The sequence below is a fragment of the Pleurodeles waltl genome, chromosome 3_1 (assembly GCF_031143425.1).
Source record: "Pleurodeles waltl isolate 20211129_DDA chromosome 3_1, aPleWal1.hap1.20221129, whole genome shotgun sequence".
NCBI lineage: Eukaryota > Metazoa > Chordata > Amphibia > Caudata > Salamandridae > Pleurodeles > Pleurodeles waltl.
The window spans coordinates 15,285,244-15,539,498 of NC_090440.1; the positions used below are offsets into that span (position 1 = coordinate 15,285,244).

The window sequence follows — 254,255 nt, forward strand, 5'->3', positions numbered from 1 at the left end:
GGATTTGAAGCTGCGAGGGAAAGGCCTCTGTAGTTCTAAAACAAATCAAGGGGGCCAAAGAAAGGGATCTGAAAGCGAGTTCTCTACCCTTCCCCGGGCTTGCCATTTAATATCTTCTGATCTTGCCATCCAACACTGCCCCAGGTCACTTAATTATCAGTGGTAGAGCACACCATCTACTTATCCTCGTCCAGTGCCGTCGCTGCCCGGCTCGACTGAAGGGAATCTCAGGCAGACTCGACTGAGCCACAGCAGAGAATCAACCATCGAGGAGTGGGATCGCACCATCAAAGACCTCAAACGCCTAAACAGCACACAACAACGTTGTCCTACACCACGAACACGGCCTAACAGACACGCAATATGGCCGGGAAGTCTAAATCTGCCAATAATCAAGAACAAAATGTGCCTGGACCGACATTGAGTGATCAACAGCTAATCCCAACCTTACAGTCACTGGAAAGCACACTTCAAGCCCACTCTACGCAATTCGAAAAAGTGCTTCAGGCGATCATGGACACTAAGGGGGTCATTACAACCCTGGCGGATGCTGTTAAAGCTGCGATAATACCGCAAACAGGCCGGCGAAAAAAAAAGGGAATTATGACCGTGGCGGAAATCACCAACATAGACAGCCACTTTAACACTCCGACCACCACGACGGTACAGACAACAGGCGCGGCGGTCACCGCCAACAGACAGGCAGAAGACAATGTACCGCCCACAGTATCACAACCCACCAATCCGCCACCTTTTCCGGGGCGGATTCACCGTGGATAAAAACACGGCGGAAACAGCTTTTGCAATGGGAAAACGCTCACCTTAACACACTCCACGAGGAAGGAGGGCACCATGGAGCCGGAACTACAAATACTCCCTGCCCTTGTCTTCCTGCTCCTCTACGAACACCAGCAACGGCGGCGCCGAAGACAACGGTGAGTGCTGCACCTACGACATAGGAGAGGGGGAAGGAAAAAGTCAGGGGGACACACACTCAACACCCCCACCCTCAACCCGACCCTTGCACACTACAACACACACACCAACGCATTTCCAAACATCACAGTAACAACCCCCAACCCCCTCGGAAGAATGCGAAGACAAAAGGAAATTAGTTCAACCATTGTAATGTATCAAAACACAGTAACCAAATATGTACAGATATATATACACATTCTAGAAATTATACATTACGATTAGTAGTGCAGGTATGCACATATCAATGTCCGTGGACCACTGGGCACACAAAGCATGGGCGAGGCCCACACTAGATACCTGTCCACAAACGGAGAGAACACTGCAGGGGCATCAGATAGAAATACAACAGGCACCTCAAGGGGAAGGGAAGGGGGGGGGCACCTCAGCCGGATTACAGCACCACGCCAGATCCACGACAGGGCTCCATGCCCATTGATGTATCCTGGGGAGTGCAAAGCCACAGTCTCTCAAGTCTCTACAGTGGGTGGGTTGCCCACTGTACCATCCTGGGGAGTGCAAAGCCACAGTCTCTCAAGTCTCTACAGTGCGTGGGTTGCCCACTGTTCAATCCTGGGGAGTGCAAAGCCACAGTCGCTCAAGTCTCTACAGTGGGTGGCTTGCCCACTGTTCCATCCTGGGGAGTGCAAAGCCACAGTCTCTCAAGTCTCTACAGTGGGTGGTTTGCCCACTCTTCAATCCTGGGGAGTGCAAAGCCACAGTCTCTCAAGTCTCTACAGTGGGTGGTTTGCCCACTGTTCCATCCTGGGGAGTGCAAAGCCACAGTCTCTCAAGTCGATAACATTCTCCAGTGGTTCTGGAAGGGGACTGGTGCCCAGAGTGCTTCATCCTGCAAAGGACAGAGGTAGTGGATGCATGTCTCTATTGGTTCTGTAGGGGGACTGGTGCCCAGAGTGCTTCATCCTTCCAAGGACAGAGGTAGTGGATGCATGTCTCCACTGGTTCTGGAGGGGGACTGGTGCCCAGAGTGCTTCATCCTGTGCAGGACAGAGGTAGTGGATGCATGTCTCCACTGGTTCTGGAGGGGGACTGGTGCCCTGAGTGCATCACGCTCCCCGTGACGGTCCCAGTTCCGTCACTGTCCCAGCTGTACATGGGCTAACGATGCTTGAGTTGGCGGTCTATGGCTACTGACCCCAGTGAGGAATCCCAGGACCAGGGCAGAGGAACGCTACAATGAAGCCCATGGGTGGACTAGGAGGGTGATCGAACGCTCCTTCGGCCTCCTGAAGGCCAGGTTCAGGTGCCTCCATATGACAGGTGGTTCCCTATTCTACTCACCAAGGAAGGTGTGCCAGATCATCATCGCCTGCTCGATGCTTCACAATCTTGCTTTGCGACGCCAGGTGCCTTTTCTGCAGGAGGATGGTCCAGATGACGGTGTTGTGGCAGCTGTGGAGCCTGTGGACAGTGATGAGGAGGAAGCTGAGGAAAAAGACATTGACAACAGGGAGTCAGTCATACAGCAATATTTCCAGTGACACACAGGTGAGAAATCTTTTTTACTATTACATTCACTTTCACACTTCTACCTCTATCCTGTCTGTCAATTTGAAGCAGTATTTGGTAACTGAGTTGTACATTTCTATTACGGTTTCACAGGTGTGGTTACCAACGTGTGTCATCTGCTTGCATCCTTCATGGACTTGTGATGTGTGACATAGGTATGTTGACATTCAAATTTCGAACGGATTTTGTCATAGTCATAGCTAATACACATTTTCAAAATTACAGACTGACTCCAGATTGTTTTGTGCTTCAAGGGTGTTTATTTAAGTGCTCAAAAATGGAGGGGGGTTGTAAAATGGTGATGGGTGATGGTGGAGGAATGTCCATGGCAGAGTCCAGTCTATTCGTCTCACAGGTGCTTTGCCCATATGGGCATAGGAAGTGGAGCTGGGGCAGTTCCAATCTGGACAGGGTAACAAAGTGGGACAGTGGGAGGACAATCAGGGTGGTCTCATTTCCTGGCGGGGGTCTTGCCATCTTGCTCTGTCCTGTTCCTGGATCTCAGGGACCGCTTGCGGGGTGGTTCTCCGTCTGCAGGGGGTGGGGTGCTTGTGTGGTGGTCCTGTGGCGGGGCGTCCTGTCCACTAGCGCCGGCGGAGGTGGTGGGCAGTTCATCGTCCAGGCTAGTGTCAGTGGCCCCTTGGAGTGCCACGGTGTCCCTCATGGTCTTTTGTATGTCCTTCAGCACCCCTACGATGGTGCCCAGGGCAGAGCTGATGGTTCTGAGCTCCTCCCTGAAGCCCAAATACTGTTCGTCCTGCAAGCACTGGGTCTCCTGAAACTTGGCCAGGACCGTTGCCATCGTCTCTTGGGAGTGGTGGTATGCTCCCATGATGGAGGAGAGGGCCTCGTGGAGAGTGGGTTCCCTAGGCCTGTCCGTCCCCTGTCGCACAGCAGCCCTCCCAGTTCCCCTGTGTTCCTGTGCCTCCGTCCCCTGGACCGTGTGCCCACTACCACTGCCCCCAGGTCCCTGTTGTTGTTGGGGTGGTGGGTTATCCTGGGTTCCCTGAAGTGGTGGACACACAGCTGATTGACGTGTCCTGGGTACAGAGGTATGGGCCCGCTGGGTGGGTGCTGTGCTGGTGTTACCAGAGGGTGGAAGGTCAGTGTTGGGCTGTGCCTGTGCAAGGGGAACCGACTGTCCGAGGCCCACGATGGTCTGGGCTGGTCATCTGGATCCAGTTGGCCAGAGCTGCTGTCGTCACTGTGGGCCTCTTCTGTGGGTGGAGTGGAGATGTCTGGACTCTCCTGTCTGGTGACGTTACGTAGTGGTCCTGCAGGGGTATAAGAGCATGATTATTGCATGTGTGTGTGTCATGGTGTGTAATGGGTGGGTGTGCGTGTACACCAGTGCAAGCATTCCTGTGTGGGGGCTTGTGTGATGATGGTTGGGGGTGTGTTATGGGTATGTGCAGTGAGAATGCTTTAGTGATGGGTGACCATGCTTAGTTGTGTCATGCAGGGCTTGGTGTTGGGATGGGTGGTTTGTGTTATTAGTACATTAGTGAGGAGTTGGAATGATAGGGGAGGGGGCGAGGGTGTGTGTGTGTGTGATGGCATGCAGGTAGGGTGGGGGATATGATAGTTAAGATTTGACTTACCAGTGTCCATTCCTCCACCGACTCCTCCGAGGCCCTCTGGATGCATGATGGCCAAGACCTGCTCCTCCCATGTTGTTAGTTGTGGGGGAGGAGGTGGGGGTCCGCCGCCAGTCGCTGAATCGCGATGTTGTGCCTGGAGACCACTGAACGCACCTTCCCCCGTAGGTCGTTCCACCTTTTCCTGATGTCCTCCTGATTTCTTGGATGCTGTCCCACTGCGTTGACCCTGTCCACGATTCTTCACCATAGCTCCATCTTCCTTGCAATTGAGGTGTGCTGCACCTGTGCTCCGAATATCTGTGGCTCTACGCGGACGATTTGCTCCACCATGACCCTGAGCTACTCCTCTGAGAACCTGGGGTGTCTTTGCCGTGCCATGGGGTGGTGTAGGTGATGTGTGGGGTGGAGTGTGTGGTGATATGTGGGGTGATATGTAGTGGTGTGTTGTGTGAGGTGCGTGGAAGTTCTGTGGGTGATGGTGTTGTGTGCCTGTAGATGCTGCTGTTCTTGCTGGTGCTCTCTCTCTGGCCTTTTTTCGAATTATTTGTCGTGGGGGTTTGTGGGTGATGTGGGTGGGTGTTTTATATTGTGTTGGGTGTGTGGGAGTGGTGTTTGTATGTGTATCAGGTGTGTGTAATTTGAATTGTCCAATGTGGCGGTGTTTTGGAGATGTGTGTGTATTTTGAGCGCGGCGGTGTGTACCGCCAATGGAATACCGTGGTTGAAAGACCGCCGCGTGGATTCGTGTGCCGTGATAGTGTGGGCGTATTTCTGTTGGCGTGACGGTGGAGGTTTTGTTTTCGCCAGTTTATCACTGACCTTTGGTGTAGGCGGACTTGTGTGGGTGTCTGAATTTTGGCAGATTCCGTGCTGTGGGTCATAATAGCTGTGGCGGAATTCCACGGCGGTGTGTTGGCGGTCTTCTGCACGGCGGTAAGCGGCTTTTACCACCAATGTTGTAATGAGGGCCTATATCTCACTTTGATATAGTATATACAGAGCCAGCTTCCTACAGCAACCAATGCAATGAAAAGCCCATCTTTTTTAACCTGTTATTTAAAAAAACATAATTCAGTATTCAGTGCGTTCAGATTTAATTACAGCAGCCGCGTGTTTAAGAGGAGGGCTTTGAGCACCGGCACGTTTTTATTTTCTTACGTGGCTATGTGGAAGAGACATGGGGACTTCCGACAAGAGACTGACTGCTTTTACCAATCGGCTCAGCACGCCTAAAAAGACACAATTGCAGCAGCCGTATGTTTAAGTGGAGGGCTTTGGGCACCAGCACGTTTACTTTTAAAGGTTGAGGAGTGCAGACAACACGGTCACTGCAGAGGAGATGCCTGCAGTGCCACCGTGGCCCTTTAATCACATGTACCTGATTTCTTTTGGGACCCTTGTTGTGCAGTGATTTCTCCTCGGGTGGCTGCACCTCCGTTCGTTATCCTGCTCTGCCGCGAAGAGAGTGACGTGTTTTCACGCTGTTTTTTCTTTAAACGCAGCGCTGACGTACTGTTTCACTCTCTCGCGTGATGCAGGCATGATGCAGGCAGTGACGGGCGCTCTTCGCAAAGAGGCCTGCGCGGTGGGGGAAGGAAGGGTGCACGCGCGCCCGTGCGCGCACCTTACAGGGAACATTGCTCATAACCCTCAACAGCAAGTTGGGAAACAAAAGAATCTGAATAAACTAGTTTTGTATCGGTTCGCAATATTTTCCTCATTTTAGAAGGAGGTAATTTGAAATAATATGACTCAGCATTTCTAGTGTCATGCCCGGTGAAATATGCAAACTTTTCTACATATATTTTGGAGCTCCCCACAGGTGGAGTCAGACAATGTTCCCATTGTGTGTAATTGAAAACTGATCTGGGTTCACTAGCTCAGTGCAGAAAGCAATGTCCCCAATGGCCGTAACAGAACATTTCCCCATAATTTGCTGCGTTCATATAAATATCTTCACTTTCAAATACAGTGTAGTAGTCCAGCTCAGCAAGCACTGAATCAACTGTTTTAACATCCCAGTCACTGGAAACAACCCCAGGTGTAATAACATCAGTCATTGATATTTTAAACATATATGGAATTTGAATGACCTCAGTAGGACCTTATATATCAGAGGGCACTTTATCCCAAACAGTCCCATCTGAAATCAGAACTGCTCAAATGTTCATGAGGGACAAGACTCTTTGAATTTGATGGGAAGGTAAGTAACGTGCTAAAACCTCATCCACTGGCCCAACTGCAGAGCATTCAGGAAGATAGGGACGGTTTATCAAGAGAAGGAAAACAATGACAAAACCAATCCAAAGCAGAGAGGCAAGTAATGTCAACAGAATCCGCAGGTAATACCATGGATAAACCAAATAGTTATTTTGAGCCATATCAACAGCTTACATGCCTTTGATACAGTTTCTGTTGCATAAGCTAATGAGTCTGAAGAAAAGTCATCCGTATGGAAGAAATGACCAGAAGCAGTCTGTGCAAACGCAGGAGCCGGAGCAGAGCTGGTGGATGGAACCACTTGTTGTGGAGTGTAGGAGGCTGGCCTGGCTTGTAGTGGGTACCAGAGGTACTTACACTCTGTACCAGGTCCAGTTATCCCTTATTAGTGTAGAAGAGGTGTTTCTAGCAGCTTAGGCTGATAGAAGGTAGCTATAGCAGAGCAGCTTAGGCTGAACTAGGAGACATGCAAAGCTCCTACTATACCACTGCTGTCATATGCACAATATCATAAGAAAACACAATACACAGATATACTAAAAATAAAGGTACTTTATTTTTATGACAATATGCCAAAAGTATCTCAGTGAGTACCCTCAGTATGAGGATAAGTTATATACACAAGATATATGTACACAATACCAAAAATATGCAGTAATAGCAAAAGGAAGTAATGCAAGCAATGTAGAATTACAGTAGATTGCAATAGGAGCACATAGGTATAGGGGCAACACAAACCATATACTCCAAAAGTGGAATGCGAACCACGAATGGACCCCAAACCTATGTGAGCTTGTAGAGGGTCGCTGGGACTGTAAGAAAACAGTGAGGGTTAGAAAAATAGCCCACCTCAAGACCCTGAAAAGTAGGTGTAAAGTGCACCTATATTCCCCAGAGAGCACAGAAGTTGTGATAGGGGAATTCTGCAAGGAAGTCCAACACCAGCAATGCAACCAAAGTGGATTTCCGGACGAGAGTACCTGTGGAACAAGGGGACCAAGTCCAAGAGTCGCCACAAAGTCGAGATTGGGCAGATGCCCAGGAAATGCCAGCTGAGGGTGCAAAGAAGCTGCCACTGGATGGGAGAAGCTGTGGATTCTGCAAGAACGAAGAGGACTAGGAACTTCCCCTTTGGAGGATGGCTGTCCCACGTCGTGAAGAAGCATGCAGAAAGACCGCAAACAAGCCTTGCTAGCTGCAAGGGTCGCAGTTAGGGTATTTGGATGCTGCTGTGGCCCAGGAGGGACCAGGATGTCGCCACTTGGATGAGGAGACAGAGGGGGCACCCAGCAAGTCAGGGAGCCCTCACAGAAGCAGGCAGCACCCGCAGAAGTGCCGGGTCAGGCACTACGAAGAAGAGTGAACCGGAGCTCACCCGAAGACACAAAAGGGAGTCCCACGACGCCGGAGGACAACTCAGGAGGTTGTGCACTGCAGGTTAGAGTGACGGGGACCCAGGCTTGGCTGTGCACGAAGGAAATCCTGGAAGAGTGCACAGGAGCCAGAGCAGCTGCAAATCACGCGGTACCCAGCAATGCAGTCTAGCGTGGGGAGGCAAGGACTTACCTCCACCAAACTTGGACTGAAGAGTCACTGGACTGTGGGAGTCACTTGGACAGAGTTGCTGAGTTCCAGGGACCACGCTCGTCATGCTGAGAGGGGACCCAGAGGACCGGTGATGCAGTCTTTTGTTGCCTGCGGTTGCAGGGGGAGGATTCTGTCGTCCCACAGGAGATTTCTTCAGAGCTCCTAGTGCAGAGAGGAGGCAGGCTACCCCCAGAGCATGCACCACCAGGAAACAGTCGAGAAGGCGGCAGGATCAGCGACACAAGGTTGCAGTAGTCGTCTTTGCTACTTTGTTGCGGTTTTGCAGGCGTCCTGAGCAGTCAGCGGTCGATCCTTTGGCAGAAGATGAAGAGAGAGATGCAGAGGAACTCTGATGAGCTCTTGCATTTGTTATCTAAAGAATTCCCCAAAGCAGAGACCCTATTTAGCCAGAAAAGGAGGTTTGGCTACCTAGGAAGGAGGATAGGCTAGCAACACAGGTAAGAGCCTATCAGAAGGAGTCTCTGACGTCACCTGCTGGCACTGGCCACTCAGAGCAGTCCAGTGTGCCAGCAGTACCTCTGTTTCCAAGATGGCAGAGGTCTGGAGCACACTGGAGGAGCTCTGGGCACCTCCCCTGGGAGGTGCAGGTCAGGGGAGTGGTCACTCCCCTTTCCTTTGTCCAGTTTCGCGCCAGAGCAGGGCTGGGGGATCCCTGAACCGGTGTAGGCTAGCTTATGCAGAGATGGGCACCATCTGTGCCCATCAAAGCATTTCCAGAGGCTGGGGGAGGCTACTCCTCCCCATCCCTGACACCTTTTTCCAAAGGGAGAGGGTGTAACACCCTCTCTCTGAGGGAGTCCTTTGTTCTGCCTTCCTGGGCCAAGCCTGGCTGGACCCCAGGAGGGCAGAAACCTGTCTGAGGGGTTGGCAGCAGCTGCAGAGAAACCCCTGGAAAGGCAGTTTGGCAGTACCCGGGTCTGTGCTAGAGACTCGGGGGATCATGGAATTGTCTCCCCAATGCCAGAATGGCATTGGGGTGACAATTCCATGATCTTAGACATGTTACATGGCCATGTTCGGAGTTACCATTGTGACGCTATACATAGGTAGTGACCTATGTATAGAGCACGCGTGTAATGGTGTCCCCGCAGTCACAAAGTCCCGGGAATTTGCCCTGAACGATGTGGGGGCACCTTGGCTAGTGCCAGGGTGCCCACACACTAAGTAACTTAGCACCCAACCTTTACCAGGTAAAGGTTAGACATATAGGTGACTAATAAGTTACTTAAGTGCAGTGGTAAATGGCTGTTAAATAACGTGGACGTTTTTTCACTCAGGCTGCAGTAGCAGGCCTGTGTAAGAATTGTCAGAGCTCCCTATGGGTGGCAAAAGAAATGCTGCAGCCCATAGGGATCTCCTGGAACCCCAATACCCTGGGTACCTCAGTACCATATACTAGGGAATTATAAGGGGGTTCCAGTATGCCAATGTGAATTGGTGAAATTGGTCACTAGCCTGTTAGTGACAATTTAGAAAGCAGAGAGAGCATAACCACTGAGGTTCTGATTAGCAGAGCCTCAGTGAGACAGTTAGTCATCACACAGGGAACACATACAGGGCACACTTATGAGCACTGGGGCCCTGGCTGGCAGGGTCCCAGTGACACATACACTAAAACAACATATATACAGTGAAATATGGGGGTAACATGCCAGGCAAGATGGTACTTTCCTACATGGAGGTTCATAGTATGCGATGCCATCTGTCTGTGTTGAATTGGAGTAGTATAGTTCCACATCGTGGATGTGTCATGTCAGTGAGGTGGTGGCTGGAATCAGAAGAAGCTCATTCTCTGCCCTCCCAATGCTGGAATCAGCAGAAGCTCATTCTCTGCCCTCCCCATGCTAGAATCAGCAGAAGCTCATTCTCTGCCTTCCCAATGCTGGAATCAGCAGAAGCTCATTCTCTGCCCTACCCATGCTGGAATCAGCAGAAGCTCATTCTCTGCCCTCCCAATGCTGGAATCAGCAGAAGCTCATTCTCTTCCCTCCCCATGCTGGAATCAGCAGAAGCTCATTCTCTGCCCTCCCCATGCTTGAATCAGCAGAAGCTCATTCTCTGCCCTCCCAATGCTGGAATCAGCAGAAGCTCATTCTCTGCCCTCCCCATGCTGGAATCAGAAGAAGCTCCTTCTCTGCCCTCCCAATGCTGGAATCAGAAGAAGCTCATTCTCTGCCCTCCCAATGCTGGAATCAGCTTCAGCTCATTCTCTGTCCTCCCCATGCTCGAGGAAGCAATTGGAGCATTGTTGTACACACTGGTGCTTGCAGAAATGTTGGCTGCTGCTTGTTGAGGTATGTTCTGTTGGGTAATGAGAGGGGACAGGTGCTACCCAAAGGACCTAGTGGTCTACTGAGCAGGATTGGCCACATGGTGCAATTTGACATCAATGGAGATGAATTTGTTCCCTTTGGAACCAGGCAGCGGTGGTTTGATGAAAATTCTGGTACCCTGTCTTCCCAGGACTGGGACCGGTGCTCTGTAGGATAGGCCGAACCCTTTCTCCACAGCAATCTTTTCATAAATCAGATCCCCAACTTTAGGAATCCAGCCTGTAGATGTTGTTAGCAAATCCCTTATTCCAAAGGTGGTAGTATAAGCGGATGAGTTGTCATCTCGAAATTGCTGTAGCTTCTGTAAAACAGCGACATGTTCATTCATGTCAAACGGTGTGTCTGCCGCCACCATGCCAGGACCATCAAGATCTGGGACATACATAGGTATCCCAAATAACACCTCATAAGGGGTACAACTTCCCAAGGACCTTCTGGGCAGATTATTTAATGCTCTATGGACCCCTTATAGGTGATGAAACCAACTACGGCCTAACTTAATACTCTAGCTGTTAAGGATTGCTTTAGGTCTCGATTCCTTCTCTCTGACTTCTTCTGTCTTTATTTTGTTTGTCCCAGCATTTGTTAGTACCCTCTCGCACTTGTTTGGTACCATCCTTAGGGATGGTACTCTGAATTTGTGGTTTATTTGGCCTGGCCCACTGACTATCCCTACCTAGACTAGTAAAGGTTTTGGAGATAATCTTTGGAAGCTTGCACTCCTGGTTCTGTTGAGGAATGTCCCGGGGCCGTTGGCGAATGCTGCTGCTTCCCCGTTAATATTGCTTAAGAGGATTGAGGAGACTGTGTCGAAATTATGCATCAGTTTCACCCCCAAGTTAATTTTTAATTTGCAAATTGGCAAGTGTCAGGGTACCATGTGCGGTAGTGTATGTTGCAGCGAAAACTGTACCCCAAGTGGCGTAGTCCTCTATTGAGGGAACCATTCCAAATGGCAAGCATATTGTGAGAATTCTATGTTTATCTTGGGGTCCCATATGGCGAAACACTGCTTCCAGCTGATCTGGTTTTTGTGCTATCCTGAATGGAATATTTTCCTGTTCCGTGGGTGCTTTGCCCATTTTTTAGTGTACTGTTTAGGGATGAATTCCCGTAACGGCCAATTAATGGAGAGCTGGAGCAGTTCTTGCTTGGGCAATGCTCAAAGTCCACATTATGAACTGTATTAGTATTTTATACATTGCTATTAGCTCATCATAATACATGCGTATGTCAGTTACTTGGGATGTGGTGCGTATGTGGCAAACGTGGGCCACGTTGGTCATTACTTAAGGGACCTAGGGCCAGATGTAGGAAGCCAAAAAATTGCGAGTTGGAAATTGCGAGTCGTTGCGACTCACAATTTCCGACTCGCAAAATGGTATCCAACAAGAAAAAGCGACTTCATTTTGCGACTCGCAAATTAAGTCGCACCGCAGATTGCGAGTCCGCTGTTAGCGAGGTCGCTTTTTGCGACCTCGCTAAAAACGGACTCGCAAATTGCAAATGGCTTTTTCATATGGTTTGCGACTCGCAAATTGCGTCTCCCTATTTGGTCACAGAATTTGCGAGTCGATAATGGCTCACGTCGCAATTTGCGATTCGGAAATGGGGTTTTTGCATCCCATTTCCGATTTTGCGGGGTCACAAATTGCGATTCGGGCCATTTGCGACTCGCAAATTTTTGCTACATCTGGCCCCTAATCTCATGGGTTGTATTACATATGGAAGGGAGCCATTGAACCAGTTTTGGTGGTCTTGATAAGAAAGTGGCATTTCTAAGTGTTGGTAAACTCGGTACCGCTGTGGCTCATTCACAATTCTGTAGGTGTGAAATGTATTTGAATTGTCATTAACTTCAGGAAAAGTGACCCAAGAATAAAATGTTTCTGTTTGGTATGCGTCATGAGCTTCCACGACAAATGTGACTTCCCCGCCCACGTCTGTTAAGCGATAGGCTAGAAGAAACTGCGTAAGTGCTTGTTTGCAGTTCTCCAGGATGTTTATGGCGTTTGGCATGTTAAGGAGGAAGTATCGGAGTTGGGAACACCAACAGGGAATAAATCCTTTTTAAGGTTCGAGCTTAAACAACCTACAGTCTAGATAGGTGCTCCCTACTCAGCTGAGGAGGACTGTCCCTAAGACCACGGACGTCTCCGGATAATGGTATTTTGGGGCACCTTAGTGTATGTGAGACAGAGATACTCAGGAGAGTCATAAATTAGTACCTATACCATGGTTGATGGCGACATGTCGTAAGGACTCTCTTATCTCTACGAGACTGCTGGATTAGGGCGGCAGGTGTAGGTGCTTGTCAGTGACTAAGTCGCTCCTACACCAATTGGCAGCTGTCAGCCCAGCCCTTCTGGCTCTTTAGCAGCAGCTCACCCAAACCCAAACAGTAAAGGTGATTTCCGGCAGCCTAGATCATGGGCGCTGAAAACCTCTCAGTGAAACTGCGGTGCAAGAAGTCTTACCCTTTTCTCTCATTAGCAATACATCTCTTACACACACAGAGGCAAGAAACAAGAGGCAGGAGAGTTTGCAATACATTTATTGAAAAGACTGCAATCTGCGATAAAATGCACGAGCCGCAATGATTAGGATAATGGCAAGTAACAAGATCAGGACTGTGAGAATAAGCGATTAAAATATGAACAACCCCAACATATTGCAATAAACATGAATATGCAAACGTTTCCCTAAAGAGTATTTTCTACCCTAAAGAGAGCACGGCGTGATAAACCTAGTCTGCCCATACTGTGTCCACGAGAAGCATCCCAACCCCCGTTACTTTAGGACAAGGTCGGCCTCAAGTCAGGCTCGGTGGAGACACAAAGGCTGAGATCTGCTGCAAAGTGACGTGCAGTATAGGTGGAGTATCCTGGGTGGACCCCCTCCCGTGGCCCTGGTCTCACAAGGAGTTTTTATAAGGCACATGTTACTGTTTGTGCAGGCATCCTGAGGTGGGTATGTACCTAAACGTTAGATGGTGCAGCAATATCATAAGAAATGCCTGATATATTCACATTCTGTTCTTGTCCAACGTAGAGCAAAGGACATGATGACCATCCAATCCGTACGTTACTAGTAATGACGCTTTCGCAGAATGGCAACTGATTATGAAATAAAACATTTCCTCTAAATTGCAAGCACTGCTAAAATGAATAACAAAGAATAATAAATACAAAGCATGTTATCGAGGTAAAAGGGCACAGGCCTGCAAGCCAATGCTAAGCTAAACTCCCATACCCAGGCAAACTAAAATGGACCCTCGACAAAGACTTGCAAGAATAAATGTGACTTTAGTGCGATATGGATTAATACACCCTATGTTGAGCTGTTCCATTTCTGGACAGAGAAGGAACAGTTTCACATAGTGACTCACTTTTTTACAATAAAGGCAAAAGTTATTTTTTCACTGTTGTTCATTCTCTTGAACAGTAAGGACTTTCTTCATGCCATCCACATGGATAGGTTCTTCACTTGAGCTTTTTTCATCTGTCCCGTCCTGACTTGGAGCCTATCAATTGTGACTCTCTTGTCTCCTCCTTCTTTGTTGCTTGAGAGTCAAATCCTTGGCAGCCATACTAGAGGTGGGTCATATTCACCACTAAACAGAGGGCAGCTTTCCTCTTCTTGGAAGTACTGATAAAAAGCAGCAGCTGATGACTCACCAGCCCACGCACTTCACCTGGAGACTCCTGCAACTGGCGAGTATCACGAGTCAGGCATTGATTTCTGTGCTTTTAACTAGTGAGTGCTAAATACGGAGTCTATACAGTCTACCTCCTCTCTGAATGTGGCCTTACTTTGGGTCACAAACTGCTGATAATCAGTCCTTAACTTGAGCCACTGGGAGCCTCCAGCAGTCGTTTTTGAGGACCTGCACTTAGTCAGACCTTTTCTGAGAGCAAAGGAGCGAAAAACACATAAAGGCGAAAGTAGGAGGAGAAAGACAGGGAACAGTCATAAAAGGAGAAACCAGGGACCTGCAAGAGTGAGATTAAGGGGAAGGTGTTGTCTGGCAGTGGATTAAAGAGACATGAGGTGGATTTAAGACTCAGCAGCCTTGGTATTCCGCGCGCTGACATTTAATAGGGCCTGCCGCAGGATTCTGAGCAAAGCTTTGGACACCGGCACACATCATTTTACAAATTAAGCACTGCTCATAATAAATGTTAATTTTCAAAGGGGTTGCTCAAGTCAGAGCTTCATTTGTGAGATACAATAAAATGAATGTTACTTTAGGAAAATCATCAGCGAAATACTGGAGCCTTAACAAAAAACTTAAACTACACTGAGCTAAGACTGAAAATATGAGGGCTTCCCTGAATATTTTTCTGGCAAGGCTAATGAAGCAATGTATGATTCTGCTGCTCTTGTTCGTGTTAAATTACTTTCCCCTTTCCAGCTTCTAGTTACCGAAGAGAAAACAGGAACAATAGTGGTTCTGCCAAAGGTTTGCAGAAAAGCCATACATCCCCACTTTATCATTACTGGAACCCGGGGACCCCCACTGAATCATTACTGTAGACTGGGAACCAGATCTAAATGTTGTCAATGATTTGAACCGCAAAACAATACACATAAAATACAAAACAACTATTCCATCAAACACATACACAAATGATAACACATTTATCATTTAATTTGCAAACAAATAAAATCATTTTTTCTTTTAATTTTAATAGGAAAGTTGGAGCTTCACTAAATTCAATTAAGCCACACACCGTCCATACTATGTTCTGTTTGATGCACCTGCTGCTGCTCCCACAAATCAATCTGAGGATACTAATTTATTTTTAGCCTCCAATTTCAAATTCCTTGGCATTTACAGTATGCTTTACAATGTTCAATTGTACATTTAGCCACTTTATTTATGTCAGCTTTATTAATCTGTTAACAATTTTTGTTAGTTAATTTTCTAAGTAGCCTTAGACCCCCTGAATAGGCTTTGTGGACCCCTAGGTGTCCCGAGACAACATGTTAAGAGCCACTGCTGTACATTATTTAATGTAAGTCAACAAATATGCTCTCTCCTGACTCGCAGTCACAAGATCTGCCTGAAACTTAAAAATAGCTGGATATTTTGAGACATTTCCTGAAGTGGCCTCCCAGGGGGGTCCATGTTGTTTCTAGAAGGCCTGGCAAACCGTTAAGCTTTGGCCTGAGATGTGGATCTGCTAAGAGTCACATGTGTCCCCAACTGTCTCTGGAGAGGTCACTAGTATAACTTTCTCACAACAGGAAGAAAGGTAAAATGAGGGAAGGGAGAGAAAAGACATGGGAGCCCTTGAGTGGGAGACTGATACTGGAAACACCTGGGATGGAATGACATATGCTGGAGGATTCAAGCTCCGGTCCTCAGGTGAGTTATGGAATGAACATGGCATCTGGGTGGAAGGTACGAAAACTTGATCAGCTGCCTACTAGGATATTAGAGCTAATTCCCAAGACACCCCAGAGGTTGGCAGTCACAGAGCCACAACAGATTTTTATGGAGTCAAACAGAAGCAAACAAACAATCCAGTGGAATAGGGGAACCAGGCAAGAAACACGAGGGACCTGGCAGAGAGAAGACAGTGAAGGTGAGGGAAACATCACAATATATGGGAACTATCAACTGTTGCCAGGCACTGAAAACTGGATGTAGTGTGCTTAAATGCAGTGCTTAATTTGAGCCTGGGGTTTCCGGTGCTCAGCACCAGCATTTCATTGTCAACACTGACTTTTATGACAGCATCCACATGGTGGCGCTGTTTGTCTTATTTTTTGAGAAAAGCAACATTAAAATCACTAACACCTGCCACCCAAAGCTATAAGAATAGCTGCGCCCCATGTATTAGTCGTTTAATGTATACTTAAAGTCTGAATTGTCACACTCGTGTGAGTATAATGGCTAGTAGTGATGGTTCTGTCTTTGGCAGCGCTAGTGGGAGCAATGAACGTTGCAAGCCACAGTGGCCTACGGGCAAGGGTCTGGCACCTCTTTTTTAACAAATGAAGCACTAGTTAAGTGTGCTCTACAACTAATGACCTCAAAGTGGACACGCTGCTCTTGGTAGTTCCCACCCTTGCACTAGTAAGCAGTCTAGTCTTTCCCAGTCTCCACCGACCAGTCTTCCAGATTCTCTATTCTTTCCCTGTCTCAGCTTTTGACTCATACATTCAAGCAGGGAGTGAGAGGTTGGAGACATAAATATTTACATGGGGCCTTTTGGACGGGCTTCCAGGCATGGAACTCATAGGGGAGGTGTTTCCGGGGCTGTTATTGGAAGGTTTGCTCTGTGTGCTCTTAGTGGGAGTGCTCTTAGAGAGTTTTTTTCATTGGGGCTATAATGGGACAATGTTATGAAGTAGTTACAGGAAGTTGTTACAGGGATTTGATTTTTATTTTAAAGGTCAACTACTTTCAATGGCAGAAAAAACAAACATGGTAACAGCAGAAAAGAATGGGATTTCAAGATGCTTCAGAAGAACTGTATAGATGGTAGGTGACACTAAAAGTCTGGGGAAAGGTAATCCACAAGCTCTGAGGCTTTAAAGAGACCCTTCAATGTCCTCTGTATTTGAAATTGATAGGAGGAAACATCAAGAGAGGTTGTTCATCTGAAAGCAATAGCTGGATGGATGGACAAAAATCTTTTTTTTCAGACAACACAGAGCCATCTCATGCAGAGAACTGAAAGTCAAGGACCATGTCTTGAATATAACCGTGCTGTTTAGTGGCAGCCAGTATAGACATTTCTGCAGTACTGGCACCAAGTACATTTCAGTCCAAAGATGAGTTGATCTGCTGTGCTCTAGATACACTGCAGTAAGTAGCTAGATGTAAACTAGTTTCTAATATGTTGGTTTTAATTGTTGACAACTTGCAACATGATAGGTGAAATAAACAACAGAGTTTGTTTAAAGTTGACAGATTCTTAAACGTATATATGTATATGGTATTTCTATACCACAAACCTAGCCAAAAGGCAGCAGAGCACTGTACATGGTCATAGGACAGCGTAAAGTCAATGAGAAAGAGGATTAGGAGGTGGATGGTTAATGCATTGTGATGTTGTGTTCTTCAAGGAGGTGAGTCTTCAGTTCTTCCTTAAACTGCAGCAGTGTCGGAGTGGTCCTGATGGATACCAGGATGTTCTTCCAGATCCTGGGTGCAGAGATGGAAAAGTCCTTTGTAGAAGTTCGACAGAGGCGGAGTCAGTTGGCAACAGATTTCTTTATTTGTTTAAGTATGGCAATTCAAGAAGCCCCATCCAGTCAGCAGGTAGAGTCCGATCCCCATGCCGCTCTCAAAATCAACTGCCACTTGTGTGAACTATTAACGCGTCCCTTTATTACTAATTATTACACATTGGGACTCGTTTTAGGCCAATGAATCTTTTGACCCTGATTGAAGACACCTTCGGACGAGATAACTAATCAACATGTCAATCAATACGTCAATAATGTCATCAATATTTATCACAACAATGCATTTTACCTTAGTAAATGACATTTAATTAAACTCAAGACACCACCATGACCTTTCAGTCATGAATAACCACACCAGTTTAATATGAATTTTATGATATTTGTTCCCTATTGGTTACAAATCTACTAATAAGTGTATTAGTCTCAAAACCAGAAAACACATTAGCATAGTCACAATATGACAACTCTGATAAGATTTCATCAAAGCAAGAATCACAAACATCAAAATATAGCAAGGCGTGAACATAGACTATCCTTAGCAGAATATCATTAGCACGTTATTCAACAAAGCATAGATTTAGTCATTTGCCTATTTGCGTCAGTTTAGTGAATCCCTTTACTAACCTCGAATTAGCATTGGCATGTTGGGCTTCATGCAAAACAATTTAGTAACACCAATTTGGATAACATCTAACTATGGTCTCTGTCAAAAGAAAAGCAGTTGGTACCTAGAAAGGAAAAGCAAACAGACAATCACAATTTCATTGTCATATAGTTACCCTCCAAGTTTGGGTCAGCACTCAGGTTCGGTCTTCATCTTCAGGACATCAGTTGATTCGCCATCAGTCAGGAACTCAGCTCTCAGGCAAAGGGGGGCACTTCCCTCATAAGGAGGTAAAGTGTAAATGGGCAATCAAAGGACAAGGATGGCTCTAGTCTAAAGTTTATCAAGTCACTAAGCAAAGTGACAAAATCTCTGGATCATAGCAATTCGCATCAGCATCTCCCCTAGTCTCTCTCCTATCCCTCCTGTTCTGATTTACTTCCTGGTGTCAAGGGTTTTTATCCCCTTTTAGTTGTACATTCCCCTAAAATTGTATTGGACAAGGGGTTGCACCCCACCATCTTTAACCAATGAACTTTACATTAGGTCATTGAATTTGTCACCCCATAATAGTTCTCAGGCATTTTATTGGTCCATATGATTGATGTCTTTGGAGGTAGAATGTCCGGTATGATTTCATCCTTTTGTAATTCTTTACGCATCTTCAGTCAGTAGCTCCATTGTCTGTACCGGTTTGGGCGACCTTATGCTTAACATTAATCTACACTGCTGCATTCAGTTAGAATATTTCTACAAGCAAGTCGAACTTCATGAGAACGGATCTACTATAGTTAAATTCAGCTTCTAGTTTAAAAAAAACAAGAGTTCATGTCCTTTAGCAAGTCAGCACACTGCACGTTTAGAAAAATACATTTAATATGAGAGTCAGGCAGCTAGGCCTCGACTCATGCTAACTAAGGCCTAAAATATTTATTAGCAAAACTTTAATGACACAACCATTAATAATTAGTGTAAAACCATCTTTAACTATAATAATTCATCAACATTAGTCATTTTTATTAGTCCCCGTATATGTTGACGGCCACTTCCCGTGGGCACATTTCAGGTGCACGTTTTAGCAAAACATATTAATACAGTTTCTATGCAGCATTATTGTACATTAATTCATAAACATTTCATGTTAATATAGATTATATATGCTACGCTCTCTCAGTCCCTCCTCTGATGACCTTTGTCATCACACAAACCTTTCCCTTGTCAACCTCTCACTTTCCTCATGACCCTCATTTCAACATCTTGCCCTTTGTGTAAACCTTCCCAAATTTAATTAAACATTTTCTCCCTTTCATTTTCTTAATTTCTTTTGCTTCGTTTTGTCAGATTTCTTTTAATTCTTTCATTAATTTTGCATGATCCCCATAATCCTAATAGGCAAATCAAAACAATCAATAGACCCCCTAATACTTTTGCAAGAACCCCGTTCCAAATATTACTAAACCAATTCCCTACTCTGGTAATTCCTTTCCCAACTTTCTCCCAAACTCCAGGTTCCTTCAAATCCTTCAAATCTGCACTATCTCTCGTTAGGTTAGTAAGCATACTTCTAATCTTTTTGCTATTGTCAGGAATGAACGCACAGCAATGGCGCTCGTTAAGCATCTTACAGACTCCGCCGCTCTTCGCTAAAAGAATGTCTAAAGCAAGCCGGTTTTGAAGAGTCATAGCTCTTTCCGCAGCAAGTTCAGTATCCATCAGGAGTATAGCCCCTGTGAAGGTAGTCAGCATGTTATCCACAATAGTAGACAACTTTCAAATCTTTATGGAGTTTAAGATAACTCCTATTGAAGGAATTATGGCTCCAAATATGTCACCAATGACAGCAGCCGCTGTCTCTCTCTTTTGTCTAGTATGTTGTAATTCAGACATTTTAGGAATTTGCTCTAAGTCATCAATCTGGTAAATCTTTGGGAAAACTATCCCCAAATAACATGTCCCATACCATCACTTAGGGAGACGGTAATAAGCATTAAGCCCACAAATATAGTAGATCCCAGGGATCGCTAGATCCTGTCCATTGAACATGAATGTCCATTTACTCTGAAACAAAAACACATGCCTGCATTCACTTGTTCCCACAAATAAAGTGTCATGATCAGATTTCGGCCTATATATACAAAGCCTACCTACATGTAATGCATCTATAGCTAATTTGCCTTGTGTCTTTATTGCGGTGTAAGCATAATCATTTACAATTGCGCTTTTTTCTAACCCTTTATCTAGCCTTTCTTTAAATGCTTTGGGTCTATCATCAGTGTGATCTAAGAAGCTCTTTTCTACAGGTGTTAGTAAGCAGGTTAGATTGTTGCGGTGTGCATAAGCTGTCCCAAATGTCAGTGTTGGCTCAAAGAAACCCCTAACTAATTTTATACTATGCTCTTTAGCTAACTTGTTCAGAAACTCAGTCACAGGCACAAAAGAAAACACTACATCTAAATTAGAATAAAAATATTGCACATGTTCTTGATTATAGAATCTTGTTAATAGCAAGCTACAGCTTATCCCGTATGTTAGAGGCAGGCTATGATAAGTAACCCCTTCTTGTACTGATGAAGGAATCTTTGTGCACACATAACAGTTCTTTGCATCCATTGTGTCAACATACTCATTCAGCAAGCGATAAAAGACATTAGTAGACAGCTCCCCTTTTGAATTAGTTCCCACATGTAAGTATTTTGCATCCTGCTCAAACTTTTCCCACGGTGTTAGTGTAGCAGTCTCTTGTTTTGAAGCATTGTTAGTTATTTTCTTATCTAGCCATGGCATTCCCACAATCACACCTATAATTATTATTGCACATACAACACCTAGAATGACACTCACCCAACCACACATCCTACCCTTTCTACTCTTAGTGTAACCCATGGTCTGTAAAGAATCAGGTAGCAGAATAATATGAAGCAAACAATCAATTTGAGGACGATATCAAAGCTCTTTTTATTTTTTTTCACTAGTGCGTAGCCTCTCTCTCTCTCTGCGAGTATTTACAGCGTTTCACTCACTCCAGGACCCCCTTTTGTCAAATCAGGTTATTCAATTTGTCATAATCGGTTTTCAGAGTCAATTCAGGTTAATAGTGTCACATCCGGTAATTTATCAGTCTCATTTCTCAGCTTTTCAGCTTTCAATTTCAATTTCAATTTAACACAGTCTCTTTCTAAAGTTGAATTCAGGTGCCGTAGTATTGACCTGGTACCTCTCGATCAAAGCAGAACGCCAAGAATTCTTGTTGCCATTCAGCTGATGTTGCGTATGCCCATTCAGGACCTGCGTACCTCCTGTTTGCGACTCTTTTTCTTTTCAGTCTGCATTCACTCTGCAACTCTCCTTCACTAAGATCCTCTTTTCTGGTTGTATCAACTTCTTCCTCTATTGTGTCACCAGGGACCACTCTCTCTACTGCAGCTTGTGGCTTCTGCCAGTTGTCTCCTTTGTGTGTTTTCTTGGCCTTTCAGGATGTTGAACAGCACTCTCCTCTTGTGCTATGATGTTTTTTCTTGACGGACCTGCAAGTGCCTCAGGGGGAGTCTGTGCACTTTGGCCTCTGCTTCTCCCCCCTCATCTTCAGGATCTGATATGGGCTCAACTTCAAACCTGTATCCGTCTACTTCTGGGAGAACCTCTCTTTGCCTCAGTTCTCCTGTTGCCTTCGCTGAGATAGGCTCACTGTCACCTCTCTCGAACTCGTTTACTGTTTGAGGGACTAAGTTGTCCTCAGTGGGCTCTCCTTCAGTCTCAGTTCCCCTTTGAATACTCTCTGGCCCTGAAGCTTCCTTCTGTGCAGTTGTTGTTCTGGACACTTTGAGTGCCTCATCAGTTGGGCACGTCACCTTATTTGTGTGACTGGCATGTATCCAGTTTGGAACGCCTGCACATTTCACAGCAGTGATTCTTGTCAGTATTACTTGAAATGGCCCCTTCCAACGCGGCTCCAAACACGACTTCCTCACGGGTTTCTTGACAACCACCCAGTCACCGGCTTTCAGGGTGTGACCTGGATCACTGATCGGTGGCAATGTGGTAGCCTCCACCTGGTGAGAAAAGGAGTGGACCACATCAGCAGACCCTTGCTGTAGTCCAACACCATATCATCCGTGATATTCACAAGAGCATTTGCAGGCACTGCGGGCAATCTCATAGCTCGACCCATCAGTATCTCATGGGGAGATAGTCCTGTTTTCTTGTCAGGGGTGTTTCTCATTGACATCAGCACTAAGGGCAATGCATCAGGCCACTTCAAATTGGTAGCTGCGCACATTTTTGCCATTCTCGACTTCAGGGTACCATTCATTTGCTCCACTAGTTCTGATGCTTCAGGACGGTAGCTACAATGTAGCTTCTGTTCAATGTCTAATGCAGCACACAAGAGCTTTATCACCTCATTGTCGAAGTGTCTGCCCCTGTCTGATTCTAAAGAGATCGGGAATCCAAAATGCGGTATTAACTCTCTGAGCAACAGCTTTGCTACTGTGAGACTGTCATTTCTACGTGTAGGGTATGCTTCAATCCAATGACTGAAAACACACACAATCACCAACACGTACCTCAAGCCTCCACACACAGGCAGCTCAATGAAATCCATTTGCATCTTGCTAAACGGACCTCCAGCTCTCCCTATGTGGCTCAAAGGCACCACAGTCCCTTTTTCTGCATTCATCCGTTGACAGATGATGCACCTGTGACAGATACCCTCTGCAGCTTGTCGGAATTTCGGGTTAAACCAATCACCAATCGATTTTAAACAACCTGATCATTGCGTCTCTGCCAAGATGTGATTGATCATGGTAAAACCTTGCAAACTGTGACAAAAGACTGTTTGGCAAAACCATTTTTCCTTCCTCTGAGACCCACAAGTCGTCAGACCTCTGTATACATTGCATTCTCTGCCAGGAACGTTTTTCCCCTCTGCTAGCACGACCCTGTAGTGATCCTAACTCATCTAATGTATCAACCACCCTAAATGCAAAGTTTAGACAGGTCTCATTTTCAGTTTCAGGTAACAATTCCCACTGATCCTTGAATGATATACAGTTCAATGCGCAAAACCTTGCGACTTGATCTGCATAGCCGTTTCCCATTGACACAAAGGGCCTGATTCTAACTTTGGAGGACGGTGTTAAACCGTCCCAAAAGTGGCGGATATACCACCTACCGTATTACGAGTTCCATAGGATATAATGGACTCGTAATACGGTAGGTGGTATATCCGCCACTTTTGGGACGGTTTAACACCGTCCTCCAAAGTTAGAATCAGGCCCAAAGTCTTGTGACTTAACATGAGCACTACATTTCACTACGGCAATTTCAAGAGGTAACTGAATCGCAAGCAACAAGTCCTTAATCTTTTCACCATTTTTCACTGGTGAACCAGAAGAGGTCATGAAACCCCTGTGTGACCACAATTGGCAAAAATCATGCACAATTCCGAATCCGTATCTGCTGTCAGTATAGATTGTGACTTTCAGGTTTTCAGCTGCTTGGCATGCCTTAGTAAGTGCAATTAATTCAGCCACTTGTGCACAGTACACTCTTTCGAGCCAGGAGGCTTCTATAATACCGGTGATTGTACACACGGCACACCCAGCTCTCAGTACTCCTAATGAGTCTCTCAAACATGAACCATCAACAAACATAGGCCCTCATTCCGATTCCGGCGGGCGGCGGAGGCCGCCCGCCAGAATTCCGCCCTCCATAATACCGCTCCGCGGTCAGAAGACCGCAGAGGGTATTATGAGTTTTTCCCTGGGCTGGCGGGCGGTCTCCAAAAGACCGCCCGCCAGCCCAGGGAAAAACTCCCTTCCCACGAGGATGCCGGCTCGTAATCGAGCCGGCGGAGTGGGAAGGTGCGACGGGTGCTGTTGCACCCGTCGCGTATTTCACTGTCTGCAAGGCAGACAGTGAAATACATTTTGGGGCCCTCTTACGGGGGCCCCTGCAGTGCCCATGCCGTTGGCATGGGCACTGCAGGGGCCCCCAGGGGCCCCGCGACTCCCCCTCCCGCCATCCGGTTCCCGGCGGGAGAACCGCCAGGAACTGGATGGCGGGAGGGGGAGTCGGAATCCCCAAGCCGGCGCAGCAAGCTGCGCCGGCTTGGAGGATTCCTTGGGGGCAGCGGGAAACCGGCGGGAGAACGCCGGTTTCCCTTCTCTGACCGCGGCTAAGCCGCCGCGGTCAGAATGCCCCGCGGGGCACCGCCGGCCTATCGGCGGTGCTCCCGCGTGCCGCGGCCCTGGCGGTTCTGTACCGCCAGGGTCGTAATAAGGGCCATAATGTAGTCATTTTCTTCTAAATTGGTATCTTTAATGTCAGGTCTTGGTTTGGTGCATAGTTCTGTTACCTCAAGACAATCATGTTCTACTTCCTCAGTATTATTAATCTCAGCATTTTCAACAGGAAGTAAAGTTGTCGGGTTCAATACAGTACATCTCTTGAGTGTAACGTTAGGCGACCCCAGAAGGATTGTTTCATATTTTGTCAGCCTAGCATTTGTCATGTGCTGAGTCTTGGTTCAGGTTAACAGAATTTCAACTGAATGTGGAACCATTACTGTTAAGGAATGTCCCATCACTATGCCTTCACACTGTGTAAGGCTCTGACCAACGGCTGCAACTGCGCGCAAACAACCCTGTAAGGCTGCTGCGACTGGGTCCAAAGTAGCTGAAAAATATGCTACTGGGCGGTTTGCACCTCCATGGACCTGTGTTAAGACAGACAGAGAACAAGCATCACGTTCATGACAAAACAGTAGGAAAGGCTTCGTGTAATCAGGCATACCCAAAGCTGGTGCCCTGCACATACATTCTCTCAACTCCATAAATGCCTCCATCTCTTTTTCGGACACGATTATGGTACCCGGGTCATCCTGAACTTCCTTGCCTGTTAGTTTCACTAATGGTTTAGAGATAATCGAGAAGTTGGGAATCCACTGGCGACAGTAGCCCACCATTCCCAAAAACATTCTGACATCTCTCTTGGTTGTCGTGGGATTCATCTGCAGTATGGCTGTCACCCTTTCTTTTGATATTCTCCTGGAGCCCTTCTCAATCAAGTGACCTAAGTATTTCACCTCTTTTTGACAATACTGCAGCTTCTTTGGGGACATTTTATGTCAGTTCTTTCCCAAATGGTTGAGTAAGGCAATTGTGTCATACCTACAGTTGTCTTTTGTTCTGGATGCAATCAGCAAGTCATCAATGTACTGTACCAGAGTCGAACTGAAAGGCAGTTCTTACGACTCTAAGTCCTTCTTCAATATCTGATTGAAGATGGATGGTGACTCAGAAAACCCTTGAGGAATTCTGCACCAACTGTACACTTTGTCCAGGAATTTGAAACTGAAAAGAAATTGGCTGTCCTCATGAAGAGGCACCGAAAAGAATGCTTAAGACAGTTCCACAACTGTGAACCATTCAGCATCACATGTAACCTGGAACATGATTACTGCTGGGTTTAGCACTATGGGGCAGCATTTTACCACAATCTCGTTTATTTTCCTCAAATCTTGCACAATTCGAACCTTCCCACAAGGCTTTTTCAAACCCATTATTGGCGAATTACATGGGCTGCTCAATACCTCCTTCAGAACCCCTTGCTTCACAAAGTCCGCGATTATCTGCACTACCTGAATGAGGATGATACTGCGGCACCTGGGGAAGCATTGCATTCGGCTTTACCTGTACTTTAACCTGTTCTACTCCCTTTATCAGTCCTACTTCTTTTCCTGTCAGGTCCCACACCTTTGCTGTCACTGTTCCATGCAACTCAGGTGGCAAGTCAATCACTGTAAGCATTGGGAATAAAGTTATCAAAGGGTATTCCTCATTTGCAGTCTCCGTTTCTAACCCTAGAAACTGACCATCGTCCCCTTCATCATCACTGTTTGTCTGCACCTCAATTCCCTCATTGGAACAGGTAATCGAACACCTCGTTTTGCACAGTAAGTCTCTTCCCAGTAGGGATACTGGACTAGAATCACAGACTACAAACGTATGTAATCCCTGGAAGTTTCCAATCTCAACTTGAACCGGGTCTGTAATCGAGTTTGTCAAATACTGGTTTGCTACACCTACCACCCTTATGGTACGCCCTGAAAGTGGCAATTTCGGAACCTCTACACTTCTGACTGTAGAGTGGGTAGCTCCTGTGTCAACCAGGAATGAAACCTTGTGACCCATCACCTTTCCCTCCACATAGTGTCCCCTCTGATCTACTTCTAGGGACGCTGCAAGCCTACACTCTTCACTGTCTGAACTGTCATCCGACCATTCATCATTCATCCCATCTTCACCCTGCAATGGGAACTGTTGCACTGTGTTATCTTGACCCATCATTTGGCCTGTGACCTGTTGAGGAAGCATCACCTGTTGCTGTCCCATTGGAGCTAATGGTAATTGCATTTGCTGTCTAGGTACCATGGGAACCTGCTGTTGTACCTGCTGCATTTGTGCTGGTTGAACATGCGGTATTTGCATTTGCTGCATATGCTGTAACCCCTGCATCTGAACCATATTATTCTGGAAGTTCTGATTTTGTCCTCTCATTTTTGGACCCCTCATATTTTGAAATGTACCGACATCACTGCTTTGTTGAACAACACCATCCTGCACCACATTTGGGCATTCCCGCTTCCAATGCCCCACGCCCCCACACGCGTGACATGGTGATACCTTTTTCATCCCCTGCACATCAGTCTGAACCACAGCAGTATTCAGGTCTGGACCACGGTTCACAAAACCTCTACCTCGCCCTCTTGGTTGCGCCTGAAACATGCCATTCCCTTGCAGTTGCTGCTGGACCATCTGCTGGATTCCATTTCCCAGCATACCTGCCTGTGCTGCCTTAATCTGCATCACCATCACTTTCTCCTTTAACTTTCTCTGCCTCAGCTCAATCTTGTCACTACAGTATTTTGCATACTGCAACACCTCATCAATTGGCTTTGCTTGCCAACAGATCAAATGATTCGTAATCATCTGGCTAATCTCTGGTCTCAGCCCTTCAACAAACTTGAACCCAAGATGATTCATGTCTTTCGGCTCTATGGTCTCAGTGCCACTGTAATGCTTGAACGCCTTCAACAATCTCTCATAGTAAGCATGAATCGACTCTTTAGCCTCCTGTGAGGTTCGATCGATTTTCTGGCAATCAGTCACTTTCAGCAACACTTTCTGCTTCAAAAACTCAATCACTTTGTGATAATACTTCATCACCTCTTCAGATGGTGCTCCAGTCACCTTATCCCTTGCCGGTTCCTGTGTCGGCCAATCCACACCTCTCTTGCACCCAAGCCATAAGTCAGGTGGAACGATAATTTCAAACAGGGTATTCAAGTCCTCCCAGAGACATTTTGCAAGTTTCACAAATCTGTCTGTCTGCTGATACCACTCTATCGGCTTCTCCCTCAACCTGGGATAATCATTTGTGAATGATAGAATGTCACCTCTAGACCACAGTACATGGACCAGAACCCCTCAGGCTGTTTCTCTCATTGGTAGCATCTTTACTGTACCCATGTCCGGTGCGGCTTTAGCCTGCTTTGGTTCTGGATCATCGCCCTTCTCTTTATCGCTTTTCTTTGCCCATCTGTCTTCCCATTTCTCCAAGGCACCCCAGATCTCCACACTTTGCAGTATTTCTTTAAGATGCGCTTTCATTCCGGCAGACCTCATGTGATCAAAATCTTTAGAATCAAAGTCTAATCTGTAGCTTCTTTTCAAATGTTTAGTATTTTCAATATCAATGTTGTATTTATCCGCCAGGTTTGGCAATCTCTGATGCACCTTACTCACTTCTTTAGTGATTTTGGGGCACAGATACCTCAATTCTGCTTCTGTGTATGACTCTAATCTGTTCACCCCCATTGTTACTTCCACTAGTTCTGCAGCTTCTACACCCAATCTCACAAAATTCAGGTATTCATCCCTTTCTGACTTCTCTGCGGTCTCTGTAGTAGTTTGTGAAGCGCTAGTCCTCTCCAACCACTCATTCAACTGTTGCACGGAAAAGCCTTGCAACGAAATGTTTCCTGACTGCATTAATGGTGACTGCGACGTATTTGTACTCAGTGTCTGCGGGGCTAGCACACTGAGCCCTGCTTGTCTCATGGCCTCTAAGGGAGCCCCAATCGGACTGAGGTCTAGTAAAGACCTGAGTCCTTCTGCTGCTTGTTCACTTGATGTCAGTGGTTGAGTAGTTCCTGTGAACCCTCCTCTTATCACCTCTCGGGTTCTCACCCCCTGATCACATGCATCAGGCTTTCCCTGCGCATACAACGGTACTGGCGGACCAGCAGTAATTGGTAATGATATGGCAGCTGGTGTCTGACCTGGTCCCAAACCCCCGCGAGCAGTAACTCCTAAAGCTTGACTCACTGTGGCTGGTGCAGGTACTGACTGAGGTCCTGCCACTGGATTGTAACCCAGAATCAGTTGTTGCTGCGGCTGGGGCAGCAACTGCGGAGTTGGCTCAATCTGCACTAGCTTTGATCTGGTGTATATCGGATCAGGCGGCACCATCAGACTCGCACTTGTCTCTAGTACTGGGACGTCTGGATAAATCCTCTGTATCTGTGGCGGAGGTTGCAGCTGTATCTGCGTGTCTGGTGCAGTGGGTACACTGACACCATTCTGTATCAAAAATGTATCGCTTGTCTGCACTGTACTTGTAATTCCCTTACTTTGTGTCGAATCTTCAGGACCCGCACTAGTGCTCGGAGCATTGTCATTTATAGCATAAGGTGGCGGGCGATCATGTAACAACTGATTAAGAAACTCCTCATCATCTGAATCATCTTCATCCACCCAAGACCTCTGAGTTTCGTTTGTCTTGCTAGAGCCCTAGTCTGTGTTACAGGTGGCTTTCCTTCCCTGCGTCTCACCTTCTTGGGTTATTGCCAGGAACAACTTAAGTCCGTCAACTATTCTCCTTCTCCACATCTTGCTCTCATTGTCCCATCTAGCCTCAGCTAAAGTTTTCTCGGCCCTTTTCATTCTTCTTTCAAATTTTTGCTGTCTTTGTCTGGCCATTAAATCCCAGACTGCTAATGCCTCATACTGAGCTGGTCTCGGAGGTGGCTTCTGTAAACTTAACATCCACCTCAAGTTCTCTAAAATTCTTGTAAGTAACGTTCCATGCCCTGGAAACGCTAAACATCCCTCCTTCTCTGTCAATTTTTGCCACTGCTTCATCCAAAGACATGGCGCGACTCCCTTTTCCTCCATAACAATATAAGCTGGAGTACCCTCAGGTGGTGTAGGCTCCCCTTCACTTGCCCTAATGTATGTATCTCCCTTCAGAGCACTCTTTAGCGCTTTGAAAAACTTCATTTTTGCGTCTTTTATTTTGCTTTGAATCCGATCAGAAAGTCACTTTAATTCCTAGAACACTCTTCACCCACCTTTCTCAACCTATTGCCTCTCACGGACGGCTGCCAATCCGTGCGCGACCCCTCTCGGAAACTGACCTGTCCCAGCGCGGCACCAATGACGTCACACTCACACACACTGCAGCTGACAAAGTCTTGCGGCTTGTCCTCCTTACACTGGATTCACACCAAACTAATGCAATATATTGCGAGCAGCTTTAACAACAAATCCCCAAATTTGCCGGTTTACTACAGGAAGGGTAACACATTTGCTTTAGAACTTTACAGAGATTTCACTTGAAGCCTTGGCCGCTACTCTCTCCTTCTCAGCTCCCGCACTCGCAAGCAGAATTAGACTCGCAAATCCTACTCTTGACTTGTCAATGGTTTGTTCTAGTGCACTATAGAACTTGCCAAATCTCCATTGAAGGTTTCCCTCACACAATTTGACTCAAACTCGACTTGTCAACCCCACCCGATTGACCTAATAAACCGCACAAATTACAACATAAACCCCAATTGTCTCCTACACTTGTCAATATTCTCCGGAGTCTTAGACCACGACGGGTCCGTACATCACCAACCAACCACGTGGATAATTTTTTGAGCACAAAGCGCCACACTCACTGAAGTACGCTGACTTCCCTACTCTCGTACTGCGGAGTACGCCCACTCCTACTAAAACAATATTACTTGGCCTAAACACACAAACTTCACAAACCACCTGCAATACGCATAAGCTGAGCATGCGCATATTCTACACCACACATGCTAAAACACCGAGAACATACCCAACTCACTTAGGCAGGCTCCGAGATTCCGGGAAAGTCATGGGGAATTTAGAAACCCATCATATCTCCACTTTGCATTATCTCAGAAAACAAAATTAAACAATGATTCTCCGTCCTAGGGCCCCAAAGGGCCAAACCGTCGCTCTGCTACCAGAACTGTTAACGCGTCCCTTTATGACTAATTATTACACATTGGGACTCGTTTTAGGCCAATGAATCTTTTGACCCTGATTGAAGACACCTTAGGATGAGATAACTAATTAACATGTCAATCAATACGTCAATAATGTCATCAATATTTATCACAACAATGTATTTTACCTTAGTAAATGACATTTAATTAAACTCACGACACCACCATGACCTTTCAGTCATGAATAACCACACCAGTTTAATATGAATTTTATGATATTTATTCCCTCTTGGTTACAATTCTATTAATAAGTTTATTAGTCTCAAAACCAGAAAACACATTAGCATAGTCACAATATGACAACTCTGATAAGATTTCATCAAAGCAAGAATCACAAACATCAGAATATAGCAAGGCGTGAACATAGACTATCCTTAGCAGAGTATCATTAGCACGTTATTCAACAAAGCATAGATTTAGTCATTTGCCTATTTGCGTCAGTTTAGTGAAATCCCTTTACTAACCTCGAATCAGCATTGGCATGTTGGGCTTCATGTAAAACAGTTTAGTAACACCAATTTGGAAAACATCTAACTATGGTCTCTATCAAAAGAAAAGCAGTTGGTACCTAGAAAGGAAAAGCAAACAGACAATCACAATTTAATTGTCATATAGTTACCCTCCAAGTTTGGGTCAGCACTCAGGTTCGGTCTTCGTCTTCAGGACATCAGTTGATTCACATCAGTCAGGAACTCAGCTCTCAGGCAAAGGGGGGCACTTCCCTCATAAGGATGTAAAGTGTAAATGGGCAATCAAAGGACAAGGATGGTTCTAATCTACAGTTTATCAAGTCACTAAGCAAAGTGACAAAATCTCTGGATCATAGCAATTCGCATCAGCATCTCCCCTAGTCTCTCTCCTATCCCTCCTGTTCTGATTTACTTCCTGGTGTCAAGGGTTTTTATCCCCTTTTAGTTGTACATTCCCCTAAAATTTGATTGGACAAGGGGTTGCACCCCACCATCTTTAACCAATTAACTTTACATTAGGTCATTGAATTTGTCACCCCATGTAGGAAAGTACCATCTTGCCTGGCATGTTACCCCTTTATTTCACTGTATATATGTTGTTTTAGTCTATGTGTCACTGGGACCCTGCCAGGCAGGGCCCCAGAGCCCATAGGTATGTGCCCTGTATGTGTTCCCTGTGTGATGCCTAACTGTCTCACTGAGGCTCTGCTAACCAGAACCTCAGTGCTTATGCTCTCTCTGCTTTCCAAATTTGTCACTAACAGCCCAGTGACTAAATTTACCAATTCACATTGGCACACTGGAACACCCTTATAATTCTCTAGTATATGGTACTTAGGTACCCAGGGTATTGGGGTTCCAGGAGATCCCCAAGGGCTGCAGCATTTCTTTTGCCACCCATAGGGAGCTCTGACAATTCTTACACAGACCTGCCAGTGCAGCCTGCATGAAATAACGTCCACGTTATTACAAAGCCATTTACCACTGAACTTAAGTAACATATAAGTCACCACCTATATGTCTAACCTTCACCTGATGAAGGTTGGGTGCAAAGTTACTTAGTGTGTGGGCACCCTGGCACTAGCCAAGGTGCCCCCACATTGTTCAGGGCAAATTACCCGGACTTTGTGAGTGTGGGGACACCCTTACACACGTGCACTATACATAGGTCACTACCTATGTATAGCGTCACAATGGTAACTCCGAACATGGCCATGTAACATGTCTAAGATCATGGCATTGTCACCCCAATATCATTCTGGTATTGGGGGGGCAATTCCATGATCCCCCGGGTCTCTAGCACAGTACCCGGGTACTGCCAAACTGCCTTTCCGGGGTCTCCACTGCAGCTGCTGTTGCTGCCAATCCCTCAGAGAGGTTTCTGCCATCCTGGGGTCCAGGCAGCCCCGGCCCAGGAAGGCAGAACAAAGGATTTCCTCTGAGAGAGGGTGTTACACCCTCTCCCTTTGGAAATAGGTGTGAAGGGCTGGGGAGGAGTAGCCTCCCCCAGCCTCTGGAAATGCTTTGATAGGCACAGATGGTGCCCATCTCTGCATAAGCCAGTTGTTAGAAATGGGGTTTTTGGTTGGCAGTCAGGTTGCCCTCTGTCCAAGCAAGAACCCTCACTCTAGTCAGGGTAAGTCACACACAATCCAAAATCAGCCTGTGCTCACCCTCTGGTAGCTTGACACGAGCAGTCAGGCTTAACTTAGAAGGCAATGTGTAAAGCATTTGTGCAATAAATCATACAATACCATAATATAACACCACAAAAATACACCACACAGTGTTTAGAAAAGTATATAATATTTATCTGGGTATTTGCAGGTCAAAACGATCAAAGTTGCAATAGGAATTTGTAAAGATATCACTGAAAAGTGATATAAAGTGTCTTAAGTCTTTAAAGAGCAAATAAAGTGTCTTTCAAGCACAAAGTACCTGGTTTCTGGTGGGAAATCTCCTCAGAGGGCCACAGGAGAAGAGATACGTGGAAAAATGGTGTGTGCGTCGATTTCTCCTCAGCACACACAGACTTGCGTCGTTATTTTCCACGCGGGGAAGTCGTGCGTCGTTTTCCGGCGCGCGGCCAGTCTCTTTTTGTGGATCGCGGGGATTACCAGATGTCCCGGGTCTGTGCGTGGATTCTCCGGCTTGTTTTCCGGCTGCGCGTCGTTCTGCGGGGCTGCGCGTCGAAGTTTCGATCTCACGGCAGGCGTCGTGCCGATTTCTCCTTGGAAGTCGGGCGGCGTTGTCCTTGCGAGGCCGTGCGTCGAAGTTTTGGTCTCACGGCAGGCATTGCGTCGATTTCTCCTTGGAAGTTGGGCGGCGTTGTCCTTGCGAGGCCGTGCGTCAAAGTTCGATCGTCCCGAAGGCGTCGCAACGATCAGCGTCGGTGTGCGGCGTTTTTCTTGCCGCGGAGCAAGCTGTGCGTCTAACAATTCGGCGCACGGAGCGTCCAAGTGAAAGCGAGAAGTCTTTTTGGTCCTGAGACTTCAGGGAACAGGAGGCAAGCTCTATCCAAACCCTTGGAGAGCACTTTTACAGCCAGACAAGAGTTCAGCAAGGCAGCAGGCCAACAGCAAGGCAGCAGTCCTTTGTAGAAAAGCAGACAGGTGAGTCCTTTGAGCAGCCAGGCAGTTCTTCTTGGCAGGATGTAGTTTCTGGTTCAGGTTTCTTCTCCAGCAAGTGTCTGATGAGGTAGGGCAGAGGCCCTGTTTTATACTAAGTTGTGCTTTTGAAGTGGGGGTGACTTCAAAGAGTGTCTAAGAAATGCACCAAGCCCCCTTTCAGTTCAATCCTGTCTGCCAGAGTCCCAGTAGGGGGTGTGGCAGTCCTTTGTGTGAGGGCAGGCCCTCCACCCTCCCAGCCCAGGAAGACCCATTCAAAATGCAGATGTATGCAAGTGAGGCTGAGTACCCTGTGTTTGGGGTGTGTCTGAGTGAATGCACAAGGAGCTGTCAACTAAACCTAGCCAGACGTGGATTGAAGGGCACAACAAGATTTTAGTGCAAAGAAATGCTCACTTTCTAAAAGTGGCATTTCTAGAATAGTAATATTAAATCCGACTTCACCAGTCAGCAGGATTTTATATTACCATTCTGGCCATACTAAATAGGACCTTCCTGCTCCTTTCAGATCAGCAGCTGCCACTTCAACAATGTATGAGGGCAGCCCCAATGTTAGCCTATGAAGGGAGCAGGCCTCACAGTAGTGTAAAAACTAATTTAGGAGTTTTACACTACCAGGACATATAACCACACAGGTACATGTCCTGCCTTTTACCCACACAGCACCCTGCTCTAGGGGTTACCTAGGGCACACATTAGGGGTGACTTATATGTAGAAAAATGGGAGTTCTAGGCTTGGCAAGTACTTTTAAATGCCAAGTCGAAGTGGCAGTGAAACTGCCCACACAGGCCTTGCAATGGCAGGTCTGAGACCAGGTTAAGGGGCTACTGAAGTGGGTGGCACAACCAGTGCTGCAGGCCCACTAGTAGCATTTAATCTACATGCCCTAAGCACATGTAGTGCACTCTACTAGGGACTTACAAGTAAATTAAATAATCAATCATGGATAAACCAATCAATAGTACAATTTACACAGAGAGCATATGCACTTTAGCACTGGTTAGCAGTGGTAAAGTGCCCAGAGGTCAAAAGCCAACAACAACAGGTCAGAAAAAATAGGGGGAAGGAGGCAAAACGTTTGGTGATGTCCCTGTCAAAAAGCCAGGTCCAACACCAGTCTACACCGGTTCAGGGATCCCCCAGCCCTGCTCTGGCGTGAAACTGGACAAAGGAAAGGGGAGTGACCACTCCCCTGACCAGTATCTCACAGGGGAGGTGCCCAGAGCTCCTCCAGTGTGTCCCAGACCTCTGCCATCTTGGAAACAGAGGTGTTGGGGGCACACTGAACTGCTCTGAGTGGCCAGTGCCAGCAGGTGACGTCAGAGGCTCCTTCTGATAGGCTCTTACCTCTCTTAGTAAGCCAATCCTCCTTCCTTGGTAGCCAAACCTCCTTTTCTGGCTATTTAGGGTCTCTGCTTTGGGGAATTCTTTAGATAATGAATGCAAGAGCTCACTAGAGTTCCTCTGCATCTCCCTCTTCACCTTCTACCAAAGGATCGACCTCTGCCTGCTCAGGACGCCTGCAAAACTGCAACAAAGTAGCAAGATGACTACTAGCAACCTTGTATCGCCTCATCCTGCCAGCTTTCTCGACTGTTTCCAGGTGGTGCATGCTCTGGGGGTAGCCTGCCTTCACCCTGCACCAGTAGCTCCAAAGAAATCTCCTGTGGGTCGACGGAATCTTCCCCCTGCTAACGCAGGCACCAAAAGACTGCATCACTGGTCCTCTGGGTCCCCTCTCATCCTGACGAGCATGGTCCCTGGAACTCAGCAACTCTGTCCAAGTGATTCCCACAGTCCAGTGACTCTTCAGTCCAAGTTTTGTGGAGGTAAGTCCTTGCCTCCCCACGCTAGACTGCATTGCTGGGTATCGCGTGATTTGCAGCTGCTCCGGCTCCTGTGTACTCTTCCAGGATTTCCTTTGTGCACAGCCAAGCCTGGGTCCCCAGCACTCCGTCCTGCAGTGCACAACCTTCTGAGTTGTCCTCTGGCGTCGTGGGACTCCCTTGTGTGACTTTGCGTGGACTCCGGTTCACTTTCCTTCCAAGTGCTTGTTCAGGTACTTTTGCAGGTGCTGCCTGCTTCTGTGAGGGCTCCCTGAGTTGCTGGGCGCCCTCTCTGTTGCCTCCTCCAAGTGGCGACATCCTGGTCCCTCCTGGGCCACAGCAGCACCCAAAAACCTCTACTGCGACCCTTGCAACTAGCAAGGCTTGTTTGCAGTCTTTCTGTGTGGGAACACCTCTGCAAGCTTTATCGCGACGTGGGACATCAGTCTTCCAAAGGAGAAGTCCCTAGTCCTCTTCTTTCTTGCAGAATTCCAAGCTTCTTCCAACCGGTGGCAGCTTCCTTGCACCCCCAGCTGGCATTTCCTGGGCTCCTGCCCACTCTCGACACTGTTGCGACTATTGGACTTGGTACCCTTGTCTTACAGGTACTCAGGTCCGGAAATCCACTGTTGTTGCTTTGCTGGTGTTTGTTCTTCCTGCAAAATACCCCTATCACGACTTTTGTGCTCTCTGGGGGTAGTAGGTGCACTTTACACCTACTTTTCAGGGTCTTGGGGTGGACTATTTTTCTAACCCTCACTGTTTTCTTACAGTCCCAGCGACCCTTTACAAGCTCACATTGGTTTGGGGTTCATTTGTGGTTCGCATTCCACTTTTGGAGTATATGGTTTGTGTTGCCCCTATACCTATGTGCTCCTATTGCAATCTATTGTAATTCTAAACTGTTTGCATTACTTTTCTTGCTATTACTTACCTAAGTTTGGTTTGTGTACATATATATTGTGTATATAACTTATCCTCATACTGAGGGTACTCACTGAGATACTTTTGGCATATTGTCATAAAAATAAAGTACCTTTATTTTTAGTAACTCTGTGTATTGTGTTTTCTTATGATATTGTGCATATGACACCAGTGGTATAGTAGGAGCTTTACATGTCTGCTAGTTCAGCCTAAGCTGCTTTGCCATAGCTACCTTCTATCAGTCTAAGCTGCTAGAAACACCTCTTCTACACTAATAAGGGCTAACTGGACCTGGCACAAGGTGTAAGTACCTCTGGTACCCACTACAAGCCAGGCCAGCCTCCTACACCCCATAACAGTTCTCAGGCATTTTATTGGTCCATATGATTCATGTCTTTGGAGGTAGAATGTCCGGTATAATTTCATCCTTTTGTAATTCTTTGCGCATCCTCGGTCAGTAGCTCCATCGTCTGTACCGGTTTGGGCGACCTTGTGCTTAACATTAATCTACACTGTTGCATTCAGTTAGAATATTTCTACAAGGAAGTCAAACTTCATGAGAACGATCTACTATGGTTACATTCAGCTTCTAGTTTGAAAAAAACAAGAGTTCATGTCCTTTAGCAAGTCAGCACACTGCACGTTTAGAAAAATACATTTAATATGAGAGTCAGGCAGCTAGGTCCCGACTCATGCCAACTAAGGCCTAAAAGATTTATTAGCAATACTTTAATAACATAACCATTAATAATTAGTGTAAAACCATCTTTAACTATAATAATTCATCAACATTAGTCATTTTTATTAGTCCCCGTATATGTTGACGACCACTCTCGTGGGCACATTTCAAGTGCACGTTTTAGCAAAACATATTAATACAGTTTATATGCAGCATTATTGTACGTTACTTCATAAACATTTCATGTTAATATAGATCATATATGCTACGCTCTCTCAATACCATGCACTACGTGATGATGTATTCTACATTCCATGAATACCTCATCACATAGTTACCAAGTTACCATGGACATAGAATACTCAGTGCCAGCACGTTACCACAACCTTCTGTTTTGTTTTATTATTTGCACTTCTTAGGCTGCATTCTGATGGTGTCCTGACTTTAGGAGTACTGAGAACAACCGGAGATGTTGAGCATGTCTTCAAGATCAGATTGAAGCGTTGTATGTATATGAAAGCCTATAAATTTGTACTTTGTCTATGTTTGTCTTTGGGGTGCTCAGGAGACTCCCTGGAGAACTCGCAGGATCACCTATGAGGGAGTAATAATCAACACCCCATTCTCTCAACCCAGGAGGAACCACAGGATCACCTTGGCTACAGGCAGCCAGGATCAAAGCCCTTTTGTCTCAACCCTGGAGCAACCCACAGGATCACCTTGGCTACAGGCAGCAAGAATCGAAGCCCTATTGTCTCAACCCTGGAGCAACCCACAGGATCACCTTGGCTACAGGCAGCCAGGATCAACGCTCTATTGTCTCAAGTCTGGAGAAACCCACATGATCACCTTGGCTACAGGCAGCCACTTGCAACTTGCAGTGTGAAAGGTACACAAGGCTCTAATATAATGATTAGGACTCCTGATTTTATAGTATTTATTTTTTTAAGATTTCTGTTTGTATTTATCCATATTTATTTTTTTGGGCATCTTATTGGTATTTATCCACATTTATTTTTTGGGCATCTTATTGGTATTTATCCATATTTATTTTGTGTTTTGAGAATAAATTGAGTTGCAAAATGGTACGTTTCCACATTTATTTAACCCTGATGTGCTCTCATATGAAGAACTCTGTGGCGTTCTAGCACATTAGGCCATCACAGATAAGAATACACTACACTCCTAGGTGCATATTAGGTTTTACTATAAACATATGTTAACATTTGCCTGTATTTAAGGAAATCTGATCCTGCTGTGTAACTCCCGATCTGTCTATGTGCTGAGGTTTTGCCTGTAATTCATGAAAGACGGTAACAAAAGCACAATTTTCTATATTTTTCTACTTTTAAAAAGGAGCATAGACAGGAAATGCATTGTTTTCTGTCTGCAAAAGCCTGTAAAAACTGAAAACTAGGAATATTAATACTAATTAAGATGCTGAACTAGCTTTCCTAAAAATACATGTTTGTGAGCTCCATGTGTGTGCTTTTCGGGAAGCATATTACACAGCAGTGGCTTTAAACCGTTAGGGCCATCTATGTAAGCGGTGGAGCCCGAGTCCCTGTATCCTTTTTATAAGCTGGATGCTATGTTCCTGAAGTGTTTGCCATGCAAGAGTATCTTTTGACAAGTGGGTAGTATGGAGGGGGTCGCCTCTAGGCGCCTGGGTGGGTTCAGGGTGTGGGTGAGTGTGCACGGCTGGGGAGTTGTGAAAGCAGAGTGACCCCCTCACAGTGCCGGTCAGCGGGCCGTGCATTCAGATGACATGCCCCTACAATCCTTGGCCTCTCTGCAGAGCGCACACAGGGATCCCCACACTCGGGTGGCCTGTGGTCATGGATATCCAGACAGTGCTGAAGGTAAACATATCTGACAGGTTTCCCGGGTCCATGCGTGATGTGTTGCCTCAGTCCAGACGTTTCCCTTTGAATTCTGGGACTTGTAGTCCTGTTTTTCCAAAGGAAGAGGACTACAACAACCAGAATTCAAAGACAATGCTGGAATGGACCAGGATTTGGCCCTGGGACGCGTGGGATGGGTGGGTAAAGGACGTGGCTGTACTAGTGAGGAAGTGTCACGCATCTTGCGGGAGACCGTCACTCTCGTGTCACGCATAGCACGTGAACTTGGCAGCCGTGCGGCCCGGGTCACGGACTGTCCCCGGCTCTCTTCCGCGCCCCATGAAAGATTTGGGGCGCATGAAGTACACCCCGGGCCCGCCCCCGGTCTCCCCGCGGGAACAGGCGGTTCGGTTTCCACCCGGGACGCTGGAGGGCGCGCACAGCCGGAAGTGACGCTGGGGACGGTGACGTCAGAGCGTGGCGGAAGGAGCCGGGGAGGGCGGGAGCGTCGGTCGCCCTGGAGACGGGCCTCGCTTCCGGTTTGGAGCCGGATGTTTGCGGGGAGAGTTTGACAGGAGCAGCGGGGGAGAGAGGTGAGGGGGGAGCCCGGGGGGAGCGGTCTGGGGGCGCTCGGTGCTGATGGGCAGGGAGGGAGGAGCAGTAGGGGGGGGGGAATGAATCTGGGGGAGCAGAGGGGTACGGGCGGGGCAGTATGAATCTGGGGGAGCAGAGCGGTACGGGGGGGCAGTATGAATCTGGGGGGGCAGCGTGGGAAGGAGGGGGGTGCACGGGGCTCGGTGCTGATGGGCAGAGAGTGTTAGGATTCATGGGGTACACAGGGGAAGGGGAAGAAGGGGCGCAGCAGGGGATGAAGTGAGGGGGGCAGAGGGGTACTCTGGGGGGGAGGGTGCAGGGGATGGGGTGGTATTACAGGGGTGCTGGGGGCAGAGGGGTACTGTGGGTGCTCACGGATAGCAAGGGTTAGGGGGTGGTCGAGAGAGATGGGGGAGCCCAGGGGTGGAGCTCAAGGGGTGAGGGTGCAGGGGATGGGGTGGTATTACAGGGGTGCTGGGGGCAGAGGGGTACTGTGGGTGCTCACGGATAGCAAGGGTTAGGGGGTGGTCGAGAGAGATGGGGGAGCCCAGGGGTGGAGAACAAGGGGTGAGGGTGCAGGGGATGGGGTGGTATTACAGGGGTGCTGGGGGGCAGAGGGGTACTGTGGGTGCTCACGGATAGCACAGGTTAGGGGGTGGTCGAGAGAGATGGGGGAGCCCAGGGGGTGGAGAACAATGGGTGAGGGTGCAGGGGATGGGGTGGTGGTATTACAGGGGTGCTGGGGGCAGAGGGGTACTGTGGGTGCTCACAGATAGCACGGTTTAGGGGTGGACGAGAGAGATGGGGGAGCCCAGGGGTGGAGCTCAAGGGGTGAGGGTGCAGGGGATGGGGTGGTATTACAGGGGTGCTGGGGGGCAGAGGGGTACTGTGGGTGCTCACGGATAGCACAGGTTAGGGGGTGGTCGAGAGAGATGGGGGAGCCCAGGGGGTGGAGAACAAGGGGTGAGGGTGCAGGGGATGGGGTGGTGGTATTACAGGGGTGCTGGGGGGCAGAGGGGTACTGTGGGTGCTCACGGATAGCACAGGTTAGGGGGTGGTCGAGAGAGATGGGGGAGCCCAGGGGGTGGAGAACAAGGGGTGAGGGTGCAGGGGATGGGATGGTGGTATTACAGGGGTGCTGGGGGGCAGAGGGGTACTGTGGGTGCTCACGGATAGCAAGGGTTAGGGGGTGGTCGAGAGACATGGGGGAGCTCAGGGGGTGGAGAACAATGGGTGAGGGTGCAGGGGATGGGGTGGTGGTATTACAGGGGTGCTGGGGGCAGAGGGGTACTGTGGGTGCTCACGGATAGCACAGGTTAGGGGTTAACGAGAGAGATGGGGGAGCCCAGGGGGTGGAGAACAAGGGGTGAGGGTGCAGGGGATGGGGGTGGTGGTATTACAGGGGTGCTGGGGGGCAGAGGGGTACTGTGGGTGCTCACAGATAGCACGGTTTAGGGGTGGACGAGAGAGATGGGGGAGCCCAGGGGTGGAGAACAAGGGGTGAGGGTGCAGGGGATGGGGTGGTATTACAGGGGTGCTGGGGGGCAGAGGGGTACTGTGGGTGCTCACGGATAGCACAGGTTAGGGGGTGGTCGAGAGAGATGGGGGAGCCCAGGGGGTGGAGAACAAGGGGTGAGGGTGCAGGGGATGGGATGGTGGTATTACAGGGGTGCTGGGGGGCAGAGGGGTACTGTGGGTGCTCACAGATAGCACGGTTTAGGGGTGGACGAGAGAGATGGGGGAGCCCAGGGGTGGAGAACAAGGGGTGAGGGTGCAGGGGATGGGGTGGTATTACAGGGGTGCTGGGGGGCAGAGGGGTACTGTGGGTGCTCACGGATAGCACAGGTTAGGGGGTGGTCGAGAGAGATGGGGGAGCCCAGGGGGTGGAGAACAAGGGGTGAGGGTGCAGGGGATGGGGTGGTATTACAGGGGTGCTGGGGGCAGAGGGGTACTGTGGGTGCTCACGGATAGCAAGGGTTAGGGGGTGGTCGAGAGACATGGGGGAGCTCAGGGGGTGGAGAACAATGGGTGAGGGTGCAGGGGATGGGGTGGTATTACAGGGGTGCTGGGGGCAGAGGGGTACTGTGGGTGCTCATGGATAGCACAGGTTAGGGGGTGGTCGAGAGAGATGGGGGAGCCCAGGGGGTGGAGAACAAGGGGTGAGGGTGCAGGGGATGGGGTGGTGGTATTACAGGGGTGCTGGGGGGCAGAGGGGTACTGTGGGTGCTCACGGATAGCAAGGGTTAGGGGGTGGTCGAGAGACATGGGGGAGCTCAGGGGGTGGAGAACAAGGGGTGAGGGTGCAGGGGATGGGGTGGTATTACAGGGGTGCTGGGGGCAGAGGGGTACTGTGAGTGCTCACGGATAGCACGGGTTAGGGGTGGACGAGAGAGATGGGGAGCCCAGGGGTGGAGAACAACGAGTGAGGATGCAGGGGATGGAGGGGGCCTGGGATGAAAGAGGGGTACCGTGAGAGGTGGGGGGTATAGACAAGGAGGGGAGAGTGTTAGTGGAGAAGGTGGGATGAGGAAGAAGGGGGCGGGGGGGGGCAGGGGAGGGCTTCACCTTTCTTCTCACCACACCTGTGCCCGTTGTTTCCCGCTCACGCTGCTTTCTTAATCCTCCCATATTCATTCCTCTGGTCCGTGCTCCAGGTATTACAGATGTTGGGGGGCGGAGGTCTGATTCAATCTGCCTTTAAAAGCAAACTTGAACCACTGTCGTCCATGGCTACGTATAAATCACGGATAGCCAGGGTGTGCCCGTTAACATGAACCCTGGGCGGTGGCAGCCCGGGTGTCTGTGCTGGAGGCCGCCTTCGTGTCAGTGCAGGTGCTGCTGGTAGAAGCGGTGGCTGGTGCCAGCAGTGATGGTTTCACAGGCGCTCCCTGTGCAGGCGATGGTGCTTGTACCTTTGTAGGTGAGTGGGGGGTCTGTGCTGGAGGCTTCACTGCCGTCAAGTAGCTGGAAGTCTTCTGCCTGAATAAGTGGGTAAATGCTTTCCCTATCAGGGAGCGCCAACGGATCCATAGGAAGCGTCACCCCTTTTTATCCGTAAGGTCCTACATAAAGCCTGAATTGGACTCTTCCTAGGGGCACGCCCACCAAATGTATACCAGTATTCACCCATCCTAGCAGTGCTCCGCCCCGGAGGCCATGTCCTCTAAACATGACCTTCCATCTCTCTGGTGCGAGAGAGCAATGGTCAGCAGTTTATGTATGTTTTGTTTGTAGAGAGACCACGTCGAAACCATGACACCTGATCATATTCTATTCCACTGTAGTTGTGCTTAACTGTAAGTGCGGGGGCGGGGGCTCTTAGCATCACACGTAGCCGTGAAGTCCACTATATGGTAGAAGCTTGGGTAAATAGCGTCTCCACTGGAGTCAGATGCCTTCTTTCTCTGCCCCGACACACCCCTGACCTCGCCCAGTACAGTGCTTGCAATAACCTAAACCCATCCTCTGGTCCCTAACTATATTTAGCTCTGCAGTCTTCTCTGGTTCTCAAGAACCCTTATCCCCAAGAGAAGATCCCTGGCATCTTTAGACATATGTGTCACCCCAGTCACCAAACCGAAATCAGTCAAACCTGGGGAAAGGACTAGGTTGTGACTTAAAAAGGGATATTTGTACATTGTTTCATCCAGAGGTCTCCAACCTTTTCTGAAATAAGAGCTCCTTAAGTTCAGCAAAAATCATCCTTAGCTGCTAACATTATTGTTGTTGTTATAGTGACTATGTCGGATAAGATTACATTAGTAGTCACAATATGCAAGAGACCTAGCAGTGATCGCCTCTGTGCGTCAGGGTTCCCAGCACCAATGGGGAAAAAAGAAAGCTTTGTCAATTTTGAATGCCTCTACATGGGTAATACATAACAACCATAGCTGCAATGCCCCTGCTACTTATTACTATTATAATTATATACGTCTTTTCTATGGCACCAGTTATCACTCAAATACAAGCTTTTAATATATTTTAGAAACTCAGTCAGTTTTCTGCAAACCTCAACTTATGAGCTAAACCTCGTACAGTTCCCAGAATGTACCCGTTGTAGATGAAAACTTAGACCCGAAGTGAGGTGGCATTGTGACAGTCATTTGGTTGCCTAGGCTTGCAGAAGTTTGTGAATCATGGCCAGCCCATGTCAAGTTTCCAGATCTATCCATGATGTTCTGCTCCATTCCATGTTTTTTCCCTTTGTATTCTTGGACTTGTGGTCCTGTTTATTCCATTATAAAACAGGCTTACAAATTCAAGAATTTAAAGGTAAAAACCTGGACTGCAACAGCACATCAGTCATGGACCTGGGAAACTTGACAGCTATGTAGGTTTTGACCTTGATTTGACGCTTTCATAAGTTTAATGTCTCTTCTGACACAAATATAATAGTAGAAGGAATTTGTTTCCTGTTACAATCCACTGTGGTGGGTTGTAAGTGCTGTGTAGCTTGCGGTTTATGCCAAGATGCTGCCCTGAAGCTCCTGGCGGGTGTTTCACTTTGTAGCTGTTTACACTTAACGTGTTCATAAAGTATTCGATGATTAAGCCAGCAACAGTCCCCTGTCATCACCATGTGTACAGAGCCTCATCTCTTGGTGGCATCTATACCTGGGCGAGCCTTGTCTCTTGGATGTCATCTGCACCTGTGTGAGCCTTGTCTCTTGGGTGGCATCTGTACCTGTGCAGAGCCTTGTCTCTTGGTGCAAGCCTCATCTCTTGGTGGGATCTGCACCAGAGCGGACCCTCGTCTCTTGGGTGTCATCTACACATGTGCAGAGCCTCTTATCTTGGGTGGTATCTGCACCAGAGCGGACCCTTGTCTGTAGGGTGGCATCTGCACCTGTGCGGAACCTCGTCTCTTGGATGTCATCTGTACCTGCGTGAGCCTAGTCTCTTGGGTGGCATCTGTACCTGTGCAGAGCCTTGTCTTTTGGATGGCATCTGCACCTGTGCAAGCCTCATCTCTTGGTGGTATCTGCACCAGAGCGGACCCTCGTCTCTTGGGTGAGTTCTACACATGTGCAGAGCCTCGTATCTTGGGTGGTATCTGCTCCAGAGCGGACCCTCGTCTCTTGGGTGAGATCTACACATGTGCAGATCCTCGTATCTTGGGTGGCATCTGCACCTGAGTGGAGCCTTGCTTGTAGGGTGGGGTCTGTACGTGTGCAGAGCTGTCTCTCTTGAGTGGTTATAGCGGTTGTCTCCAAGGTCCAACGCATTTCTTCTGTTGCATAATACCCATATTCATTTAAAGGGTGGATCACTAGTTGAGGTTTGGACCACCTGTTCCTCAGATTCAAGAATGTGTGAAAGGAAAGTGATTTCACCCAAAATGAAGAGTCAAGATGAATCTGGTTCTTGAACGATGATTTTATTAAGAACAATTTCTCCAGTTTGTTCTTCAATGATAGTTAAGATAAGCATAACTCATTTTCTTCATATGTTCTTTAGAGCAAAGGGTTTGGAAAAAACACAGCCAACACATGTTTCACCCCTTATTCTGCTAAAGGTCTGGAGCTATCTTAAGGCTGCAAAAATAAATGACATACAGTGCAATGAGTCCTTAGATCTTAGAGGGTGAATAAATGTGTCCATCACCCTGTGTGAAGATTTAAGAAAAAAGAGTGAATGGAAAAACACCCAGTGACGGAGAGTTTTCCAGGTATCGTAACATTGCAGAACAGCATTGGGATAGGAACTCCTCCCCCGGTCTATGATTTTAATTTTGTGGATGCGAGTTGTGCCCGGAGTACGGTGCGTGGCCGGAGGGCCACCTGGCACCTTAACGCGCGTCGGCACTTGAGTTACTACTGTACACGAAATTTACCAGCCGAGACAACAACATGGAGGACAGTGAATTAGTGTAAAGGAGTTTTAGGATTTGTCTCACAATAAAAAAAGCTTTCATTATTGGACCTAAACGCATGTTAACATTGGACTTCATTACAGCATGGATGTCATCTCCAGAATAATTTGTACACTGTGATTGTAACTTGGATCAATTGTACTGCTTGTGTAGGATGCAGTATTTGTTAGATATCGAACATGCCTAATGGGGAACTGGGGATATTTATAACAAATTGAAATACACTTTTTTTGTAATAACCATGAATTCCACATGAGACATTGAGGGACGCATGAATGTGAATTTATGGTCCCGGGTTGAGTTCACAAAACTATTGTTTTATGCAGCAACTGTAGTCTGTGAATGAGTGGAGTGCTTGAGATGTTGTGTTTTATGAAATAGGCGGGAGCGGGTATTGGCTATAGTTCATATGTATATGTGTGATAGAACAGATATTGATTTATGTGTACCAATTATTGAATACAATAAAATAGGACAACTGATTATAAATATACGTGTTTGATGTATATATTGCATGTAATGTTGATATAGAAGTTTATATAGTTTGGTGATACAAGGAGTTGTTATTCAGAATTCAGACTAGGAGGTGGGGGTTTGCTTTTTCTCAAAGGCATCTGCACCTGTGCTGAGCCCCGTCTCTTGGGTGGCATCCGCACCTGTGATGAGCTCCCTCTCTTGGGTGGCATTAGCACCTGTGATGAGCTCCGTCTCTTGGGTGGCATCCGCACCTGTGATGAGCTCCCTCTCTTGGGTGGCATTAGCACCTGTGATGAGCTCCCTCTCTTGGGTGGCATCAGCACCTGTGATGAGCTCCCTCTCTTGGGTGGCATCCGCACCTGTGATGAGCTCCCTCTCTTGGGTGGCATCAGCACCTGTGCTGAGCCCCATCTCTTGGGTGGCATCCGCACCTGTGCTGAGCTCCCTCTCTTGGCTGGCATCAGCACCTGTGCTGAGCTCCGTCTCTTGACTGGCATCAGCACCTGTGCTGAGCTCCGTCTCTTGGCTGGCATCAGCACCTGTGCTGAGCTCCGTCTCTTGGGTGGCGTCCGCACCTGTGCTGAGCTCCGTCTCTTGGGTGGCGTCCGCATCTGTGCTGAGCTCCATGTCTTGGGTGGCGTCTGCACCTGTGCCGAGTCCCGTCTCTTGGTTGGCATCTGCACCTGTGCCGAGTCCCGTCTCTTGGTTGGCATCTGCACCTGTGCTGAGCCCCGTCTCTTAGATGGCATCTGCACCTGAGTGGAGCCTCGTCCCTTGGGTGGCATCTGCACCTGAGTGGAGCCTCGTCCCTTGGGTGGCATCTGTACCTGAGTGGAGCCTCGTCCCTTGGGTGGCATCTGTACCTGAGTGGAGCCTCGTCCCTTGGGTGGCATCTGTACCTGAGTGGAGCCTCGTCTCTTGGGTGGCATCTGCACATGTGGAGCCTCGTCCCTTGGGTGGCATTTGCACCTGAGTGGAGCCTCGTCTCTTGCACCTGAATGGAGCCTCGTCTCTTGGGTGGCATCTGCACCTGTGTGGAGCCTTGTTTCTTGGGTGGCATCTTCACCTGTGTGGAGCCTTGTTTCTTGGGTGGCATCTGCACCTGAGTGGAGCCTCGTCTCTTGGGTGGCAACTGCACCTGAGTGGAGTATGGTCTCTTGGGTGGCAACTGCACCTGAGTGGAGCCTCGTCTCTTGGGTGGCATCTGCACCTTTGTGGATCATATCTTTAATTAATAACTAGGATTGATATTTGTTGATGGTCCAGCGCATTAAGTATGGCTATCTTTCCACTTGCACCCTGTGTTTGCCATCCCAAGACAGCCCCTGCTGTGTGTCTGTGGTGTTTGTACGGGCTGAGGGAGCAGTTTTGAAGGCTACAACGAGTTTCTGATTTTTTGTTTTTAAAGGTTTTTAGAGTTTCCAGTCTGGGAGCCACTGAGAGCAGCCTGAGGTGAGGACTATCTGTTTTTCGATATCCCCAGGGAAACTGAGCCCTGGTGGCTGCAGGCAGCTGCGAGCTAATTCTGGAGGGGATTTGCTGGAGGGCTGAGGTTAGCTTACACTCTGAGCGAGTGAAAACCTCCAATAAATCTCCAAAGTTTACTTCCCCTGGTTTCAAGGCGGGTTTTCCATCATTCTCCAGCCTTGGAATGCGACTGCTAATCTGCGTCTCCTTCCAGCACCTATAAACAGACTACATCTTAAACTCACGTCCTGCTACTGGCCGCATAGCTTCCATTGATGCAGCCGGTGCAGTGGCACCGGGGCCCTGAGAGACCACTGGAGCCTGCTTGTTGCTGTATTTCACAAATGAAACAATGGCCAGGGGTCCATTTCCTTCCACGCACTGGGCCCCAATGCACACTGGCTACACCACTGCAAACATCCTTGTAGTAGACTGGAGGAGAGTGGCCCTTGGGAGCCCAGGAATAATATTTGAAAACATTCTGCCAGGACTGTTCTTCACAAGACTGGTGGAGACAAACACTAGTAAGTGAATGAAGGGAGGCAGCAGAGAGGCCTGGGAGCGGAAGTGCACTGCACGTGCAGTTAGACCTGGAGCCTGCAAGACTTGGGGTGGGCGACGGCAGGACGTGATTGGTAGACCAGGCACACGTTATTCAAAGTACGTTTACAGCATAGATCAGGGTGTGTAGTCTGGGAAGTAACAGTGATACCTTTAGGGGGTGGGCAGAAGGATTCAATACCATATAGTGTAGGCAGTGGTGTGTGGTACTGTACGGAGTCTGCAGAACACCTTCATAGTGTAAGCAGTGGTGTCTGGTACTGTACAGACTCCTCAGACACCTTTATATTATGAGCAGTGGTGTGTGGTACTGTACAGACACCTTTATAGTGTAAGCAGTGGTGTGTGGTACTGTATAGACTCTGCAGGCACCTTCATAGTCTAAGCAATGGTGTGTGGTACTGTACGGAGTCTGCAGGCACCTTTATAGTGTAAGCAGTGTGGTACTGCACGGACCCCGCAGACACCTTCATAGCGTAAGCAGTGGTGCGTGATACTGTACGGACTCCGCAGGCACCTTCATAGTGTAAGCAGTGGTTTGTGGTACTGTACAGACTCCTCAGGCACCTTCATAGCGTAAGCAGTGGTGTGTGGTACTGTACGGAGTCTGCAGACACCTTCATAGCGTAAGCAGTGTGGTACTGCACGGACCCCACAGGCACCTTCATAGTGTAAGCAGTGGTGTGTGATACTGTACGGACTCAAATACACCTTCATAGTGTAAGCAGTGGTGTGTGATATTGTACGGACCCCACAGACACCATCATAGTGTAAGCAGTGGTGTGTGGTACTATACGGAGTCTGCAGACACCTTCATAGCGTAAGCAGTGATTTGTGGTACTGTACGGACCCCACAGACACCTTCATAGTGTAAGCAATGGTGTGTGGTACTGTACGGAGTCTGCAGGCACCTTCATAGTGTAAGCAGTGGTGTGTGGTACTGTACGGACCCCGCGGACACCTTCATAGTGTAAGTAGTGGTGTGTGGTACTATACGGAGTCTGCAGACACCTTCATAGCGTAAGCAGTGGTGTGTGTACTGTACAGACTCCTCAGGCACCTTTATAGTGTAAGCAGTGATTTGTGGTACTGTACGGACCCCACAGACACCTTCATAGTGTAAGCAGTGGTGCATGGTACTGTACGGACTCCGCAGACACCTTCATAGTGTAAGCAGTGGTGCGTGATACTGAACGGACCCCACAGACACCTTCATAGTGTAAGCAGTGGTGTGTGGTACTGTACAGACTCTGCAGGCACCTTCATAGTGTAAGCAGTGGTTTGTGGTACTGTACAGACTCCTCAGACACCTTTATACTGTAAACAGGGGTGTGTGGTGCTGTACGGGCTCCTCGGACACCTTTCTAGTGTAAGCAGTGGTGTGTGGTACTGCATGGATTCCACAGAGACCTTTATAGTATAAGCAGTGGTGTGTGGTACTGTACGGACCCCACAGGCACCTTCATAGTGTAAGCAGTGGTGTGTGTACACTGTACAGACTCCTCAGGCACCTTTATAGTGTAAGCAGTGGTGCATGGTACTGTACGGACTCCGTAGACACCTTTATAGTATAAGCAGTGGTGTGTGATACTGTATGGACCCCACAGACACCATCATAGTGTAAGCAGTGGTGTGTGGTACTGTATAGACTCTGCAGACACCTTCATAGTGTAAGCAGTGGTGTGTGGTACTGTACAGACTCCTCAGACACCTTTATATTATGAGCAGTGGTGTGTGGTACTGTACAGACACCTTTATAGTGTAAGCAGTGGTGTGTGGTACTGTACAGACTCTGCAGACACCTTCATAGTGTAAGCAGTGGTGCATGGTACTGTACGGACTCCGCAGACACCTTTATAGTATAAGCAGTGGTGCGTGATACTGTACGGACCCCACAGACACCTTCATAGCGTAAGCAGTGGTGTGTGGTACTGTACGGACCCCGCAGACACCTTCATAGCGTAAGCAGTGCTGTGTGGTACTATACGGAGTCTGCAGGCACCTTTATAATGTAAGCAGTGGTGCGTGATACTGTACGGACCCCAAGGACACCTTCATAGCGTAAGCAGTGGTGCGTGGTACTATACGGACTCCGCAGACACCTTCATAGCGTAAACAGTGGTGTGTGGTACTATACGGACCCCGCAGACACCTTCATAGCGTAAGCAGTGGTGTGTGGTACTGTACAGACCCCACAGACACCTTCATAGTGTAAGCAGTGGTGTGTGGTACTATACGGAGTCTGCAGACACCTTCATAGCGTAAGCAGTGGTGTGTGGTACTGTACGGACCCCGCAGACACCTTCATAGTGTAAGCAGTGGTGTGTGGTACTATACGGAGTCTGCAGACACCTTCATAGCGTAAGCAGTGGTGTGTGATACTCTACAGACTGCAAGTTACTGAAATCTTTGTAGTGTAAACAGAGTATGTAGCACTGCACAGTGTACAGGCTAATTATTTATTTGTAGTGTTAACAGAGATCTGTCACTGCACAGACTGCAGGTTAATGATATCTTTGTGGTGTAAGCAGACTGTGGTACTGTACTATACAGATTAATTCTATCTTTGCTGTGTAGACAGTGTGTGTGGCACTGCACATATTGCAGGTTATTGATACCTTGGTGGTATAAGCAGAGTGTGTGGCCGTGCACAGACTACAGGTTAAATCTATCCTTCTGGTATAAATAGAGGTGTGTGCCAGTGCACAGTCTAGAGGTTAAATATATCTTTGTAGTATAAACAGGTGTGTGTGGCAGTGCACAGACTACCGGTTAATGATATCTTTGTGGTGTAAGCAGAGTGTGTGGCAGTGCACAGACTACAGGTTAATGATATATTTGTGGTGTAAACAGAGTGTGTGGCCGTGCACAGACTACAGGTTAGTTATATCCGTCTGGTGTAAGCAGAGTGTGTGGCCGTGCACAGACTACAGGTTAGTTATATCCTTGTAGTGTAAACAGTGTGTGTGGCAGTGCACAGACTACAGGTTAGTTATATCCTTGTAGTGTAAACAGTGTGTGTGGCAGTGCACAGACTACTGGTTAGTTATATCCTTGTGGTGTAAACAGTGTGTGTGGCAGTGCACAGACTACAGGTTAGTTATATCCTTCTGGTGTAAGCAGTGTGTGTGGCAGTGCACAGACTACAGGTTAGTTATATCCTTGTGGTGTAAACAGTGTGTGTGGCAGTGCACAGACTACAGGTTAGTTATATCCTTCTGGTGTAAACTGTGTGTGGCAGTGCACAGACTACAGGTTAGTTATATCCTTGTAGTGTAAACAGTGTGTGTGGCAGTGCACAGATTACAGGTTAGTTATATCCTTGTGGTGTAAACAGTGTGTGTGGCAGTGCACAGACTACCGGTTAGTTATATCCTTGTGGTGTAAACAGTGTGTGTGGCAGTGCACAGACTACAGGTTAGTTATATCCTTCTGGTGTAAACAGTGTGTGTGGCAGTGCACAGATTACAGGTTAATGATATTTTTGTGGTGTAAACAGTGTGTGTGGCAGTGCACAGACTACAGGTTAGTTATATCCTTGTAGTATAAACAGTGTGTGTGGCAGTGCACAGACTACAGGTTAGTTATATCCTTGTAGTGTAAACAGTGTGTGTGGCAGTGCACAGACTACAGGTTAGTTATATCCTTGTGGTGTAAACAGTGTGTGTGGCAGTGCACAGACTACAGGTTAGTTATATCCTTGTAGTGTAAACAGTGTGTGTGGCCGTGCACAGACTACAGGTTAGTTATATCCTTCTGGTGTAAACAGTGTGTGTGGCAGTGCACAGAATACCGGTTAGTTATATCTTTGTAGTGTAAACAGTGTGTGTGGCCGTGCACAGACTACAGGTTAGTTATATCCTTGTGGTGTAAACAGTGTGTGTGGCAGTGCACAGACTACAGGTTAGTTATATCCTTGTGGTGTAAACAGTGTGTGTGGCAGTGCACAGAATACCGGTTAGTTATATCCTTCTGGTGTAAGCAGTGTGTGTGGCAGTGCACAGACTACAGGTTAGTTATATCCTTGTGGTGTAAACAGTGTGTGTGGCAGTGCACAGACTACCGGTTAGTTATATCCTTGTGGTGTAAACACTGTGTGTGGCAGTGCACAGACTACCGGTTAGTTATATCCTTGTAGTATAAACAGTGTGTGTGGCCGTGCACAGATTACAGGTTAGTTATATCCTTCTGGTGTAAACAGTGTGTGTGGCAGTGCACAGAATACCGGTTAGTTATATCCTTCTGGTGTAAGCAGTGTGTGTGGCAGTGCACAGAATACCGGTTAGTTATATCCTTCTGGTGTAAGCAGTGTGTGTGGCAGTGCACAGACTACAGGTTAGTTATATCCTTGTAGTATAAACAGTGTGTGTGGCAGTGCACAGACTACAGGTTAGTTATATCCTTCTGGTGTAAGCAGTGTGTGTGGCAGTGCACAGATTACAGGTTAATTATATTTTTGTGGTGTAAACAGTGTGTGTGGCCGTGCACAGACTGCAGGTTAGTTATATCCTTGTAGTATAAACAGTGTGTGTGGCAGTGCACAGACTACAGGTTAGTTATATCCTTGTGGTGTAAACTGAGTGTGTGACACTGCACAGACTACAGAATAATGATGGTGACTTTGTAGTGTAAACAGGGTGTTTGGCACTGCACAGAATGCAGGTTAATGTTCAGTAGAAGCCATAGGGTTCCTGGCCGAGGGTACTAATGCATCCTTTTCAGAAATATGTTTGACTTCATGGCCACAGGCTCGGATCCGCTGGGTGCACTCAGCATTTATTCTTCTAAAGATGATAAAATGAGCACAGTTGACTTAAATAACCATAAAGACCAAGATACTCCAAGCGGTGAACGTGTGCCTAACATATACCATCTATATCTGATGCCCATGTGAGCTATCACATCAGCACAAAAGCTTGGAGTTTGTGAACAGGAGATTTGATTGAGGAAAGATACTTGATGTTAAGATGTGACTTAGAAAGAAACTTTTTTACACCATGGTAAAAACATGAGTGTCAAACCAATTGTGGGTGTATGTGTTCCTTTGTGATTAAGGTGTTAGGTCATTGAATATATCGCTGTTTCACATTTATGGGTAATGGGTGTAAGATTTCACCCCAGTTTAGAATTATATTGAAAATACAGGTAGGAACTGGTAGAGGAGCGCTGCTGTGTGCTCCACAGTTTCTATTCATTTTTAGGTTTGTCGTTGTACACGCACTCTGTCACTCATCCTTGCATTTATAATCCATGACAATGTCATTAATGAGTGAAAAGGCATTACAGTTGTCAAGTGCTTCCTATATATGCGGCATAAACTCTTAATATACACGGAGCCATAATATAGTCTATTAAATCAAACATAGGGGAGGTTTTTGCATAGGGCACGCCCTGAACTCACGTATTTGAATGTGCTCTCACATGTGATAATGAATTAAAAGGGAAGCTTGGTGAAACCTTTGCCTTAGATCACACAAGTTGGTCAAGCGAGGAGGCCGACATTTTAAGAACCTTTAAGTGGTTTTCAACCAAGTGCTCCACTGTTTTCGTTTATCCTGAATATGTTGTTAAATAGGTTTGATGCTTGTTTTATTATTGTTTGGGGGTTAGCAGGTGAGTGGATGGATTCATGGGTGGGTATGTGGTTGGGTGAATGGTTGGAGACTGTGTAGATGGGTGAATGGATGGATGTTGGTGCTTAGTTGGTGCTGGGATTGAAATGTCCAGTGCAAGGTACACAGACATATTCCCTGCCCCGAAGGCCCGGCTACATGTAGATCTGATATTCCGACTTGTATGTTGGTTTATGCTAATCTAAGCACATGCACAAGGCCTGTACCTGACCCCGTGAGGTCCTGAATCTGACCTGTGACCTGGAGGGGCACACCAAGCATACCCCCTGCATTGGGCACGGATCTGCTGTCCCAGTGATGGACAGCATACCACGTGTTGGAATCGATTGCTTGACCAGACCTTCTTATCCCTGCCATTCAGAAGGTGGCCACCAGCACCTCTCCTGGAAAGCTCAGCTGCTCTGTGGATGCCAAGAAGCCTGTGCCGGCATCCTTTCTGCATGCTGAGCACATGCGTGTGGCCCACGTGCAGTATTAATGCTTCGTGTGCACGTGGGCCAGAAAAGTGAAGCCAGTGGGGCTGTTCTATGGATGCCCCTGAATCTACCAGCTCAGAAGGGCTTTGTTCCTTGCTGGCGGGGGCTGGGGGCTGAAGCTTCACCAGTTTCATCACAAACACAATGCACTATGTCCCTCAGGTGTGCTCTAACCGGTTACTGTACATCTCCTCGGGGCGGCTCAGCAGACACAGGAGGAAGCGCAGCGTGTGATCCTCGGCGGTTATCCGCAGCACCAGAGGCCTTTCACAAGAGACAGGAAGGTGCGGCCGGGGCAGGGAGAGCTGCACGGAGGGGACAGGGGGGACCTGGCGAGGGACAGGATAACATTCAGCCGAGCTGACCCTGGTGGGCAGAACACGAGGCTCCGACGTGCTCAAGGCCGGGCAGGGCGGCTGCACTCTTCCGCCAGTGGGGACACGTGTTAAATGGGCTGGTGGGAAGCGGATCTGGGGGTGTCATTAGGCTCTCGGGGCGCAGGGATTGTTCACCGGTGTCATCATGCAGTCAGTGTGGCGTGGAAGCAAGCATCTGCAAGGCCAGACCCAATCTTACACGTCCCTCCATCTCCAACCACACGCCCCTGGGCCATCACTGCACGTGTCCTGCAGCCTTCTTGTGAAGTGTGTAATCTCGTGAAGTGCTAAAGTAGAGACTTACACCCAGACACAAAAGTGAAGACCACGAGGGCCCGGGTCAGGCGACCTCGGCCCCCACCCGGTGTGTGGCCTTTAAACGTCTCTTCGGAGGCGCTAGCGTAAGGCGCTAGATGCACGCTGAGTGCATGACCGTATCCTGTTTTCCAGGTAGATTTTTTTTGTATTTTATATTTGTGACTGTTTTGGTGTGTATTCTTGACTATATTTTCCCCACGCGAGGAGTGTCGCAGTGCTGCTCAGGTATTGTTAGGTGAAAAGTGGTCCATGAAACGACCAGAATAGAAGTCTAGTTCAGCGAGGGTCGTGGGCAGAAAGTGGTGGGTTTTGGCAGGTTAGGAGTCTAGTTCAGCGAGGGTGGTGGGCAGAAACTGGTGGGTTTTGGCAGGTTAGGAGTCTAGTTCAGCGGGGGTGGTGGGCAGAAACTGGTGGGTTTTGTCAGGTTAGGAGTCTAGATCAGCAAGGGTGGTGGGCAGAAACTGGTGGGTTTTGGCAGGTTAGGAGTCTAGATCAGCAAGGGTGGTGGGCAGAAACTGATGGGTTTTGGCAGGTTAGGAGTCTAGTTCATCGAGGGTGGTGGGCAGAAACTGGTGGGTTTTGGCAGGGATGAACAGGTTCTGCTGTGTGAGAGGGAGGGCAGAGTAGGAGTCCTGTTATGTTTGTGGTGGTGGGCAGATAGGGGTGGTTTTTGGCAGGTATGAACAGGCTGCACTATGTGAGTGGGGGCAGGCTAAGAGTCCTGTTGAGTTGAGAAGTCAGTGATGGCTTTAGGCAGGTATGAACAGTCAGTGCTATGTGAGTGGGGGCAGGCTGGGAGTCCTGTTGAGTTGAGAAGTCAGTGATGGCTTTAGGCAGGTATGAACAGTCAGTGCTATGTTTGGGAGGGCAGGCTGGGAGTCCTGTTGAGTTGAGAAGTCAGTGATGGCTTTAGGCAGGTATGAACAGTCAGTGCTATGTTTGGGAGGGCAGGCTGGGAGGCCTGTTGAGTTGAGAAGTCAGTGATGGCTTTAGGCGGGTATGAACAGTCAGTGCTATGTGAGTGGGGGCAGGCTGGGAGTCCTGTTGAGTTGAGAAGACAGTGATGGCTTTAGGCAGGTATGAACAGTCAGTGCTATGTGAGTGGGGGCAGGCTGGGAGTCCTGTTGACTTGAGAAGTCAGTGATGGCTTTAGGCGGGTATGAACAGTCAGTGCTATGTGAGTGGGGGCAGGCTGGGAGTCCTGTTGAGTTGAGAAGACAGTGATGGCTTTAGGCGGGTATGAACAGTCAGTGCTATGTGAGTGGGGGCAGGCTGGGAGTCCTGTTGAGTTGAGAAGACAGTGATGGCTTTAGGCGGGTATGAACAGTCAGTGCTATGTGAGTGGGGGCAGGCTGGGAGTCCTGTTGAGTTGAGAAGTCAGTGATGGCTTTAGGCAGGTATGAACAGTCAGTGCTATGTGAGTGGGGGCAGGCTGGGAGTCCTGTTGACTTGCGGGTGATGGGAAGACATTGATGGTTTTTTGAACAGGCAGTGCTATGTTTGGGAGGGCAGGCTAGGCGGCCCTTGAGGTTATTTGGTTGTTTGTAGGCTGGTTTTAAGAAGTGGGTGTTGTGTTTTTGTAATACTAGAAGGGTGCCACCTTCCTGAGGTGGATGAGGTCCAGATGCGGGTGCTGCCATATTGAACATTGTGGCCTGGTATCGTCAATTTGTTGTCCCAGCGGGAGCGGGGGATTTTGTGGTCGCCCCCTCCATGTGATAGTGTGAGCAGTGGAGTTTTCATTGTGTGGGTGTGATATGGTCTCAGAATTCACATCTGGTGGGTATCTATGTGGACTCTTTGGAGAGGGTGGGTGGGAGCAGGTCTCTATTGTATGTCAGCAAATAAGGAAGGCCTAGGTTGGGTGCCTGGAGATGCATATGGAGAGGGACACAAAAAGTTGGGGGTCTCCTGCAGAATGTGACCAGGGGCCCACGAGGCTTCCATATCTCACAGATGTTGATGGGCTTCATACTGCATGGTGGCCCACCATACACCTCAGCGGGAGGGACTGGTGCTCTCCCTTTGCCCGAGAGCTTCCATTGACTGCTCTCTCCCCACTTGCAGTCCCTGCACAGAGTCCAGAGGCCTGTTTGACCTTGATGTTTCTACTCCCCAAACAGCAGCCCACACCCTTACTGATTTCTGTGACGCCACAGTCCTTCTAATGTCCTGTGTGCACTATTTGATACTTGGTGTTATGTACATTTCTGTTTGCAGTGTTAGACGGCGCGCAAGATAAATGAAGCTATATGAAGCCCCCAGTTGAGGAGACCGTGATAGATGTAGGCACTGAGAGGGAGGTAGAGACAGACGCCTGTGAGGGATGCACTTAGTGTGTGTTGAGGGATGGGTGATTTAGACAAAAGTGAACTGAGATTGATTATGAAGGTATGTAGAGAAGTAGAGATAGAGAGCTTAAAAGACAATCTGAGGGTAAAGAGGTGAGGTAATAAAATAGAAATAACACATACAGATTATGTTTCAGATTCATTCCTATTAACTGCCTGATAGTGTGAGTTTAAAGGCTGTGGAGGCCTGGCTTGCATATCAAGGGGCAGATTCATGTGTTTTGTGCAGCACAGCAGCCGAAGATTGCTTAAGATTTGTACTGGGTATGCTCCCGTCCGATAGAAAACCCCATTCCTAGAGGCACTCTTAACATTACACTCACTGTATATGTGTTGTACAGTGCAGCACAACTGCAGTTAGTGGAAGGTTAGCAGCAATTATTTCACCATAATAGTGCCTGCTTCATGAAGGTGTTTTTTTTGTGTTTTATTTTTACTTAAAGCTTGGTCTGGCTATTGTAATAAATCAGGCTTTACGACAGAAACTATGAATGCTTGTGCTAATCTATCCCAGTTATACCTGAGTAACACTCCTTTAATGCAAAGTAACATAAAACACTACATGCGCTGAGAAAAGGGCACCTTTATAGCACAAAATAACCTTTGTGCTGGAATTAAAAAGCCCTTGCAAGCGTTTGTGTATCACTTTCATGACTCTAATGCAAATCCTTGGTAAATGTGGCACAAAGGATATGATAAACATGCTCGGCTGTCAAATTGGAAAAAGAGGCTGGTTAGGTCTTGCGTAGGATAGTGCATGCACTGTCTGTTGGGAGACATAGCCTTATCTTACAGTGGGCTTGGAGCCCGCCTATTGCTTACCATTGGTCACTCTCATTTGCTTGTTTCTTATTCGTCAAATTCTATAGGATTTCATGCATCTACTTGTGTTGGGTCCCTATCATGAGCATCAAGGCCACTGCTCAGTTATCATCAGGCGCAACTTTTTTCTTTTTGTTTAAGCACTTTGAGAGTATTAGTGTGTTTTCCAGCTGGCCCCTTGGTGTACTTTTCTTCCTCCATGTTCCTCGTTCTCGCTCTTCTTCAGTTGCTGTCCCTGCTTCTCCGCCATGCCCTAGTCACTTTGCTCCTCTACTCCCCTAACTCGGTCCACCTGTCTGCTTGCTTCCTTTGCTTCCCCAGCACCCATCACCACAGCCCATCCCACCCCCCCCCACCACCGACCGGCCCACTGTTGTCCATGTGGTTCCCTATATCCTCCATCCATCCTTTGTTGGATTGCTGTTTTCCGAGTCCTGTCTGCCACTCTCTGTTGTCCACTTTCTGTACCGGCCCCTCCCACCCACCCTCAGTTGTCAGCTCTGACTGATGTGCAGGGAGCTGGAAGATCCGGTTTGGACGCCAGGTGCTGAAAATAAATATTTAGTTTAAGGACTGAGGCCACAGGACTTCTGGCAGAGGCTCCAGCGCCTGGTGCCTCCTTCAGCTGCTGCTGCTTCCTTTCAGTTCAGCTCCTGTTTGTAGTAGCTCAGAGTTTACTTAAAAAGAGTAGATGTCAATGGGGGCCCACACACAACTTCAGAATGTGCCCCCCTCCTCATGCAAAAATAATAGATGATAGACGGAATGCTGAACAATGTCAAACATTCACCCCCAGTCACAGATCTGGGACTAAATCCTCCCTGGACCAGAAACAAGCATCTTGGGACTGTTTTCGGGTTATCAACCCGCTCAGCCAGGCTAGCTTGAGTCCAATGGTATACCAAGAATGGGACCCATGTCCTGGCATACCCACTCAGGACGACAAATGCAAAACAAGCATTTACAATGCAACGGGTCTCACGTTTGCTCATGTTAGAGCTGATCGCGTTGTAAACTCCTAACCCGAATTTTCACCTATCGAGCAAAAGTGCATTTATGTACATAACCCGAAAAAGTGAAATTAACTATGTAAAGCACTCGACTTCTGCCAAGCGAGATCGCGCTCGTAAATTAGAGAAAAAGAAGTCCATGAGCCCGATGGAAAACAGCGAGCCTTGCATGTTTTCTGTACTTGGTCGCTGCGCTCGAGAAGGGCTAGCCACCGGAAAAGGCATGACGTATGCGTGCCTTCGACTAATGAAAGCAAGCTGATTTTATTAGGCAAGCCCACGAACCAATAAAAAACACTGACGTGAAGTTGACAGGGCGCCGAGCCCTTTTCTAAATACAAAAGCGTCTCGCTGCGATACGCATGCGCAAGCGCATGCAACGCAGGCTCGACCCTAAAGAACGGATGATGGATTGAGTGGTGAAAAATGTCAAACCTTCACCCTTTGTCACAGATTTGGGCCTAAATTCATTGTTTTTGCTCACCACGCCATCCCAGTTTGGACCGTGCCATATGCAAATCAGTCTTGAGCCTACTCCCCATGGGAACATTCCAGCCTGAACTGCCAGGCCAGGTCCTCCCTGGACCGGAAACAAGCATCTTGGGACCGGTTTCAGGGTATTACCCCTCATCTGGCAGACTAGCTTGAATCCGGTGGTTTAGCAAGCACAGGACCCACGTCTAGGCATACCTTTCTTAGGGGGACATCTGCAAAAAAACAAAAAAAACAGATGATGGACGGAATGAAGAACAGTGTCAAATATTCATCCCCAGTCACAGATCTGGCCCTAAATTAATTGTTATTTCTGTTTCCATTCCCTCCTCATGTTCCACTATGCTACCTCATGGTGTCTCATGCATCTCCTTTCTGACACAACATGCCTCATCCTTCTTCTCCACCTCATGACATATCCATCTCCTCCACCTCATGACATGCCTCAGCCACCTGAAGACATACTTAATCGATGTCCTCTACCTTATAACATGCCTTATCCATGTCCCCCTGCTTTCTTCCGCCTCATGGCATGCCTCATCCATCTCCTCAACCTCGTGACATTCCTCACCCATCAACTCCACCTCCACTGCCCGACCTGCCTCAAACCCTCATTCCACCTAATTGCTTCCTTCATCCATCCTCATGCCCCACTACCTCGTGACAGAGCTCTCTTTCTCTCTGACTAACGACCTGCCTCACTTCGCCCTCCAGAACAGCTCTTCCTTAAATCCTTCTCTTAATTATTTCTGCAAATTCATGACATGCTTTGAACCTCTTTTGCACCTCATGGCAGGCTTCAAAGGGGAGAAGGAAAGTTTTAGCTGTAGCTTGGTGACAGCTTTGGGTGCAGCTTGGGGGGGGGGAGTACATTTTTAGGTGCAGCTTGGAAGGGGATGAGGAAAGCTTTAGTGGCAGCTGCAGCTTTGAGGAAAACTTCCGGGGGAGCAGCTTAGAGGGGGACAAGAAAGGCTGTGAGTGCAACTTTGAGCTGGATGAGAAAAGCTTTGGGGGTAGCTGCTGCTTGGGGGGAGGTTGAGGAAAGCTTTGTGTACAGCTGCAGCTTGGAGTGGAAAAGGAAAGCCTTGGACGCATCCCCAGCTTGGGGAGGGGCAAGGAAAGTTCTGGGTGCAGATGCAGCTTGCAGGGAACAAGAAGGCTTTGGGTGCTGATGCAGCTTGAAAGGGACGAGGAAAGTTTGAGTGCAGCTGCAGTTTGATGGGTTTAGGAAAGCTTTGGGTGCAGCTGCAGTTTGGGGTTTAGGGAAGCTTTGGGTGCCGCTGCAGTTTGGAGTGGACGAGGAAAGCTTTGGGTGCAGCTGCCGCTTGGAGTGAACGAGGAAACCTTGGACGCAGCCTCAGCTTGAGGAGGGGTGAGGAAAGCTTTGGGTGCTGATGCAGCTTGAAAGGGGTGAGGAAAGGTTTGGGTGCAGCTGCAGTTTGATGGGGGTTAGGAAAGCTTTGGGTGCAGCTGCAGGTTGATGGGGGTTAGGAAAGCTTTGGGTGCAGCTGCATTTTGATGGGGTTTAGGAAAGCTTTGGGTGCAGCTGCAGTTTGGAGTGGATGAGGAAAGCTTTGGGTGCAGCTGCCGCTTGGAGTGAACGAGGAAAGCTTTGGGTGCAGCTGCCGCTTGGAGTGAACGAGGAAACCTTGAACGCAGCTTCAGCTTGAGGAGGGGTGAGGAAAACTTTGGGTGCTGATGCAGCTTGAAAGGGTTGAGGAAAGATTTGGGTGCAGCTGCAGTTTGATTGGGTTTAGGAAAGCTTTGGGTGCAGCTGCAGTTTGATGGGGTTTAGGAAAGCTTTGGGTGCAGCTGCAGTTTGGAGTGGACGAGGAAAGCTTTGGGTGCAGCTGCCGCTTGGAGTGAACAAGGAAACCTTGAACGCAGCCTCAGCTTGAGGAGGGGTGAGGAAAGCTTTGGGTGCTGATGCAGCTTGAAAGGGGTGAGGAAAGATTTGGGTGCAGCTGCAGTTTGATGGGGGTTAGGGAAGCTTTGGGTGCAGCTGCAGTTTGGAGTGGACGAGGAAAGCTTTGGGTGCAAGTGCACCTTGGAGGGGACGAGGAAAGCTTTGGCTGCAGCTGCAGTTTGGAGTGGACGAGGAAAGCTTTGGCTGCAGCTGCAGTTTGGAGTGGACGAGGAAAGCTTTGGGTGCAGGTGCACCTTGGAGTGGACGAGGAAAGCTTTGGGTGCAGGTGCACCTTGGAGTGGACGAGGAAAGCTTTGGGTGCAGGTGCACCTTGGAGTGGACGAGGAAAGCTTTGGGTGCAGGTGCACCTTGGAGGAGACGAGGAAAGCTTTGGGTGCAAGTGCACCTTGGAGGGGACGAGGAAAGCTTTGGCTGCAGCTGCAGTTTGGAGTGGACGAGGAAAGCTTTGGGTGCAGGTGCACCTTGGAGGGGACGAGGAAAGCTTTGGGTGCAGGTGCACCTTGGAGGGGACGAGGAAAGCTCTGGCTGCAGCTGCAGTTTGGAGGGGACGAGGAAAGCTTTGGGTTCAGCTGCAACGTCAGACCTTGAAAAATTATAAAAATGTTACTAGACCTGCAGGTCAAGTAACTTGAATAATCTTCTCAACCCAACTGAAATGTACTGACCCATAAACGGGTCTCAAATTGTGTATTCCTAGGCGATTAGTTTAAAGAGCCGCCTTTTTCTTCATTCTCACATACGGATGCACCTTCAGATATGTGAGCTCATCATTTTTGCTGCACAAAAACTCTTTTGTTTGATTAAATAGACAAAATGTTTGCTACATGTATAATAAGAATCTAGCCCATGCATAAGGGACAAATGATCCATGACTTGCCTCTTAATTTACTAATAGCATTCCCATCAAGGCAGGAATGTTTCTCAGTTTATGTTTAAACACTCACTTTTAATAAATATGTTACTAATGCATGATGTGGTATCATACTGTCATTTACAGAAAGTAAATTTCCAAGAAATGTCCAAAAACCTTCCCACTAACTTGCAGCTTTACTATAAAGCTATATAGAGTATTAACAATAATCTGTGAATATCGGGTTTCTGAAAACTTATTTATGTTTTGCACATCACTAAGTAAAGAGTTCTGATTTATTTTTGTCCTTTTTAAATAATTTATTTCATCACACATAAGTACAAAAAAGGGCTTTCACAACTACTGAAATATATTTTGAAATGTCTGTACAGTTGACCTACTGTGAAATTAAAGACTTTATGGTGTCAGGTTTTTCCTAATAAACAACATTTAAATAGCTCTTTTTACAGCAGGTCAGAGACGTTGACCTTACAAAATCCTGGAACTCTGCAGTAAGATGGGAAATTAATTGCAGGACAAACTGACATTTGATCTCTGTCTCTCAACACAGCACAGATGTGACAACATAAGATTTAAAGGGGTCTTTATTGCTCCTTTACTTTCTGACTGAACAGAACACCTGTTCATTGTCAACTGGCTGGTAGGGGGCCAAGAGGACCTAAAAATAGCCTGATCTGATAAAGAAATGACACCACCTGAATGGTAGGGGATGAGGAAAGCTTTGGGTACAGCTGTAGCTTGGGGTGAAGGAAGAAACCCTTGAACACATCCCCAGCTTGGGGAGGGGCAAGGAAAGTTTTAAGTGCAGATGCAGTTTGGAGAGGGAAAGTCAGCTGCAGCTTTTAAAGGGGGGGGGGGTGCGGGCGTGCGGGCGGGCAAGTAAATGGAAAGAAAGACCAGGCTATAGACCTGTGCAAGGCTTTCTTGGTTAAGCAAAGAGATTTGAGATGGATTGTTTTGTGATTTGGCATTTGAGATTTTGTCTGGACTGCGAGATGATTACATGTAGGGAGCACTTTTACTGGTTGCATAGCCAGATTCTGAAGCTGCTGCAGCTTCGAAATGGACAGATCTGTGAGGCCTTGATAGGAGTTACAGTAATCTAGTGGGCTAGAACACAGTATCCCACAACCTGTCCTGACCTCTTTCTAGGTATAAAGGTTCAATTTTTTCTCAGCATCTTTTCTTTAACTGGGGGAACCCAGTGGACCATCAGTCATTCTGAGTCAGAGGTAGAAAAGACAGCTTCTGAACATCTATCGAAGGTTCTTCGTCATCAGTAGGACAGGAGGAGGCCTGAGATGTAGGGGACAAAACTCTGCAGGACCGGTCTCGGGATCAGCTCCTATAATTAGCGCCACTGTCTTATCTCTGTTTACTTTTAGCAGATTGTTCAACACACAACAGTGGGCGTCTGCAAAGCATGCTTGAACTCTTCAGTTGAGTTGGAAGAATGCGGATCACATTTAAGAAGCATCTGCACAGTGTTCTATTCGATTATGTAGTGAACCGAGATGAGACCAGAAGGTGGCTCGGTGTACAAGTTAAACAGAATTTGGAAATCATCCTGGCCTTGAGGCCCCCTAAGGTAACAGTGTATCATGAGATCAGTAATCAGTAAGCACATCTAACTGGTAAAGAGGCAGACCATGGCTGGCCTTCTGTTTGTTAGGAAAGAGGGAGGCCATGCATGTCCATCTGTTAGGAAAGAGGGAGCCCATGCCTAGCCATCTGTGTGTTAGGAAAGAGGGAGACCATTCCTGTTCATCTGTCAGTAAGAGCCAGACCATGCCTGTCCATTCCTGTCCATCTCTTTGTTAAGAAAGAGGCGGACCATACCTGTCCATCTTTTTGTATAGAAAGAGGGAGCCCATGCCTGTCTTGTTTGTTAAGAAAGAGCAAAAAATGGGTGTCCATGCCTGTCCATCTGTAAATAAGAGGCAGGCCATGCCTGTCCATCTGTTTAAGAAAGGAGAAGACCATGGCTGTTCACCTCTTTATCAAGAAACAGGCAGACCATGGCTGTCCATCTGTTTGTTGAGAAAAACGCAAAGTAAGGCTGTCCATCTGTTTGTTGAGAAAAATGCAGAGTATGGCTGTCCATCTGTTTGTTAAGAAAGAGGCAGACCATGCCTGCCCATCTGTTTGTTAAGAAAGAGGCAGAACACGCCTGTCCCATCTGTTTGCTAAGAAGAGGCAGACCATGCCTGTCCATCTCTCTGTTAAGAAAGAAGCAGACAGTGCCTGCCCACGACTGTCCATCTGTGTTAAGAAAGAGGCATACCATACCTGTCCATCTCTTTGTTAAGAAAGAGACAGACCATGCCTGTCCATATCCCAGCAGACACAAGATGATATGGTAGGCAGTTAATGGATGCTGCTGAGAAGCCGAGGCTCGTATCTTTCTATACTGTTTCTCATCCTGCCATGCAGCTGTTCTATTATGGCCACTAAATCAGTCAGTACTATGTCTTATCTGAAAGCCTGGTTGTCCCTTCCGTAAGAGAGATAGGGTTCAGTAAAGTGTTGTGACACAGAGCTCCATAATGTGCCCTTGAGTGTTCACCCAGGGCCCCATAGGGTACACTTGAGTGTTGTCATGCTCTGTCCCTTATGATACATTTTAGGGTTGTGCAGCAGAGCCCCATAGGATTGACTCTGTTTCTTGCGGCTGCGCCCCCTCGGATAGGCTGGTGTTTTTCTAGTAGGTACAACCAGGCTGTAAAGGGCACATTCCAGTGGTGTGACGCAGGCACAATAGAGTACATTTGAGTGTTGTGACGTTGAAAAAATCCATAGGGTCCATTTGGTCCATACATTTGCAGTCCATAGGGATGTTGTGACACACATGCCTGTTGGGTACGGTCAGGTATTGCGAAGCAGAGCTCAAGAGGGTACAGTTGGGAGTCATGAGGTAAAGCCCTATTGGGTACATTCAAGGGATGTCGCGCAAAACCATAAAGGGTATTGGCCCATATGTATGAAATTCCGAAATTGCGATTCCCAAATACCAAATCCGTAGATTGCTACTTGGGAATCGCAAAACGGAATGTATGTAACCTTTTTTCGAACAGATTTGCGTTCGCTATTAGGAAATCACAAAAGTGCGATTTCCTAATAGAAAGTTCCTTGTGACATTGTGATCCAATGTACTATTGATAAAATGCAACAGAAACAATTGCTTGTGCCCCTGTTGTGCATATAGAGGCCCGTGTCCTTGAGCTACGGGTCCCATGTACTTTTGACATGCTAAGGATATGAGTTGCTTGTTACTCAGTTATCTATGTGGCGGGTCCTTGTGTCTTTCTGATCCTATAATACAATGGCTATGACTTGATTGTGTCTTGGGTATCCGTGTGGCAGGCCCTTGTGATGTCACAGTGCTGCGGTTGTGAGTTGCATGTGTCGCAGGTATCCGTGTGGCTGGCCCTTGTGATGTCACAGTGCTGCGGTTGTGAGTTGTACGTGTCTCAGTTATCTGTGTGGCAGACCCTTGTGATGTCACAGTGCTGAGGTTGTGAGTTGCACGCGTCTCAGTTATTCGTGTGGCAGACCCTTGTGGTGTCACAGTGCTGAGGTTGTGAGTTGCACGCGTCTCAGTTATTCGTGTGGCAGACCCTTGTGATGTCACAGTGCTGAGGTTGTGAGTTGCATGCGTCTCAGTTATCCGTGTGGCAGACCCTTGTGATGTCCGGTGCTGCGGTTGTGAGTTGCACGTGTCTGTTATCCGTGTGGCAGACCCTTGTGATGTCACAGTGCTGCGGTTGTGAGTTGCATGTGTCTCAGTTATTTGTGTGGCGGGCTGTTGTGATGTCACAGTGCTGCGGCTGTGAGTTGCATGCGTCTCAGTTATACATGTGGCAGACCCTTGTGATGTCACAGTGCTGTGGCTGTGAGTTGCATGCGTCTCAGTTATCCGTGTGGCAGACCCTTGTAATGTCCGGTGCTGCGGTTGTGAGTTGCACGTGTCTCAGTTATCCGTGTGGCAGACTCTTGTGATGTCACAGTGCTGTGGCTGTGAGTTGCATGCGTCTCAGTTATTCGTGTGGCAGACCCTTGTGATGTCACAGTGCTGTGGCTGTGAGTTGCATGCGTCTCAGTTACCCGTGTGGCAGACCCTTGTGATGTCACAGTGCTGCGGCTGTAAGTTGCTTGAGTCTCTAGGCTGCGCCTCGTCTCTTCCATGCTGACCCCACCCCCTCGTTCCGTCATTGGGTGGATGAGGTGAAGTTAAGGGCTCCTCCTTCTTTCCTGCAGTGTGTGCTCAGGTAGGAAAGGTGGAACATTTGTTGGAAGCAGCTTCCATCCGAGGAGCAGAGGAGGCTGAACTAGAATACTGAAGCAAGACCTCTGATCAGGATGTGCAGAGATGGGTCCATGCATAGTTCATGGGCCTGCCCTAACAAGCTTCAGAAGTGCTTCCCCTCGGATGGGGTGGGCATCCTCAGCTTCCCCATTCCCTCTGCCACTAATTGCTAACTCTCTGCTCTTTAATGGAGCCTCTGTGGGCTCTGCTCAGCCTTTACCTATGGGAGCAGGAGGGATACTTCTCAGCAGGTACTCCGCCCTGGCCAGATCCCCCCTTAGAATGTAACCTTGGGGGCTGCTCTCTGCGGGCTCTGCTCAGCCTTTACCTATGGGAGCAGGAGGGATACTTCTCAGCAGGTACTCCGCCCTGGCCAGATACCCCCTTAGAATGGAACCTTGGGGGCTGCTCTCTGCGGGCTCTGCTCAGCCTTTACCTATGGGAGCAGGAGGGATACTTCTCAGCAGGTACTCCGCCCTGGCCAGATACCCCCTTAGAATGGAACCTTGGGGGCTGCTCTCTGCGGGCTCTGCTCAGCCTTTACCTATGGGAGCAGGAGGGATACTTCTCAGCAGGTACTCCGCCCTGGCCAGATCCCCCCTTATAATGGAACTACAACAGATAGGGTGTTACTGCCGAACCGTGGGAGCCACTGGCGCTTGCACTGATCCCAACGAGGCCCTAAACACTTGAGGTGGAGCACAATACCTGCTGTGCTCATGAGCAGAAACATGTCTGTTACTACAACTTGCAGAGCAGCCTCCCCCACAAGACAGATAAAGTTAGTGACATCTGACATTCCATTCCGCCCCTTAGTGTTTAGACAGAGGGTGACCTTATTTGATGCATTTTGGGTGCCTTTATTTTTTTTAAAAGTTTGCACCTGGTTAACATCAGATCCAATTCAATGGTAATTGCATTTCCTAAATACCCTTTTTGCAACCATTTGCAATTAGGAAATGCTATGTACGTGCAGTACCGAATTGCAATTTGGAAAGCTCTATTTGCGATTTCCTATTTTGCAAATCATGAAATGCCCTTTCTACTGGGTAGAAATCATATTTTACGACGCTGCATATGCTTCATACATACCGAAAAGCAGTTTTGCATTTCTTAACGGCCCGAAATACTGATTCGGACCGTTAAGAAATGCAAAATTGGTTAGTACATAAGGGCCTTAGTCCAGTATTGTTACTCACACCCCTCGGGTATTCTTGGGTTGTGTGACACAGAACACCATAGGATACATCCCGGTGCTGTGACGCAGAGCCCTATAAGGTAACCTAGAGTATTGTGACGCAGGATCCTTTTAGACTCCAATGTACTATTGTGATTGTACGTGTGGTGGGGGTTGCACGGCTGTGGCGCACCCTAGGTGGCTGCGTGAGGGAATCTGTTACTCTGCACTCTGTGTATGTCTTTGCTGTACCTGAAGTACCTCTTTACACTTCCCGTTGTAGGCTTTGGTCTTGCCATCTGAAGGAAGCAGCATGGCCAGCGACCCTCTCACAGACCTGCAGGATGACCTGGGCTTGGACAATACCAACCAGTCCCTGGACCAGCTCAAACTGACGTCATTGGACGACGATAAGAACTGGCCTCTGGACGATACTCCTGAATATCCCAAGCCAGGTAGGTGATATGGACCTTCGGGGGGGCTCCAGCGACATGCTGTGAGAGTGCATGAGATACAATGATCCCTCTGAGTTTTAATTTGCAGGCACCGAGGTCCAGGTGGTTTGGATGTTGCTGCAGCTTGTAGTATTGTGAGGCCAGGGCCTGAAAAGTCAGTCTTTTGTAAGACTAGTGGAAGAAGGGGGTGCAGGCCCCCATCTCTTACCCTCATAGGGACTTTGGAAGTAGTGTACACCCTCTCATCTGCAGGCACTGGTACTGTCCTCTTCAGACCCTGCAGGGCGGAACAACTGCTTCTACTCTGCATTGGGCACCAGGCAGTCATAACAGCTGATCTCCTTCATCCTGTGGAGGTGGCTTCACCCTTCCCTGCTGCAGCAAATCCTTATGTGGTGACACAGCAGGCCAGGTACACACCACCTCGAAGACATGGAAGAGACTGCTGATCTCTGCAGATGGGGCTCTTGCAGTGTACGTCACGTCCCACCCTCTTGATGTTGAGGATGCACTGCTATGGTACAATGGTCTGGTACACTCCGCGTCGCTGGGGCTATGAAATGGACCACACTCTGCATCTGCTCTCGGGGACTCCATTTGCTGGTAGAAGCCAAAGTCCTAACCCTGGGTGGGCTGTGGTAGTGTGCTCCTCTCGACTGCTGGGATGGAGGTACAATATAGGTCCAGCCCCTGAGTGGCTTCGGACCGTTTCCCATGGTTTGCCCTGTCTATGCTGCAAGTAAACCTTTAGTACCCGCCGGGTAGCACTTGGTCACTTTAATCATTGAAGCTGAGGATTTATGTTCTATTTATCTTTTTATTCTCCCTTTCAAAACATTCCCAGGCGTGTTGCAAGTCAGTTAATAAACAATTAGCCGTTAAGAGTATTCTTTTTCATAGTCTCTGTGCTAGTTTTAGGTTAAGCGTCAGCCAAGACCTTACTTTTTCAATAAAAAGTATTTGTACTGTGCCTTCTGTGTGTGGTTTGACTGCTGGCATTGCTTCAGTTCATGCACTGTGTGCCTTCTTGCAAAAAACATCCTCAAGCAGAGTAAGCATTGGCAAAGTGAAAAGCTCAGCAGCCAACACCATATCTCTTGGCTTTCCCAGTGCTTGTTTCCCAACATTGGCATCTGCGCAGAGATGGACTGCAGGAACCCACGACACCCGCTTCTGCCATGGGAGGGCCTTCCTCCATCTCTCTCGCTTCCCTGTCAGTTTGGCAGATGTACCCTTCGTGTGACCGCTGCTCTGAAGTCAGCGTCTCCTCTTGCACCCCATCCCAAATGTTGTGCATTGCACAGTATTTCCCTGACCTAGCACCCCTCTTTTGTTATGCAGCACAGCCTGCTGTTCGTTTTGCCTCGTGCACTAGAGCATTGTCCTGCATGTTGTAAAGTGTGCTTTGGGTGCTCTGCCAACCCTTGTGCTGTGTGTGGCATTCCTTCCTGTGCTGTACTGCGTGCTCCAAGCCTTCTGAAGTCTCCCCAGCTGTGGTGTGTATGTCCCTCAGGGGCAGCTCCATCTTCTGTTGCATGTGTTGCCTTCTCATGAGCTGTGCAGCTTTTTCTTGTATGTGGCGAGGTGGCCCTTCTGTGCCATGCAGCTTGTGTAACCTTTCTTTGACGTGTGTTCAAAGTCCCCACTTCTGCAGCTTCCATCCCTGCGTTGTGCAGTGTTACCGCTAGTGCTGTGCAGCAGCTCCATATGTGCTGTACAGTGTCCCCTCCCTCACGTGAGCAGCATCCCTGACCTCTCCTGTGTTCTGTGTCCTTTCCTTCTTAGATCTTGAATATCATCCCCTGGCATAGTGTGCCGCCTCCTGTGCTGTACACTGTGCCCCAGTGAAGCATGCTTTCCTGTGATGTTCAGCCTCCTTCTCTGGTGGCTCCACACCTCTAGCATAGTGCAGTGCCCCACTCCTCTAGGCTCTCAGCAGTGTATTTACACATGTTGTTGGTGTTCTCTGCAGCTATCGGAGAAGCCAAAGACTCACCTGAGCCCAACACCCACCTGCGCTGGGACGATCCCTACTATGACATCGCTCGACACCAGATTGTGGAGGTGGCAGGTAAGACTGATTTCTTGCACTCCGCACGTAATGCCAGTGTTTCTTTTGGTAAAATGCCTGGCCTGAGGCTGCTCGTATGCTCTCATAGAATGTCTTTGTGTGCCCTCATCAGATCTCTTGTCTAGCTGTGAAGCCTGTGTGTGTGCTCTCATCAGATCTCTTGTGTAGCTGTGAAGCCTGTGTGTGTGCCCTCATCAGATCTCTTGTCTAGCTGTGAAGTCTGTGTGTGTGTCCTGACCTGTTTCACAAAGAACAGCTGCACGTGTCCTTGTCCTCTTATCGATCCACATTGAGCAAGGCCACTGTCCTGTATCTGTGAGATCTTCTCTGACGTGAGATCGTAGATCAGTTAGATTAGTCAGTGGCAGTATCCGGGGCGTCGGAGTCCAGAGACAAGAGCCCAGATGTCTTTAGGCCTGGAGGTTGAAGCCGAAAGAGGTGTAAAGTTCACTAGTAGTATTGCAGTATGTCATGTCCTCCAGCCAGTCGTTGGTTGTGGGTGTTTTACTGTTGCCCAGAGGAGGGCTGTGAGCCATTTAGCTAATAACTAAGCCATGGCAATGAATCGTCTGAGTCCAGAGATCAAGGGTTTGTCATATTCTAGGAATGCCATGAGTGGATCAGTAGTGTGCTCCAACATATATCATTCCAATAAGCGCGAATAACAGTACAGTTGGCACTGTCTGCCGCACATGGAGGGCCACAATGTGAGCATGAGGGGTCAAATCGCGCTAGGGCCTTGGGAGTGGTATATGCCCGATGGAGGTACTTGTAATGAAGTACGTTGTGCCCACTGTTAGTGGATACTAGTTAACTTTGTGTGCAGCAGTTCTACCTAGTTTTGTTTGGGATGGAGTAGCCCCGGTCACGCTCCCAAGCCGCCGGGATGTGAGCGCATGCGTTGGTTTTAGTGTGAAGCAGGAGGGGTAGAGACTGGGTACCAGCCTGATGCTATCAGCAGGCAATACCACTAAAGTTAAGGGGGGACATTCAGCCTGTTCCTCCGGGTAAGCAGGTTGTTTGTCGCGTAAGGTCTCAAATGCGGTGTGTTCGTCCACTTTACGATTTGTGAAAAGGCCACTTATAGCGTGTAGCTGGTGGGCTGAAAGTGCGCGCAGTGCCAGTGTTTCCTGGACATTGGTAGCCAAAGATGGTTTATAAGGGGACTATCCAGTGAGTATAGAAGGAGGATGCCTAGATACCTTCGGAGTTTGGACGATGCGCAGCACGTTGTGGAGAGAGTGTGTATCTCAGGGGGTTCACTTGGGACTCCGTGGGGCAGGATTGAAGATCCAGGGAGCTGACCCGCTTGCACCTGCCCTGGTTTTAGGAAGGGAAGTCAGTGGTAGGAGAAATGGCTCTGCACAGCCAGATAATGCAACTGGAAATCCAGTACACCAAAGCCACTTTTATCTTATGGGAGGGTTAGTGCCTCCTGTTTGATTTTGGGACAGTAGCAGCCCATATAGGATGGGTCCAAAGGCTGTGCAAGGTGGTGAAGAAAGAGTTGGTCAGTGCAATCGGGATGTTCAGAAACGTGTAGCGAAAGCATGGAAGCGCTACCATGTTAATAATGGCTATCCGCCTTGAAGTAGACCGTGGCAGCGAATCCATCTGTCAGTCTGAGTGGTGAGTTTGTCAACTGTGGGGCCATAGTTGTGGCGAATTACCTCTTCCCTCTGCTTACGAAGAATGATTCTGAGGTACATAGGGGGATCAATACACCAGCAAAGAGGTTATTCTAATGCACATGGAACAGAGGCCTCCGTGAGAGAAAAGAGCTCAGATTTACTCTGATTTATGGAGAGACCAGAAAGAGTACCATATCGTATTATTTCTCAGATGATGGGGAGCAGTGTCTGTGTGTTTGGGGGGGTCCCGTACAAATAGAAGGATGTCATTGATGTAGACGGAAGCCAGGAGGGGTCCCTGGCGGAACCAAAGTCCTCTGTGCAAATGGTGTTCTTGCAGATGCCGGATCAGGGGATCTAGGTCTATGATAAAGAGGAAGGGGGAAAAGAGGCATCCTTGACGGTGCCTCTTGAAACAGGGAATGCATCAGTTAGTTGATCATTTGCTATTAACCGCGCCATTGAGCGAGAGTAAAGGAGCATGATGAAGTCGTAAAAGCTTTGATGCATTCCCAGTTAAGTTAGAGTCACCTTCAGAAATGGCCACTCCAGAGAATCAAAGGCTTTTTCAGTGTCAAGGAGGGCAACCGCAGATGGGAATGTCTGGGAAATTTGTTTCAGGACTGCAAATATAGTATATAAATTCATGGCAGTAGAGCGATGTGGCTCAAAGCCCATCTGGAGGGGGGAAATTTGTCCAGGAGGAGAGCCAAGCGAGTCACAGTTACTTTGGCCAGGATTTTATTGTCGTAGTTGAGGAGTGACAAGGGTCTATACAAGGTGTGGAGATGGGCTGGCTTACCAGGCTTAAGTCGGAGGATGATGGCTACTTTGCATAATGTGGGTGGAGGAATAGCGTCATCCGGGGTCTCAGCATAAACCTCTGAGACGTGTGGAACTAAAACACGTATAAAGGCTTTATAGAAGTTGCTTGTAGGGCCGTCCAGGCCAGGGGCCTTGGAACCGCCCAAGGCTTCTGTCGCCTGTTTGATTTTCTCCTGTGTGATGGGGGACGCCAGGAATTGTCATTGCCCTTCTGTTAGCCATATGATCACTATTCCTGACAGGTAAGTGTATATTGCCTCACTAGTACCAGACAACCAGGTGGTATATAATTTTTGGTAGTACGGTAGGAATGTCTGAACTATACTGGCGCTGTGAGTGAGGATTGTGCCCTCCTCAGTAAGGAGTCTGGTAATATAGGTGCTCTGGTAGCTGGGGCATGGTAGCTGCAATGGGATGTGGCCTGGTCGCTCACCCTCACCGTAGCGACGGGCACGAGCACATTCGTGATATGGGACTGTCAGTGTTAGTCGAACAGGGGCATGAGCGGATAGAGTGCGGAGCAGATGGGCCACGTTTGCTTGCCAAAAGAGGGCACTCCGAGGTTTGAACCAATAATCTGTATGGGTCGAGGTGTCGCGTGGGGCCGAATAGAAAGTGTATCCCCTAACATAGGGGTAGTGGGTGTCAGACAGTTGTTAAATGTCAATAATGTCCTGAACCGCACGTAGAGAGCGGGGCTTGGTCGTGGCGGAAGGGCCGCTGGAGCCAGCGGGCAGATGGTAAGCTAAATTAAAATTGCCTCCCACCAGGATTAGATCTGTGGGTAGGTGTCCTGTCAGGGCCGAGAGAGTGGGGTAAAACGCAGGGGAGTTGGTACTAGTTACGTAGATATTTAGGAGAAGCACCACTCTACCGGCTATGGTGCCGGAGACCAGTAGATGCCTACCATCAGTATCAGCAATGTGGTCCTGATATAAAAACGGAAGAGACTTGTGGATTAGGATGCATAACCCTTGTGAGTAAGAGCTATATTATGAAACAAATGGGCTCATGCCCCAAGTGGATGCAAATCTGCAATCTTCCCGGGGAAGAGTGAGTTTCCTGAAGGAATGACAATTTCATATTGTATCTTAAGATAAGGAATTAGCTGCTTCCTCTATCTAGGGTTGTTTAACTTCGGATGTTCCAGGATGTACATGCCAAACAGCGCTCACGGTATGTCTACAGTGGTAGAGTGTGTGGGGCGTTATGGGGTACTGCTATGACAATGTCAACTGTGCAGTGTTGACATGCACTGTAGTAGCAATGCAACAGAAAATAAAAACAGAAACAATACAACAATAACTCTACCCCTCTCCCACACCAGTAATATCGAAAACTGGTGCATCCCCATCAAACAAAGACGGAACAAAACAATCATTCATCTAGGTGTACACTTCGAGGGTAGTGACAACGCTATGGGGGGTGGGTATCCGCTTTAAATTATCAGAAAAAACACATTAATGGAAGCGGATTGCAAAAATCTATGAACATATAGGTGGATAGATGGAGTTTCCTAGTAGGGTGAAGAGCTCAATTCAGGTGAGTTCCCAAGCAATGGTGGTCAAGATGTTGACATTGTTCACCTCAGCCTGGTGGGTCATGTAGACAAGCAGAGCGTGATTGGTCTGGAGTAGCGTGCCGCGAGGAGCCGCTGCTCTCAGGTTGTCATCTGCAGAATCAGACCAGCTCTACAAGACCTTTGAAGATGTGATGTCCAACGTTGGCTTCAACTCGAAGCTGCACTGGTACAGCATATTATATCTGAGGCCATGCTTTCGAAGAGTGTTTTTACCGTCAGTAAATTTGCGTCTGACTTCCTGTACAGCAAGGGTAAATTCAGGAAACAGGGACAATGTGGAACCTTGGTAGTGGAGTGGGCCAGTTCTCCCGGGCCAAGCAGAGTGCTGTGTCCCTAAAATCGAGGATGCGTGCTATTATTGGGCGTTGTGGGGCTCCAGCGGGAGGGCGTGAGCCCAATGACTTATGTGCCTGCTCCACCTCCAAAGTGTCAGTGAAGTCGGGCGACTGGCGTGTTCACGGAGTAGTTTCTCCACCAAAATGTCTGGGTGACTCAGTGATTTCGGCTACACCCATGATGCAAAGGTTATTTCGTCTGGATTCTGCCTTAAGGTCTTCTTTTTTCACAATTGCGACTTTAAGCAGGCGTTCCACTTTACTGGACATTTCGCTGTACCGGAGGCATCATCTTCTTTGTCAGAGCTTCTAGTGCTTGGCACCATCTAGACGAGTATTGTGGTGATGCAGGCGTTCTCCCATACGACCCAGACGGCTGCTGAGGGAGTCCCAGCGAGTGTCAGTGGCCTGAAACACAGCATGCAATGCCGCCATTATTGTGGGTGTGCCGTCAGAGGATATAGTGGCCGAGTCAGTATGAGAAGGGTCCTCCGTATAAGATAAGGAATGTTGATGGTGTAGGCTTCTCTGCAGTCAAATGCCAACTTCTTTTGTTTGGGATCGCCACGCCCCATTGTGCGTAGTTGTAAGGGTGTTGAAGGGTTGTAATATGGGCACTGGGTGATGTGCGAGACTCAAGTGGTGAGACATCTATACCTCAGATGGCTCGTGGAGGATGCTGCAGACCAAAGTAGGGGACATGCAGTGAAAACAAGAGACCAAGCTAATCAAAGTAACCAGCATAGTCCTAGATATTGCCTCCCTAGTGATGCTCAGGTGGGCCACGGAGAACCCATCAGCACCCTCTGCAGTAGTGAAGGAGAGAAGGCATCCCTGGCACCCGCGCTATCAATTTGCAAATGCGGGTCTAAGGGAGCAGTTATGTATGGCTCAGCGAGATCCGTCGAGGGTGCAGAATGGGTAGTGTGGGTGCCGGGCCGGAGCGGCAGGCTGATGCACCGGAGAGGTATCTCAGTGCATAACCACTAGATATTGTAGGCGCACAGCGTGCAGTCCTCATTAACCACGCTCTCAGGTGAGGCGGCGGCTGAGTTCAGAAGACCGGCCACATAGGTAGAGGGGATCAGAGGGAGTCCACGCTGGAGCACTCCTGGGCCCACAAGACCTAACAGTAGAGGCCGCTCTGGAGAGCACCGCAGTGATGAGAGCTGAGACAACAAGCTAGGGTTATAAATAGGTAGCCAGGTGTGGGCACTCACTGGGAGTTGTTTCTGCCAGCCAGGGCTGTGCGAGCCCCATCTTCCATGCAGGCCAGCCCAGGCGCATGGAAGGGCCTGAGAAAGCCTCGGGCCTCCGAGGAACTGCCAGATTGGACGAGGCCAGACCGCCGCGTGTGTCCTGCAGGGATCCGCTGATGATGCCGGGATGGCAGCCCGAAGCCGCCAGATCTCTGTGCCTGGCCATGGCCCTGCCCTCAGGCCACCGCGGGGCCTCCGAAGGCTTCGTCAGGCTGCCAGCAGAATACATCCGTCGAGGGGTCCCCCCAGGTCCTAAACTTTATCTCCCCGTTGAGTGTGGGGCGTCCAGTGTGCAGCAACGGTTGTGAAGTGGTGGAGAGATGACGGGCGGTAGCGGACCCCAGAGCTTCAATGCTGTGCGGCCTGCTTGGTTCCACCCCCCCCCCCGTACCTTGAGCTATTTAACTGATACATGATTTGTTGTCTGGCCTAGTTGACTAGTCAGCTGTTTCAAGGCTGCATATCCAATTGATCTTACATCAAGAGGGACAAAGATCAAGAAAAGAAAACCCACAAAACAACATAGGTACAATTATGAATGTACTGTGTAATGTTGTCATTGTGACTCTCTAGTAGCCATTGTGATTCTTGGTGTACTCACAACGCACTGCAGGTATATTTATTGTATCAAGAAGAGGTCTAGACTAGAGTGCGCCCAGTGGCTTTAAGCACTTTCATTTTAAAAATCTTGAAGACATGAAAATATATGCAGGAAATAGTGGGATTAGCATCCTCCTACGTGGGACTTACATGGGCAGTAAATTCAGCCTCTTGTGCGCTAATCTGTTCACGGGCCCTCTTGAAAGACACTGGGCGTAGGGTGGTGAGGGGTCTGGATTCCAGGACATAAGCTTCTGAGGGAGGTACACCAATATATATGAATCCGGCAAGCCAGCAAGCGCTACAACATCACTCAGTTCTCCTGAATCAAAAGAAGTATACATATTGCAGCTACCTGACGTGAGATAAAGACCATCTTTCTTCTCATTGACATTTACTTCAAACCTTATGTTCTTTTTCTTTTTTGTTGTTGTTGTTGTAAAATGAATCTGGTATGCTGTCTCGATACAGCTCAGCTGCCAAACACTTGTCATCTGATTAGATCCCGATAAACAAGAATACAGCTGATGGAATTATGTCTACAAATTACTGTTCAATCAAATTTAATGAATTCCAAATAATAAAGATATATTTTAAAAAAATCAGCCAGGCCTATGTCGTAAATCAGTGAACACAGGGCTTTCGTTTCCCCAGACACAGTGCAAGTGACTGGCCAAAGTGAGGGCAGAGGGTGAGACCTGTATCTGCCACGAGCACTCGCTGTCCTTGTGTTAAAGCACTTTAAAGCCCCACACATGTGATCAGAGTCAGACCGACTGCTCACTCCCTCTCATAAGATGCGACTCCGGAGTCAAAAGCATGGACCTCTTTCTGCATTTAATAGGAGCCTTTTACTATTTTTTTCACTCTCAGTTTCATTATTTATTGTAAATTTTACCATGTTTATTATAAAACAATGTGTGACTGGTGCAGTTGTCTGGAATTCCAGTAATTGTCGGCATGTTTGTAGTTTATTACGTCACAGTATGGCCAAAGCTTTGATGAGACAACAGATTTTGCATTATTGTTTCCATCATTAGGCAACAGGGGGCTATGGTTAGGGGCCACATACGTTTTATTAATATGTTGCTTGTTCCTATTATTGTTTTAACTTTACCATTCACAAAATATTCTATCATATTCACCAGTTAAAATTTCTGTCGATCCTATTTTTAACTTTATAAAGTATTTGATTGTCTCCATTTCTCCTTTTAACTTTTAAAATGGGCTGCGTAATTCATAAATCTGTAACCGCAACAAATATGCAAGTAAAAGTTTTCATATTCTAGCTAATGTAAAGAAGAAGAACCCAGCCTTTCATACTACTACTGTAATGCATCTAGAGATTCCCCGTGCTCCTCTTTCATCACTTCCTGTTTCGTTGATTGAACGCTGTTCATGAAATGGATGGCAGTCTAAGATAGAAAATGTAATAGGAACGGCCAACATAATGTGCAGTACACAGTACAAAACCTTGTGCAGCTGAGACAAGATTCCGTCTTCTGGAACGTGGAATAACTAGGGCATGAGGCCTGGAAGGCTCATCCGCCTCTTCGTTAACCCAGATTCTAGCCTAGTACTACCCCAGACCAGTGTTCAGCCCACATCTCAACCTAGCATGGATCATGGGGGCATTACCTTTTCTTCCTGTGCCTTTGGGGGGGTCTGAGATGCCTAGACACAGGCTGAGTGCTGGTACTGAAAGGTACATAAACAACCTAACACTTGTATACCCTGATTTCTATGTCTGTCCGTGTGTACTAAAAATGGGGCAGATTGCTAAGGTTATGTGTCAACCTCTGGCGATTAGGACTATATAAGTGGTGCGCAGTGTATTTATTTGTTGTTTCTTTAGGTGCACTAAATATTTCCTGCACATTTCATTCCTTGGAGATAGTTTCAAAACCCAACATTTTTCAAAAAGGCTTTCCCAAGGGCTCCTGTTATTTCATTGCGGACAAAGAATTCCTTCACAATCGATCCCATTAGACTGGGCCTTTGGCACGGATTTTCTACGCACATGACTGTGAGATCTCTCAAAGACACCAATGAAAACCTGACTTCTGAATGAAGAACCCTGGATGACCACACAAAAAAACTATTGGCAAAGCCAGTACGTCTCGCCTACATGAGAGCTATTTTGTTTTTCAATGTCTTTTAGCCATGTCGCACAACAGATTGGCTGCTTTGCTGAAAGTGAGGGGGAAAAAAGGAGCGATGACATGGCTAGCGCTAACAGTGACAGAGCTCTTTTTTCTGATGGGAGGGGGCAAGCAACAATATGAGAAGGGGTGGGAGATGTGAGTCACTCAACAACAACGCAGGAGGGATGAGGCAAGCCAAAACAAAACTTGAGGGACGTAGGGCGAAAATAGCAACAATATAGGAAATATAGGGGAGGGACGGGGAAGGCAAAATCACGACTGGAGGGAGCGGGAAGGACGGGACAAGCAACAATATGGGAAGGGGCAGGAGGGACAGGGTAAGTGACAATAACATGGGAAGCAGTAATGTGAGAAGTGAGCAGGTGGACATGGCGAGCAACAAGAATGCAAGGAGGGATGGAGCAAGAAAGCTACAACACGGGAGTGGTGTGGGAGGTACGGGGCCAGCAAGCAACACGTAAGAGGGGTGCGGGAGTTATTGGACAAGCAAACCACAACTTGGGGGGGGCATGGGGAAGGTGTGGTAAAGCAACAGTGCAGAGTGCAGTGGCATAAAATACAGCGGTTTACGGTGGAGCGTCGTAGTGCAGTGGCATAGATTAAAGTATTGCATAGTTGACTGCAGTGCTGCAAAGTGCAATGGTGTAGAGTTGTGCAGAGTAGAGTGGTAAAGGTTGGTGAAGAGTAGGGTGACATTGAGTGGTGCAGAGTAGAGTATAGTGCTGTGGAGTGCAGTGGCGGAGAGCGGAGTGATGCAGAGTAGAGTGGCAACGAGTGCATTGGCAAAGAATGTAGTGTAGAGTGGCGTAGAATGCAGTGTTGCAGAGTAGCGTGTCATAGAGTGCAGTAATGTAGAGTGGCGTAGAGTTCAGTGTTGCAGAGTAGCATGTCAGAGTGCAGTGTTGCAGAGTAGCGCATCAGAGTGCAGTAATGTAGAGTGGCGTAGAGTTCAGTGTTGCAGAGTAGCATGTCAGAGTGCAGTGTTGCAGAGTAGCGCATCAGAGTGCAGTAATGTAGAGTGGCGTAGAGTTCAGTGTTGCAGAGTAGCATGTCAGAGTGCAGTGTTGCAGAGTAGCGCATCAGAGTGCAGTAATGTAGAGTGGCGTAGAGTTCAGTGTTGCAGAGTAGCATGTCAGAGTGCAGTGTTGCAGAGTAGCGTGTCATAGAGTGCAGTAATGTAGAGTGGCGTAGAGTTCAGTGTTGCAGAGTAGCATGTCAGAGTGCAGTGTTGCAGAGTAGCGCATCAGAGTGCAGTAATGTAGAGTGGCGTAGAGTTCAGTGTTGCAGAGTAGCATGTCAGAGTGCAGTGTTGCAGAGTAGCGTGTCATAGAGTGCAGTAATGTAGAGTGGCGTAGAGTTCAGTGTTGCAGAGTAGCATGTCAGAGTGCAGTGTTGCAGAGTAGCGCATCAGAGTGCAGTAATGTAGAGTGGCGTAGAGTTCAGTGTTGCAGAGTAGCATGTCAGAGTGCAGTGTTGCAGAGTAGCGTGTCATAGAGTGCAGTAATGTAGAGTGGCGTAGAGTTCAGTGTTGCAGAGTAGCATGTCAGAGTGCAGTGTTGCAGAGTAGCGCATCAGAGTGCAGTAATGTAGAGTGGCGTAGAGTTCAGTGTTGCAGAGTAGCATGTCAGAGTGCAGTGTTGCAGAGTAGCGGATCAGAGTGCAGTAATGTAGAGTGGCGTAGAGTTCAGTGTTGCAGAGTAGCATGTCAGAGTGCAGTGTTGCAGAGTAGCGCATCAGAGTGCAGTAATGTAGAGTGGCGTAGAGTTCAGTGTTGCAGAGTAGCATGTCAGAGTGCAGTGTTGCAGAGTAGCGCATCAGAGTGCAGTAATGTAGAGTGGCGTAGAGTTCAGTGTTGCAGAGTAGCATGTCAGAGTGCAGTGTTGCAGAGTAGCGTGTCATAGAGTGCAGTAATGTAGAGTGGCGTAGAGTTCAGTGTTGCAGAGTAGCATGTCAGAGTGCAGTGTTGCAGAGTAGCGCATCAGAGTGCAGTAATGTAGAGTGGCGTAGAGTTCAGTGTTGCAGAGTAGCATGTCAGAGTGCAGTGTTGCAGAGTAGCGTGTCATAGAGTGCAGTAATGTAGAGTGGCGTAGAGTTCAGTGTTGCAGAGTAGCATGTCAGAGTGCAGTGTTGCAGAGTAGCGCATCAGAGTGCAGTAATGTAGAGTGGCGTAGAGTTCAGTGTTGCAGAGTAGCATGTCAGAGTGCAGTGTTGCAGAGTAGCGGATCAGAGTGCAGTAATGTAGAGTGGCGTAGAGTTCAGTGTTGCAGAGTAGCATGTCAGAGTGCAGTGTTGCAGAGTAGCGCATCAGAGTGCAGTAATGTAGAGTGGCGTAGAGTTCAGTGTTGCAGAGTAGCATGTCAGAGTGCAGTGTTGCAGAGTAGCGCATCAGAGTGCAGTAATGTAGAGTGGCGTAGAGTTCAGTGTTGCAGAGTAGCATGTCAGAGTGCAGTGTTGCAGAGTAGCGCATCAGAGTGCAGTAATGTAGAGTGGCGTAGAGTTCAGTGTTGCAGAGTAGCATGTCAGAGTGCAGTGTTGCAGAGTAGCGTGTCATAGAGTGCAGTAATGTAGAGTGGCGTAGAGTTCAGTGTTGCAGAGTAGCATGTCAGAGTGCAGTGTTGCAGAGTAGCGCATCAGAGTGCAGTAATGTAGAGTGGCGTAGAGTTCAGTGTTGCAGAGTAGCATGTCAGAGTGCAGTGTTGCAGAGTAGCGCATCAGAGTGCAGTAATGTAGAGTGGCGTAGAGTTCAGTGTTGCAGAGTAGCATGTCGGAGTGCAGTGTTGCAGAGTAGCGTGTCATAGAGTGCAGTAATGTAGAGTGGCGTAGAGTTCAGTGTTGCAGAGTAGCATGTCAGAGTGCAGTGTTGCAGAGTAGCGCATCAGAGTGCAGTAATGTAGAGTGGCGTAGAGTTCAGTGTTGCAGAGTAGCATGTCAGAGTGCAGTGTTGCAGAGTAGCGCATCAGAGTGCAGTAATGTAGAGTGGCGTAGAGTTCAGTGTTGCAGAGTAGCATGTCAGAGTGCAGTAATGTAGAGTGCAGTGTTGCAGAGTAGTGTGTCAGTGCAGTAATGTAGAGTGGCGTAAAGTGCAGTGTTGCAGAGTAGCGTGTCATAGAGTGCAGTAATGTAGAGTGGCGTAGAGTGCAGAGTAGCGTGTCATAGAGTGCAGTAATGTAGAGTGGCATAGAGTGCATTGGCATAGAACACAGTACAGTAGAGGCGAGTGCAGTGGCATAGGGTGGCGTAGAGTGCACTGGCATAGAGTAAAGTGATCTAGAGTAGAGGCTTAGAGTGAAGTAGCATAGAGTGCAGTGTAGGAATGGAGTAGTGCAGACTGGAGTAGAGTACAGTGGCGTAGAGTGCAGTGGCATGGTGTAAAGTGGAGAGGTGCAGAGTAGAGTGCAGTGGCGGGGAGTGGTGCAGAGTGGATTAGAATGGATGCATGGTGTGGTAGCACACTTCCATTACTGGCAACACATCTTCCATTGAAATCACAATTAGTACATACAGTTTCACTGATAAAAGTATACAGTGCACCAACGATAATATGTGGAAGTGTCATCACCTAGTTTATTGATTTGTTTTGATCGTTTTAAAATATTTGTTACCACCACACTTCAGAATTACCAAAAAAGTGCTTCATTTGGACTTTTTGTAATTCTGAAATAGCGGCACAGTTAATTTATAGATATTTAAATTTTGTTGTGTGCTAGAAAAACATAACACATCATACAGCCTTCCTCAAGCACTCTCTGGAGCAAGTGTAAGGAAATGCCTCCTTGGCATGGTTACCCCCTGACTTTTTGCCTTTGCTGATGCTATATTTTGAATTGAAAGTGTGCTGAAGCCTGCTAACCAGGCCCCAGCACCAGTGTTCCTTCCCTAACCTGTACTTTTGTTTTCACAATTGGCACACCCTGGCATTCAGGTAAGTCCCTTGTAACTGGTACCCCTGGTACCAAGGGCCCTGATACCAGGGACGGTCTCTAAGGGCTGCAGCATAGCTTATGCCACCCTGGGGACCCCTCACTCAGCACAGACACACTGCTTGCCAGCTTGTGTGTGCTGGTGAGGATGAAACGAGTAAGTCGACATGGCACTCCCCTCAGGGTGCCATGCCAACCTCACACTGCCTATGCAGTATAGATAAGTCACCCCTCTAGCAGGCCTTACAGCCCTAGGGCAGGGTGCACTATACCATAGGTGAGGGCACCAGTGCATGAGCACTGTGCCCCTACAGTGTCTAAGCCAAACCTTAGACATTGTAAGTGCAGGGTAGCCATAAGAGTATATGGTCTGGGAGTCTGTCAAACACGAACTCCACAGCACCATAATGGCTACACTGAAAACTGGGAAGTTTGGTATCAAACTTCTCAGCACAAAAAATGCACACTGATGCCAGTGTACATTTTATTGTAAAATACACCCCAGGGGGCACCTTAGAGGTGCCCCCTGAAACCTTAACCAACTACCTGTGTAGGCTGACTGGTTTAAGCAGCCTGCCACACTCGAGACATGTTGCTGGCCACATGGGAGAGTGCCTTTGTCACTCTGTGGCTAGTAACAAAGCCTGCACTGGGTGGAGATCACCTCCCCCTTGCAGGAGCTATAACACCTGGCGGTGAGCCTCAAAGGCTCACCCCCTTTGTTCCAGCACCACAGGGCATTCCAGCTAGTGCCACGGCCACGGCCCCACTTTTGGCGGCAAGGCCGGAGGAGATAATGAGAAAAACAAGGAGGAGTCACTGACCAGTCAGGACAGCCCCTAAGGCAACCTGAACTGAAGTGACTCTGACTTTTAGGAATCCTCCATCTTGCAGATGGAGGATCCTCCCAATAGGGATAGGAATGTGACCCCCTCCCCTTGGGAGGAGGCACAAAGAGGGTGTAGCCACCCTCAGGGCTAGTAGCCATTGGCAACCTAAGAAGAAGAGGACTGCTGAGCTGAAAAACCCTGCAGAGAAGACGGAGACACCAACTGCTTTGGCCCCAGCCCTACCGGCCTGTCTCCCCCCTTCGGAAGAAAACTGCTCCAGCGACGCTTTCCCCAGGACCAGCGACCTCTGAATCCTCAGAGGACTGCCCTGCTCTAAAAGGACCAAGAAACTCCAGAGAACAGCGGCCCTGTTCACCTAAGACTGCAACTTTGTTTCCAAAGAAGCAATTTAAAGACCCCTGCAATTCCCGCCAGAAGCGTGAGACTTGCAACTCTGCACCCGGCGACCCCGACTCGACTGGTGAAGAAACAACGCTTCAGGGAGGACTCCCCGTCGACTCCGAGACTGTGAGTAACCAAAGTTGTACCCCCTGAGCCCCCACAGCAACGACTGCAGAGGGAATCCCGAGGCTCCCCCTGACCGCGACTGCCTGACTCTCCAATCCCGACGCCTCGAAAAGACCCTGCACCCGCAGCCCCCAGAACCTGAAGGATCGAAACTCCAGTGCAGGAGTGACCCCCAGGAGGCCCTCTCCCTTGCCCAGGTGGTGGCTACCCCGAGGAGCCCCCCCCCTTGCCTGCCTGCATCGCTGAAGAGACCCCTTGGTCTCCCATTGAAACCTATTACAAACCCGACGCATGTTTGCACACTGCACCCGGCCGCCCCCGTGCTGCTGAGGGTGTACTTTCTGTGCTGACTTGTGTCCCCCCCAGTGCCCTACAAAACCCCCCTGGTCTGCCCTCCGAAGACGCGGGTACTTACCTGCTGGCAGACTGGAACCAGGGCACCCCCTTCTCCATTGAATCCTATGTGTTTTGGGCACCACTTTGAACTCTGCACCTGACCGGCCCTGAGCTGCTGGTGTGGTAACTTTGGGGTTGCTCTGAACCCCCAACGGTGGGCTACCTTGGACCCAAACTTAAACCCCGTAGGTGGTTTACTTACCTGCAAGAACTAACAATTACTTACCTCCCCTAGGAACTGTGAAAATTGCACTGTCTAGTTTTAAACTAGCCATATGTGTTTTATTTGAAAAGTATATATGCTATTGTGATTATTCAAAGTTCCTAAAGTACTTACCTGCAATACCTTTCATGCAAAGTATTACATGTAGAATTTGAACCTGTGGTTCTTAAAATAAACTAAGAAAATATATTTTTCTATACAAAAACCTATTGGCCTGGAATTGTCTCTGAGTGTGTGTTCCTCATTTATTGCCTGTGTGTATGTACAACAAATGCTTAACACTACTCCTTTGATAAGCCTACTGCTCGACCACACTACCACAAAATAGAGCATTAGTATTATCTCTTTTTGCCACTATCTTACCTCTAAGGGGAACCCTTGGACTCTGTGCATACTATTCCTTACTTTGAAATAGTGCATACAGAGCCAACTTCCTACAGCAAGCATAAATCCTCTCACTTTTTCGGAGAGAGGAAAGTAAACACCAAGCTCCATGGAAGAAAGAGACATTTGAGCTCTGTCTTTGAATGCACAGCAAGTTCTAAATGCCTGGTTACAGAAATCCAGCACTGGTGTACGAATACAGAAAATATGGTTTGGGCAAGGGACAAACTCGAGCTGTACAGCTTAAAACAAATAGAGCCAGCAAATAGAAAGCAAGCAAATGCGAGTTATAAAGCCAGTGGTAAACAGGTGGGATGCATTCCCAGGGAAGCTTTCGGAATGTCCCCAAGATCTTGTTCCCAAACCAGACAGCACAGCTAAAAAGTAGATCCGAAAGCGCAGACACTAAATAAGGAAGCAGTACCTGCACCATGCTCCAGAGAGATAAACACATAAAGAGGAACTGAAGTTTGCGCACGCAGACCAAAGCGAATCAATGTAATGAGAATGACAATGAAGTTAACCAATGGTAAGAAATGGTGGATTTCAAAGCCCCCTAAATATCTTCCAACTGCATCACATGTGCAGTCTGAGTGGAGACCTAAAAATGGAGAAACTCCTGGAGCTGTCATACCTGTAGTGAGCGTAAGGGCTATTATCCTCATCGATCAGACATGGAAGTGTGATATTATCTATCAATGGGAGTTTGTTCCCCACACAGTAGGAGAATGCTGCCTGACCAGGGAAACTGCTTGGGTCAGACATACTGGTCACACTGAGGAAAGCAGTGGAAGCCCACAGGAGCACAATAGGATCTGGAAGGGCCACCGATGGATGAACCCCATTTTGAAGGAGACACAAAAAGTGTAGGGGGGTGACTGTGGCAAAAAGAGACACTTTTCTACATGAACCCATAGGAAACACCATTGTGGAGCCCCTAGGAAGCACCAGTGTTGAACCCTTCGGAAACACCTGTGTGGAGGCCCTACGAAACACCCTTGTGGAGCCCCTACGAATCACCCGTGTGGAACCCCAAGATAATACCAGTGTGGGGTACCGGGAAACACCAGTGTGGAACCGCTAGGAAACACCTATGTGGATCCACTCAAACACCAGTGTTGGAAGTCCTGTGAAGCACCAGCGTGGAACCCCTTGGAAACACCAGTGTGGGACTTCTAGGGAACTCAAATTTGGAACCTGTATGAAACACCAGTGAGAGACCCCTCGGAAACACCAGTGTGGAGCTCAAGAAAACACCTGTGTAGAATCCCTTGAAAGCACCAGTGTGGAACACCTCGAAAGCACCAGTGTGGAACACCTCGAAAGCACCAATGTGGAACACCTCGAAAGCACCAGTGTGGAACACCTCGAAAGCACCAGTGTGGAACACCTCGAAAGCACCAGTGTGGAATCTCTAGGAAGCACCAGTGTGGAACGCCTAGGAAGCACCAGTGTGGAACCCCTAGGAAGCACCAGTGTGGAACCCCTAGGAAACACCAGTGTGGAACCCCTAGGAAACACCAGTGTGGAACACCTTGAAACCACCAGTGTGGAACCCCTAGGAAGCACCAGTGTGGAACCCCTAGGAAGCACCAGTGTGGAACCCCTAGGAAGCACCGGTGTGGAACCCCTAGGAAGCACCGGTGTGGAACCCCTAAGGAAGCACCAGTTTGGAACCCCTTAGGAAGCACCAGTGTGGAACCTCTTAGGAAACACCAGTGTGGAACCTCTTAGGAAACACCAGTGTGGAACCTCTTAGGAAACACCAGTGTGGAACCTCTTAGGAGACACCAGTGTGGAACACCTAGGAGACACCAGTGTGGAACACCTAGGAGACACCAGTGTGGAACACCTAGGAGACACCAGTGTGGAACACCTAGGAGACACCAGTGTGGAACACCTAGGAGACACCAGTGTGGAACACCTAGGAGACACCAGTGTGGAACACCTAGGAGACACCAGTGTGGAACACCTAGGAAACACCAGTGTGGAACTCTTAGGAAACACCACTGTGGAACCTCTAGGAAGCACGAGTGTGGAAACCCTCGGAAACACTAGGGTGGAAACCCTAGGAAGCACCCGTGTGGAACACCTCAGAAGCACCCGTGTGGAACCCATCTGAAGCACCGGTGTGGAGCTCTTGGAAACACCGGTGTGGAAACCCTAGGAACCAGTAGTGTGGAACCCCTAGGAAACACCAGTGTGGAACCCCTCGGAAGCAGAAATGTGGAACCGCTAGAAACACCAGTTTTGAGCCCCTAGAAACACCAGTTTTGAGCCCCTAGAAACACCAGTTTTGAGCCCCTAGAAATACCAGGTGTGAGCCCCTAGAAATACCAGGTGTGACCCCTAGAAATACCAGGTGTGACCCCTAGAAATACCAATTTTGAGCCCCTAGAAATACCTGTGGTGAACCCCTAGGATACGGTTTGTACACCATCCATGCACTGGAGCAGTTGGCTGGCCATGCTTATTGATTTTTTTTTTTTATCCTACTCAGGAATCATTTTGCATATTTTATGACTTTGGTCAGACCTACTTTAGATCAATAAAATATCACCACTTTTACCTCCGGCCTGGATATTTACAGGTTTCTTATTTCCAAATGGCTCCTGCAAAGTTATGAATAAGCATAGCCAGCTGTGAAGCATTGGATAAGTGGACCTTTCGGCAACTTGTTCATCAGGGGCAGTGGGGGGGGGGGGGAGGGGAGGGGGCGCTCCATGAGTGTGTAATGCTTCTTTTTCTTACTGCCTGTGAGTGCCAAACCAGTCAACCTCTAACGCAAAGTCAAGGAGATCCATAAAAGAAAGTCCTTGTGTTTCCCTGTGGACAGGACCGCCTCCTAATGGATGTTAGTGATTCTCCAATGAGCGACAATGTCCACGGTCAGTGTATGGATATGAGATTCATTGCACAGATGATCTTTGCACATGGGTGTAGGTAACATTGAGCCATATGTACAAAGTCATTTAGGATTTCTTAACAGTCCGAATTACTATTTCGTGCCGTTAAGAAATGCTAAATTGGCTTTTCAGATGTACAAAGCCCTTTAGGGAATCCCAAATTGCGATTTTTATTCAGTAGAAATCGCATTTTGCGATCCTCTAAATAGGAACTCACAAATGGGGAGTAACCTTTTGCGGTTCCTAATCAGATGTGCTAAGAATTTCCTAAATGCGAATTGGGCATTTAGGAAATGCAATTACCATTGACCCCAAGTCCATGGTAACCGTGTGCAATTTTAAAAAAGCCCCCAAAGATGCTTGTTTTTTTAAGGTCAGCAGAGCACACACATGCCCCTTGGTGCTCTACATGTGCATCACGAGGGTCTTTTGCCCATAGCCATCCTTGGTTTTGCATTTCCAAAATGGTGAGTTCCTAATAGAAAATCGCTATTTTGGAAATGCAAAACCGTCCCAGTGACCCAAATGGCATGGGATTTGTGAGTTTCTAATAGCGATTCCTACTCGGTAATCAGTATTTTGATACATATCATTTTGCATTTCCTAACTAGCAATTTCTATGAAGTCGCTATTTAGGAAATGCAAAATTGCATCTACGTACATCAGGCCCGTTGTTACCTGCTGTTGGCATGGGGAAACACATAGGCCAACAGTCATGTCAACAAGACATCTCCCCATGCTACAATCACTTACTGGGTGGGGATGTTCTGAATAGAGATTCCTTTACTTAAGGAATCAATTCTAGATCTTTGGTGTGTCTCGAGTTACCACAGCCGTCTTATAAAGTTTGGCCCTAGTAACTAATTGTAATCTGGTTGTTGGTGTGATGGATACAAATTCAAGCCTGGGATAAAGGTTCTCATGTAAACTTGTCTCCCCTAAAAAACTAAAGTCCAGTGCCCCTAAAAGCTGAAACTAAAGATGGTCTGGAATTGTGAGAAAATCACTATTTTCAATCAAGCAAACTGTGTCCGGATCCTACTGTGTGCAGACGCACCCCCTTCCTTTTCTGGCTTTAGTTCCTTAAAATGTAACTTAAGAGCCTTTAGAAACTTGGCAAACTTCCTTTTCACTGACATCATTGTTGTATTTGGGTGTAGTCCACTGAAGATTGCTAAGCGCAGCTTGTGGGAGGCACAGGGTGCGGTGTTGTGTCCACACTGCCTTATTGGGCATTTTTCAAAGTCTGACGCGGGACCCTGGAGTCCAGCAAACACGAACATTACCCCCACTAGATTGGGAAACCAGACTGCTTTTGTTTGCTGTTTTGTAGCTGTCTGTTCCCTGGTCCCATGACACCGTGAGAAATGCAGAGGATATCAGTCTGGACTTGGCGCCATGCAGTGCTGAGGGCAATGGTATTTTATCTCAAGTGCACTTTGCAGTGTTTTTGTGACTGAACATTTCTTTGGCTCATGGACCGACTGCCCCGCCTCAGGTTAATATTTAGTGCTTGGCAGTGGGATCCGTGCCAGGAAGTGGTATTTATTGCTGTGTAATCCAGTGGCAGCTGATGAATCCCCCAAGTTTGGAGAAACAAAGTCTTAGTGTGACATCTAGCAAGCAGACCCTGAAGACATGGGAGCGACCTGGTGGCATAGCTGGTTGGCACAATGCCCGAAGAGTGCCATGTGCCCTTGGTCTGACAGATGTGGTACAGTCAGCAGTAGCAAGGAGTTTGTGAAAGACCAGACATTAAGACTCAGGATGTGTAGTCTGCCTGGGAGCCCCGTTCTCTGCACAAAGGTGGGATTTTAGGGTGCACCAATGTAGGTTAGAAAATCCATATCCATGTGACTGTGTCCACGTGTCTTCATTTTAAAAATCTGGCAGACCCGGAATGTTTTCCTGGGCAGAAGACCCTACTCTGCTGACAAGCGTTCTATATGTTGTGCTGTGTCGCTCACAGAGAGATAGACTCTGTTGGAAATTTGGTGTCTACCCAAAGTGATTCTCCTTTTAATATGGGCCATGGTCAGTCCTTCACATTATTAATGTTCAGTGGCAGCTGATAACATAGTGGGTTCCAGGCCTTTTTTATTTGTATTCCAGTGGAGTAAATTGATATAGTGTGTGATAAGTAGCCCCACCCACGTCCCCTCCATGTCTGAAGTGTGTAGAAGAGTTCTAGGGTACACATGATAGTGTATGTGCCGCCCTCCTTCAGTGCTTCTTGAGTTTCTTCCTCCTTTTAGTCTTCTTTTAGAATTCATTGTGAGGTCAAGTGCACCTGTCTAGCTTCATTACCCATTTTAAAGGAAGTAGACAGAGAACAGTGGAACTGGCCAAACCAGTTCCAGCCGGAGGCAGTTCCTGCATCCTGGCCACAGCAATAAATGCAATAAATAATTGTCAAAAGGCAAATCCACACTGCACACCTCTTACAGTTCCACCCACGCATCCTGTGCTTTGTGCCTCTCAAAGGAGTGGTCTAGAGCACAATAGACAAACACACGGTGACTCACTGCTTTACACAAGAACAGTTAGAATACATAACCACTCATGGTTAGTCAGGCAATTTATAGAAAGTTACAATACAGTAAGAAAGGCAGTTTATATAGTAATTCCTTACCCACCAAAGAGTCCAAAAACAGTAGTGTAGAGACCTCCAGACATATAGTCTGCCCCATTGCTAGGATGTAGATTGAATACTGTAAGAACATGGCTCCCTGTTGCAGTTACTCCCCACTTTTTGCCTGATACTGATGCTGACTTGACTGAGAAGTGTGCTGGGACCCTGCTAACCAGGCCCCATCACCAGTGTTCTTTCACCTAAAATGTACCATTGTTTCCATAATTGGCACACCCCTGGCCCACAGATAAGTCCCTTGTAAAAGGTACCAATAGTACCAAGGGCTCTGTGACCAGGGAAGGTCGCTAAGGGCTGCAGCATATGTTGTGCCACCCTAAGGGACCCCTCTCCTAACACATGCACACTGCCATTGCAGATTGTCTGTGTTGGTGGGGAGAAAAAGGCAAAGTCAACATGGCATCTCCCTCAGGATGCCATGCACACAAAGTGCTGCCTGTGGCATAGGTAAGTCACCCCTCTAGGAGGCCTAACAGCCCTAAGGCAGGGTGCACTATACCACAGGTGAGGGCATAGCCGCATGAGCAATATGCCTCTACAGTGTCTAAGTCTATTCTTATACATTGTAAGTACAATGTGGCCATATTAATTATATGGTCTTGGAGTTTGTCAAAAACGAACTCCTCAGCTCCATAATGGCTACACTGGATACTGGGAAGTTTGGTATCAAACTTCTCAGAATAATAAACCCACACTGATGCCAGTGTTGGATTTATTAAAAAATGCACACAGAGGGCATCTAAGAAATGCCCCCTGTATTTTACCCAATCCTTCAATGCAGGACTGACTGATCTGTGCCAGCCTGCTGCTGAGAGACGAGTTACTGACCCCCTGGGGTGAGAACCTTTGTGCTCTCTGAGGACAGAAACAAAAGCCTGCTCTGGGTAGAGGTGCTTACACCTCCCCCCTGCAGGAATTGTAACACCTAGCAGTGAGCCTCAAAGGCTCAGGCTTTGTGTTACAATGCCCCAGGGCACTCCAGCTAGTGGAGATGCCCACCCCCTGGACACAGACCCCACTTTTGGCGGCAATTCCAGGGGCGATAATAAGAAAAACAAGGAGGAGTCACCCACCAGTCAGGACAGCCCGTAAGGTGCCCTGAGCTGAGGTGACCCCTGCCTTTAGAAATCCTCCATCTTCGTTTTGAAGGATTCCCCCAGTAGGAATAGGGATGTGCCCCCCTCCCCTCAGGGAGGAGGCACAAAGAGGGTGTAGCCACCCTCAAGGACAGTAGCCATTGGCTACTGCCCCCCCAGACCTAAACACACCCCTAAATTGAGTATTTAGCGGCGACCCTGAACCCAGGAAATCAGATTCCTGCAACCTTAACAAGAAGAAGAACTGCTGACCTGAAGCCCTGCAGTGAAGACGGAGATGACAACTGCTTTGGCCCCAGCCCTACCGGCCTATCCCCCAACTTCGAAGAAAACGGCAACGCATTCAACAGGGACCAGCGACCTCTGAAGCCCCACAGGACTGCCCTGCAACCAAGGACCAAGAAACTCCTGTGAACAGCGACCCTGTTCAACAACCTGCAACTTATTTGCAACAAAGAAACAACTTTAAAGACTTCACGTTTCCCGCCGGAAGCGCGAGACTTTACACTCTGCATCCGACTGCAAGCCCGTGAGTAGCCAGAGACGACCCCCTTGAGTCCCCACAGCGACGTCTGCAGAGGAAATCCAGAGGCTCCCCCTGACCGCGACTGCCTGTAACAAGGGACCCAACGCCTGGAACCAACACTGCACCCGCAGCCCCCAGGACCTGAAGGAACCGAACTCCAGTGCAGGAGCGACCCCCAGGCGACCCTCTGCCTAGCCCAGTTGGTGGCTACCCCGAGGAGCCCCCGTGCCTGCCTGCATATCTGAAGTGACCCCCGGGTCCCTCCATTACTTCCTATCTAAAATCCAACACCTGTTTGCACACTGCACCTGGCTGCCCCTGTTCCGCTGAGGGTGTACTTGCTGAGCCTTCTTGTGTCCCCCCGGTGCCCTACAAAACCCCCCTTGGTCTGCCCCCCGAGGGCGCGGGTACTTACCTGCTGGCAGACTGGAATCAGGGCACCCCTGTTCTCCATTGAAGCCTATGTGTTTTGGGTACCTCTTTGACCTCTGCATTTTGACCGGCCCTGAGCTGCTGGTGTGGTAACTTTGGGATTGCCTTGAACCCCCAACGGTGGACGACCTTGGCCCCAACTTTGAGACTTGTAAGTGTTTTACTTACCTGCAAACCTAACCTTTACTTACCTCCCCCAGGAACTGTTGATTTTTGCAGTGTCCACTTTGAAAATAGCTTATTGCCATTTTTACAAAGACTGTATATGATATTGTTTTTATTAAAAGTTCCTAAAGTATCTAAGTGAAATACCTTTCATTTAAAGTATTACTTATAAATCTTGAACATGTGGTTCTTAAAATAAACTAAGAACATATATTTTTCAATATAAAAACCTATTGGCCTGGAGTAAGTCTTTGAGTGTGTGTTCCTCATTTATTGCCTGTGTATGTACAACAAATGCTTAACACTACCCTCTGATAAGCCTACTGCTTGGCCACACTCCACCCCAGAATATCCCAATTCAATATATCCCATTCCAAGCTACCCTACTCCCCCAGTCCCATCTACCCCATCCCATCTTCCCCACTCCAGTCTACCTCACTTTCCTCTACTATAATCTACCCCACTCCAGTCTAGCTCACTCTACCTCTGCCTATCCCACACAATCTAACCTATTCTACCCCACTGTACCCAATCTACTCCACTCCATGCTCCAGTCTGCCCCATTCCACTCTGCCCTACTCCAGTCTGCCCCACTCCACTCTACCCCACCAACCTTTAGCCATGCATGCTGAACAGCAGTCACATTGGTGTACAACATGGCTAAAGCACATTGCCAAAACCAATAGCTCACAAATAAACAAAACCTTTTAGCTTTGCCCGTGCTTGTTCATCTTGATGTGGCGCTGAACCAATCCTGTGCTTGCTGAAGACAGCCCTGCACTCCTCACTTGCCGAAACTAGCCCTAAGTGCCAGCAAATTAGCTTATAGGAACTACCCTATACATGCCCCAAACCACCTTGAGGTGGATCTTCCAAATCACTGATGGATACGTTGTTGTTTCTTCTCACCTCCACAGACAAAGCCCCTTACTACCCTCATCCTCCCTTTATCAGTTAGATATGGTCCTGAATCAACCATTTAAGCTTTCTGGAGTTGACCATATTCCACCCCTTCCAACACCCCTACTCCGACATTTAGAAGGATCTGTGTCAGAAGCAACATTTAGTGTGTGAGCTTGTGATCTGCTAATACAAACCCTAAAGACTTCTGAAGCACAGTCTGTATACATGAAATAAATAGACTGATTCCCCCCCACCACACTGCTGTAGGCCCCCCCTCACTCATGAAAGTCTTTGAGATCCTTCCCAAATTTAGTGATTCTCTGGTCAAACGTGGAGCCTGCAATGCAAATATCGGAGGGAGTGGTGACATTTTTGTGCTTGGCTGGCTCTGTAAGTGTTTTTGGCAGGAACAAAGACCGGAATATATGATATACTAATGGTGCAAGAGCAGCACAGCGACTCAGTCAATGCAGGCAGCAGCCAAGCCACGTTACTTGTTTAGAAGCCGTACAGTTAAGCCTTCTGTCAGCTTGGATCTGCATAAAGACTCATCTTGGCTCATCGTTGCTGCAGTGACGTTACAGGGACGTGTGATGGGGATTCTGGGTGTCTGCTGTCTTTCTTAGCAAAAACATGATGAATCGTGAGGTGATATGCTTTGCTAGGTTTCTTAGTATCCAACAATATTTTCTTATTATATAAAATTATTTATTACACAAATTAAACTTTTGGCCGTGGGTATAATAATATCACTGTAAAAGCAGATAAATTATTGCAGTTGTTATATGGAAGTACATTATTACCTCCCAGGTGGGATGGATATATATATATATACATATATATATATATGTGATCACCACTGGCTACTTATAGGTAGGATGGTGTTTCCATAGGAAATGGCGTTTTTGGTTTGTTAATAACTTTGGTGGAAATTAACAAATATTCACAAAGCTTTCGAAAAAAGTGTGCTTTTTTTTTTTTGCTTAGCTCCTTCCTGGAAAGTTTGGGGGTGATCCATCAAGTGGGGACCGATAAAATGGAGCAGGTGCCCAAAATGCAAAATCCCCATGCATTTTCCATAGGCATTTTTGGAACGTGCCGCAGCACGAATGACTGAACAGAATTACACCAAATATGGCAGGACACTAGATCTTGGTATGGAAAGCTTGCTTTTTGTGATTTGGTGGAAATCTGTTCAGTACTGTTTGAGAAATTAAGGTTGAAAAAAGAAAAATATTTGTATCTGGACGAGAGTCCCGCAAGCACAACTTAAAAAAAAATGAGTATTCTGACTGGCATAGGGTTTTTTACCTTGGGCCACCACGCTCCCGCAGGAGTGATGGTCCTGCATGAGCGAGCGCTCCGATTGGCTGGCTGCAACATGAAACAAATGTTGCAGCAGCCTTTGCAGAATTTGAGACCTATGGGCCTGAATTAGATATTGACGGACGTCTTACTCCGTCACAACAGTGAAGGATAGCCAGTCTGACGAAATCTAAATCCCACAGAATATAATGGGATTTAGATTTTGGAGGATAAAATATCCGTCACCATTATGACAGAGTAACCCGTCCACAAGTATCTAGATCAGGCCCTTAATTCACTGTCCTGAAAATTTTACAAGAAACTATATAAGGGGACAGGGTTAGGTTACTCTGCTCCCCTAGCCCTTGTGGGGGGTGGTCAAAAGTGATTTTTTGCCACACTCCCATGGGACTACCCCCAATGTTGTTTGTTGTGGGTGCCACAGGTGGGCACTGGGACACCCAGATTAGGCTCAGGAGATGAGGGTTTCCAGGGACTGTAAAGGCTCAAGGAAAAGGGCTGCAAAGGCTCATGGTGGGGCAATTATATTCATTTAAAAAACATTTTTGATAATTTAAGAAAACAGTGATTAACTGTCAAAAACAGATACCAGCAGGAAATACAGCAGTTGGATGAAAGGAGCAATCCTAATTCTGAGATAGACACTGATGGAGAAGAAGTAGTGAGCAAAGAAACAGTCCTGATCATTGTGAGTGAGCTGCACTTTTTAAGACTAGAACAAAAGACACATTTTGAGCCCACAAATCCAGATACACAGAAGATTAAGAGGAGCAGGTGTCAGAGAAAGAGGAAGTACGGGAAGAAGGGAACAAGGTAGTGGGAAGCAGAACAAATGGAAGAAGAAGAAATAGATATGGATTCATATAGGGATTCAAATATGGATTGTCATAAGACAATCCCAACTTTAACTGACATCCTATTAACGAAGGCGGAAGAAAATACTCTATCCTTAGGATTATCTTACTGCCCACCGAATTCTACGAATTACAGCCATGCCACAATTGATATTTTCAAATTTATTAGGAAGTTGATATTAAAAAAAAATAATAAATTGTGCCACACGAGAGGAAGACGTGTATGGCTGTTGAATAAAGAGACATGAAACAAGAACATGTATTGGTGTTGTTTATTAGTCTAATGGGGGAACTGCACGAGTTGGAAAATGAGATCCTGAGGATCCCTGGTAAACATGGTACTGGATGTGTACGGAGAGAGGCACCCACAAAGTTTAAACCCAAGTCCAAATTCTTACCTAGTATGCAGCAGGATGGTATAGAGTTATATTCCGAGCTGGTGATGGAAAACATAAAGGAGTAATATGCAACAACATGCACTATGAGACAAGGTGGGTCAGGCCCATAAAAGAGTTGAATTCCTTAGAAAGAAGAAATTGCAAAACAGATCATATTGCATTGTCAGGAACTCAGACAAAGATGGGAACATCGTGCTGTGGCATTTACATATTTATGAAAAAGAGGCTTACGGACAATTGAAGGAGGATGCGTGCTAAAAGAAAATCTTGAAGTAGGACATTAACAAAATTAAGCAAGCATACCATGAGGAATTATTGATTTAGTGAAAGGATGGATTACTGACACAAGATGAATATTTGTGTCTGAGGAATGATAACCCCAAAATACCCATTTGTGAGACAAATCCTCTGGGATGACCGATAATCTCCACAATTAACAGTGTATTTGAGAAGGCTTCTAAATATGTATACTATTTTCTAACAGATTTTGTAATACGTTTGCCATCTTTTGTACAAGACACTGGAGGGTTTTAAAAAAAGATATTTAACATCACATAGGAGAGTGATTACGTACTGATGACATTGAAGGGCTGGATACCAGCATACGACATCTAGATGGAATGATAGTCGCTGAGCATTTTCTAAATGCTAGACCTCTGAAACTATGGAAATGCACTCAGATGCAGTTTTCAGTAATACATTGGTACGTGCATAATAATTTCTTTGTGTTTGATAACAAGTATTATAAACAAATAAGAGGCACAGCAATGGAAAGTAGCGTTACCCCAATTTGAGCAAATTTGCATTCGACTGGGGGAAAGAGCAGATGCCCCTCAGTCAGTATGTGAGTACTTGGGCAGAGCACAGTGTTTTATGGATTAGATATATAGGCGATGGAGAGGTCCCGTGGAAAGTGCTAGACAATATGTGGATGCAATCTGAGCTTAAAGTTAAGAAGTATAATCAGCAGAGATATGTAAAGAAAACCAGACACAGAAAGGTAAAGGTTTTCATAAGTGCAGCAAATGCAAAGCCCTAAAATATTGTATTAGTAAGAAAGATTCCCTCCCTCCATTTGAAAAGAGGCTGAGGAAGATTGTAGGGCCTTTCTATTGCAAAAGTGAATTTGTGAACTGTGTTTTAACATGCCCTTGAGTGTCAGTGTACATAGGAAGTAACATCCTATAATTATGTAAACAGGTGTTACAACATGAGAGCCATCAAAAACAAGGACAAAACCGACCCTGTGGCTCTTCACTTTGAGGAAGTACATAACAGCAATTAAACAGTTGCAATACTATGTGACTTATTCAGTCCCCAAGAACATCAGAGGAGGAGATAGGGAAAAACAGCAAGATTAGAATCCTGCTATATTATTGAATTCACCTCAAAAATTCCATGGGGCTTCAACATGGAGGAAGAGCTATATACTCTCCTGTAGTACATCTGTTAGCTTTCCCTAAGTATTAGGAGCCTTTGCTGATGCTGGCATGACCAGTTTTTGCACACATTAGTGAGAACCATAGTGGTTAACAGTGAGAACAGTAAGGCATAGTTTACTGCTAGGTTCACATATTAACATACTTGCAGTAATTACGTGCAATGCATACTGGGACACTTGTCCAACACTTGCTTATATAATATATTCACATATATAGAGAGATTAGAATGTATGCAGTATAGTTTACGTTCAAAAGTATAATAAATAATTGCTGTAAAATTGATTGTGTCAAAAACCCATAGATTTAAATCTTTAGAGCTGGGACATTTGCCCTAATATGTGGATGGGGTTAAAGTTGACAGAGCATTCAAAGTGAATGTGGTTGGTACTCAAATGAGATAAATAAATGCTCCGCTGGTTAGTTTATTTAGTCGTGTGTGACAAGTAAAGTATGTAAAAATATTTAATGGGTTTATATCAGCATGAAAGTTCAATAATGAGTTTATTTGCAAGATTTTGCAGATAGGTGGTAGTAACACAGTGGTTTTAATATAGTTTTTAAGTCTGTTTCCTATGTTCATAAGTGGATCTGCACCTATGCACTTAAAATATACTGCCCAAGATGGCGCTCTGTTTTGTTAACAAGGCTGTGAATACAGCCGAAATGCTTCTTGGCAGACGTTGTGTAATACATTTAGATTTATGCAACTTTTGAGGTTGGTTACTTTTTGGAGGTGAAGGGAGGACTTTATATCTATCTGTATATCTTTCTATCTGTCTACACATATGAATATATTTATTTACTACTGGTGGTCACCAGTAAATAGTAATAGTTAAGACCTACTTTCCATAGAAAAAGCATTTTTTTAGCGCCATTTGTCAAATCTTTATGAACTTTTCCAAGAATTGGATGCCCAAAGGTCTTGTACATGAAAAGTTTTGGGGTGATCCATCAAGCAGGGGCCAAAAAAAAGGGGGGGAAAAAAATTGGGAGTTTGAACACTACTAAAGCCTGAACCTCTGGATAAAATTACACTAAATTTGACAGAAAGTTAGCTTTTGGTCCAGAAAGTACACTTTATTTGTTTGGTGTAGAACCGTTCAGTAGTTTCCGAGTTATTAAACAAAATCCAAATGTATATATCTAGAATCGTGACTAATTCATGAATACTTCTGAACTCGTGCAACTTCCAACACTTCAACAAGGAAGTGTTTGCAGCAATTGTGGGGCTCTGCTTCATCCGAGTGTAGGAGGCTGGCCCGCTATGTAGTGTGCAAAACTAGGCACACTATGCAGGGGGTCCGTGCAACAACACATTGGTTTCCAGAGGTAAAAAGTAGACCACCTAATGCTCCAGTTTTTAAGGTAGCTGGTCGAGCAGTTCGGCTGATCCAGGAGATGTGTTCAGCATTTGTTGTACTCACAAATCCAATCATGCAACACAATCACTTAATGAGTAACTCGAGGCCAGAATTTATAAAATACATGAGATTTTTATATACATTTTAAGACCAAGATCTTTAAGATATGTTAAGTACTTTTTGATAGATGACTTTTTAAAAGTTTTAACAAAGTTACTCTTTCTGTGCATAATTACGCACCATTGGAATCAATTCACAGTCACCTTTAAAAAAGCATTAAAAATCCTACAGTTGAGTTACCAGTCTCTTCTTTTGGAGGGTGGTCAAAGAAGTCAGTGGGCACACTTTGCCAGCTGGAGAGCCTCATGCGGCTCCTGGTTCCGGCGAGAGCAGTGTTGGAAAACCTCTTGGCACAGGCACGGGGCCACTTGGAAAAAGAAGCTTGTTTGCAGATTTAAAGTTGGTGCCTGGGGGTCCCATTGGGCTGTTGAGGTTGCAAAGGGTTGAGGACCCAGGGCACGCAGCAGATCCCACGATGCAAGGCTCAGGACGGCCAGGTGCAGAGCGGTCTGGAGGTCTTGGATGCTGTGCGCAAAGGGACCCTTTGTAGCTGGAGGTAAGTCTTCATCTTGGGACCCTGCAGGATGTCGCGGGCGTTATGGTGGGAGGTCCGGGGTGTCACTGAAGTCCCTTGACTAGTGCTTCCTCCTGGCCCAGTTGCAGCTCTGGGGGAGCTGTTTTTGAAGATGTCCGACGTGCACTGGTCAGTACCTGGGGTATTGCCACAACTCGGCCACGGGAGGGTGCTGTTCCACCAAACTGGGCACACTTGCAGGTCTTGTCCAGGATGTTGTTGGTGTGTCGTCGGGTCCGGCTGTGACTTCCGGTTGCGGAGATATCGTCCGGTCAGTGAAGTGTCCCTCACCGGTTTGCAGATTCCTTGCAGGTCCCTGTAGTTTGAGTGGTGCCTCCACTCAGAAGGGAGTTAATTGCGATGCCTGGAGGTCCTCTGGGTCTTTTGAGGTCGGTCTAGTGGTCAGCTCCTCTGTATCGGCAATTGCCTGGACACCGGTTCAGCAAGCAGGGGTCTTGGAGCCATTTCTGGTGCAGCAGGTCCTCTGTTCTCATCTTGGCGGGTTCTTTGGTGCTATCTTCTTTTCTTCTAGATGATTCTAAAACCTTGGTCTAGGGGAGCCCACTAAATACTGAATTTAGTGGGCGTTTTAGGGGGAACCTGGTAGTGTCTGATGGGACACTTACCCTTGGGTGGCTACTCCCACTACTGTGGGAAGGGTCACTTCCCTAAACTCTATTGGATATTTTCCTGCCATCCAACATGGAGGAAAATGAGATGGAGTGTTCAATTCGCCTGCAAGCCCCTAGGTGTGGTGCATGCTCAGTGAGGCCACTCCTCCTACCCTTTGTCTGGTTTCATACCTTTGCTCCTGCCAAACGTGGGGGTGTGCAAGGGGGGAAGCCTTCTGCTGCTAGCAGCAGGCCTGGAGGCTCGAGTTTCAGGGGCTGTAGCCCTTTGAAGCTCACCACCAGGGTATTGCACATTCCTGAGGGAGGGCATTGTCTTTCAAACCAGAGAGCCGTGGCTCGCTCCCAGGTTTGTATATTGACCATCTGGAGTGGCAGGCTGGATTGAAGCAGTCGGTAACTATGCCAGTTAGGATAGCTTTTGCAGGGGGCACCTCCTAAGGTGACTCCTGGGTACAGTTAGAATATTAAATCCAAACTGGTACCGGTGTTGGATTTAACCCTGAGTTGTTTGATACCAAACAACCCATGATACAGAATGGCCATCATGTAGCTGGGGAACCCGTGTTTGGCCAGTGTCCAGTACATGTACTTAAAATGGCTGCCCTGTTAACTCACTGTGTCCCTGGGTTGGCAAGGATATGGTGGGGGCATATTGCTCATGCAATTATGCCCCCACATATAGTATGGTGCACCCTGCACCCTGCCCCTGGGCTGTAAGGCCTACTAGAGGGGTGACTTACCCATATCATGCTTTGTAGGGTCGATAGGGCACACAGGGAGTGGGCAATGTTGAGTTTGCCTTGTTAGAATTGCCCCAGTACACTCAGCCTGCACTGGCGGTGCTGGGGGTATTTAGGTGCTGGGCCCTAGAGGTTAGCACAATCAGTGCTGCTGCCCTCAGGGGCCTACTCCTACTATCTCATGCCCTGGGTACTGGGTTACCCATTTACTAAGTTCTTACAGGGATGTGTAAGAGTGTATCCAACTGTGCCAAGCATCACAACAGATTAATGGAAAAAGCTCTGGCCCACGGAACCTCGTTAGCAGGGGCCCTGGGCAGTACAACTTCTAGGGCACATCAATATCAGGGAAAAAGTGGGGGCTAACCGTGCAAAAAGAAGCCTCCTCTCAAACCGAGTCCCAGAAAGACATGGGAAGGGGGCAGGGCAGGAATACCGCGACCGTTGGTCGTAGGGTCCTCTAAGCAAAAGAGCATTTGTCTCAACTCACAGCGAAATTTGTGAATATTTGTGAATTTTGCAGTGAATAAAAAAATTAATAAGTCTCCCGCACTTGTTTTTAATTTCGCCCCTGGGTAAGTCACGTCTTGGGGGCATGTCACGTTTAATAAAAACAGAGGGCACAAACAGAGACACACCCATCCCCCGTTCCACCCACCCCAGGGCGAAATTAGACTAATATATAGGGGATGCCGCGGGGACACACCAGGCCCTGGAGACCACCTTCTCCCAGGGGCTGTACATAAAAAATTATGCAGGATTCGCGTGGACCCTCCTGGGCCCCAGGGACCACCACCTCCCGGGGCTAATTCATTTTTAAAAAAGAATGGGAGGGCCCCCCCTGAGCCATATATGTTCCTGGAGACCACCACAGTCGAGGGACAGCTCCTGCTATCACCAGAGGCGCCCACCCTTGGGAGATAGCGGTTTGCTTGTGCTTGGCAGTAGCTGTGACAACTCCTACCAAGCAAAAGCAAACACTCCGCTTCCAGCGAGCGGGAGCTGTCAGAATGCTGGAAACGATGTTTTCATCTCTTTCCCTACCTGCAGACATTCAGGAAAGTATTGCTCCAGCATGCAGGGAGCTGTACTTCCAGCAGCTCCCTGCGTGCAGGAGCAAAGCCGGCTCCTGCAAGAGGCAGGGATCCTACAGGAACCACAGAGGACTTGAGGCTCCCTGTGCGGTCCCAGACATCTATAAAAAAAAAACTCATTACATTTATCTTGCCCTGTTTATTTATACTAGATAAATACTCAGGGCAGTTTCATTGTGGCACAATGCTCATTTCACAGAAATTAAACCTCAGTGGGAAGCTCTTACAGATAATGCAGTTGCCCAAATGAAGCTTCACTTCTGTGAAGTCTAATCATCCTTATTTTTTGCGCATCACCAAGGCAAAGCAAGTGTGTTTTATTTGCATTTCCACTATGAAAAGTTATCTGTAATCCTTGATGGTGGTGTTTGCATGCTTGCTTTTTTCGAGCGCAATATCTCTTGTAGTGGTCACGGGTGGGTTCTTGTCATCTGCTGCTGAGACAATAGATCATGTTATCTACAAGTATGTAAAATGGCCTAGAAGCCCTGCACAATATAGATGGTGCCCCCAGCATGTTCCAGCCAATTTTGGAGATGCGGTCTTGATGCATAGGAATATGATCACATATCCAGCAAACAAAGGAGCACTTCATGAGTGCTGTGGGGTAGGCAGCAGGGCCTGACCATAGGCCAGGCCTTGCGGTTAACTCCTGCCGCGCACAGCTGAAGGCTATGCATGGCTGGTGGTGGTTAAAGAGGGTTGGCCGCAGAGACTGGCCATAGGCCAGGCCCTACGGTCAACCACACCTGCGCACAGCTGTACACATGCACAGTTCGGAGTTGCTTGGTTATACGGGGTTGGTCGTAGGGCTTGCACGGCTAAAGGCTGTGTGTTGCGCGTGATTATAAAGGGTTGGGCGCAGGACTTGGCCACAGGCTGCAGGATTAATGTGAAGTAATTCAAATTACGTTAAAAAAGCCATAGAAATTCACTGAATAAAACAAAGGTTACAAAGACGTTATAGGTAGGAAATATAATTGAAAAAACACCATAGAAATTCAGTTAAAAAACCAAAGGTTATTGGGACGTTATAGGTAGGCTGTAGGCTCACATTTCAAATGTACTAAACCATAGAAATTCAGCTGTTAGTTATTTCAAATAGCTATAACTCATGCCCTAAGGTAACTATAACTTGCGCCTCTGTGTCGATGGTCCTGTGTTAGTGCCATGCTGTGTTCATGTGTTTGTGGCTGCATCCAAGTACAATGGGCTCATAATGGCTGCTGGTGTCCAGATTTATGTTTGCAGCTGTCAGTGTGTGTGTATCTGTCCATGTTATTGTGTGCTTAAGTTCTTATAATATAATGCAAGTGTGGGCATTTATATGGGCATCCATGTGGTGCAATGTATTGGTGGGGATGCCAGTGCATGTGTAAAGTGGATGCTAGTGCACCCTCACTTCATGTATGTGCCTTTTTCAGCACACTAGGTTGCACATACGTAGTCTAAGAGTAAACATTTGATCAACTGCTCCATAAGATTGATATTTATTTTGGTGCATTGGTTTGAAGCTCGCCATTCAGCTGGTGTGCACATTGCAGATGTGCCCTAAGGGCAGGTGCTGGGTGTGGTTTTGGGAGGATGGCAAGGCAGGTGCCACGCTCAGATGGCAGACACTCTTCAATAAACTGCTGTGATTGAGATGAAAGTGCCTCAGTTACACCTAGGCCAGGGAAGGATGATGTGAGGCCATTCTTTGGTATCTGGCTGTCTAATGTGGACAAAGATTGGGAACAACATTTTGAAGACTTAAGCAGTGGGGCCTGATGGAGAGAGGCGAGTTTTCAGGTCTCGACTGAACTTCTGTGAAGTCTTTTTTTCGCCTGCTTTAAACTACCCGGGAGGTTGTTTCATAAAGCTGGCCCTTATAGATGAAGAGGCCTGCCCCCAAGTGATGGGTCTCTGTTAGTTGGCGGTAGGTAGGTTCTGGTGGAGGTGGGGGTGGGAGTGGTAATACCAGGCTTTTGGTGGGTTGATAAGACTGCAGTATCGTAGAGTTTTCAGAATGTGGCTGTTTAGAGTTTCTTATATCAGCTGCAATCTTGAATTGAAAAACCCCCTCACTGGGGGGCCGGCATGCTTTGACCTTGATGACCGAAATGGAAAAATAGCCAACCTCCCTGATTGTGAGCTTTTTGTAGTTGAGCAATACTATATAGTTATCCTTGCCTGGCCACTTCCAGAAGTATGATTATTGTATCACAGAGGTTCATCGGAGGGAGGATTTAACAGGGTGCTCATAGATAATGCAGCTCATTGATTTGCGGGTGGACATTGTAGTCACTATCAAATAGTATTTTGAGGTTGCATGAGATAGGCCCATAGAATCAGCGAGGTGAGTGGTAGAGACCAAAGGTCCACTAGGTCATATATCAGGATCTCAGTTTTGTGACATAAGATCGTGGTCTTGTATATACCTATTCATGTGTCTACATGGTGCATATCTAACCAGTGGTAAAGGACTGCTTACAAGCATGAGGCAAAGAGGAACACAAACAGATCTTTTTCCAGGAGTAGGGGGATAGCTATGATTTAGGAGTGCAGGGACGCTCTAGATGTAGGGAAGCAGTATTCTTTCAAGTACTATGTATTTGTGTATCATAGCACATGGGAATGCCACCAGCCACAAGTGCACACACAAGGCTTTGGACAGCAGTTCAGAAGTCACTTTCTGGGAGGAATGGTTTCACTTTCTTTAGTAGAGAGCGGGTATCCCGCCATCTTGGTTTTCATGCTCCCTGAGGGTGTGGTCTGTGGTGAAGATGAACTCCAACGATGTGGCCATGACTGATAGTTGTGGGGTGGAATCCTTCCAGGTGCACCTCATTGCTCAGGTGTGGATTAATTGGTTCATATTGGGGAACAGGAGATAGTCGCTGTTGGTGGGGTTTAGTTTTAGGTGCTTGCTGGACACAGTTTTGGATGAGATACAGGCAGTTTTTGAGGCGCCTAGTTGTCCGAACCGGAGGTGACTTTCATGTCCAGTTCTTTGTCATTAACATATTAGCCAATTTTGATGCTGTTGTCAGTCAGTGGATTCCACAGAGCTTCATGTGGAGCTTGACGGGTGTCGGTAAGGATTCCTGGGGAACTCTGCAGGTGACTGAGAGATTGAGGGGTCTGGAGGTGCTTACAGGGATGAACTGGTAGAAGTTTCATGTATAGGAGAACAGTGGAGGACGGATGTTGCTTGTGAATACTATCCAGTAATTCAAGGTGTGGATGAGAGTGGGGTGATTGATGGTGACACACGCAGGTGATAGTGCTCACAGTGTCAGGAAGCAAGGATCAGCTGTACCTGTCATCAGGAGGGTGTCATCTGTGATTTTTAGGGTGGCTCTTTTAGCACGGCAGCATAATTTGAAATCAGTTAGGAAGTCATGCTGTAGATGTTGGCACTTGTCTATGGAGTGTGTGGTTGGAAGGTTGAGCTAGGGGTTGATGCAGTGCTTGATCGAATACATTCTGCTTAGCTTTCTGCTACATTTGTCATTGGTGTAGGTGCTTTGGTTGATGCGATGAGTTGTTGGTGCATCTGCTCTTCTTTCATTTTCTTTCTTTTCTGTGAATGGTGGTGATGATGTTGACTGTGGGGTCACTGGAGTACTATGCAGTAGTTTCGATTTGCTTTTCTGTTTATCTGATGGTGCCTGGATGCTTTCGTGGCTTCTGGGAATCAATCAATCAGAATTTGTAAAGCGCGGCTACTCACCCGTGAGGGTCTCAAGTCACTGAGCGAGGGGGGGCCCTCATCCGAAGAGCCACGTCTTGAGGATCTTCCTGAAGAATGAGTTGAAGTTGCTGACAATGATGTTGGCATTGCACATATGAGTGGTGGTTGGGAGAGAGATTAGTTGTAGATTGTCGATGGAGAAATGCTTTATTGGTCTGAATCCTTTACACCCTGATTTTTAGATCAAGGCATTCGATCCAAGACAGAGTTAAAAAGTCTTGGAATCCAGCTGCTGAAGTCTCTAATGATGAAGTGTCAAGTGCAGCATTATGTTTTTTTAAAACTGTAGTACAGTTAATACCCAAAAGTCAGATGTTTCCTTATTTGGTCCAAAGTCAGCTCGAGATTAGACCATAGACATGACCCAGAGCAGGATGGCTATTCTCTGATGAGCCGCAAACTGGCGGCTGGACGTACAAGAAAGAATCTCACCGAAGCCAGGAAAGACTTTCCCTGGATTCCATTTCGGCCATGTATCAGATACAGTGGCCCCTGTATATTTGTTATTTCAATACAAATGTGCCCTCAAATATTCTCAAAAGAAAGTCGCAAAATACCAGTCTAGTCCACCAGGCACTGTAGTGATAGAAATCTGTTCACCCTGTTCGTAGCACACCTCTCCACGGCTGATGGGAGAAGGTCAAGTGCCTACTTTAGAGTTTCATGGATGTGGGACATCTGCCAAAAAGCACCTGATGTCCTGTCCGCCCTCCTTAGATTCGGTAGATGTCAGTGAACTCTAAAAAGGATGTCCGGGCATCCACCACTTTTTGGAAGAAGTCCTGCAGAGTGAGCAGGGCCGCAGGTTGCCTGAGGATACTGGATTAAGAACCAGTGTTATAAGAATAAGACTGATCCGCTTAGCTACATTTTTGTAGTAAGTGCCTTCTAAAAATCATCCTAAAAACAACAATAATAATATTAAACAAAATAGGCAGCAGCACTGATCTCTAAGAAGCCCTAAAATCATATTAAAGTAGCACTTGCTCTTGTGAAATGAAAGGCAGGAGAAGACCCCCTCTCCAGCTCCAGCACACGTGTTGAGGAGAGTGAGCACTTCATGGTCACAACTATCAGGCATGATGAGTGCAAGTGTGTGCAATGTGGGTCCCATTGCTGGTGAAAGTGTGTGTGTGTGTGCGTGCAGTGGTAGTAGCTGTGCAGGTGTGAGTACAGGTGTGATTTGTGTATGCAGCAGGGGTGCTAGTCAAGGCACATGTATGTGTATGAGTGTGGGTATGCCATGTTGGTACCAGACCACGTACCAGCACACATTGGATTGTATGTTTGCATGTGTTCACAAAGTGAGCACAAGCATGGCTGCCATGTAATGCTGTAATGTGGGTGCCAGCATACATTGGAGAGTGCATGTGCCCAATATATTGTGATTGCTTCTCTGTGTGTCTAGGCCACGCTTGAAGAAGCATGGCTGCCATGTAATGCTGTAATGTGGGTGCCAGCATACATTGGAGAGTGCATGTGCCCAATATATTGTGATTGCTTCTCTGTGTGTCTAGGCCACGCTTGAAGAAGCATGGCTGCCATGTAATGCTGTAATGTGGGTGCCAGCATACATTGGAGAGTGCATGTGCCCAATATATTGTGATTGCTTCTCTGTGTGTCTAGGCCACACTTGAAGATGCTTCATTGGTAGGTCGGTGTTCTCTCCCTCTCTGAATGTTAATCTCCTACTTCTTAGCTGAACTGCTGTGACCACTTCCTGGCACAGCTGTGAGGCTTATCTCCTTACAGCAGCACTGGGAGAGGCTCCAGGGTGCTCAGTCTTATCTTATCCTTCTACATAAAGGCCCTTTCTAACCAGGAAGCTCTATCCGAGTTATATGCAAAACCATTCCTGGAAGCATGCCTTGAAACTGTGTAGGGAACAAGAACAACCAGGAGGCTCCATGATTCACTGTGACGCAAAATGAAATATAGTGTATCCTAGTATAAGCTGCGGAAGGACTTGTTCACACAAGATTAGTCGCTCGCAGCCAGTGTTACACACTGGCTGCAGGATGCGATTGTGACGTTGTTTGTGTAAAGTCTTTTGTGTCACCTCAGTCCCACCTGCAGATGTCTCTCAGACATTACACCATACTTCCAATAGAGTGTACATGGTACTTCCCTCTTCCCCTCCACTGCTCCCAGGGTGTGCAGTCTCCATCTTGTGTGCAAACGGGCTTTCTCCATTAAATGTGGATGCAGGGGTCTAGATCTGGTTCGTCTGTGACCTTGCACCTCCCTGGTTAATCTGTTTTTAAAATTTACTAATCCACACAGGTACCACTACAGTGTTGCTTGCTTTCCTTCTGCTCCTAGTTGCCAACAAATGTTTGTTTTCTCTTCTGTTCCTTGGTTACCAGTTCTTGGCAGCAGTGTGACCCTGTCTTCGTCAGTCTGCGGCTCTTTGCATGAGCGGGCTTTGGCCCCTGTGTCTTCTGTCAGTCTGCGGCTGTCTGCCTGTCCTGGCGTTGGCCCCTGTCTTCCGCCAGTCTGCGCTCTCTGCATGACTAGGCTTTGGCCCCTGTGTCTTCTGTCAGTCTGCGGCTATCTGCGTGCCCTGGCGTTGGCCCCTGTGTCTTCTGTCAGTCTGTGGCTGTCTGCATGTCCTGGCATTGGCCCCTGTCTTCCATCAGTCTGCAGCTGTCTGCATGTCCTCGCATTGGCCCCTGTCTTCCATCAGTCTGCAGCTGTCTGCATGTCCTCTCATTGGCCCCTTATCTTCCATCAGTCTGCAGCTGTCTGCATGCCCTGGCGTTGGCCCCTGTCTTCTGTCAGTCTGCAGCTGTCTGCATGTCCTCACATTGGCCCCTTATCTTCCATGAGTCAGAAGCTGTCTCCATGTCCTCGCATTGGCCCCTTATCTTCCATGAGTCTGCAGCTGTCTGCATGTCCTCGCATTGGCCCCTTATCTTCCATCAGTCTGCGGCTGTCTGCATGTCCTCGCATTGGCCCCTTATCTTCCATCAGTCTGCGGCTGTCTGCACGTCCTCGCATTGGCCCCTTATCTTCCATGAGTCTGCGGCTGTCTGCACGTCCTCGCATTGGCCCCTTATCTTCCATGAGTCTGCGGCTGTCTGCACGTCCTCGCATTGGCCCCTTATCTTCCATGAGTCTGCGGCTGTCTGCACGTCCTCGCATTGGCCCCTTATCTTCCATGAGTCTGCGGCTGTCTGCACGCCCTCGCATTGGCCCCTTATCTTCCATGAGTCTGCGGCTGTCTGCACGTCCTCGCATTGGCCCCTTATCTTCCATCAGTCTGCAGCTGTCTGCACGTCCTCGCATTGGCCCCTTATCTTCCATCAGTCTGCGGCTGTCTGCACCTCATCGCATTGGCCCCTTATCTTCCATCAGTCTGCAGCTGTCTGCACGTCCTCGCATTGGCCCCTTATCTTCCATCAGTCTGCAGCTGTCTGCTCGCCCTCGCATTGGCCCCTTATCATGCACGTCCTCGCATTGGCCCCTTATCTTCCATCAGTCTGCGGCTGTCTGCACGTCCTCGCATTGGCCCCTTATCTTCCATCAGTCTGCGGCTGTCTGCACGTCCTCGCATTGGCCCCTTATCTTCCATCAGTCTGCGGCTGTCTGCATGCCCTCGCATTGGCCCCTTATCTTCCATCAGTCTGCGGCTGTCTGCACGTCCTCGCATTGGCCCCTTATCTTCCATCATTCTGCAGCTGTCTGCACGTCCTCGCATTGGCCCCTTATCTTCCATCAGTCTGCAGCTGTCTGCACGTCCTCGCATTGGCCCCTTATCTTCCATCAGTCTGCAGCTGTCTGCACCTCCTCGCATTGGCCCCTTATCTTCCATCAGTCTGCAGCTGTCTGCACGTCCTCGCATTGGCCCCTTATCTTCCATGAGTCTGCAGCTGTCTGCACGTCCTCGCATTGGCCCCTTATCTTCCATCAGTCTGCAGCTGTCTGCATGCCCTCGCATTGGCCCCTTATCTTCCATGAGTCTGCAGCTGTCTGCACGTCCTCGCATTGGTCCCTTATCTTCCATCAGTCTGCAGCTGTCTGCACGTCCTCGCATTGTCCCCTTATCTTCCATCAGTCTGCAGCTGTCTGCACGTCCTCGCATTGGCCCCTTATCTTCCATGCGTCTGCGGCTGTCTGCACATCCTCGCATTGGCCCCTTATCTTCCATCAGTCTGCAGCTGTCTGCATGCCCTCACATTGGCCCCTTATCTTCCATCAGTCTGCAGCTGTCTGCACCTCCTCGCATTGGCCCCTTATCTTCCATCAGTCTGCAGCTGTCTGCATGTCCTCGCATTGGCCCCTTATCTTCCATCAGTCTGCAGCTGTCTGCATGTGCTGCTTTGCTTCTGATTCAGAATCACCTGGTGTTGGTGGCGGCCCCCGTTTCAGGTGGCGGGCCCCCGTTTCAGGTGGTGGGACCCTGCATCAAGTGGCGGGCCCCTACATTGAGTGGTGGCCCTTGGGTCATTGCAGCCCCTGCGTCAGTAGTGGCCTCCGTGTAAATGAACGAATGAATTAAAAGAGTCTTCTATGGGGCGCAGCTACTTAGAAAGGGTGTCGCAGTGCTTTAGGTGCTCGAAGCAGAGGGCCAACCAAGTCCTCTCTTCCCTAGAACTTGAACACTATTGTTTTCAGCTCTGTGCTAAATTTTATTTCCTCTGTTACGGACCTAATTTGTTCAGGCAGCCAGTTCCACAGTCCAGCCACTTTGATAGTGAAGGAAGAGCCTCCTCTGCGTTGCCTTTTAAAGCGTGTAACCACAGCTAAACTGGCATTGCTAGACTGCAAGGGTCTCCCAGGATGATGTTCCTTGAGCCTTTCGTTAAGATACTTTGGCCCCTTGTCATAAAAGCCTTGGTGGGTCAGAGTCTACTTTATGCATCGCCACACTGGCAGCCGGTGTAGTTTTTCCAGAAATACGTACACTAAAGAATACTTCAGAATTGTAAACAATAGGCGGACTGCCATGTGCTGCATAACTGGTAACCATTGGGTCAGGTAATCATGAGGCCCAAATATAGCATTATCCGGCCTAGAGAAGCTCAGTGTCCTCATTACTATAACTTGTGCACAGTGTGGAAGGTAGTGAAGAAACTTCCTCAACATGTGGAGAATCCAGAAACAGGACTTTACAACTGCTGACATCTGTGCCCCAAATGAAAGGTGGGGGTCAAACATAACGCCCCAGTTTCTAGCCATTGGCGGGGGCACATTATTAGGCTGTGCACCTGTTCATCCAGGAATGGTATTCCGCCCCAAACAAAAAGATTTCAGTCTTGTCTGGGTTGCATTGCAATTTGTTGTCCTTGAGCCACTCTAGCACTGCTGCCTACAACAAGCAAATGTCTCCTTAGCAGAATCCGTGTCCTACGTGAGCAGCCGTTTATTATCATCTGCGTGTGAGATAACTCTGATGGTAAATGATTCATCCAAGTATGCCAGTGGGGACATGTAAATGTTGAAGAGTGTGGGACTTCGGGAGAAGCCTTGGCCCTCTCAACTTCAGCCTCTTTGTGCTTGAGGAGTATGGTTTCATCCAGCCTTCCTGTTCCCCTCTCTCGAGAAAAGAACCCAGCCAGCCAAGGGCAGAGCCTGCCACTCCCAGATGCTCTAACCTTTGCAGAAAGTTGTCATGATTGAACATGTTGACCACGTTGAATGCTGCAGACAGGTCCATAGCACCAGGCCACATTGAGGCCAGAGTGCAAGCTGAACCTAATGGAGTCAGAGGCCTCTTGTCGAGCTGTCCCAGCGCTGTGTGAGCTCTAACCCTGAGTGGGAAGGATGGTGCACTTTGTGCACAGTGAGAAACGAGGAATGCTGATGATTTACCAGTCTTTCCAAAACATTTGAGGCTGCTGGGAGAGAGAGACTGGTCTGAAGTTGGACATGGATTCCGGATGGGCGTTGGCCTTTTTGAGCAAGGGACTCACATTGGCTCTCTTCCAGTCATCTGGTAGAAGACCAGAGTGAAGAGAGATAGCAAATAACTCCAGGTCCAGCAGGACTACATTCCTGCATTAAGGATATCAGGGGGTGTGGAATCAGTAGGATATCCTTTGTGAAGGAAGCTGTCACTACGTCCGCTGACGGGACATAAAAAGAAATCACTTTGGAGAGTACTGTAGGAACAGCTATGACTCCACTTCCTCGATCGCTAGAAGATTGGTGTGCCTGCTAGATTAGTCAGATTATTGAGGATGTTATCCTCAGAAACAATCGCTATGCTGAACGCAAAGAAACTGGCTGTGCTCAAGCGTAGGGGATAAAACGTTGGAATCTATGAAATTCGTGACAATTTTCAAAATCTCCTTTCTGTTGTTGTCCGCTTCCTCAAAACATTGAGTATAAAAGATACAGCGGGCTCTCTTGATGCTCTTGTGGTCGTTTTTCAATCCATTTTATATTTTTATAACTAACCCTATCTTCAGCTACCGCCAAACTCTTTCCAGTTTTTTAGAAGCCGCTGTTTTCTGAGCTAGGGCATGTGAAACCAGCGTGCGGGCGAGTGATGGTAACCTTCTCTGTAGCTCGGTGCTACTAAATCAGCTGCCCCCTAAGTCACATATTAATAGCATTGTCACTCTCCGCCCCTCATCCTGAAATTACTAGTTTAACCTCTAGTAATGTACTCCTAAGATCCGCAATAGATACCTTGCCCCAACACCTCTTCTCATTCCGAAGAGGAGGCTTTGTGGCTCCTTAAAGCAGTCAAACTGCAAAGAAAAAGGCAGCTCATTTGTGGCCCCCTGCATCATTTGTGGCCCCCTGCATCATTTGTGGCCCCCTGCATCATTTGTGGCCCCCTGCATCATTTGTGGCCCCCTGCATCATTTTGTGGCCCCCCCTGGATCATTTCGTGGCCCCCCTGGATCATTTCGTGGCCCCCCTGGATCATTTCGTGGCCCCCCTGGATCATTTCGTGGCCCCCCTGGATCATTTCGTGGCCCCCGCATCATTTTGTGGCCCCCCTGCATCATTTTGTGGCCCCCCTGCATCATTTTGTGGCCCCCCCTGCATCATTTTGTGGCCCCCTGCATCATTTTGTGGCCCCCTGCATCATTTTGTGGCCCCCTGCATCATTTTGTGGCCCCCTGCATCATTTTGTGGCCCCCCTGGATCATTTTGTGGCCCCCCTGGATCATTTTGTGGCCCCCCTGCATCATTTTGTGGCCCCCCTGCATCATTTTGTGGCCCCCCTGCATCATTTTGTGGCCCCCCTGCATCATTTTGTGGCCCCCCTGCATCATTTTGTGGCCCCCCTGCATCATTTTGTGGCCCCCCTGCATCATTTTGTGGCCCCCCCGCATCATTTTGTGGCCCCCCTGCATCATTTTGTGGCCCCCCTGCATCATTTTGTGGCCCCCTGCATCATTTGTGGCCCCCTGCATGATTGGTGATCCCCGCATCTGTGGAGGCCCGTGCATCAGCTGCCACCCATGACACCATCTCCTGTCTCTGGTTGTTTTCTTGTCCCGGTTTGAGTACTCTCTGTTGTTTTCTTGTCCCGGTTTGAGTACTCTCTGTTGTTTTCTTGTCTGGTTTTGAGTACTCTCTGTTGTTTTCTTGTCTGGTTTTGAGTACTCTCTGTTGTTTTCTTGTCTGGTTTTGAGTACTCTCTGTTGTTTTCTTGTCCCGGTTTGAGTACTCTCTGTTGTTTTCTTGTCCCGCTTTGAGTACTCTCTGTTGTTTTCTTGTCCCGGTTTGAGTACTCTCTGTTGTTTTCTTGTCTGGTTGTGAGTACTCTCTGTTGTTTTCTTGTCTGGTTTTGAGTACTCTCTGTTGTTTTCTTGTCTGGTTTTGAGTACTCTCTGTTGTTTTCTTGTCTGGTTGTGAGTACTCTCTGTTGTTTTCTTGTCCCGCTTTGAGTACTCTCTGTTGTTTTCTTGTCCCGCTTTGAGTACTCTCTGTTGTTTTCTTGTCCCGGTTTGAGTACTCTCTGTTGTTTTCTTGTCTGGTTTTGAGTACTCTCTGTTGTTTTCTTGTCCCGGTTTGAGTACTCTCTGTTGTTTTCTTGTCTGGTTTTGAGTACTCTCTGTTGTTTTCTTGTCTGGTTGTGAGTACTCTCTGTTGTTTTCTTGTCTGGTTGTGAGTACTCTCTGACTTCCTCTGCTGGTTCCAGAGGTTCCCCTTTTAATGGTGTGCTTGTGACTCTTGGACCAGGCTTTACCTGGCTCCTATGCCCTCAAACTAGGAGCTATACTTTGATTAAAGGGTCTCCTATACAGTGTACGTCGCCTCATCTTGCCTTCAGTGGTGGAGCCCTGTACACATGAGAGCTGTACCCCTGGCACCTTTACTGCTTTCTAATTAATATGGAGTTGGTAACTTAAATAGCACTTTTAGCTTTCACTTAATCTTTTTTATTTTTTTATTTTTGTGCTGCCATCGAATCACTAGTTTTGGAGATGGTCTTGGAAAGTGTTTGGGGAGAGAAATCATGTGTCGGAACTAAAAGTGGAACATCTTCCTGCATTGTTTCAAACTATGTTCAGAAACCCTTTTGCATATATGTCTCTGCAACTGCCTTTGCCCTTTTTGTGGACATGTCTGAGGTGTGACTGTCTTAACTCTTTTTCCCAAGCCTGAAACAGATCCTCACAGGACAGTAGTTGTAATTTTTTAAACCTCTTTTGTCCCCAGGTGATGACAAGTATGGGCGGAAAATCATTCTCTTCAGCACCTGTAGGATGCCACCAAGCCACCAGCTGGACCATGTCAAGCTTCTGGGGTGAGTTTGCCCTCTTTCTCTTGTCTCTCACGCTTGTTGCTCTCTTGCCTGTCATTTACTCCTTGCTTCTTCACCTGTCGTCATACTCTTCGTTCGTCTCTCACACCTGCCGAGCTTTCCCGCCCTCCTTTGGCTTTCTCAAGCTCTTTTCTGTATCTCCATTGTTTGTCTCTTCCATGAATCATTAAATGTAATACCTCCTCTATCTCTCACTCAGTGTCTCTAGCACTCTTTCTTCACGCTCCTTCCCCCAAGCCCTTGTTGGTCTTCTCCCGGCAGCTCTTTCCTGTGAGTGAGACTAGCCAGAGGTTGGGATCACGTATGTAAAGCGATCAGTGCGTTTCTGTTCAGCTAGAGAAGGCAAACACTGACTCCAGATAAAGCAACATGTAAAGAGATAGTGAAGACCACACAACATGCAGAAAGTGCCCAGCACCTTCTGTGAAGCCGGGGTCTAGCTGGATTGCTCACCAGGCTGTGATGTGCGAGCGAGGTCTCTTCAAACTGCCCTCCCTGGCTCTATCCTCTCTGAATGATGGCTGGACAGCCAGAGCATCTTAGTGAAGGCTCAGACAGGCACATCATTGCTGGGATCTGCCAGCTCAGCTAGGTTCTCCCTCCCTGTGGGGCTGCATGTCACAGCACCAGGAGTCACAACACTGCCACTGCATTGGAACCACACACCCCCACACAAAACAAATACATTTAAAGTTTAGTTATGACTCAGCAAACAAAATAATGAAAAAACAGATTCAATGTTATGGTATGCAGCACCCATCATTCACCATACCTGACGCCTCGCAGCGCTCAGTTACACCCCTTTGCCGCAGACATATGAAAAAAATGGTCTACAAATAGCAAAACAAGGGAGAGGTGTTGGGTATGGGGAACCTTGTGCATCATGCCATATTTATGAGTTACAGTGTTTTTCTTTTGTTTGCTGAACCCTAACTTATCTTTATCTTCAGTGAATTTCTGTATCTAACTTTCCACTTGCGGCCAACCCCGACCACGCACAGCTTATTGGACCCTCACCCTCAGTGACTGTGTAACAAATATATATTTACTGTGAAAGTCCATCCATTATTTGTGTTGTGACTTCCGCAGAAATCTTTCCTCACAGCTACAAAAAAACACGCCGAACAGAATTGTGCAAAACTGGGCATGAAACTAGGACTTTACTCAGAGGAGTGCCTTGGTTTGGTGTAACCCTGTTCAGTAGGGTTTTTTTTTTTTTTTTTTTAGAAATTAGTGTTATGAAAATGTGTTGGGTGGGTTAGCCCTTAACAGTACTAAGGGGGATTCTTTTGGTTTGTCTAGAAGTTTAGCACCGTTTGACAAATTTCTGAAACATTTGGCAGACCGTTACCATCTCTAGCTTTTACTTGTTATTTTCAAATTAATGTGGATGCGGCAAGCGGGTGCACAGTTAAAAGGAAGGGGTTCAAAAAGTGTTCATTTGCTAATAATTGGTGCATTTTGACAAACGCACATGCAATTTATCAATGACTTAGCAAGTTTATTTTTTTCTGGATACCGTAAAATTCGTGCGATCCAACAAGATGGACAGAATTAAGAGGGAATGCAGAAATTTTTTATGTACTAATAAGTTTGGTGCAGTTTAATACATATTCCCGAGTGAAGGCCAGTGCTAAAATCCCAGGCTTCATGCAGCTGCACAAAGACAGGGGATGGAAACTTAAAGTGCAGGGATAAAAAAAACATTGATTTGTTAATAACTTTGTCAGACTTTAACACATTTGCACAACACTTGGCAGACAGGAAGCATATCCAGCTTTCTCCTGATATTTCAGGTTTCATGCAGACCTGTTAGGGAGCGGCACAGAAGTTGGATGTAGTATACCATCAAAAAAGTTAACATTCACAGAAAAAGCCAGTTAAAGTGAAGCCATGGGTTATCCTTGCTGTATATGTATTACCTTAATGAAGGTTTAAAAAGGTCCTCTGAAATAAATTGTCTTAAAAACACACAGTGGTAGTTATGGTTGCAAAATAAAACCAACACTCCGAAATGCCCCAGTTAAGGTGAACCCCCCAAAGATAGCTAGCACCCCTACGAGCCATACATCCCACAACTTTGTACTTCCGCCTCTCTTGAGCCCGGTACCCCTTTATACCTTGTAGGGTCCTTGTTAACCGCTCTGTACCTCACCTGTGCCCTTTGTTATTCACCTTCCCTCCTTTTTAATAGAACATGTCTTAATTCCTATAAACAGGTTACTGCCTGATGCATGAACAGGTATTTTGTGTTGGGATTAGCTCAGTGTAGTTCAACTGTAGAACAGAAAACACAGGCTGTTAAAACATTTCACCAAGCCAACCTGTGTTATTACCTGGAGAAGAAATGGGTACTCTAAACAAAAATGTTTGCTGATTTGAGTTGTTTTAAGCAAATATAATTTCTGTTAAGAACATATCCTTTCAGAATAAGTTGTTGTGAATTGTTTCATGCATATGGCCTAACTAAAAATAAAATAATGGTCTCACCCTTCTTTAATTATTTAGGTTTTTTTTTTCAGTAAGGCCAGCCTAAATTAGCACTACTTGCTTCCATGGAAATTCCGCTTCCATGGAAATAATCTGATTATCGCTTTGTTGACATCATCGCCCATATTGGCCTTAGTTGATGCCCTTTCACTAAATGTGACCAGTTAGAGTTGTCATTGAAAATTATATTTATTTTACTGTTAATTTAACAATACCTGCCTGCCCCCTTTGTCCATCTTTTGCACCCCCCTTTTGTCCATCTTTTGCATGCCCCTTTGTCCATTTTTTGCACCCCCTTCGGGCCTCGCTTGTGCCCCCTTTGTCCATCTTTTGCACCCCCTTTGTTCATCTTTTGCACCCTGTTGTATGTTGCTTCGGCTCCCTTTGTACCTTACTTGCGCAACCTTGGTTCCTTGCTTGTGCCACTTTCCTCCTCACCCGTGCCGTTCATCCATGCTCGCTCTCCTTTGTTCCTCACCTTTCTCCTTTGTTCTTCGCCTTTCTCCATTATTCTGAACCAGCTTCTTGTGTGTTTATATTTTTTAAAGGCATGACTTTTGCTTTGTTTCAGGTACCTGAAGCACACACTTGACCAGTACGTTGAGAGTGATTACACTTTAGTTTACCTCCACCATGGTCTCACCAGCGAGAACAAGCCTTCCCTCGGCTGGCTGCGGGATGCTTACAGGGAGTTTGATCGCAAGTAAGTCTCTTGCATAGTTAATGTTGCATTATGTCCTATCTTTGCACACATATGTAAGTAACAACTCTAGCTGTACCTCTTCTTCTCTGATGATCTGAGGGAATGTTTGGTAGCAGGGCAAGCGCTTTGACTGTACCAGCTGGCCTCAAATACGGTATTTCAGACTATACACCAGTGGGGTGTAGCAGCATCTTGCTGCTCTCCCCGTGTAGGATATCCCTGGTTAGATGTGAAAGAAGGAAGACCCACCAGATTTGCGCCCTATCTGGATCAATGCCTTACTGCTTTGGACCTGTTGGCACTAGGTTTTTTTTCCCCAAAAACGTTTTGTACTGTAACAAACGTATTTTAAGATATTTAAAAGCCACTGTTCAGTGAATCTAGGGGTTTTTACGAGAGGGTAGACAGTAGTAGGGTCACACCCTTTCAGTGTCTGCACCCTAAATGGCTCTCATGTTACCAGCAATAAAGGTTGAGCTGTGGAGGGTCACTCCACTAAATTCCCCACTACTACCTTGCTGCTCTCAAATTGCAAGCTAGAGGAGGAGGGCCTTGCTCCTCTCAGACTATTGTGGGTCTCAGGTCACTGGTACAGTGAGTGGCTGCAGAAGTGTCACGGCCATGTCTGTGAGCATCCCTTGCTGATGTCGTCCTGATTCTGTGGGCTGAACCGTACCTCAGGGATAGAGAAGATGACTTTGAGGCGACACGTTTTCATCATTTAACATCCATTTAAATTTGTACATTAAGCACTAAATGGCGGTCATAATCTTATGCCTGGTTATGTTCTGATACAACACTGTGCAGAAGCATAGTCTCACCTCTTTGCTGAACGATTCTTCAAGAAAAAGTCTGAGAAGGAAAGATTGCAACGTTGTGGCAAGGAGTTTTTGTTACTCATCGTGGTGGTGCGGAGTTCCTGGTTTGCTGTGTGGAGACAAGGAGTTATTGGCATCCAGTGTATATATGACTGGGAGGTATTGGGATCCAGCAGGGGTCTGGGAGACACTGGGATCTAGCGGGTGGCAGGGAGATACTAGGATCCAACATGTGGCTGGGAGATATTAGGATCCAGCAGGTGTATGGGAGATACTGAGATCTAGCAGGTGGCAGGGAGTTAGTAGCATCCAGCATGTGGCTGGGAGATATTGGGATCCAGTAGGTGCTGGGAAATACTGGGATCTAGCGGGTGGCAGGGAGATATTGGGATACAGCAGGTGACACAGAGGCACTGGGATCCAGCAGGTGGAAGGGAGACACTGGGATCCGGCAGGTGGAAGGGAGACATGGGGATCCAGCAGGTGGTAAAAAGCTTCAGTGATCCAACATGGTGGCAGAGTTTTACTGGGACCAGGCTTGGTTGCTTGGGTTAGTAGCATTGTACTGTCATTCAGGTTGGTTCCTACGCGTCACTGACAGCCAGCAGGTGGTAAGGTGTTACTGCCATCCAGCACATGGCAAGGGGTTACTTAATCTAGCTTGATATCCAGGACATAATGCCATCCAGTGTGGCAGTAATGGGTTACCAGGATCTAACATAGTATGACTGAGTTACTGGCATCCATCATTGTAGTAAGAAATTGCCGGGATCCACAATGGAGGCCAAGTGCTAGATGTTCCTGACATCTAGCACTTGGCCACTAGTGTTCAGCATGTTGCAAGGCGGTAGTGGGATCCAGCATGGGGGTCTTGGTGGTGGGGGGAGCAATGGCTTAATGGAAACCAGCATGGTATCAAGAGGGTACCATCGCGGTCAGAGGGGTGTTACCAGGATGCACCATAGTAACAGAGTTATCAGCATCCAGCAGGTGTCAAGGAATGTTGTGGTGCATCGGGTTGCCAGGGGTTACTTGCATCCTGCATGGTAGCAAGGAGCTGTGATATTGGGATTCAGTAGAAGGAAAGGCATGATGGCAAGCCATGTCTGGGCTCCAGCATGTTTAGCTGCCAGGAGAGTGGTAACTGTGACTTACTGCCAATGGACTTAGTTGCTGGGAGTTTCTGCATGGTGGCAGTGCGTTATTGGCATCCGTCCTGGAAGCAACAAGTTGCATCCAGCATGTGGCAAGGCATTACTAGAGCCAGTATCAGGTAGTTACTGGTATTCAGCAAGGGGAGAAGCAGTGACTGGGTTTTTCAGCGTGGTGGCAAGGGATTAAGAGGATCTGTTGCGGTGTCAATGAGTTACTGGCATGCAACATTGTTGCAAGAAAGTCCTGGGATCTATCCTGCAGGCTGGGAGTTACTGACATCCTGCATGAGGGCAAGGATGTACTTGTATCAATCGAGGGGTCAAGGGGTTACTACGAGCCCGCGTGATAGCAAAGGGTTACTGGAACTTAGTGTGATAGCAAAAGATTACTGGGATCCAGCATCATAGCAAGGGATTACTGGGATCCAGCATGATAGGAAGGGATTACTGGGATCCAGAAGATAGCAAGGGGTTGCTGGGATTCAATGCGGTATGAGAAGGCAGCAAGAAGATACTGGGATCCAGCAAGTGGCAAGAATATACTGGGGTCCAGCAGAGGGCAAGGAGTTAATGGCACCCAGCAGATTGCAAAGAGTTAACGGACGCCAGCATGTGGCAAGTAGGAACGGGATCCAGACTGGTGAGCAAGGGGTGACTGACATCCAGCAGGTGGCAAGGAGATTATGCATCCAGCCACGTTGCACGGGGTTACTGGCATCTAGCATGGTGGCAATGGGATAGTGTGCTCCCGCATAGTGGTAAATCGTTACTGGACTCCAGCCTGGTGGTAGATACTAGCTTCCAGTGTGGTAGCAAGCAGTTTCTGTGATTTTGAAAATCATCAAGCATTTATTGTTATCCATCATGGTGGCAAGAGTTAATTGGCATTCATTGTGGTGGCAAGAGGCCACTGGCATCCACCAGCGTGGCATGCAGTCACTGGGGTTCATCGCAACGATATGGAGTTAATGACACTGATGTTTCACTTGTTCAGCCTTTTGAAAGTGAACTCTCTAAGGTACATTGAGCTGTCACAGCAGTTGTGCAGCCTTGTAAAGGTGAACTCTGGAAAGGTACAAAGAACTCCCACAGCAACGGTTGCAACTTTATGAGAACAACCTTGCAAACGTACACTGATCTGCAAAGCACCTTCTCCAGCCACATGAATAGTAAGGTGTCTCAACCTTGAGCAAGAGAACTCTCTAAGCTACACAGCTGTCAGAGCTGGTGGTGCGGAGTTGTGAATATGAACCTATCTCCAGCTGTTGGAGCTGCTGGTGCAGAGCTGTGAATATGAACCTATCTTCAGCAGTCGGAGCTGCTGGTGCAGACTTGTGAAAATTAACCTATCTTCAGCTGTTGGAGCTGCTGGTGCGGACATGTGAATATGAACCTGCCTTCAGCAGTCGGAGCTGCTGGTGAAAGCTTGTGAATATGAACCTATCTTCAGCTGGCGGAGCTGCTGGTGCAGACTTGTGAATATGAACCTATCTTCAGCTGTGGGAGCTGCTGGTGCAGACTTGTGAATATGAACCTATCTTCAGCTGGCGGAGCTGCTGGTTCAGACTTGTGAATATGAACCTATCTCCAGCTGTCAGAGCTGCTGGTGCAGACTTGTGAATATGAACCTGCCTTCAGCTGTCGGAGCTGCTGGTGCAAACGTGTGAATATGAACCTGCCTTCAGCTGTCGGAGCTGCTGATGGAGACTCGTGAATATGAACCTATCATCAGCTGTCAGAGCTGCTGGTGCAGACTTGTGAAGATGAACCTATCTTCAGCTGTCTGAGCTGCTGGTGACGACTTGTGAATATGAACCTATCTTCAGCTATCAGAGCTGCTGGTGCAGACTCATGAATATGAACCTGTCTTCAGCTGTCGGAGCTGCTGGTGAAGATTTGTGAATATGAACCTATCTCCAGCTGTCGGAGCTGCTGGTGAAGACTTGTGAATATGAACCTATCTTTAGCAGTCAGAGCTGCTGGTGAAGACTTTTGAATAAGAATCTATCTCCAGCTGTTGGAGCTGCTGATGGAGACTCGTGAATATGAACCTATCTTCAGCTGTCGAAGCTGCTGATGGAGACTCGTGAATATGAACCTGCCTTCAGCTGTCGAAGCTGCTGATGGAGACTCGTGAATATGAACCTATCTTCAGCTGTCGGAGCTGCTGGTGCAGACTTGTGAATATGAACCTATCTTCAGCTGTCGGAGCTGCTGGTGCAGACTCGTGAATATAAACCTATCTTCAGCTGTCGGAGCTGCTGGTGCAGACTTGCAAAGAGAACCTATCTTCAGCTGTCGGAGCTGCTGGTGCAGACTCGTGAATATGAACCTATCTTCAGCTGTCGGAGCTGCTGGTGCAGACTCATGAATATGAACCTATCTCCAGCTGTTGGAGCTACTGGTGCAGAGTTGTGAATATGAACCTATGTGAATATGAACCTGTCTTCAGCTGTCGGAGCTGCTGGTGAAGACTTGTGAATATGAACCTAGCTCCAGCTGTCGGAGCTGCTGGTGAAGACTTGTGAATATGAACCTATCTTCAGCAGTCAGAGCTGCTGGTGAAGACTTGTGAATATGAATCTATCTCCAGCTGTTGGAGCTGCTGGTGCAGATTTGTGAATATGAACCTATCTTCAGCTGTCGGAGCTGCTGGTGCAGACTTGTGAATATGAGCCTATCTTCAGCTGTGGGAGCTGCTGGTGCAGACTTGTGAATATGAACCGATCTTCAGCTGTGGGAGCTGCTGGTGCAGACTTGTGAATATGAACCTATCTTCAGCTGTCGGAGCTGCTGGTGCAGACTTGTGAATATGAGCCTATCTTCAGCTGTGGGAGCTGCTGGTGCAGACTTGTGAATATGAACCGATCTTCAGCTGTCGGAGCTGCTGGTGCAGACTCGTGAATATGAACCTATCTTCAGCTGTCGGAGCTGCTGGTGCAGACTTGTGAATATGAGCCTATCTTCAGCTGTGGGAGCTGCTGGTGCAGACTTGTGAATATGAACCGATCTTCAGCTGTGGGAGCTGCTGGTGCAGACTTGTGAATATGAACCTATCTTCAGCTGTCGGAGCTGCTGGTGCAGACTTGTGAATATGAGCCTATCTTCAGCTGTGGGAGCTGCTGGTGCAGACTTGTGAATATGAACCGATCTTCAGCTGTGGGAGCTGCTGGTGCAGACTTGTGAATATGAACCTATCTTCAGCTGTCGGAGCTGCTGGTGCAGACTTGTGAATATGAGCCTATCTTCAGCTGTGGGAGCTGCTGGTGCAGACTTGTGAATATGAACCGATCTTCAGCTGTCGGAGCTGCTGGTGCAGACTTGTGAATATGAACCTATCTTCAGCTGTCGGAGCTGCTGGTGCAGACTTGTGAATATGAGCCTATCTTCAGCTGTGGGAGCTGCTGGTGCAGACTTGTGAATATGAACCGATCTTCAGCTGTGGGAGCTGCTGGTGCAGACTTGTGAATATGAACCGATCTTCAGCTGTGGGAGCTGCTGGTGCAGACTTGTGAATATGAACCTATCTTCAGCTGTGGGAGCTGCTGGTGCAGACTTGTGAATATGAACCGATCTTCAGCTGTGGGAGCTGCTGGTGCAGACTTGTGAATATGAACCGATCTTCAGCTGTCGGAGCTGCAGGTGCAGACTTGTGAATATGAACCGATCTTCAGCTGTGGGAGCTGCTGGTGCAGACTTGTGAATATGAACCGATCTTCAGCTGTCGGAGCTGCTGGTGCAGACTTGTGAATATGAACCTATCTTCAGCTGTGGGAGCTGCTGGTGCAGACTTGTGAATATGAACCTATCTTCAGCTGGCGGAGCTGCTGGTTCAGACTTGTGAATATGAACCTATCTCCAGCTGTCAGAGCTGCTGGTGCAGACTTGTGAATATGAACCTGCCTTCAGCTGTCGGAGCTGCTGGTGCAAACGTGTGAATATGAACCTGCCTTCAGCTGTCGGAGCTGCTGATGGAGACTCGTGAATATGAACCTATCATCAGCTGTCAGAGCTGCTGGTGCAGACTTGTGAAGATGAACCTATCTTCAGCTGTCTGAGCTGCTGGTGACGACTTGTGAATATGAACCTATCTTCAGCTATCAGAGCTGCTGGTGCAGACTCATGAATATGAACCTATCTTCAGCTGTCGGAGCTGCTGGTGCAGACTTGTGAATATGAGCCTATCTTCAGCTGTGGGAGCTGCTGGTGCAGACTTGTGAATATGAACCGATCTTCAGCTGTGGGAGCTGCTGGTGCAGACTTGTGAATATGAACCGATCTTCAGCTGTGGGAGCTGCTGGTGCAGACTTGTGAATATGAACCGATCTTCAGCTGTGGGAGCTGCTGGTGCAGACTTGTGAATATGAACCGATCTTCAGCTGTGGGAGCTGCTGGTGCAGACTTGTGAATATGAACCGATCTTCAGCTGTGGGAGCTGCTGGTGCAGACTTGTGAATATGAACCGATCTTCAGCTGTCGGAGCTGCAGGTGCAGACTTGTGAATATGAACCGATCTTCAGCTGTGGGAGCTGCTGGTGCAGACTTGTGAATATGAACCGATCTTCAGCTGTCGGAGCTGCTGGTGCAGACTTGTGAATATGAACCGATCTTCAGCTGTCGGAGCTGCTGGTGCAGACTTGTGAATATGAACCGATCTTCAGCTGTCGGAGCTGCTGGTGCAGACTTGTGAATATGAACCTATCTTCAGCTGTCGGAGCTGCTGGTGCAGACTTGTGAATATGAACCTATCTCCAGCTGTTGGAGCTGCTGGTGCAGACTTGTGAAAATGAACCTTACTTCAGCCTGGATCTAGGCACTGTTGATGCTGCTGCACACAGCAAGAGTTTGATGAATACAATATGCTTATCTTTACAACATTATTGTATGAAAGAAAATTATGTATAGAGTGGCGTGAAAATAAAAGTACATCTTTCGATTATTTGGATTTACTTAAGACCGATCTAGTCCTCACCATGTCTTAGCTATAGATAATTCTAGCATCGTGTGACAATTGACACGCAGAGATTTCACTATGTTGTAATTTATTAACCAAAAAACATCAGCCATCATTCAGTAGCATTGTGTCTAAAAATAAGTGCATCCCATGTTTCAGTAATGTGTGGAACCTTTTCAGCAGCAATATCTTGAAGTCCAGGTTTCCTATAAGGTCTTGTGGTTGTTTAGTTGCTTTTTTTCCTCAGCTTTTCTGCAGTGCTCGTTCTGGAGAGAAGTAGTTTTCTCCTGTCCATCCCTTCGATGAACTGTAATGTTACCATATGTTTGCTTTCACTAGTGACCAAGCTGACAAAAATCTCTAGAATGCACTTCTCAGTTCAAATAAGTCATTGATTATTATTTCACCACGAGGTTCCTAAAAGATTACCATGTTGTAAGCACACTTTTAAAAATAGTCACAGCAATGAAAGGAAAACATACCAAAATGATTTTCAACTGCAATGTACACCGCAAGTATATGTATTTATATTATACTGCAAATCAAATATTGAAGTAAAAATGCATCACCGTAGGGTCTGCCAATCTCTTCATCTTTCTCCTGCCAGCAAGACGATGACCCTGTTGTACTGCGAGAAAGAGAGCTCCACCCTCACGGGACAGATATCAGGCATCCGACGTCCAGAATTCTGATTGAGGTCACTCACTCTCTTTCACTGTCGCACTGGGTCTTTTTTATATCTTAAAGAACCAAAGAAGGGGCTTTGTGGAAAAAAAAAACTCCCATCAAGAAGAAATATTCAAAAATACTGGATAATTTATGTAAGGTTTGAAAGAAACACATTGGGAATTGGCCAAAATCCCAAGGCGTCCCTCCCAAAGTCAAACCGTTCCCCGCTGTACCATAAACATCAGTCTGGTACATCCTTATCATACTGACTGACTACTAGCTCTTCGGCGAGAAAGAGCACGAAACCAAGCATCGTTTACAACGTAAAAAAATACGAGCAGCTTTAACATGGCAGTGTCTAAGGCTACGATAAGGTCAATAGGCAGCTAAACTGAATACTAAATGTAGTCTGCAACTGGTGAACACTGGCAGCTAATCCAAGTGCAAAGTGGTGCAACACAAAGTCAGTGGTCAAAACACACATTTCACTACACCATATTGACCAAAACCTTAACCTTTGAGGTTCCTTTTGATCTCTAGAATCATCATACAATATGACCTTGGGGTGAATTTGCTCTTCAGTAGATTGACAACACTCTTGAACTTTTTCCATTTGTAAATTATTATCTTTATCACTGTGAAATGATGGACATAATATTGTTTAAAAACAGCATTGTGACCCGTTCCCAGAGATGAGCAACAACAATTGTTTCTTAGGCCATCAAAGGTATCACTTGACTTAGCCATGATGTGGTAAACAAACCTGAGTGCTTCTGACCCAACCAACAACGTTTCTGATTTTATAGACAGCCAGAAGCTTTTCAAGGTGATGAGGTTATCATGTGTACTTTTTTACAGCACCTGAATTCAGTTACCTTTGTTAATTCAAGCAGTAAAGATCACGTAATATTTCATGCAAGTACCGGCTTTGCGATTTGCTTGCATCATTAAAAAGTAAACAATATCAAATTCTATCCCAGGGCTTACATCGGTGGTTTAGTCCACTGAAGACAAATTGCCACTTTACACCTTACCTCCAGCTAAGGGTGTTGTTAGGCTTTCAAGTGCAGCTCTGTATGCCTTAGACAGAGTTGTTGAAGCTGATGAGTGACTATCTCTTTCAATATCATCATTCTCTTCACTTAAATTAATGTTTTTGCTTTTTTCAATGCGTCTTCTTTGCCAGAACTCTCATTACTTTTTACCTCATGACTCACGTGTTTTGCTCTTTCCAGGCTCATTGGAAAGATGAGAATGGTGTCAAACTTTCATCCCAATCATCTTTTATTGTTTTCTAAAACTTCAAATGGTCTTCTTTGCTAATGTCAAGGTTCTTTGTAACCGAGTATACTTTGTGGGATGGGGTTTTTACTTGATCCCTCTCAGAAACAGCTGAAATTTGCTCATTTTATATCAGTGCCTCTTGAATGGCGAGAAGTCGTCTTTGTGAGTTTCCAGGAGGAACTACGGCCCAACCCTTCCCTCAGGATTCCCCTCCTTACTCTGACGGGCTGCTAGATACTGGGGCTACAGGGGATTGTGGGCACCCAGAAAGCTAATGCCTTCATGCATGGGGAAAATTCCTAACACAGGCTTTATCTTGAAATTAAGATACTTCCACAATCACTGTCGACGGAAATTTAGTCTGGTAGGTTCATAGAGTTAGATGTCACTGCTGGGTGTCAGGTGTGCTATACAGATATTTAACAAAGACTTCCCGATGGGTCCTACCAGTTGTTTCATTTGATGTTGGGCATTACATGTAGGATCCTCTCTTGGTATACACACATGTTGACTTTTTCTGAGTTACCAGCAGGAAATTGACAACTTTTCATTAACTACCAGTATGATGACATCTGTTTCCTGTGTTCAGTTCCCATTTTCCTGACGGTTAACTCTTTCCAAAGTCATTTCTCACTGTTGCTGTTTTTTCCTACCCTCGTAAGTGCAGATCCGCTTGTTTTGATACAAGACATCTATGTTGACTCATGCTGTAATGCATCAGCAAAAAGTTGATTCTTGACTTTGTGAATGATGGCTTATGAAATACGCACATGAAAGTGTGAGATGTCAGAGTGCACTTTCACTTTTAGACGTCTTCATAAATGATGTTGAAATGCTAGTTTATCAATGCATGCCGTGTGCCCAGTATTCAGTAACTGAAATTCAGTTGTGGATGCATCAGCCATGCAGTGATCATGTACATTATGCAACAATGTACTTCTGCAGTATTGCATTTTAAGCTGCAGTGTCTGGTGGGGATTGCATGTTTTTGGGGGGGGGGGGTGTAGTAGGAGGCAGTTCACTGCACTTAAAGCTTCTACCTGTCTAGACCGGTGGTTCCCAACCTGTGGTCCGTGGACCCCTGGGGGTCCGCAAAGCCTCCTCAGGGGGTCCATGACTGCTTAGAAAATGAAATATTAACAGATTAATAAAGTGTGTATAAATAATGTGGGTAAACGTTAAATTGAAAAATGTAAAGCATGCTGTAAACATCAAGGAATTTGACACTGGAAGCTAAAAATTCAATCTGTATCCTCAGATTGATTCACGGGAGCCGTGCAGGTGCATCAAACAGAATATAGTATGGACGATGAGTGGCCTCAGATTGATCTGTGGGAGCAGTGCAAGCGCATCAAACAGAATATAGTATGGACGATGAGTGGCCTCAGATGGATCTGTGGGAGCAGTGCAGGTGCATCAAACAGAATATAGTACGGACGATGAGTGGCCTCAGATTGATGTATGGGAGCAGTGCAAGCGCATCAAACAGAATATAGTATGGACGATGAGTGGCCTCAGATTGATCTGTGGGTGCAGTGCAAGCGCATCAAACAGAATATAGCATGGACGATGAGTGGCCTCAGATTGATCTGTGGGAGCAGCGCAGGTGCATCAAACAGAATATAGTATGGACGATGAGTGGCCTCAGATTCATTTGTGGGTGCAGTGCAGGTGCATCAAACAGAATATAGTATGGACGATGAGTGGCCTCAGATTGATCTGTGGGTGCAGTGCAAGCGCATCAAACAGAATATAGTACGGACGATGAGTGGCCTCAGATTGATCTGTGGGAGCAGTGCAGGTGCATCAAACAGAATATAGTACGGACGATGAGTGGCCTCAGATTGATCTGTGGGAGCAGCGCAGGTGCATCAAACAGAATATAGTATGGACGATGAGTGGCCTCAGATTGATTAGTGGGAGCAGTGCAAGCGCATCAAACAGAATATAGTATGGACGATGAGTGGCCTCAGATTGATGTATGGGAGCAGCGCAGGTGCATCAAACAGAATATAGTATGGACGATGAGTGGCCTCAGATGGATCTGTGGGAGCAGTGCAAGCGCATCAAACAGAATATAGTATGGACGATGAGTGGCCTCAGATTGATCTGTGGGAGCAGTGCAAGCGCATCAAACAGAATATAGTATGGACGATGAGTGGCCTCGGATTGATTTGTGGGAGCAGCGCAGGTGCATCAAACAGAATATAGTATGGATGATGAGTGGCCTCAGATTGATCTGTGGGAGCAGTGCAAGCGCATCAAACAGAATATAGTATGGACGATGAGTGGCCTCAGATTGATGTGTGGGAGCAGTGCAAGTGCATCAAACAGAATATAGTATGGACGATGAGTGGCCTCAGATTGATGTGTGGGAGCAGTGCAAGCGCATCAAACAGAATATAGTATGGACGATGAGTGGCCTCAGATTGATGTGTGGGAGCAGTGCAAGTGCATCAAACAGAATATAGTATGGACGATGAGTGGCCTCAGATTGATCTGTGGGAGCAGCGCAGGTGCATCAAACAGAATATAGTATGGGCGATGAGTGGCCTCAGATTGATCTGTGGGAGCAGTGCAGGCGCATCAAACAGAATATAGTATGGACGATGAGTGGCCTCAGATTGATTCACGGGAGCCGTGCATGTGCATCAAACAGAATATAGTATGGACGATGAGTGGCCTCAGATTCATTTGTGGGTGCAGTGCAGGTGCATCAAACAGAATATAGTATGGACGATGAGTGGCCTCAGATTGATCTGTGGGTGCAGTGCAAGCGCATCAAACAGAATATAGTACGGACGATGAGTGGCCTCAGATTGATCTGTGGGAGCAGTGCAAGTGCATCAAACAGAATATAGTATGGACGATGAGTGGCCTCAGATTGATCTGTGGGAGCAGTGCAAGCGCATCAAACAGAATATAGTACGGACGATGAGTGGCCTCAGATTGATCTGTGGGTGCAGTGCAAGCGCATCAAACAGAATATAGTACGGACGATGAGTGGCCCCAGATTGATCTGTGGGAGACGTGCAGGTGCAGCAAACAGAATATAGTATGGACGATGAGTGGCCTCAGATTGATGTATGGGAGCAGCGCAGGTGCATCAAACAGAATATAGTATGGACGATGAGTGGCCTCAGATTGATTTGTGGGAGCAGCGCAGGTGCATCAAACAGAATATAGCATGGACGATGAGTGGCCTCAGATTGATGTGTGGGAGCAGTGCAGGTGCATCAAACAGAATATAGTACGGACGATGAGTGGCCTCAGATTGATCTGTGGGAGCAGCGCAGGTGCATCAAACAGAATATAGTATGGACGATGAGTGGCCTCAGATTGATTAGTGGGAGCAGTGCAAGCGCATCAAACAGAATATAGTATGGACGATGAGTGGCCTCAGATTGATGTATGGGAGCAGCGCAGGTGCATCAAACAGAATATAGTATGGACGATGAGTGGCCTCAGATGGATCTGTGGGAGCAGTGCAAGCGCATCAAACAGAATATAGTATGGACGATGAGTGGCCTCAGATTGATCTGTGGGTGCAGTGCAGGTGCATCAAACAGAATATAGTATGGACGATGAGTGGCCTCAGATTGATGTGTGGGAGCAGTGCAAGCGCATCAAACAGAATATAGTACGGACGATGAGTGGCCTCAGATTGATCTGTGGGAGCAGTGCAGGTGCATCAAACAGAATATAGTACGGACGATGAGTGGCCTCAGATTGATTAGTGGGAGCAGTGCAAGCGCATCAAACAGAATATAGTATGGACGATGAGTGGCCTCAGATTGATGTATGGGAGCAGCGCAGGTGCATCAAACAGAATATAGTATGGACGATGAGTGGCCTCAGATGGATCTGTGGGAGCAGTGCAGGCGCATCAAACAGAATATAGTATGGACGATGAGTGGCCTCAGATTGATCTGTGGGAGCAGCGCAGGTGCATCAAACAGAATATAGTACGGACGATGAGTGGCCTCAGATTGATCTGTGGGAGCAGCGCAGGTGCATCAAACAGAATATAGTACGGACGATGAGTGGCCTCAGATTGATTAGTGGGAGCAGTGCAAGCGCATCAAACAGAATATAGTACGGACGATGAGTGGCCTCAGATGGATGTGTGGGAGCAGTGCAAGCGCATCAAACAGAATATAGTATGGACGATGAGTGGCCTCGGATTGATCTGTGGGAGCAGTGCAGGCGCATCAAACAGAATATAGTACGGACGATGAGTGGCCTCAGATTGATCTGTGGGAGCAGTGCAAGCGCATCAAACAGAATATAGTATGGACGATGAGTGGCCTCAGATTGATGTATGGGAGCAGCGCAGGTGCATCAAACAGAATATAGTATGGACGATGAGTGGCCTCAGATGGATCTGTGGGAGCAGTGCAGGCGCATCAAACAGAATTTAGTATGGACGATGAGTGGCCTCAGATTGATCTGTGGGAGCAGTGCAAGCGCATCAAACAGAATATAGCATGGACGATGAGTGGCCTCAGATTGATCTGTGGGAGCAGTGCAAGCGCATCACACAGAATATAGTATGGACGATGAGTGGCCTCGGATTGATTTGTGGGAGCAGCGCAGGTGCATCAAACAGAATATAGTATGGACGATGAGTGGCCTCAGATTGATCTGTGGGAGCAGTGCAAGCGCATCAAACAGAATATAGTATGGACGATGAGTGGCCTCAGATTGATGTGTGGGAGCAGTGCAAGCGCATCAAACAGAATATAGTATGGACGATGAGTGGCCTCAGATTGATCTGTGGGAGCAGTGCAGGTGCATCAAACAGAATATAGTATGGACGATGAGTGGCCTCAGATGGATCTGTGGGAGCAGTGCAAGTGCATCAAACAGAATATAGTATGGACGATGAGTGGCCTCAGATTGATGTGTGGGAGCAGTGCAAGTGCATCAAACAGAATATAGTATGGACGATGAGTGGCCTCAGATTGATTTGTGGGAGCAGTGCAAGTGCATCAAACAGAATATAGTATGGACGATGAGTGGCCTCAGATTGATGTGTGGGAGCAGTGCAAGCGCATCAAACAGAATATAGTATGGACGATGAGTGGCCTCAGATTGATTTGTGGGAGCAGCGCAGGTGCATCAAACAGAATATAGTATGGACGATGAGTGGCCCCAGATTGATCTGTGGGAGACGTGCAGGTGCAGCAAACAGAATATAGTATGGACGTTGTGTGGCTTCAATTGAATTTAAAAAAGCTCCAACCTTCCTATTAAAATTATTTTGTTATATTTATATTTGTTTGCAAATAAATAAAATGTGTCATCATTTGTGTGTGTGTTTGATGGACTGCTTGTTTCTGTATTGTTTTTGCATTGCTTTACTTTTCAAATCTTTGATAATGTCTAGGGCAGGGTCCTCAGAGTTCACTAATGACTCAGTGGGGAGTCATTGGTTTCTAGTAATGACTCAGGGGGGGGTGGGTGGAGTGGGCGGGCGGGGTCCACATGTTCCAGTAATGACTTAGTGAGGGGTCCATGGATTCCAATAATGATTTGGTGGGGGTCCCTGGGGTTCAGTAATTATCCACAGAAAGGTCCACGGAAGTCAAAAGGTTGGGAACTACGGATCTAGACATTGGTGCTAGTCAGTCACCTTGATATGCCCTCTAGACACATGAGGCCCTAGTGCATTTACTGACATTGTATGTGTTTTCGATCCAGGTACAAGAAGAACATTAAGGCGCTGTACATCGTCCATCCAACCATGTTCATCAAGACTCTTCTCATCCTCTTCAAGCCACTTATAAGGTAAAGTCTTTCTGTTGGGAGAAGGCAAAAACCAGAAGTACCAGGGTCTGTGCACTCCTCCAGCATCTGCCTTACGAAAGATCGATTTGTCCTACTGGTCACTAGAACAGTTTATTACTTCTGCCAGAAATGACGCTGAAGCCTGATCTTGTTTCCCAAGATGTTTTGGTTTTAGGGAATCTTTCTATTTGGTCTCCCCTTAGTTACACTGTTAAAATCTTTCTTCTCTTTTGGCGTCTGTTTTCTTCTGGCGTCCTGTAGTTCAGGGAAGTAGTGAGAGGCCTGGACTTCCAAAGCACCTTTCCCCCTCCAGAGCGTAAGGATTTATTTATTATTAATATGATTTATGGAGCTTGTATGTCACCTTTCGGTTACTCCAGACTAACAAAGATACTCCTGGGGTCCCTCCTCAGATTACACACGTCGGCATATAATTCATGGCCCTGAAAGTTGTGATGTCCATTACCTTTGTCCTTACTGTTGAGGGATATCCGTTACCTCTGTCAGTACTGTAGAGGGATGTCCATTACATCTGTCCGTACTCTAAATAGGTTTCTATTACCACCTTCCATACTGTAGAGGAATGTCCACTACTTCTGCCCGTACTGTAAACAGGTCTCCGTTACCTGTGTCCATGCCGCAGACAGATGTCCATTGCTTCTATCCATGCTGTAAACAGGTCTTCGTTACCTGTGTCCATGCTGCAGTGGGATGTCCATTGCTTTTCTACGTACAGTAAACAGGTCTCTGTTGCATCTGTCCTTGTAGAGGGATGTCTATTACTTCTGCCCGGTCTGTAAACAGGTCTCCAATACCTCTGCCCGCACTGTAAACAGGTCCCTGTTTCCTGTGACCACTCTGTAGAGGAATCTCCATTACTTCTGTCCATACTGTAAACAGGTCTCCGTTACCTCTCTCCATACTGTAGAGTGATGTCAGTTATCTCTGTCCGTACCGTAAACAGGTCTCCATTACCTCTGTCTGTACTGTAAACTGGTCTCCATTACCTCTGTCCGTACCGTAAAAAGGTCTCCATTACCTGTCACGACTCACGTGCTGCTGGCGCCTGGAAACCGCAGATCTAGTGGCGTTGGTTTTGAGGGTTCGGCTTTGGCCCAGAAAGGGGCGACTCTTTCTAGTAGCCACGGTGCTGCAGGCAGTGGAAACGCCAAGAACAGACCGTGCCCTTTAGAATTAGTGCCAGAGGGAAAAAACCCCAATAAAGGGGAAAAAACCTCCAAAAATGGATTCCTGAAACGAAAACAAAACCAGGAATCAAACAGGAACAAAATGCAGGTAAATGCAAAATTGAAAAGATTCAGAACCGAAGGCTAAGAATCAGGAGCGAAGACACAATCTGAGCAGAAAGTGATGCAGCGCAAGGAAAGGGAGAAAACAGAGCCCTTATATACCAAGAAACAGGAAGTGACCAACAGGAAGTAAAAAGACACCATTTTAGATAGGGAAAAAGTACATAGGATAGAATAGAACAGGAACCATGGAAAATAGGGACCAAGGAATGCTGGGAAGAAAAAGGTAACATGGGAAGGGGGAAAAACATAAAGAAAGGACAGAAAATGCCTCGAAAAAGTAAAGAAGAAAAAGAAGAAGAAGAAAGAGAAAGAAACAGGTAAGGAGGGGTCAGGGGAGAACAGGGACGCCACAGAAGGCAGAGCGAGGCCCAAAATAATATCTGGGGCCTCGCGCTGTACAAAGAAGACTCGGGGCGCGCCGCGTCCTGAGAACGCGCTGTGCGGCGCGAGCCGAATGCTCGGCTCGCGCCGCACCACGCGGCGCAACAGTAGGTCCCCCCCCCGAAGGTCCAGGTTTGAAGGGAAACAAACGATGAAAACGAGAAATCAAAAGAGGGGCGTGAACAGAAGAAGCATCTTCCCAAGAGCATTCACTAAGAGGATAACCCTTCCAGTGAATCAAATACTGAAGACGCCGGTGAAAAAGGCGAGAGTCACAAATTTCTTGAACCTCATATTCAGGGACATCATTCACCAACACAGGAGGAGGACAAGGAAACTGACGAGAGAAAGGATCAGGGACATAAGGTTTGAGTTGGGATACATGAAAGACCGGATGAATTTTCCAAGTATGAGGCAAGCGAAGACGAACAGTGACAGGATTGAGAAACTGAAGAATACGAAAAGGCCCATAATAGCGAGGCATGAACTTATTCAGAGAAAGACGAGAGGGCAAGAATTTGGAAGAAAGCCAGACTTTATCCTGAGGGTGATAATCAGGAGTGGGTCCACGTTTCTTATCAGCGATCTTCTTCATATACCTCTTAGTGTGCAATAAATTAGATCTAATGAGCTTATGGAGTTGCAGGAGACGTTTGGAAAAAGATGTAATGGCAGGCAGAGGAGAGGTAGATTGAGGAGCAGTAGGAAAAGAGGTTGGATGATAGCCATAGGAACAGAAAAAAGGAGTGACCTTGGAGGCACTATGGACAGAATTGTTGTAGGAATATTCAGCAATAGGAAGATAAGTGTTCCAGTTGCTTTGGGTGGAATTACAAAAACAACGAAGGTATTGTTCTAGTCCTTGATTCAAACGCTCAGTTTGTCCATTGGTCTGAGGATGGAAACCGGATGATAGTGCTGTATTGATATTCAGTGTCTTGCAAAAATGTTTCCAAAACCGGGAAATATACTGGGGACCCCTGTCAGACACAATGGTATGTGGAAGTCCATGGAGACGGAAAATATGGTTGATAAATATCTGGCTCAATTCTTGGGATGTTGGTAATTTCTTTAGAGCAGTAAAGTGGGCCATCTTAGTGAAAGAATCAACAGTGACCATGATAACCTGGTTTCCAGCTGATGGCGGAAGTGAACCCATAAAGTCAGTGGAAATAGTATGCCATGGCGTTGGTGGAACTGGCAAAGGCTGTAGTAATCCTGCAGGTCTGCTACGGGGAATCTTGACTTGGGCACATATGGGACAAGCCTGAACATATCTTTCGACATCTGATTTCCAGGTAGGCCACCAGAAAGATCGCGAAAGAAGTTCTTGTGTGGCCTTAATACCTCTATGTCCAGCAACCGGTGAATCATGGCACATCTGTAATGCTTTGTCTCGCACTCTGTTAGTAGGGAGGAATAACAGCTTCTGATGAAAAAAGAATCCTTCTTTCTTGCATAAAAAGGTTCTTAATTTCTCTATTTTGCTATTAGACAGGTTGGAATACTCCAGTTGTACCTCATCCAGAAAAGATTGAGCAACTCCAATGATCTTACTAGGCTCCAGTAGAAACTGAGATGGGGAAGGAGTACAATCTGGATAGCGTCGAGACAGAGCATCAGCCAGAATGTTTTGAGATCCAGGAATATAGGTGATGTAAAAGTCATACTGACTAAAGAAAAAGGCCCAACGCGCCTGGCGACTATTTTGGCATACAAAATTACGTAGACATTGCAGATTACGGTGATCTGTTCTCGCCTCGAAAGGCTCCTTGGATCCCATCAGAAACTGTCTCCATTCGATGCAGGCTGTCTTCAGAGCTAACAACTCTCTTTCTAGTACAGAGTAATGTTGTTCAGCTGAAGAGAGAATATGGGACAAATAGAAAACAGGATGTTCAAGACCATCATCTTCTTGAAGTTGAAGCAAGACTGCTCCAATAGCTTTTTCGGAAGCATCGGTAACTACGATAAACTGTTTATTGGTATTTGGATGTCTCAAGATGGGAGCTTGAGTGAATGCCTTCTTTAATTCTTGAAAAGCTGTTTCAGCCGCCTTGGTCCAGACAAACCCCTGTTTTAGATTTTCCTTCTTTAAGGTATGGGTTATATGGCTGGTCTGTTTAGCAAAGTCTTGAATGAACTGTCGGTAAAAATTTGCTAATCCTAGGAAACATTGTGTTTCTTTGATAGAAGAGGGAGAAGGCCACTCTAGAATTGCTTGTACCTTTTCTAGGTCCATAGCTATGCCGGTGGAACTTAAATGATAACCCAGATATTTGACTTCCGTCTTATCGAACTCACACTTTTCGGGTTTACAGAATAGTTGATGTGCTCGGAGTCTGTGAAGGACTTGTTTCACATGAGAAGAATGGAGTTCGGGGTGTCTGGAAAAAATAAGGATGTCGTCCAAGTAGATTACGAGTGTCTGGTTCAAGAGATCGGAAAATATTGAGTCCATAAACCTTTGAAATATAGCAGGAGCGTTCGTAAGACCAAAGGGCATGACTTTATATTCAAAATGACCGAACGGTGTCCTGAATGCTGTTTTCCACTCGTCTCCTTCTTTTATACGTAAAAGGTGGTAAGCTCCCCGAAGATCCAACTTGGTAAAACGTTGAGCCCCTCTGACTGCCTCTAAAATATCCTTAATGAGGGGCAAAGGATAACGATCCTTTATAGTTATCTTGTTTAGGCCTCGAAAGTCTATGCAAGGACGAAGATCTTTGGTCTTCTTAGGTACAAAAAAGAGAGGAGCCCCTGCTGGAGAAGATGATGGAACAATGAGACCACCCTGTACATTTTCCTCCAGATACTCCTTAAGAACTTCCTTTTCAGGTTCCGTGAGAGAATACATCCTCCCAAAGGGAACAACTGTTCCAGGTTCCAAAGGAATAGCACAATCGTACTCTCGATGTGGAGGTAATACAGGTCTGGATGGTTTTTGAAACACGTCTTGGAACTCTAAATAATGTTCAGGAACCCCTTGGACAGTGTTGATGGAATACTCCGTAGTACTCTTCATAGGTGTTAATCTGTTTGGTGACCAATATTTATCGGAAGCAAAGCAATTTTCTTGACAAAACTGTGAGGATAAAGAAATTGTCCGGGTTACCCAGTTCACATATGGGTTATGTCTAGTAAACCATGGAATTCCGAGAATAATGGTATGGTTGGGAGATGAAATGAGATCAAAAGAGAGGTGTTCTTGATGATTACCAAACTGTAAATTTAACATCAAGGTCGTAGTATCGACTGGACCTGAGGATATTAAAGATCCATCCACGGTGTGTACTTGTTCAGGAATGTCTTTGGGTTGAGTGGGAATTTGCAGATTAGTGGCCCATGTCTTATCCATGTATATACCACTAGCACCACAATCCAATAATGCCATAGTTCTTTCTTGGCGGCCATCAGGTAGTTGTAAAGTGACTGGTAACACGAACAAGTAAGTTGTATTGTCGTTGAATGAGCTGATAGAAGGTATAGCCGATGATCCCGTCCCCTCCCTTCTTACAGAGGACGGGAGGTGGCGTTTCCCAAGGGTCTAGGTGGACGTACAGGACATGTACGAAGCAGGTGACCAGCAGAACCACAGTAGAGGCACAATCCCTTCTTCCGTCTGTCTTCCTTCTCACTAGCAGAGAGTGGCCCTCGAGCAGTATCCACTTGCATGGGTTCCCCTTCTATATCTTTAGCAGGAGGACGAGATTCCTCAGGATGAGGTGGATACATCCGTGAAGAGCTTGGCTGAGACGCTCCTCTACTCCTTCTCTTCTCCATTCGTCGTTCTTGAAGACGATACTCAATGGAAAGTGCTTGATCCATGAGGCCACGAAGATCTTCAACTCTGGTGGAATGTACTAATTCATCCTTAATTTCTTCCTTAAGTCCTCTGCGAAACAAAGTTACCAGGGTACGCTCCACCCAAGTGGTCTCTGCCGCTAATTGACGGAAACGTGTAATATATCGGAGGACATCCTGGGAATCTTGCTGGATATCACATAATGCTTCCTCTGCCGAGGCTTCCAATCCTGGGCGACTAAACATTTGTTTGAAGCGGGTCACGAAGGCAGAATAGTCCGACAATACTGGATCGTTGGATGACACCATCGGGGTTGCCCAGGCCAAGGCAGGACCGGATAATGCACTAATAAGATATCCCACCTTTGTCCTGTCATGAGAGAATTGGCTAGGTCTGAAGGCGAAGTAAACCGTTAATGCATCCAGGAATTCACGCAGTTTAGTTGGTTCACCAGAGAAGCGAGGCGTTGAGGCGGAGATAGTCGGAACATCGCCACTGCGGAGGGCCAGAGCCTGTCGTAAGACCGCATTCTCGTTGCGCAATTGTTGCAATTCCTGAGCTTGTTGTTGAATAGTAGTAAAAAAAGATGAATCAGGATCTGCAGCCGCCGCCACTGTGTTATCCATAGTATCAGAAGATGTCGGAATGGTTTGGCGCTGCATTCTGTCACGACTCACGTGCTGCTGGCGCCTGGAAACCGCAGATCTAGTGGCGTTGGTTTTGAGGGTTCGGCTTTGGCCCAGAAAGGGGCGACTCTTTCTAGTAGCCACGGTGCTGCAGGCAGTGGAAACGCCAAGAACAGACCGTGCCCTTTAGAATTAGTGCCAGAGGGAAAAAACCCCAATAAAGGGGAAAAAACCTCCAAAAATGGATTCCTGAAACGAAAACAAAACCAGGAATCAAACAGGAACAAAATGCAGGTAAATGCAAAATTGAAAAGATTCAGAACCGAAGGCTAAGAATCAGGAGCGAAGACACAATCTGAGCAGAAAGTGATGCAGCGCAAGGAAAGGGAGAAAACAGAGCCCTTATATACCAAGAAACAGGAAGTGACCAACAGGAAGTAAAAAGACACCATTTTAGATAGGGAAAAAGTACATAGGATAGAATAGAACAGGAACCATGGAAAATAGGGACCAAGGAATTCTGGGAAGAAAAAGGTAAAATGGGAAGGGGGAAAGACATAAAGAAAGGACAGAAAATGCCTCGAAAAAGTAAAGAAGAAAAAGAAGAAAAAGAAGAAGAAGAAAGAGAAAGAAACAGGTAAGGAGGGGTCAGGGGAGAACAGGGACGCCACAGAAGGCAGAGCGAGGCCCAAAATAATATCTGGGGCCTCGCGCTGTACAAAGAAGACTCGGGGCGCGCCGCGTCCTGAGAACGCGCTGTGCGGCGCGAGCCGAATGCTCGGCTCGCGCCGCACCACGCGGCGCAACATTACCTGTGTCTATGCTGTAGAGGGATGTCTATTACCTCTATCCATATTGTAGCAGGGTGCATATTACTGCTATCCGTACTGTAAACAGGTCTCCATTACCTACATCCTTAATCTAGAGGGATGTCCATTACAACTGTCCATACTGTAAACAGGTCTCCGTTACCTTTGTCTTCATACTGTAGAGGGATGTCTATTACCTCTGTCTGTATATAAACAGGTCTCCATTACCTCTCTCTATTCTTTAGAGGTATGTCGATTACCTCTGTCTGTACTGTAAGTAGGTCTCCATTACCTCCATCCTTACTGTAGAGGGATGTCCATTACCCCTGTCCATACTGTAAACAGGTCTCCATTACCTCTCTCTTCATACTGTAGAGGGATGACTATCACCTCTGTCTGTACTGTAAACGGATCTCCATTCTTACTGTAGAGGGATGTCCATTACCCTGTCCATAATGTAAACAGGTCTCCATTACCTCGATCCTTACTGTAGAGGGATGTCCATTACCCTGTCCGTACTGTAAACAGGTCTCCATTACCTTTCTCCATACTGTAGAGGGATGTCCATTACCCTGTCCGTACTGTAAACAGGTCTCCATTACCCCTGTCCATAATGTAAACAGGTCTCCATTACCTCCATCCTTACTGTAGAGGGATGTCCATTACCCTGTCCGTACTGTAAACAGGTCTCCATTACCTTTCTCCATACTGTAGAGGGGTGTCCATTACCCTGTCCGTACTGTAAACAGGTCTCCATTACCTTTCTCCGTACTGTAGAGGGATGTCCATTACCCTGTCCGTACTGTAAACAGGTCTCCATTACCTTTCTCCGTACTGTAGAGGGATGTCCATTACCCTGTCCATACTGTAAGTAGGTTTCCATTACCTCCATCCTTACTGTAGAGGGATGTCCATTACCCTGTCCGTACTGTAAACAGGTCTCCATTACCTTTCTCCGTACTGTAGAGGGATGTCCATTACCCTGTCCATACTGTAAACAGGTCTCCATTACCTCTCTCCATACTTTAGAGGGATGTGTATTACCTCTGTCTGTACTGTAAACAGATCTCCATTCTTACTGTAGAGGGATGTCCATTACCCTGCCTGTAATGTAAATAGGTCTCCATTACCTCCTCCATACTGTAGAGGGATGTCCATTGCTTCTGTCCATACTGTAAAAAGGTCTCCGTTACCTCTGTCCGTACTGTAGAGGGTTGTCTATTAACTCTGTCTGTACTGTAAACAGTTCCCCATTACCACCATTCTTACTGTAGAGGGATGCACATTACCTCTGTCTGTACAGTACACAGGTCTCCATTACCTCTGTCCGTACTGTAAACAGGTCTACGTTACCTCTTCCTTACTGTAGTGATGTGCCTTACCTCTGTCCATTCTGTAAACAGGTCTCCGTTACCTCTTTCTGTACTGTAGAGAGATGTCCATTACCTCTGCCTGTACTGTAAACAGGTCTCCGTTACCTCTAGCCTTAATCTAGGGATGTCAATTATCTCTGTCCGTACTGTAAACAGGTCTCATTACCTCTGTCGGTACTGTAGGACATACATTACCTCTGTCCGTACTCTAAATAGGACTCTGTTACCTCTATCCTTACTGTACAGGGATATCCAGCACCTCTATCCGTACTGTAAACAGGTCTCTATTACCTCTACCCTTTACTGTAAACAGGTCTCCATTACCTATGTCAGTACTGCAAACAGGTCTCCATTAACTCTATCCTTACTTTAAAGGGATGTTCATTACCTCTGTCTGTACTAAGAATAGGTCTCTACTACCTCTCTTCATACTGTAAAAAGGTCTCCATTACCTTCATCCTTACTGTAGAGGGATGTCCATTACCTCTGTCCGTCCTGTCAACAGATGTCCATTACCTCTATCCGTGCTTTAGAGGGATGTCCATTACCTCTGTACTGTAAACAGGTCTCAGTTATCTCTCTCCATACTGTAAACAGGTCCATACTGTAGTGTGATGTCCATTACCGCTGTACATACTGTAAACAGGTCTCCATTACCTCTGTCCTTACTGTAGTGGGAAGTCCATTACCCCTTGTCAGTACTGTAAACTGGTCTCCATTACCTCCATCCATACTGTAGAGGGATGTCTATTACCTCTGTCTGTATTGTAAACAGGTCTCCGTTATCTCACTCCGTACTGTAAACAGGTCTCCATTACCACTGTCTGTACTATAGTGGGATGGTCATTACCTCTGTACGTACTGTAAACAGGTCTCCTTTACCTCTGTCCTTACTGTAAGCAGGTCTCCTTTACCTCTGTCCTTACTGTAAGCAGGTCTCCTTTACCTCTGTCCTTTGTGTGGTGGGATGTCCATTACCCCTTGTCAGTACTGTAAACAGGTCTCCATTTCCTCAATCCATACTGTAGAGGGATGTCCATTGCCTCTGTCCGTACTGTAAACATGTCTCCTTTACCTCTGTCCTTATTGTAGGAGGCCGTGAAAAATTATAAAAATGTTACTAGACCTGCAGGTCGAGTAGCTTGAATAATCTACTCGACCTAACTGTAATGTTATTGACCCTTAAACGGGTCTCAAATTGCGTAATCCTGGTCAAATATTGTATTTTACAGTCACCATTTTCTTCGTTCTCACATGAGTGCACCTTCAAATATGTGAGTTTAGCATTTATGCTTTAAAAAAAAGTCCTCTTTAGTTTTATTAATTACACTAAATGTTTGCTCTTTGTATAATAAATTTAGCCCACATATAGGGCACACAGGATCCATGCATGACTTCCCTCTTAATTTACGAATAGCTTTGCCATCAGGGGAGGAGTTTTTCTCAGTTTGTTTAAACACTCACTTTTAATAAGTATATTACTAAACCATAATGTAGTAGCAAGCTGTCACTTACAGACAGTACATTTCTAAGAAATATCCAAAAACCTTCCCACTAACAGCTTTACTGATAAAACTAGTGTTTTAACAATAATCTGTGAAATTTGGGTTTCAGACGACATATGTATCATTTACACATCACCAACTAAAGTGTTCTGACTTTTTTCATCTTATTAAAATATTTTTTTTATCACACAGAAGTACAAAAATGGTCTTTCACAGCTACTGAAATATATTTTGAAATGTTTGTAAAGTTGACCTAGTCATATAAATGTTGTGTGTTGGGAAAAACCTGATGCCAACAGCCTTTCATTTCACACTGGTCGGACAGTTCACCTTACAAAATCTTGGAACTCGAGTCACAAGGAAAAATATTTGCATTGCAAGTAGACAAAGTGACTTTTGACCTCTTTCTCTGAACACAGAGCAAATGTGACAAGAATAAGATTTAAAGGCATCCTAATTCCTAATTCAATTTCTGACTGAACAGATCACCAGTTCTTTGTCCACTTGCGAGAAGGGGCGAGTAGGTTCTAAAAATAGCTCGACTTGATAAAATAGGACTCGCCATAGCGAGTAGTCAAGTAGATTTTTCGAGCTCTGTGTAGTGAGATGTCCATTACTTCTGTCCGTACTGTAAACAGGTCTCCATTGCTTCTGTCTGTACTGTAAACAGGTGTAGGAGGATGGCCCTCTATGTGGTGTGCCAAGGTAGGCACACTGTGCAGAGGGTCCACGCAACCACATGTTAGTTTATAGAGATAAAAACTAGATCACCTAATGCTCTAATGTTTAAGGTAGCTTGGTTGAGCAGTTAGGCCAATCTTTGAGAAGTGCAAAGCATTTGTTGTACCCACAGCATCAATCTGGCAACTCACACACTCAAAGGAATAACTTGAGACCAATTTATAAAAATACATCAGATTTGTATAATTTTAAGACCGAAATCATCAGAATTGGGTAAGTACTTATCGAGGTATGAATTTTTTAAGTTAAATAAAAATAGTCTTTTGATGCATAATAATGCACCATAGGAATCAATGGAGGATCAGCTTTAAAAATACATATAGAATTATACAGTTGGTTTACCAAGTTCTTGTTTTTCTGGTTGGTCGAGGTCGTCGGTGGGCACACTGCCAGATGGAGAAGTTTGGGCGGCGGGAGCAGCAGGAGAATGTCTGTGGAGCTGATGCAGGGCCACTGCAAGGGACCACTTAGAAACAGTGCTGCAGGGTAAGTTCAAAGATTAATCTTAGGGGGTCCCCTTGGAGTGTCAAGGTCGCTTGGGGTGGAGGACCCTCCGGGCACAGCAGGTTCTTCGGTGCGGGGCACAGGGTGGCTGGGTGCAGAGCGAATCGATGAGCCAGGAGCTGTGCGCAAGGGTGCCATCAGGAGCAGGAGGTAAGTTGGTTCAAGGGTCGTTTGCAGGACATTGGGGGCACTCTCCGGGAAGGTCTGGGGTGTTCTAAAGTCCCTCGACTGGGCCTTCCTTCTGGTCCTTTTGTGGCTCCGGGCGGGCTGTTTTCCTTAGTGTCCGACGTTAGCTGACCAGTACTCTGGTTATTGGCACAATTTGACCATCAACCTTGGCTCACTGACAGGGTTTGTCCTCACGGTTGTCGGAATTAAGTTTGGTCCAGCAGCGACATCCGGTTTAGGAGTTAGTGGCTGATCAGTGACGTGACCCTCACTGGCTTGCTGGGTCTGCTTTGGTTTGGAAGTGGTACCGCCAACCTGATGGGAGTTTTTGGGTGATTCTCGAAGCCTGGAGCTCCTCTGGGGTTTTTGTGGTGTTGTCCAGTTGTCCAGCAGCTCCTCAGCGTGATTGTCGGGACCTGGGTGCAGTAGGCAGGGTTAGGCGCCTTTTCTTTGGTGCAGCAGGTCCACAGTCCTCGTGTTTGGTTCTTCTTGGTGCTGGTCTTCTTTTTGTCCGTCACATCTGATTTCCTGGTCTATGGATTCCCACTAAATACTGTATTTAGTCGGAGTTTTAGGGGGAACCCAGTAGTGACCAATGGATCATCTACCTTAGGGTGGCCACACCCACTATGTGACCACTTCCGGTGGGCAGAGGTCATATCCCTACACCTAATTGGTTACTTTCCTTCCATCCAAGATGGAGGAAAATGAACTGGAGTGTCCATAGGTTACACCTTTGGCAGTGGTGCATGCCAGGTGGGGCCTTTGTGTATTTTCCCACTGCTGCTCCCTCCAAAAGTGGGGTTTTACAAAGGAGGAGGCCATCTGCTGCTAGCAGCAAGTCTGGGGATCGAGTTTGAAAGGGAGTAAGCCCTTTGAAGCTCAACGCCAGGGCGCTGCCATTCCTGACTAAGGGGGTGTTAGCACCTCCACCCCAGAAGGGCACTGTTCTACAGTCCAGAAAGATGGATCTCTCCCCCATGGTTGTAGATTGGATGTCTGGTGGTGGCAGGCTGGATAGAACCTGTCAGCAACCATACCAGGATAGTTAGCTTTTGCAGGGGGCACCTCTAAGGTGACCCCTGGGTACATTTTATAACAAATCCACCATTGGCACCAGTGGGCTTTTATCATTCTGAGTTGTTTGATCCCAAATAACCCAGAGTACAGAGTGGCCATCATGTTGCTGTGAAACTTGTACAGACCAGTGTCCAGCACATGCATCTTAAAATGGCTGCTCTATTCACTCACCATGTCCCAGATTAGGCAAGGTCACAGTGGGGGCATATTGCTCGTGCAGCTATGCCCTCACATACAGTATAGTGCACCCTGCCTTAGGGCTGAAAGGCCTGCCAGAGGGGTGACTTACTTATAGTGCATGCAGTGTGGAGTGGACAGGGCACACAGACAGTGTGCCAAATCGGGTTTTCTCTTTAGGTTTGCATCAGGGTGCTGAGTGGACCTGAATGTAGAGCCCTGGAGGTGGCACAATTAGTGCTGCTGCCCTTAGGGGGCCTACCCTAAATACCTGCTGCCCTGGGCACCTAAGTACCATTTACTAGGGGCTCATGGGAGCAGCCAAAGAGGTCTCCAATTGTGCCACAACATCACTACAGTTTAGGGAAAAGGCTCTGGCCCTGGAAACCTGGTTAGCAGAGACCCTGGGCACTATCAGTTTCTACGCTACATCATACATCAGTCAAAAAGTGGGGGCCAACCATGTCAAAAAGAGGCATTCTCTCACAATAGGTCTCCATTGCCCATGTCCATGTTGTAGAGAAGGGGTCCATTATCTCTGTCCATGCTTCAGGTGAATGTCAATTCCCTGTATCCATGCTGTAAGCGGGTGTCCACTCACTGGTTGAAAGCCTATTCAGTTCTTATTTTTTCAGTATTGTGGTGCCTCTGAAAGCCCCATTCTAATCAGTTGGTGTTCTGCAAAGTATCCCGCTCTTAAGAGAGTTTCAATGGCAGTTATTTCCTACAAGAGGGTTAATGATGGGCTGGCCTTTGTAAAGGCCCAGTTATAATCTCTCTCACCTAGGCTCAGTGGGCCTCTGGCCCAGTTTCCTCTCTTTTTCCAAACGTGGTTTCTGGTTTCCTTCTCAAGCAGGAGGCTTCTCTTTCAGTTCTCTTCCTTAAAGACCTTTTTTTTAAATTTGGTGTCAGGATGTTAATTCTGTCCTGCAGAAATACAAGACTTAAACCATGCATTATATTCTGTACCGGCCCTATGTTTTTATCAGGATTGCGTTTTAAGACCTCTTCTTGGAAATTATAATTTGCTGACTCCCTTTGAATCATTATTCATACTTTTTACTCAAAGTCAGTTAATATATGTTATTGATTGTATACGTTTTGCTATTTTGTAGGGTTATATATGAAATTGTATTTGTTGTCATTGTAACATTTATGAATGTGCAATATTTCTGTGGAGCTTCTACAAGTAAATAATCAAAATTTGGTGTAAAAAAAAGAGCACAGTTTCTAGGTCGAAAGGGCAGATTTATTGAACTTCAAGTGGCAGCTGCTTGTAGCCTCTGGAGTTGCACAAGGACAACTGGCACAGGATTCAGGACATATTGACGCTTTGAATATTTTATTATTATAATAACTCACTTAAGAAATTCCTAAACTGCTACCAGGCTTCCATACCTTTACGGGCTTTAATGTAAAAAGCATTCACTCCGCCGACTTAACTGTACGCTTTTAACATAGCCATTCATGCATCCAACTAAACCATGGGATTTATTTCACTTGTCCCCTCCCCTACCAAGATTTCAAGTAGTTCCAGCACAGAAAAAAAATTGGTTTTCATGCTATAATTTATGTGAAATCCTTTATGCTGCTCTTACTGAAATTGCAATTGTGTCTGTGCTGATTATTTATTATTTCAGTTTGTCCCTTTGCAGTCCTCATTGACCTGTGGTTCAGGTGTTTTTCTCTATTTAAATGTAAAGTATGCAGTGTTTGTACATCTTATGCACAACTCTCTGGCACCTCTTGGTCCTCCCTTGTGCTACTCAAAAGAATAAGAAGCAATCCGAGGTGGACTGAGAAATATGTATTTTGGTAGTGGCTAGAAGACCTTGCCTGAGACCTCTGAATATTCATTTAGAGCTAAGGCAAGCTCCACTTTATGAAAAAGTCCCTAGGCAGACCATTTCAAGGCAGCTGAATGTGCTTCTGTTAATACCATCACCAGCCATTGCTGTCTCTTCTGAATTACTTCATGCCTGCTGTCAGTATTAGCTTCTAATCTTCACCCTCCATGTTGTGTGTAGTCTGAGAGAGCAAGAGGTTATACTTAGTGTAAAAGGAGTCTCCTGATGACAGCAGCAGGCAGTGCAGTGACTCGCCTGATCATCCCCTTCTCCTGCTCAAGTTCGCCTGACAGGTCTTTGGGTTTAGAGCTCTGTGACTGTACACAGCCTTCGGGACACTTGGTGCAGGCATGTGCAGGGATGGATGTTATGGTTTCAGTTTGTCTTCTTCGGGGTTCTCTGGATGTCAGAAAGTGAGCCTGAGGTTAACATATTATCAGTGCATTAGCAGTGTTGCCCCCTTATGGAGACTTGGACTCTCGGATCAAGTCCCCTGTATGACTTCATCCATGTGTGGGCCCTCTGTGTGATATCACCTTTGCAGTCAGACTCTGTGTAGACTCTTGTCACTGCGAGGGACTCGGAATGACTCTTAAGCTGCTGGTGGGTTCTGGCCCTCTCCGATACCCTGTGTGCTCTGCGGCACTCTGAGGAACTGCCTGTGTGACTCTTAGCGATGAGTGTGGGTAGCGGCTATGACTGACGAGGATTAACCCTGAAGTGTTGGCTTCCCCTCCCCCGACACCCCCAATACAAAGGTGCTAAATGGCATACTACACTCACCGTTATTTTGTATGATTTATGTCAAGGCATTTTTTCATGTGTATTTGCTTTAACAAAAAGATTGGTTCCCAAAACCATGATTTAAGAGGTTATATTTGTGCAGCAGGTAAAATGACAGTGAAGAGATATTGTCTATTATGCAGTTACTCTACATAACAGGTTATTGGGCCACATTTTTTTCACTGACATTGTATAAATGGTGTATATGTAGATGTCTAGAGTATAATATACTATTTATTCCAGTGTTGAGGGAAAGAAGGCGGCTATTATTCACAGTAGTTGTTCTACGCGTTTGAACCCGACGCAGGCTGTGTGCAGTGGGGTTTGGTGTCGGGTACACACCCAAGCTGCTGCGGGAGCCAGCTAGCATGGCAGCTGGATCAACTCATTTCAGCCGCAGGGCATTTATTGATTTTAAATATTTTCCCTTCCTGGAAACACAGCCCCTTCCTAATCACTCGCTGCACGGTGGAGGGCCGTGGCGGCAGGGAAGGCGGGGGTCTAAAATAAAAATTAAATAAATAAATAAAAACTTACCTGCCTTGCCGCCGTGCCGCTCCTCTTTCCTGGTCACTGTAGGCAAAGGCTCCCGACCTGCTGCCAATCCCAACGCTGCGTGAAAGCAGCTTTAGAAGTCGCTGGCGCGCCCTGCTAGGGTGCTCCCAGGCAGACTGGGAGCCTGTGCCTACTCTCTACAGCCTGGCAACATACTGCTGGGTTGAAGAGAGTACAGTGCGCATATGTGTATGGCTGGCCTAAGAAGGCTAACCAAACATACAGGCGCACTGAGGGGGAGTGCTGTGCACTCCCTCTTTGTCCCTGTCATTCCCCATGCCCCTCCCCCCCCCCTTTAACAATAAAATGTTTATAAACTCAGTTTATTATTTTTTTTTTGTTGGTTTGCAGCGGATGCTGCTCGATGTGGGTTGACGCTCCTTCGCCATAGCTGAGGAGCCTCCGCTATTTCTAATCATACATTTCTGATTTCTTTGCAATATCAAACAGAAAACAGAATTTTCTAAAACTGCTTTCAGAAATACATGATTCAGTTCATTTAAAATAGGAAATACCTGGAACAGAAGTACATGTTTTAGATGTTTTATAATAAAATGTAAGACAATATATTTGATGATAGAGCTGTTTTTGAAACGATGTGAATTAAAACCTATGAAAAATATTTGTTAAAGCTGAAAGAAGGACCAACAGTGAATACTGACAAAAATGGAAAAAGTAAGACTAATTTCCTTGTTCAGACTGTAATAATTAAAATAATTTTATATAATGAGATTTCATCTATATCCTTTGGTAGAAAAGTTCTGTTTAACTCTGTGTTACATGTGATACTTCGAAAGTTATTTATTTAATGAAATGCACTTGTGGAAATTCCATACTCTTGAAATAGTATCAAAACTCTGAAAAGTGCTCAATATTCCTAACAAAATGCAACACGTGGAATTTTGGTGAACTTAATTTTTGAACTCTGAACATCCTTGAGTTTAAATGGCCATAAAGACTACATTTGTTTTTCTTACTGAATTGAATACACCAGCACACCATTCTGTAGAACAAATTGTAGGAAAGTACCATCTTTCTTGGCATCTTACCCCCAATTTCTGCCTGTTTGTTAGTGTGTTTTTACTGTCTCACTGGGATCCTGCTAGTCAGGACCCCAGTACTCCTTATTTGTGGCCTATATGTCAGTGTGTTTTACTGTGTTGTCAGTATGCTTGACTGTGTCACTGGAGTTCTGGTAACCAGAACTCCAGTGCTTATGCTCTCTATGTTTCCAAGGTTTTCACTATAGTCTATTGACTCCATATTCCAATCCAGATTGGCACACTGGACCCCCCTTATAAGTCCCTAATATATGGTACCCAGGGCATTGGGGTTCCAGGAGATCCTTATGAGCTGCAGCATTTCTTTTGCTACCCATAAGGAGCTCATACAAACATTCCTTCAGGACTGCCACTGCAGCCTGAGTGAAATAGTGTAAATACTATCACACAGCTATTTTCACTGCACCAGGTAATTTATAAGCCACCCATATGTCTAACCTTCAGTTATTGAAGGCTAGGTGCAAAGTTACTATGTGTTAGGGCACCCTTGCACTAGCAAACGTGCCCCCACGTTATCCAGGACCAATTTCCCAGACTTCGTGAGGGCGCGGACACCATTATAAGCGTGCACTACATATATGTCAATATATATATATGGAACTTCCCAGTGGTAACCCCGAATATGGCCATGTGAGGTGTCTAAGATTGAGAAATTGTACCTCCAATCCGATTCTGGTATTGGGGGGGCTAATTCCATCCACCCTGGGGGCTCCACAATGGTCCCACAGTACTGCCAAACCAGCTCTCTGAGGTTTCCACTGCAGCCCCAGCTGCTGCCACCTCACAGACAGGTTTCTGCCCTCCTGGGGATTGAGTAGCTCAATCCCAGGAAGGCAGAACAATACATTTCCTTTAGGAGAGGGGTGTTACACCCTCTCGACTGAAAATAGGTGTTACAGGCATGGGAGGGGTATCCTCCCAGAGCCTCTGGAAATGCTTTGAAGGGCACAAACGGTGCCCTCCTTTCATAATGCACTCTACACCGGTTCAGGGACCCCTAGTCCCTGCTCTGGCACGAAACTGGACAAAAGAAAGAGGAGTGACCACTCTCCTGTCCATCACCACCCCAGGGGTGGTGCCCAGAGCTCTTCCAGAATGTCCCTGGCATTAGCCGTCTTGGATTCCAAGGTGTGGGTACCCTCCGGAGACCTCGGAGTGGCCAGTGCCAGCAGGCGACGTCAGAGTCCGCGACGTCAGAGACCGCTCCTGATAGGTCCCTACCTGGTTAGGTAGCCAGTCCCCCTCTCAGGGCTATTTAGGGTCTCTCCTGTGGGTGTTTCCTCAGATTCGGTTTGCAAGACTCCACCAGGACTCCTCTGCCTCCTCTGCTTCAGCTCCTGACCGTCGGATCAACCACAGACTTCTCCAGGAACCGCTGTAACCACAACAAAGTATCCAGGAAGGCTACTGTGACTTGCAACTTCAGCTCCTACCAGCAACTGCAACAGTTTCCAAGGTGTGCACACTCTGAGGACTGCCTGTCTTCACCCTGCACCAGAAGAACCAAAGGAATCTCCTGTGGAGTGACGTAGTCACTTCCCTGCTTTAGCAGGCGCCTCTCTGCGACAACAACCGGTACTCTGGGACTCCTCGTCTGACTGTCCAAAGGTCCAGCTGTCCAAATTTGGTGGAGATAAGGGCCTTCCTCCCCGAGCCAGACAGTACCCCTGTGCACCATCTGTTCTGTAGCTCCTAGGGCTTCTGTGCACTTCTTCCAGAAATCCTTCATGCACAGCGTAGCACAGGTCCCCAGCACTTTATCCTGCGACGCTCAGCTCCCTGAGTTGTTCTCTGGCGGCGTGGGGTGCCTTTTGTGTAGTGCTGCGATGACCACGTTTTGCAACTCCTTTGTCCCTGTGTTCTGGGACTCCTGTGGGTGCTGCCTGGCCTTCCGAGGGCTCTCTAAAGTGCTGAGAGGCCCCTCTGTCTCCTTAATCCGAGTTGAGACCCTCAGGTCCCTCCTGGGCCCAGGTAGCGCCTTTTCCCGCCAACCACGACATTTGCGTGAGCCAAGGCTTGTTGGCGGAATCCAACGTCGAAAACCAGCCTCCATCCGACGACTCAACGTGGGACATCTCTTGCACCGAGCAGGAACCCGCAGCTGTCTTCTTTGGTGCATTTCTGACTCTTCTTCCAACCGGAGAATCCACTCTTGCACCTTCATCCGGGTTAGGAGGCGCTCCTGTTCTTCATGGACTCTTGATCGACTTCTGGACTTGGTCTCCTCTCTCCACAGGTCTTCAGGTCCAGGAATCCATTGTTAGTTTCTTGCAGTCTTGCTTGTTTTTTGCATAATCCTTTACCACGACTTCTAGTGTGTTCTGAGGAAACTTGCTGTATTTTACTCCTGTTTTCCTGGGCCCTGGGGTGGTGTATTTGACTTACATTTGGTGTTTTCTTACACTCCCAGTGCCCCTCTACACACTACATTTGCCTAGGGGGGGGAACCGACAGTCGCATTCCACTATTTTAGTATGTGGTTTGTGTTGCCCCTAGGCACATTGCAACCTATTGTGTTTTTCACTGTTTGCACTATTTTCTGACTGTTTACTTAGTTGATTTTGGTTACTAGTGTATATATTGTGTATAATACTTACCTCCAGAGGGAGTATAACCTCTAAGATATTTTTGGCCTTGTGTCACTAAAATAAAGTACCTTTATTTCTGATGGATAGAACTACCTGTGGATTCCTCACCTTATGAATTCAATCCTTGCGCCAGCATCCGACGGAAAGTCTTCTTCCTAGCTGTCTACGTCGACGAGGACGTCATAATGGCACGGCTCCACGTGACTCCGTCTGACGTCAACGTGCCAATAAGAGGTCCTCGTCGGCGTACTGACATCAGTTTTTCCTTTTTCCGTGCTTCAACGGCAACGGTTTTTCTTCCTGGCCCGTTGGTAACTGTAACGTTTTCTCGAAGTTACAATGTCGCCTCTGAAGAAGTCCGGTTTTAAGCCGTGTAGGGAATGCGGGGGTCGGATGTCAGTGACCGACCCCCATTCAGACTGTATTTGGTGTTTAAGCTCCGAGCATGATGTGGAAGGTTGTTCTTCGTGCCAGAGCATGAATCCGAAAGCTCTGAAAGAACGCGAGGCGAAGCTCCTCTGAGCCAAGGCAAAGAAGAAGGAACACAAGAAAGTTTCCTCCCATGCTTCTCCCAAAAAACATAAGAAGCGGCGTCATCATGACTCTCGCCGCCGTTCGGAGTGAAGCCGATCGAGGAGTCGTTCGAGGTCTCGGTCTCGTTCATCTCGGCGTCAGAAGACGTGGGAGATGAGTCCTACTGTCACGCCTCAGCCGGAGAGTCCGGGGTTGTCACCGGCGCCTTCAGTCTATGAGGTCACTCAAGGTAGTCCTCGCTTTTCACTGTCGCCAAGGGATCCTGATGTTCACCAGACATCTGCACAGCAGTACCCGGCTTTCCCGACTCCAGGGACGGATCCGGCCGCATTTTTGAATGCGATGTATGCTGTTTTTCAATCCATGGCCCCTGCTGGTGCACCGGCGGGTCCCACGGGGCCATTGGCATTCAATTTGGGCTCGCCGGCGTTGTACAGGGCTGCTCCATTCATGCCCTTCTGCCCTACAGAGTCTGGTGGTCCGGCGCCGGGGGTCTCCCCTGGCAGGAGTCCTTCGCCTGGGACCGTGGATCCGTCGGCTTCTCAAACGGCTCCTTCTCCGCGCCATCCGGCGTCATTGATGGCCTCATCCAGACCGGCTCCATCTCCTTCCGTTCATTCGGCTTCGAGGAGGTCATCTGCCGACTTCGGGACGGTGCCGGCTCCGACGTCGGTTGAATCTAGGAGCCTTCCTGAACCGGTTCGGGTTCTGAGATCCTCGGCGTCGATGGAGTCCTTGTCGACGCCGGCTCTGGAAACTCATCTTAGATCTCGAAGGAAGGCGTTGAGGCTTCTGGAGGAGGAGGAATACAGAAGGCTTGAGGAAGGTGAGATAGAGCCTTCTGATGACTTCCAGGGGCTTGCCACTGCAAGTGGTTTGGATACTTCCCCGGAGTGGGACATTGCATCTCCGGGGGAGTTTACTGAGGAGGCCGCTTCCTTCCATGCTGTGGTGAGGAAGGCAGCTGATTACCTGGATTTGCCTTTGTCCACGGCAGAAGTAAAGACTAACCTGCTCACAGAGGTTCTTCATCCATCTTCCTCCAGTGCTGACCGTTTGCTGCCTTTTAATGAGGCTTTGACGGAGCCTATTTTAGACCTATGGAAAAAGCCGGTGACATCTCCTGCTGTAAACAGGGCAGTGGCGAGGAGGCATAGAAGTGCCCCAGGAGATCCAGTTTTTCTGTCTCGTCACCCGACTCCGGAGAGCTTGGTGGTTCAGGCATCATGTTCTGCAAAGTCTGCCCCCGGTACATTCCCAGGTGTTCCGACGGACAGAGAATCCAAGAGGATGGAGCAGTCCTCGAAGAAAATGTTCTCCTCTTGCAGCATGGCCCTAAAAGCTACCAATTCCACCTGTGTGCTAGGCAGATATATCCATGCCCTAATGGACTCTGCTAAGGAGATGGCAAAAGATCTGCCACAGGAAATGCAAAGATCTTTTGGGTCCCTTTTCTTGGATGCACAAGCTGCTGCGCCGCAGATTATACAATCTGGCCTGGATACCACGGATTCCATTGCCAGGACCATGGGAACATCGGTGGCTACGAGAAGGCATGCCTGGTTAAGGTCTTCGGGTTTCTCATCAGATGTACAATCCACTTTAATGGACCTTCCGTTTGATGGGGAAAAACTGTTTGGGGACAAGGCAGACTCTGCCCTTGAACGGTTTAAGGACTGTCGGGCTACAGCTAAGTCCCTGGGTTTGCAGGCCCCTTCTACTACATCGTACAGACCTTTTCGTAGGTTTCGAGGATTTGTTAGAGGCTCTGTCTTTCGAAGGTCTCAATCTTATGTCCAGCAACCTGCCAATCCGCCCTATCGTGCCTTCAGAGGGTGGGGTAGGGGTAGGGCTAGAGGTCCAGCCCAGCAGCTCTCTTCTTCTTCATCCTCCTCTGGTGGACAACAGCAGAAGCAGCCCTAGTTTTCCCCACTTTATCATCCATACTTCTCCTGTAGGGGGAAGATTGAGTCTTTTCCTGCAGAAATGGAGGTCAATTACAACAGACTCGTGGGTGCTAGGAATTGTAGAAAAGGGCTATGCTCTCCCCTTTCTGGAGTTCCCTCCTCCCTTTCCCCCCCGTCCCTCCTTTTGTTCAGAAGACCATCTTCTGTTGTTGCAACAGGAGGTTGTCACCATGTTGGCAAAGGGCGCTATAGAGTTGGTGTTGTTGCAGGAAAGGGGTCAGGGGTGTTATTCAAGATATTTCCTGATTCCCAAAGTGGATGGTCGGTTGCGGCCGATCCTAGACTTGAGGATTTAGAATTTGTTCCTCAAGCAGGAAAAATTCAAAATGCTGACCCTAGCGCAGGTGCTATTGGTGTTGAACGAAGGAGACTGGATAGTGTCTGTCGACTTGCAGGACGCGTACTTTCATGTTCCCATAATCAAGTCGCACAGGAAGTATCTCTGTTTTGGGGTCGGATCGCAACATTACCAGTTTGCGGTCCTTCCGTTTGGACTTACTTCAGCACCCCGGGTCTTCACAAAGGTGATGGCAGTTGTTGCAGTACATCTCAGAAAGAGGGAGGTAGCGGTTTTTCCCTACCTGGACGATTGGTTGATCAAAGCCAAGTCTCCAGAGATTGTGTTGTCTCATCTGCAAATGACAACACAGTTGTTGTTCGATCTGGGTTTTTCGGTGAACGTACCCAAATCTCACCTGGAGCCCTCTCAACGCCTCCTGTTCATAGGGGCAGTACTGGACACGACAAAGTTTCGGGCCTACCCCCCTCCTCAGCGGGTACGGGACATTCAGGCGCTGATTCCTTTGTTTCAAAGTGGAGCGGCAGTTCCAGTCCTCAAGGTCTTACGCCTGCTAGGTCTGTTTGCTTCTTGCATTCTGTTGGTCACTCATGCTCGCTGGCATATGAGGGCTCTTCAGTGGTGCCTCCGCAGACAGTGGTTCCAGCACAAGGGGGATCTCAGGGATTCTATAAAGATCTCCAGGGACGCTGTAGCGGATCTTCTTTGGTGGGCAGAGGACGGCAACCTTTCCCAAGGAAAACCGTTTTCACTGCCTCCTCCAGTGGCCACAGTGATTTCGGATGCTTCCACTCTAGGGTGGGGAGCTCATCTGGGGGACCTGGAGATCAAGGGTCATTGGTCTCCAGCGCAACAGATGTTGCATATCAATCTGTTGGAATTGCGGGCGGTACGTTTGGCGCTCCAGGCCTTCCTCCCTTCCCTTCGCGGTCAGTCAGTTCAGATCCTGACGGACAACACTACTGCGATGTGGTATATAAACAAGCAGGGAGGAGTGGGGTTGTATCTTCTTTGCCGAGAAGCCCTCCGACTCTGGTCCTGGGCTCAGGACCATCAGATTTGTTTGATGGCAAATCATTTGGCCGGAGTGTTGAATGTACGTGCGGATGTTCTCAGTCGTCACTTCTCATTAGATCACGAGTGGCGTCTCCATCCGGATCTAGTTCTCCACATCTTCGAGATGTGGGGTACTCCTCAGGTGGATTTATTTGCTACTCGGGAGAGCGCGCATTGCCCGTTATTCAGCAGCCTCCAGTATCCGATGCAAGGAGCATTGGGGGACGCGTTTTAGATGTCCTGGAGCGGCCAGTTGCTTTACGCGTTTCCCCCCATACCCTTGATTCCTCGGGTTTTGAGGAAGGTTCGTCAAGACCGGGCCCAAGTCATATTGGTGGCACCGGACTGGCCAAGAAGGGTATGATATACAGACCTACTTCAACTCTCTCAGGGCCCTCCGCTCCGTCTCCCGCTTAGGGCAGATCTCCTCTCTCAATCGCAGAGGCAGGTTTTACACCCCCACCTCCAGAGCCTGCACCTTCATGCCTGGAGATTGAACGGGGCAACCTGAGTTCCTTTTCTCTCCCACCGGATGTAGTGGATGTTATACTATCGTCCAGGCGACACTCCACTAAATCTGTTTATGCCGGAAGGTGGGCAAAATTTGTGCTGTGTGGAGAGAACTAAAAAGATCCTTTAAAGGCCCATCTTTCAGATGTACTTTTGTTTGTTCTTAGTTTGGCGAAGAAAGGCTGTGCTATAGCTACAGTTAAGGGTTATTTGGCAGCTCTTTCGGCGTTTCTTTGCCTTCCGGACCAGCCATCTTTATTCAAGTCTCCGATTGTACATAGGTTCCTTAAGGGTTTGGTGAATAGCTTTCCTCCTACTCCTTTTCACATGCCTCAGTGGGACTTAAATCTTGTTTTGACATTCTTAATGGGTTCGCCTTTTGAGCCCATGCATTCATGTCCATTGAGATATTTAGCCTTCAAGACTGTTTTCTTGATCGCAATTACTTCTGCTGGAAGGATTGGAGAGCTTCAGGCATTCTCCGTTAAGCCCCCTTTCACTATGTTTTTCCCTGATAAAGTGGTTCTAAAAACCAGGGCTGCTTTTCTGCCGAAAGTTGTCACCCCTTTTCGTATAGGGCAGAATATCACTCTTTCTGCATTTTACCCTCCTCCCCACCCGTCTAAAGAAGAAGAGAGACTCCATAGGTTGGACCCTAAGAGGGCCCTGAGTTTTTACCTCGAAAGGACTAAGGACTTTCGTTTAGATGAGCAACTGTTTGTTGGATATGCTGGTCAGCAAAAGGGCAGAGCGGTTCAGAAAAGGATACTCTCCAGGTGGGTCATCTTGTGTATCAAGATCTGTTACTCTTTGGCAAAAAAGGTCCCTCCTGAAGGTATCAGGGCCCACTCTACTAGAGCTAAATCTGCATCCTCTGCTCTGGCGAGGGGAGTTCCATTAATAGATATATGTAAAGCGGCAACGTGGGCGTCCCTCCATACTTTCGTGAAACATTACTGTTTGGACTCTGAGATGAGGAGGGACGGTCATTTTGCTTGCTCGGTATTGCAAGATTTCTTAGTGTAATCAGGTGGGCACCCACCACTGAGTGCGGTACTGCTTGGGACTCTATTCATAAGGTGAGGAATCCACAGGTAGTTGTATCCATCAGAAGAACAAGTTACTTACCTTCGGTAACGCTTTTTCTGGTGGATACACTGACTACCTGTGGATTCCTCACGGTCCCTCCCGCCTCTCCGTTGCCTGTCTGATTGCACAGTTATCTTGCAGTCTTTGGTTTAATATTTCTTCTTATATTTATATATTTATATCTATATATATATGTGTATATATATGTATATAGTGATATTTCTCTGTATATTTTTGTATATTCGTGTATTTAAGCTCTCAATAAGAATGGATGGTTTAAATGGATAAGGTTTTTGTGTGCGTATATCTTTCTATATTAATTATCATTTTTCATGGTCGGTTTACTCCTGTTTGCTTTAAGAGCACGAAAAAAGATGAGGTGAAACTGACGTCAGTACGCCGACGAGGACCTCTTATTGGCACGTTGACATCAGACGGAGTCACGTGGAGCCGTGCCATTATGACGTCCTCGTCGACGTAGACAGCTAGGAAGAAGACTTTCCGTCGGATGCTGGCGCAAGCATCGAATTAATAAGGTGAGGAATCCACAGGTAGCTAGTGTATCCACCAGAAAAAGCGTTACCGAAGGTAAGTAGCTTGTTCTTTTGGTAACACTGAGTATTGTCTTCCTTGTGTATCAGTATTGTGTGACTATAGTGGTATTGCAAGAGCTTTGCATGTATCCTAGTTCAGCCTTGTCTTCTCTGCTACAGCTACCTCTAGACAGCCTAAGCTGCTAGAACACTGCCTACATTTCACTAAGGTGGATCACTGGACCTGGTGTAAGATGTAAGTACCTCTGGTACACTACAAGCCAGGCCATCTTCTCACGCAAATCAATACAAAAAAGTGTATAGAAATCTGCATTTCTGCACGTAATCTCCAAAATACATGAGCAATACATCACGTATGTGCATGAGGTGGTTGAAAAACACTGCACGTTTGTGAAAAGGATAATGGCTTTGGGATACAGACAACGCATACTTTGACTTCTTTGTGTTCTGTATTGGCTCAGATATGAGTAAGACATCCAATATGTGAACTTATAATGTTTGATTTGTATATGTGATATGGCATTCTTAAATGTTTTGTAGGTAAAGCTCAGTATATGGTTCTTCTGAGGAGGGGAATGATCTTTTAAGAGAGGTTGATAAGCTATCAGTGTAATGATCCACTGATTTCCCAAAAGAAACTCACATTAAATTGAATTTACATGGAAAATAATAACATCATGTTTTAATAAATTAGATTCAAAATATAATTAAACAAAATGAAGGGATTATTGCCAGAGTGAGTGCCCCTTATTGCATGAGCAGAGGTTACCTGGTTTGTTTACTTCAGATCACCCTCTATGTCACTCTGTGTGGACTGTAGTCCTCTGCGGCTTCATCATCTGACTCTTGTGTTTTGATTTCCAGCTTTAAGTTTGGCCGTAAGATTTTTTACATGAACTACCTGATGGAGCTGGAGGAGCACCTGAAGCTGGAGCAGCTGGGAATCCCATCACAAGTGCTGAAGTAAGAACTAGTGTGGATTAGGCCAGGTGCGAAAAAGGCGATAAGGCCCCCACTAGTAGGTTCGTAGAGTGTGAAGCAGACAGCAGCAGCCTTGCTGGGAAGTTTAGAGTGTAATCCCGGCAACAATTACTGGATGAGTTATCAGGGTAGAGCATGATACAGGCACCAATGGGCCCTCTGGGCTACTCGTAGACAATGCAATACATTTGAGAATGGGCTCCCTGGAAGAGGCATAGAGAGGGTGACACAGGCCCTGGAGCGATCCAGTGAGTACACGACAACAGTGACCTGCTGGGCGGGTCATGGAACATGTGATACAGGCAAGAAGGGACTCGCTAGGCAGTTCATAGCATGATTCAGGCGAGAATGGCATCACTGGTTCATTTATAGCGCGTTCATTACAGGTTGTAAGGACCTCACTAGGCAAGTCATAGAGAGTGCGATGCAGGATAGAACGACCTCGCTCGGTGGGATGTAGCGTGATACAGGCAACAGTGGCCCCAAAGTGCCGCTCACTGCACAGTAGAAGTGCCAATGTCTGGCTGAGCCATCCAAGGAGACCACAGTAGAGCCAACCGTGGCTTGCACGGCTGTCCAGGGAGAGCGTAGCACATGCATCACGGGTCTTGACAGTCTTTCCAGGGAGGGTGTGATACTTGCAACAGTGGCCATCCTTGGGAGTAGGGTGTTCATAGCCATCCCAGGACAGTGTGGGGGCTTGCCTGGGGGTTTTTAAACTTAAAACTCTATACAATTATGCCTCGCTTTCTCAGTTTGTATCTAGTCTCAGCTCCTATTTATATCTCAGGGTTGTTTTTAGTTTACCATTAGGATGTGTCTGTTTACCATTGGGGTGCTGAGGTTATGGCTGTATCTGGTTTACCTTCAGGGTTGTTAAGCTTAGTACTGGATACAACTGCACTCATTTTGTTATTTTTAATGCTGTGTATTATAACCCTGTGAGTTATTAAACATTGTTTTTCTCATGTTTGTTAAGCTCAGAGCAACGTCCAGTTTAGTCTGGTGGTCACCAAACTTAGCGAATGGCACTTAACTAGTAAATCAGTATCAGTCTTAAAGACAATATACGTGACACCAGATGTAGCTAGAAAACTGATCTATTAACTTGTCCAGTATTGAAGTAACTGTCAGGGGCTTCCAGTCAGCAGCGTTAATGTGCAATGGAGCCTTTCATTCAGAGGTCTGAGGCTTGTCTAGATCTTAGCTTTGTATAGTGCATTGGGGACGTTTAGAAATGATACTTCCTGCTCCCCCTGACCCAGGGTACTGGACATTGTTGCTTACTTCCTTGACTCAGGCGGCTAAGGCTTACTCAGAATCCATGGTGGGAAGGTTTGTTTCTCATCCAATATAATGCACAAGTCTTCACACGTAGTAAAGGTCAATGTCTAATGAGGGGTGTTTCTTTAAAAAGCAGTACGTCTTTAGTAAACAGTTATAAGTATAGAAACTCATCAATGAAAGGTGGAGTGGTTTTGTGCTTATGGTGCATGTGGTACCTTGGGAAAGACCGTGTGCAGGTTTTTTCATGCTAAACATTAACATACACAGTTGGCTAGTAAAGCCTGTAACTTCATTGTCAGTGTTACTTTATGAACAAGCCTGCAGTCACTACAAACCCCCCGATATTGATCTATGTGAAGCCCTCTGACTTTGGGACTTTGGAAAGCATTAATGAACTTCCAACCACTAGACAGTTATTGAAGGTCAACAGTAGATCTGTGGTGCCAGACATGCCTAGTCCCTGAGGTCTGGGATCGATTTCTACTTCTTCTTAGCGGGTGCTGCTGCTTTGGGCTTGAGGCTCAACAGTCCATTAGACGTCAAGTGAGCAGAAAAAAATGGTCTGTTTGGTAACTTGGACTGTTTGCCTTTTCAGTCCTAAGGAGCCCCAAACTCTCTTTGTATTGAAAAATTTATAAATATTCCAAAGTGACCAGTTACGGTCAACCATTTGCTATTCCTCAAACTTGTCAGTTAGTCATCCTTTTGCGGTACCCCGTGTGGTCAGTTAGAGTAAACCTTTTGTGAAACCCCCGGTACAAAGATGTGTATTTCTGTTGCAAGCCACAGGATAAATAACTCCTCAGTTGATGACTTGGCTCTTGGCCAGAGCTGTAGGTCAGTTAGAGAGGGCACGTATGTGAGTTGGCCCCATGGTGTGGAAAATATGCACTCCCCTCCATAACAGGAGTAAAAAACATACTTCAACCTACAAGGGGCAAATGGATTTCAATGAGAGGGCAGTACACATCAGATTCCTGTAAGTACAATACAAAACCCTGCTTTACAGCCAGGCCTTTGACTGCCTAACCTGGCTGAGGAGGTTGCACATTTAATGTTCCTCGGCCAGATCAAGACTCTTCCTGGTAGAACAGGTACCTGGGTGATCTCTGGGGACACAACGAGTCCGTCAACAACAAACACGAGAACTTTCAGGAGAAAACGAGCATTAGTTGGATCCACAAGGGACAACTAGGGTCTGCTGCAGGGTCCTCTGAGCAGTATTGGAGATGTCCAGCACCTTTCTGAATGGCCAGAGTTGATGAGTATTTCTAGAAGCTTATCCTAGTGCATTCCGCAGCAGCGTGCAGTAGTTCGTATAGCGCCGCCACTGGCCTCCTTTTCTATGCTGGTTGGTCAAAATGGTACAAATTGTTTTTTCAAATAAAGAGTTGCTTTTAGAAAAATAAATTTGTTTTGTATCATAGTCTTACATTAGATTGGCAGCTGGGATTCCAAGTAGCTTCTTCACAAAAAGGAAATGTAAGCTCCTGGGTTAGTTGGGGGCAGGGGATGAAAGTTGCTGATCTCTGCAGATCGCGTAGTTTTCTTATAATGCCCTTACCTGCACCATCAGAAGGGATTTACGGTAATCAATGCTCTTCCTGCAACTTCTGATCTCTTTCTCAAGAGCACGTTACATTTTCTTCAAAAGCTTTGTGTGATAATGTTATGGTGAGATGTTATAGGACAAGCCAGAGCCCAAGGTGACTTTTCAACATACTCTCTAGTATAATTTCTGATTCTCCCACTTTAAAGATATTTCACTTTGAGTTGTTCCTTCTTAGCCAGGTGTCTGTACCCATTACAATAAATTCTGTGTTTACTTCATTAAGGCTGAGATAGCTAGTCAAATTCCATTCAGCGCTGGATTTGTGCAAACTTCTCAAGAATGCATTCACTCACAATCAGGTGCCGTGAGTGGTGGAAACACAAGGTGGTCATCCCCGTAATATTGAAATGAAACAGCAAGATCCTGGAAGAGCCGATGGCCATCGCCTGCCCTGGCTGTCTTGTAAAGAGGTAGCTGGACAGGGAGAGTGTAAAGGAGATACCAAAATAGAGGGGAAGTTAGTAAGTCCAAATGATTCGAGAAGGTGTGGTCAAGAATATGACCTGCTCTCTGGGTTGGCTAAGTTACTTACTTGTAGCTGCAGTTCAGGTGAGAAGAAGCGTTCATTACAGCGGAGATGCTGGGTGTTCGCTTATTGTGAGCTGAACATTGCAATAGCCCAGCATCATGAAGTGTGGAGAATGGGCTATGTGAGGGGCTAACAACTTACAAGAGAGGGCCAAAATTAAAACAGATGCCTGGTAGGGTAGTTAATAGAACAGTGCTCGAGAACAAAGGATTGGGGGTAGGTTAAATGGTAAGCAGTTTTGCTTCAGTGAAAGTGTAGGAGAATTTAGAGTGAAATATAATGTTTAAGTTGCAACACTGGGCACGAGGATTCTTTGAGACAGGTCTCTGTAAGAAACAAGAGGTCAGATTTGTGTTCTCTCATAAAGCCATGATGTTTACTTAACATGTTTGGTTTTTCCTTATCAACATCTTATCCCTTCAGTCTTATGCATTATTTCATTAGAGTTGAATGTAAACTATTGCACTGCATGTGCTGAATTCATTTAAAACACCTCATAAGGGGCTATAATTTGTGTAGTTTTCTATTAATTAATTTATTCCTATGTAGTTGAACAAATAAAAAATAATTCAAAGAACTTTGTTCGGCCAAAGGCTGTAAAAGTAGACAGACAAAGACAACCGTTAAAAGAAACATCCTATAAGTAGCTAAAATACTTCATCCCATCAATGTATATAAAAACATTATTTTAGTTCCATATCTTAAAAAATGTTCCCACTTCATAAATGAAAAATTCATTTCCACAAGGGTGAACCTAATTTTAAGTGGGATACAATTTCCTTACCGAAATAGCAGCAATTATATAACTAAGTATAGAAAAACAAATTTCAGCAGATGAAAAACTTTGCAAATATAACAACACCTCTTTGTATGATTTAAGATGTTGCTTCTTTAATATCTGGCGTAAATCCTGCAACCTAGGAGCCTTGTACAACGTGCAAAAAGCATAAAGTGCACTGTGGACTTGGGAGTATACCTGTCGCAGGGACGTAGTGGCAACGCAGGATGCTATGTGCAAACAGTAAGGACTAGCCACCAAAAATGGACAAGACTCAACTTCAGTCTGGTCAAGTAAAATATATGCTCCGGATTCCTGATCCATAGCAAATGCGATGCCATCCCCTTGGTAACACTAACTTGGAGATCGCGTATAACCTATGTAGTTATTAAGTGAAGATTGGAAGGTTTGTATTGTGGTTTTTGTTTAATTCTACCTGTCTTCATATTTGGCTGTCGGTTAGGCTCCACATCTGGCTGTCCGGTTAGGCCCCGTATTTGGCTGTCGGTTAGGCCCCATAGCTGGTTGTGGGTTAGGCCCCGTATCTGGCTGTCGGTTAGGCCCCGTATCTGGCTGTCGGTTAGGCCCCACATCTAGCTGCCGGTTAGGCCCCACATCTAGCTGTCGGTTAGGCCCGTATCTGGCTGTCCGGTTAGGCACCGTCCCCGGCTGTCCGGTTAGGCCCTGTCCCCGGCTGTCCGGTTAGGCCCTGTCCCCGGCTGTCCGGTTAGGCCCCGTATCTGGCTGTCCGGTTAGGCCCCGTATCTGGCTGTCCGGTTAGGCCCCGTATCTAGCTGTTGGTTAGGCCCGTATCTGGCTGTCCAGTTAGGCCCCATATCTTGCTGTCCGGTTAGGCCCCATATCTTGCTGTCCGTTAGGCCCATATCTGGCTGTCCGGTTAGGTCCAGTATCTGGCTGTCCGGTTAGGCCCCGTATCTGGCTGTCTGGTTAGGCCCCGCTGTCTGGTTAGGCCCCGCTGTCTGGTTAGGCCCCGTATCTGGCTGTCTGGTTAGGCCCCGTATCTGGCTGTCTGGTTAGGCCCCGTATCTGGCTGTCTGGTTAGGCCCCGTATCTGGCTGTCCGGTTAGGCCCCGTATCTGGCTGTCGGTTAGGCCCGTATCTTGCTGTCCGGTTAGGCCCCGTATCTGGCTGTCCGGTTAGGCCCCGTATCTGGCTGTCCGGTTAGGCCCCGTATCTGGCTGTCCGGTTAGGCCCCGTATCTGGCTGTCCGGTTAGGCCCCGTATCTGGCTGTCCGGTTAGGCCCCGTATCTGGCTGTCCGGTTAGGCCCCGTATCTGGCTGTCCGGTTAGGCCCCGTATCTGGCTGCCCGGTTAGGCCCCGTATCTGGCTGCCCGGTTAGGCCCCGTATCTGGCTGCCCGGTTAGGCCCCGTATCTGGCTGCCCGGTTAGGCCCCGTATCTGGCTGTCGGTTAGGCCCTATATCTGGTTGTCCGGTAGGTCTCAAGAACTATTAAGTCCAGCATGGTTTACGGAACACATTATTTGTACTGAGGTGTCCTTACCCACCATAGTCAGCATTGTAGGGGTCGCTAGATGATTATACAAGGGACGCACAGGTGTGAAAAGAGGGCCTGATAATGGAATGTTCTTGAATAATGTAGAGTTTCAGTAAAGATGGGAAGGAGTTCTCTGCACAACTGGGAGGTGGAGTAAAGTGAGAGAGGCAGTGCTATTGGAATTACCATGGTAAAAGGATGCAAATGTTGGCATAAACCATAGAGGACATCGGATTTGAATCTATGTCTGTTGTCTTTGTGCAGTGCTTTATCTACTGAAGTTGGCATTTAGAGGCTGGCACTGCACTCATGACTTACACCGGGAGCCTTTCATTGTTTGGAGCCTGTGATGGGATGGTTCTGTTTGGTCATTAAATGATTACTCTCCCTCTAGGTACGATGAGTATTTGCGATCGTTGCTAAAGGCCCCACCTGTGTCCCCGAAGCCCACGCCACCTCGACCACCTCTGCCAAATCAGCAATTCGGAGTATCTCTGCAGCAGTGAGTAATTCTGGCCAAGTTTCATTATGCCCTCCCTTTGCCCTTCAAATGCCTTTGTTCTCCCACTCTTTTCTTCTCTTCCTTGCACTTCTTCTGTGCCTCCCCCTTCTACTCACTACTCTCTTTATAACCTGCTGAGATGGCACTACCATCTACTGTCATTCCACCTGCCCCTCTTGTCCTCTTTCACCCTGCACTTCTGCCCTCTTAAGCTCTCTCGCCTCTGTATTACCTTGCACTCCACCCCTATCCTCCACCTTCTCTCCCTTTTATCATCTCCCGCTCTTCTACTTCTCTCACCCGTTTTATTCCAGCTGCCCTTGCTCTGTCCTTTCGGAGCATTCGCTTTGCCCCATTCTACGCTCTCTAAATCCTCATACTGTCATGTTTCATTTTTGTTGTTACCCTGCAACTCTTCCTATCCCTGTACCCCACAGGCTTTCCCCCTGCACTATTCCACTTTACTGCAGCCCTGTGCTAAATATAACTTCCCTTCTATACCCACAGGCTCAGAGAGAAGAGCGCTAATAAGGAGAAGGTGCCACTGGTTGTCAGGGAAACTATTGCCTTCCTGCAGGAGCACGGTGGGTACCAAACTCTCATGAGCTCCTTTGGGCAGTAGTGACCACCCAGGGACAAGAGTTGTGCTCAGTACTTCTTGTAGGTAAGGGTGTTGGGATGAAAGTCCACTGCCTAGCTATTGGAAGAAGTGCTGTAATGCTGGATACAGATGGGCAGCTCTGGTCCATGTTCACTAAGTGAACCCGACAGTCTTGCTGCACCGCCCTGGTACCGGTGCACACCCCTGTGCCGTGTTTGCCAAGTGAGCTTGACAGCCGTGGAAGCCCACTGGGAAGGGGGTGCTCCATGCGTTTCTGGGTTTGTTCTGCACTTGATATGCCCCTTGGTACCAATGAAGAACCATGTAGCTCAGCTGTAAATGGCAGTGGCTTCCCCTCTGTCAGACCAGGCTGTGTTGTGAGTAACTGTGATGGCAGCATGGTTCCGAGTCCGCAGCACACGATTCTTACTTCTACTCCGTCTTCTAAAAGGTCCAGTCAGTTCCCCCAAGCAGGCTTCCTTGCCTTTATCATATGGACAGTCCTACGCTCCATTCAGCAGAATCGTATGCAGTAGTGTCAGCACCATCTGTCAGCATCACATTTGGAGAACTACCGGACCAGTTATCTCATAGGGTGCTGTGCAGCGAGCTGAGAGACAAGGTCGGTACAAGGTCGGGCAGTACTACTAAATACAATGCTGCAGGGACGTGCGAGAGAATCACGTTTGCAGAATATCGAACTGTAGTGCAAAATACAAACCTCAAAAAGTGCTCACTGTACACTGACTGACAGTAGACTCCCTTCTCATGAAGCGCAAACAGCTATAGAGAAGGCTCTCCTGTGACACAATAAAACCGGCGTCACTTAAGAAATAAGTAGCGCAGTGACATCGATATGGTATCATCAGTTTAGGAAAAGCAAAGTTACCACTTCCATGAAATCACATAAAGATATATGCACAGGAAGCTGAATTCCTATAGCAGACAAATTCTAGCAAAGATCCTGGGAAAACAGTATTGACACAAATGTCTGTCTTGGAATCAGGAGAAGATTCAAAGCACAGTATAGGGCCTGGAATTGCATCTATCTCACCATCCTCCGTAGGTGTCTCGCGCCCGGCTCTGGCGTTCCTTAGGTTTGAAGCAGTCAGTTAGCTTTGTCTGGGCCCTAGAACAACTCCTTGTGCATAGTGGAAGGAAGGAAGGAAGCCAGACGTCTGTCTCCCATTCTGAGCCAAAACTGGGTTAAGCTGAGATACTTGATTTCTGAACAGAGAATAAATCTTTGTGTCTATGCTTGGTGAAGTCAATTCCAGCAGCTGCCGCGCTGTGCTCCCTCCTTCCTAGATTGCTGTTGATTCTGGCTGGATCATATTTTTTGTAAAAAAAAAAAAAAAAAAAAAATGCTTTGGTTTTTCAAGTGTTTTGACTGCCCTCTATGGCTGTCTTTCCCCATGGTCCAAACACTGCCCACGTCTCTTCATTTACTGTTGCCCCATAGTTCCCACTTACCATCACTAACTTAGATATGATAGCTCCTGTTGTTTTTGACAAAGCAGTTAAACTGGACTGTTTTTTGGGATTTATTTCCAAGGTGTGGTATCATTGTAACTTTAACAAAGAGCACATTTTTAATGAGTTTTTAATTTCATCCATCTGCCATGCCTTTAGTGAATAGTTTCAAACCTCTACATCTATCCCTCACATATTTTGTCTCAAATGTCTTAAATCCCTCCTTTGTTTGAGACGTGCTTTTTTCCTAGTGGCATAGCACTAAAGTTCTTCTGAAGAACACTGGTCCACGTGCTAGCCAAAGGAAGAGAACCAATGCTGAATGTGACAGTGGTTTCTATCCTCGATAGATGCTGCTCTAACATTGGAACGAGAGTCCCTGTACTAGGAAGTGCACCGTTGCCAGAAGAGCCTTTAGCTACCAGGTTGGTCTCCCACTTGCAGGTCTTTCAACCTTCACTCAGGGAGCCACACCCTTTGACATATCTAAGTGTTTTTGCAAAATGAAATATTTTTCTCCAAGGACGTGTACCGTAAGATATCTCTGAGATATGGGTGGTTCCACCACCCAGGAATAACCACAAGTCTGGAAAGGAGGAAAAAAGACTTGACAGCTGGCTGATACTGAAACTTCTCAAATTCCTTCAATTCGTTATAAACCTCTCTCAAAAGAGAACATCTGAATAAAAGAACAGGACTGAATTCTAGGTGACTTCTACCACTGCAACACAATCTGATGCCATTCTATTCTGGAAGCTGCTACATCATCCTTAAAAGAAATCGGATAGTACAACAAGCAGTCAAAGCAGTGATGCTTCTACTCTTCTTCATCACGGTCCTAAATTCATGAGGGCGAGTCCGTAAGCTGAAATCCAGGCACCCTGCGGGCCTTTACATTTAAGTTTAAATTGTTTGCTCCTTCCTTTGCCCTGAAAATATTTATATCTGGCATCTTCGTCAGCGACACCTTCAAATGGGTAGAACCAAAGTGTCTCCACAAGTTCCTGCAGCATGTGAAATAAACAATACTTCCTAGCTTTCAGGCAGCAGTAGCTGACCTTTTCAAAGGGGTAGTGGTCTCTGTACTTGACTTAGTAGTGAACTGCGTTTCCCTACAATGCAGACGTCCTTAAAGGAGAGCTGTGCATTATTGTGACGGGGTTGTACTTAAATGAGAAGATATTCTTCCAGTATTTGAAGCAGGGCCTTGCTGTTATCTCTCAGAGGCTTTACATACTGTGATAGCAAGAACCATGATGTTTGATTTGAATCATTTGTTTGTCGCTTTGTTGGTCTCAGTACAGGCAGGAGATCTTTGTATGCCACCATTCCCAGGCATTTTTATCTTGTGTTTTTTGTATCTGTCAGTTTAATGAAGTACCTCTATCTGATAGAGACTTCTGGTTTCAGATTCCTTACCTTAGAATTTCTCCCAGGCGTCAGACTGGATCCGGAGATTTTTCTTTGAGTAATATCCTTGCGCGTCAGTAGGTGACGCCACCTACCGAGGCGCAAGGGTATTGCTCGAAGAAAAATCTCCGGATCCAGTCTGACGCCTGGGTGAAATTGTAATGTAGGGAATCTCCAACTAGAATCTGTCTCTACCAGATATTTCGTTACCAAAGGTAAGTAACTTGTACTTCTGTTCCAGTACTATCCAGTAGATCAACATGAGCATCTGCGCATTTTCAAAAGTGAAATACTTGTGATGCAGCAATGTGATTTACTCCTCATGTTTTTGTAGGCAGTATTACTGTGACATCTTCACCATAGACAATTGTTCGTTTATCCAAGAGGCAGTGTGCATTTTTTATGGTTGATTAATGGTCACACATACAGTCTACTTCTGTGAAAACTGTCTTGGCCACTGGGGCAGGATGGAAACCGTGGAGGAGCAAGCAAGTCAAAAGGCATTCCAGGAGAATACAGTAAGGAAGCCCTTGATCTCCTTACCTTACAACCCACAACCCCAGCCTTGCTCGCTGGTATATATTGTGTCACAACTCCTGTAGCTTGGCTTCAAAGCTTGTGTGGCATGTAACTGAAACTTGCTTGCGCAATGAACTGAGAAAAGTTGGCACTTGGAAGACTCAGAAACACAGGCAGCATTCACAGTTTTTAAATGTTACAGCAACTGTCTAAAAAAAGACAAGTTTTTCAGCTTGGACTTCTTCTGATGGGAATTGAACATGTTCCTGCCGTGCAGTTACTATTTATCCTACATAAGCAATTGTCCTGCTGCCCAGTGTTGTATACTTGTGAAGGGAGTCAGTGGACAGGGCTCTGGTCTCATTGCCAATTAAACTTTCTGCTCTTCCCATCCCGCCACCCTCGAAAATGTGAGTTCTCCCCATTAACAAAGTCTGCAACAGAGACCGGATTCAATGTCTGATTGTTATTGGCTCACACTGTTCCTTTCTCCCCTCCTGTTCATGGTCTTACACATCTGAGTGAAGCTTTTTCTGGCAGCAGTGCTGTGTTAGACAAGGGATGGGGCAGATTCTAAACACCGCTAACCCTAAATCCACTGGCAGAAGGGGAATATGGTTCTAAAAGACCCTCCTTGTCCCTTCCTTTCCATTTGTCACACGCAGAAGACAATCAAATCTGCTATATTTTTTTTAGATTTGAGTGTGGTTTATGAAACAAACAGTTATGGTTTGTGTGCATCACAGAGGTGAAGTGAATTGTGTCATTTGCATCAAATGTAAACCGTTCTATGTTTTTCTCTCTCAGCCCTCTCAACAGAAGGAATCTTTCGGAGATCTGCAAATACACAGATTGTTAAAGAAGTGCAGCACAAGTACAACCTGGGTGAGTAAAAGAAGTGCATTTTGCAGTACGTATCCCATCTGCCCTTCCGGTAGGCACTGCATTAGAAACAGATTCCCATTCCACCCGTGCAACCTGTTTGGCAAAATACACTGATCTGCACCAGCACTTACAGAAAAAGCAGATCTTTGAGGTAAATTCCTCTCCAGCCCCAGCCCACAGTCAGGTGTTCCCTTTGACATCTCTTGGTGGAGCCCCTTTTCACTGGCATCACGCCCAATGTTCACTGGCATCACTCAGACCTTGCAGCGCCCACGCCATGTGCCCCTGTGGCACCTGTGCCCCATGCCTCTGCAACACCTGGTGCACCATCACTGCCTTTCCTGACATCTAGAGCACCCACACTACCTGAACCTATGCATTCTTTCCAACTCACTTTACCATTTTTCCTTGGCAATCAACAAATACTAAAGGTTCTGCAGCCTGTATTCTGTAATGCATCATAAATATACCGAGACTCATGCCCTGGTCGGGCCAGGAGCATAGAGGCAACACTAGAGGGGTCATTTAGGCAATATCAATTAGCCTAACCAAGACCACTTTAAGGGGCGATGGGCAGGGCCTGTGGAACTCTCCTTAACATTTGACACCTGTGCCTTACAAGATGCTAGACCACCCTGGGACATGAAGCAGAGTCTACCTTAAACTGCATCTCTTTCTGCCACCACCTACCTCTTACTGTAAGGCTCTGCCAATCATTGTTTCCATCAGGAACATTCCAACTTTTGACTTGTGAGTTGGAAGCGGCTGTGTGATGAAGGACAATGCCTGAATCTTAATGCTGACAACATGGGTGTAGAAGTCCTGGGTAGCCCCCCCGCCTCCTCCCCACTGTAAGGTCAGCAGCGTTGTGTCCCACTCTTTGGGCCACTGTCCTTCTCCATCTCTGGGCGCTCTATCACTTAAGCCTCACATATAAGTGGTTTCACTGTGCTTCTTTCATTTGAAAACCTTTAAGAAGGTTCTCACCTTTCTTCCCTGTGATAAACATTTCAATATCAATCGCTATATTCTTGGGTCAAAACTCTGATGCAAACACCTTCTGTTTAGGCTTTTCTGTCTCTACCATTCATCCCATACCATTGGTCTGGAATGCCTGCAAATGCTCTCTTAAAGGTGCAGAGACAATTACAGGACAGTTCTTCTGGACTTAAAGTAAGTAGGGGCCAAGGTCCAAGGAAGCACCAACTGTTCGGGCTTACCTGCCCGGGTGCAGAGGTGCGTCCAGCTGTGGTAGCCTCAGACGCTACACATTGAAGTCAGTGGGAAAAGTACCTGTAGGAAAGAGGCTGCAAGTCGGACTGGGGGTCAAGTCAACAGAACCCAAAGTGAGGCTCGGCTCTTGGGGGTCTCAGGACCACAGAGGACATTGTCCGTCTCAGTGGACTCGGACTGGAGGGCTCAGGTGCATTGGTGTTTTGTCTGGTGGGTTGGCAAGTTTGAGGCTCACACAGTACCTGCAGAAGAGGGGAAAGAAACACAGCAAGACAACTTCTGGTGTGCAGCTGCCATCTCCCGAAGTGCCTTGGCGTGCACGTAAGGTTTGGCAGCGGCGGTGTTCCGGTTGAACACAAACAAGCCTTGGTGCTTGCAGCTGCTGGTAATACCCTAGGTATTGGTGCAGGGAGGCTTTGGGCAGGCTTATCGTCTCTAAAACTGGAGGGGTCAATGGGGCTGTACTCCTGGGCACTTGGAATCCTCTTCCTGATGAGTAGCTCCCTCAGTGGACCCGATGGGCAGCAAAACGAGGAACCGCCCGTTGCCCTTGGTGCCTGCTAATGCAGTTAAGTGCTTCCACCGCTCCAAGGGAGATGCTGGCTGGCTGGTTGGTGAAGTGCTGACAGGCCTCCGAGGTTTTTGGAGGATGACAAGCTGGGTCTTTGCACTTTTCGGGACAGGAGCTGGTAAGCAGTGTGTGATGCCAAAGTCCACAGCTAGTCCACAGTTCTTGCGCTGTAAATGGCTCTTCTTTGTCCTTCTTCTTTAGTCAGTCGACTCTGAGTTCCCCTAAATACTGAATTTAGGGGCATTAAGGGGAGTGTAGGGTAGTAGCCAATGGGCTACTTACCCCTGGAGTGACTACACCCACTTCATGTGGAGAATGGACATTTCCCTGACTCAGAGTTCCTAGTTCCACCAAAAAGATAATGGATCCTTTCCTCCGTTGAGCGCTTGAGGCTACCCACTTTAGGGGAGTGACTAGCCTGGAGGTGCAACACACCTACTGCATAGCTAATTTCCCACCTGCCCTGGTGCAAAATGGGCCTCAGGGCAGGGGGTGGCAATCCCCAGGTCTGGGAGAAGCTAGGGCCACAAAACAAAGGGCAGCAGAGGCTTTAAAGCCTCCTGCCCAGATATGTTGATTTACTAGCCATTCTGATAGAGGTGATCAATCAGTCAGTCAGTATTTGTAGAGCGTAGCACTATCACCTCTGGGGGTATGTGGGCGCTGGGGTGTGAGGTCTCAGTTAAAAAGTCAGGTCTTGAGTTTCTTTCTGAAGTCCACGAAGGAAGGTGCTGTTCAGAGGTGGAGGCGCAAGTTGTTCCAGTTCTTAGCGGTGATGTAGGAGAAGGAATGGCCACGGCTGTGATGGATTCGGGAGGGTGTGCGAGGGCTAGTGAGGAGGACCGTAGATGTCTGGTGGGTTGGTGGTTGATGTAGGCCAGTCCTTGATCGTTTAGGGCTTAGTAGGTGTGTGTGAGGATTTTAAACTGGCATATCTTCTGGATGGGGAGCCAGTGAAGGTTTCTGAGGTGGGGGGGATGATGTGGGCCTGTTTGGGGAGGACCAGGACAAGTCTACCTGCCTTGTTCTGTATGATTTGTAGTCTTTTGAGAAGTTGGGTGGAGATCCTGGCATAGAGTGCTTTGCCGTAGTCTAGGTGACTGACGACAAGGGCATGGGTGAAGGATTTTGCGGTGTTGACTGGGATCCATCTGAAGATTCTGCGTAGCATGTGGAAGCAGGAGGAGACAACTATGTTCATTTATCGCTTCATTGTCAGTTCGCTGTTGCGGATGCTAAGGTTGCATGCGTGGTCTGCTGGCAGGGTAGTGGGGCTCAACTGCGATGAGTGCGGTCGCAGTGCTGTGGTTGGCACAGAATACTGACTGGGAGATGTTAAGCAGGTTGGTTTGTTCACTGAGCTGTTGGTTGATGACCTTCTCGAGTACTGTGGCTGGGTAGGGGAGCAGAAAGATCAGGTTATAATTTTTGAGTTTGCTGGGGTCGGCGGATGGTTTATTAGGAGGGGTCTGATTTCTGCGTGTTTCCATTTGTCCGAGAAGACTGCCATGGTAATGGAGGTGTTGAGCATGCTGGTAAGTTCTGTGCTGATGTGCTTGGTTCCAAGGTTGAACAGGTGGTGGGGGCATGGGTTGGTGGGTGCTCTGGAATGAATGGATGACATGATGGCCGAAGTGGATTGAGTGGTGCTGAGGTGGAGGACTGTGGGTTGAGGATCGAAGTTGTTGTAGATGGTGGCAATCCTGCTATGAAAGTAGCCTGAGAGGATGTTGCAGAGTTCTTGAGAAGGGTGGATTGTGTTGTCTGTGGCTGCCAGGTTGCCTTATCGATGCAGGCTGTGATGGCTGCTCTCTTCGCTTCCTTGATTTGCCGGTGGTAGGGCTGCTCTGTGGGCAGCTCTGTCAGAAGGGTTCCTGATGGATCTCCATCATTTCGCGAGCTGGTAGCAGCTGCACCTGGAGGTTCTGAGCTCTGGGGTGTTCCAGCTGGCTTGTCCTGGGGTTTTGTTGGTTCTAGCTGGCTTCAGCAGGGCAACTCTGTCAGCGCATTCTGTGATCCAGGTGGAGACATTTTGGATGGCCTGTTCTAGGTCTAATGAGGCCTTGGGTTGGGAGGCGCCGAGGGCCTGAGTCCACTGTGTCTCTGTTACCATGACCCAGCAGCGGTGGTTGGAGCTGTGGTGCTTGGTGATTGTGTGCTGTGTGCCAGAGATGGTGAAGTAAATGATGGTGTGGTCGGACCAGGTGATTTCTGTGATGTGACTGAATTTGACTCTGTCACTCTGTCCGGCTTTCTGCGTGGGCTTGGTGACCAGTTGGGCGAGGCTGATGTTATTCATGTTCTCCAGGAGAGTGGTAGAATTGGCTTTGTTGGGGTCGTCATTGTGGAAATTGAGGTCGCCAAGTAGGATTTAGTGGTTGGAGTCTATGGCTGGAGGCAAAGGTGTTGGGGATGGCAGGGCAGAAGGCCGGCCGAGGTCCCAGGACTCTGTATACAAGGGTGCCTCCTAACGTTGTCTTGGCATAGGTTTGTAGCTGGAAGTCTGGGTTCGTAGTTGTGGCGATGTATTGGATGGTGTCCTTGAAGATGATGGCAATGTGATAACACCTTCTCTGGGGCAGCCATTGTTTCTGGCCTCTGAGAACGCAGTCTCTCCCCTCCAGGGGGTTGTACACTTGTCTGTGGTAACAAGATGGTTGTTACCAGCCAGCCATCATGCTGAAAGACTAGTAGGTTTCAGGGGGCACCTCTAAGGTGCCCTCTGGGTGGATGTAATAATATATACAATATTGGCATCAGTATACAGGTTTATTAGGAAGAGGTGTTTGATACCAAACACCATAGGTTTCAGTGAAACCATCATGTAGCTGGGGAACGCGTAATGACCAGTGCCCAGTACATATGCTTACAGTGGTTTCCCTGTTCACTTGCACCATCTAGTAATTGAACTAGACAGCACAGGGGCACATCTGCTCATGCAGAAATGTCCTCACATGTAATGTAATGCATCCTGCCTTAGGGCTGTAGGAGTGACTTACATATATTATATGCAGTGACTTGGGCATGGCCCACAGTGAGTGTGCCATGTTGTGTTTTCACACATGGTTTGCACCATGTCACGCAGCCTACGATGGCAGCCTGCATGCAATTTTTTGGGAGATATGCTGCAGCCCGCATGAGACCCTCTTTAGTACCCATGCCCTAGGTACAACGGGTACCATTTAGTAGGGACTTATAGGGGTGCTGAAGTGTGTGCCAATTGTACACAATTGAGTATTTAGTTTTTAGGGGAAAGAATACTGGCACTGGAACCTGGTTAGCAGGCCTCAGAGCACTGCCAGAGTCGAAAACCAGTATTTAGCAGTTCAAATGGGGGCAAAAAGTTAGGGGATATTTGCAAAAAGAAGTCCAGTTTCCTTCACCTAGTTAAATGCATTGCTCCTATGTCCTTTATTTTACTTTTTAAAAAGCTTTACGATAATGTGTTTTTGATCAATAGTTGGCTTCTAGTGACTCTGTAGTTTGAGAAATTGGGTTTGTTTTTCAGGAAAAAAGAATTAATTGAGACCAATATGATATGTAGGTAGACTTGAAAAGTTTATTTTTATTTTTTTAAATTAAATGTTATAAAAATAGATATTTTCATAACATGCTCTGGGGTCTTGTGGGCATGACCATTCATTGCTCATGACATGAAGAGTCCCCTGATGTAGGACTAAAGTACTGGTGAGTAACTTTACTTCCTTCACGTGTCCTTGTCACACCCTCCTCCGTTGTAGGTTAAAAGGAGTATTTCTTAAGCATCAACTGAACTGCGTTCTTCCAGTTATGTGCCTTGTTGCTCAGTCCTTTCACCATCCTTTCCTCGGCTGTGACCTCTCTCCTCCTCCCTCACCTCCCTAGCCACATTCTTCTTAGCCTAACTATTTAGCCGTCTCAATTGCGTCCCTCCTTGCTGGCTCGCCTGTTCACTCTCTTCCCTTTCTGCTTTACTCCGCTTCCTCCCGCTATCCTCTCCTCAGTCGCTTCCTGCTCTCTTCATCCTTCTCCCTGGCCTTTGTCCTCAGTCTCCTGCCTGGCTTTTCTAATCATGCTTGCTCCTCAGTTCCTCCCCAACTCTTCCTTATTTCCCTCTTCTCTCTTCTGTCTCCTCGTCTCCAGGCGTTCCTGTGAATTTCGAACAGTATGAGGATGTTCATCTCCCGGCAGTCATCCTGAAGACATTCCTGCGGGAACTACCTGAGCCCTTGCTCACCTTCGGTCTCTTTGATGACGTGGTCTCGTTTTACAGTAAGTGAGCCAAGTGAATGTGTGTCCGGCCATGTGAGTGGGAGTGTCCTGCCATAGCAGAAAACCACAGTTTTCTTGCACTAAGAGCCCGTCTCAGGAGCTGCTACATGTTAACAGAGATGTTTTAGCAGAAGAGGGAAACATTCACAGAGCGCACCAGGTGTGTCAACCACTTCTCTGGATAGTGCAGAGCTACCTTGTGCTGTTTACGCAGTACTGTTAGTATTGATGCCTTCATGTTGCACTGTGAAGTTCTCTGATGCTTCAAAGTGAAGTAGTAGTAGGAGCCTAGAGGGCTGAGCGATCTCTGGCGGAGGCGTACGCTGCAGAACAGGGAGCGTGATCCATCTAAGAAGCATGTGGGTTTGAGTGCTGAGTACTCTGATGATGGCAGGAGGGCCTCGTGTGAAAAACTGGAAATCTGAGGGGCTGCTTGCCCTGTAGGGTAACACCGTACACACCACAGCGTGCCAAAAAGCTGTTCAGGGCTGTAGGAAGGCCCGAAGGAGTGAGAGGAAGGACACGGTGCAAATGGGCCAAAGACCAAAGCAGAGGAGTGATAACGGGCAGTGAAATAAGTTTTTAGTTTCAATCATTTTATTAGTGTTTTAACATTGATATAGTTTGGATTACAACAATAAGCATACTCCCCTCCACTCCCTGAAGCGCTACAGCAATGATTTTATGTTTCCAAATAGAGCAAGTGTTTCCCTTCAGACCTCTCAACAATATTTGGGGCCCTAGTTGAAAGGTTTCCCTTCCTTGAGCTTGTAGTCTCTCTTTAGTACCTGATCTCAGTGGTACCCACCCAAAGGAATCGAAAATTATTTTTCCTATTGATTTTGGAACTGATATCATGTGTTTTCTTTTGTCTCCATCAATATGTTATAAATAGAGCTCCCGGCTTTACGGTATTTATTTTTTTGTCATTACCGTCTTTTTATCCATATGTATTTTTTTAACTAATTTTGGGTTTTGTCAAAAAACAGTGAAACTAGTATATTTCCACATCTATTAACCAATAAATGTTGGGCTTCGACATTACAAGTTATTTGTCTTTGAAGAAGCTTTAAGTCATGTGATACTGTACGACTCCTACTTTAGTCCACACTGCACGTGGGCACTGACTCCACCCTTAGATTGTTTTTTCCCCCAGTGGGTTCAGATGTATTCAGTAACAACTCCAAGATCTACGCGTTCTGAACTTGGTTGTTAATCTCAGCACAATTGATTGGGTGAACAGTCTTTCCGCATCATTGGTCAGTTACTTAACTGGCCATGAACATTCGAAAGTAGACAAAAGAAAACCACACAAAAGATTAAAGGCTTGGTCAAGCCCTTGATTGCCAGTAAAACGGCACAAATAACGCAGACATGTACAGGGTGATGGAATGAACATCCTTGTATTTTTGCCAGAAGTGCAGCACCAGTTACGCTTGGGCTGATACCACAGTAGCTGCAGCCTTTGTCTACCCCCCTCACCTCCCAAGCACAACATGGCTTTCTGTTCTGTATTGCCTTATTCTGAAAAAAAGACTTGAAGGTACAGAAGCCAGGCAGAACCCACCACTCTAGTCAGAGCGACGGAGTTACACACCCAAAATAACCCCTGCCCACCCCCCTGGAAGCTTGGCACGAGCAGTCAGCCTTATCCCAGAGGCAATGTGTATAGTGCTTGCACAACACACACAACACATGTGACACAATAAATACACCACAAGTTTTATAAAAATAAACTGTATTGCATAAAACATAATTAGACCAAACACCACATGAATCAGTAATGCTCGGCTACACAAGCAGTTGTCGGAACATCACACAGGTTACTAGTACTATGCAAGAATAAGCAGTCATCAGGCAAACAGATCACTGGGATTCTGCCACACCAGCAGTAGTCAGGTTGTCAGTATCACCAACAATGCATGTCATAATGAACACATGATCATGAATGCCAAGACATCATCATAAATGCACATCCAGGAGAAACATTCCCAAAAATGGCGGATCATCATCATCACCGTAATAAATGCACATATTTGAAAGCCTTTCCACAGGCATAGGATGCTTCCTCATGTATGGCAATAACACACACATGTGTACTCTAAAACATCTCCTTTGTGGCCTATATCCTAGGCACCGCAGTAAATGCACAACAACTGGGCCAAATGTGTCCCAACCTTCCCCCCTCCCAACCTGGGTAGCACAGCATGTAATTACAAACTGTTTCCTGCATGAGGACAACAATTTCTATGGCTAGGAAGGCAGGAATTACTACCCGTCACCCTGCAAATGAACGTTACAGCGCGTCTGAGCTTCTTTCAAACGATGTAGGGTGAGGGAAAACCCACCCTGGCCCACACTGGAGCTCCTGCACTACTAATTAAATCAATGCGGTAATCCTTGGATGGCTGGGCAGGCACGGGACCTCAGTCGAGGTGTTCCTCCCCGTCCTGCCAGCCGTAGGAGGCTTCTGCCCAAAAGAATACAGAGGGGCTTACGCTCAGCAAGGAATTGGGGTGACTCTCCCCCGTAATGCCCCGAAAGGGGGCGGGCTACCCACGAGCACGCGGTGCCGCTGGTCTTCACTGCGGGCCGCTCCGAGACTCCCTCTGTCTTTGGCAAAGCTCCAAGTTCTCAGGGCCTGCGGGGATTGGAAAAGAAGAGACCCCGCGCTCCGCTCCTCTCTACCTCGCACCGGCGATCCACTCTCCTGGGCTGCGGCGGTGCCGGCACTCCTTTCATAACTGTGAATTCACCAATCACTGAGTGTACAAATAAAGGGTTGTATAGCCTCTTGATCAGTAAAGAGGAAAAAATAACTGTAGATCGCCATGATACACCAAAGCTTTAAGGTGAGGAGAAAGAGCTGTGGGTGAACAGGATAGATGACTAAGGCCCTGATTTGTGTAATTAATTGCAGGAGGTGGTAATGGCATCTATGCGATACACATACGTGATGCTATAACTGTACAATTACACACTATGGGGCTGATTTCGATCTTATCTTGGCGGAGGGCAATACTCCGCCACAAATGTGACGAATATCTTGTCCGTCTTAATACGATTCTATGATGTCCTATGGAGATTGCAATAAGGCGGACAGGATATCTGTCATGTTTGTGACTGAGGATTCCCTCCACCAGGATCTAAATCTGGCCCTTAATCCAGACAGATCAGAGGCAGGTCTACCCATTGCCCGGAAAGTAGACTGAAACAACCTGATGTGTGCCAAATGCACCCACATCCATAATAAAACTTCACAGGCAACAAATAGACCCCTGATCTTCTGCAGGAGGTTAAAGCGGGCAGACACTAGTCTCCAACTAATGTGGCTCGACCTGTTTAAAATAATGCATTAAAGTTTACTTTTGCCACCCTTCCCACTTATGGTTGCTACCAGAATTACCTCCATAATTTCTATCCAGTACCAGTGGAGCTCGTCTTTCTGCTGTAGAGGCAATGGCCTTGGTTTAGCCTTTCGCAGTACTGGAGGGTTATTCCAAGGGTAGTTGGAGAGCACCGGCCATGCTGCTCCTGACGTAGAGGGGGCTAGCACACCTCTCATACTACAGCTTTTCGGTCAGGTACATAAAAGGGCACTTCATTTGGCAGAAAAAAGTCTCAGTCAGGTCCTCATGATCCCACATGTCCCTTTCTGAGACCCATCTTCCTGGCAAATACCAGCAGCTCTGGAAGTTGTAAGGCACATCTTGAAGGTCAGGGAAAAAATCCAGTTTAAGTTCTTCAGGAGGAAGAGTGAAGAAGCCAGCAATCCCTCTCTCAGTGATCTGGACGGTTATACGAGCATAGAGAACGAGATCATTCTTCTAGAGCTTTTATTTCCATCTCTGAGAACCCCTCAAGAGGGAAGTCCAAGAGGAGATACCTTTGTGGAAAACAGAGCTGTTCCTGCTCGACGTCGAGATTCATTAAGAACAAAGCAAGGTGCAGAGTTTACTTGCTCACCATTAATGGCTGTGCTGCCATCAAGGCTTTCCGCGTCAATTACAAAGAAATTTGATGTTGGTGTGTACAACATCGAAGCACCACTTGACATCATGGCATACCGAATCATCAGCCTCTTTACTCTGGTCTGCTGATTGGATTGACAAACTGAAATCCAGAAGTCTGCCTTCTATTTCAGACTCTTGAGTACTCGTGGGCATAGTCCATCAACACTGTTGCTAAGCTGCGGGTAGAAGTTCCAGATTTGCCTTTTCAGAGGCATCAATCTCCTTCACAGCCTAGGCTAAAGTGGGTACTTCGTCCCCAAGATCTGACTCTCCACCTGTTCTGGCCACACGGACACCCCTTGTAGTCCCACCAACAACTGCTTTTGGAAGTACTCCAAGGAGATCCAAGACTCTGTGAGAGATCAGGTTCTCTTTTCAGATCACACTCTAGGCATTGAGATAGATCATCAGTGTAATAGATTTCACTCTTCAAGATGCTTTTCCAGAGCAAGAATGTATTCCTCGTCTTCATATTCATCGTCTAGTGCAAGATATTCTCCAAGAGGATTCGTCTCTTATCACAATTTCATCTATTGATGACATCAGCACTTTTCCTGGAAGTCTTGATCAAAGACACCAATAAGGTTAGCATCCCTGATCATGTGAAGTCTGCTCCATCTCTGCTTCAGAAAATATATAGACTCCCGGAGAAGCACTCATTAGTCCCTCAAGTCAGACCCTCCTCCAGGCTTGGTCACTTCTCTGCTGCAAACTGCACCTTTGAAACTACACTTTCTTCTGCTGGTCCTCCTGACAAGGAGAGCAAGAGATTCATCTCTGCGGTGAGGAATGTCTGTGGCACATCAGCAATGGGGATGAAAACTTCCATTGCTACTGCTCTGCTGGACAGATACCAGGTGCCCCCATTGACTGCTCTTACCTCGAAAGACAAGAGAACTCCTTGAAGCTCTTAAAAGAAGGCATGATGGTCTCCAATCAGATTATTAGTGATGTTGCTCATGGCTGTTGCCTCGGACGGCCAGTAAGGTCTTGCCCTGTCTTTCAGGCTTCAAACCAGAGGCTCAATAGAGGACACAAAATCTCTCTTTTTTTAGAAAGTGCTCTGGCTGGTTCTTTTGTAGATGAAGAAATGTATCACATTAAGACGGAGATGCAAATGCTATGAGCTTTAGGTTAAGTAGGAAGAAAATTGCACAAAAACCATAGTTAAAAGCCTTTGGCTTTCCTCTATTTCCTCAGACGTTCAAAACCTCTCAGTGGCCTGAAATGCAGCATCAACAATGAAGACGTCGGACAAGAGGTAAAGACGGTCATCAGCCTTTAACAGCCACAGGAAAACCTTCTAAAGAAGGCAAAACAGTGACATCTTACTTTCCCCTCTTCTGTTATCTCAGTTACAGGAGACATTTCACATCATGTGAACAAGTGGGTGAGAATCTCAAATACAACAAGCATTGGCAAAGCCAGTGGGTTTCGCCTATGTAAGCGCTATTGGGTTTGCCAATGTGCTTTAGCTAAACGTTAGTGGGATAGACAAGAGTGGTGTGTGGTCTCATAAGATGTAATTGCGAAGAGTGGAGTAGAGTGTTGTAAAGGAGAGAGAGGAGTGGCAGAGAGTGTGGTGTATTGGAGTGGCGTAGAGTGGACTGGCATAGAGTTCCTTGGTGTAGAGTGCATTGGTATAGAATGCAGTAGTGCAGAGTAGAGTGACATAGAGTGTTGCAAAGTAGAATGGAGTGGCAGAGTGTGGTGTATTGGAGTGGCGTAGAGTGGACTGGTTTAGAGTTCATTGGCGTGGAATGTTGCAGAGTATAGTAGCGTAGAGTGGCACGGCATAGAATTCAGTAGCGTATAGTGCACAGTCGTAGAATGTAGTGACCTAAATTAGAGTGTCTACAATAGTGCAGAATGGAGTGGTGTAGAGCAGAGTAGAGTGGCACAGAGTGCAGTGGTGTAGAGTGCTGCAAAGTAGAATATAGTGCCGTTGAGTGCAGTGGCTTAGTTTGGAGTGCTGAAGAGTAGAGTGACAGAGTGCATTAGTACACAATGCAGTAGTGCAGAGTAGAGTAGGGTAGAGCACAGTATTGCAGAGTATAGTGTCATAGAGTGCATTGGCGTTGATTGAGTGGTTGTGAGTGCAAGGGCCTAGAGCGCAGTGACATGGAGTACACTGGTGCAGTGTAGAGTTCTGTAGAGTAGAGAGCGGTGGAGCAGAGTAGACTGGATTGGTTTAGAGTGCATTGGCATAGAGTGTTGCAGAGTATAGTGTTGTAGGGTGCAGCGGCATAGAATTCAGTGGGGTACAATGCAGCATTGTAGATTGCAGTGGCATAGATTAAAGTGGTGCATAGTAGAGTGCAGTAGTGCAGAGTGGAGTTGCACAGGGTAAAGTGGCATAGAGTGCATTTGTGTTGAGTGACAGAGTGCAGTGGTGCAGCGTGGATTGGCATAGAATGCAGTGACATAGACTGGAGCCTTGCAGGGTGCAGTGGCATAAGGTGCAGTGATGCAGAGTAGAGTGGTGTAGACTGCATTGGCATAGAGTGCAGTAGTTGCAAAATAGAGTGTTGTAGAGTGCAGTTGTGTAGAGTGCATTGGCAGAAAGTGCAGTGGTTTTAGAGTGCAGTGGCTTGGAGTGGTGCAGGGTCGAGTGCATTGGCACAATGTAGAGCAAAGTTGTGTAGAGTGCAGGAGTGCAGAGTAAATTAGAGTGACATACAGTGAATTGGCGTAGAGTTGAGTGTTACAGAGTAAGGTGCATTGGGTAGGGTGTATTGGCATAGACTGCAGTGGCGTAGAGTGCAGTTTTGCACAGTGGCGTAGAGTGGAGTTGTGCAGAGTAGATTGGAGTGGCCTAGAGTGGAGTGACGTATCATGAGGTGATGTAAAGTAAACTGGCATAGTGTGCTTTAGCATAGAGTAGAGCAGAGAGGCGTAGAGTGCAGTGGCATAGAGTGGAATGGTGCAAAGTGGAGTAGACTGCAGTGGCTCAGACTGCAGTGGTGTGGAGAGGTGCAGAGTAGAGTGCAGTGGTGTGGAGTGGCATAGAGTAGAGTATGCATGGTGTGGTCATGCGCTGCCATTACAAACAACACATTTTCAATTTTAATGACCATTAAACTTGCACAGACATACATTTTGCTAATCAAACTATACAGTGTGCAGACGAAAATGTGTGGAAAGTGACATCACCTAGTGTAATTATTTGTTTGGATCATATTAAAGTATTTGTTTCCAACACACTTCAGAATTAACAAAAATGTGCTTCATATTTGTTCCTAATTCTGATATATTCTGAAATACTTGCACAGTTAATTTAAATGTTGTTGTGTGGTAGAAAAAAACTCTTCCCTTCCCCCAGTATCCAGCAAGATTGTCACATAAACCCTCTCAGAAGACAGTGTGACATTTGACCTCTGTCTTTGAATGGTCAGTAGAAGTGACAAGATACAAATAGGATTTACAGGCCTTTGTATAGTTTTAGGCCCGACTTCTTCTGGACCGCTCTTTAATACCTTTAATATTACTGTTCAGTGATTTGTCATGGAGAAAATATACAACACTCCTATGAGGGTTAAGCTGACTCTTCCTTCTAATTTATTTCAACTATAGTGACTGTGTATTTTCCAAGTTTAATTTGTTCTTTGTGTAGGGTGGCATTGGGCACAGTCTGTAATCGTATAGTTATAGCATTGCAACTTTTGTGTTTCGCACAGATGTCATTACCATCTCCTGCAATTCATTTCACAGATCAATTTATTTACATAAAAGATATGTGCTTCTCAAGACAGTGGTAAAGGACAATGGTAAAGGAATCTCCAATACAGCCATTTATTCACTTCACAATTCTTGTTTTTGTTTATTGTTTTATTATTATAATTTTATTGCAAAATCGTATTTTGTCGTATATTTCTTGGTAATAAATATAAATTGCTGTAGGTCTCCTTAGTGAATTGATCAGATACAATTTTATAATTTCAGAGTCATAATTTGTTGTATTTCTCCTTGGTAATGGATCAAACGCAGCTGTAATTTTTGTTTGATAATGTATCAAATACAGCTGACACGCATTTCACCCCTTGAACGGCTTGTGGCCAGGGGCTTTCTCAAGGCTGAAAATAACAAAATGCATATTTGGTGGATTATCTAATACATTAATTAACCCTAGTGTAATGTGCAACACACTGTAAGTGAAACCTCCGCAAACTATGACAAATTCATACTCGTCCTCCTTACTATCTGATCTTACTCATGCAAAAGTGCAGTGTGCTAAATGTACATGAACATATCCATCCATTGCTAATAAAATGTAGATGTTGCAGAACATCTATGTTTTGTGTGAACACTGACATACCTGACAAAATTAATATTCTTCATGAAATCACCTCAGAACATAGAGGACTTTTTTCCCTATTTTAAAGAAATGCTTTCAGTTGCCCAATGGTGATCCTGGGGGATGAGTATGACAACACTATTTGTTTATATTGCAAAACATTTGTGATTAGTTTAGACTAATTACTTATGTTAGGCTAAATTCCAGACACCCTGTCTTCCCAATATTATATTTATCCGTTTCAGAAATCATGATAAGCTTGCCCGCAAAAGCTATTGAATTGGAAATTGATATCTCACATACGTAAGAAAGGAAGTTTATTCTGAAATCCACATTAACACCCATCTTACCTCCAGGAAACTCACCAGACATATTTTACACTGTGGTATTACATAATTTGGACAAAGAGTGTAATAAATATGTGTATAAAAGTAAATACCTTACCCATCTAATCTAAACAAAGAACAAAAGAGAGCAATTAATGACCTTCACCAAAATCAGTAACTAATAATCAAAGAAGCAGACAAAGAAGGCAACATTGTGAATCCTACATATTGAAGGGTACTTAAAAGAAGTCAACCTACAACCTGAAGACCTCACCTGTTTCTCAAAACTACACAATAACCCCACTTTAGAGACCCAAAAAAGACTTGGCTATGCACCATAAAATTACAGGACACTTTCTTCCACAATCTTTCCTCAAAGAAATATTGGAAGTTCTGGAGGCTCATTGTAAGGAACGATCACTACCAACACAAGGTCCTTCCATTCAGCATTAAGTTGGCACCAATAACTTTATCAAAGTGCATGGCGTTTGTGCCATATTTTATAAGAGAAGATATCAGTCTTCCTGTATCTAGACAGCTGGCTGATCAAAGCGTTCAACCTTACATCAAGCTCCTCACCATTTCCGGATGGCAGTCTCTATTTGATGGAGTTTGCATGTCTGTCAGGAAACATTCATCATTAGCTCCTTTGCAATCCATACACTACTTGGGAGCAGTGTTGGAGACACTGAACGCAAAAGTGTATACTTCAGAGGGGAGACTATTATATATTTGTCTGAAGCACCTCAATCTTCTAAGGACGGTGTTCCCTCTATGCCATGGCTGATTTAATATCTTCTGGGTTCAGTGGTGTTTCTTATATTCCTGGTGGTACCACATGATAACATTGCAGCAGGGTCTGGAGCACGAGTGATGCCAGCGCCCTGTCTCCTCTTTATTCCTTGACTTGCCATCACTCAAAACAATCACATCACTCTAAACCTGTTGCACCAGCGAAGGTTTTGAAAACCTCCCTTCCTGATACTAAGACTTGCCTGCTGTTAATTCCAAAGTCTTCTCTCCCTACATACGTCTGGTGCTTTCCCAGGCTGTCCTTACCACTGACCTCAGCAACCCACTAAAGCATTTCTTTTCTCCTCGTTGAGTTGTTTCCATTGAATATGGCCATGAAAGAGCACCGAAGGTGACGCCCCCAGTGCAGCTTCAGTAGGCCCAGAACATTTTTCTCAAGGTCCCTTTCCAGTAGGTCCTGCTAACCAAAACATTTTTTGTGGGGGTGTATTTTGAGTTATCCACCACCGCTTTCAGATTAGATGAGAAAGATTTATTTTCTCAGAATGAAAACGTCTTCAAAGCGATGTCCATTCAAAGTAAATGGGTGGCCCAGGCACTGTCCTCTCGCTGTGGTCATGACCTAGCCTCTCACAATACTCTGCGGATTTATCTCTCTATTGCAACAAGGGAGCCAGTTTCATCCTCTGGCTGTGTGGACAAGACCCAGAACTTGAGCTTTCAAACCCAAAAGTACCACCAGCAGACTCAAACGTCGAATCACTTGTTCCACGCTCAAATCCTCTGATACATGAAATTACTTCTCTTCAGTGAACCATTTTAATAGCCTTTTTGTCTATTTTTATAAGATACAGGTTTAGTGTGTTGGGTGCTGTGAATTAGCTGCAGCACTGGCTCTGTTGGGCACATAAGGTCTACTAGCGCAGAGGACTGACCTATCAATCTCCAGCAGCAGCCACTGATGGATGAGTCCTCTGAACCAACTCAGTACTTGCTTAGAGTTGGGGTTGAGGCTAGCATGTTATTCCACCCAAAGAGTGTCTTCAGACTGGACTCTAGCTGCCTGGGAGCGTACCCCTTCCATTGTGTCATGCACCTTTCAGGTCGTTTGAAAGTCAGCAAAATAAGCACATTGTTCCCTTTTCAGGATCCGAGGAGCCCTATATGTAGATGGCTGTTTCTTGTTTGATCCACGCGTGTGATCTTGTTGTCCCTTTTGAACATGTATATATTGATTATTGGGGTTGAAGCCTGGCTGAGGGGTAACATACCTTTATAACCATGGTTTAGATACTTGTCCTAAGCGAGGTGCTAATTGACACCCTTCTCCCATCGCTGCTCACCTTCTGATTGTGCTTTGCTTCATCTTGGCTCTCGTTCTTTCCACAGACATTGAAGAGGGCAGCCGCATGGAGTCCCTGCGGAAGGCTTTGCAGACTCTGCCAGAGGAGAACTATGAAGTGCTGCGCTTCCTCACCGCCTTCCTAGTGCAGGTCAGCAGAGGGCTCCAGGCTCTGATGTGGTGGGCGTGTGTCCGTGTGGTGGTGCACAGGTGCACTGCGTGGGTCTCTCTGAGGGAGGCGGTGGGATGATGCTGAAATCAGTGCTGTTGTGGGGATTCGTAGGGAGCCACTCTCTGGACACTTTACACTCACAGGGATCCACTCTCTGGACAGTGTACACTCACAGGGATCTACTCTCTGGCAAGGTACACTCAGAGAGCCACTCTGCACAGTCTACTCTCACAGGGATCTAGTCGCTGGACAGTGTACACTCACAGAGATCTACTCTCCAGACAGTGTACATTCACAGGGATCTACTCCCTGGACAGAGTACATTCAGAGGGATCTACTCTCTGGACAGTGTACACTCACAGGGATCCACTCTCTAGACAGCGTCCACTCACAGGGATCAATTCTATGGACCGTGTACACACAGGGATCTGTTTTCTGGACAGTGTACACTCACAGGGATCCACTCTCGACAGTGTACACTCACAGGGATCTACTCTCAGGACAATGTTCACTCAGGGATCCACTCTCTAGACATCGTACACTCACAGGGATCAGTTCTATAGACCGTACACACAGGATTCTGTTTTCTGGACAGTGTACACTCACAGGGATCCACTCTCTGGACAGTGTACACTCACAGGGATCCACTCTCTGGACAGTGTACACTCACAGGGATCCACTCTCTGGACAGTGTACACTCACAGGGATCTACTTTCAGGACAGTGTACACTCATAGTTATCTACTCTCTGGACAATGCACAGTCACAGGTATCTATTCTCAGGGCAGTGTACACTCAGTGATCTACTCTCAGGACAATGTACACTCACAAGGAGCCACTCTCCGGACACGGTGCGCTCCCAGGGATCCACTCTGGACACGGTACACTCACAGAGAACCACCCTCTGGACACGGTACACTCACAGGGATCTACACTCAGCGCAGTGTACACTTACAGGGATCCACTCTATGGTCCGTGTACACTCACAGGGAGCCACTCTCTGGACAGTGTACTCTCACAGGGATCTACTTTCTGGACAGTGTAAACTCACAGGGATCTACTTTCTGGACAGTGTAAACTCACAGGGATCTACTCTCTGGACAGTGTACTCTCACAGGGTGCCTTTCTCTGGACAGTGTACATTCTCAGGGAGCCACACTCTGGTCAGGGTACACTGACTTCTGGACAGTGACTGCTCACAATGATCTACTCTCTGGACAATGTACACTCACAGGAATCTACTCCCTGGACAGGGTAGACATACAAGGAGCCACTCTCTTGATAGTGTACACTCACAGGAAGCCACTCTCTGTACAGTGTACACTCACAGGGATCCACTCTCTGGGCAGTGTATACTCACAGGGAGTCTCTTTCTGGACAGTGTACACTTAGAGGGATCTACTCTCTGGACAGGGTACACTCAGAGCCACTCTGCACAGTCTACGCTCACAGGGATCTAGTCTCCGGACAGTGTACACTCACAGAGATCTACTCTCCGGACAGTGTACACTCGCAGGGATCTACTCTGGACAGTGTACACTCCCAGGGATCTATTCTCTGGACAGTGTACACTCACAGGGATCTACTCTCTGGTCAGTGCACAGTCACAGGGATCTATTCTCAGGGCAGTGTACACTCACAGTGATCTACTCTCAGGACAATGTACACTCACAGGGAGCCACTCTCTGGACACAGTACGCTCCCAGGGATCCACTCTCTGGACAAGGTACACTCACAGGGAACCACCCTCTGGACACGGTACACTCACAGGGATCTGCACTCAGCGCAGTGTACACTTACAGGGATCCACTCTATGGCCAGTGTACACTCACAGGGAGCCACTCTATAGCCAGTGTACACTCATAGGGAGCCACTCTCTGAACAGTGTACACTCACAGAGGTCTACTCTCTGTACAGTGTACACTCACAGAGGTCTACTCTCTGTACAGTGTACACACACAGAAATCTACTCTCTGGACAGTGTACACTCACAGAGGTCCACTCTCTGGACAGTGTGCACATACAGGGAGCCACTCTCTGCACAGTGTATATTCACAGGTGACACTCTCTGGACAGTGTATATTCACAGGGTGGCACTCTATGGGAAGTGTACTCTCACAGGGATCCACTCTCTGGACAGTGTACGCTCACAGGTATCCACCCTCTGTACAGTGTACACTCACAGGGATCCACTCTCTGGGCAGTGTATACTCACAGGGAGTCTCTTTCTGGACAGTGTACACTTAGAGGGATCTACTCTCTGGACAGGGTACACTCAAAGAGAGCCACTCTGCACAGTCTACGCTCACAGGGATCTAGTCTCTGGACACTGTACATTCACAGAGATCTACTCTCCGGACAGTGTACACTCACAGGGATCTACTTTGGACAGTGTACACTCACAGGGATCTGCTCTCTGGACAGTGTACACTCACAGGGATCTACTCTCTGGTCAGTGCACAGTCACAGGGATCTATTCTCAGGGCAGTGTACACTCACAGTGATCTACTCTCAGGACAATGTACACTCACAGGGAGCCACTCTCTGGACACAGTACGCTCCCAGGGATCCACTCTCTGGACAAGGTACACTCACAGGGAACCACCCTCTGGACACGGTACACTCACAGGGATCTGCACTCAGCGCAGTGTACACTTACAGGGATCCACTCTATGGCCAGTGTACACTCACAGGGAGCCACTCTCTGAACAGTGTACACTCACAGAGGTCTACTCTCTGTACAGTGTACACTCACAGAGGTCTACTCTCTGTACAGTGTACACTCACATAGGTCTACTCTCGATACAGTGTACACTCACAGAAATCTACTCTCTGGACAGTGTACACTCACAGAAATTTACTCTCTGGACAGTGTACACTCCCAGGGGTCCACTCTCCGGACAGTGTACACTCACAGGGGTCCACTCTCCGGACAGTGTGCACTCACAGGGAGCCACTCTCTGCACAGTGTATATTCACAGGGGACACTCTGGACAGTGTATATTCACAGGGTGACACTCTCTGGGAAGTGTACACTCACAGGTATCCACCCTCTGGACAGTGTACACTCACAGGTATCCACCCTCTGGACAGTGTACACTCACAGGGATCCACTCTCTGGACAGTGTACACTCACAGGAAGCCTTTCTCTTGACAGTATACACTCACGGGAAGCCACTCTCTGGAAAGGGTACTCTCACAGGGATCTACTCTCAGGACAGTGTACACTCACAGGGAAGCACTCTCTGGACAGTACACTCACAAGGAGCTACTTTTTGGACAGTGTACACTCTCAGGGATCTACTCTCTGCAGTGTACACTCACAGGGATCCACTCTGGACAATATACACTCAGAGATCTACTCTCCGGACAGTGTACACTCACAGGGATCTACTCTCTGGACAGTGTACACTCAGGGATCTACTCTCTTGACAGTGTACACTTACAGGTATCTACTCTCTAGACACTGCACACTCCCAGGGAGCCACTCTCTGGACAGTGTACACTCACAGGGGGCCACTCTGGACAGTGTACACTCACACGGTTCCACTCTCTGGACAGTGTACACTCATATGGAGCCACTCTCTGGACAGTGTACACTTACAGGTATCTACTCTCTAGACACTGCACACTCCCAGGGAGCCACTCTCTGGACAGTGTACACTCACAGGGGGCCACTCTGGACAGTGTACACTCACACGGTTCCACTCTCTGGACAGTGTACACTCATATGGAGCCACTCTCTGGACAGTGTACACTTGCAGGGATTTACTCTCTGCACAGTGTACACTCCCTAGGATCTACTCTCTGGACATTGTACACTCACAAGGAGCCACTCGCTGGCTAGTGTACACTCACAGGTAGCCATATTCTGGTCAGAGTACACTCACACGGAGCCACTCTCTGGACAGTGACTACTCACAGGGATCTACTCTCTAGACAGTGTACACTCACAGGGATCTACTCTCTGTACAGTGTACACTCACAGGGATCTACTCTCTGGATAGGGTAAACTTACGGGGAGACACTCTCTTGACAGTGTACACTCACAGGAAGCCACTCTTTATAGTGTACACTCACAGGAAGCAACTCTCTGGACAGGGTACACTCACAAGGAGCCACTCTCTGGTCACTCTACACTCACAGGGATTTACTCAGTGGACAGTATACACTCACAGGGAACCACTCTGGACAGTGTACACACACGGATTCACTCTCTGGACAGTGTACACTCACCATGATCTACTGCAAAATGTACACTCACAGGTAGCCACTCTGGACAGTGTACACTCACAGAGAGCCACTCTGGATTGTGTGCACTCACAGGGAGCCACTTTCTGGACTGTGTACACTCACAGGAAGCCACTCTCTGGGCAGTGTACATTCACAGGAAGCCACTCTCTGGGCAGTGTACACTCACAGGAATCTACTCTCCGGATAGGGTAAACTTACGGGGAGACACTCTCTGGACAGTGTACACTCACAGGAAGCCACTCTCTGGACAGGGTACACTCACAAGGAGCCACTCTCTGGTCACTCTACACTCACAGGGATTTACTCAGTGGACAGTATACACTCACAGGGAACCACTCTGGACAGTGTACACAGACGGATTCACTCTCTGGACAGTGTACACTCACCATGATCTACTGCAAAATGTACACTCACAGGTAGCCACTCTGGACAGTGTACACTCACAGAGAGCCACTCTGGGCTGTGTACACTCACAGGGAGCCACTTTCTGGGCTGTGTACACTCACAGGGAGCCACTTTCTGGGCTGTGTACACTCACAGGGAGCCACTTTCTGGGCAGTGTACATTCACAGGAAGCCACTCTCTGGGCAGTGTACATTCACAGGGAGCCACTTTCTGGGCTGTGTACACTCACAGGGAGCCACTTTCTGGGCTGTGTACACTCACAGGGAGCCACTTTCTGGGCAGTGTACATTCACAGGAAGCCACTCTCTGGGCAGTGTACATTCACAGGAAGCCACTCTCTGGGCATTGTACATTCACAGGAAGCCACTCTCTGGGCAGTGTACACTCACAGGAAGCCACTCTCTGGGCAGTGTACACTCCTAGAGAGCCACTCTCTCTACATTGTACACTCACAGAGAACCACTCTCTGGTCACTGTACGCTCACAGGGATCCCCACTCTAGACACTGTACACTCACAGGATTAAGACTCTGCATAGTGTACACTTACAGGGATCTACTCTCTGGACAGTATACACTCGCAGGTGTCCAGTCTCTGGACAGTACACTCACAAGGATTTACTCTCTGGGCAGTGTACACTCACAGGGATCAATTCTATGGACAGCGTACACTCACACGGATCCACTCTTTGGACAGTGTACACTCACAGGAGGCCTCTTTGGACAGTGTACACTCACAGGGAGCCACTCTCTGGACAGTGTATATTCACATCTCTAAACTATGCCCTTATATAATGAACCACTCACTAACTGATTGATTTTGCTCAGTGGGAACCCTTCAAGGGATTAGAGTGTCTTAGAGCCCTTACTGTGTGGTACTGTGTGGGAGAGTGTCTGTTAAACTCTCACTGTGAGGCCATCCCTGTGGGTGAGAGTGCCCTGGAGCCCATCACAGTGGGTGAGAGTGCCCTGTAGCCCATCACTGTGGGTGAGAGTGCCCTGGTGTCCCTTACTGTGCTAGAAAGTGTTCACTATCCTCTCAGTACATGAGGGATTGCTCTGGTGTCCTTCATTGTGGGGGAGTGCCTGGGAGCCCCTTACTGATGGACGGAGTACCCTTTTGGGGAGCCCTGCTCTGTGAATTCATTTTTATAAAGCAAGTCTTCTCTTTGGAACAGAGTGGCACTACCGGATGTGGGCACCACACACTTACCAGGCAGGGTTGGTGTCCTCCTAGGACAGCCTGTCCTCAATGGAACCCCTCTTTGTTTGACATAGTATGATCGCAGGACATGCTTGTCGCAGGTCCTTTTGCCATGTGTACTTGGGGGTCCCCATGAGATTCTTTGTGAGAGATCTGTGTGTGAAGTCCCTGCTAACAGTATTTTCAGGTGTAAACTCCTAGCATTAGCTGCTTCTGACATTCTTGTTTTAACCACTCCCTCAGGTGTCTGAAAACCAAGAGCAAAACAAAATGACCAACGTCAACCTGGCTGTTTGTTTCGGCCCCAACCTCCTGTGGGTGAAAGATGCTGCCACCAACCTGAAGGTCATCAACCCCATCAACTCTTTCACCAAGTTTCTTTTGGACCACCAGGGGGAGCTCTTCCTGCCATCTGAAGCCTTGGTTCCTGAGGCCTGAGTGCACCTCTAGCGGAAGTTCTTCCTGGCCATGGAGTCCTTAGTGCCAGGGGCCTGAGTGAACCACCAGGAAGGGCCCTTTGTGGCACCCGAGGCTTTGGCATCCTAGGCCTGAGCTCCCCAGTAACTGTTCACCAATGACTGAGCTGCATTTTCTTCTTTACTGTGCCACTTGCAACACTATTGGGTCACTGGGCAACTGTCCCTCTGGAGCAAGTAAGGCCGAAACCGTCCTCCAAGAAGTCTGATCCAAAGTGTCCGATGAGTGGCTCTGCTTCTGTGCGACCCCGTGCTCAGAATGTAATGTTGTACGTGAATGAACCCGTGCTTGGACCATAGACCAGTGTGTGGCTGATCCCATGCTTGGACCGTAAACCAGTGTGTGGCTGACCCTGTGCTAGGACCGTAAACCAGTGTGTGGCTGACCCTGTGCTAGGACCGTAAACCAGTGTGTGGCTGACCCCGTGCTTGGACCGTAAACCAGTGTGTGGCTGACCCCGTGCTAGGACCATAAACCAGTGTGTGGCTGACCCCGTGCTTGGACCGTAAACCAGTGTGTGGCTGACCCCGTGCTAGGACCGTAAACCAGTGTGTGGCTGACCCTGTGCTTCGACTGCCAACCAGTATGTTACTGACCTTTGCTTGGACCGTAAACCAGTGTGTGGCTGGCACCGTGCTTGAACTGTAAACTAGTGTGTGGCTGACCCCGTGCTTGAACCGTAAACCAGTGTGTGGCTGGCACCGTGCTTGAACTGTAAACTAGTGTGTGGCTGACCTTGTGCTTGAACCGTAAAGCAGTGTGTGGCTGACCTTGTGCTTGGACCGTAAACCAGTGTGTGGCTGACCTCGTGCTTGGACCGGAAACCAGTGTGTGGCTGACCCTATGCTCGGACTGGAAACCAGTGTGTGGCTGATGCCGTGCTAGGACCGGAAACCATTCTGTGGCTGACCCTGTGCTTGGACCGTAAACCAGTGTGTGGCTGACCCCGTGCTTGGACCGTAAACCAGTGTGTGGCTGACCCCGTGCTTGGATCGTAAACCAGTGTGTGGCTGACCCCGTGCTTGGACCGTAACCAGTGTGTGGCTGACCCCGTGCTCGGACTGTAAACCTGTGTGTGGCTGACCCTGTGCTTGGGCTGTAAACCAGTGTGTGGCTGACCCCGTGTTTGGAGCGTAAACCAGTGTGTGGCCTACCCTGTGCTAGGACCGTAAACCAGTGTGTGGCTGACGCCGTGCTAGGACCGGAAACCATTCTGTGGCTGACCCTGTGCTTGGACCGTAAACCAGTGTGTGGCTGACCCCGTGCTTGGACCGTAAACCAGTGTGTGGCTGACCCCGTGCTTGGACCGTAAACCAGTGTGTGGCTGACCCCGTGCTTGGACCGTAAACCAGTGTGTGGCTGACCCCGTGCTCGGACTGTAAAGCAGTGTGTGGCTTACTCCGTGCTTGGACTGTAAAGCAGTGTGTGGCTGACCCCGTGCTTGGAGCGTAAACCAGTGTGTGGCCTACCCTGTGCTAGGAGCGTAAACCAGTGTGTGACTGACGCCGTGCTAGGAGCGTAAACCAGTGTGTGGCTGACCCCGTGGTAGGACCGTAAACCAGTGTGTGGCCTACCCTGTGCTTGGACCGTAAACCAGTGTGTGGCTGACGCCGTGCTAGGACAGTAAACCAGTGTGTGGCTGACGCCATGCTAGGAGCGTAAACCAGTGTGTGGCTGACGCTGTGCTAGGAGCGTAAGGCAGTGTGTGGCTGACCCCGTGCTTGGAATGTATACTTGTATGCGAGTGCGCCCAGGCTTGGGCCATGACTGTGTGTCTGACTCCATGGTCTGAATGTAGTTGTGTATGAGAGTGACCCAGTGCTTGCACAGTGACCCTGTGTGGGGCTGACCCCATCGTCAGACTGTACCATGATTGTGAGTCACACCATGCTTGGACTGTAAACCCATGTGTCATTGATTGCATGCATGGACTGTAGCTCTTTGTTACTCCTCCCCATGCTCAGGATGCAATGATTTGTGCCTGTGATACTGTGCCTCGATTGTTACCTTGCGTGCCAGCTGTTTAGTACAGAGGCTGCAGTCCTGTCATTTCTTTGTCGCGGGCTCCATGCTTAGACGTTTGTGCTTTGATGTAATCATGTCTTTGAGTTTGTGCACTGCGCACAAATGTTCTGTGAGTGTTGTCCAGACCCTAGTTGGGGAGAAAGGGCTTCAGGCTTGAATCCCTGTACTGGGATTGTCAATTCTTCTCCCCTTGAATCCCTGTGCTGGGATTGTCAATTCTTCTCCCCTTGTCAATGCCACCATTAATGTGAGTACACTGCCGGTACGTGTGTGTGTGTGTATTATGGGTTCTCTGCATTTGTTAGTAGCACTGATGTGTGTCTGATGCTACATTTGTTATGTCAAGTTGGAGGGCACACACCAAGTAACTGCCTTCCTCCCTAGCGCCTTCCCTGGGGATTCCTGGCACTGTCATTTTGGAATGAAGGCCCCTTGAACATAAATGAAAAGCAGCTGGTCTGAGCACTACAGCCTCTTTCCTATTCTCCTCACATTTTTCTAAAATGTCCAGTCCTGTCCTGCTCCATGGTTAATGTTCCATGTTGGACTCTGCTGCTTATGAGTGTGGACAAACATCAGTTCTGGTACCCTATGCTGAAAGCATGTGAAACAGTTCACAGCCTGCCAAGGACTACTTTCCTTGCGTGTGTGATTATAGGCAGCAAAGGTTGTGACCAGGTATTGTCGTGAGCCGTGTGCACTGTTACTTCAGGGATACTGTCCTGGGCTGTTGTGAGAATGGACACCATTACTAATGGGTTGGTGCCCCCTGTTGCTGCCATCAGTGGGCAGTGTTCCTCAAGGGCTGCTGTCCTGGGCTGCTGTGAGAATGGACACCATTACTAACTTGTTGGTGCCCCATGTTGCTGCCATCAGTGGGCAGTGTTCTTCAAGGGCTGCTGTCCTGGGCTGTTGTGAGAATGGACACCATTACTAATGGGTTGGTGCCCCATGTTCTTGCCATCAGTGTGCAGTGTTCAAGGGCTGCTGTCCTGGGCTGGTAGAAGTGTGAAAGCCGCCAGAAGGGTTGGTGCCTGGTGTTGCTGTGAGTCCTGGCACTGTTATCTGTTAGTTACTTCTTTGGGGTTTTGTTACTCAAGGTTGGTGTCCACTGATGATGTGAGGAGATGGACACAGTGCTGTGTTGGCCTGGTCACCATTGCTCTAGGGCTGCTCTCCTATGCAGATGCGAGTATAACAAGGTTACCTGATGGTGATGCCTTTGGCTGGTGTGGGCGCACTTACTTGTCGACTTTTACAAGCGCAGATTTCAGTATCAGTGTTTTTAAATTCTTCCATTCCACTCCCACATGCCACTGTTTAGGTAATATTATGATTCTACCCTACCTAATACTCCAAGACCACCCATATCACTTTCTACTCACATGTTTCTGTCCAGGCAACATTAGCACATTCCACACACAATTCCCGGCAGCATCTTAACCTCCTACAGCTGCTTCTCTCCATACATCATCCCCATCAGACTCAGCCAGTTCTGCCCCTGCATGACCCGCTGCAGACCACGATTGGTCCATTCCATGATGATTAATATTCCTTTCATCTTTGCACACCTCTCTGTCGACCAACATTATCCCATTCCACCCTTGCCATTCCATGTACCATCTAGGTCCTTTGTACCCCATGGCAGCCCATTCCATCACCATACCACTTTGCAGATCAACTTCATCTTATTCCGCCAAGGTCATGCTCCTTTCTCAAACTAACGTTATAACATTCCCTTTGCAAACATGCAGTTAAACAGCATTATTCCATTCCACATGTAACCACTTGTACACAGCTCTGCAGACCAGCAAGACCACAGACCAGTCTCTCACCACACCAGCCTTTTTCTGTTTCACCATTCAACACTCCACTGGCCACCAGTATCCTAATCCACCCTTATGCAGTCCTCTGCAGATAATGCATGCATTCTACCCCTGCATGCTCACATGAACATATTATCGCATATGGCTTCTACATGTCCCTCAAATGCCACCAACTCCTCTGCAGGTCACCATCTGATGCCCTTATTCAGGCATTGGTGCATACCATGCCCACACTCACCCCTCTTCATTTGTTCAGTTGCAACCATTAGCCCACACATCTTTCATATGCCCCTTTAAAGATCACTGTAGCCTTCCCCTGTTCAGGCAACAGTATCCTTGGTCATTCCCACATGTCCATATAGGGCACTACTCACTGTTTATCTTCATGCTCTTTTAGAGACTACTGTCACATGGCTGCTAGGGACCACCATCACACAAATCTTGAGAGGCCACCATCACTTGCACTTCTAGAGATCACCATCACATGAATCTTGAGAGGCGATCATTGCTTGCCCCTGTAGAGACCAACATTCCCCTTAGAAGACCAACATTGCATAACCCTCTAGAGACCAACATCATATTCCCTCTGAGTGACCAACATCTTGTTCCCCTAAAGACTCATCCTCCACACCCCAGATGCTCCTAACCAAATGTAGGTTTCCTAACACACGTGTTCCACTCTGTATACAATATTACACCGTTCCACCCTCATATACTTCTCTTGCGTTCGTCTTCCTTTGCTTGATCAGGTTCAGGGCTATTTCCACTAGATGGTCAGTATATTCACCCAGCCTCTGTGTCCTCCCGGCAACCCAGCAGACCAGAGTGCTGCTTCCATCAAGCATAAAGATTGAAATCTCAAAGGTGAACACACTTATGCCAACAGCACAAGCATTTGAGCTGGTAGAGTGAGTGATGTAGATGCTGTGGATGCCTGGAGCTAGGCTTTGTCATTTTTGTAAACTTGTTTCAAATGTTGCATTGTGATAAGAACTCCGTAGAAGGAACCAGTGCTTGTCAGGGGGCCACTGGTGCCTTGGAAGAGTGGGGTTAGTTTGCCATTGCCAAAGGCCTGTGAGGGTTGGCTGCTCTGGTCGGTTCAGCTCTTCCACTTCTTGGGATGGGGTTCAAAAGGTGTCTGCTGCAGATAAACGCATCTGCACCGCCCACCCTCTAAGTTCAGATCTGCCAAAGGAGACACCCCACAGGCTCTCCATCAAAGAATGTCCTCATCTGGCTAGTGTGGCCCAAGAGCCTGGCCAGGACCTCACCATGGCAATGCAGGCTGGATGGGTTTAGCCAGTTTCTGTAGAGGCCAAATGCTCCCTCACACCCTTTCCAGGTGGACCCGCCCTCCTGCCCTGTTAATAATTATATATTTTTAAAGGTGAAAAGTATGTTTTTGTAATCCGCTCCTCACACCTATATCACCCTTCATTGTACACGTACGCCTTCGCTTTTTACTCTGCTTTTGTTTCACCGTTTGCACTTTTTGTACTCTTAATATTGTTATTAAAGAATGAATCTGAAAGTTTTTGTATTTTTGCCGATGGTGCTCGTTTCAAATACTTCATCCATTCGGTTATCAGCTTTTGAGGACCGATAACCTCCAGTGGGAGCTCTGGGGGCAGCAGTATGATCCTGGGAGTGTTTTAGGCCCATGCTTTTGATAAATGGAGAGATTTTCCCCAGTGAAGATCCCTTAATCCTCACTCTGCCTCACGGCGGTTTGCTAGAATCCATGTTTGATCGACCTGAAATAAGCCTACCTTCTGTAGGAATTTAACAAGCCTGAAGTCTCAGGGTTTTTGATTCTTGCACACAGTTTAATGATTTAAGTATCACAATAATGTAGTAAATCTGGTTTAAGGATCAGGAGTTATAAATTAAAGGAATCTGAATGTTTTTTAAATCAACTGCAGCCTTTGGAAGTAAACAAGTAAACAAACTAAAGATAATGCTTCTCTGGCTGCCCTGCATTCATTGTAGACGCGCAAATATAGCAGAGCCCCTCAGTTTAAAAGACAATGAACCTTGGAAGATACTGTCACCTTAAAATCAATTTATCACTCACTTTCAGGCCAATATTTATGATTAGAAGGAGCTGATTAATAAATGTCCAAAGCTAGAGACTGGTTCTTCAGATTTCAAGCTGAAGGTTCTCCCCACATACTCGGGCCTACAGCAGAATATCAGCAGCAGCGCGTGACGAGGGTCCCTCAGCCACAGCACCAGCTCCCTCAGTGCACAGAGCTTTATTCACTCTCCAAACTCAGCTGATGGTTCACATGAGCTGGCTAAGGAATATCCAGTTGCTACTGGTCTGCTGGAGTTGTTCCAGGTGGACGCAACTTCCTGTCCTTTGCATGTCAGGAAATAAGTTCCATAACATGCTGACTGTTTTAACAAGAGATCATTTTTCTTAGCATTTCAGGTCCAGAGATTCAGGGGCAAATGGGGGTCCATCATTCCATAGTGGTTTTACCAGGCAGAAGATGGCTCCTTCCAACAGGGGACCGCTAGTCTTCAGTACAGGTCTCTGAATGGAAAGTGACTGCGCATAGTTTTCAGAGGCACCTCTCAGCTATGATTGGTGAGAACGTCTAAACAAATCTGGCAACATTTTCCCACCATTTCCACCTAGGTTTTACCAGTCTAACCGGTTTCCTTTCTCAGAAACAGTAGGTAAGAGGAATCCCAGAGTTCTGTATGTTACAGACATCCAAGATACAAGATCTAAGTCTGACTAAGAAGCCCCCCGCACTGCTCCAATAGGTAGCCCTGTCATGCCCGAGAACATTAAAGACAAATTACTCACATTTCGTCCCACCCACTCCCACCCGTTGGTGAAATGCTCCCAATCTTCTGTCAAATCACCTTCCTTCAAAAACTGTGATTTTTATGGTTCTCCGTTTTCAGGCATATATAATAGGTTTAGTTTAGGGAATGCTTTGAAGTGTGATTGCAGGAGTCTTCGCTGCTGGATGACATTATGAATTTCTCATGTATTGTCATGTAATCACACTTGACTGAATTCTAAGAATGTCAAATATGCCATCTTAGTAGCAAAATCTGAATACTCTAGTGCAGTGGTTCCCAACCTGTGGTCCGGGGACCCCTGGGGCTCCACGAAGCCTTCTCAGGGAGTCCGCGAGACCCTAGAAAATTAAAAAATATTAACAAATATTGACAAATTAGGTCCCCAGCATCCAGTAATGACTTAGGCGGGGGTCCCCGGATTCTAATGATGATTCAGTGGGGGGGGTCCCTGGGTTCCATTAATGTTAAAGTGGGGGTCCACAGAAATCAAAAGGTTGGGAACCACTGCTCTAGTGAAATGCATGTGCAGTAGGCAGCTGCTTAGCAGTTTCTCACTACGCAGAGGTGCAGATATCTTCCATCTAACGACCCAAATCAGAAATGTGCCGGAGGAAGATCCCAGAACATGGATTTCCTTAAAGGCAGAATCCTTCTAGTAGTGGGGTGCAGGACATTTGTAGACCAGGCACAGGAGTTTGAAATTGATTCAGCGCTCCAGAGGCAGCCTGAGCAGAATTGTGTTGTATTTAATGAGTCTAAGAATGGGGTGCACGGTGGCGTTCAACATTTATCGGATTTATTTCAACAAATACAGTGAGACCAGTGTACATGGACCACCGTAATCTAACTGTGCATTATGAAGTACAGACTGCATTTTGACCAGATTCTGCAGGGATAGGTCAGTGGACCTCGCGAAGCAGATAAGCTTGAATATACCTTGTTGAACCGCAGTGCCAAGAATCTCATCCCAGAAAAGCTCCATCTTTCTAACTTTGCTGGACCGCACTACTCTCAAGATGCTGGAGGTGGAGGAGCAATCAAGGTGTAGAGCTCCCACAAAGAACAAGCATGTGAGCGCTAGTACCAGTGTGCTATAGCCATGTTGTACAGCAGTATGGACGTTAATGGCGTGGATTAGGGTAGAGTAGCGTAGAGGAGAGTGGCACAGAGTAGAGTCGAGTGGCATGAAGTGGTGTAGAGCAGAGTGGTGTTGAGTTAGGTGGCATAGAAGGTCATTGTGTTGGGTTGTGTTGAGTGGTGTGAAATGGTGTAGTGTGGAGTGGAGGAGATTTGAGTGGGGTGGAGTGGTGTAGAGCGGTCTGGCATAAAGTGGCATAGCGTAGAATGGAGTGGATTGGAGTGGCTTAGAGTTGAGTGGTATAGAGTAGAATGGCGTATTGTAAAGTGGAGTGGAATGGAGTGACGTAGAGTAGCATGGTGGTGTGTGGAGTGATTTGGCATAAAGTTCCATAGAGTGGCTTTGCATGGAGCAACGTGGAGTACATTAGAATGGAATTAAGTGGGACTTTGTGGAGTGACATAGAGTGGTGTGGTATAGAGTAGAATGGCATAGTGTACAGTGGAGTGGAATGGAGTGACGTACCGTAGAGTGGTATTGTGTGACGTGAAGTGGCGTAGAGTTCCATAGAGTAGCATTGCATGGACGGGAGTGGAGAGGAGTACATGAGAGTGGCTTTGAGAGGGACTGTGTGGAGGTGAGTAGACTGGAGTGGATCAGCTTAGAATGGAGTAGCATAGAGTAGTACAGTCGTGGGTGTTAGTAACTTAAACAAGGAACCAAACTTAAAATCAAAGTAAAGGTACGAGGCAGGGATGAATGGCTGACAGGCGGCGAAAATTGGCACGCAGCGACCAGCATCATGAAAGCGTAAATGTTGTTAGTGTGACTTTTATACACTCTAATCCTACCCATGTAAAATGTATTTTTATTTTAGTTGTACGAATAAGCTGAAAGATGCAGGTGTAGATAAACAGTGTCCAAAAATGTATTTAAAAAAAGAACGGATGGAGAAAGCAGCATTAGAACTGGAAACAGACAAAGTGTCCTGAAACCCGTACCTCAATCACAGCACTATCAGTGGATGAACACTAATTAAGGTGAATCACCCTGCGCTTGGTCCATGCTCCACGGCAATAAAAAGAAATGACTCCCGGCACCCACTGCCCAATTAGGAAGCAGCAAAGAAGAGTGACAGTGAAGACAGACAGATGGTAAGCAATTGGCTGGCTCCATGCCCTTTATTACAAACAATACCCTTGAAAGCGAGAATGCATGCGCGAGACCGAAAAATTATCAATCCCCGAAATGCAGAGACTGATTTACCAAAGAATTTAATCTAATCGGTTTCAACCAGATCATCACTACATACAGCTAAGTAGAACCACAGTGGTGAAACAGTTTTGTATCTATTAAAAGCAAAATAAGAGCCTCATAGAAAAATCTCAATATTTTCCGAGCTCCAAGGTGGAATCTCGCTGAGTACCAGCAGGTTCATGCATTCGAGAACTGGACTGAAACATATCTAGTGCGCTGCACTACCCTCAAGCTGGCAGAGGTGTGGGAGCGATCCAGGGGGAGAGCTGGACTTCAGCCTGGTGGCTTCCTTCACCAGTTGACAAAAATAAAATGTAAATGTAAATTCGTACTTGTAAAGCGCACTCGGACCCTAAGGTATCGAGTCACTGAATGCATACCGCTGTGGAACCCCTCCTGGCTTTTCCCTGTGAAGTGCCCACTCCTGGGCAACCCCCAAGGTGAAGCCAGGCATCCCAGCGCTGTTGGGGCCGTTGTGGAGATTAAGCAAGCTATTGCCCAGAGTTACAGAGTGGGACCCATGAATTAGATTAGGCACTGAGGCGAGAAATATCCTGTCCAGGGAAATTGAGCCCAAGAACTGCTGAGGCAGGAATTGAACCCTGGTCCCAGGCCAGATCTCTGCATCAGGGTCTGCCTCTCTAACCATTGTGCCACACTTCTCCACTTGTTATGTTATACATATTTGTAAGTTGTTCATTCAGCAACTGGTATGTCCTCTTGGAACCAACTGGATTCAGTACCTCTCGATCTGGTTCCGTGTGTTCCCTCAAAGACCTGATCTGGTGGGTTTTTTGGGTTATGGTTGGTAGCAAGCGATGTGAGCATACTAGATGCTTAGTTGATGCTGTGTTTTAAGCAGGTATGTCATTGATTAACAATGTATGTGATAGCCGTGCTTGCGGAACTGAACACCGCTGATCTTTGGCACGTAATATGTCTGGCCGAGGGTCTGTAAAGAAATGTCAATGTGTATAATGGAAAAACTACTCCAGGTATGAGGAGGGTTGTCAATTGACAAGCCCCAAGCTTCTCTTTAGTACCAGGTGAAGACAGTTGACCCTATTGTGTGGAGAAGAAGATGTCTGAGAGGACATATCGTTGGCAGTATTGTTTTATTTTATAACTTTTTACTGTGATTGTACGCGATTTGGAAGAAAATGGCAGTCGCCCAGATACAGTGAATGGCGAGCACCAAGAAATGCTGAAGACCAAAATATTCCCAAAGCTTCACTGTAAACAGCTTGAATGGACCATTGCAAAAGGGATGATTAATCACTGTTGCAGCATTGTGATGTGTTATCATAGTAAGAGTGACATCTGGAGCAGCATTTAAGTGTCACCCAGGTACATTGACATTAGTTCCCTTCTTTCCACACCTTTGTATGCTGATCAGGTGCGAGCTCCTAACTTTTTCTTACAAGTTGCTGAGATTTTTTTGGCAAAATTATTTTCCAGAGTGCAAGGGAATGCATCCCCTCCTAAAACTACAGGGATTATGCCTGTAGGGACTCTTGCAAGCAGGTGCCTGTGGCAGGTCCTTGAGAGGAATGTCTCTAGTGTTTGGGTTCGGGCCACAACTCCAGGTCATGCGAGCAGTGTACCCTTATGCAACTGAATGCGATTTGGGAACGTAAACCCAAGATGTACATCACCAAATGCTGTAGGGAGTCATGTAAGTCCCATTCCTGCTCTAAGTTAGGAACTCAGACCCCTTCCCACTCTCAGGGCTACTCTTGCAACATCTCTCTCACCACATTCCCATTCTTTGAGTAAGTCAAAGTCCCCAAAAAAAAAAAAGAAAACCTTAAGGTGTCCACGCAGGCCTTATTCCAGCCTCACCACTCTCCCTCTCAGAAGCCACGAGGATGTCAAGGAAGGTGCCTCTCCATCGCACTTCCAACCCCTTCAAAGAACCGATTCTACAGTTGATCGTGATGCACTCCAAATTTCCGGGGCCATCTGCAACACTGAAACAGATTAAGGCATTCAAAGATCATCTGTTGCAAATCTCTGGCACCCTGCCATATCCCTCTAGTGCTCCTTCAGGCCTTGTGGATCTGTGTAGGCCTCTTTTGGGGTTAACACCGGTGGTGCCTCTCAAACTAGTTTCGGGTTCAGCATCAACTCTGGAGACACCTCCACATCTGGCAGCGTGACCCACGCAGGTTCCTGCTACCGCTAAGCCGGCACCAATGCCACCGATGTCAGAGCAGGATGTCAATCCTATTGTCCTGTCCCACTCTGAGCGAATCCCACATCCTGGAGCAGTGACAACACAACTGGCCTCTGTTTGTTATGACTTAGACAAAACAGCACCCATGCCTAGGATTCACACTCCAGAGCACCAATAATTTTCATGCATTGATAAGTTTGGTGACCACTCACTCCCCTGCACATCCTAGGCCAGTGGTTCTTAACCTTTTCACTTCTCCGGATCCCCACTTAATTATTACTGGAACCTGGGGACCCCCACTTAATCATAATTGGAATTCAAGGACCCCCATTGAATAATTATTGGAAGCCGGGGACTGTGGCCTAAGAATTTTTAATGATTTGAACCGCAAAACACTTCATAAAAAATACAGAAACAAAATTGAAATATTAATAGGAAGGTTCGAGCGTTTCTAAATTCAAGAGGCAACTCATCACCCATACTGTATTCTGTTTGGTGCGCTTGCACTGCTCCGACGAATCAATTTGAGGATGCAAACTTCATTTTTGGCCTCCATTATGACATCCCTTAACATTCACAGTACGGTTAAAATTTTTCATTTACAAATTTTGCTTAATTAATGTACACTTTATTAATCTGTTAATGTTATTTAATTTTCCAAGTCGTTGCAGCCCCCCTAAGTAGATTTCGCAGACCCCCAGGTGTCCTCAGACCACAGGTTAAGAACCACTGTCCTTGACGATGCCCTCTGAACCACAGACGAAGATGATACCTAACTCCTGATATACCTCTCAGTTGCCTTTTCTCATTCCACTCTCATACGCACTCCATAGCCTCAAATGGGAATTACCAGCAACGTTCTTCACTGGTTCTCCTGATACCTTTCCAGCCGAAACCTGTTTGCTCACATGGGCGCCTCCACGTCCCAAAAGATCTTGATCACCTGTGCAGTCCCGCCGGGTTCCATATTGTCCCCTGTCATCTACAACCACCACCGCTAGGTGGTCTATGCAGAGATAACAACATCAAGATTTATCGATATGCCGATGATACACAACTCTGCTTAAAAGTCTCCTCTGTCTCAGACATCCAATCCCTTAAGCACCTCCTACACATCATTCATACCTGGATGTCCAGCACCCACTCAAAGCTCAACCCAACCAAGACAGACTCCCTGTTATTTGCCAAGAACATCATACAGGTGTAGGAGGCTGGCCCTTTATGTAGTGTGCAAAGGTAAGCACAGGGGGTCCAAGCAACCACACTAAATAACCTAATGGTCGAGCAGTTAGGCCAATCTTGGAGAAGTGCAAAGCATTTGTTGTACCCACAGCATCAATCTTGCAACTCACACTCTCAAAGGAATAACTCGAGACCAATTGTTTAAGTACTTTTCAAGAAATGGATTTTTGAAGTTTAACAAAAATAGTCTTTTTGAGCGTAACTACACACCATAGGAATCAATGGAGGATAACCTGATAAATACATAGAAAATCGTACAGTAGGTTTACCAAGTTCTTCTTTTGTAGGTTGGTTGAGGACATCCGTGGGCACATGTGCCAGCAGGAGAAGTTCAGGCGGTTCTGATTCCGACGGGAGCAGTGGAGAAAGGTCTCTGGAACTGGTGCAGGGCCACTGTGGGGACCACTTGGAAACGCACTGCACGGTAAGATTAAAGGTGAAACTTGGGGGTCCCCATTTAAGTGTCTAGGTCACAAGGGATACAGGGGACCTTTAGAACACCACTGAATCCTCAGTGCAGGGCAGAGGTCGGTCGGGTGCAGAGCGAGTTGGTGAGCCAGGAGCTGTGTGCAAGGATGCCCTCGGAAAGAGGAGGTAGGTTGGTTTGAGGGTCGATTGCAGGAAAGCAGGGGCACTCTGGTGGGAGGTCCGGATTGTTTCTGAATTCCCTTGACTGGGGCTTCCTTCTGTTCCTTTTACAGTCCTGGGCGGACTGTTTTTCTCGGTGTCCGAAGTTAGGTGACTAATATCAGGTTAATGGTTTGGTTCAGCCACTAGAGGCCGCAGTGCTACCAAACTTGGCACACAGGCAGGGTTTGTCCTCGTGGTCATCGTGTGGAGTTTGGTCTGGCTGCGGCGTCCGGTTCCAGAGTTAGCGCCTGGTCAGTGAAGTGAACCTCACTGGCTTGTTGTTTCCTTGTGGATTTAGAGTGGTACCTCCCCTCTGGAGGGAGTTCTCTGGCAGTTTGTGAAGCTTGGAGGCCCTCTGGGGTTCTTTAGAGTTTTTCCAGTTGTCCAGCACCTCCTCAGTGGCGATTGTCAGGTACTGGGTGCAGCAGGCAGGGTTTGGTGCCTTTTCTTTGATGCTGCAGGTCCACAGTTCTCGTGCCCTGGATCTTCTTGGAGCTGGTCTTCTTCTGTCCATCGAATCTAAGTTCTTGATCTAGGGATACACACTAAATATTGTATTTATGGGCGTCTTAGGCGGAACCTGGTAGTGACCAATGGGTCATCTATCTTAGGGTGGCTATACCCACAAAGTGACCACTTCTGGCGGGCAGAAGTCACTTCCCTACATCCGATTGGCTATTTTCCTTTCATCCAAGATGGAGGAAAATTAAATGGAGGGTCCATCTCACATGCAGTACATTAGGGGTGGTGCGTGCCAGGTAGGGACACTCCTCCTATCCTTTGTTTGAATTTCCCGCCAATGCTCCGGCCAAAAGTGAGGATTTGCAACGCGGCGGCCATCATCTGCTAGCAGCAGGCCTGGGGTCTATTTTAAAGGTGGTAAGCGCTTTGAAGATCTTCAAAAGGGCAGTGTACATTCCTAAGGGAGGGGTTGTTAGCACCTCCACCCAGGAAGGGCTTTGTTCTACATCCCAGAGGGCAGAGGCCCTCACCCCAGGGGTGCAGATTTGTGTCTGGAGGTGGCAAGCTGGATGTGACCGGCCAGCAACCATTCCAAGGTAGTTAGCTTTTGCTGGGGGCACCTTTAAGTTGGCCCCTGGGTACTTTTGGTAAGAAATCAGCTTCAGAGTGTCAAAGGCCCTTTCACAACTCACTGTCCAGTTAAGCTTTTTGGGCGTTTTCTTGGAGTTTAACTCTGTGAGAGGGGCAACTATGGTGCCATAATCCTTCAGAAATCTCCTATAGTACCCACTCGAGCCAATGAATGCCCTAACCTGTGTGGGTTGTGGGAGCTTCCCAATCCAGAATGATCTGGATCTTGGGCTGAAGGGGGTGCACTTGGCCTCCCCCAACCAGGTGGCCCAAGTAAAAAAAAAAATGTTTCCCTGTACTATCTGGAACTTACTGGCATTGATAGTGGGGCCTGCCTTCTGCAGAGGCTCAAGGACCTTTCCTAGGTGGATCAGGTGATCCTTCCAGGTGGAACTATAGACAGCTATGTCATCCAGATAAGCTGCACTAAAAGATTCCAGTCCAGCAAGGACTTGGTTCACCATCCTCTGGAAAGTGGCAGGCACATTCTTTAATCAAAGGGCATAACAGTGAACTGATAATGCTCACTAGGAGTCGGAAATGCTGACCTCTCTTGCTCCTGGCGTCAGGCCAGTCTGCCAGTACCCAGATGTTAAGTCAAAAGTACTCAGATATTTGGCTGCCCCTAGTCTGTCTATGAGCTCATCAGCTCTTGGGATTGGGTGTGCATCAGTTTTGGTAACAGAGTTGAGGTCCCTGTAATCCACGCAAAACCTTATTTCCCTTTTCTCTCCTTTGGAGTGAGGTTTTGGGACTACAATTACTGGGATAGCCCAGGGACTCTCACAGGGTTCAATGACACCCAAATCCAATATCTTTTTAACTTCTATCTGGATGTTCTCTCTGACGTGGTCTGACTTACTGTAGATTTTGTTTTTGACAGGCAAGCTTTCTCCAGTGTCCACATCATGGGTACACCAGTTTGTCTTTCCAGGGGCCATGGAGAGTAACTCAGCATACTGGTTGAGGACTTGCCTGCAGTCAGCCTGTTGTTGCTATGTGAGGGTGTCTGATAAGACCACACCATCCACAGAACCATCTTGTGGGTTGCTGGAGAGCAGATCGGGGAGAGGCTCACTCTCATCCTCCTGTCCCTCATCTGTAACCATGAGCATAGTCACATCAGCTCTACCATAGTAGGGTTTTAGGTGGTTGACTAAAATTCTTCTTTTGGGATTTTTGCAACTGCCTAAGTCAACTAAATAAGTGACCTCCCTTTTTCTTTTAAGATTGGGATAGGACCCAGAATATTTGTCCTGGAGGGTCCTTGGAGCAAAAGGTTTCAACACCCAAACTTTCTGCCCTGGTTGGAACTCAACCATAGCAGCTTTTTGGTCATACCAAAACCTCTGCAGATCTTGGCTGGCCTGAAGGTTTATGCTGGCTTAGTCCATGTGCTGGAGGCTGGACTGGCTTGTAGTGAGTACCAAGGGGTACTTGCACCTTGCACCAGGCCCAGTTATCCCTTATTAGTGTATAGGGTGTCTAGCAGCTTAGGCTGATAGATAATGGTAGCGTAGCAGAGCAGCTTAGGCTGAACTAGGAGACGTGTGAAGCTACTACAGTACCACTTAGTGTCATATGCACAATATCATAAGAAAACACAATACACAGTTATACTAAAAATAAAGGTACTTTATTTTTATGACAATATGCCAAAGTATCTTAGAGTGTACCCTCAGTGAGAGGATAGGAAATATACACAAGATATATATACACAATAGCAAAAATATGCAGTATAGTCTTAGAAAACAGTGCAAACAATGTATAGTTACAATAGGATGCAATGGGGAAATATAGGGATAGGGGCAACACAAACCATGTACTCCAAAAGTGGAATGCGAACCACGAATGGACCCCAAACCTATGTGACCTTGTAGAGGGTCGCTGGGACTATTAGAAAATAGTGAGAGTTAGAAAAATAACCCTCCCCAAGACCCTGAAAAGTGAGTGCAAAGTGCACTTAAGTTCCCCTAAGGACTAAGAAGTCGTGTTAGAGGAATAATGCAGGAAAGACACAAACCAGCAATGCAACAACTGTGGATTTCCAATCTAGGATACCTGTGGAACAAGGGGACCAAGTCCAAAAGTCACAAGCAAGTCGGAGATGGGCAGATGCCCCGGAAATGCCAGCTGCGGGTGCAAAGAAGCTTCTACTGGACAGAAGAAGCTGAGGTTTCTGCAGGAACGAAAAGGGCTAGAGACTTCCCCTTTGGTGGACGGATCCCTCTCGCCGTGGAGAGTCGTGCAGAAGTGTTTTCCCGCCGAAAGAACGCCAACAAGCCTTGCTAGCTGCAAATCGTGCGGTTAGCGTTTTTGGACGCTGCTGTGGCCCAGGAGGAACCAGGAGGTCGCAAATTGGACCAGCAGAGAGAGGGGACGTCGAGCAAGACAAGGAGCCCTCTCTGAAGCCGGTAGCACCCGGAGAAGTGCCAGAAACAGGCACTACGAGGATGCGTGAAACGGTGCTCGCCGAAGTTGCACAAAGGAGTCCCACATCGCCGGAGACCAACTTAGAAAGTCGTGCAATGCAGGTTAGAGTGCCGTGGACCCAGGCTTGGCTGTGCACAAAGGATTTCCGCCGGAAGTGCACAGGGGCCGGAGTAGCTGCAAAAGTCGCGGTTCCCAGCAATGCAGCCCAGCGAGGTGAGGCAAGGACTTACCTCCACCAAACTTGGACTGAAGAGTCACTGGACTGTGGGGGTCACTTGGACAGAGTCGCTGGATTCGAGGGACCTCGCTCGTCGTGCTGAGAGGAGACCCAAGGGACCGGTAATGCAGCTTTTTGGTGCCTGCGGTTGCAGGGGGAAGATTCCGTCGACCCACGGGAGATTTCTTCGGAGCTTCTGGTGCAGAGAGGAGGCAGGCTACCCCCACAGCATGCACAAGCAGGAAAACAGTCGAGAAGGCGGCAGGATCAGCGTTACAGAGTTGCAGTAGTCGTCTTTGCTACTATGTTGCAGTTTTGCAGGCTTCCAGCGCGGTCAGCAGTCGATTCCTTATCAGAAGGTGAAGAGAGAGATGCAGAGGAACTCGGCTGAGCTCATGCATTCGTTATCTAAAGTTTCCCCAGAGACAGAGACCCTAAATAGCCAGAAAAGAGGGTTTGGCTACCTAGGAGAGAGGATAGGCTACTAACACCTGAAGGAGCCTATCAGCAGGAGTCTCTGACGTCACCTGGTGGCACTGGCCACTCAGAGCAGTCCAGTGTGCCAGCAGCACCTCTGTTTCCAAGATGGCAGAGGTCTGGAGCACACTGGAGGAGCTCTGGACACCTCCCAGGGGAGGTGCAGGTCAGGGGAGTGGTCACTCCCCTTTCCTTTGTCCAGGTTCGCGCCAGAGCAGGGGCTAAGGGGTCCCTGAACCGGTGTAAACTGGCTTATGCAGAATTGGGCACATCTGTGCCCAACAAAGCATTTCCAGAGGCTGGGGGAGGCTACTCCTCCCCTGCCTTCACACCATTTTCCAAAGGGAGAGGGTGTAACACCCTCTCTCAGAGGAAGTTCTTTGTTCTGCCATCCTGGGCCAGGCCTGGCTAGACCCCAGGAGGGCAGATGCCTGTCTGAGGGGTTGGCAGCAGCAGCAGCTGCAGTGAAACCCCAGGAAGGGCAGTTTGGCAGTACCAGGGTCTGTGCTACAGACCACTGGGATCATGGGATTGTGCCAACTATGCCAGGATGGCATAGAGGGGGCAATTCCATGATCATAGACATGTTACATGGCCATATTCGGAGTTACCATTGTGAAGCTACATATAGGTAGTGACCTATATGTAGTGCACACGTGTAATGGTGTCCCCGCACTCACAAAGCTCAGGGAATTGGCTCTGAACAATGTGGGGGCACCTTGGCTAGTGCCAGGGTGCCCTCACACTAAGTAACTTTGCACCTAACCTTTACCAGGTAAAGGTTAGACATATAGGTGACTTATAAGTTACTTAAGTGCAGTGTAAAATGGCTGTGAAATAACGTGGACGTTATTTCACTCAGGCTGCAGTGGCAGGCCTGTGTAAGAATTGTCAGAGCTCCCTATGGGTGGCAAAAGAAATGCTGCAGCCCATAGGGATCTCCTGGAACCCCAATACCCTGGGTACCTCAGTACCATATACTAGGGAATTATAAGGGTGTTCCAGTATGCCAATTAGAATTGGTGAAAATGGTCACTAGCCTGTTAGTGACAATTTGAAATAAATGAGAGAGCATAACCACTGAGGTTCTGGTTAGCAGAGCCTCAGTGAGACAGTTAGGCACTACACAGGGAACACATACATATAGGCCACAAACTTATGAGCACTGGGGTCCTGACTAGCAGGGTCCCAGTGACACACAACAAACATACTGAAAACATAGGGTTTTCACTATGAGCACTGGGCCCTGGCTAGCAGGATCCCAGTGAGACAGTGAAAACACCCTGACATACACTCACAAACAGGCCCAAAGTGGGGGTAACAAGGCTAGAAAGAGGCTACTTTCTCACACAACCCCCCCCCCCCAAACGAAGGACAATAAGGCTAACCTTGGCCAGTTGAGACTTTATTGTCTAAGTGGTGATAAGTAGAGAGTAGCTCTGCAATAGACTGGTTACTCCCTTTATCATCCACTATATGGTTACTTCCCTGTGGGGATGTAAACCACCCTGTTTGAAGTTTTTTAGCTAAGCAACAATGTGAAGATGTATTTTCAGAGTTTCTATCAGTAAGTTTTAGTTTAGAGCAGTGGGAATTATCCCCTGAACCTATTTGTAATGATGGAAATGCCAGACAGGGATGCTGTCTCAGTAAAGCCATAGCTGGGCAAAAACTTTGTCCATATGGCTGGAAGAGAGAACAGGGATGCTGTTTCTCTTGGGTTGGAGCAGGGCAGGGATGCTGTCCTATGAGCTCCACACTAGGGCAGGGATGCTGTCCTAAGTGTTGTGAGGCAGTGCAGAGTTTCTGCACTAAAGTTTCTCTGGGAGGGTTGGAGGGATGCTCCATGTTAACTAAAATGGTGCTCTTTTTGTCACCAATGTTAGTTATCCCACAGAGAGGTACTTCTACCCCAGGGAGTCCAGCTTTGCCAGCTGATGATTCCCTTGGAACAGGTGCCACCCCAGGAGAGGTTTCTCCCACCACAGGAATGGTATCCTGAATGGTAGGGTGGTTAGGGGATACTGTGATACCCTTTTTACCTGTTGATGGAGAGGGATCCTGAGTTTTCAGGCCTTCTCTCCTTTGCTTTTTCATTTCAGTAGAAATGAAGGGGACAATTCCTCTGGGATGCCCAGCATGGCTGCATGGGCATAAAACTCTACATCAGCCCAACCTGAGGCCTCTAGGTCATTACCTAAGAGACAGTCTACAGGTAAGCTAGGTGATACCACCACTTGCTTAGGGCCAGTAACTCCACCCCAACTAAACTGAATTATAGCTAAGGGAAGAAACTTAGTGGAGTTATGGACATCAATAATCTTATACTGTTGTCCAATGATGTGTTGTTCAGGAGCCACTAGGTTTTCAGTCACCAAAGTGATACTGGCACCTGTGTCCCTGTAGGCCAAGGCCTCAACACCATTTATTGAAACTGTCTGCCTGTACTTATCCATTGTAAGGGGACAAGCAGCCAGTGTGGCAAGGCCAATGCCACTAGGTGTGACAGAAACTGTCTTGGGACTGACTACCCCAGTTTCTACTATGGACCCATAAGTGAACCCAACTACACCCTTAACTTGACTGTTGCCAGCAGTCCCACCACTAGTACCACTACTGCTAGGGGCACTAGAGCTTGATGTATTAGTGGTGGTAGGCTCAGGGGGTTTACCTGGACAGGACTTATCCCCTGGCCTATGGCCTCTGTTTTTACACACAAAGCACCAAGGCTTTTTAATGTGTGCAGGTTGAGAAGAAGAGGAAGAATTAGTTTTATCCCCACCCTCTGAAGAGTGTTTAAGATTTGAAGTGGGATCTTTGGTTTTACCCTTATCCCCATGCTTATCTTGAGATTTTTCACCATCTTTCTTCTTAGTGTTCTCTTTGTCACCCCCTGTATGAACTTTTCTGTTCACCCTTGTTCTGACCCATTTGTCTGCCTTCTTTCCCAATTCTTGGGGAGAGGTCAGATCAGAGTCTACCAGGTACTGGTGCAACAAATCAGACACACAATTATTAAGTATATGCTCTCTCAGGATTGTGTTATACAGGCTTTCATAATCAGTAACTTTACTGCCATGTAACCACCCCTCCAAGGCCTTCACTGAATGGTCGATGAAATCAACCCAGTCTTGTGAAGACTCCTTTTTGGTCTCTCTGAACTTTATCCTGTATTGTTCAGTGGTTAAGCCATAACCATCCAGGAGTGCATTCTTAAGAACTGTAAAATTATTGGCATCACTTTCTTTCACAGTAAGGAGTCTATCCCTACCCTTTCCACTAAATGATAGCCATAGGATAGCAGCCCACTGCCTTTGAGGGACATCCTGTACAACACAGGCCCTCTCAAGTGCAGCAAACCACTTGTTAATGTCATCCCCCTCCTTATAAGGGGGAACTATCTTATGCAGATTCCTGGAATCATGCTCTTTTGCAGGATGACTATGGGGAATACTGCTGCTGCCACCATGGGTTTCTAAACCCAACTTCTGTCTTTCCTTCTCTAATTCTAAAGACTGTCTATCCAAATCCAGCTGTTGCTTTTTAAGCTTCAGTCTGGTTTGTTCCACTCTCAATCTATTGAGCTCCCTTTCTAACAATCTGTCATCAGGGTGGGTGGGAGGGACATGCCTTGAAACAGAAGTATGGTGAGAATGGACAGAAGGAGACCTGTCCCTTACAGAGGGCACCCTAACAGCTTGGCTAACAGAAACATCAGTACCACTGTGGTGTGAGTAAATGCTTTTGCTATGATGAGACAACACTATTTGTATGGTGTGACCCAACATCATTACCAACTATGCTAGACTGTCTAGTAATGGGCAGGCTAGGAATTTTCTTTCCTGAATCTTTTCCTGGGGGAGTCCCTGGATCAGATTGAGAACCATTAGCTACTTTTTCAACAGATGGGGCACTTCTTGCCTTATCTTGTTCTCTAAGCATGTTAAGTAACAATTCCAAGGAAGGATTCTTCCCTACACTCAAACCTCTCTCTATGCAGAGACTCCTTGCACCTTTCCAGCTAAGGTGATCATATGCAAGTTTGGACAGATCAACATTTTGGCCTGTGCCAGACATTTTTAGAGAGAGTTAAAGTGATAGAAAAAGAGAAAAAGTTTGTCAGAGCTTTTAGAAAGACTGAGAAAAAAACTTTTTAGAACTTTTTGAAAGTTTAGAAGTACTTTTCAGCACTTAGAAAAGAGTGAAAAGAGGAAATGCAAAACTTTTTGGCTATGTGTATATACACTGACCTTGTTTTGTATATTTTTCTCTTATGAAAAGTACAATGACAAGAGTGGTAAGTAGTCTCAAAGCACTTATCCCACCGCTGCACAACCAATGTAGGAGGCTGGACTGGCTTGTAGTGAGTACCAAGGGGTACTTGCACCTTGCACCAGGCCCAGTTATCCCTTATTAGTGTATAGGGTGTCTAGCAGCTTAGGCTGATAGATAATGGTAGCTTAGCAGAGCAGCTTAGGCTGAACTAGGAGACGTGTGAAGCTACTACAGTACCACTTAGTGTCATATGCACAATATCATAAGAAAACACAATACACAGTTATACTAAAAATAAAGGTACTTTATTTTTATGACTGTAAGGAAATGCCTCCTTGGCATGGTTGCCCCCTGACTTTTTGCCTTTGCTGATGCTATGTTTACAATTGAAAGTGTGCTGAGGCCTGCTAACCAGGCCCCAGCACCAGTGTTCTTTCCCTAACCTGTACTTTTGTATCCACAATTGGCAGACCCTGGCATCCAGATAAGTCCCTTGTAACTGGTACTTCTAGTACCAAGGGCCCTGATGCCAAGGAAGGTCTCTAAGGGCTGCAGCATGTCTTATGCCACCCTGGAGACCTCTCACTCAGCACAGACACACTGCTTGCCAGCTTGTGTGTGCTAGTGAGGACAAAACGAGTAAGTCGACATGGCACTCCCCTCAGGGTGCCATGCCAGCCTCTCACTGCCTATGCAGTATAGGTAAGACACCCCTCTAGCAGGCCTTACAGCCCTAAGGCAGGGTGCACTATACCATAGGTGAGGGTACCAGTGCATGAGCATGGTACCCCTACAGTGTCTAAACAAAACCCTAGACATTGTAAGTGCAGGGTAGCCATAAGAGTATATGGTCTGGGAGCCTGTCAAACACGAACTCCACAGCACCATAATGGCTACACTGAAAACTGGGAAGTTTGGTATCAAACTTCTCAGCACAATAAATGCACACTGATGCCAGTGTACATTTTATTATAAAATGCACCCCAGAGGGCACCTTAGAGGTGCCCCCTGAAACTTAACCGACTATCTGTGTAGGCTGACTAGTTTTAGCAGCCTGCCACAAACCGAGACATGTTGCTGGCCCCATGGGGAGAGTGCCTTTGTCACTCTGAGGCCAGTAACAAAGCCTGCACTGGGTGGAGATGCTAACACCTCCCCCAGGCAGGAATTGTCACACCTGGCGGTGAGCCTCAAAGGCTCACCTCCTTTGTGCCAACCCAGCAGGACACTCCAGCTAGTGGAGTTGCCCGCCCCCTCCGGCCAGGCCCCACTTTTGGCGGCAAGGCCGGAGAAAATAATGAGAAAAACAAGGAGGAGTCACTGGCCAGTCAGGACAGCCCCTAAGGTGTCCTGAGCTGAAGTGACTCTAACTTTTAGAAATACTCCATCTTGCAGATGGAGGATTCCCCCAATAGGGTTAGGATTGTGACCCCCTCCCCTTGGGAGGAGGCACAAAGAGGGTGTACCCACCCTCAGGGCTAGTAGCCATTGGCTACTAACCCCCCAGACCTAAACACGCCCTTAAATTTAGTATTTAAGGGCTACCCTGAACCCTAGAAAATTAGATTCCTGCAACTACAAGAAGAAGGACTGCCCAGCTGAAAACCCCTGCAGCGGAAGACCAGAAGACGACAACTGCCTTGGCTCCAGAAACTCACCGGCCTGTCTCCTGCCTTCCAAAGATCCTGCTCCAGCGACGCCTTCCAAAGGGACCAGCGACCTCGACATCCTCCGAGGACTGCCCCTGCTTCGAAAAGACAAGAAACTCCCGAGGACAGCGGACCTGCTCCAAGAAAAGCTGCAACTTTGTTTCCAGCAGCTTTAAAGACCCCTGCAAGCTCCCCGCAAGAAGCGTGAGACTTGCAACACTGCACCCGGCGACCCCGACTCGGCTGGTGGCGATCCAACACCTCAGGAGGGACCCCAGGACTACTCTGATACTGTGAGTACCAAAACCTGTCCCCCCTGAGCCCCCACAGCGCCGCCTGCAGAGGGAATCCCGAGGCTTCCCCTGACCGCGACTCTTTGAACCTAAAGTCCCGACGCCTGGGAGAGACCCTGCACCCGCAGCCCCCAGGACCTAAAGGACCGGACTTTCACTGGAGAAGTGACCCCCAGGAGTCCCTCTCCCTTACCCAAGTGGAGGTTTCCCCGAGGAATCCCCCCCTTGCCTGCCTGCAGCGCTGAAGAGATCCCGAGATCTCTCATAGACTAACATTGCGAACCCGACGCCTGTTCCTACACTGCACCCGGCCGCCCCCGCGCTGCTGAGGGTGAAATTTCTGTGTGGACTTGTGTCCCCCCCGGTGCCCTACAAAACCCCCCTGGTCTGCCCTCCGAAGACGCGGGTACTTACCTGCAAGCAGACCGGAACCGGGGCACCCCCTTCTCTCCATTATAGCCTATGCGTTTTGGGCACCACTTTGAACTCTGCACCTGACCGGCCCTGAGCTGCTGGTGTGGTGACTTTGGGGTTGCTCTGAACCCCCAACGGTGGGCTACCTTGGACCAAGAACTAAGCCCTGTAAGTGTCTTACTTACCTGGTTAACCTAACAAATACTTACCTCCCCTAGGAACTGTGAAAATTGCACTAAGTGTCCACTTTTAAAACAGCTATTTGTGAATAACTTGAAAAGTATACATGCAATTTTGATGATTTGAAGTTCCTAAAGTACTTACCTGCAATACCTTTCGAATGAGATATTACATGTAGAATTTGAACCTGTGGTTCTTAAAATAAACTAAGAAAAGATATTTTTCTATACAAAAACATATTGGCTGGATTTGTCTCTGAGTGTGTGTACCTCATTTATTGTCTATGTGTATGTACAACAAATGCTTAACACTACTCCTTGGATAAGCCTACTGCTCGACCACACTACCACAAAATAGAGCATTAGTATTATCTCTTTTTGCCACTATCTTACCTCTAAGGGGAACCCTTGGACTCTGTGCATACTATTCCTTACTTTGAAATAGTGCATACAGAGCCAACTTCCTACAATGACAATATGCCAAAGTATCTTAGAGTGTACCCTCAGTGAGAGGATAGGAAATATACACAAGATATATATACACAATAGCAAAAATATGCAGTATAGTCTTAGAAAACAGTGCAAACAATGTATAGTTACAATAGGATGCAATGGGGAAACATAGGGATAGAGGCAACACAAACCATATACTCCAAAAGTGGAATGCGAACCAGAAATGGACCCCAAACCTATGTGACCTTGTAGAGGGTCGCTGGGACTATTAGAAAATAGTGAGAGTTAGAAAAATAACCCTCCCCAAGACCCTGAAAAGTGAGTGCAAAGTGCACTAAAGTTCCCCTAAGGACAAAGAAGTCGTGTTAGAGGAATAATGCAGGAAAGACACAAACCAGCAATGCAACAACTGTGGATTTCCAATCTAGGATACCTGTGGAACAAGGGGACCAAGTCCAAAAGTCACAAGCAAGTCAGAGATGGGCAGATGCCACGGAAATGCCAGCTGCGGGTGCAAAGAAGCTTCTACTGGACAGAAGAAGCTGAGGTTTCTGCAGGAACGAAAAGGGCTAGAGACTTCCCCTTTGGTGGACGGATCCCTCTCGCCGTGGAGAGTCGTGCAGAAGTGTTTTCCCGCCGAAAGAACGCCAACAAGCCTTGCTAGCTGCAAATCGTGCGGTTAGCGTTTTTGGACGCTGCTGTGGCCCAGGAGGGACCAGGAGGTCGCAAATTGGACCAGCAGAGAGAGGGGACGTTGAGCAAGACAAGGAGCCCTCTCTGAAGCCGGTAGCACCCGGCGAAGTGCCAGAAACAGGCACTACGATGATGCGTGAAACGGTGCTCGCCGAAGTTGCACAAAGGAGTCCCACGTCGCCGGAGACCAACTTAGAAAGTCGTGCAATGCAGGTTAGAGTGCCGTGGACCCAGGCTTGGCTGTGCACAAAGGATTTCCGCCGGAAGTGCACAGGGGCCGGAGTAGCTGCAAAAGTCGCGGTTCCCAGCAATGCAGCCCAGCGAGGTGAGGCAAGGACTTACCTCCACCAAACTTGGACTGAAGAGTCACTGGACTGTGGGGGTCACTTGGACAGAGTCGCTGGATTCGAGGGACCTCGCTCGTCATGCTGAGAGGAGACCCAAGGGACCGGTAATGCAGCTTTTTGGTGCCTGCGGTTGCAGGGGGAAGATTCCGTCGACCCACGGGAGATTTCTTCGGAGCTTCTGGTGCAGAGAGGAGGCAGGCTACCCCCACAGCATGCACAAGCAGGAAAACAGTCGAGAAGGCGGCAGGATCAGCGTTACAGAGTTGCAGTAGTCGTCTTTGCTACTATGTTGCAGTTTTGCAGGCTTCCAGCGCGGTCAGCAGTCGATTCCTTATCAGAAGGTGAAGAGAGAGATGCAGAGGAACTCGGCTGAGCTCATGCATTCGTTATCTAAAGTTTCCCCAGAGACAGAGACCCTAAATAGCCAGAAAAGAGGGTTTGGCTACCTAGGAGAGAGGATAGGCTACTAACACCTGAAGGAGCCTATCAGCAGGAGTCTCTGACGTCACCTGGTGGCACTGGCCACTCAGAGCAGTCCAGTGTGCCAGCAGCACCTCTGTTTCCAAGATGGCAGAGGTCTGGAGCACACTGGAGGAGCTCTGGACACCTCCCAGGGGAGGTGCAGGTCAGGGGAGTGGTCACTCCCCTTTCCTTTGTCCAGTTTCGCGCCAGAGCAGGGGCTAAGGGGTCCCTGAACCGGTGTAGACTGGCTTATGCAGAATTGGGCACATCTGTGCCCAACAAAGCATTTCCAGAGGCTGGGGGAGGCTACTCCTCCCCTGCCTTCGCACCATTTTCCAAAGGGAGAGGGTGTAACACCCTCTCTCAGAGGAAGTTCTTTGTTCTGCCATCCTGGGCCAGGCCTGGCTGGACCCCAGGAGGGCAGATGCCTGTCTGAGGGGTTGGCAGCAGCAGCTGCAGTGAAACCCCAGGAAGGGCAGTTTGGCAGTACCAGGGTCTGTGCTACAGACCACTGGGATCATGGGATTGTGCCAACTATGCCAGGATGGCATAGAGGGGGCAATTCCATGATCATAGACATGTTACATGGCCATATTCGGAGTTACCATTGTGAAGCTACATATAGGTAGTGACCTATATGTAGTGCACACGTGTAATGGTGTCCCCGCACTCACAAAGCTCAGGGAATTGGCTCTGAACAATGTGGGGGCACCTTGGCTAGTGCCAGGGTGCCCTCACACTAAGTAACTTTGCACCTAACCTTTACCAGGTAAAGGTTAGACATATAGGTGACTTATAAGTTACTTAAGTGCAGTGTAAAATGGCTGTGAAATAACGTGGACGTTATTTCACTCAGGCTGCAGTGGCAGGCCTGTGTAAGAATTGTCAGAGCTCCCTATGGGTGGCAAAAGAAATGCTGCAGCCCATAGGGATCTCCTGGAACCCCAATACCCTGGGTACCTCAGTACCATATACTAGGGAATTATAAGGGTGTTCCAGTAAGCCAATGTAAATTGGTAAAAATGGTCACTAGCCTGTTAGTGACAATTTGAAATAAATGAGAGAGCATAACCACTGAGGTTCTGGTTAGCAGAGCCTCAGTGAGACAGTTAGGCACCACACAGGGAACACATACATATAGGCCACAAACTTATGAGCATTGGGGTCCTGACTAGCAGGGTCCCAGTGACACATAACAAACATACTGAAAACATAGGGTTTTCACTATGAGCACTGGGCCCTGGCAAGCAGGATACCAGTGAGACAGTGAAAACACCCTGACATACACTCACAAACAGGCCCAAAGTGGGGGTAACAAGGCTAGAAAGAGGCTACTTTCTCACTCTCAGCCATTCTGGAAAGTAGGCCAAGCACATAGTCCATAATATCTTGCTTGGTCTCTTTGAGAGGCTTCTCCCAGCCTTCCCTAACAAGACTTAGTGGTCCCCTAAAAGGGTGCACAAGCAAAAGCTCAAATGGAGAGAAACCTACTCCCTTTTGTGGCACTTCACTGTAGGCAAACAGCAAGCAAGGAGGTAGGACATCCTATCCCCTTCTGAGTTTTTCAGGGAGTCCTCCAATCATGCCTTTTAGGGTCTGGTTAAATATTTCACCAGCCCATTGGTTTGTGGATGGTATGGGGTGGTGAACTTATAGGTCACAACATATTTCTTCCACATGTGTTTTAAGTATGCAGACATGAAGTTTGAACCCCTGTCTAATACCACATCTTTAGGAAACCCTACCATGGTGAAAATATCCAGGAGGGCATTTGTAACTGCAGGAGCAGTAATTGTTCTAAGGGATATAGCCTCAGGATATCTAGTGGCATGATCCACTACCACTAGAATGTATCTGTGTACTGAAGCTGTTTGGGGGTCAAGGGGGCCAACAATGTTGACTCCTACCCTTTCGAAGGGTACCCCAACCACAGGTAGTTCCATTAAGGGGGCCTTTAAGTGTCTACCTGCTTTGCCACTGGCTTGGCAAGTAGTGCCGGGCTGGCAAAAGTCCTTCACTTTTTGGGACATTCCTGGCCAATGAAAGTAGCTAACTAACCTACCCCACGTTTTATTTTGGCCCAGATGCCCAGCTAGGGGAATGTCATGGGCTAGAGTAAGGAGACATTCTATGAACTGCTGGGGCACTACCATCCTCTTGGTTGCACCAGGCTTGAGGTCTCTGGTCTCCGTGTACAGGAGCCGCTCCTCCCAATAAACCCTGTGGGGACCACTGACATTTCCTAGTTCTTCATGTGCAGCTTGCTGCCTCAGGCCTTCAAGAGTGGGGCATGTCCTCTGGCCCAGATCTTCCCTGGAGGGCCCCCGTGGGCCCATGAGCTCTGTGTGGTAAGGCCGCAGCTCTCCAGGCTCTGTTCCCAGTTGATCCTCCAAGTGGGGTGAATCCTCTTCCCGAGAAGAGGGGCCTGATCTGAGATCTGTTTTGAAGCTGGTTACTCATGTCTTTTTGCCTTTTGAGAGGATGGTCCACTATTTCAGGGTCCATCTCTCCTTTTTCCTTCTGAAGTTTGCTCTGTGTCCTAGTCTTGACTCATGCCCATTGCTGCATGGGTCTTCAGTTCTACTTCAGCCCACAGGGAATGCTCCTGGTCATTTCCAAGAAGGCAATCTACTGTGATGGATGAGGACACAATCACTTCATTTTGCCCCACTACTCCTCGCCTTGTTGGGATCAAAGTTCTTACCTTTGTACCCACCTCTAAACTGTGAGGGGTCTCTGAGCCCACCCTCCTGTGCAGATTTTTGGGGGCCTTGAGAAGACTCTTTGTTATTTTGCTTTTGGCTCTCATCTTTCCCTGGTGGGGCTAGCAGCAGTCCTGGAGGTCAGGTTTCAAAGGTTGTAAGCCCTGTGAAGCTTACCAACAGGGCACTGCACGTTCCTGAGGGAAGGGGGTATTAGCACCTCCCCCCGGGAAGGGCTTTGTTCTACAACCCAGAGGGCAGAGGCCCACAACCCCAGGTGTGAAGATGTGTGATTGGAGGTGGCAGGCTGGAAGTGACCGGCCAGCAACCATGCTAGGGTGTAGTTAGTTTTTGCAGGGGGCACCTCTAAGGTGACCCCCGGGTACATTTGGTAATAAATCCAATACTGGTACCAGTTTGGATTTATTATTCTGAGTTGTTTGATACCAAACAACCCAAGGTTCAGCGTGGTCATCATGTAGTTGTGAAACCCAAATTCACCAGTGTCCAGCACATGTATTAAAATGACTGCTCTATTTTACTCACCGTATCCCAGGTTTGGCGGGGACACAGTGAGGGCATATTGTTCATACAGTTAAGCCCTCACGTACAGTGTAGTGCACCCTCCCTTAGGGGTGGAAGGCCTGCCAGAGGGGTGCCTTACCCATAGCGCATGTAGTGTATTGTGGACAGGGCACAGAGGCAGTGTGCCATGTCGAGTTTGCATTTTAGGTTTGCATCTAGACACTCAGCCTGCAGTGGCAGTGCTGGGTGCACCGGAATGCATGGCCCTAGAGGGTGGCACAATCAGTGCTGCTGCCCTCAGGGGCTTACCCTTAGTACCTCATGCCCTGGGTAACAAAGTGCAATTTACTAGGAACTTATGGGGGCAACTACATGTGTCTTCAATTGTGCCAATGCATCACAACAATTTAGGATAAGAGCTCTGGCCCAGGGAACCTGTTTGGCAGGGGCCCTGGGCACTAACAACTTCTAGGTTACATCTTATACCAGGCTAAAAAGTGAGGGCAAAGCATATAAAATAAAGACTTTCTCACAAAAAGAAACAGTACCAACCTGGCTGATTGGCGTGAACCTTGATAGCTTTGTACCACAATTTTCACTGAATGCAAAGTCGCTTGGATTGATCTTAAACACCAAACTCCCTTTCAACAAACCCATTGCCACAAAAAGAAAAACAGCCAGATACCAGCTCTCGCTACTAAAGAAAGTGAAATCTTTTCTACCAGAAGTCAACTTCAGTACTCCTGCTCAAGCAGCCATACTCCTGCATCTGGATGACGGTAATGCCGTATTTCAGGACCTTCTGGGGGCCATACTGGAACCCATTAGGGGCATCCTACATGCTGCAGGAAGGGCCCAGAGAAATATGATCAAATCACCCTCATCCAGAAGGAGCTCTATTGGCTCCCCTTGCCTTCCTGCACCACCTTCAAATCCAACTGTATCATTTACGAAGCCATCACAACCAGCACCCCTGCCTATCTTTCAGACAAGCTCACAATTTCTGGTGGTTTTTGGCACACCAGCAGCCAGGAGATCATAAGACTGAAGCCATACACAAGGAAAAATAAGGCAGCAGTCCTTTGTCTTCCGAGCACCTAGGATCGCAAACAACTTCCTCACACACTTTAGGACTGAGCCACTTGTGCTCCAATTTAGGAAAGAATTAAAGACTTGCCTCTTTATAAAAAAACAAAACAAAAAAAAAACATCAATGCATTAACCATCAACAACGCATTAACCATCCATAACCCAGTTTTCTTTCCTCTCACTCGTTGACTTTATGCATGCCTTTGCCCCTGTACCATGCTTCCCTGCCTTTTGGCTAGGTTTGTGTTGTGGAAATACCATATACGTACATACATGGCCTGTTGTCCACTTTGGGTCTAGAGGACGAGGACCAGGAGTAGACCCTCAAGATGATTCAGATATTTTCCGAATCAGTTGACCGATGCCCAGTTGGAGCCATCCTTGAAATAACATAGACCCCTCAGAAATATGACAACAGAACTTTTCATCCCCTAGGGGCATGGCTAGCCTGCCGGCAAGATGTCCGTCACTCTGTGAGGCTCTGCCGGGCTTAGGGCTTCATCTTGCATTTCTCCTGTCGGAGCGGCTGATACAGCGCTCCCCTGGCTCGACTTGTCGCGGGTGGCGGTGCTCCCGCATGTTCCTGATTTCGGGCTGGTGGGGGCCCTGCGGCTGTCGGCGGCGGAGGAGCAGGCTTGGCCCACGGCGCCAGAGGCGCGTCTCTACTTTGGTGTCGGCTGTGTGCCGGCGGGGCTACGACGTGGGAGCGGCTGCTGGGCACTTGTTGGAGCTGGCCGGGGGCGAGGTGGCGCTCGAGGGGCCGGCTCGGCGATTGCATTGAACCGCGGGCCCGGGCCTCTGCGGCCTCACGGCCTATGGCCTTTGCGGCCCTGCGGGGTGTGGCACTGCCCTGCTTTTGGCGCCGGCGGGCTCGGCGGCTCCTGACTGGGCCAGGCTCCTGGACAGCCCTCTGGGGCCTGCCCAGCCACGTAGACTTCGACTGGGAAGGTGCCCCTGGACTTGGTGCTCGAGTGGAGCCCTTTTGTTGTGGGGGGGGTCTGGGCACGGCCCTGTGTTCGGGCTGGGAGCGCTTTGGTCTCTTTGACGAGGGTTGCCTGCAGGAGGGCCCTCTGGGCAGCCCCATCGCCTGTTGGGTCGGACCGGGGGGCCTTTTTGAATTTTTGAATTTGAATTTTTTTAACTTTTTGGGAGCTGGCGACAACGTTTCTGCGCCTGAGGAGGCCTGATCTGGGACTCGCATTGTGCCTGCTGTTTGTTTGGTGGTGGGCTGCCAACCTTGAAGGTGTGCGGGGACTGGTGACTATGGATGAGAGGCCTGCTGACGGAGGATATTGCGCCGTTGTTGGAGTCTTGTATATGTGGCGCTGTCTCTGGGGCAAACTTCTTGTGCTGGTTTCCCTTTTTCAGGATTCTGCGGTGAGTTACCCTTTGTGGGCTTTCGGAGGCAGTTACTATGGGAAAGGCGGAGAAGAGGCAGGCGAAGATCTCTTTTGACGGAGGCAGGAGGAAGGGTGGCACTTCTGCCTCACAACCCGGGCAGCCGACGATGGAGGAAGGGCACTCGGACACATCAGTTAAAGCCATGTTTTTGGATCTTAAGAGCAGTTTAGCTGGCATAGATGCTAAACTAGATCACTTGACTGAGCAGATGGACGGCATCAAGGCCAGGGTGCATGATCATGATGTTCGTTTTGATCAGTTAGAGATGCGCACCTCGGAATTGGAGGATCAACGGCATGGAGAGCGAGAACAATTGTTGCTGATGGAACGGGTGCTGGAGGTAATATGCAATAAAAATTGTGAAGCACGGTCTCACCGCAACAACATCAGAATGATTGGCCTTCCGGCGTCCACGGATATGGGCAGGATGGAGGACTTTGTGGAGAAAATGCTTGGAGACCTATTTCCTGGAGAGCTTTCCCGGATGCTTGTGGTGAAGAGAGCTCACAGGTTGCTCGGGCCTTGGCCGCCACCTGGGACTCCGCCGCAACCTATTATTATCCGTTTGCTAAACTGCCGTGATAGAGACGCTGTGCTGAGGCTGGCCAGAGAAAGATGTCCGGTGATAAACAAGAACTCTGACTTGAACTTCTTTCCGGATTACACTCCGAGTGTACAGGCGGCGTGCTGGGCATTCCTGCCAGTTAAATGTTCATTAAGCCTGACTGATGCTAAAGTCTCTCTTATCTACACTGCGAAGCTCCGAGTACAGCATGGGGGCACACTGCATTTCCTTACGGACCCAAAGCTGGCGGCTAAGTTTAAGACAATTCCCCGGACTGAAGGAGCAGATGACCCTGGCGCTGAGCGAGCGATCCTCAGTGGTAATGATTAAGTGCTTATGGTGCCAGAGGACCAGTGGGTCTCGATGGCTATAAGGGAATGCTGCTGTGGCACCTTTGTTTCCCTCTCATGTGCCGCTCTGACATTATTACTGCTTCTTGGGCCCTTTGCCCACCCCTGCCCGCCTGTTCGGTTGGCAGTTTGGGTGGCTAGCCTTACTACCCTTGGATGACTCCTGTCACTATGTTGTGGGTTTTTGATAGCTTTTTTGTGGGTTTGGCGGGGTGGATCTTTGCTCTGACCCGTTTGGGGGGTCTGTGTGGGTGTGGGGTGGGTCTAGTTGAACCTTGTTTTCTCTTTGTTTTCTGGTCTCTTTCTCTCTACTTTTTCTTTCTAGATGGGGCTGGCGGGCGGGGGGGGAGTGGCTTGGCGGCAAGGAGTTCTGGCTTGGTTGTTTTGGTGGTGCTGGGGAGGATGACGTAGATTAGCTGTCTCACCTGGAATGTGCGTGGCTTGAATGACAGGCGCAAGGTGCGGCTCATGTCTGCTTATGTTCAGCATCAGCACATAGATATATGCAGGTGACTCACTTGGTGGCGTCTACGTTGAACCGCTTGAAAGCTGGATGGATTGGTGAGTGTCATGGCGCGGTATTCTCGCAGTATGCGAGGGGTGTGGCGATCCTGTTGCGTAGAGGGTTGCAATGGCACCCTCACCGAGTAATAGTGGATCTGAATGGGCGCTTTGTTTTGCTGAGTGGAACGCTACTGCATAGGCCCTGCAGGGTTGTCTCGGTTTACGGTCCTAATGTTGACGACCCTGAATTCTTCTGCGAGGTGTGGCGCCTGGTCGACTCGATGGGGAGTGGCACTGTGATTTTGGGGGGGGGAGACTTCAATGTGGTCCTGGACTCGGAGAGGGATCGAGGGAGTTCGTCCAGGGCGCGACACTCCGCTGCTGCCACCGCTCTGTCGACTGTTATGAGTGACGGCGCCTTGATTGATCTATGGAGGGTGAAACATGGAGATCAGAGCACGTGCGTTAACTATGTGCACAATAGTTGGACCCATATAGATCGCTGGCTGGGCACGAGGGATGTGGAACGCTGGACACGGTCGGTGGAACACTTGGCCCGGACTCTCTCGGACCGTTCCCCGGTCAAGTTGGAGCTGGTGATGCCTTGGGGACCGAGTGACGCTTCTGCCTGGTGTCTGCCACAGGGGGCATGCCGGGATGCGGTTTTCCGCGAGGAGGTTCATGAGGCTATCATTCAATTTTTTGACGAGAATAGTGGGTCGGTGGGCTCTGCTGGGACGTTCTGGGAGGCATTCAATGTGGTCATCCGTGGAGTATGTCTTTCTAAGAAGCATGGAGTGCTCCGGGCGCTGCGGCTGGAGCTGGCCGATTTGGAGACGTGAATTGCTGAGCTGGAGGCGAAATTAGCAGCAGATTGGGCTGGCGACACTTTGGCGGTTTTGAGGAGTGTGATATCTCAGTACGAGGAGGCATCCCAGCGGGAAGTTTGCTTTTTGGGGAAATGCGCCAACGCGAGGCGCTATGGCGAGGGAGATAGGGCTGGGCGTACGCTGGCGAATATGTTGTGTAAACCCTGGGCTAGCAGGTATGTTACTGAAATAGATGGATTGGAGGGTGAGCGCGTGGCTGTAATGGAGGGAGTCATGAAAGTCTTTACTAGATAGTTTATGGATTTGTACTCTGCACCCACTGAGTTGACTTACGAAGCGGCGCAGGACTATTTTTCCGAGATTAGTTTGCTCTGGTTTGAAGATGCACATAGAGCTTACTTTGATGCACCCTTCTCTGGAGGAGGTTAAGGCGGCAATTAGTGGCTTGCTCTGTGACATGTCCCTGGGATTAGATGGCCTGACCCCTGCTTTTTATAAAGAGTACTCTGATATTCTAGCCCCCCAACTGTTAGAGGTCTATGCTGAGGCGATGGAGACCAGAGCTCTTCCTGCTTTCTTCCGGGAAGTGCTGATTGTTACGATTCTTAAGCCTGGAAAGGACCTCCATACCTGTGACTCGTACCGCTCACTCTCTGTGACCAATGTAGATAATAAAAGTTTGGCTAAGATGATAGCGGCGAGATTGCAGCCGTTAATGCCGCGGCTGGTGCTCCCTGACCAGTCCAGATTCGTGCTGGGGCGGTCGACGACGCATAATCCACAACCTTTTTTGCGGTTGTGGGTGGCCTTGCGGCAGAGGAGGAGGCTGCGGCAGTGTTTTTGGATGCCACAAAGGCATTTGATTTGCTGGCATGGCAATATTTGTTTGCGTTGCTTGGTAGGGTGGGCATGAGCCCGCGATTTGTGAAGCTGATTTGATTGCTGTATACGGACCCTGTCGCTCGACTGAAGCTGAATGGTAGCATTTCTGACCCCTTCCCGGTAGCCCAGGGGACCCACCAGGGTTGCCCCCTGTCCCCATTGCTTTTTGCAATAGCAATGGAGCCGTTGGCGGCCTTTCTGCGTCAACACCATAACAGCAGGGGGTTGCCGTTTCGGCAGCGACCTATAATAATTTCGATGTATGCTGACGACATTGCGTTGTATGTTAGTGAGCCGAGCAAGAACCTTGATGTTTTGCTTAATGAGGTCGTCCGATTTGGCGCCTTTTCTGGTATAATGATCACCTGGTCTAAATCGGTTGTGCTGCCTCGTACTACTGGAACCGCGAGCTTCCTGTCCCGATATCCCATCGAGTGGGCAAGCGGTCCGGCGATACTTGGGTATTTGGCTGAGCTGTGAAGTAGAAACTCTTTGGCTGGCTAATTACGGCAGGCTAGTAGTTTGGCTAGAGGACAGAATTGAGGTGTGGCGCTCGCTGTCGCTTACAGGGCGCATTGGCATTGCCAAGATGGTTGTGCTGCCAAAATTTCTGTATTTGTGAACCTTCCTCTGGCACTTACTGCTGTTTTTTTGCGGCAGCTCCGTTCGCCTCTAGTGCGGCTGGTTTGGGCAGGTGGGCAGCCTAGGTTGCCTGGGAGAAGCTAACGCAGCCTTTCGAGCTGGGTGGCCTTGCTGCTCCCAATTTGGAGCTTTATTACTATTGTGCGCAGGCCCATTTTGCGCACTATTGGATTCGTCCCGTGCGCTATTTACCGCATCTTGCACCGAGAGTGATGCGGTGTGGCTGGATAGGCTGCCGAGGGTTCTTGGGTGCCCGTCTCGGCCTCGGTCCGAAGGGTGGACACAGTGGCATGCACCTCCCGATCTTGGGCGGCTTTGTTTCGCCGGTCCAGGACATTTGAGCCCTTTGCTCCTGCGATGCCGGTGCTGGATGTCGCTGATGAGAGGATGTCCCGGGATGTGCAGCTGCAAGACTTCCTTAATGGTTCGGGGCTGGCTTCTTTGGGAGATTGGTTTGAGGGGGGTGGTGGATCTCTCCAGAGGAGGTCCTTGGAGATGGAGCAGATAATGCTTTGCATCGGCTATATGCTCTGTGTGTTTATGCGATGCTCCGCACGCGATTTGCGGGTCTCCCGACGATCCCGAAGACATGCCAGGCTTTGGAAATGTTGTAGTGTGCACAGTCGCTACGCAAACTCATTATTAAGCTGTATGGGTGTTTGCAGGAACAGCAGAGTGACATTGCCATGTCTGCTAAGGCCAGGTGGGAAATGGACGTTGGGGAGGATATTTCTGAGGCAATGTGGAAGAACTGTTGCGCACACATAAGAGCACTGTCGCCGAGCTATCGACTGCGGCTTATTCATTTTAAATTCCTACATCGTTTATATTACACCCCTCAAAGTCTTTATGCTATGGGGCTGCGTGCAGATGCTAATTGTAAAAGGTGCTGCGCTCCGGATGCTGATTCTATGCATCTGGCGTGGAATTGTGGGGAAGTGAGTGCCTTTTGGCTGGAGGTGATGCAAGCGATTGCGGAAATGACTGGCTTGGATCTGCCCCTCTCCCCTGTGCTGGCACTGCTTGGGCTGGTGGATGGAGTGTCGCCGGCATGGGGGAGACTGGTTGGAATGCTGCTATTGTTGACTAAACGGTGAGTGGCGATGTGTTGGGGGAGGGGCAGGGCCCCACGCGGGGCTGACTGGCTGCGTGATGCAGCGTTCTGTCAGGAGCAATTAACGACTTTCTCGGAACTGGCCCCTGATGGCTCTCGCCCGAGGGACATTTGGGCACCACTGCGCACCTTTTTGGAGTCTCATAAATGAAAGGTGATGTGCTTTTTTCCTTTTGATTGGTCATGCACATGGAGGATCAGCTTTGGGTAGTTGCTCGTCAGCGCCATGTTTGTTGTTGGGTTGGATGACTCTGCTGCCTGTTCCCGCTCTACCGCCCTTCATCTCTCTCCTGTTGGTTGTTGATCTGTTCTTTTCCGCCCTGGGAGTGTGGTAGCATTTAGCTTCTATCCTTGCGGTGTGTTTCTAATGCTATTTCCCATGGTTAGTGAATACGGTGTTGAATGGAACACAAGGTTAGATTAGGAGGTAAGTAAAACACTTACAAGTCTCAGTTCTGGGGCATAGGCAGCCCACCGTTGGGTGTTCAAGGCAACCCCAAAGTTACCACACCAGCAGCTCAGGGCCGGTCAGGTGCAGAGGTCAAAGAGGTGCCCAAAACACATAGGTGCCTATGGAAAACAGGGGTGCTCCGGCTCCAGTCTGCCAGCAGGTAAGTACCTGCGCCCTTGGCGGGAAACGTGCAGTCTTTGAAAGTTGCTTCTTTGTTGCAAGAAGTAGCTGGTTTTGAACAGAGCCGCTGTTCACAGGAGTTTCTTGGTCATTTAGTCCAAGGCAGTCCTCTGAGGCTTCAGAGTTCGCTGGTCCCTGTTGGATGCATCGCTGGTTGCAGGTTTTCAAAGTTGGAGACAGGCCGGTAGGGCTGGGGCCAAAGTAGTTGTCGTCTTCCTCCTTCTCTGCAGGGCTTCAGGTCAGCAGTCCTTCTTGTTTCTTCAGGTTGCAGGAATCCGATTTCCTGGGTTCTGGGGTACCCCTAAATACTGAATTTAGGGGTGTGTTTAGGTCTGGGAGGGCAGTAGCCAATGGCTACTGTCCTTGAGGGTGGCTACACCCTCTTTGTGCCTCCTCCCTGTGGGGAGGGGGGCACATCCCTCATCCTATTGGGAGAATCCTCCAATCTCAAGATGGAGGATTTCTCAAGGCAGGGGTCACCTCAGCTCAGGACACCTTAGGGGCTGTCCTGACTGGTGGGTGACTCCTCCTTGTTTTTCTCACTATCTCCCCTGGACTTGCCACCAAAAGTGGGGGCTGTGTCCAGGGGGCGGCATCTCCACTAGCTGGAGTGCCCTGGGGCATTGTAACATGAAGCTTGAGCCTTTGAGGTTCACTGCTAGGTGTTACAGTTCCTGCAGGGGGGAGGTGTTAAGCATCTCCACCCAGTGCAGGCTTTGTTTCTGGCCTCAGAGAGCACAAAGGCTCTCACCCCTGGGGGTCAGAAACTCGTCTCTCAGCAGCAGGCTGGCACAGATCAATCAGTCCTGCACTAAAGGATTGGATAAAAAACAGGGGGCATCTCTAAGATGCCCTCTGTGTGCATTTTTTAATAAATCCAACACTGGCATCAGTGTGGGTTTATTATTCGGAGAAGTTTGATACCAAACTTCCCAGTATTCAGTGTAGCCATTATGGAGCTGTGGAGTTAGTTTTTGACAAACTCCCAGACCATATACTTAATATGGCCACACTGTATGTACAATGTCTAAGAATAGACTTAGACACTGTAGGGGAATATTGCTCATGCAGCTATGCCCTCACCTGCGGTATAGTGCACCCTGCCTTAGGGCTGTAAGGCCTGCTAGAGGGGTGGCTTACCTATGCCACAGGCAGTATTTTGTGTGCATGGCACCCAGAGGGGGATGCCATGTCGACTTTGCCTTTTTCTCCCCACCAACACACACAATCTGCAATGGCAGTGTGCATGTGTTAGGTGAGGGGTCCCTTAGGGTGGCACAACACATGCTGCAGCCCTTAGGGACCTTCCCTGGTCACAGGGCCCTTGGTACCACTGGTACATTTTACAAGGGACATATCTGTGTGCCAGGGGTGTGCCAATTGTGGAAACAATGGTACATTTCTAGTGAAAGAACACTAGTGCTGGAGCCTGGTTAGTAGGGTCTCAGCACACTTCTCAGTCAAGTCAGCATCAATATCAGGCAAAAAGTGTGTGTGTGTGGGGGGGGAGGGGGTAACTGCAACAAGAAGCCATTTTCCTACTTTGAAAATAGCTTATTGCCATTTTACAAAGACTGTATATGATATTGCTTTTATTCAAAGTTCCTAAAGTATCTAAGTGAAGTACCTTGCATTTGAAGTATTACATGTAAATCCTGAACCTGTGGTTCTTAAAATAAACTAAGAAAATATATATTTCTATATAAAAACCTATTGGCCTGGAGTAAGTCTTTGAGTGTGTGTTCCTCATTTATTGCCTGTGTGTGTACAGCAAATGCTTAACACTACCCTCTGATAAGCCTACTGCTCGACCACACTACCACAAAATAGAGCATTAGAATTATCTACTTTTGCCACTATCTTACCTCTAAGGGAAACCCTTGGACCCTGTGCACACTATTTCTTACCTTTAAATAGTATATACAGAGCCAACTTCCTACAGCTGATATTACGGACATATGGCACATAGGCCCTCATTATAACCCTGGCGATAAATGCCGCCAACCACCCTGCTGATGGCCGCCAACATTCTGTGATCACAGCGGTATACCGTTACTGGTATTATGACCCACACAGAGAAATCCGCCACTATACAGACACCCACACAAGTCCACCAGCCCAAAGGTCAGTGATAAACTGGCGATATCAAAACCCACACCGTTACTCCAACAGAAATACGCCCACAGCATCATGACCCACTAGTCACCCGCAGTAAACCATTGGCGGTACACACCGATGCGCTCAAAATACACACACACTAACAAAACTACACCACATTGGACAATTCAAACTACACACACCTGACACACATACACACACCACACCCACACACCCAATCCAATATAAAACACACACCCACAATACACACAACCCCTTACAACGAAAAAAAATATTGCCAACAGAGAGAGAGACAAGCCAGGAGCACCCACTGAATCAGAGCCACATAACACCATCACCCGTACACCATCCACACTCCTCAAAGCACACACCCCAACACATCACCCACACACCCTCACAGTTACCACTCACACTACACCCATGGCACCACAAAGACACCCCAGGTTCTCAGAGGAGGAGCTAAGGGTCATGGAAATCATCCGGGTAGAGCCACAGCTATTTGGATCACAGGTGCAGCAGACGTCCATTGCAAGGAAGATGGTGCTATGGCGGAGAGTCATGGACAGGGTCTTCCCCGTGGGACAGCACCCAAGAACAAGGGATGACATCAGGAAGAGGTGGAATGACCTATGGGGGAAGGTGCGGTCTGTGGTTGCAAGACACCAGGTAGCTGTACAGAGGACTAGCGGTGGACCTCCACCTCCTCCCCCACAACTAAAAACATGGGAGGAGAAAGTCTTGGCAATCGTGCATCTTGAAGGCCTCGCAGGAGTAGCAGGAGGACTGGACTCTGGTAAGTCAAATCTTTACTACTTTATCACCCACCCTACCTGCATGCCATCACAAACTCCTACCCCTACCCTCTCCCCCATCACTCCACCTCCTCACATATACCCCACTATCACAACCCACCCATCCCAATACCAAGCCCTCCATGCAACACCAATGCATGGACACCCATCACCACAGCATGCACACTATTGACAATCACTTAGCCAAACCAATAACATCTCACACAACCCAAATGTGCCTTGCTAATAACAACCATGGAGGGAAACATATCCATGCACAAGATGGCACACACAGATACAATAACACTGCATTTACATCCCCACTCGACGTCACCGGAGAGGAGGTGCCACCAACATCCAGTCCCCACACAGATGAGGCCCACAGTGATGACAGCAGCTCTGCACACCTGGATTACGATGACCAACCTGGCCCATCAGGGACCTCTGGACAGTTGGTTACCCTGCCACAGTCCCAACCCACCACAGAGCCTCCCCCCTCAGAAAACACCAGCACAGTACAGCACCCACCCAGGGGGCCCATCCCTCTGTCCTCAGGACACGTCAGTCAGTAGTGTGTCCACCACTACAGGGACCACAGGCAACCCCACAAACCCAAGACAATCAGAGACCTGGGGTCAGTGGCAGTGGGCACACGGTTCAGGGGACAGAGGCACAGGACAACAGGGAAGCTGGGAGGACTGCTGTGTGACAGGGGGAGGACAGACCCAGGGAACCAACTCTCCACGAGGCACTCACCAACATCCTGGGAGCATATCACCATTCCCAGGAGACAATGAGCCAGATACTGGCCAAGTTGTAGGAGAACCCGCGGCTGCAGGAGGGACAGTACCTGGGGATCAGGGAGGACCAGAGGGACATCCACACTACCCTGGTCACCATTGCAGGGGTGCTGGCAGACATGGCGAACACCATGAGGGAGGCAGTGGCATACCACCGGGCCCCTGACACTAGCCACACCGATGAACAGCCCTCCGCCGACGCTAGTGGACAGGAGGCCCCGCCACAGGAACAACAGGCCATCAGCACCGCTCCCCCTGCAGATGGGGAACCACCACGCAAAAGGTCCCCGCGATCCAGGAAGAAGTCAGAGAACATTGCCAAGACCTCCACCAGGAAACAAGACTCCCCTGAATGTCACCCTTGTGTCCCACTCTGTCACCCTGTCCACCTTGAAATGCCATTGCTCCACTTTCTATGCCCCCTTGGACAATGCATCTGTGATACCAATAGACTGCACTCTATCCTGGACATTCCTCCACCATCAACCCAGCCTCTTGCAATACCCCTTGCACTTATTATCACAGAAATAAACACCCTTTGAACTAATACAAGTATGGAGTCTGTCAATTGATTGAAAAATTTATTAGTTTAACAAGCTGTAAACATTGCAATTCAAATGTACAGTTATATATTCATAGGTATGACCTGTAGTGGGCAGCAGTAAACATACCAGGAGCCAGAGCGGGGCACAGATATCTGAAAACAGAGATGCCAAAGGGTTCAGTAAGTGGCCATAGAAATTGGAAAATCAGACTGCCATGTACAATGTCCAGCACAAAACAGCAATGGAATGTGTGATTACAGTGTCTTAGCTGTGTGTCACTGGAAGTACTATTGAATGAGTGAACTTCTGCTGTCCACATCTTCTTCCTCTGCCTCCTCTTCCTCACTGTCCATAGGCTCCACCACTGCCACAAGACCATCTCCATCCTCCTGCAGAAAAGGCAACTGGCGTCTCAAGGCCAGGTTGTGCAACATGCAACGATGATCTGGCACACCTTCTTGGGTGAGTAGTACAGGGATCCACCTGTCAGACGGAGGCACCGGAATCTGGCCTTCAGGAGGCCAAAGGTTCTCTCAGTTATCCTCCTTGTTCGCCCATGTGCCTCATTGTAACGTTCCTCTGCCCTTGTCCTGGCATTCCTCACTGGGGTCAGTAGCCATGAGAGGTTGGAGTTACCAGAGTCACCTGCAACTATCAAGGGATACTTGTTAAACACTCACTCACCCTTAGGGACAACCCCACACCCTCATATACCTACATCAACTGGATGGGGACCATGGGCTCACCTTTTAGCCACACCCGGTGCCTCTGGAGTTGAGAAATCACATATGGAATGCTGCTATTCCTCAAGATAAAGGCATCATGCACAGAGCCAGGATACTTGGCATTCACATGGGAGATGTACTGGTCCGCCAAACACACCATCTGCACATTCAGAGAGTGAAAGCTTTTTCTATTCCTGAACACTTGTTCATTTCTCGGGGGGGGGGGGGTAAATGCTATATGTGTACCATCAATGGCACCAATGATGTTGGGGATATATCCCAGGGCATAAAAGTCAGCCTTCACTGTGGCCAAATCCTCCACCTGAGGGAATACGATGTAGCTGCGCATGTATTTCAGCAGAGCAAACAACACTCTGGTCAACACGTTGGAGAACATTGGCTGAGACATCCCTGATGCCATGGCCACTGTTGCTTGGAAGGAACCACTTGCCAGGAAATGGAACACTGACAGGACCTGCACTAGAGGGGGGGATACCTGTAGGGTGGCGGATAGCTGAAATCAGGCCTGGCTCCAATTGGGCACACAGTTCTTGGATTGTGGCCGTATCAAGTCTGTCGGTAAGGATAATGTGTCTGTCTTCCATTGTCTCCAGGTCCACCAGGGGTCTGTACAGAGGGGGATGTCTCCATCTCCTATTCATCCTCAGCGGTTGATCTCTAGGGTGGAAAACGGTGAGCAGAGGGTCATATGCACACATGTGAAATTAAAAATGCATTTTTTCCTTTACAGAAACAGTATGTGAATACGAAAGTCAGTTGATGTGCCAATGTCTGCTGTGACGCAGTTAGGTGCCATGGCCTGTGCACCCCCCCCCCCCCTTGAAATGGCGGCTGCCTGACCTGTGAGGTGTTACAAGTGGAAATGAGGTAATTACACTGGCGTTGTGCGCCGTTGCGGTCGGCGTCGATGACCGCCGCGCAACTTTGCATTGGTTATCATTGGGCCATATGGGTTCCAGGAGCCAATGGCGAAGTACGCCGGCGGTGACCGTACGCACCGCCGCGGACGTGACCACCATTTTCTATCTGTTCACTCACTTGCTACCTGACCTTCAACAGGAGAGGACCTACACTGTAAGTGCTGCTGTGACCTGTGTCTGGAAGCGACAATTGCTCCAGTGTCTGGGTAAAGGGCCCCCGCCTTCACTTCGGAGGAGTTGGCGAGACTGGTGGATGGGGTCCTACCCCAGTATACTTTACTCTATGGTCCTCCAGACAAACAGGTGAGTACACTGTGAGCATGATGCGTGGGCCATGAATGTATGGATTGCTCTGTGTGTAAGCCTTGTTGGGGGGGGGGGGGGTGGGGTGGTGAGGGGTCCTGGACAGAGTGCTGCATGTCTGGTGGTCAATGTCTGTGCGTTAAGGGGTTGGGAGGGATATGGTGGGCCATGAGTGGAACAGTCCAGATGGTATGACTAATCCCTCTTTTCTCTGAATTTTTTCCTGTAGGTCAGCGCCCATCAGAAAAAGGGTATTTAGCGTGCCTTCGCCAAGGAGGTGTGGACCCTGGGGGTCTTTGACAGGCGGAGCACCCACTGCCGCAAATGGTGGTAGGACCTGCGCCGCTGTGCAAGGAAAACGGCGGAGGCCTGTAGGAAAGTACCATCTTGCCTGGCATGTTACCCCCATATTTCACTGTATATATGTTGTTTTAGTTGTATGTGTCACTGGGACCCTGCCAGCCAGGGCCCCAGTGCTCATAAGTGTGCCCTGTATGTGTTAGCTGTGTTATGACTAACTGTCTCACTGAGGCTCTGCTAACCAGAACCTCAGTGGTTATGCTCTCTCATTTCTTTCCAAATTGTCACTAACAGGCTAGTGACCAATTTCACCAATTCACATAGGCATACTGGAACACCCTCATAATTCCCTAGTATATGGTACTGAGGTACCCAGGGTATTGGGGTTCCAGGAGATCCCTATGGGCTGCAGCATTTCTTTTGTCACCCATAGGGAGCTCTGACAATTCTTACACAGGCCTGCCACTGCAGCCTGAGTGAAATAACGTCCACGTTATTTCACAGCCATTTACCCCTGCACTTAGGTAACTTATAAGTCACCTATATGTCTAACCTTTACCTGGTAAAGGTTAGGTGCAAAGTTACTTAGTGTGTGGGCACCCTGGCACTAGCCAAGGTGCCCCCACATGGTTCAGGGCAAATTCCCTGGACTTTGTTAGTGCGGGGACACCATTACATGTGTGCACTACACATAGGTCACTACCTATGTGTAGCTTCACAATGGTAACTCCGAATATGGCCATGTAACATGTCTATGATCATGGAATTGCCCCCTCTATGCCATCCTGGCATAGTTGGCACAATCCCATGATCCCAGTGGTCTGTAGCACAGACCCTGGTACTGCCAAACTGCCCTTCCTGGGGTTTCACTGCAGCTGCTGCTGCTGCCAACCCCTCAGACAGGCATCTGCCCTCCTGGGGTCCAGCCAGGCCTGGCCCAGGATGGCAGAACAAAGAACTTCCTCAGAGAGAGGGTGTTACACCCTCTCCCTTTGGAAAAAGGTGTTAAGGCAGGGGAGGAGTAGCCTCCCCAGCCTCTGGAAATGCTTTCATGGGCACAGATGGTGCCCATTTCTGCATAAGCCAGTCTACACCGGTTCAGGGACCCCTCAGCCCTGCTCTGGCGCAAAACTGGACAAAGGAAAGGGGAGTGACCACTCCCCTGACCTGCACCTCCCCTGGGAGGTGCCCAGAGCTCCTCCAGTGTGCTCCAGACCTCTGCCATCTTAGAAACAGAGGTGCTGCTGGCACACTGGACTGCTCTGAGTGGCCAGGGCCAGCAGGTGACGTTAGAGACTCCTTCTGATAGGCTCCTTTAGGTGTTGCTAGCCTATCCTCTCTCCTAAGTAGCCAAACCCTCTTTTCTGGCTATTTAGGGTCTCTGCTTTGGGGAATTCCTTAGATAACGAATGCAAGAGCTCATCAGAGTCCCTCTGCATCTCTCTCTTCACCTTCTGCCAAGGAATCGACTGCTGACTGCTGACCGCACTGGAAGCCTGCAAAACTGCAACAAAGTAGCAAAGACGACTACTGCAACTCTGTAACTCTGATCCTGCTGCCTTCTCGACTGTTTTCCTGGTGGTGCATGCTGTGGGGGTAGTCTGCCTCCTCTCTGCACTAGAAGCTCCGAAGAAATCTCCTGTGGGTCGACGGAATCTTCCCCCTGCAACCGCAGGCACCAAAGAACTGCATCACCGGTCCCCTGGGTCTCCTCTCAGCACGACGAGCGAGGTCCCTTGAATCCAGCAACTCTGTCCAAGTGACTCCCACAGTCCAGTGACTCTTCAGTCCAAGTTTGGTGGAGGTAAGTCCTTGCCTCCCCACGCCAGACTGCATTGCTGGGAACTGCGTCTTTTGCAGCTACTCCGGCCTCTGTGCACTTCCGGCGGAAATGCTTTGTGCACAGCCAAGCTTGGGTCCACGGCACTCTAACCTGCATTGCACGACCTCCTGAGTTATCCTCCGGCGGTGTGGGACTCTCTTGTGCAACTTCGGGTGAGCACTGTTTCACTCCACTTCGTAGTGCCTGTTTTGGCCCTTCTCCGGGTGCTGCTTGCTTCTGAGAGGGCTCCTTGTTCTGCTGGGCGCCCCCTCTGTCCCCTGATGCAATTGGCGACATCCTGGTCCCTCCTGGGCCACAGCAGCATCCAAAAACCCTAACCGCACGATTTGCAGCTAGCAAGGCTTGTTTGCGGTCTTTCTTCAGGAGAACACTTCTGCACGACTCTTCACGACGTGGGACATCCATCCTCCAAAGGGGACGTTTATAGCCCTTGTCGTTCTTGCAGAATCCTCAGCTTCTACTGCCTAGTAGCAGCTTCTTTGCACCCACAGCTGGCATTTCCTGGGCATCTGCCCACTCTCGACTTGATCGTGACTTTTGGACTTGGTCCCCTTGTTCCACAGGTACTCTAGTCTGGAAATCCATCGTTGTTGCATTGCTGGTGTTGGCCTTTCCTGCAGAATTCCCCTATCACGACTTCTGTGCTCTTTGGGGAACTTTAGTGCACTTTGCACTCACTTTTCAGGGTCTTGGGGTGGGCTATTTTTCTAACCCTCACTGTTTTCTTACAGTCCCAGCGACCTTCTACAAGGTCACATAGGTTTGGGGTCCATTCGTGGTTCGCATTCCACTTTTGGAGTATATGGTTTGTGTTGCCCCTATCCCTATGTGCCCCCATTGCATCCTATTGTAACTATACATTGTTTGCACTGTTTTCTAAGACTATACTGCATATTTTTGGTATTGTGTGTATATATATCTTGTGTATATTTGCTATCCTCATACTGAGGGTACTCACTGAGATACTTTGGCATATTGTCATAAAAATAAAGTACCTTTATTTTTAGTATATCTGTGTATTGTGTTTCCTTATGATATTGTGCAAGTGACACTAGTGGTACTGTAGGAGCTTCACTCGTCTCCTAGTTCAGCCTAAGCTGCTCTGCTAAGCTACCATTTTCTATCAGCCTAAGCTGCTAGACACCCTATACACTAATAAGGGATACCTGGGCCTGGTGCAAGGTGTAAGTACCCCTTGGTACTCAATACAAGCCAGTCCAGCCTCCTGCAAGGCCCAGCTGGGGCTGGCCTCCCAACGAGGAAGGGGTGCCCATCGTACCCTCACCCCCCTGATGTTCCGCATCCTGGTGGTGGCCTATCCGGAGTTGGATAGGCACTAGAAGGCATCACAGCAGCCACAAGGGTGTGAGCACAGATTCTGAATCATGACTGTGCGCACGTTAAGGTTTTACCTGGGTGGGGGATGTGGGATGTGGGTGCCATTAGGCCAGGGCAAACTGGCAGGGTAGGTCCCTTGTTGGGTAGGCTCTGAAGCACTCCAACCCCAACAGTGTTAGTGGGCATCTACTACTGGGCAGGGTCCTGTTGGTTTCACATGTGCAGCTAATGGCATTGGGCAATGTACCCATGGGCTTGTGACTAGCTTTGTAACTGGTAGTGCATGGCCTAGTGCATAGGGCTGATCCCTGTGTATTGGGTCTGCCAACTGTAGTGTTGTTGCTGGCATTGACCATGTGTATCCTCTGTCTCTCCCCGCATCTTGTTTTGTCACCCTGTCCTTGTGTGCATTAGCATCATCTGGCGGAGGAGCAGAGGCACCGGCGACGGAGGGAGCTGCATCCCACATGGGCCTGGAAGCCGAATCCACCAAGGGTGAGGGCACCAGTGGGACGGAGGGCGAGGGGAGCACCACGACTGAGGCAGGAGGCGACACTACAGACAGCGACTCCTCCTCCAATGGAAGCTCCCTGGCAGTGGCGGACACCTCTGTTCCCACCCCAAACAACAGGTACAGCTGCCACCCCTGTACCAGCACCGCCCTCCCAGTAGCCCCTCAGTGTGTTTCCCGTGCCCGCTCACCCAGGAGGGTGGGCATCTCCTTCGCCCCAGGCACCTCAGGCCCTGCCCCAGTCAGCCCTGCTGCCCTCAGTGAGGAGGCTATTGACCTCCTGAGATCCCTCACTGTTGGGCAGTCAACCATACTGAATGCCATCCAGGGTGTCGAAAGGCATTTGCAACAAACAAATGCATACCTGGAGGGCATTCAGTCTGGCGTGGGGGGCCAACAGGGAGCATTTCAGGCTTTGGCCTCCGCACTGATGGCAACCATTGTCCCTATCTCCAGCCTCCCCCCTCCAACTGCCTCTACCCAGTCCTAATCCCCTCAACCCCAGCTTATCCCAACCACACCTTCAGACCAGCAATCACCCAAAACAACACACAGAAGTGGCTCAGGCAAACACAAGCACCACACTTCATCCTACAGGCACTCACTAGCACCATCCCCATGCAGACACACCAACATCCACTGCCCACACTGTGTCCCCCTCCTCCTCGTCCACCCCCTCCCAGTAGCGTCTCCATTCACACCTGAATGCACTACATCCTCATCCACTACCTCCATCACCAGCACGCCTATCACTACACACCCCTCACTGGCAGTCACCACCCCCACATCCATGCACACGTCCCCTGTGTCCTCTCCCACTGTGTCTGTGACCCCTCCTCCCAAAGTACACAAACGCAAGCACACACCCACCCAACAGCCATCCACCTCACAACAGCATCCAGCTCATGCACCTGCACCCAAACACAGCAGACACCTCCTGCAAGCACTCCCTCTTCCTCTACTCCCAAACCTTCACCCTCTTCCCACCCCAATGTCCCTAAGAAGCTTTTCCTAGCCCACATTGACCTCTTCCCTACCCCTCCCCCCTTCACCTCAGGCTTGAACCCCCAACGATGGGCTGCCTATGCCCCAGAACTGAGACTTGTAAGTGTTTTACTTACCTCCTAATCTAACCTTTACTTACCTCCCCCAGGAACTGTTGCTTTTTGCACTTTGTCCATTTGAAAATAGCTTTTTGCCATTTTTACAAAGACTGTATATGATATTGCTTTTATTCAAAGTTCCTAAAGTATCTAAGTAAAGTACCTTACATTTAAAGTGTTTAATGTAAATCTTGAACCTGTGGTTCTTAAAATAAACTAAGAAAATATATTTTTCAATATAAAAACCTATTGGCCTGGAGTAAGTCTTTGAGTGTGTGTTCCCCATTTATTGCCTGTGTGTGTACAACAAATGCTTAACACTACCCTCTGATAAGCCTACTGCTCGACCACACTACCACAAAATAGACCATTAGGATTATCTGATTTTGCCACTATCTTACCTCTTAGGGGAACCCTTGGACTCTGTGCACACTATCTCTTACTTTGAGATAGTATATACAGAGCCAACTTCCTACAAATGCCCCCTCCAGAACCAGTGGAAGAAGGCATCCACTTGAGAGACTGTGGCCCTGCTCTACCCAGGACCCAGCACTGGGCAAACCACCCACTTGAGAGACTGTGGCCGTGCACTCCCCAGGACTAATTAGTGAGCAAACCACCCACTTGAGAGACTGTGGCTTTGCACTCCCCAGGACCAAGCAGTGGGCCCACCACCCACTTGAGAGACTGTGGCTTTGCACTCCCCAGGACCAAACAGTGGGCATGGAGCCCCCTCCAGCAGCAGTGGCGTTGTACCATTTTCCCACTGAGGTGCCTCCCCCCTTCCCCATCCCCCTGAGGTGCCTGTGTGTTTCCAACCTGATGCCCCTGCAGTGTTCTCTCCGTATTGAGGCAGGAGTCAAGTGTGGGTTTGGCCTATGTGTTTTGGCCCAGTGGGCCACAGACATTTTTGAGTGGGCATTGTCCCACCTTTTGTATATATTGTAAATACTCTTTTTGATTTCTGAAAGTATTTCTAAATATTTGTAATATTACACTCATTTGACTCCATTCCTTTTGTCCTTTGCGCTATTCCTGAGGGTTACGGGGGTATATGTAATGTTGTTGCATGTGTTTGTGTGTATGGTGTTAGGGGTGGGGGTGTGGGGTGTTGCGTGTGTGTGTGTCGCTCTTTTTCCTCCCCCCCCTTGTGTGTTAGGTGCAATACTCACTGTGGCCCTCGTCAGCAGTGTTGGTGCTCCTGGTGTATGAGCAGATAAACCAGCATGGGGAAGACCTGCAGCTCGGGCTCCGTGGCGTCCTGGTTCTTCCTTGAGTGTGGAGAGGTGAGTCGTTTCCCTTCAGAACACAGTTTCCGCTGTGCTTTTGATGCCGTTGGTACCACCCCGGAAAAGGTGGCGGATAGGCCTCTTGTAATACAGTGGGCGGAACCTTGTCTTCCGCCTGGCTGTTGGCAGTTACCGCCGCAGTGTTTATTGATACCGCTGTGCCAGTCAGAGTGTTAAAGTGGCTGTATGTGTTGGCGGTTTCCGCTGTGGTCATAATTCCATTTTTTTTACCGCCGGCCTGTTGGCAGTGTTACCGCCGCTTTAACACCGACCGCCAGGGTTGTAATAAGGACCTTAGTGTTTTGTGTTTAGCCTATATTCCGAACATATAGCGCTTACAGTGTTTAACCCATTTTCCGAACATATAGCGCTTACAGTGTTTAACCCATTTTCCGAACATATAGCGCTTACAGTGTTTAGCCCAGATTCCGGACATATAGGGTTTAGAGTGTTTTGTGCTTAGCCCATATTCCGGACATATAGCGCTTAGAATGTTTAGCCCATATTACGGACATATGGCACTTAGAGCGTTTTGTATTTAGCCCATATTCCGAACATGTAACGCTTAGAGTGTTTAGTCCATATCCCGGGCATATAGCGCTTAGAGCAGTGGTTCCCAACCTTTTGACTTCTGTGGACCCCCACTTTATCCTTACTGGAACCTGGGGACCCCCATTGAATACTTATTGGAATCCGGGGACCCCCAGTGAGTCATTGCTGAAAGCTGGGGCCCTAATCTGTTAATATTGTATAATGTTCTAAGCAGTCGCGGACCCCTTGAGGAGGCTTTGCAGACCCCCGGGGGTCCCTGGACCACAGGTTGGGAACCACTGGCTTAGAGTGTTTACCCCATATTCTGGGCATATAGCGCTTATAGTGTTTAGCCCATATTACGGGTATATAGGGCTTAGTGTTTAGCCCATATTACGGGTATATAGGGCTTAGTGTTTAGCCCATATTCCGGACTTATAGCGCTTAGAGTGTTTAGCACATATCCGGGTCACATTTAGCTGGTTCTTCCCCTCAAGGATGACATGTTACCGCTGCCCTGGTCCTGCATGTGATTATACTCCCACTGTTACTCACCTGTGTTGACAATAAGGCACAATTACACAGGTTTAGTACTGATGAGAAGCAACTGATACTTTCAATGCCGTGGTTAAACCCATGAAATGAGCCCTGTGCTCAAGTGTGTAGTTGTGCACCTTAGGTTTTAGCCATTGTTTTGCAGCCTGTGTACGTTAACACACGTCATGGAGAGTGAAACGCCTATGTCACGACGCTCCTTGATGCTAGCACTCCGTCACGACGCTCTTTCATGTGAGTGCTGTCACGACACTCAATGTGAGTGCTGTCACAATGCTCTTTCAAGTGAGCAGTGTCATGAAGCTCTTTGATGTGAATACTGTACCATGACGGTCTTTCATGTGAGTGCTGTGTCAAGACACAATGAGTGCTGTCACGACGCTCTTTCATGTGAGTGCTATGTCACAACACCCTTTCATGTGATGCTATGTCACAACACCTTTTCATGTGTTGCTATGTCACAACACCCTTTCATGTGATGCTATGTCACAACACCCTTTCATGTGTTGCTATGTCACAACACCCTTTCATGTGTTGCTATGTCACAACACTCTTTCATGTGATGCTATGTCACAACACCCTTTCATGTGTTGCTATGTCACAACACCCTTTCATGTGTTGCTATGTCACAACACTCTTTCATGTGATGCTATGTCACAACACCCTTTCATGTGTTGCTATGTCACAACACCCTTTCATGTGTTGCTATGTCACAACACCCTTTCATGTGTTGCTATGTCACAACACCCTTTCATGTGTTGCTATGTCACAACACTCTTTCATGTGATGCTATGTCACAACACCCTTTCATGTGTTGCTATGTCACAACACCCTTTCATGTGTTGCTATGTCACAACACCCTTTCATGTGTTGCTATGTCACAACACCCTTTCATGTGTTGCTATGTCACAACACCCTTTCATGTGTTGCTATGTCACAACACCCTTTCATGTGATGCTATGTCACAACACCCTTTCATGTGTTGCTATGTCACAACACCCTTTCATGTGTTGCTATGTCACAACACCCTTTCATGTGTTGCTATGTCACAACACTCTTTGAGAGTGCTGTCACAACACTTTCATGTGAGTGCTATGTACGACACTCCCATGTGAGTCCTTTGTCACAACACTGATGTGACCGATATGTCCCGACACTCTTTCATGTGAATGCTGTCATGATGCTCTTTCATGTGATGCTACACCACAACACTAATGAGAGTGCTGTGTCACAACAGTCTTTCATGTGAGTGCTATGTACAACACTTTCGTATGACTGCTTTCTCACAACACTGATGTGACCACCATGTCATGGTGCTCTAGCATGTGCTGTGTCATGGCATGTTGATGAGAGTGCTGTGACAATACTCTTTCATGTGACTGCTTTCTCACAACACTCTGATGTGACCGCTATGTCACGGCGCTCTTTCATGTGATGCTATGTCACGACACGTTGATGAGAGTGCTGTCACAACGGTCTTTCATATGACTGCTTTCTCACAACACTCTGATGTGACCGCTATGTCACGGCGCTCTTTCATGTGATGCTATGTCACGACACGTTGATGAGAGTGCTGTCACAACGGTCTTTCATATGACTGCTTTCTCACAACACTCTGATGTGACCGCTATGTCACGGCGCTCTTTCATGTGATGCTATGTTACGACACTCTTTCATGTGATGCTATGTCACAACACTATTTGATGTGAGTGCTGTGTCACAATGTTCTTTAATGTGACTGCTGTGTCACGACACTATTTGTGAGTGCTGTGTCATGATACGTTGATGAGAGTGCTGTGTCACAATGCTCTTTCATGCGAGTGCCGTCTCACGAAGGTCTTGGAATTGTAATCCACACTGCCTCCTCTTAAGGGCAGCATATGCATTGGAGCAAACCTAACGATGGCATGAATGAGTAAGTCATCACTGCACCCTGCTGGAACTCACCAGGGTCCACTTGCCAACCCGCACCTCCTTCAAAACCAGCTGCATTATCGACTATGCTATCACTCCTGTCCTTCACAATGCATTAACAGTCCATAAACCACCTACCTCTCCTATCACGACACTAGTTGATTTGAATGCTGTGTCATGACGCTCTTTCATGTTAGTAGTCTGTCACGTCACTGTTGACGTGAGTCCTACATCACAGCGCTTTTTCATGTGAGTGCTGTGTCATGACACTCTCTGATGTGACTGCTGTCACGCTTTCATGTGATGCTGTGTCATGACACACTCTGATGTGACCACTGTCACAACGCTTTCATGTGATGCTATGTCATGACTTTGTTTGATGTGAGTGGTATGTCATGACGCTCTTTCATGTGAGTGCTGTGTTCCAATACTCACTGATGTGACCAGTATGTCACCACTCTCTTTCATGTGATGCTACGTCACGACACTCTTTGGTGTGAGTGCTTTATCACAACACTCTTACACGTGAATGCTATTTTACGACGCTCTTTCATGTAAGTGCTGTGTCTTAACACTCTCTGTTGTGAGTGCTGTGTCACGGCGCTCTTTCATGCGAGTGCTGTGTCCCGATACATTGATGAGAGTGCTGTGTCACAACGCTCTTTCATGTGATGCTACGTCACGACACTCTAATGTGAGTGCTGTGTCACGACGCTCTTTCATGTGATGCAGCGTCACGACGCTCTTTCATGTGAGTGCTGTGTCACCACGCCCTCTGTTACAGCCTGTGAACCTTGAAGCATTTAGTGCCAGGCTAGACGTGGGCAGCACCGAAGGGTCCCACACCGAGCCCACTAACCTGGGGCCCCAACTCTCTCTGGTGGGTCGAGTATCGACAACTGTCGTGGATTCTGCGGCTTCGTCCCGCAGTGCGCACCGGCCCCTCTGCCCAGTCTGCACTTCGGATTCCTGCTTGGACCCCGTCCAAGGACCAGCAGCCCTTCTCTTTCAGCCCCTCATGAGCCCCTGAAAGAGGCGCACCTCGGGGGCTGGAAGGTGAGGCCAGCAGCACCGGAGGGGCCCTGCACAGTCCAGCTTCAGGGGCCCCTTCAGCCAGCAGGGCATGTGTTGGGCACACTCGCAGGGAACCCCAATGCACCCTAAGCGCAAACCTGCAGGATTTCAGTCTTATGCCCCCCCTCATCATGGTTTGCGGGGCGCCTCACTACCAGGGCCGTAACACAAGCCCCTGCAGCCCCTGTGGTGCGAGGGGACCCTTGAGGGCCACCTAACTGTTCTGGGGCCCCATTCATCCTAAGGGGAACTCCGAACGATTTCAGAGTCGCAGGGGCATATTTAAGAGCCCCGAGCACCACCTCAGCGCCGCCATAGCTACAATTGTCTTTACGCTAAGGAGGGGCTAACGCGGCTTTTTCCACACGTCATATTTACAAAGTGGCACAATGCATGCATTGCACCACTTTGTAAACCCTTGCACCACATTATGCATGTGCCAGGCATAATGTATGCCAGAGGATTAGTTCCCCTGTTGGGGGGGGGGGCGAAAAAATGGCGCAAAGATATCTAAAATATTTCTTTGCATGATTTTTTGCTACATTTTTAACGCCTGCACAGGGCAAGCGTTAAAAGGAGGCTCCCATTGTTTTCACTGGGCCTCTAGGTGCTTTGCAGGATTAGCATCAACATTTTTTACACGAATCCTGCAAAGCGGCAAACTAGCGCCGAAGGTTTTGACACTAGTTCCGTAACTACCGCCATGGTGCGCCGTATGTTAAATACCGCACACACGTGGTGGTGTTAGGAGAGCGCTAAGGGGCGCAGGAATAGTGGCGCTGCCTATGATGCATCACCACTTTTATTTAATTTGGCCCCTAGAGACCTCTCATCACGTTCTGCAGTGGGCCCCAACACCAGGTGTGTAACACAAGCCCCTGCGGTGCAGTGGGCCCCCCAACCCTTCAGGGGCCTATTGAGCCAAGGGCAAATCTGAATGATTTTAGACTCTTGGGGGCCCCTTATCGCATTCTGAAGGAATGAGGTCTCCACCCTGCATGATGTCACTGCCTTCAGTTACTGAAGTGAGTTAGGTTAATGAACCCCATGCTGGGGTCCTGCCCTTTAGGATGCCCTTGGCGATTACTTCTTCCATTCTGCCCTCTTCAGAGAGCTGACAGTGTAAGATCGCTGGACAGAGGCCCAGAGAGAGTATTATCTGCCCAGGATCAAGCGGTTCGTTGGATTACAAGACCCAAACTGCGGCGCGCCACAACTTGCTGCAAAGGTTATACATTCACCACCACAGTGCATGGAGATGAACATACCATGCGAACACGGAGTTCTCCGCTTCCCCAGGTAATATCTAAAGGTGTGTGAGACTGGGGTATTTACTTTCATGTAATTAAGCACAATTTGTGCAAATTTCACAAAATCATACATAATTATATAAAGTATAAATCCATGTACTACTACATTATAGATCAATATAAGTTCATCCATCAATTTTCGATGAGGACCCATTTCACACAAAATAAAAGTGCAAAAAAACCAAAAGGATCACGAACAGCCACTTGCATTCCGGTGTTCCTGTCTGTTTGCAGTAAATGTTTATCCTAAATAGCACGCTGGCTGTAAATTTTAACCCCACATGCAGTACAATTATACAAAATGGCGTAATTTGGGGAATTTAGGTATTAGCCTGCTGTAATTAAAATCTCTCTCCCGCCTAGTAATATCCACTTTGTTTTTTAACCACACGCTTCTCGGATGCTTTTTCATTGAACATAAACACTCACTGTCTTGCCAAAAAGAGAACAGAGCACTAAATTCAGAAAAGTGATTGCTCAAGAGTACACAATTTGGCCAAATGGGATGCCAGGATTAAAAACCCTGGGGCACATGTACTAAACTCTCACCCAGCATAGGGTATCAAACAAAGGCATCCTCTGAAAGGAGAGAATAGAAATGGTCCTTGTTCTGGTGCCCTCAGTGCATCCTAGCGCCAACGCAGGAGCCCTTGCACCACACTGCTAGGGGGCCTGCGCTACATGCAGGGTTATTTTTCGGCAGAAAGGGGTGAAACCATCCTTGGAAGCATTTCCCCCCTTCTTCGTGTTCTGCAGAATTCAGCCCACTTGAAAGAGGGAATAAGAACTGAAGCTATTTCTCCTTGTTACGTGTCACTCGGGGAGGTGTATTACTTTGACTCATTCCCAGGGTTACAACTCTTTGTAAATCTTGGAAGGTGCTACAATCCATTGGTGGATCGCTGGGACCCCCCATAGAAAGCCGCACAAACAGCTGTTGTGTTGCATTTCTTTACAAAGCCACGCAAGGCCACACAAGGCTTTGTAAACAGCACTAAAGTCTGCGTTGTCCTTGCGTGACACAAGGACAACTCCAAGGTTCATCACTATGGGCTTCTTTCTCCTGGTTCCACATTTCCTGGTTTCTGTTTAGTGGGCCTGGCTCGTAGCATCATTTAATTGCATTCGCAGGGTGCTTTCCAGGTGTGCTTCAAAACTGGAAACATATTTGCATGCAGGTGAAAGGACATATATTTCAAAACTGCTAATTGGATCTGCCTGGAGCTCATTTACAAAAGGAAATGCCCTCTGGAACCACCGAGGTGACAACTAATAATCCGGATCAGAAATGCCAAAGGCAGCAGAAACCCTTTACTGGGGCCTTGTAGCCATGGCTCGGGGTAAATGCCATTCACCTTAACCCACGCCTCACTATGCTGCCAGGGACTGCTTTTTACGGTTCCTTGAGTGATGCCTTCAGTAGAAGTCAAGGTATTGTCAGCTTTTGTTTGCTCTCACAGCCTTCTTGCTCAAAAACATGTTCTGTGCTACACAATTTATCGTGCACGGGTTGTCTGGGAAACTCTCTTGGCATTGTAATCCACACTGCCCCCTCTTCAGGGCATCCTGCGCACTGCAGCAAACCTAATTAGGGCATGAATGAGTAACACGACCTCTCTCCACCCTGATGGAACTCACCAGGTTCCACTTGCAAACTCACACCCCTTCCAAAAGCAGCTGCATTGTGGACAAGCCATGGCTGCTGCCCATCACGGTGCATTAACAGCCCATAAACCACCTTCTCCCCTATCACTCTCTGCCTTTGTGCTTGTCGATGACAACATGCAGAGCTCTGCTGCCTTTTGGCTGGGTTCACGCTATAGAAGAACCACATACACATGAATAGTCCCAGCCTGCCTAGATGAGAAGCTCCCACCTCTGGTGGCAATCTGCACTCCTGCAGCAAAGTCACCTTCAGATAGAAAACCAGTAAGTGCATAAAAGAATACAAAAGCAATGTAAAATACCTTTCCCATCCGTGCACCAGGGGAAGATTAATGAGTGGGGTGGAGTTGCAGGCCCTTCCTGATAGAAGCCCAGAATGTAATTTCTGAAGCTACCCATGAGCACCTTGCATGGCGTTGAGTAGCTTGATAAATCTAGAGTAATGCCAGACAGCGCAAGTCACTGCGTTACTCTGACCTAGGGAGGTGTCCCATGGGGTGTTGTGGCGGTGTTCCCACACAACACCCATGTATTTTGACGCATTCCCAGATTTACTAAAACTGGTAGACCTGAGAATGTGCCAAAATGGCGCCCCTTCCTAGGTGAGACACAACAAGGAGAAATACTTCCTATGTGGCTGTCTGTTGTATTGTGAAGCACACACAGAAATAGGAAAACGCCTCGGGGGATTGTGTTTGTACAGGAAGGTGCCCCTTCCTGCAGAAACACAATACTCCTTACAGCACAGGCACCCTGGCATGCTACTGCAAGCCTGACGGTGTTGGTGTTAGGCAGCCAAAACTGCACCACAGCAAGGACAAGGGCAGGAATTTGCTCTACTCTCTTAAATACGGCACATTTTTGCCCTTTCCCTGTCGCGCAACACAGCGTGGCCTGCTGCTCTGTATGACTTTCCCATAAATGTGCCCCCAAGGATCTTGAACAATATCCCCATATCCATGCGGACACCCTCATCCAATCTCCAATTAGTGAAATAGCTCCCACCGAACGCGACTGCCTGTAACAAGGGACCCGACAACTGGAACCAAAACTGCACCCGCAGCCCCCAGGACCTGAAGGAACCAAACTTGGACGCAGGAGTGACCCCCAGGCGACCCTCTGCCTAGCCCAGGTGGTGGCTGCCCCAAGTAGCCCCCCCTGTGCCTGCCTGCACCGCTAGAGTGACCCCCGGGTCCCTCCATTGTTTCCTACCTGAAACCCAACGCCTGCTTTGCACACTGCACCCGGCTGCCCCTGGACCGCTGAGGGTGTATTTTGTGTGCCTACTTGTGTCCCCCCCAGTGCTCTACAAAACCCCCCCCAGGTCTGCCCCCCAAGGACACAGGTACTTACCTGCTGGCAGACTGGAACCGGAGCACCCCCTGTTCTCCACAGGCGCCTATGTGTTTTGGGCACCTCTTTGACCTCTGCACCTGACCGGCCCTGAGCTGCTGGTGTGGTAACTTTGGGGTTGTCTTGAACCCCCAACGGTGGGATGCCTATGCCCCAGAACTGAGACTTGCAAGTGTTTTACTTATCTCCTAATATAACCTTTACTCACCTCCCCCAGGAACTGTTGATATGTGCACTGTGTCCACTTTGAAAATAGCTTATTGCCATTTTTACAAAGACTGTATGTGATATTGCTTTTATTCAAAGTTCCTAAAGTATCTAAGTGAAGTACCTTACATTTAAAGTGTTTGTTGTACATCTTGAACCTGTGGTTCTTAAAATAAACTAAGAAAATATATTTTTCAATATAAAAACCTATTGACCTGGAGTAAGTCTTTGAGTGTGTGTTTCTCATTTATTGTCTGTGTGTGTACAACAAATGCTTAACACTACCCTCTGATAAGCCTACTGCTCGACCACACTACCACAAAATAGAGCATTATTATTATCTCTTTTTGCCACTATCTTACCTCTAAGGGGAACCTTTGGACTCTGTGCATGCTATTTCTCACTTTGAAATAGTGCATACAGAGCCAACTTCCTACAGTATGGGCCTGAGATTTATGTTTTGTTCAAAAATCTATATCTCTGCGATCCTCCAGTGGTTTTTTTCTCATCTTGAGTTAAAAAATTAATAAAATCTTGTGTGACTTTCTTATTTCGTTGTTTGTTGCTTCTAAATGCTTTACCCTAGTTTATTTGTTTGAGCCTTGCTGCTGAAAGGCGCAGCTTCCCAGGGTTGAACTAAAAGTTTTACAAACAAGCCAGACAATCTCAATGGGCCGTACTCTCCGCACTGGTCCATGTTGTCCTCATGGGTGCACCGATCCCTCTTAGCCCACATCACACAGCCTGCATCCTCTGAAGGGCTCTTGGAGGGTCCTGATAGATGACCTCAATGGGTCGTACTCTCTGCACTGGTCCATGTTGTCCTCATGGGTGCACCGATCCCTCTTAGCCCACATCACACAGCCTGCATCCTCTGAAGGGCTCTTGGAGGGTCCTGATAGATGACCTCAATGGGTCGTACTCTCCGCACTGGTCCATGTTGTCCTCATGGGTGCACCGATCTCTCTTAGCCCACATCACACAGCCTGCATCCTCTGAAAGGCTCTTGGAGGGTCCTGATAGACAATCTCAATGGGCCGTACTCTCCGCACTGGTCCACGTTGTCCTCGTGGGTGCAACCATCACACGGGGTGACAGTCTTTGCGCCAGGAGTTTATTCTCAGCCTTTAGTCTCTACTCTTGAAAGCGAGTTACAACTGAACTTTTGTGGTTTATGTCCCCTCTAGTTTATTGTTGGATTTGGGCTCACACCAGCAAGGCAGCTCGTAAGATCTTTACAAGTCGGAAGCAGTAAGGAAACTTTAACGCTGGACTCTGACACTAAGGCCAAGGTTTATGTGCTTTATGGTGCAGGGCAGCACAGCAAGTCACCTTGTTGCACTGTCCTGTTTCACAGAGAAAGGGCAGGAATGCAGTGTACGTATCCAACATGGTGCATTCCTGTCTATCCCACCTGCGCTGTCGCCCTTTTGGCAGCCAAGCGCCGACACAGGCACCTTCATGCCATGCTGCAAGAGTGCCTGAGCTGCATGATGGATTATTTGTGTGCTGGAATGGAGACCTTCCTGTACAGAAACAACCCTGGGAGAATGCAGCATACATAGAAAGAGGAAAAAACAAGGACAAATAAACACCTCTCATGGGGAGATGTATCTTTTTGGTGAATTCCCAGGTTTACAAGTTCTTGTAAATCTGGGGATGCGTCAAAATCCTTGGATGTTGTGTGGGAACACCCATGGAACACCTCCTTGGCGCACAGTAATGTAACACAGCAATTTGCACTGTGTTACATTACTCGAGATTTATGAAGTCACACAGGGCCACCCACGGTGGTCTTGCGTGGCTTCATAATTCTCACTTAGGCCTAGAATTACAAGATTCCTGCGCAGCGGGCTAAAAATCTGCACTGGATGAGAACGAGGGAGGCAGAGAGCATCATATTTACAGAAATATGGCACTCTCCTCCCTTCTCCCTGGTGCTGGCACAGAAATGTGCTGCTGTGCATCACGCACATACCTTTGCACCATAGTGCAAGGGTGTCTACTTGAGATTACCATAAGTTTTGTACTGGAAGGGTGCAAGAGTGACGCAAACCAGGCCATAAATAACGCCCTTAAAGCAGAGAGAATAGTCAGTCGCTTATCAGAGGACAAAGACCTTCAACCCTTTTCATAATATCCTGAATTCATATTGTAGGGAAGCGGGCAGTGGCAGGGCACTCTGAAGGGTGGGGGGGTCTTGTGAATACAGAGATCTCCCACCAAACAGTATGTATCTTGGCAGAAGAATCAAGAGATGGTTAGCCGAGGCTGGCATTACCCACTGGGTCGTGAGGTGTGAAGGTATCCGCTTCGAGAGGTAGCCAGTGCCAATACATCTGTGTAATGCCCTGAATTCTTCTCTCTAATTCACTGACTGCCAATGTACAAATTCTGACTCAAGCTCGATCTAGTAAGTTCTTCTAGGTCAGGGGATATGGCCGGCTGCAGAGAGCTATCTCTTTTGGAGCTTAATTGTAATTTGCCAGGCACCGACCATGTTACCACTGCAGCACTCACTTCGGTGCGGGCCAATGAAAAGACAGCCTGATGGGTGGTGTCATCAATGGTGGCAGGGTCTCAAGGCAGAGACACAAAAGCACATACTTTGTGAGATTGCTGGTGTACGGTAGAACTGATAGGTTGTAGGGAAGGGTTACCTCCAGGTTTCCAATCAAGCTAGTTCACATTGGTGGACATGCTGTGGTGTCCCCGACCTGGGCAGCATTGTCTCAGAGAAAGAGTTGTGGTGGGACTCCAACCTCTGCGGCATGCCTTGGTCGATATACGGTGCATACATGGATGAATCAAGTCCAAGGACT

General features: G+C 47.7%; 1 protein-coding gene across 2 annotated transcripts; it reads left to right on the forward strand.

The window, feature by feature from the left end:
- Positions 1-39,278: 39,278 nt before the first annotated feature.
- ARHGAP1 (Rho GTPase activating protein 1) lies at positions 39,279-198,326 on the forward strand. Of its 2 annotated transcripts, none has more exons than XM_069221697.1 (13): positions 39,279-39,402; positions 67,824-67,995; positions 69,968-70,066; positions 114,266-114,353; positions 117,433-117,564; positions 132,147-132,233; positions 158,422-158,520; positions 164,657-164,764; positions 165,272-165,348; positions 169,575-169,652; positions 175,579-175,707; positions 186,483-186,586; positions 192,711-198,326. In XM_069221697.1, exons 2-13 carry the CDS (start codon positions 67,854-67,856, stop codon positions 192,903-192,905), a joined length of 1,338 nt encoding a protein of 445 aa, XP_069077798.1. In that variant the 5' UTR covers positions 39,279-39,402; positions 67,824-67,853; the 3' UTR covers positions 192,906-198,326. The 2 variants fall into 2 exon arrangements, with proteins under 2 accessions (XP_069077798.1, XP_069077799.1); XM_069221698.1 differs by lacking the exon at positions 39,279-39,402 and adding an exon at positions 42,217-42,323.
- The last annotated feature ends 55,929 nt before the right edge of the window (positions 198,327-254,255 follow it).

Bases quoted from the DNA above. Each gene is read 5' to 3' on its own strand.
- ARHGAP1 (XM_069221697.1), top strand. From the start codon at position 67,854: ATGGCCAGCGACCCTCTCACAGACCTGCAGGATGACCTGGGCTTGGAC. The intron at 158,521-164,656 runs GTAAGAACTAGT...CTCTCCCTCTAG, and splicing joins ATCCCATCACAAGTGCTGAA to GTACGATGAGTATTTGCGAT. The intron at 164,765-165,271 runs GTGAGTAATTCT...CTATACCCACAG, and splicing joins TTCGGAGTATCTCTGCAGCA to GCTCAGAGAGAAGAGCGCTA.